The sequence below is a fragment of the Lytechinus variegatus genome, chromosome 2, assembly GCF_018143015.1.
Source record: "Lytechinus variegatus isolate NC3 chromosome 2, Lvar_3.0, whole genome shotgun sequence".
In the NCBI taxonomy this organism is placed as follows: Eukaryota; Metazoa; Echinodermata; class Echinoidea; order Temnopleuroida; family Toxopneustidae; genus Lytechinus; species Lytechinus variegatus.
In genome coordinates, this window is record NC_054741.1 from 76,585,040 (window position 1) to 76,867,990 (window position 282,951).

Sequence of the window (282,951 nt, forward strand, 5' to 3'; positions counted from 1 at the left end):
ATCAAATATAATGGGGAAAACGGAGGAGCGAAAAGTGCAATGATCTCCTTTCTTATCTGTTCTTATCTGTTTCGCTCTTTCCATCTGCCCTAGCTCTCTCTTACATCAAATTTCCTTTATATCTCTCTCCTATGGAAGCTTAAAAGTGCCACCGAGATGTTGAGATAATTATCCGGGAAGTCGACATCTTGAAAGCAAAAGATAAGATGACGAGATCCCAGATCTCATCATGTCGACATCTTTTAGAAGAGATGATGAGATGACAAGATTCCGAATCTCAGCATGTCAACATCTTTTAGAAGAGATGATGAGATGACAAGATCCCGGATCTCATCATGTCAACATCTTTAAGAAGAGATGATGAGATGACAAGATCCCGGATCTCATCATGTTGACATCTTGTAGAAGAGATGATGAGATGACAAGATCCCGGATCTCATCATGTCAACATCTTTTAGAAGAGATGATGAGATGTCATCATCTCGTAACTCGTCATGTCTACATTTTTAAGAAGAGATGATTAGATGACATGATCATGGATCGAAGATCTTGTCATCTGACCATTTCTTCTTAAAGATGTCGACATGACGAGATCCGGGATCTTGTCATCTGATCATCTCTTCTAAAAGATGTCAACATGATGAGATCCGGGATCTTGTCATCTGATCATCTCTTCTACAAGATGTTGACATGATGAGATCCGAGATCTTGTCATCTGATCATCTCTACTAGATGTTGACATGATGAGATCCGGGATCTTGTCATCTCATCATCTCTTCTAAAAGATGTTGACATGATGAGATCCGGGATCTTGTCATCTCATCATCTCTTCTAAAAGATGTCAACATGATGAGATCCGGGATCTTGTCATCTCATCATCTCTTCTAAAAGATGTTGACATGATGAGATCCAGGATCTCGTCATCTGATCTTTTGCTATCAAGATATCGACTTCCCAAGATAATTATCTCAACATCTCGGTGGCACTTTTAAGCTTCCATACTCTCCCCCTCTCTCTCATCCTTTCTTCACCTTTTTACCACATTTGTTTTTTGTTCCTTTTCGGCTATCTTTTATGTTTCTTTTCATTCAGTTATCGACACTGCTCGAGACCCTCCTCAGATATACACTTTCATAAAGTCTTATAAGAAAAAGAGAAAACTTAAATGAGAAATTCGCATATTTTGAGAAAACTTAAATGAGAAATTCGCATATTTTGAGAAAACAATTTTAATAATTTAGATCAAATTTCCTTTATCCCCCCTCTCATTCTCCACTTTTTTACCACATTTGTTATTTTTGTTCCTTTTCGGCTATCTTTTATGTTTCTTTTCATTCAGATATCGACACTACTCGAGACCTTCCTCAGATATGCACTTTCATAAAGTTTCATAAGAAAAAGAGAAAAGTTAAATGAGAAATTCGCATGATATTTTGAGAAAACAATTTTAATAAATTACTTTAAATCAGTTAATACTCATTTTGATCCAGCAAAATGATCATAATTTCAAAAGACACATCTCAATGAAATGCATTTGTGTTATAAAAATGACAGTGAAATATTAAATCATGAAGGTGAAGTTTTATCCATTAGTACATTCATGGTTCACAAAGAGTTATCACAGCTAATTGATATCAATATTAGTCTTATTTTTCGTTTCATTTATTTTTTTTTCACATTTTTCTTTTTTTCTATTTTTTTCCCTTACTGCTTCAATATAAATGAACCAGTTTAATATGGATGTATAAAAAAGTACGTTCATTTTGAAGACACCAAAATACAGTAAGTCACACATTTGAAATAAAAACTGGTACAGGTTCATGCTTGTGATACTAACATGTAACATCGCACGCCTATTACCAGAATTGATTAAATATAGCGATTAACCCCCAAGATTCTCAATTTAAGAAAGACTATTAACAGTATTTTTTTTTTAATTTCCTCTATCACCAATATGAATCCCTTTTTAATCTACCACAAAGCACGTGGATTGGCAACGATTAGGCCTTCCCTCAGAAGCTGTTTTACACCGGCCACAGCAGATTGGAATCCGGCGTTGTAGTCGCAGGCGACCTCGTTTTGAATGTAATCAGATCGGTCATTGACGAACTCATCTCTGTCGTTTGGACCACCAACCAGGGCTCCGTAAAGGATCTGTGGGTTGGGTCCTGGAGCGCCAAACTCGTTCCACCCGCATGGAGCTGGCAAGTCGGGGCAGGAACTGTGTGGGTAAAGGGATCAAAGATAAATAATTGTTGATTACAATCAAGGTGAGGCTATCACTTTTTACTACTAGAAAATCTGATATTCACAAAGAAACACCGCTCAAAATGTAGCTTCTAAGTTCATATCATATGTTCCCTAAAGCTACAAAAATTCATACAAAAATAATCAAGATGGGCTATAACTGTATTTCTATTTTCTCACATCGGAGTTTCTTGGGGCTTTACTCCTTTTTAGAAGCCTTGATCGAGATAAGGAAGATTGTACAGTTGATAAGCAAAATATTAATTTTGTTTAAACCGTTTTCATCTTCTAAAGTGGACAAGGGTGTTGATATTCCACACCACCCTAATAATCATCTCTACAACCGTTACGATGAAAAAAAATAATTATGATAAAACTTGAAACATATTTTCTTACCTAGCCCGGTGATGTGGTCTATCAGGAGGGTTGTCACCGAATCCGACTACGAAACTACGACCGTTTGATCCTAACATATAGTCGATCTGTTCTTGGGCGAAGTCACAATATTGCGAGCTAAGACCAGATCGACAGGCAATGGATGCCAAGAATGCAGTGTTGGCTGAGATAAAAAAGGATAATAATAACTGTTAGAATATAGATATATTTACAACTGTTTTGGCAATTGTGAAACCACTGTTCCGATCCAAACGCACCTCGAACCTTGTCTTTTGACATATTATTCCATCTTAATTTATGTTTTGATAAATTAAGTAATAATTTGGCATTTTATCGTCTTTTTCTGATAGTTATGAAATATTGATTGTTCAAAATTAATCATGCCAAACAATGGATATTTTCATCAAAATCAGACAGGAAACAACACGAAGTTATACAAATTTAAAGTTTTGTAGTATAATAGTTAAACAGGTAGTTCTATACACTCTTGAGATTTAATGAGCAAGCCAGCAATCTAATATCCCCACTTATTCTTTTGTATTGGATTATTATCATATCGTTTTTTCCTATTGTAAAATAATTGCTGCTTATTGTTTAAATCTTACTGGACAATATGCTTCCCGCATTGAGTAAAATACTGCCCCTAATTGGTTAGACTAATTACCCCCGTGCTGATTGAAATTTTACCAATTTTTTTTTTTTTACAGTATATGACATCATCAGCCCATCTACATGCATTGCATATTCATGACGGCGTGCACAACTGAAATCTAAAAGTTCAATAACTTCGTTATATATGTTATCGTATTTTGGTGAAATTTCAGCGTTTTGCTCATTGATTTTACTGTATTTATGTAGAAATAATAATTTTCAGCTTGGAGTCGTCCTTTAACATCGATTTGCACAGTTTATGAGATATCGGAAATTACAGACTAAGCAATATACGGTTAGGATGTTTTGTTATTGATTTGATGATAGTGTGTTTAAAAGACCTACCAGAATAACGGAGTGAACCCCATTGAGATCGCCACGCCAAGCCTCCAGGTGTATAGGTCACATCACCTCCTCGCATCCAGCTATCTAAGTAAGTCTTAACTGCATTTTCATACTGGGTCTGACTCGTACCATCGCTCAGCTGATACATCATAAGCTACAAAGAAAAAATACATAATAAACAGTGTAATACATAAGAAGTGTTTCTTATAATATGATAACCGATGATGTAACTTATAACAACAATTAACGATTGATTATAAATTTAAAAAAATAGCTTAGTATTTAGGAAATGGTGAATTTTGTTGTCAACTTGTCAAGTACTCTGTAAAATTATTACAAGGAATTTTCCTCGAAGCGCATCTTACCTGCAGACCTGCTTTCTTATCATCCCAGTCAAACGCCCATGGTTTGGCATCAAGTCCATGCTGCTGATATAGATTAACTGCCTTGTTATAATAAGTCTGGTCACCCGTTGCTCGGTATAACCAGGCTGCAGCATAGGCCAGTTCGTCAACATAATGGGATGAACTGTATTAAAAGGTAATCAATGGATTCCAGAGTTATGATTCAATATCCGATAGATGAATAAAGTCAGATGAATGGTTTTAACCTGAATATTAATTAAGAAAATAGGTGCAATTTATCATAATGTTTATAGGTTTGTAATTATTATTGATATCATAAGAAGTTATGTCAGTCGCACTAGAGTAAGGCACATTAATATTTCCAAAACCTTGTCAACCGGACTCAAGCATCTTATTATACCTGGTAAAGTAAATTGCTTGTTTAAAGTAAATAGATCTGGAATGTCCAAGAAGAATCTTGTAAGAGCTTTATCACTGACATGTATAAGTGTTAGAGCCACTTACAAATCGTCTAGCTAAACGGTGCGCGGATTAGGAATGAAATTGATAATTGTTGATGGTGGTAACTTACTGATAGAAGCTGTCAGCATTTGGGATGGAACTAGAGTAGTATCCCCGGTAAGTATCAGCAAACTCGAAGAGCTGAATAGCATGGGCTAAGAGAACTGAGGAATATACCGCATCTGGAAGACGTATAAAATAGGAAAGATGATGAGAAAAATATTGATTTTTTTTGTAGTGCCATTTTGTATATTACAAGTGATTTTGTACTATTAATTGGCCCTATAGACATGTGTCTCTGCCCTATCATGATTTAAGGACTGGAACATATAATAAAGAAAATATAATTGGTGTCAATAAAATAGATTTGTACATCGAAAGTTCGACAGGATAATTCAGTTAGAAAGGGCTGGAAATTTACAATAGTACTTTTACAACAAGTGAGCTGTTGCTAATAATCAGAACTTTCATTTCGTGATGAAGAAACAATTATAAGAGTTAAAACGGAAAATGAAAAAAAAAAGAGTTTTGCAACTCCGGGTATAAACCTACTCACCTTTCTTAAAGATTAAAGAAGCTGCAGCAAGGGCAGCGGCAGTCTCACCGGCAACATCAGAGCCTGGATTGGAAGGATCAAGCTTGAAAGCTGGTCTAGCTCCAGACAGCTCTTCAGGTCTGACCCACAAAGAATGGTCAAAGTGACCATCACCCACTTGAGCGTAGAACTCGTTGGCGGAGACATGACATTTCATGAAGTAGTCAGTGGCCCATTTAATGCTGTCGAGAGCATTTTCGTATTCACCAGCCGAGATGTATGCCTCTTGGTACTCGATGATACCCCAAGCTAGGAGGGTGGTTGATGATGCCATTGGCAACCCGAATTTCACAGTGTCTCCAGCTGGAAATAAAGTTATATTCAGATTACTACTTTTTTCTTAATGACATCGTCTGAAAAAAAGACTACTATAATACACTTTTGTCATAAATAATAATGGCTCACTTTGTGCTGTCGACGCTGTATTGATGTTTATTTATGAAGCAGATTGGAGACACAATTTCGTTATTTTATTGCTATCTATTTAGAAAATTGGCTTAATCACTGCTTGTGAAAAATATTAGGAAAAGAAATGCTCTCACTGAAATTAACAAGTCCACACTTTATTCAAATACTTCTGAAAGTTAGATATTGAATAAGTAATTAAAATATCTTACCGTCATACCATCCACCGGTAAGACTCTCACCGTTGCTACCCTGGTCATCGAGTGCAGAGTCACCACGGTAAGGAATACGATTCGATGACGGAAGGGCACCTGATCGCTGGGCCTCGTAGAACAAGATGGACTTATGAAGGACTTCGTCGTAGTCAGCATAGTCTCCAACTGTAGGAATTATAATCAAGAGAGTGTGAAATTAAGCTAAAAGGAGGAAGAAAAAACCCCAATAAACTATCCAGAATACAAGAATGTTAAGAATAAAATGATTGTAAGAAAGGCAGTCTCCGATAGTGAATTCACAGTCATATTCATAACTTTGCAGAACAGTTCCAACTTTGAAAAAAGGACTGCTGTACGATTAGGGGAAAAGAAATCTCTGCCCTTTATTTTCATTGTTTATTGTTTATTCAATAAGGGGTAGCCCATTCAACATCAGTTGATCTCCCATGGGGCCCCTACACAAGAATGCAATAACAGAAAAAATTTACAGATAAAAACATTCAAAATAACATAACGTATGCAAAAAATTCAATAAAAGCTGAATTGTGACGACATCAATGATAAACATATTAAATTTAGAGAGATTATTTCAATGGTATTCGAACATTCAAATTCATGAAATAAGTTGCAAGTGCCATTCAGCTGTTTATAGTGGCAGTAGCATTATATGCAGTCAACGTCAGAAAAGGGAGGAAAAAATAATAACAACCAATCAAAGAAGACAAAATATGATATCGTTGAAAAAAGGTAATATACCTTTAGGGGTTACAGTTGATACATCAGGTAAAGTTTTAGTAGTTTCCATTACGGCAGTTGAGTCGGTTGTAGATTCTTCGGCGATTGTGGTGGTTTCATCGGTGACACCATCGGTAGTGACATCTGGTGTATTCGGAGTCGTGGATTCAAGATCTGCCGTCGTCGCATCTGGACCAAGGGTGGTAGCCTCTCCATCTTCAGTTGTGACTTCAGGATAAATCGTTGCGACTTGCGACGTCGTTTCCTCCGCAGTTGTCACCTCTGGGGCAACAGTTGTCTCCATTGTAGATGGCAGTGGATTGGTGGTGGTAGGTGGGATAGTCGTAGAGACTGTCGTCGTTGGAATCGTTGTTGTTGGAAGAGTTGTAGTAGGGACGTAATATTCCGGGCACTCACAGTCGGGCTGGTTGAGAAGACGAATCTGGAAGTCAGGAGTTCCTGCAGAGATGGCGCCAATGAATTCGGCATCGAATTCGGCGCCGGCAAGGAGATCGGAATTCCATTGTTGATTGGTCAGGGTGTATCTTGTAAATGTGGAGTCGATGCCTTGTATAAGAGCTGTCCATATCTGAAGACGAAAATAGAAGTCAGAGTCAGTATCAGAAATGACGATCTTCATGTACGCCTAAATTACGTAATTTACCTCATTTCAACGATCGACCAACAGCAAAATCTTAACTCTTTGCCTTACATGGCATTGCATTGCAATTAAAACAACCACACACATTTTACATAACTATAGGCAAACCCTCGTCTAAATTTTATTTACAACTCACCTGTAAATTCCAGACTGGTTCGGAAAACTCGAGCTCAGCAGTCCATCCCCCGGTCAATGAGTTGGTGACTGGTACGCGGACCCGACCTTTAAAGTTATTACCCCACTCGTCGATAAGCTGACGTACAGTGCCACAAGAGCAAACACCATTGTCGACCACTGAAGATACCTTTGGAAAAAACATAAATTTCATAATTTTATGCTTACTTACTTGGTAGGCAGAACAAATTAACAATCAGAGACTGTTTTACAAACATATTACAAGTATAAATCTTGCCATTGTTGTACAATTGTCTGGATAATTTCATGTATAATTGCAAAAAAATATTAGAGCTGATAAGTTACTACCTATTTCTACTACCACGAGGAATATCATATTCCGCAATAATATTAATTATTATTTGGATATTTTGAAATAACTCTTTAATAAAAGGGAATATTAACCTTTTCGAATAGAATTCAAGCTGCATCAACATTGAGCATGATATGCCTATTTATCGTGATAACTATTACAAGGAAAATCTTCACCTTGATAAGGAGAGATCAAAATAAACACACACTATGATAGTGAGACAAAATGAGTGGATATATATCTTACCTCAGATGTGATATCGTCGCAAGCTGGATGATCTTCCATTAGGAAGCTGAAAGTTGGTATGATCGCTGATGATAGTGAACCAATGAACTCGGCCTCGTAAACCACTCCAACGTCTAGTCTTCGGTTCCATTGTTGATTACGAAGACGATAAACGCGTTTGTCATTGCTCACACTCAGAATAGATGCAGTCCAAATCTGTTTAGAAACCATTACAGAGCATAGCTGGAGTAAGTCAAGAGCCAAGCTTTTAAATTAAAATACATGAGATCACAAATAACCTGGCTATTTTTTTTTCAGTGCGTTTGGTTACATGTAAGTCAATTTACGTTTCCCAGAGAAGAAAGATGCAGGAATTACAAGAAGAAAAATTGGTTTGAATAAATATATTTCAATGATATTTAAAATTACAATACCCTGGGAAACGTAATAATAAAATCATTTTGGTTGGTAGAGAAAGCATGATTATATTTTGTAGGTGTTCACCTGAAGATTGTTGACAGGATCAGAGAAGATCAGTGATGCTGTCCATCCACCAGAAAGTCTGGTAGAGATTGGAAGACGCACACGACCTTTAAAGTTTCCTGGCCATTCATCAAGGAGTTCATACTCAGTTTCACAACTACCGTCGCTCAGGTCAGGAAGGCTGGATGATGACTGGCTGCTTGACAAATCTGTTAGCTGTAAACAAAAATGATAAAAGCACGAAATTCACAGATTTTTAATATATATTACCAAAAGGTAGCACTTTTAAGTTTTTCTTAAAGATTATGAAGGATTCCTTCTTTCGGTCCTTGTTTTCGACTGCTGACAGAACATTTTTTGTGTTAAGAAAATTCAAAGTGGACTGTTAATGATGCAAATGTGAGGAGAACAATAAGATTTCTTCACCACGCTTTCTTGTTTAGGATTTCCAATCCGGTCCTAAAAGAATCTTCATCATTCTGGATGCTTACCTCGTTACATAGTCCATTGTCATTCAGTGTAGCCGTTCCACGGGTTCCTCCTCCCTGGTTCTGTCGTAGGTATCCGATGAATTCAAGGTCAAGGTATGTGTTGGGGTAGATTACAGGGTTCCAGTTCATGTTACCAAGCTCATAGACAAGGTTATCAGCACTCCGAGATATGATCTGGGCTCTCCAGATCTATAAAAGAAAAAGAAAATCAAATCAAAATTAAAGGAAAAATTTGATCATTGATTAGTTTGTTTGAAAATAAATGTACTTAAACTGAAATTAAATGAATATTAGTAGTAGTATTAGTAGTATCATTACTATCATGAATAATAACACTTTCATCATTATTATCATTACTTACATCTAGATTGTACACGGGTCGGTCAAATACTACGGTCACTGTCCAGCCTCCGCCGTTGATTGAACTTGTACATTCATCGACGGAAAGAGTCATTCGTCCCTTAAATGCTCCAGGCCAGGCTTGTTCTATGATGGTCCGTTCTGACTGACAAATTTGAGGAATAAGACCAAGTCCAACAAGGACTAGGACCACGAATGTAAGCTTCATGATCTGAGAAGAAAGAGAATGATAAACAAATATGCATTTTAATAATAGTACACTGTCAATATTAAACATTTCATTTAAGCTGTCTGTTCAATTGAAATTGTTTTCGTCGATCTAATTTAAGCGCCAACATACGCCCTATACAGGTTTACATCAAATAAAATTATATTATAAATGTTTATTCTCCTTACAGACTGGCATTCGCACAATCACAAAACACAACTCAATGTTTTCTATAAAACTAAATATGTTAAAACTACTTACAATTAAGCTTAAGATTACGTCTATGAGCTCAGGATATCAGTTGTAATATCTTCTGTTACGTCTCTGAAATATTGAAGACCTGCTTCTAAGTTTCTTTAAGTGTCTTGTACCAAATTATAACGAATGTAAGAAAAATAAAAGAGTTGTTCAAGTGCGATTCTTTCGAGATTATTTTCCCGTCCGACCAGCAGAGGGTTGAGAAAGTTTCTTGATGTCTATCTAAGATCCATTCTTATTTATACTCTTTCCCTGGTCCAACTCAATCGATATTTACCCCTCACTGACGTCAGAAAGTTATTTTGTTAAAACATGGTCCAATGCCCCCAGCCTCAGAGTCTTCTGTACATAATAACCCAAAACACCATTCAACAATCAAGAAACTATCATGACGTCGACCGACCGTTCCTTTTTACGTAGACTGCCATCGCTTTGTTATTTCTTATCTCTTAATGGGTGCCCTGGAAATTCTTGGACGTGTTAAAACGTTTTTTTTATTGCTTCTCCAATAAGGGCGATGCTAAGTTATGGGAATGTGGATATTGCGGATGTTCTTAAAGGTGAAGTACACCTCAGAAAAAAAGTTGATTTGAATCAATAGAGAACAATCAGACAAGCATAGAGTTAAAACTTTCATCAAAATCGGATGTAAAATAGGAAAGCTGTGACATTTTAAAGTTTCACATATTTTTCACAAAATTATGTGCACAATTTAGTCACATGCAAATGAGAGAACCGATAAATACAAAAGGAATAGTGATTATGGGATGTCATTAGTTCTTCATTTGCATACTGACCGGGATGTGCTTATGAAATTACTGTTTTGTGAAATTAAACGAAAATTAAAAGTGTCATAACTCTTTTATTTACAACCGAATTTGATGAAATTTTCAGTTTTATGCTTGTTGGATTTTTCCCCTTTTTATTCAAGTTAACTTAATGTCGGGGTAGACTTGCCCCTTACAGACGAATTCAAGACGTATTTAAAGGAATTTTAATGTACGTAAAAGAGTATGACGTACTAAAAAGAACTATAAAATTGTTTGTCACTCAGCTTCATTTTTCTCAACCAATTTAGGGGTGCATGTTCCCCCATAGGCTTCAGAAAGTACACTCGTATTTACAATTTTATCATTTGCTGTTATAGTTCGGATTTTTAATTGCACTCTCATTGGAAGAAGAAGAATATAGCCGCCCGAGTAAAAATCATGAAATAACCATCATCTCATTTTATTATTACATTGTGATATCAGAAACGACAAAAACTCACAGAATTAAAGAATGAAATGGAAAAATGTGGAGCGTTGTGGCCCAGTGGATTAGTCTCCGGACTTTGAAACAGAGGGTGGTGGGTTCAAGTCCCAGCCATGGCGTAATTTCCTTCGGCAAGAAATTTATCCACATTGTGCAGCACTCGACCCAGGTGAAGTGAATGGGTACCCGAAGTGGCTAATCTGGGTAAATATGCCGTTATTATTAATATCATTTATTATAAATAGGGCCTTAGATGAAAGAAAATAAAAAAAACTCATGCAAGCGTTGATACAACTCTACCTAGTGTAACTTTAAAGCAAGAATTATAAAAAAGAATGCACAAAAATTGTTACATATTTAAGGGTCAAACCAATTCCATTATAACTGTCGATTTAAATAAAATTAGAGAGAAACAAACGTGTATAAAACTAAATAAAAAAGACATTTATACGTCTCAATTATTAATATTTTTTCCACTAAACAGTAATAATTATGTATGCGTATCATGGCCTTTCAGATAAAGTATATACTAGCCATTCTTTTGCATTCGATTAAAAGAAATGACATCATTTTTTTTTTCAATAATATAAAACTTAAACCTAAATTTTCTATAGTGAGATGGTGACCCTCTTTATTTACAGGATAAAATACACAAGAAACAATATAGATGTGTCGGTTTGTGTGGGTGAGCGTATGGAGGGGGTACGAGTGTGTGTGTGTGTATGCGCGTGGCATTTATTCCGACTAGGATGTGTATATTACCGTTTTATGAAATGATTGAAAATGCAACAAATCCTTATTTTACATCATGATGTACTCATTTCTGATGTGAATGCAGAAATCAAATCGAATCTAATCAAAATTTTGAAGAATTTTTTAATGCTGTGTGAGTTAATGTTTTCCTGTGGTACGTTCGATTAATTGCCTCAGGCACTTGAAACGCGATAATGATAATTGTAGTATGCCTCTGGCTATATTATTTCTATAATATTAGTAATAATAGTAATAATAACAATAATAATAGTAAGAATGATAATGATGATGTTATGAATATCGGCATCACTTTTATCGTTACTATTATCAACCTGGTGTTGGGGATGAACCTTGCCCTGGAATATTAAATGTGTCATTGTGTCATTTGGAGGCTTTGATTTTTTTCACACACTGTTATAATACCATATTAAAATGAGAATATATCAACATGGTTTGGTTTCGAACCTGGGTACCAAATTTCGAGACCAACTCTTCGCAAGACAGCAATTTAAAAACAAACGAAAATGAACTATGACATATATAAACAATCTGTAGATTCAATGTTTACCAGCTCATTGTGTGTATTACGCAAACCCTCGACTGACGTTGATGGTATTATCTTAATCGTATCAACTGGTGCCTGAATTTTATTGAATACCTTCTTTTTCACTCTCTCTCTCTCTTTCCCTGGGCGTTGTGGCGTGCGCATTTAATCCAAGCTGTGGGGAAGTTACAAATTGATGCAGAGGTTCGAGGTTCGAGCCCTGATCACGTCTTTCGGATGGTGACGTTAAAGGTCGGTCCCAGACGTAAATAATCATACCTGATTGATACACGTCTGTCAAAAACTCAAAATACACACCCTTTATTTTTATTTTTACCACTATCATTTTCCTCTCAGCAGAGTGGGGGGGGGGGGTTCTCAGTAGACATGGGCGGTGATCTTGTTGAGGGAGGGCAGAAGATAAGGTAAAGAGAGATAGGGAGAGAGAGAAAGAGAGAGTGAGAAAAAGAAGAGCACATTATCATTCAGGCAGCTGCCTTTTCATAATTTTTTAAAATTTAGAAAAAATCTTTTTATACCCGATGTATAGGCCTGTATATCTTTAATATATCCCTAAAATATTTTTCTGAAATGCATTGACTCGAGCAAAGTTTCTTTTTACACTAAGGCGAAAAACGGCAATATATATATTCCTGATATATTAATGATTTGCATCAAATAATTCTAAAAATGAATATCTGATTATGGTTTAAACAATCATATCACCCTGTTGGTGTATGAGTCCATATTCAGTCTCACAATCTGGGTCACAGGGGGTCATTTTATCGACCCAGAGTAGTTGTCTCTTCTCTTTCACGCTTACGAATTCAATGACTTTTCTACGTCACGACTGCTTTCCATCATGTAATAAAACCCCTACATAATTATGTTACGTAAGATGTATGACGCAGGGATCACCGCGCACTGATGCAAATTCGTATTCAACTACACGCGGGTTCACTCCAATTAGATTGAAAATGTTTGTCTCCATACGTCACATCAAACCTTCGCTATCATCACCATTATGCCTAAAAAATGACCTGGGGAATATTACGCAAATAGCGCCGTTTCGATTTTACAAACCTGGCAAAATTTTTTTTTTCATTTGTGTTTTATACGTCACCTCGATTTTAATTTCATAAAAGTTGGCTTGGATTTACATTACATAACAAATTTTACATGATCTCTCTCTCTGTTTTTTTTTTTTTTGGGGGGGGGTGGGGGTTGCGACATCTTTTCCTCACCTGCCATTAAATATATGTATATACATATATGTAATGTGACTAAAGAGTTTTTATTCCCTTTATCTATCTTCTTAATATACAGTATTATATCTATGTATCTAGATGTAAATGCCATTGAAGTTATGTTTTCTCACCTTCCATCTTTTCATTATCTTTGTGTCAGTCTCACTATAGTCCCCCCAAAAAAACCCAATAATTTTCTTACATTCTTATAATTATACTCCCTAAACTGCGTTTCATGAAATAATTTTTCTGACCATCAAAGTCACATTTCATCCGACAATTACCATAGCTATATTCAGTGGCGTACCGTGGGTCACGGCATTGGGGGGGCACCAGCAAAAATTTTGAGTCACTTAGCGAGCGCGCAAAGCGCGCTCAGTTGTCAGGTATACTGACCTAAAGGAGACATTTTAAGGAAACACTTATAGTCATTGTAATCACGAATGAAAATACGCATCTCAGCAATCAAATAATGCGAGCGCGAAGCGCGAGCTGAAAATTTTTGATATTAAGATCTAAAAAGGGAAATTATAATCCATTTTGTAATCATGATACATACTTGTCTCGCTACTGAAACAATGCGAGCGCGAAGCGCGAGCCGAAATTTTTGTATATATTGACCCCAAACAGGGAGCTCTTAAGGACTATATTTTAGGAATCCCTTAATAGTATACATATCTCACCAAAAGTGCCAAGCGTTTGCTGATTTTGTTAAAATTACATCTGAAGACATGAAGCACTTTTTGAAGTCATTTTAATCATGATTACTATACGCATGTCACTAATCAAATATTGCGAGTGCGAAGCGCGAGCTGAAAATTTAGATAATTCAGACCTGAAGCGGGCATTCTAAGGCTTACTAGTAGGAATTCACTAAGACCATACTATTTCCCTAACCAAATGATGCGAGCGCGAAGCGCGAGCTGAAAATTTTTGATATTCAGATCAGAAAAAGGGACATTTTAAGGACTGATTTTAGGAATTATCTCACCACTCCACTGATGCGAACGTGATTACGGACAGGAAATGTTTCATATTAAGACCTTAACATGGGACAATCATTTAAGTAGTCATGAAAAAAGAAGCGTATGTCACTACATAAAACAATAATATATTTGGTATATATTGACTTGAAACGGGAGTTTTTCGTACAACACGTATATATATCTCTTTAAACTGACAATGCGAGCACCCGGAACAATGACAACATAGGCCCTGAGCAAATTATGTTTCATAAATTTATGATAAAAATGTGTCCTATGTAATATAACATAACATGATTATAATGTAATATACCATTATAATGAATAATAATTTCTTCTTTCCCACTTTTCCTCTTCCTTTCTCCCTCTTTTTCTCCTTTTCCCCGTTTTTTTTTTTTTGGTCAGCCGTTTGGGGGGGGCACGTGCCCCCCCATGCCCCCCCCGTAGTTACGCCACTGGCTATATTTCTTCTCAGCCAATCCAAATCAAGGAAAGTTGTCAGATCTGACAACTTGTTGGAAGAAAATGTTGATAAACGTCACCCTGGTTGGCTAATATTTTGGCCTATATGATAGTTTTTAAATTTAAAGCAATGTTCAAATTCTAATATCACTAGAATTACGTTTCTTCCCTTCTCAATCTTATTTCTTAATATTATAAAACTACAAATGATTAGATATTCTCTACTGTGGTCTCTAATTTTAGCATATTTAGAACATAAAATATGCTATATTTATTCAGTAAAAGGGTCACTTTGGGGACAACCTCGATGGAAGGGATCACATGTATCAGAGAAGCACTAGCTGCCGGACGTTCAGTTTGGTTAATTTTCCTCCCACAAAATAGTCAGAAACTGGTGGGTGTGTATGATTGGGGAGTGACCAGGATGGATCTGGGATTTTATTGGAATGGGTGACGAAGTTTGAAATCATGGTGGCATGCAGCTAGGTTTTTTGGTGGCGTGCATAAGCCTACATGCCATTACGTGTCAGGAAGGGGGGGGGAGCGAGCGATTACCTCGAATGCCTTATATACATGTACATATCCTCATCCACTAATATGTAGGTTATCAAAAATGTAATTTATTTATTTTCTGGAGAGCAAAGCGAGGGATCTAAAAAGGAAGAATGCGAGCAGGTAGCGCCAGTTGTATTTTTGCGAATTACTGACATGAAAAGGGAACATTTCAAGCATCAACACCAACAGAAAGTTCGATTTAGATAAAAAGATAAAAATCCAACAAAAATTTAAAATTCCACTACAATCGGATGTAAAATAAGAAAGTTATGACATTTTAAAATTTCGCTACAACCCCCCCCCCAGATACATGCATATGCTGGGCCCCTAACACAAATATTAGCAATCAATCTTGATTTAAAAAGTTGATTATAATTCGTTCCTAGGCAGTCTACTGAGTAAATCGCTCATGCAACTGTGACTCGGGTCGGTATGCAAATGAGGGGACTAATGACGCCACCCACTCACTACTTTTTTGTGTGATGTATGAAATATTCTAATGTTTCCTCATTGTCCTTTGTAAATTGTAAAATCTGTAAAAATTGAATATTTATAATTATAGCAATAAACAACAAAGGAATAAAGAGTGAGGGACATCATCGACTCTCTCATTTGCACGTCATTGAGGTGTACTTATCACTGTTTTGTCTAATAAGCCAAATTATAAAATATCGTAAATTTTTTACATCCGATTTTGATGAAAGTTTCAGCGTTATGCTTGTTTGATTTTCTCTATTGATTCAAATCAACATATTCTGGGGTGGACTGGGGGTGGACTTGCCCTTTAATTCATTATAAATCATCATGAATGAAAATATCTCCTTTTCGTGATCGACACCAATGCGTTTGGTCATAAGTCACATCACAGCCCTGGGAAGCGGGGGTATCCTGGTGATTTTTCTTGGGGTATTGTTATACACCATAAGTAACACCCCCTGAAAATCATGTTGGAAGGCTAAAAAATATAATTTTATTATACCCAAATCACTTACATTTTGGTACGATTTTTTTATTGTCAATATTTATTTTCCACCCCCCCCCCCCCCTCCTTCCGCCGTCTTCAAAAATCGTTCCCAGGCCCATAAAAAGTCACATATAGTTGCCTGATTTGGTTCCATACATGACATTTGCTCCGGCGACGATAGCTCAGGTGGAAAATCTGCATATTAAGTCAAACATAAAAACCACCCCACCCAGCATGCCCAGACTTAATAAACCCTAATCATCATTTTTATATTATTCTGAACCAGTCAATACTACAATCCTAAATGTTATGGAGTAGCGCCATCTGTTACTGCGAGATATTAATGCAGTGCTCAAGATTGATCAAGAATTAAATAGCTGAAACCCCAAAGGATATTGGTAGTTGTGATACTGTCATCATTACAACTGATAATGTAGCAGCGACGCATAATATCCACGATCACAATGCGGACGCTTTCTACAACACAAATACACCAATTTCTTTGAAAATGAAAGTCAAATTACAATGGACATGCAGATGAGAGTGAGAGGTATTCGTCGAAAGTTGGTGGACGGAGACAGCATATCGTCCTAAGATTCAGTCTTGACGAAAAATTGCAAATAATGTCGTTTGCCTTGAGTCCGCGGGGGGGGGGTTCATGAAAGGAATTGTCGGACGTTTTATCCGACAAGGCCAGTCTTATCCGACAGTTACCATCGTGAACTTTGCTTCTCAGCCAATCAAAATCAAGGAAAGTTGTCAGATCTGACAACTTGTCAGACGAAAATGTTAATGAAACGCAGGGTTATCACTCCAAATTTAAGGTAATTTCGAAGAAAATAAATTTGACAAGCAAAAAATTAAAAATTAAAAAAGGCTATAACTCCAATTTTAAGGTTATCTCGTCATAAAATACATGTTTTGTTTAGATTTTGAATGATGTATTTCTTACCATCATAAAAAACCACAAATCGTAGGGGGACATTATTTTGATATTGTGCCCCCCTAGTCTTTTGAGTGGGGGGGGACACGTCCCCCTGGGATTTTACGCATACTCTACGTCATTCCCCTTAGTCAAGTATGTATTCAGTTTTCTTTATATGTAATGTAAATTATGTGTTAACTCTTATGCATTGAACCTTGTGAATTGTACCTGTTCAATCAATATCATGTATTATCACCCTGCCTATTGCCAGTGAAGGGGAGTTTGTCCCATAATCACTGGCAGAGGACCTGGGTATATTGTAACTTCTCTATTTGATTATGAAATAACGATGATTTGTATATATATATATATATATATATATATATATATATATATATATATATATATATATTGAATAATTTGTAAGAACTTGTTTTAACTTGTGTCATTTTGCTTTTCCTTTCATCTTCCTCAGATTGTATATATGATTCGTATGCTCTGTAATACTTTGTATTTTTGCTTTGAACAGAATATTGGCAGATGCCAATTATGATCCAATTCAATTTACCAACTTTGGACAAAGAATTTTGGGTTGTTGATTGTCATAAATGACATTTGGCAATACCGTATCTATGTTCTTTGAGCCGTCGTGCATTATATGGAAGTGAAAACTAGGTATTAGGCAACACAACCGCAGTCCTAGGATAAAAAAAAACCAAAAAAAACCCTCGAATTTCTATGTGAACAGTTTCGGATCGGGAACAATAGATTTTGCTTATATCTTTTGAAAATCGTTGAAGCACGGCATTCTTTAGAAATGCATGATATGGTGGATCCATGATCCCAGTTTATTCAAATAACATGTCCAAGCAGTGTTCTTACGAAAGTAGTATATAAATCATGGTTTCCTCAAGTTAAATCCCTTTCAAAATGAGTGGTGCGACGGCTTACCGTAACCCGGGCCTACAACCTTTGCGATTGTGATATTTTGACCACACGATCACACGAGCAAATGTGAAACCTTTAAACCAAATGCCGATAATTATTTTGACACTATTCATGCGTACGCCACAATTGCAAATGCATTTAGTGTTCAACGATTTGTATTTTTCGCGAGTGCTATGTCATTCTAATGTTGTAGCGGATGGATGGTGGAACAAACGGAATAAAAGCAGGCAAAAATGTAATTGTGATACTTTCTTCTGAGTCTGATGATGATATAATCTGTTTTGAATAAACTTTAAGACTTGGTCATACTGGCTATTCATTCGGACAGACGAAGCGGAGAACCGACACTGAATTCCCTTTCATCATGTGTTTTTTGTCGGGCCCATTCAAAGTTACGCGGTAAGCTCAAAATCAGTGTAACACGAAAAAATATCGCCGCGACGAAAATCCGTCTCTCTTAATTTGCACTTCACACGAGCCGAGCATTAGATCCCGGGCGTTTATATACAGGGCCGAAAAAATGGGTTCCTTTTTGGGCCATGTTGCTAATGGTATGTTCTTCATGGGGTATGCAATAATATGGATGGTACATCATGCCTATCTAATTCAGACGTCTTCTGGTCGTCTGTTACGTCATGACCCATCGGCAAAGTCCAAACGTAGGCCAATACAACGTCTACCAATCATTGGAATGATAGTAATGCTACTTTGCAGTGTTGGACTCATCATTGGCGAAAATGTACATCCTGTCATGAAGTGGCGATTTGTCAACGAAACTGGAGTTTGGATAAACGGCATAGTATGGCAACATTGCACAATGGCCCTGTTCTTTGGTTTATATTCTGTTGTGAACCTCTTAAAGCACACATGCCTCCCCTCCGCCGCTAAGTATGAAATGCTCTTCGCAGCCCTGGCATTTTTTGTCGAAGGATTCGTTTTTTTATTACACACTATCTTGATAAAAGAACATTCCACACTGTCCCACATCGTTCATTATCTTCTACAGATTCCTATATGGATCAGCTTCTTTGTGTCATTGAGTGAAGCATTCGTTAAGAATCATCATCTTAAACTCGCTTACATTCGGACAGTATGCACTCTTCAGCAAGGAACTTGGTTTGTGCAAATGGCCTTCATCCTTTACATCAACCAGTGGGGTGATGGCGAAAGTGATCACGTATATTCTACCCTATTCTTTTCATGGCATATATTCATGAACCTCATCATTCTCATCATCGTCTACAACGTCACTGCTCTGATCGTCCGTCGGTGCTATTCATCGACGTTAGGAAATGATTCCGTCTATACACAATTGATTCAGTCTGAAGAACAAGATGAAAAAATTGGATTAGACATCATCGAAGAACGAGGATCATGATTCTAAAAATGATCTGAATATCCCTCTTTTTTGATTAACCTGAATGATTATATCCTCGTTGGGTTCAGCATGTAAAGTTTGGATTTGCACCAAGCATTGGTGTCGGAGCAAAGTGACATTTTGATGACTATCTCTGAACAGTTGCAGTTCGAAATGAAGAAGTCTGTACCTTAAAAACATTATTTTTCGTCATACTCGTATTATGATTTGTTCGAAAATTGATCAAATGGACTAATTTGGCATGAATACCATAGACTATATCCAGAAATTAGTTCATATACACGGACGCATGATACACGATGAAGAGGTCGATACAAATATTTTCTCTATGTTCTAGTCGTGTTCTCGTTTTTAGTGTTGTAGGGTAAATTATAAAGAACGATTCTCTGGCTGAAGTTGGGTTTATATTTAAATCTACAATCAGCTGGTTTATTTATAAGATATTGTAATACTACTTGGACGGAGCCCGTTTAGTCCACTATCAATTTTGATATAATATTGCAGTTAGTATAATCCCAATCAGTCTAATGTATATGGATTTCCAACTTGTTCTTGTTATCTTTTTTTAAATAATTTTTTTAAATGAAATTTGGATCAATATTAATCTATTGGTTTATAAGTGCTACTCGACCAAATGTATGTTATGCGAAGTGGGTATAAAACCAACATGGGATAAGGAGAAATAAGTGATCATTACACCGACTGGTTATCAGACGAACTGATTTTTAGAAATAATAGTGCATACCATCTGGGAGTACGCAAAGTAGACCAATCGTCAATTTACAGTTATGTTCAATGACCTATCCCAATGCTAAAAAATTCATTCGAAGTGGGACTAGGGTTGGGCATGTAGAGGGATGTAATTTCTAAGGGCAAATTGCCAATTCATCTACTGCCAATTCGTCCACTCGCCACATGGCCTACTTTCATTTAGTCTAATGCCATTTCGTCCATCAACACTTCGTCTAACAACCATTTGGTCCAATAATTATTTGGCCGAATCATCACTTCGTCTAATTATCGTTTATATGACTATTTCGTCTCATATCCAGGTGGTCTAATATACCATTTCATTTTCATTCATTTTGCACAACTAACACTTCGTCCAATTAGACCAAATGGTATATGGACTAAAAAGCTATTGGACCAACTGGTTATTAGACGAGTTGGCAATTGGACGAATTGGCATTAGACGAATTGGAAATACAACTTTCTATGCACGATTCTTCTTTGGATAGATGTGTGATCGGTTCAGAGTACGAGATGAGTTTTGGTTTATTTTTTCTTTACTCATCTAGTCATAATTATTATGTTTTCAGATTCTTTATAGCTACATTGTTTATGCGATATGGTATGAATATATCTCTTTTTTTTCTTCTTTTAGACTCAATCATTTCTTAAATCAACTTGAATAATATACAATCTTACAATTCGTATCTTATATAATCCTTTTCTATAGTATATTTAATGTACGTTGGTTTTTAAATGTTTTACGTCTGCAGTTATTAAGAATAAATTATTTTTATGGTATAAAACTGAATTACACTGATATGTTTGAAGTTTTATTTCTTTAACGAGTTTTGATATAAATGCATTATTTTAGATAGCAAGGGAGTACCGAAAACTCACGAAGCCCTTTTAATTGATATTGGTGAAGGTTTGAAGAAAAGACATCGCAGTTTAAGTTTTTTTTCGCATATGACGCAACAAATAAAATAGTAAAGTTCTTATAAGTGTTTTAATCTTGATTTATTTTCCTCAAACTTTCGCCAATAAATTGTTTATATATCTTTTTTTTAAAATAAACTCATCATTAGGGTGATATTTAAAGGGGAATCCAACCCAAATAAAAACTTGTTTTTATAAGAAAAAGAAAAATCAGACAAGTTGATAGGTGAAAGTTTGAACAATATTGGACAAATAACAAGAAAGTTATGAATTTTTAAAAGTTATAAATATTGGTAATCACTATACCTATGGAGACTTCAAATTGGCCGCTTATGTGATGTCATAGTGATGTAAGGCAAGGACTACTCTTCCATGTACTTCAATACATATTATGGCTAAAATGTAATTTTCCCCAAAAGTTTTATTTCAAATTGTATTTTTCTTTCATGAGGACATTAAACAATATACTACCTGGGTTATATTTAGATTACTGCCCCAGGGGAATGGGTAATTATGAGAAAACCACAAATCCCTGATAATAAAGTACATGGCCTATGGGAAAGTTGTCCTTGCCCCTTGTCATAATTTACTTACCCAGTTGCCAATTTGATATCTACATGGTATTAGTGATCTCAATTTTAAAGCAGCTATAACTTTCTTATTGCTTGTCCGATTTCTTTCAAACTTTCACCATTCTGTTTAATTCATTTTTCTCCTTCCCAACACAACATTCTATGGCCAAGGCTGGATTCCCCTTTAATGGATTATTTGGCAGGCCTCGAAACGCACCTGAGTAATCATGGTAATTATCCTCTAAATTTCCCCAAAGATAGTAATAGCATCCAAGAAACATTAAAACTGATTGGTTGGTTGAAATGATTATTCAGGAGATTTTTACTGGGTGGAGGAGGGCCTGCTTTCTGATCTCACCTCTTTCAAAGTACCAAAAATCATAACGTGTTTGGGTGCTTGCAGGTACTAATGATAGTATATGCTTTCTTGAAATTCAATTGAAAATGGCCGTCAAATCACAATGGACAGATTAGAGGTCATTGTCGAAAGTTGGTGAACCGGGACAGCACATCGTCTTCAGACTCGGACCGGCCGAAAAATATCAAATATATCGTTTGTCCAGAGTACAAGGCGACACTGCTATTTTGATTCATCAATTTTCGACAGAGACTGCTTTGTAATGCTTGGGTCTTTGATAATTTCTGCGTTTTTGATATAGAAAGCTTCTGTGTGGTGAATGCAAATGTTTAATATTATTATTTCAATACTTGGACGCTTGGAGGAAATAATAAGGGGTGACAGGTAGCTCTCCAGATGTAGTTTCCTTTTAATAAAGCGAGCTTTCGTCCAATCGGCCTTCATCAAGATGGATCGAACGAACATTACAACACAGTAAAAAAAGCACGTTGTTTAAGCCTGTCACTCTAACAACAGGTTGTTTAAACTGTTTTGTAATTATTTAAACTTTTAAAACAACTTGCTTAACAGTTTAAACAATTGCTTAAAGAGACTAAACATTTGTTTAAAAAGTTTAAACATTAGTTGTTAGAGTGACAGGCTTAAACAACGTGCTCAAAATTTTAAACATCATTTTTACAGTGAATATATGAGAAAAAAATTACATTATTGCCTTGGATGTAGATCGATCGGTGTTAATGGTTTAGGGGATGACTGACCCAAATTTTGTTCTCTTTGAGGGATTTTCATTTCTTTTTTTTTTGGGGGGGGGAGGGGTCCGTAAAGGACCATTTACAAAAAAAACCCTTTTATTACAATAATCTATTTTTGTAATGGATTTTGACACGATAATCAAGCAATATATATTTTACCCTGTCTCTTTTCATTTTCTTTTCTCTTTAAATTTTTTTGTTTGTTGTTCAGACCCATCTCAGTCACTTGCGTACAAATTTTTCGTGACCAAGGAAAAAAAAGAGAAATAATGAGAAAAGGATTTAAATATGATATTATTATCTGAATATTATCTCAAAATCTATCCTAAAGTTGAAATTTTGTAAGAAAAGATGTATAAAGACTTGCTCGCAAAATTTTTATAAATATTGCCCGATGCGCCATATCTGGCCCCCTCAGAATTAGCACTTTGTGCCACTGATCTCACTTACAATATTCTTTTGGAAACCATATTGATCTAGAATGGCAATATTTTTTATACATGAATAATCAAAATAATTATTAATAGGATGGTGGTTCAATTAACATTTATAAACATAATTTGGAGAAAATGCAATATTGAGATAGGGCGGTAGTTTGAAATGTTATGTATGTAATTTTTTATGAATCTGTACAACTTTCGCAACTTTTAATTCTGATAGAATTATTCCTGTGGTGATCGATAAATATACAAAATAGGTGATAGGGATTGAAAGAGTATGAATAATGGATAAAATATCTTTACCATTTAAATCATGAATACGGATGAATTTGAGGTTTTAAAAGATCTAATGACACTTAACACTTTACTTTCATCACAGGTTCAGGAACATTATGCAACATGCACTGTTCAAATTGAAAGGTATGATTGTCAATTTGCATATTCAATTTGTTACCAAAGTTTAAAAAAAAATGATTATTAAAGGAATCAGCAACAGCTTTATTATCCTATATTTTGTCACCATTTACACTCGGATAGGTCGGCAAAATTTTATACTTTTTTCCTATCAAAATCATTTATTATTGATGCTGCAGGTATTTTTAAGGTTATTTTTGAAAATTTGTTAAAATAGTTATCTTTTAGTGCTTGTCGTAATAATTTTTTAATATATTACGCATAATTATATCTGCATGATTTTCTTTTTGCTTCAGTAGTATTCTAACAACATCTTGTTTTTATAACCTATGTTTTTACTAAAAATATCGGTATAAGTTTTACCGGTTCCATTTTTAACAAAGACTCTTTACATCAGTATGTCTCTATTTTACTTATCAAATCTTTGTGGCTTATTTCGAAAGGGTGGGTGCTGTCGCGTTAGGGTGCGTCAACCCCCGGGGGGGGGGCACTTCCATTCACGAGTGGATACCATGCGCGACCATGGGGTCTCGAAAAGCACCCTAAACACGTAATTTCCATATTCTGAAAATGCACTCCTTAAGAAGTATTGGCGTGCAAAAACTACCCTTAACAAGTATTGGGAACAAAACGATACTCTTGGCAAATATTCCCTGAAATGAACCCCTAAACAAGTAAAGGAATGTTTTATTGTTACGGGTCCTTCGGTCGTCGGCTTTACCTTATTTGGTTTGGTACGACCCCACCTTCTACACCTCGCGCAAATCAGACTCTAAACACGAAGTGTTGGCGCAAAAAGGACATCCTTTACAAAACATTTTAATTTTGTTTTATCATCCCCGCAAATTTGACCCTAAACACGTAATTTTCCTAGCAAAATAGATACCCTTTTTTCATTATTTTTGTGTTTTTGACACCCTTATCACGTTACGTACGTAACGTGCCCTATCGTGAAAAGGACATCCTTTTTACGTGTTTTTTGGTCGCGCATGGTATATCCACTCCTCAATGTAAGTGCCCCCCCCGGGGCGTCAACGCGAACGTGAAGATTCGTCCAAAGCCCCCCCCCCCCGGTTTGGCCGAAAGGGTGCGTTGGGAGCGCCACGTCGCGTCGCGTTCACTGGAACGCGCCCTTTCGTCCAAAGCCCCCCCCCCGGTTTGCACGAAAGGGTGTGTTTAATAATAATGAATAAATAAATACAAATATTTATAAGAAAGCTCAACAAACAAAAAAGACGAGTGATATGTGAAATTTGCATTGGAACATAAATCATCATATGGCACAAACATTCTCTTTAAGGTAAAAAAAAACAATGACCGTAGACGGCATGCTGTATGAGGATTTTTCGGTGGAAATGTTTTATGGTGTAATATTGATACATGTAAAAATTATGACTGATTTCAAGGTTCTTTCAAATAAAAAAAGTAACTTACCTTCAATTTTATATTTGCAGGTGTGTATTTATTACAAAGGAAAACATTCGTATATCTGGAGATATTTGGTGTCCCCCAAATTATAAAACTTACGGAAGATGTGTCCTGGAAGGGCAAGGCCAAAATTGATGTAGGGTCAGCATTCACAACGTTTAACTCTTCAGACCCTACCTTACTATATTTTACACTTGAGACCCTGCCTCAGTATATTTTGTGAGATGTATCTGTTGTGTACGTGTGCGTGTTGTGTGTATAATAATTATATGTGCGTGTTATTGTATAATAATAATACTTATAATAATAAAAATAATAACAATAATAATAATACTTATAATAATGATAATGATAATAATTTTCACCCCAAAGAGTGAATTTATGGAAATGACTTTGGAGTGAACAATTGGCGCCATGTGGCTTATTGCAAGGGTGGGTATCTGATTTTATTATCATTATTATTATTACTATTATCATTATTATTATTATCATTATTATTCTTAGTTGAACTTTTCTTTCTTTTCCTCAAATTGTCAATGCTTTAAATGATTGAAAATCCACTATTTTACGTGCAAATTGGCAATGTTTGACAAAATACCTTATATTCAGCTTTCTTATAAATATTTGTATTTATTTATTCATTATTATTAAACACACCCTTTCGTCCAAACCGGGGGGGGGGGGGGCTTTGAACGAAAGGGCGCGTTCCAGTGAACGCGACGCGACGTGGCGCTCCCAACGCACCCTTTCGGCCAAACCGGGGGGCTTTGGACGAATCTTCGCGTTCGCGTTGACGCACCCTAACGCGACAGCACCCACCCTTTCGACATAAGCCAATCTTTGTTATATTTTTAGAGTATCATTGAAAATATCATAAGCTATATCAATATTTTCATTTGTAAGATGTTATTTCAATTTGAGTTTGCTAGACCACCAATCACAGATCAGAAGAAAAAAAATAAATACGTGCTAGTAAAGAAGTGAGAATGAAAGAACGAAGCTACACTGTAATGTTTTCGTAATTTGAGAATCAAATGATCACTATCTCACATGCAACAAATATACGATGCCCTCAACAACGAGAATCAAAATGAAAGACTCTTCCAGTAGGAATAGATGAATCATTTGAACCAACAAATAATATGGATGAAAAACTCTGCCTAAAAGGTCTTCACACATGTTGTATAAAATAATATCACAGTGAATGACTCGACGACAATAGAAAAAATGACAAAAATCACTGGTCTTCAAATCCAAGGTGATTGCCCTTTAGTAGATATCAATTATAGTAGTTCAAACATCAAAAGAAAAAAACATATCAAAGTGAATGTAACCAACGCTTGATAACTGTGTGAGCGCTCATTTGGCTTCATCAACAATGATTGCATCGGGTCAATCCAATATCTATGTCAAGATGGTATACATACTGTAGCATGCTTCTCAAGGACCACTTTGACTCTCAGATTTTTTTTCGAGGCCCACCTACTAATTTTTTTAAGGATATGACTACTTGTCTCCACTCAAAGATTGTCTCGACCATTATAAAGAGCATATTAGTGCGTAACTTAATGATCTTCTGCAGCAGTGGTTGAGCCAAAAAAATGAGGGGACTTGATATGACGTATCGCGTACAATTGATAAAATGTTGCGAGCATGGCGAGCAAGCAAAAATTTCGACTTTTTTATTACAAAAATCCAAGTTTGTGATAGATTTTGACACAATATTCCAAAAATAATATTATATTTCACCCTTATCCCCTTTCTTTCCTTTTCTATTTTTTTTCTTGGTCATGAAATATTTGGGGCCAAGAGCCCACCTTCGGTACGCAAGTGTTCTGCTGTGAATTAAATCCAGCCTTTTTCCTACCGAAACACTATTTTGGCTCTCCTGGATGGTTTGTGTTTAGGTGTCTCTGAAGCTCTGACGGTTCAAGCGCCTTATTTGAATAATTCAGCACATTCGACACACATATTACTTTTGCATCACTGCGCAGTTATGATAAATCCAAATCTATTGTATTAATGTATTCAGAGTCACATTTTCTTAGTTACCTTAGTTACAGTAGATTTGTTTCCTCTCTCACCCTTTCACTTTAAAACAAGGTCCATTTTGATGAAAGTATATGTTTCATGAAATTTGAACATAAAGCTCTTAAGCACATTCATAGCAATCAGTTTGAGAAAAAAATGCATTTGCAAAGGTCCGGTGAATGGGTGATAATTAACTACATTAAGAATATGCATACATGAGGCCTGAGGTTCACATCAAAGTTAGATCAAAACCATCATATAATGTGTATGTATATCACAACATGCTATCTATAGCATGATAGGCGTGCCTTTAGCTTTGTTTGACCCACGGAGACCGATAAAACATACCATTTTCGGACATTAAATAGAACATCTAAATATACCATAATTTTCGCCCATTTTTTTTTCTTATGAGCTCCTCGCGGCCCACCTTAGAGAGCTTCGCGGCCCACCGGTTGAGAAGCGCTGTGACCTAAGCTAACCCCACACTGTGTGAAGTATGTAATATGAATTTGGTAAAAGAGTTCCATATTATAATGAAATGTAACAAATATACTAACTTACGTAAATATTTTTTCGAAAGATAGATACTAAGAATGTATGAATGTGATATGGACTGCTAGGAAAACTTTGTATAGGTCTTGAAATTAGAAAAAAATGAAAGCAAAAATTTATTTGTAGTTCATACCTTCGAAATAAATTCAGGATAATTTCTGATGATGATGATAATACCTTAATTTTAATAATGATGATAATGATGATGATGATAATAATAATGATAAGAAATGATAAAAATAACAAAAGCTCTTAACATTATCCAACCGTTCTAAAACGTTTATATGTACTGTATCTGAACATGTTTATATAATCATATGTTGTTTTAAAAATCGCTTGTGTTACTCTTTCTTTTCCTTAAAACGATGTTCCTCAAATTGTATATATGTTTTGTAAGTTTTATATTGTTCAGTGTGTTTGTTCATCGCGAACAGAATATTGGCAGATGTAATAAGATTTAATAAATTTAGTACAGATAAATCCAATTTATTTAATTCATGAAAGGGTGATTTTATGATTTAATCTGCCAAATTAACTAAAAAAATACACGAGTGTGTAACCACAACAAAATGCACTCTGGAAAAATAACCCTATAATAGCATGCTTCTATCAGCGTGATAGGTCATTTCATATTATCTTTCCATTATTATCCTCTTCCCCCTTTCGTCTCTACTATTTGCCTCTATTGCATCTATAAAGATTATAAATTTTCACAGTATTATTTGATATTTAGCAGAGAGGATGGTCGTCTTTTTACAAAGATGGCTAAATCATATCAAAATTATCTACAAAATCCTTGCATCAAGTGATTTAAAAATGCGCTTCTAATAAAACCTGTAGCTTGAATTCATCATCTACATTCCCTTGAGAATGTTCACAAAGAATATAGTGATGTACGACCATTATGTTGAATGGTTATAGCTCTTAAGAATTCCTTTTTTTTTAAATACAAACGATCAGTGGCGTATCTAGGGGGGGGAGGGGTGACATGCCCCGGACCTCACTTTCCAGGGGATGCAGAAAAAGGAAAACGTGAAATAAAATGAGAACAGGCAAAGGAAGATTTGAAAATAGATTGTAAAAAAGATTTAATCAGCACTTCTGCAGAATATGCTACTTTGTCTACATGGAGAACTTGATTTTGTAAGATTTTTAAAAAAATTAATTTTATACATCTGCAAACTTTCATGCTTGCGTTAAAATTTATTCGATCTCAAAAGGTTGCTCACTACTTAATTTCGTAATTTATCGCACAACAAGACTCATTGACTATCAAAAATAAATGAATGGATAAAACTAACGACTACCAGACTGGAGAATTTCACATCTAATAAAGACAGACAAACCTGCATATTGCAATTGAATATTTGCAAGAGGTTTTCGACTCGAAACTAAGATTTTTTTGTACGTTAACATGTTTGTTTGACATAAGAAAGTAAGAGAGTTATGATGCACACAGCTTACACGCACTTCCTTCAAACCCAATATTCATTATCGTCATCGATTTATTCATTCATCCGCAAAAATTACCATATATAAATAAACATAGACCTTGGAAAAGACCGAAAATCTAGTTACGGTCTACAGCCGTAAATCAATTTTCTCTTTAAAAGCATATTATGTAAATTCCTTTCACATTGTGTTCTTAAGTAACCCACACAGTTCTTCTGACATTTAGCCGCGGGTATGCATGATAAGAGGTATTGAAGTGAAAAATGCCATTAAAAAAATACAGAAGTCAGTATTGATTTTATATTAGGACACATGATTGGATTAAGGGCCTTTGCATATCTCCTTTCTGATCATAAATATTTCGATGATAGATTAGCGTATACGTAAGTATGGCTGATGTATGTATATTTAGTATAAAATGAACAGCATTCATTCATAACAAGCATGGCAAACCTTACAGTAAAAATATATAGAAACATTCGATTTATTCCATATTTGATTTCTGTAAGAGACTGTTCATCAAATCACAGTATATAGGTTACAACAATGCCAATTTTACATATTCAGGAAGAAATCAAACTTGATTACAAACATATTACTGAGGAGAAAATAAAAGATATTTCATGGTATAATATATTACAAAAGAAACAGTGAGTAGGTTGACGTCATCTATCACTTCACCGACCATGATATGCATGATTGTACATGAATGTATTTTACAATTGAGGTAAATTTTAGAAATGGTATAACTTTCTGATTTGTCATCCAATTTTGACAAAATTTTCAGAATGAATCTTGTTTTATTTTTTTTTGAGCAATTAATCTTTTGTTGGGGTGGAATTTTTCTTTAACCCATGATACGCTAATCAAAGGGGAAGTTGACCCTGATATTTTTTTGTGTAAAAACAATTTCCGGAGGTTCGAGAAAAATCCATCAATCAATAAAAAAAGTTATTAGAATTAATGATTTGGTTTGTGACGTCAAATGCGAGCAGCTTTCCTGCATATCGTACGGGAAAAAATCAATGAAATGTCATTTTCTCAGAAAATTGTTTTTGCTGTAGTGGCCTACCTTTAATAGACAAATCATTTCACACCCATTCCTAAAAAAAGAAAAGCAGAAACAAGTCATCACAAACCATTAAGACATCGAAATGTATGTATTTTGTATGAGGCAGCTGCTCGTTCATGACATCACAAATCCAAAACTCAAAAGTTTTGATAATGGATTTTCCTCAAACCCTCACCATTATTCTTTATTATTTTTTTTGTTATTTTTACAACAAACTTTTCTTCAAGTTCAACTTCATCTTTAAGGTCATGAATGATTATACTTCTAGGGTATCAGTATGAGTGATGCAATGTCGAATTCTAGATTCAAAGAAAATATCAATACAATTGACATAATCATCTCTCCTGAGTTAATTCCGCGTACAAAGTGTTAAAGGTGAAACTTCAAAGAATATTTAGTTATCATGGTTATGAAGGTTAATTTACTAATTTACTGTATACTTCTGCATACATCATAATAACATACATGTATACCCAATGTTAAATGTTACACCCATTGTCTTCGTTCTCTACATTTTGATTAAACAAGTATTTACCTTTTTTCAAACATCGAAATCATTTAAAAAGCTCGAATGATATTATTTTGTTACTTCTCATGATACAAAAATATTTTTTTTCCTCTCATCTTTTCAAGGCTGCTGCTACATTACAAAAATATATATTTGACTATCATTATTTTCAAGTTAGTACTGTTGGTTGTTTTCACGTGATTTTCGACAGCAACAACGGATTAGACAGCAAGTTCCCTGGGGTCCTGCTACGTAACATAATGGTATGAAGAAAAGGGTCCCAAATGCCCAGCTTACGGCGATGACAACTTCTAGAGCGATACCAAGTTGATAGAATATCAAGACATTGGCTGGTAATATAAGTGCTCCTACTAAGAAACTGGACAAGGCTGCCATGGTGTTCGCAGAAGATAGATTTGATAAAGAGTATTGGGCACGGTTCTTCCTGTCGTTGTGTGGCGCCAGACGGTAGGCAACCCCGTAATGAATGGTGAAATCGGTAGCAAGGCCAACTGTTAGGATAATCAACGCTGACTCAAACACACTAAGATCCCACCCAATCAAGACAAAAATTGCCACCGATGTGATAACGGCACCACCGATTGACAGTGTAGCGTAAAATGCAATTAGGACATTTTTGTTGGTGATGAGCAATACTGCCATTGCAATGATCAATGATAAACCAATTGCAAGAGGCGTATCTTGTAACAGGTTAATGATGAGATCAACATAAAATGGTTGCGCAAGACTATATGTTCCAAACCAGCCACCTTGTAAACCACCAGGAGCCGTTTTAACCTTTTCGTCTACCCAAGCAAGAGCTGTATCGAAGTAGTCCTTCACAGGATCGAACTCCAGTTGCGACAAAGTTGTGCTCTGGAACTGCACAAAAAATGCATTGATGTTGTTTTCTGAGTCGAATCGGAGACCAGGAAGAGCTGCAGGACAGCCACCATCTATTGATTCGCAGACGAACGCTGCGTATTTTGGAGCGCACAATTTCAGTAAGTCCGCCGAATATGGAAAAGAAGTCTGACCACAGCAGGGTGAGAAGTCAGTTCCAATACTTGATGGTACACATGGCGTTTCCATAAAAACCTTCATCTTCTCAATAAAACAGTCTTCATAGACAACAGATGGTGGGCTATAAAAACTTTGCTGTCGAACCTCCGAGCAGAAATTAAGTAACCAGACTTGGGATTCTGGGTCATCAAGACTAAATGATTTATCAAGTTGAACGTAACCGCGTTTTGTAGGATCAAAAGGATCTCCATTGTCAATCGGAACAGTGCCCCAGACGACAATGAACTGTAAAGGCGCCAATTTAGCTCTTTCGATATCAAATGTTGATCTAAACAACTGGTCATATCTCTCAAGTGGGTGCTTCAATGTGAAGATTTGGAATTCTGTGTTTGAAGTCGGTACTCTGAGCTGGGGCCGCCAGAATACAACAAGGAGTGCTCCAATTGAAATACAAGTGAACATAAGAATCCAAAGACAACGAAGTTTGAATGCAAGCGCCGGGAGGTATACTTCAAAGATACGACGAAAGAATGCCCGCAGTTTATGCCAAATGTTCCTCATTTTATGGAAACTTGTTTCCTTACTGGTCGATGATGCCTGGAAAAGCAGCCTTAGATGTCTATCATAGATGATGACAGCAGCTGGAGACCAAGTCAATGTAAACAAAAAATTGCACAACACCACAGTCCCTGCATAAATGCCATAGAGGCGAATATTTGTTACGGAGCTGGTAACATTGACAAATAAAGCAGATGCTGTGGTAAAACTTGTGACAAACATGGTAGGAAAAGCATGCTTCATGGTTTCGTCTAAAATGAACTCTTGTTTAGCATCCGGATGCTTTCTCCTTAAATTTTCAAATATGTCGTAGAAAATGAATGCATCATCTGCTCCAACCCCTAATATTAGAATAATAGCAAGCATGTTCCCAAATGCAAAGAAAGTAAGGCGGAATACGACAAAGTATAAAAAGTATGCCAATAACACAGAAAATATTATTTCAAAGATCACCATAATGGCAATAAAAAATGAACTTAAATACAACCACATTATCAGGAGTACGACCGCACCACCTATCGCGGCGTATATTAGATCCTGCATTAGTGGTTCTGATATGAGGAAATATTTAGTGACTCTGTTGGTGCCTATTGCCTCAATCTTAGTAATACCATTGTCCACGTAGCGTCTGTTTGCTGCGTCGTTATAAAGCATCCGCGGTCCAGTACTAAACGATGAGTTTAACGAAACAATTTGTAAGGAATTGGTTAGTGAAAGGTCTCCCGTCTCAGCAACCTGGAATGAAAAGTCACTCGGTGAGTTTGCAAACAGCATGACGTAAATGGCGTTGAAAGTTGTGCAGTTCAATGGCACCTCTGGGCAGTCAGCACCCGATCCACAATCGGCGGACAAAGCTCCAGATGTATAATATGGTGCACACTCCGATAGCAGTGCTCTGGCAAATGTAACGTCATCAGCTTTCAGGTCGTGACAAGAGGACCTCCCGGCGAGGGCGCCTATGTAGTTTGGGATGGACCAAGATGGACAGCATTGGTTCGAAGAATCAGATAACTTGGTGCATACCGTCTCATAAGTAGAGCTGTTACGCACAAAAATGTCATCTTGTTGGCACATAGATAGTAGTGTTTCAAGTGTTAAGAGTTCCACTGCCGAAGACGAGGGGGCGTATACAGCCCTAAAGCTACTCCCACCTGCAACAATAGATGATTGATAAGAGTTTAAACACATGTCCTTTTAATGAATGTTGTATCATATATTGCTTATTGCTACAATTACATGTAGAAACTATGTACGAACGTTCCCAGTATATACTAAGATCTATACTGTATCAGTTGCAATTTAGTAAAATAGGTCGATGAGATCAAGAGAATCAGTAGCGAAATGAGTAAAAAAAATTTAGGTTTTAGACATGATGGATGATAAAAAAGTTCTCAGCAGACGAGAGTGAGCGAAGCGAGCGACCAAATTTTCTTAACTTGTTTTAAATACAAAAATCTAACTTTTTAATAGATTATGACAACATATTCAGAATATAGTATAATAGATCTCTCTTTCCCTTTTCGTTTAATTTATTTTTCCCCATATATGGGGGGGGGCGTTGGGGGTGGGGTGGAGTGGCGGCTACAAGCCCCACAACTATACGCCAGTTGACAGTTTGACACAGACATGGCAATGCCATCAAAAACAAGGTAGAGGAAATTCACACTGACGATGAGTTGGTATCAATACAAATTTAAATCTTAGAAACAAATTGGTGAAGGATCGATGAAAATCTGTCAAATGATAACAGACTTATTAATGTTTCAACTTTTTATTTCATGATGGCCTCACAGACAAACAGCTTCATCATACGTCGCGCGATATCATTTAACAAAATAAAAATTAAAAAATGAATTACATTTTATGTTCTTGTAGCCGATATATCATCAGACACATCATTTCATATAAGAAATATTTTTTTATTCATCACGTTCCATTAAAATGGAATTTGTGGAATCTATGTCATATGTTATACGACTTCACATGTCAAAAACTTTGAAACTTCATAACTTTCTTATTCTTTGACAGATTTTATCACACCATCTCCAATATTTTTCTTCATTTTCTTTACTTTCGTTTTCGAAATGGATTTGAATTGATGTAATAACTTAATAATTATTTCCATCGTAAAGTGATTGACAGTTGTACATCATTAACCATACGAATCCGTTAACTACTTACTTGGATTTCCACAAATAGGTATCGAAGGAGTCCCGGCAGTATATATTGTTGAGTTCGTGGTAGAATCCAAGTCACTGGCGGTAGACATGGTAGAACTACCCAAGGAAAGGTTTGGATTTGGAGAAATAACGTCAGATCCAAGAAGGATGTTTTCTAGAGGAATTATGTGGTCATGAATTGGAGTCCCTCGAGCTTCAATACCCTGTCGAATCATGTGACGATGAAAAAATGTAAACATTCTAAATAAAACATATAAATATCTATAGTATGGCATTTGAATCATATTGAATAATAAAATCTAAAAGCTAAAAGCTTTTTCCAGCGAAATAATGTCTCAACTAATGTCTCTTGTTATTTTTTAATTCTCTAATTTAAGGAATGTTGGGTAGGCCATGTAAAAGAGTATGATCATTTTCTTCATGATAAGATTTCGTTAATATGTTGCTTTGGGCGATTTTTTTTAATTTCTGCTAATCCATGAAATCACGCAACATCCGGATAACAACGAGAACTTAGTATAGTTTAGTCGAAGAACTCACCTCATCTGCACGCTTGGAATAGATTTGGAGATCAGGTGCTAATATCCAAAACCCTTTGGAAGTGCAAAGAATATATATATATATATATATATATATATATATATATATATATATATATATGTATGTGTGTATATATGTGTGTGTGTGTGAGGGTGTGTGTGAGGGCGTGTGTGAATATGTGGGTGTGGGAGGGTATGTGTATTGTGTGTGCGTGTTGGTATGTGTGTGTGAGGGAAGGTGTTTGTATATAAAAACTTGCGGTATTAACAGAAAATTGTGGTCCTTAAGTTAAATGGTTGAATATTTTGCATGCAATACACCCTTCCCACGTACCGACACGAACGCATACTCGTACACTTAAATGTATAAGCCTATACTTACACTTGATGCATCGTCAAATGTTGGTGGTCCGTGGATGTAAACAGTAAGGAAGGTTAGAAGCGCCATCATTATGATTTGTAAGAAAATCATAATAAATGGAAACCTCGTGAAGAGTCGAGCATGTCTGCAAAACGAATGAATAATGAACGTAATGTCATGAATATACGTCATCAATATCATTGCCAGAACGATATTTTACTTCATGTCATGTACTGACCAACGTTTTCGAAATGGATTTAAATTGATGTCAAATCATCATTTCCATCGTAAAGTTCCGGCCGGACAGTTATTAACCAAACTAATCTGTAGACTACTTAAATTTCCACGTTTTGGTAAATTGAACACCTTAAATGTGGCGTACTATGTAACGACATATATGGGTAACTACACAAGTTGATAATTTACCAAAATGTGCCGCAACAGTATAGTCCCTGCGGTATAAAACATTGTTGAGTTCGGTGTAAAACCAGACTGGCTGTAGACATGGTAGAACTATACCCAATGTCAAAATCAAAGAAAGGTTTGGATTTGGAGAAAGCATCAGATCTAAGTCCAATATTTTCTAGAGGAATTTTATGGTCATGGATTGAAGTCACACGAGCTTCAATACACTGTCACATCTTGATAAATAAGGACTTCGATGCCAGATGGATTTGATGAAGATTATTACTGTGATGTTGATGACGATAATGATGATGAGGGTAATTATGGCGATGGAGGTATATGCTTGTGATTGTTTTCTAGTTTTGCCATATGATATATTATGATATATCATTTTGAATCTACAATGGTGTTTGGCCACGCATTAACATTACCAATTTTTTGTGTGGTACTTTATCCTGAAAGTTTTTAATGTCTAAGAGATACTCTTGACATGTACACTACATTATCTACATGCTTTTAGAAATCGGCCCTTCGTATTGTTATCCAAGATTAGGGGAGGTGGTGTTTGCTTATTAAGGAGTAATAGCTTTTCATAAGTACAGAAAGTCATATAATACACGATTAGGAGTTTGAAACGTCTACTCATACTGCATAGAAACGGTGTTAACACAGAGCCTCTATAAACAGTAGCCCCTAGTCACAAATCTCTCTGATTCTGTGCTGCCGGTACTGGTTATTGAAACCCAAGTTTTTACAGAATACTGTAAATGGTATAGACTTACATTGACCCAGATCTATAACTGTTTCGGTCACTCCTGGTTTCCATTGACATCTGTTCTGTTCTATTGGGCATGGTGTTTATTTCCGTTGCCATGACTATCACTTTACCCAGTACCAGGTGACTTAATGAATTCTTCACACGACGAATACAAGCGTTGAACGGTTCTGAATTCAATTCTGAAGTGAATTCTAGTTGATTAGTGTTGTGGGAAACGGTGGACCAATTTCGTTGATGCCAAAATAGGATCCAAACAATATTCTATCATGCATCAATAGGCCTCGCGCGCACGGGTCCGCTAGAAAAGCTTTCTGCCTTGAAAGGAGCTCCATTATGGTTAATGCGCTGATCACAAAAAATACCACTGCGAATAACATGGATACTTATACCAGGAAAGTGGGAACCTCCCACTTTTCTGCTTATACATTAGCCATCGGTAACAAGGCAGTATTGCTCCGAATCTCTCTTGCATACTTCCATTGGCAATGAGAATATTTCTCCTCAGATTAAATCCTCCTTTTTAATGGGACCGCGTAAACACCAATGGGTTATTACGTACTGAGTCGTTGTGAGACAAGGATAGACAGACAAGGAGATAGAGAATATTAAGATTTAAAGGTAGTATATAAAATTGGGGAGTTAATTGTTGAAATTAGGGTTATCTAATTCGTCTTAAATCCAACCATTTTACAATGTACTGCATATGGGGCATCATTTTCACGCCTACCTGTTTTGATATACTGATCTGAAAATGGGACATTTAAAGAGTTCTTGTAGCAATTCATGAACAGGATACGCACTGATAATAAGAGCGCGAAGTTCGAGCTCAAATTTTGTATAATGACCTGAAAGGGGACATTTAAGGAATGCTTGCAGGAATTCAAGAAAAGGATAGATTTCTCACTTTAAAAAATAATGCGAATCACGGACTCAAATTTTTCAATATCCCTGACATAGGAGGGGACATTAATTTTTTTGCACATTTCATATTAATAGTGACTGATCCTATTAAACAAAATGAATGATTAATGCGAGTGCGAAACGGGAGCTGAAACCTTTTGGAATATTGACGAAATACCTGCATTTTTAAGCACTTATGACCAAAAATTACAACCCAGTGCGAACGGAAATTTATAAGTTATTGTACAGACAGAACACTTCACATTTTTGAAGGAACTTATGACTTAGGCGCATGCTTATCTCGCCAAACCAATAATGAGAACGCGAAGACAGAGCCGAATTATTTCAATATTTAGACCTGACAAGGGAAATATGCACTTTATTAACAGCTAGCCAGAATAATATGAGCACGAAGCACATCTGAAATAATTATTGTAAGTTGACTTGAAACAGGACATTTTAAGCGCCATGTAATCGTAATGAACAAGGTATCTCAATAAACTGCCCCGGTTCCGCCGGCCATGCCCAGGCTGCTTTAATTATGGTTCGTTAATCTAAATCATGAATATCGGTTAGCAATAGTTGATTAAATATAAACATTTTTTGTCCATATTTTTAGTCAGATCGGCAATACAGTAATTTGCGATGAATTTTTATAGTTCAGTAGAACTTTACTGCAAGCATAAAGTAGGGTACAATACTACTTTATGACTAAATACATTCAAACTAATTACAATGACAGTCAGCGGTGCATGCAGTATGTCCAAAAATTCTAGATGGCTTCCAAAAATGGTGGTCTAAAATGGCTGTTGTTACAAATGGACATAGTTTGTTTAAAATCCACCTGGAATATATGGTTTAGGTGTCTACACTGTAGCTTCAAGGGTCAAATTATAATTTGGGACTGGTTACAATGATATGCAGTCTTCTATTTTGCCTGAAATCCAAGATGGTTTCGAAATGGCCTCTGAAATGACTTCCATCATTTAAAAATGGTCATAGTTCATATAATATCCACCTGTGGGAAATCATATGGGTGTATACATTATGCGGGTTGGAAGGGTCAAATAATACATTGGGAACAAGTTATCTTATGGTTTCATGAGTAGGTAACAATAGCCTTTTTAATGCATTTTTAAAGCGTGATAAATTTGTGATGCTTATTATGATGAAAATGTAACTTAAAATCATCTGAATATACATCATGAACTTCAACTTCGGATGCATCCGTACGCAAATACATAAAAGCACCTATTTTTACGGTAGGCTATTGACCAATGTTTAAATGCTTTAAACGTACCGTCAACATGAATTCCATGTAATAGATATCTCAATTGCCTTTTTAATACACATTCCTATTTTCGTCATCATGTATGCTTTCGTCTGATACCAAACCGTTGTCGTGTTTTTCTGTATTTGTGTTTAGTTACTGGACGTAGCCAAAATAACCTTATATAATAGACCTTGAATTTGACCCTGTGTGACCGCAAGATCCTTTGTTTATAATCACGTTTAAATGAAAAAACTTTGGCTTGATGTTAAAATGTATGTGTACAAACGAATTGCATTTCTCTATTTAATGATCAGCTTGAAAAGTGGCTTAAAGCATTAATAAAAAAAGTGCTCAAGGGTGCCAAAGTGGCAACAAACTAATTTCGAATCAGTATTCTCATTTCAAGCAGAAAATAAACTAATAAATGAAAAAAATGCATTTGTACCGTACTTTACGCTTATGATGAAATGTTGATAATTTCTACTGGACTGTATAGTCGCAATGTTAATTGTATGGAAATCTACATAAGCTTATGGCTACATGAATTGGTAGTAACCCCTTTTATTCGTCATTTGCAGTATAACCTTGCACTCAGATTTGTTTCCTATTATTCCACTGAAGCAATATAAACTACAATGGAGTTGAAGTAAACTTAATGAGCTCAGACACAATAACTACTTCGCCTACGTGACACTCGTTAAACCTCATTTTTCTGACCTTATCCTGAAGGCTTCGGGGTTTCACACAATACTGATATTTCGACCTTTTCGCACTCTCTGCAATGCAACGTTCGTTTGAAAACGCAAGTTAAAACTTAACGGAGAGCCTAGAGGCTTTTGTTGAAAGTTGGTGGACCAGGATAGCTTCGGAATCTCGTGACTCTGGAGTGCGACATATTTCATGCATGTGCAATCGTTGTTCAGCGGCAAATCTTCGGATGATCTGCTGTCCCAGCCCACCAACTCTGGACAAACTGCCTCTCAGTTCTCGAAATTTTAATTGTATTTTCAAAGGAATTGATGGTTATAGATAGTTTCCTCGTAGTAAAAGCGAAAACTCCGTAATAAAGACCATATAAAAACTATACTAGTGCCTAAGAATTCAAATGAATTTCATTTATTCTTATTTTATTTCATCTTTCTCGGATGGGAATATGATATCTTGGTGTTGTTTGATCATTCTGCATTATTAGCTCCATTCAAATTCCAGTGTTATATGCATAGATTATAAATAGAGAACAAATATCTCATTAAAAAAATACATACTCTCCAATTTCTAAACAAAGAACAAAATAACAACAACAACAATTTTTTTTCAGGAGTAATGTAGCTGAAACGTTCCATTAAGGAATTTAAGTTTACGCCTAAAATGGGATTCGGTGTTATACCACCGAGAGGGTGGATTGTGAGTGTTGGGTGGGGCTATAAGGACCTTCTTTCTCTGACATTGATAATGATTTTTGTTAGGTGTGCCAGTAGAAACTTGAAATTAATAGAAAAAAATTACAATACATTTCTATCAATATTTTCCAAACAATTCAAGATGCCATTATGAGTGTGATATTTAATGATAAGCGTGATAAGTGTGATCCTATCAGTCTACTTATCGGGGTCGTGTGATGATGATGATGTGATGATGGGTTCTTGTGTAGAGCCTGTCCGTATCCACCTCAGCTGGGCGCTAATGGCGCTTGCTCAAAGGAAATATCTCACAAATTGAATGTCTTTAAACAGTGCGTAGATCTAGAATCATCATTCATATCAAGTACTGCCCTAGTAATGCTACAATTGAGTTATTCTTGCGAGTGGTCTAGTGATTAGAGCATTGGACTCATAACCGTAAGGTTGGGAGTTCGAATCCCCGCTCTGCCATTGATAAAAAGACACGAGAGTAATTTCTGTCGTCTATAATGATCAGCCACTCTGACTGATTAACTTGGATGTAAAATGTTTCAGAGCAATCAGACGTAATTGGTTATGTACCAACTTGGCATTATACCTGCAAAAAGCTGTCCTGCCGAGTTCTATACGGGAATTATAATAACAGAAACAGAATAAATATTGTTTGTATAAAACCAATACACCCGCAGATTTGAGTTACCATTTTTGTCATTGTACTCGTCTTATGATATTCCTCTATATGTCCTATGAGTAATGATTATTCATAATTTCAGTTTAGATATTACGTGTTCATAGATGACAAATCTGAAATTATGTCCCCCAGCATTCACCATGTAACAAGATTCCATACTTTCAGTTTTATTGTAAAGGAAGAACTACTCCAAAGAAAATCATTGATTCAAAACCTGCAGTAAACTGACTAAAGGTTCAAAAGATATTTAAATTTCCCCTTCTTCATGAAAGTAGCGGTGAATGCCCTCACCACCATTGCAGAAATTGAAGCATTCGAGCTTTCGTTTTAGATTTAGTGTATATAACTGCAGAGAAGATTATTAAATTCTAAAGTCCTGGCTGTAAATTTTATTTGAAACACATTGATATAAATAATTCAATGGTCTCATGAAAATTGTCAGAAATCGATTTAAAACATCAGGTTTTGATGACACAAATGGGATACCGGCGGCATAATCATTGATATCATGATAAACATAAATTATTCAACGAATAATTAAATCAGATAATTATTTAACCTTATTTTCGTACAATACATCTTGTATTACGTCAAACCTCACAATAATATCCCCGGCGTACTTAATTATATTCCGACATTTCTCTCTTTTAGATAGTCTGTTCTCAATCACAGCCATGACAGAAGTTGTCGAATGCAAAGAAGAAATTTTATCATGTTCACAATTTCTCATCTAGAATGTAATGTAGGATTCTTAGCTGATATTCAAATTCATGCAATAAGTCAGTAAGGAATGCAGGCCATTATCTTCATTTGTTTCCTACTCCAGCACTCTGATTCACCCACATAAACACACAACCAACACGACATGTGCACACATACACTCAGGAGCGTGCATACATACATGTATGAATACATGTACATAATACATCCACACCCACGCCTTCATGAACACCCACACCATATTTGTTTAAGTTAAATGATATTTTATTTCTTTTATTTCAGATCATGAAAATTATCAATGAGAATATTTTCTAATCATACATGGATGCTGTTTTTTCTATAAAAATACACAGAACAATAATACAATAATCAGTATTATGTTTCTCCTTTATACATGCAAGAAAGTTTTTAAAGAGAATATACAAACACACAAACCCACACCCACGCACAATCTTTCGCTTCCCCTCCCCCCCTCTCTCTCCATCGCTATAAGATAACGTCCCTATACACTCACTATTCACTGCCTTCAAATGAGAGAAGTCATCTAATGCATAAACCTTAATCGAACTACATGTATGTCAGAATTGATGAAGCTTGGTAATATTTCATGTTTTTTCTGCGCTCTTAATTAAAAAAATAAAATAGAAGACCTGTTAATAGCCTGAATTCCTAATAACGATGAATACGTGGATACCGGATCAAAGGCTTTCATGAGTTTCCCCAACAGTGTAAAAATACAGTACAAGTTAACCAATTAAATGAACAAGAAAACCCATAGGGATAGGAATAAATTTGAGTTTCTTTGATAATAATCTTTTAAAGAAAGTAATTTCCTTAACGCAGGTAAATAATGGTGTAAATCTCAAAAGCTGCTTGCATCGGATATACAGATCGACAGGGTTGCTTTATACATGTCAGAGTCATGATAGTATCCAATTTTCAAATTTCTGAACGAATGAATAAAACATAAAATCACCGCCGTTAAATTTGTCTGCATGTCATAATTCATATTTTGTTCATAACATTGAAACTTCTACCACGAGAGGTTTATTTTCAAGTTGCAAAACTCAGTGATTTTGAAGATAGTAATTCCTATATAAAACCAAATAGATTGTTGAATATATGAACATGCGTACTGATTATGATAATTTTAAAGAATTTACTTGAACGCACCTCAGGGAGAATATCACAGATTTTAAGAATAATAACTTTATGGAGCATCAACAAAAAAAAGGGAGGGGGGGGGGGCAAAACCTGAATGAAAAGTAGTATTTCAAAAGATGAACATTATTTTCTTTTCATATGATTTGATAGCTTGATCATATTTTTATGGAGGAAAATAACGCGTATGATTTTTTATTTTTTAAATTTAAATTTATTTTATGGTTTGTTGAATAATAAAAGCCAATTTATAGAGCGCTTTTCCCAGAATGGATCAAAGCGCGTTACAGCATATTGGCATGGTCTATACAGTACAAGACAAAAAATCATTTAATTTCCAATACTGACATTTTCTTGACAGACTTGGACAAATTAACGTTGTTTGGTAGTCTATTTTCTGGTACTTGTCATAACAAATTCTGTAATCATGTTCACTAGGCCGTAATTGACCCATTATATATATACAATGTATATATATTTTTTTTTCTGACGCCATAGTGGTTGCGTGTGCAAGGTTTCCAATCACCATAGTTATGTTGCTAACCGTTTACTTGCAACAAACACCATTGATTTGAACAGTTGTTCATGCACCAGTTTCACGACATGACACTATTGAATAGTTTGTCAAATGGATTTTCCTGAAGTCATTCATTGCTATTTAGTGATTCATTCACTCCTGAGAAGCAGCCAGTCCTTTTACACCTTAAAACACACCATTCACGGATGTTTCATTGTTCAAAACGTGTCAGGATTTTCAACACCTTCGCCTTCCTTTTGTTCGTTATCTTTGGTTTTCAACAAGCCCAGAAAACTTGGACTTCTTTGTGATTTCTTAACTCCAACAGTTGACAAGGCTGTGTTAGGAGGGGACGACACCCTGCCGACATTCGCGTTTGTGTCCTCGACCTGACTGCCTTCGCTTACACTTGGTGAGGGCGTCCTAACTCTGGGCCATCTTGATCGCTGACTGCCGGTGCCGTAGAAACGGTATATCCGGGAACCGAAGGGTCTCCTCTCTCTCAAAATTTGAGACCGGGTATTTTGGAAGTAGATAGTGTAGAAGTAAATAACCGCAAGAATAAGACCGTAGCAGGGAGCTGTCACAGCCTTTAAAATGTAAGAATATAACGGAGAGAGAGAGAGAGAGATAGAGAGAAGGGCGATTTTACAGTGAATGGATGCATTTTGTGACGAGAGAAAATATGATAACAGATTTGAGTTATCTTAAAGTGTACAGTGTACCTTTACTTTATTTACTTTGGAACTGGAGTATAATCTCTAGATCAATATTTCTAATAATAAATAAATATTTTGGGGAATAATCAACGAAATTCTTGCATTTCCCAGTCTTACTTTATATAGATAAAATTTAATACGCACATAATTGTGTAAGATTTTCTTTCTTTTTATCGCAAGTAACTGTATGCATTTGTTATTGAAAATATCAACATAATTCACGCACTTTGCAGAAAGTAAAGAAATAATTTGATTCATTTTGAGTTCTTTATAACATTCCAAATTTTTCAAATACTGTAATAATTGGAATAAGTGTTTCAACACTAAAACTTAACAATAGATAATCCGAGCAAAGTACGCTGCAATTAATGAATGCGTCATCATAAGTTTTTTCATATAAAGTGATAGAACGTGAGAAATAAATTGTCATGGCATATTGTATGTTATCTGTCAATCTGCAATGAGTAAACTACACAGAAGTAAATTTCTATAATTACATTTGCCCATCCCCTTACTGCTTAGACTGGTTTGCTCAATATTATGCAAAAATTATATCCGACTAAAGTTTCTTGAATGCTTACCCATACATAGAATAGTGGAGCACAGTTTTCTATTACTACGTTCCAAAGATCAACGACCAGAACTAGTATACTGATAAGAAAAGCTGAAACACATGATTTTTATATTAGTTAAAGCCTTCCTGTCGAGTAGGTAAAGGTTTAATAATGAGAATTAGAGTGAACTATTATTATAATTTCAAAATCTTTCAAAAGAATTCTGGTTTCTGCATTGCATTCTTCTTGTGAATCCAAATATTATTGTTCATAAGAAAAGATATAGCCTAATTTGTTGGTAACGTAATTACTATTGTTGTCTTTTAATGACCGTTAAACACTTATAGATGTTGTTATCTTGTATTAAAAAGCTTTATATGACTAACAAGACCAAGCCAGAGCTTTTAAGGAAGATTAATGTCTCCCATGTATGTACCCTATTTAAATATACAATATGAATAGAATTTGAGTGGACGAATTGATGCTTGCAATCAAACAATAATGCCGAAGCATCGCAATACTACTTCAAATGACGACGACTACTACTACAACCACAACTACTACTACTATAATAAGAAAAAAAGAAGAAAAAGAAGAAGAACAGGAAGAACAAGAAGGGAAAAAAGAATTAAAGAAAAAAACAGAAGAAGAAACGACTAAAGAAGAAGAAAATGGAGATGAACAATAACCTGGTGTCCAACAGTAAATGAAACTGAGTATATGTAATGACATCCTCGTACGGAGCCATCTGATTTCTCTTTGATCATGTACTTCAATATCTGAATATAAAGAGAGTTTGTTATCAATCATGGGTTAGAATCAATATCTGTTTGTTTTGTGGCTCCAGGAGCTTGAAGAGGAAAATCTACATGGCTCAAGACACGAATGACATGTCTCATTAGCTTGTGTAAATTTCTGGTACACAACATTTTTAGTTGGGGTGTAATATCACTGATCTGTACCAGTTTGTAAGACCTAGATATGCTTGTCGACTAACGTATTGATTGCGTCTCTTTCCCCTTGCGCCCACATACAGGAAATAATTTCACACATTGCCTGAATGGATTCTCATTCATTTGATAATTTGTTTGTGCCACTTGGTATTAACAAAAGTTATATTTCCTTTTCAAGTTTAGCAAGTTAGCAAAGTGTACGATCAAAATATTCACATATCCTTTTAGAGAATACTTAAATGAAATAACCCTCACGTATTCGGTCAGGTTTTAGGGTAACCTTTAACGTCTTTGCCTTCGGCAAAAACTGTAAAAAAAAATGCAAGAGTCTGTTTTGCAATGCTTTACAAAATGTTCATTGCAGAAATACTAAATATACAATTATGTCATTAGATTTGGTATGAGATACAGCATCGACTGAGATAAATATATCGTGTTTTTTTTATTTGCTCATCCTTCACCCTACTTTTTAAGTTATCAAAATCATTCTTTATATCTAAGTCTTGTTTCACCATTGTTTAATTTTCTCCATTATTTTGTTTTTCAAAATCATACATTATATGAATATACGAAATAAGAAGAAAATAATGTACTTACTTTCATTCTTTAATAACTTTGTACATATTCTTTGCGATAAAGAAAAGAAAATCTGAGGAATAAAGAAAAGAATGAAAATTTTTAAATCAGAATTGAACTTGGTTTTATCGGAGGCAATATAGGCATACGGATATCCACCGGTGGATCTATTTGAGAGGCACAATTAAAATTTGTAACGTATAAATGGTGTTAAAACAGAAGTGGATCTCCCCTTTGAAAGTAAAGACTTTTTTCCGTGCTTGTCATTTTTTTCGTGGACGAAATCCTCTTAATTTTCGGTTAAATTTTTTTTCTTGTCAAAGTTTTCCTCCGGAAAATGTGTCCCCCTTTCGAAAGATCCTGGATCCGCCCCATTATTATACAGATTTTATTTTGATGTATTTTATTTTAAGTCATTAAGCCTACTGAGGCCAGTTGGAATGTGGTTGCTCATGTATTTTTTTGCTAGTCTATTTGTGGCGTCATTATGATAAATTATTTGAAACAGTAAAACTATGAAGAAGCCATATAAAGAGTTAATCAATGTAACAAATTCGTCAAAGCAGTGAAACGTTTTGTTCAAATTTAGTTGTCTATTACATTCGTAATATTATCGTGGTAATATGACAAATTATCGATTTCAGCGAGGAAAAACAACTGCATGAAAGCGATGTAATTGATTCTGTAAAATGCAAACTCAATGCAAATATCACTTCATATCAATATCTCTGTCGACCATTGGCACATATCCTTTCTATTCCAAAGTTAATAAATACAATATACTTTCATGACTTTAAAGTATGCATGTATACAGAAATTAAAGGAGAATGAAACCATTGGAAAAAGATAGCCTGTGTGAAAACAGAAAAATAAAAGAAACAGATCAACGAAAGTTTGAGAAAAATCGGACAAATAATGATAAAGTTATGAGCATTTGAATATTGTGATCACTAATGCTATGGAGATAGCAAATTGGCAATGCGACAAAGATGTGTGATGTCACTTGTGAACAACTCTCCCCATTACTTTAGTATATATTTCGCTAGAATCGCCTCTTTTATCACATCTATCCATAAATCATGTGTTTTGTTTACATTAGGGCATGTAATACACATTTTTTAAGAATACATCATGGATAAAGAGTTTATATCATCATAAGAAAAAGCAAAAAGAGACATTTTGAGGGTATTTTATAGTCCACCAAAGGGAAAGTTGTTCATCAGTGACATCACACATCCTTGTCGCATTGCCAATGTGAGGATCACTATAGCATTAGTGATTGCAATATTCAAATGCTCATAACTTTCTCACTATTTGTCTGATTTTTCTCAAACTTTCTTTATCCTTATTCTTTGATTTTTCTGTTTCTACACAAGCCTATTTGTTCCAAAGGTTTCATTCCCCTTTAAGTAAAGATTTGAAAAGACTCACCGAAATAGTCAACACAACGAAGAAGTAGGTAACAATAACTGAGATGATACCGATATTCTTTAGAAAACTACTGTCAAATAAAGTACCCTGTCAAAAGAAAATGACAAAGTAATATGTATTAATTCAATTACTCGGTTAAAAAAATGTATATAGTCTCACACATTTTAAAATGCATTTTTGGAAATAATTTCCGACTTTACTATCAACATTATACATATCATTATGATTATTCTCCTTTTCATTTTATAATCATTATGATAATTTCTATTGTCAGTGCCATCACCATCACTGTCATTTTTCTTTTTATCCTTATTATCATATTATCCATATTATCAAAAAAATCTAAATAATGATAAATATTTTACAAAAATAGATTATTGAAGCATTGGCGTCACCCAACCTTTTCCACGTCAGCTTCTCTATCTCAGTGGACCGAAACTACATAATATTGCATAATACTTACAATTATGGCAAATTTGCCAACTACACCTAGGATGTCTAATGGCATCTGTCATGGAATTCTTGATTTTGATTGGCTGATGAGCACTGTCACCATGGTAGATACATTGGATGACAATGTTACCATAATTGTAACTTTTATGCAACGGGGCCCAGTTTGGTGGGTGGAAATTGGTTTATAAACACATTGAATTCAATTAATGCTCCTAAACATTATATGAACCAGATAGATTTGTATTCTTTTCAATTATTGTTTTCATTTCAATCATTTCAATAGAGACAAGTATTTGGCTATACCTCGCGTCACTATGCTCTGATTTCTGTCGCATTTGGCATGATGAGTTTTGTGTAACGAAACGATGGTCATAGAAATTCTAAAATGATTTTTCACTAGATTATTTTCGGAAAGTCCACGTCCCATGGCTTGTTTCATCACAATCTGTTGTCGACCATTCGATAATTTTTTACGAAACATCGGGCAAAGTTCATCATACGTTTCGGGAATTAAGGGTGCCCTTTTCTCGAATGGTCGACATGGTTGGGTTTCGCGATTGCCCGACCCAACGTTACAACCCGATGTAATGACACAAGCCACGTTCCATTACACTAAACGCAGATATCGTATTAAAATAATGTAAATAATGGTAAAAAAATGTGTAATGTACCTCACTTCTTGGAGAGTAGATGACAGTGGGGCATCTGAAAATGATAAACATACTCAACTGATAAAAAAGAAAACATCAAAGGACTGAAGGGTAAATAAAAGCAATGAAAGAAATGTAATTGAATGACTATAAATTGTTGTAAACTATCATTTAATTGTTAAGGGGGACTACTAACAATGAATATAAGAGTAACAGATTTGAGTGTTTTTTTTCCTTATCATTTTTTCTGTGCCCCCAATCCTCAAATACTGGATCCGGCCATCCGACAGAAGTGAAGCAAATCTTATTTGGGTATTTTGAGACCGGTTGTCAATACAGAGGGTCAATATTTGAATAAGAACTGAACATACGTACAGATAACAGAATTGTATTTCGAAATGTTTAGCCAGCACGGCGACTGTAATGGGTACCAACAGCAGAGGTGGTAGAAACCTGGAGAATCAGAAATGAATAGTGACAGCTATTTAGCGTGTTTAATGAAAGTATATTCATACAAGTTTGATGAAAACACATGGGACTAATCTTTATAGGGATAGGGTACTCTAACGTTGTCTCTTGCTCTACAGGTAGTAGAAACCGAAAATGTGAACCACAGTTCACATCAAAGTTTGAAACAAGTTTTCACAGTTTAGTGACCACTTGAAATTTCGTCCGATTTGGAATGACATTCAGAATACATACACAGACATCAGTATATATTTCTATTAATCTCACAATGCTCGCTTGGATGAATCTAATCTGTGAAGCGCAGTGGATTAGTCTCCGGACTCTGAAACACATTCGACACATATTGCTTTCGCATCACTGCGCAGTTATGATAACTCCAAATCTAATGTATTAATGTATTCAGAGTCACATTTTCTTAGTTACCTTAGTTACGGTAGATTTGTTTCCTCCCTCACCCTTTCACTTTAAAACAAGGTCCATTTTGATGAAAGTATATGTTTCATGAAATTTGAACATAAAGCTCTTAAGCACATTCAAAGCAATCAGTTTGAGAAATAAATGCATTTGCAAAGGTCCTGTGAATGGGTGATAATTAACTACGTAAAAAATATGCATACACGAGGCCTGAGGTTCACATCAAAGTTAGATCAAAACCATCATATAATGTGTATGTATATCACAACATGCTATCTATAGCATGATAGGCGTGCCTTTAGCTTTGTTTGACCCACGGAGACCGATAAAACATATCATTTTCGGACATTAAATAGAACTTGTTAAATATACCATAATTTTCGCCCATTTTTTTTTTCTTATGAGCTTCTCGCGGCCCACCTTAGAGAGCTTCGCGGCCCACCGTTGAGAAGCGCTGTCAGACCTAAGCTAACCCCACACTGTGTGAAGTATGTAATATGAATTTGGTAGAAGAGTTCCATACTATAATGAAATGTAACAAATATACTAACTTACGTAAATATTTTTTTCGAAAGATAGATACTATGAATGTATGAATGTGATAGGGACTGCTAGGAAAACTTTATAGGTCTTGAAATTAGAAAAATATGAAAGCAAAAATTGTGATAGTTTATTTGTAGTTCATACATTCGAACTAAATTCAGGATAATTTCTGATGATAATACCTTAATTTTAATAATGATGATAATAATAATGATAAGAAATGATAAAAATAACAAAAGCTATTAACATCATCCAACCGTTCTAAAACGTTTATATATACTGTATCTGAACATGTTACATATGTTGTTTTAAAAATCGCTTGGGTTGCTCTTTCTTTTCCTTAAAACGATGTTCCTCAAATTGTATATATGTTTTGTAAGTTTTATATTGTTCAGTGTGTTTGTTTGTTCATCGCGAACAGAATATTGGCAGATGTAATAAGGTTTAATAAATTCAGTACAGATAAATCCAATTTATTTAATTCCTGAAAGGGTGATTTTATGATTTAATCTACCAAATTAACTAAAAAAAATAAAAATAAGTACACGAGTGTGTAACCACGACAAAATGCAGTCTGGAAAAATAACCCTAAGTCGAATAGCATGCTTCAATCAACGTGATAGGTCATTTCACATATCGTTCCATTATTCCCCTCTTCCCCCTTTCGTCTCTACTATTTGTCTCTATTGCATCCATAAAGATTCTAAATTTTCACAGTATTATTTGATATCTAGCAGAGAGGATGGTCGTCTTTTTACAAAGATGGCTACATCATATCAAAATTATCTACAAGATCCTTGCATCAAGTGATTTAAAAATGCGCTTCTAATAAAACCTGTAGCTTGAATTCATCATCTACATTCCCTTGAGAATGTTCACAAAGTGATGTACGACTATTATGTTGAATGGTCATAGCTCTTAAGAATTCCCTTTTTTTAATACAAACGATCAGTGGCGTATCTAAGGGAGGGGGGAGGGGGTGGCATGCCCCGGACCTCACTTTCATGGGGATGCAGAAAAAGGAAAACGTGAAATAAAATGAGGAGAACAGGCAAAGGAAGATTTGAAAATAGATTGTAAAAAAGATTTAATCAGCACTTCTGCAAAATATGCTACTTTGTCTACATGGAGAACTTGATTTTGTAAGATTTAAAAAAAAAAAAAAATTTATACATCTGCAAACTTTAAAAGTTATTCGATCTCAAAAGGTTGCTTACTACTTAATTTCGTAATTTATCGCACAACAAGACTCATTGACTATCAAAAATAAATGAATGGATAAAACTAAAGACTACCAGACAGGAGAATTTCACATCTAATGAAGACAGACAAATCAAATCATGCGAAATATATCACTTATATCCCTATGACATTCCTAGCAATCATCGCACCTGCATATTGCAATTGAATATTTACACTACGATATTTTAAGGTAATTATTTCATGTTGTGCAAGAGGTCTTCTGCTCGAAACTAAGATTTTTTTTATACGTTAACATGTTTGACATAGAAAGTAAGAGAGTAATGATGCGCACAGCTTACACGCACTTCGTTCAAACCCAATATTCATTATGGTCATCGATTTATTCATTCATCCGCAAAAAGTGCCATATACAAATGAAGATAGATCTTGGAAAAGACCGAAAATCCAGTCATGGTCTAACTGCTGTAAATCTACTTTCTCTAAAAAGCATATTATGTAAATTCCATTTCACACATTTTCTGTTTCTTCAGTCACCCACACAGTTCTTCTGACATTTTCATATACATATATGCAAGATAAGAGGCAGTGAGGTGAAAAATGCTATGAAAAAATACAGAAGTCAGTATTTTATGATTGTTATATCAGGACACATGATTGGATTAAGGGCATTTGCATATCTCCTTTCTGATCATAAATATTACGATGATAGATTAGCGTATACGTAAGTATGGCTGATGTATGTATATTTAGTATGAAATGAACAGTATTCATTTATAACAAGCATGACAAACCTTACAGTAAAAAATATATAGAAACATTCGATTTATTCCATATTTGATTTCTGTAAGAGACTGTTCATCAAACCACAGTACATAGGTTACAACAATGCCAATTTCACATATTCAGGGAGAAATCAAACTTGATTACAAACATATTACTGAGGAGAAAATAAAAGATATTTCATATTTCATGGTATAATACATTACAAAAGAAACAGTGAGTGGGTTGACGTCATCTATCACTTCACCGACCATGATATGCATGATCGAAATCGAAATTTATGTATTTTGTATGAAGCAGCTGCTCGTTCATGACATCACAAATCCAAAACTCAAAGTTTTAATAATGGATTTTCCTCAAACCTTCACCATTATTCTTTATTATCTTTTCTGTTATTTTTACAGCAAACTTTTCTTCAAGATGAACTTCACATTTAAGGTCATGAATGATTATACTTCTAGGGTATCAGTATGAGTGATGCAATGTCTAATTCCAGATTCAAAGAAAATATCAATACAATTGACATAATCATCTCTCCTGAGTTAATTCCGCGTACAAAGGGTTAAAGGCGAAAATTCAAAGAATATTTAGTTATTAATGTTAATTAACTATTTTCTGCACATACATCATAATAACATACATGTATAACCAGTTTCAAATGTTACACCCATTGTCTTCGTTCTCTACATTTTGATTAAAAAAGTATTTACCTTTTTTCAAACATGAATGTATTTTGCAATTGAGCTCAATTTAAAAAATGGTATAACTTTCTGATTTGTCATCCAATTTTGACAAAATTTTCGGAATGAATCTTGTTTTATTTTTTTTAACAATTAATCTTTTGTTGGGGTGGAATTTTTCTTTAACCCATGATACGCTAATCAAAGGGGAAGTTGACCCTGATATTTTTTGTGTGTAAAAACAACAGAAAAAATATTAAAAATTATTTCCGGAGGTTCGAGAAAAATCCATCAATCAATAAAAAGTTATTAGAATTAATGTTTGATTTGTGACGTCATATGCGAACAGCTTTCCTGCATATCGTACGGGAAAAAAATAAACGAAATGTCATTTTCTCAGAAATTTATTTTCACTGTAGGGGCCAACCTTTAATAGACAAATCATTTCACACCCATCCCTAAAAAAGAAAACAGAAATAAGTCATCACAAACCTTTAAGAAATCGAAATTTATGTATTTTGTATGAAGCAGCTGCTCGTTCATGACATCACAAATCGAAAACTCAAAGTTTTAATAATGGATTTTCCTCAAACCTTCACCATTATTCTTTATTATCTTTTCTGTTATTTTTACAACAAACTTTTCTTCAAGATGAACTTCACATTTAAGGTCATGAATGATTATACTTCTAGGGTATCAGTATGAGTGATGCAATGTCTAATTCCAGATTCAAAGAAAATATCAATACAATTGACATAATCATCTCTCCTGAGTTAATTCCGCGTACAAAGGGTTAAAGGCGAAAATTCAAAGAATATTTAGTTATTAATGTTAATTAACTATTTTCTGCACATACATCATAATAACATACATGTATAACCAGTTTCAAATGTTACACCCATTGTCTTCGTTCTCTACATTTTGATTAAAAAAGTATTTACCTTTTTTCAAACATCGAAATCATTTAAAAAGCTCGAATGATATTATTTTGTTACTTCTCATGATACAAAAATATTTTTTCCTCTCATCTTTTCAAGGCTGCTGCAACATTACAAAAATATATATTTGACTATCATTATTTTCAAGTTAGTACTGTTGGTTGTTTTCACGTGATTTTCGACAGCAACAACGGATTAGACAGCAAGTTCCCTGGGGTCCTGCTACGTAACATAATGGTATGAAGAAAAGGGTCCCAAATGCCCAGCTTACGGCGATGACAACTTCTAGAGCGATACCAAGTTGATAGAATATCAAGACATCCGCTGGTAATATAAGTGCTCCTACTAAGAAACTGGACAAGGCTGCCATGGTGTTCGCAGAAGATAGATTTGATAAAGAGTATTGGGCACGGTTCTTCCTGTCGTTGTGTGGTGCCAGGCGGTAGGCAACCCCGTAATGAATGGTGAAATCGGTAGCAAGGCCAACTGTTAGGATAATCAACACTGACTCAAACACACTAAGATCCCACCCAATCAAGACAAAAATTGCCACCGATGTGATAACAGCACCACCGATTGACAGTGTAGCGTAAAATGCAATTAGGACATTTTTGTTGGTGATGAGCAATACTGCCATTGCAATGATCAATGATAAACCAATTGCAAGAGGCGTATCTTGTAACAGGTTAATGATGAGATCAACATAATATGGTTGCGCAAGACTATGTGTTCCAAACCAGCCACCTTGTAAACCACCAGGAGCCGTTTTAACCTTTTCGTCTACCCAAGCAAGAGCTGTATCGAAGTAGTCCTTCACAGGATCGAACTCCAGTTGCGACAAAGTTGTGCTCTGGAACTGCACAAAAAATGCCTTGATGTTGTTTTCTGAGTCGAATCGGAGACCAGGAAGAGCTGCAGGACAGCCACCACCTATTGATTCGCAGACGAACGCTGCGTATTTTGGAGCGCACAATTTCAGTAAGTCCGCCGAATATGGAAAAGAAGTCTGACCACAGCAGGGTGAGAAGTCAGTTCCAATACTTGATGGTAGACATGGCGTTTCCATAAAAACCTTCATCTTCTCAATAAAACAGTCTTCATAGACAACAGATGGTGGGCTATAAAAACTTTGCTGTCGAACCTCCGAGCAGAAATTAAGTAACCAGACTTGGGATTCTGGGTCATCAAGACTAAATGATTTATCAAGTTGAACGTAACCGCGTTTTGTAGGATCAAAAGGATCTCCATTGTCAATCGGAACAGTGCCCCAGACGACAATGAACTGTAAAGGCGCCAATTTAGCTCTCTCGATATCGAATGTTGATCTAAACAACTGGTCATACCTCTCAAGTGGGTGCTTCAATGTGAAGATTTGGAATTCTGTGTTTGAAGTCGGTGCTCTGAGCTGGGGCCACCAGAATACAACAAGGAGTGCTCCAATTGAAATACAAGTGAACATAAGAATCCAAAGACAACGAAGTTTGAATGCAAGCGCCGGGAGGTATACTTCAAAGATACGACGAAAGAATGCCCGCAGTTTATGCCAAATGTTCCTCATTTTATGGAAACTTGTTTCCTTACTGGTCGATGATGCCTGGAAAAGCAGCCTTAGATGTCTATCATAGATGATGACAGCAGCTGGAGACCAAGTCAATGTAAACAAAAAATTGCACAACACCACAGTCCCTGCATAAATGCCATAGAGGCGAATATTTGTTACGGAGCTGGTAACATTGACAAATAAAGCAGATGCTGTGGTAAAACTTGTGACAAACATGGTAGGAAAAGCATGCTTCATGGTTTCGTCTAAAATGAACTCTTGTTTAGCATCCGGATGCTTTCTCCTTAAATTTTCAAATATGTCGTAGAAAATGAATGCATCATCTGCTCCAACCCCTAATATTAAAATAATAGCAAGCATGTTCCCAAATGCAAAGAAAGTAAGGCGGAATACGACAAAGTATAAAAAGTATGCCAATAACACAGAAAATATTATTTCAAAGATCACCATAATGGCAATAAAAAATGATCTTAAATACAACCACATTATCAGGAGTACGACCGCAACACCTATCGCGGCGTATATTAGATCCTGCTTTAGTGGTTCTGATATGAGGAAAAATTTAGTGACTCTGTTGGTGCCTATTGCCTCAATCTTAGTAATACCATTGTCCACGTAGCGTCTGTTTGCTGCGTCGTTATAAAGCATCCGCGGTCCAGTACTAAACGAGGAGTTTAACGAAACAATTTGTAAGGAATTGGTTAGTGAAAGGTCTCCCGTCTCAGCAACCTGGCATGAAAAGTCACTGGGTGAGTTTGCAAACAGCATGACGTAAATGGCGTTGAAAGTTGTGCAGTTCAATGGCACCTCTGGGCAGTCAGCACCCGATCCACAATCGGCGGACAAAGCTCCAGATGTATAATATGGTGCACACTCCGATAGCAGTGCTCTGGCAAATGTAACGTCATTAGCTTTCAATTCGTGACAAGAGGACCTCCCGGCGAGGGCGCCTATGTAGTTTGGGATGGACCAAGATGGACAGCATTGGTTCGAAGAATCAGATAACTTGGTGCATACCGTCTCATAAGTAGAGCTGTTACGCACAAAGATGTCATCTTGTTGGCACATAGATAGTAGTGTTTCAAGTGTTAAGAGTTCCACTGCCGAAGACGAGGGGGCGTATACAGCCCTAAAGCTACTCCCACCTGCAACAATAGATGATTGATAAGAGTTTAAACACATGTCCTTTTAATGAATGTTGTATCATACATTGCTTATTGCTACAATTACATGTAGAAATTATTGACGAACGTTCCCAGTATATACTAAGATCTATACTGTATCAGTTGCAATTTAGTAAAATAGGTCGATGAGATCAAGAGAATCAGTAGCGAAATGAGTAAAAAAAATTTAGGTTTTAGACATGATGGATGATAAAAAAAGTTCTCAGCAGACGAGAGTGAGCGAAGCGAGCGACCAAATTTTCTTAACTTGTTTGAAATACAAAAATCTAACTTTTTAACAGATTATGACAACATATTCAGAATATAGTATAATAGATCACTCTTTTCCTTTTCGTTTTATTTATTTTTCCCCATAATGGGGGGGGGGGGGGGTGGGGGTGGGGTGGAGTGGCGGCTACAAGCCCCACAACTATACGCCAGTTGACAGTTTGACACAGACATGGCAATGCCATCAAAAACAAGGTAGAGGAAATTCACACTGACGATGAGTTGGTATCAATACAAATTTAAATCTTAGAAACAAATTGGTGAAGGATCGAAGAAAATCTGTCAAATGATAACAGACTTATTAATGTTTCAACTTTTATTTCATTATGGCCTCATAGACAAACAGCTTCATCATACGTCGCGCGATATCATTTAACAAAATAAAAATTAAAAAATTAATTACATTTTATGTTCGTGTAGCCGATATATCATCAGACACATCATTTCATATAAGAAATATTTTTTATTCATTACATTCTATTAAAATGGAATTTGTGGAATCTATGTCATAAGTTATTCGACTCTACAGGTCAAAAACTTTGAAACTTCATAACTTTCTTATTCTTTGACAGATTTTATCACACCATCTCCAATATTTTTCTTCATTTTCTTTACTTTCGTTTTCGAAATGGATTTGAATTGATGTAATAACTTTATAATTATTTCCATCGTAAAGTGATTGACAATTGTACATCATTAACCATACGAATCCGTTAACTACTTACTTGGATTTCCACAAATAGGTATCGAAGGAGTCCCGGCAGTATATATTGTTGAGTTCGTGGTAGAATCCAAGTCACTGGCGGTAGACATGCTAGAACTACCCAAGGAAAGGTTTGGATTTGGAGAAATAACGTCAGATCCAAGAAGGATGTTTTCTAGAGGAACTATGTGGTCATGAATTGGAGTCCCTCGAGCTTCAATACCCTGTCGAATCATGTGACAATGAAAACATTTAAACATTCTAATTAAAACATATAAATATCTATAGTATGGCATTTGAATCATATTGAATAATAAAATCTGAAAGCTTTTTCCAGCGAAAAAATGTCTCAACTAATGTCTCTTGTTATTTTTTAATTCTCTAATTTAAGGAATGTTGGGTAGGCCATGTAAAAGAGTATATATGATCATTTTCTTCATGATAAAATTTCGTTAATATGTTGCTTTGGGCGATTTTGTTTTTATTTCTGCTAATCCATGAAATCACGCAACATCCGGATAACAACGAGAACTTAGTATAGTTTAGTCGAAGAACTCACCTAATCTGCACTCTTAGAATAGATTTGGAGATCAGGTGCTAATATCCAAAACCCTTTGGAAGTGCAAAGAATATATATATATATATATATATATATATATATATATATATATATATATATATATATATATATATATATATATATATATGTGTGTGTGTGTGTGTGTGTGTGTGTGTGTGTGTGTGTGTGAGGGAGGGTGTGAGGGCGTGTGTGAATATGTGGGTGTGGGAGGTATGTGTATTGTGGGTGTGTGAGGGAAGGTGTTGGTATATAAAAACTTGCGGTATTAACAGAAAATTGTGGTCCTAAAGTTAATTGGTTGAATATTTTGCATGCAATACACCCTTCCCACGTACCCACACGAACGCATACTCGTACACTTAAATGTATAAGCCTATACTTACACTTGATGCATCGTCAAATGTTGGTGGTCCGTGGATGTAAACAGTAAGGAAGGTTAGAAGCGCCATCATTATGATTTGTAAGAAAATCATAATAAATGGAAACCTCGTGAAGAGTCGAGCATGTCTGCAACACGAATGAATAACGAACGTTATGTCATGAATATACGTCATCAATATCATTGCCAGAACGATATTTTACTTCATGTCATGTACTGACCAACGTTTTCGAAATGGATTTGAATTGATGTCAAATCATCATTTCCATCGTAAAGTTCTGGCCGGACAGTTATTAACCAAACTAATCTGTAGACTACTTAAATTTCCACGTTTTGGTAAATTGAACACCTTAAATGTGGCGTACTATGTAACGACATATATGGGTAACTACACAAGTTGATAATTTACCAAAATGTGCCGCAACAGTATAGTCCCTGCGGTATAAAACATTGTTGAGTTCGGTGTAAAACCGGACTGGATGTAGACATGGTAGAACTATACCCAATGTCAAAATCAAAGAAAGGTTTGGATTTGGAGAAAGCATCAGATCTAAGTCCAATATTTTCTAGAGGAATTTTATGGTCATGGATTGAAGTCACACGAGCTTCAATACACTGTCACATCTTGATAAAAAAGGACTTCGATGCCAAATGGATTTGATGAAGATTATTATTGTGATGTTGATGACGATAATGATGATGTGGGTAATGATGGCGATGGAGGTATATGCTTGTGATTGTTTTCTAGTTTTGCCATATGATATATTATGATATATCATTTTGAATCTACAATGGTGTTTGGCCACGCATTAACATTACCAATTTTTTGTGTGGTACTTTATCCTGAAAGTTTTTTATGTCTAAGAGATACTCTTGACATGTACACTACATTATCTACATGCTTTTAGAAATCGGCCCTTCGTATTGTTATCCAAGATTAGGGGAGGTGGTGTTTGCTTATTAAGGAGTAATAGCTTTTCATAAGTACAGAAAGTCATGTAATACACGATAAGGAGTTTGAAACGTCTACTCATACTGCATAGAAACGGTGTTAACACAGAGCCTCTATAAACAGTAGCCCCTAGTCACAAATCTCTCTGATTCTGTGCTGCCGGTACTGGTTATTGAAACCCAAGTTTTTACAGAATACTGTAAATGGTATAGACTTACATTGACCCAGATCTATAACTGTTTCGGTCACTCCTGGTTTCCATTGACATCTGTTCTGTTCTATTGGGCATGGTGTTTATTTCCGTTGCCATGACTATCACTTTACCCAGTACCAGGTGACTTAATGAATTCTTCACACGACGAATACAAGCGTTGAACGGTTCTGAGTTCAATTCTGAAGTGAATTCTAGTTGATTAGTGTTGTGGGAAACGGTGGAGGGACGGTGGACCAATTAATTCGTTGATGCCAAAATAGGATCCAAACAATATTCTATCATGCATCAATAGGCCTCGCGCGCACGGGTCCGTAAGAAAAGGTTTCTGCCTTGAAAGGAGCTCCATTATCATGGTTAATGCGCTGATCACAAACAATACCACTGCGAATAACATGGATACTTATACCAGGAAAATGGGAACCTCCCACTTTTCTGCTTATACATTAGCCATCAGTAACAAGGCAGTATTGCTCCGAATCTCTAACGGAGAGCCAGAGGCTTTTGTTGAAAGTTGGTGGACCAGGATAGCTTCGGAATCTCGAGATTCTGGAGTGCGACATATTTCATGCATGTGCAATTGTTGTTCAGCGGCAAATCTTCGGATGATCTGCTGTCCCAGCCCCACCAACTCTGGACAAACTGCCTCTCAGTTCTCGAAATTTTAATTGCAATTTCAAAGGAATTGATGGTTGTAGATAGTTTCCTAGTAGTAAAAGCAAAAACTCCGTAATAAAGACCATATAAAAACTATACTAGTGCCTAAGAATTCAATGATGAATTTCATTTATTCTTATTTTATTTCATCTTTCTCGGATGGGAATATGACATCTTGGTGTTGTTTGATCATTCTGCATTATTAGCTCCATTCAAATTCCAGTGTTATATGCATAGATTATAAATAGAGAACAAATATCTTATTAAAAGAATACACACTATCCAGTTTCTAAACAAAGAACAAAATAACAACAACAACAACAATTTTTTTTCAGGAGTAATGTAGCTGAAACGTTCCATTAAGGAATTTAAGTTTACGCCTAAAATGGGATTCGGTGTTATACCACCGAGAGGGTGGATTGTGAGTGTTGGGTGGGGCTATATAAGGACCTTCTTTCTCTGACATTGATAATGATTTTTGTTAGGTGTGCCAGTAGAAACTTGAAATTAATAGAAAAAAATTACAATACATTTCTATCAATATGTTCCATACAATTCAAGATGCCATTATGAGTGTGATATTTAATGATAAGCGTGATAAGTGTGATCCTATCAGTCTACTTATCTGGGTCGTGTGATGATGTGATGATGGGTTCTTGTGTAGAGCCTGTACGTTTCCGCCTCAGCTGGGCGCTAATGGCGCTTGCTCAAAGGAAATATCTCACAAATTGAATGTCTTTAAACAGTGCGTAGATCTAGAATCATCATTCATATCAAGTACTGCCCTAGTAATGCTACAATTGAGTTATTCTTGCGAGTGGTCTAGTGATTAGAGCATTGGACTCATAACCGTGAGGTTGGGAGTTCGAATCCCCGCTCTGCCATTGATAAAAAGACACGAGAGTAATTTCTGTCGTCTATAATGATCAGCCACTCTGACTGATTAACTTGGATGTAAAATGTTTCAGAGCAATCAGACGTAATTGGTTATGTACCAACTTGGCATTATACCTGCAAAAAGCTGTCCTGCCGAGTTCTATACGGGAATTATAATAACAGAAACAGAATAAATATTGTTTGTATAAAACCAATACACCCGCAGATTTGAGTTACCATTTTTGTCATTGTACTCGTCTTATGATATTCCTCTATAATGATTATTCATAATTTCAGTTTAGATATTACGTGTTCATAGATGACATATCTGAAATTATGTCCCCCAGTCTCTCTCTCTCTCCATGCTATAAGATAACGTCCCTATACACTCACTATTATAGTCACTGCCTTCAAATGAGAGAAGTCATCTAATGCATAAACCTTAATCAAACTCATATAATTATGTCTGAATTGATGAAGCTTGGTAACATCTCATGTTTTTTCTGCGCTCTTAATTAAAAAAATAAAATAGAAGACCTGACAATAGCCTGAATTCCTAATAACGATGAATACGTGGATACCGGATCAAAGGCTTTCATGAGTTTCCCCAACAGTGTAAAAATACAGTACAAGTTAACCAATTAAATGAACAAGAAAACCCACAGGGATAGGAATGAATTTGAGTTTCTTTTAATCTTCTAAAGAAAGTCACTCACTTAACGCAGGTAAATAATCGTGTAAATCTCAGAAGCTCCTTGCATCGGATATGCTGATTTACAGAGTTGCTTGATATGTCAGAGTCATGATAGTATCCAATTTTCAAATTGCTGAACTAATAAATAAAATATAAATGACCGCCGTTAAATTTGTCTGCATGTCATAATTCATATTTTATTCATAACATTGAAACTTCTACCAGGAGAAGATTTTTTTCAAGTTGCACAAGTCAAGGACTATTAAGATCGTATATAAAACGAAAAAAATTGTAGAATATTTGACTTGCGTACTGATTTATATAGTAATTTAAAAGAATTTGCTCGGACGCACCTTAGAGAGAATATCACAAATTTTAAGAATAATAACTTTATGGAGCATCAAAAAAAAGGGGGAGGGCAAAATCTGCATAAAAATTTATAGAATTTTCAAAAGGTGAACATTGTTTTCTTTTCATATCATTTGATATCCTGATCATATTTTGGGGAAGAAAATAACGCATATGATTTTAAATTTGCCCGATTTTGTGGTTGGTTGAATGGCATGGTCTATATAGTACAGGTGATCATTTAATGTCCAATACTGGCGTTTTGATTGGTAGTATGTTTTCTGGTTGCTTGTCATAACAAAGGCTTCCATCATGTTCACTAGACCGTAATTGGTCTATTTTGTGAGGACCCTAACATATATTTGTTCCAACGCCATAGTCGTTGCGTGTGCAAGGTTTCCAGTCCCCATAATTCTGTTGCTAACCTTTTACTTGTAACAACTTTGATTTGAACAGTTGTCCATGCATCAGTTTCACGAACTGACACTATTGAAAAGTTTTTGAAATGGATTTTCCTGAAGTCATTCATTGCTATTCAGTGATTCATTCACTCCTGAGAAGCAGCCAGTCCTTTTACACCCTAAAACACACCATTCATGGATGTTTCATTGTCAAAACGTGTCAGGATTTTCAACACCTTCGCCTTCCTTTTGTTCGTTATCTTTGGTTTTCAACAAGCCCAGAAAACTTGGACTTCTTTGTGATTTCTTAACCCCGATAGTTGACAAAGCTGCATTAGGAGGGGACAACACCCCGCCGACATTCGCGTTTGTGTCCTCGACCTGACTGCCTTCGCTTACACTTGGTGAGGGCGTCCTAACTCTGGGCCATCTTGATCGCTGACTGCCGGTACCGTAGAAACGGTATATCCGGGAACCGAAGGGTCTCCTCTCTCTCAAATTTTGTGACCGGGTATTTTGAAAGTAGATTGTGTAGAAGTAAATAACCGCAAGGATAAGCCCGTAGCAGGGAGCTGTCACAGCCTTTAAAATGAAAGAATATAACGGAGAGAGAGAGAGAAGGGCAAATTTACAGTGGATGTATGCATTTTGTGACGACAGAAAATATGATAAAAACAGCTTGAGTTATCTTAAAGTGTAGGGGAAGGCGGGGTAAGTTGTGACACTTTTTACATTTGCACGTTAGAATTTATATGACTAATAATATTGTAGAAATAAGAACCTAGCCTTTAAATTTGATTCTTGAAAAATATTTTTCACCTATATATAACTTTCTACCCCAACACTGAAATTCATTGTGGCCTTCATTTTGAAAAAAAACCGATGTCAAATGGCTCGAATGCGGGAAGAACCAGCATTTCAATTTTTTATTTCAAGTCTTTTCACTTGCTAATTCTTTATAAATACTAACATCCTCTAAAAGTAAAAGTCGTGTAAATTTGCACCTTTCTGCCTGCATATCAATTTCTTTTCAAAGTTTTTTTTTTTTTTTTACTATACATTACCAGACAAAATACCATGGCTCAACTTACCCCATGTTGGCGGGCTCAAAGTACCCCAGTCTGAACATGCTGAACTTAATGCGATATTTTCACATCCACACATTTCTTATGCATCCATCATGTAAAAGACTATGACAAGAATGAAGATCCATACCTGGACTAACAATATTGTTCTTATTTCTTTATTATATTTGAAGAGATGTGTGGGTAAAAAAGCACTGTTCTATTTTACCCCCTTTTTTCTTTTTTGGCTGAAATTTGTATTTTTCCCTCTAAAAAGTATTTTTTTTTTCGAAGTCGAAAAAATGTGGTGGGGTAAAGGATTATGTAATGGGTCATCAATGCATGACACCACCACAATGTCTGACTCATTCATTATTGGCCTGGGGGTGGTGGCTCAACTTACCCCGCCTTCCCCTACAGTGTAGCTTTACTTAATTTACTTTGGAACTGGAGTACAATCTCTAGATCAGTATGTCTAATAATAAATAAATATTTCTGGGAATGATCAACGAAGTTCTTGCATTTCCCAGTCTTTACTTTACATAGATAAAATTTAATACGCACATATTTTGTGCAAGATTTTCTTTTTATCGCAAGTAACTGTATGCACTTGTTATTGAAAATATCAACATAATTCATGCACTTTGCAGAAAGTAAAGAAATAATATGATTGAATTCTTTATACCATTCCAAATTTTCAAATACTGTAATAATGGGAATAAGTGGACACTAAAACAAAAACAATAGATAATCCGAGCAAAGTACGCTACAATAAATGCGTCATTATTAGTTGATATTTTTTTATATAAAATGATAGAATATAAGAAATAAATTGTCATGGCATATTGTATGTTATCTGTCAATCTGCAATGAGTAAACTACATAGAAGTAAATTTCTATAATTACATCTGCCCACCCCCTTACTTCATTAGACTGGTTTGCTCAATATTATGCAAAAATTACATCCGACTAAAGTTTCTTGAATGCTTACCCATACATAGAATAGTGGAGCACAGTTTTCTATTACTACGTTCCAAAGATCAACGACCAGAACTAGTATACTGATAAGAAAAGCTGAAACACATGATAATTACATTAGTTAAAGCCTGTCTTTCGAGTAGGGAAACGTTCAATAATGAGAATTAGAGTGAACTATTATTATAATTTCCAAAACTTTCAAAAGAGTTCTGGTTTCTGCATTACTTTTATGGATTACATCTTCTTGTGAATCCACTTTTTGTTCATAAGATAAGAAATAGCCTAATTTGTTGGTAACGTAATTGTTGTTTTCAATGACCGTTAAACATTTGTTATCTTGGTTTCAAACCACCTCGATCACAAGAATCCCCGTTAAATTACACCATCTTTTTAGGCTGAAAAATACCCATTAATTATTCCTGCATTCACACCGCCCTGAAACATACCCTTCGGGATAAGTTCCTGAAGTTACGAGCATGCGCAGTATGTTATGATAAGCAGGCAAGGCGCGAAATTCAAAATCACTAGCCCAGCAGCCACCCACGGCGCCGCACCCAACGACACGCTGGGCTAAAAGTTCCCGTAATTTGCTTTCACATCGCCAAAATACCTGCGACCTTGGAAAAATCCCCGCGAAAGTTCTCGTAATTTCGCCAAGTACCTACTATTTAGCGGTTATTTTCTTTCGGGGAAATTACGCGTAGTTTGCTTTCACATTACCAAAATACCTGGTATTTTCTGATGGAGGTAAATTTCCTGATCAGAGAATACCTGGAACTGACGAAACTACCTTATTACGTACAAGTCCAAGCCAGAGCTTTAAGGAAGATTTTCCTATGTATCCTATTTAAATATACAATATGAATAAAATTTGAATAGAGGAATTGATGCTTGCAAAAATGCCGAAGCATCGCAATACTACTACAAAAGACGAGGACGACTACTACTACAACCACAACTACTACTACTACTAGAATAAAAAAAAAGAAGAACAAGAAGAAGAACAAGAAGGAAAACAAAGGATTAAAGAAAAAAAAGAAGAAGAAACGACTGAAGAAGCGAAAAGAAGAAGAAACGACTGAAGAAGCGAAAGGAAGAAGAAACGACTGAAGAAGCGAAAAGAAGAAGAAAGTGGAGATGAACAATAACCTGGTGTCCAACAGTAAATGAAACTTAGGATATGCAATGACATCCTCGTACGGAGCCATCTGATTTCTCTTTGATCATGTACTTCAATATCTGAATATAAAGAGAGTTTGTTATCAATCATGGGTTAGAATCAATATCTGTTTTCTTGTGGCTCCTGGAGCTTAAAGAGGAAAATTTACATGGCTCAATACATGAAAGATATGTCTCATTAGCTTGTGTAAATTTCTGTCAAAACATTTTTAGATGGGGTGTAATATCACTGATCTGTACCAGATGGTAAGACCTAGATATGCTTGTCGACTAACGTATTGATTGCGTCTCTTTCCCCTTGCGCCCACATACAGGAAATAATTTCAGACATTGCCTGAATGGATTCTTATTCATTTGATAATGTTGTTTGTGCCACTTGCTATTAACAAAAGTTATATTTCCTTTTTAGCAAGTTAGCAAAGCGTACGACCAAAATATTCACATGTCCTTTTAGAGAATACTTAAATGAAATAACCCTCACGTATTCGGTCAGGTTTTAGAGTAACCTTTAACGTCTTTGCCTTCGACAAAAGCTGTAAAAAAAACTGCCAGAGTCTGTTTTGCAATGCTTTACAAAATGTCCAATGAAGAAATACTAATTATACAATTATTTCAGTAGATTTGGTATAAGATATAGCATCGACTGAGATAAATATATCTATTTTTATTTGCTCATCTTCACCCTACTTTTTAAGTTATCAAAATCATTCTTTATATCTAAGTCTTGTTTCACCATTGTTTAATTTTCTCCATTATTTTGTTTTTCAAAATCATACATTATATGAATATACGAAATAAGAAAAAAATAATGTACTTACTTTCATTCTTTAATAACTTTGTACATATTCTTTGCGATAAAGAAAAGAAAATCTGAGGAAGAAAGAAAAGAATGAAAATTTTTAAATCAGAATTGAACTTGGTTCTATCGGAGGCAATAGAGGCATACGGATATCTACCGGCGGATCTATTTGAGAGACACAATTAAAATTTGTAATTTATAAATGGTGTTAAAACAGAAGTGGATCCCCCTTTGAAAGTAAAGACTTTTTCCCGTGCAGGTCAATTTTGTTCGTGGACGAAATCCTCTTAATTTTCAGTTAAAATCTTTTTTTTTTGCTTGTCAAAGTTTTCCTCGGGAAAATGTGTCCCCCTTTCGAAAGATCCTGGATCCGACCCATTGTTATATAGATTTTATTTTGATTTTTTTTATTGGACGGAAAATGAATAAATCTAATCAATTTTATATAAAATATTTAATCAGCGTTTTTTGTTTGTTACTGTGCAGTGTGACTGTGTGTACACATTGACTCGTATCCTGCAGCATTAGGCTTTCAGTAAAAGTAATGGTAAGTCATTAAGCCTACTGTGGCCAGTTGGAATGTGGTTGCTCATGTATTTTTTGCTAGTCTATTTGTGGCGTCATTATGATAAATTATTTGAAACAGTAAAACTATGAAGAAGCAATATAAAGAGTTAATCAATGTAACAAATCGAACAAATTTGTTAAAGCAGTTTTGCTCAAATTTAGTTGTCCATTATGACATTCGTAATATTATCCTGGTGATATGACGAATTATCGATTTCAGCGAGGAAAAACAACTGCATGAAAACTGTAAAAACTATAAAATGCAAACTCAATGCAAATATCACTTCATATCAATATCTCTGTCGACCATTAGCATATCCTTTCCGTTCCAAAGTTAATAAATACAATATGCTTTGAAGTGTGCATGCATGGATACAGAAATCAAGTAATGATTTGAAAAGACTCACCGAAATAGTCAACACAACGAAGAAGTAGGTAACAATTACTGAGATGATACCGATATTCTTTAGAAAACTACTGTCAAATAAAGTACCCTGTCAACAGAAAATGACAAAATAATATGGATTAATTCAATTACTTGGTTTAAAAAAATGTATATAGTCTCACACATTTTAAAATGCATTTTTGGAAATAATTTCCGACTTTACTATCAACATTATACATATCATTATGATTATTCTCCTTTTCATTTTATAATCATTATGATAATTTCTATTGTCAGTGCCATCACCATCACTGTCATTTTTCTTTTTATCCTTATTATCATATTATCCATATTATCAAAAAAATCTAAATAATGATAAATATTTTACAAAAATAGATTATTGAAGCATTGGCGTCACCCAACCTTTTCCACGTCAGCTTCTCTATCTCAGTGGACCGAAACTACATAATATTGCATAATACTTACAATTATGGCAAATTTGCCAACTACACCTAGGATGTCTAATGGCATCTGTCATGGAATTCTTGATTTTGATTGGCTGATGAGCACTGTCACCATGGTAGATACATTGGATGACAATGTTACCATAATTGTAACTTTTGTGTAACGGGGCCCAGATTTTGTGGGTGGAAATCGGTTCATGTAAACACATTGAATTCAATTAATGCTTCTAAACATTATATGAACCAGGTAGATTTGCATTCTTTTCAATTTTTGTATTCATTTCAATAATTTCAATGGAGCCAAGTATGTGGCTATACCTCACGTTATCACTGATTTGGCATGATGAGTTTTGTGTAACGAAATGATGGTCATAAAAATTCTAAAATGATTTTTCACTAAATAACTTTCGGAAGGTCGGCGTTCCACGGCTTGTTTCATCACATCGGGTTGTCGACCATTCGATAATTTTGCTACATCTTTTTTACGGAACATCGGGTAAAGTTCATCATACGTTTCGGGAATTAAGGGTACCCTATTCTCGAATGGTCGGCATGGTTGGGTTTCGCACTTGCCCGTCCAAACGTGACTGCCCGATGTAATGACATAAGCCACGTCCCATTACACTAAGCGCATATATCTTATCAAAATGGTAAAACATGTGTAATGTACCTCACTTCTTGGATAGTAGATGACAGTAGGGCATCTGAAAATGATAAACGTACATAACTGATAAAAAGAAGACATCGAATGACTGAAGGGTCAATACAACAATCAAAGAAATGTAATTTAATGAATATAAAGTGCTGAAAACTACTGTTAAGGGGGACTAATAACAATAAATATGGGAGTGACAGATTTGAGTGTTTTTTCCTTATCATTTTTTCTGTGCCCCCCATTCTGAAATCCTGGATCCGGCCATCCGACGGAAGTGAAGCAAATATTATTTGGGTATTTTGAGACCGGTTGTCAATACCAGGGGTCAATATTATAATAAGAACTGAACATACGTACAGATAACATAATTGTATTTTGACATGTTTAGCCAGCACGGCGACTGTAATGGGTACCAACAGCAGAGGTGGTAGAAACCTGGAGAATCAGAAATGAATAGTGACAGCTATTTAGCGTGTTTAGTGAAAGTATATTCATATAAGTTTGATGAAAACACATGGAGCTAATCTTTAGGGATAGGGTACTCTAACGTTGTCTCTTTTGCTCTACAGGTAGTAGGAACCAAAAACGTTAACCACAGGTCACATCAAAGTTTGAAACAAGTTTCAACAATTTAGTGACCACTTGAATTTTCGTTCGATTTGGAATGACATTCAAAATACATACAGACGTCAGTATATATTTCTATTAATCTCACAATGCTCGCTTGGATGAATCTAATCTGTGAAGCGCAGTGGATTAGTCTCCGGACTCTGAAACAGATGATTGTGGTTTCGATTTCCAGTCATGGCGTAATTTTCAACGCAGTCGAGGTAAGTGGGGACCATCAGGAAGTGGTTCTTCAATAAGCTGTGAGCACCGGAATCGGTGGCCAATACAAGCTTAGACATGTTAGCCTGGGTAATATAGGAGCGTCTTGAGCACCTTGCAAAGTAGATATGTTGCGCTATACAAATAACCTATATTGTTATTATATTTAAAAGGTACTCAAGATCAGTGAATAGCATAACAACGGATGCATTTACTTAGTACATCAACTTATTGGGCACTTAGTCAAAGATCAATAATCTTGCATACATTTTAGAATGAAATGTAACGATTCAATTTGATGCAAGGGAGAGTTCTGAATGGACATTAGCATTGAGTATATGAATTAAATATTTAAAAGGAATTTACTTTTCACAAATTTAGATTGTAACCCTACCGCGCTGGACGGGGAATGGAAATGTTTTTATGGGAATCCTTGCTTATTTCACAAGTTTTGTCACTGTTTAAAAAAAAAACATGTCTGTAACTTGAAAGTTTGAATTTTACGTTTCTATTGGGGTTGAACTTTTTGCCCCCCCCCCCCATCGATTACTAAAATCAAAGTCGATGGCTAGCGTAAGTCGCCAAGTACTTCGACCAGATCTTCTCGAAGCCTGGACGAGCATACCTCCTCGGACCCATTGCTGCTAGCAAAAAGATTAAGTTTAAACTGTACTCCTATATAGTTTGGAAAGTAAAACACAAGTCATGTCTTCTAAGGTAATACAGATAATATTAGGCTCCCAAAAGCATAACCGCTGCAGTTTTAGAGGAAAGAAAGCAGAATTCAAGGCAATGATTTTGTTTAACTTTTTATATTCATGAAATATTAATTTGAGAAAAAGATGTTTTAGAAGCTCGTTTTAAACCTAGTACTAAATGTCCCCTTTGTATATTTGTTCTTTTCTGCATTTGTCTTATATTTATGTAAATATATATACAGTACTTATGCCTACACCTTGTAATTCATATGCATTATCAATACTTTATTTTGATAGTTAATGTTCACTTTGTTCGTTTAGGCTATGTAATTTCACGAAAAGAATGCTCATACAACTTCGCTTACACTACGCGACAGGAAGATGATCCATTCACCATAAATATAGAGTGGACATTCCCCAAATATGAGGCAACACTTACCATGATAAGAAGTACGAAATCCTTATATATCTCCTCATTGTCTTCGTGGTCTGCAAAAATTGCGAAAATGGTAATAAATAAGCCATCAAGAGTTTAGGAATAAAATGGAGAAAATTGTAGCGGGAAAACATAATATAGAGAGTTGTCTATTCTGCCCATTTCGGATTGGAATTAAATTGCTACTCTCATCTTGTCTTGATTCGTTCAAGTGAATCTTATGAAAAAAATCATTGCTAAAACTTTTTTTTTAACACGATTAACTTTAAATTTAGCCAGGACTTCCGTTATCACAATTTATGTGAGTCTTTCTCTTGTGTTATGAGTCAGATTACTTAAAAGGTTCTGAATATTTCAGAGTGGTGAAATATTCATTTTTAAATAATAAATCCCCAGTTGCACCATTTGGACAGGGTTCAATTCAAACTCGGTCAACATCCCGAATTCAAAATACTTGCAATGTGCTTGCATGGGTATTGATAAAGATTTATGCTCTGAAATATAACACTTCGTAATAAATTCTTAAAAATTCTTACTCCGAGTCAAAATTTTACATTGCTTTATTTTGTCGTGATAATCTATCATTAAAGGGGTACCCTAGGCTGAAAATAATAACATCTGAATAAATAGAGTAAAATTAAACGAGCAAAACGCTTAAAATTTCATCGAATTGTGATAACAGATATTAAAAGAAGTTATTGAATTTTAAACTATATAGCTATACAATATTTTGAAGTGTATAGCTATACAATATTTTGAAGAAAAGAAAACACATCACATAGAAAGTGATATGCATGCCATCATGAATATTGGTAAAGGTGGGCTTATGATACATGTATCATGTCTCCACTCTCTATTTTTTTGTAATTACATGAAATAATGATTATTTCATATTTTTAGAAATGTATGTTACTGATATATATATTTCTTGTAATGCGAGCAAAAAAAATTGCAGCAATGAATATATCTTACCCATTAAATCAGTCGCCAATCCATTTTTTTTTCATTCTTGGACAAAATTTCAATAAAAATAAATTCATGCAATAAGATACAAAATAATAAGTGGCGATATGACATCATAAGCTTGTTTGTTGCATATTCGTAAAGGCATGAATACAACAGTTTCACCGGAATAATGCAAAGATTAAAAAAAAATGCCATAATTTTATTATTCCTTATCCGATTTTTATGCTATTTTCAGCGTTTTGATTGTCTAATTTTACTTCTTCTGTTAAAATCGTATTATTTTTAAGCCGAGAGTATACCCCTTTAAACTTTGTGAAATTAAGAAGCTATGTTTTGTCTTATGAATCTGTTCATAAAGGTCATGCATTTATTGTTATGATCCCTAATGATTATCCTTTCTCTATGACTCGTTATTGAAAGTAGAGAGAGAAAAGGAATGTTGAATAAACATATTTTGATATGTTCTGCTACGAAGATTATTACTAAGATATATGTATATCTTTGGCAAATGGTAAAATATCTGAAAGTCTTATCAATGTCCGGGGTCATTCCTCCCTCCACCCAATCTAAAACCCAATCAGAAAAGTATATCGCAGGGTACCAAGATAAAAGGCCAAGATATAAGGCCAAATTCAAACCAAATCCAAATTCGGCTTGATTTTTTATTACTTAAATTACTGAAAGAAAAACAGACATTTCATTAAACGAAAAGGAGTTGGGAGTTGATGCAACAAAGCTGAACTTGTATTAAACATGATAAAACGGATGTTAACATGTGACTGATTATCCAATAAGGACCTGTACGAGAGTTATATTGTCGAAAATAGGTGTTGTATAATGGTATATAAAATTGACTTCTAACATTATTTTAAGAAATAAACGTTTCTCTACATTTTCAAGCCAGTTAAAAAAATAGTCTCCTGTCTCTTTGGTTCCCATATTTGTTTATTCGTGTAGAGAAATGTCTGGCTGAATCTTGTCACGTACTGAGTGGACAGGCCCCTGTTCTTACCTCAAGTGTTTGCAGGTCTTCAGACATACATAATTTCGTTTTCAGTCTTGCGTAGACTACCATTGAATAATTTGCGGTCAAATTGAACGAGACTAAATAAAAGACCTAAGGAGGAAAAAAAATCATTGGATAACACAATCAAATAAACTAAACTAGAATGTTAAAGGTTTGCTAAAATGCACTGGTCGTTTTGTTTTGCCTGAAATTGGTACATGGTACATGCAATTATTCATCTGTGTAAAATGACATGCAGTTCGATGAATGATGATTTGACTAATTCTTAATGGACAGGCAATAAAAAAATCCAAACATCAGGGATTTTAATTGCTTAACAGCTGGGACAGGAATCGAGATAAATAACACTGAATATATCCCTTATCTTCATATAACTTTATTCTCCTGTGATTTTCGTTTCTTTGAATGTAAAATAAACATGTAAACCAGACTTCCCTTAAATGAAAATAGAATTAAATCGTAACAATGCTAAAGAAATTATAATGATTGTAATGATAATTTAAATGAAATAATGATAAATACAGATGCTAATGCTTGAAGAGAGATTGAAAATCTATTTTCCCAATGAATGCAGATTTTGTTTAATGAGAAAACGATTGATTTAACTACTCACCTCTTCAAGTGTGATAAGATAAATAGTCGTTGTTTCCTGGACCTTCATAGATGTGAACATATAGAGAATATCAAGAGTTATGAGGCACAAGCAAAACCCTGCATTTGCTATGGATAGGTGGACGACAGGACGGATCTGATGAGGAAGCATGGAAATGGAATGGATTGTCATCATTTTTTTTTACAATATGAACACATAAAACTACAGTATGGGAGAATGTAGTTTAGAGGGGGGGGGGGGGCGGAAGCGTAAAAGTAGTCGGTGTATGCTTCTCATAAATTTTGTTGGAATTCAATTTTTAGAATGCTGGTTAAAAATAAAGTGAGACCAGAAAAAAAAATATTTTAGCAAAAATGCCAAATATCTGATAGATTTTTCCTTTGAATTTGACAATAATACAAGAATTGAAGTCCCAATATGAGACCAGATTCTTTGTGGTCCAGTCACACTTGAGAGATAGTGTCTATCAACACCGGTGTATAGATGAAGGGGGGTAGGGTTGGGGGTAATGCCCCTAAAACGTTTACACCCCAAAAAAGATAAAGAGTGATATAAAAAATAAGAAAATAATTGCTTGCTCGCTTGCACCTTAAATTTTCCTCAGTCCGCCATAATTTGCCTCAATTTTTTTTTTATCTTACTATTGCGCCACTTACCATCAAAACTGAGGCCTGACAGAAACAATTTGTGGCAAGGCCTGACAGAAACAATTTGTGGCAAAGGCCGCTTTAGAATCTATATTAACTATCATCTATACTGATTCAGCATGTTTCTTGAAAGAAACAAAATAAAGTGCAAATGAGAAATCCCTTTTCCCCAACTTGATTTTCACATGAAACTTTTCGTACTCATCGGTGCGTTACATGTGTCATGATATAAGCTTATCTTACCTCAGACGTTAAGTAACGCTTCTCCAGCACGGCATGGCCGATGATAGTAAAAACAGCGATCAAACTTGCTAACCCAAAACCAAAACTTATCCCAAATACCTGTTGAAAAAAAAGTGGTACACCTAATTAAATCATAATTAAAAACACGTCATGTAACATTTTATTTTTGTCTCCTTCGTTTGATTTATCATTGTTATGATAGTCAACGACGTCTTTAAAATGTCATAAGCAAACGTTTATTAGCCTGATCAAATAGCGGCCACAAACATTCCTATCGTTTTATCCCTGCAGAAATTGTTCCCAATCTAAAGGCGAAGATCACCCCCCAAAAATATGTTTGAATGGATTACACAAATATATATATATATAGTCATATCATTGAGATTTCATACAGCTAGAATGAAAAAAAAAAAAAAGAAAATTATGGCATTCCAAGTTTCATTTAAATGCACAAAACAATTTTAATTACGGACATCACTTGTGATGGGCAAATGGTAGTAATTCGTTTGTATTTTGTATATAGCATGCAAAAGGAATACAGAATGTAATGCCATCGAATCCCTCCTTCGCATACATGGCATACATGCATTGACCAAGATATTCTAATATGTATTATTTTTTGCAAGAACTCGAAACTGCTGTTTTGTTTTACATCTGATTATGATGCAGTTTTCAGAGCTATGCTAGTCATTTTTTTTCTCTCTTTGTTCAAATCAACTTTTTGAAGTGAAATTGCCCTTAAATCCAAATTATGCAAGGAATTGATATTGATTCGATGAATCGCGATTGTTTCGTCAAAAAATAGAAAACGTTTGACCAAATGGGCAATATTCATGATTTTAAATTAGAACCTAACTCATATTTAATGTGTCAATGTGTATAAAAGCTTGCTAGAAATTAAAGGGGAAGTTCACCTTGACAAAAGGTTTATTGTAAAAATAGCAGAAAAAATGATAAAAAATATTGCCGAAGGTTTGAGAAAAATTCATCAAATAATTAAAAAGTTATTAGAATTTCAATTATTTGATTTGTGACGTCATATGCGAGCAGCATTCCTACATAGCGAATGGTAAAAAATCAATGAAATGTCATTTTCTCAGAAAATTGAAAACGGTTTTCACTGTACCTTTAGTATATCAATAGACAAATCATTTCACACCCGATCATGAAAACAAAACAAAATTAAGTCATCAGGAACCATACAAAATTTGAAATTCATGCATTTTATATTACTTAACACATGGGGCAGCTGCTCGTTTATGACGTCACAAATCCAAAACTTTGAACTCTAATAACTTTCTTACTCTTTAACGGATTTTCTTCAAACCTTCACCGATATTTTTTACTATTTTTTTTCTGCTATTTTTACAACAAAGTTTTCTTCAGGGTGAACTTCCCCTTTAATAGAACTTAAATGAATTGTTTACTAAAACATTTATCTTTTCCTTTTCACAAAGGTGGATCCGTAACCATAGTCCCGGGATAAAGTGTCTCCAATAATCATTATAATGAGGCAATTACCAGCAAATTGACTGCATGGTTAAGTGTAAAAAGTGCAGATTTTACTTACCATTTCTTTTTCATCCTCTGTGATGTTACATGGTCGATAATAAGGATCACTTTCATTCAGTACCAAGCTGGCGTCAAATTCCTCCATCTTTGATTCCACTTTACCCTTTACCATGAAAATGTAGCTTTCAATTAATCATCCTTTTTTGCATAGATTTCATGGTTATTCTGTAAATCAAAATATAAACAGATCTCGCTATTAATTGTAGGCATTGTTTTTTAATGATTCTGAATGTTGATCTTGGGCACAAGTATCATCAAAACATCTTTCGTGACTAAGATTGGCATATACATAACATGTAAATTGCAATATGCCCCCCCAATAAAAATAAAAGAGTAAAATCACCCTTATATGTAAACAAAAATGCCCACGTTTTTAATAATCTCATCCACAAATGTCCAAATTATTTACCCACGAATGTATAATAAGTTTGAAGGGATATTTTGTCGAGTTTGTTCAAAACTAAAGCATGAAACACACTGTGAAATCTCATTAGAACAGTGTGAATAACATATTCACATAGTCAACCATGTGAACACTTTATATGAACATTCACACTGTCGAGGTGTCCACAGTGTGAAAATATCTTCACACTGTTGAATTTGGGCATTTCAACAGTGTGAATCACATAGTCTACTATGCCAACACACTATGAACATTCACATCATAGTAGCCACAGTGTGAAAGGAATTTTATGGAATAAAATAAATGTTGTCTTTAGCACAGACCAAGTTAATAAAATAGAAAGGAAAAACATTAAACTAAACCCCCTTTATCTTCCCAAATAAGATCCCGTGTTTAAGTTTTTAAGAATATTTTTGATAATTCTAGAGTAAAAACAACGCTCTATATCCATGTAAAGAAAAGAAAAGAGAGGGAAGGAAAAGAAAAGAAGCGTAGAGAAGATAAAAATTTAACCAAAAGGGAAAGAAGAAAGAAAAGAAAACAAAGAAACAAAAAAATTATCTTATAAAAGAAGAAATAAAAAGAGATCGAGGAAAGACACAAAAAACAAAAGGAGATCCCCAAAAAAGAATAAAAAGAAAAGACACACAAACAAAAGAATAGATTAGAACAGGAAATAAATGTAGAACTAAAAGAAAATACCTTTCAAAGAAAAAAAAAGCCAAAGAGTAGTACAAAAAATATTCATTTCTTGATTGGTTTCTAGCCCAACAAAAAGAAGAAGAAGAATCGAAGAAAAAGAAGAAGGAGAAAAACAGGAAGAAGAGAAGAAGAAGAAAAAAAATAAAGAAGAAGAACAAGAACAAGAAGAAAAGAAGAACTAGAACAAGAAGAATAAATAAATATTACAAGGTCTCAGTTTTGAGGATTGTTGTTGTATTTCAGATTTGATTGTTTTGTTATGTTTCATATCATTGTTTTATACTTAATAATAACCGACTTAAGCAAGACTATGCCGTTTTTAACGTATTTAGTGAATTGATATGAATGCAGATATTTTATATAAAATTTACCGCAAATTATGCTGGCGCAAATATTCACTGCTGAATGATACTCGCCGTTGTGGCGTGCGCCTGTATTCCAAGCTGCGTGGGGCAAGTTACAAATTGATTCAGAGGTTAGAGGTTCGAGCCCTGGTCACGTCTGTCGGATGGTGAGGTTAAAGGTCGGTCCAGGCGCATCTGATTGTCACACGCCTGTAAAAACTTAAACACACACATACAATTCCCATAAGAATAACATTATGGGGTCTAAGTGTAGTAGATTTTATTTTTAGTTTTTGAAATAACAGGTTTTGAGCAAAGATCACGCGCCATACGTATGCTTTTTGTGGTATGGAACTACAAGGTTTTAATCATTTTTATTTTGAACCGACATATTATCTCTTAAAATCTATTACATTTTCGGGTGAAGCATTTTTTTTATAATATTTCTGGATGGAAATGGTAACATTTGTGGACAAAGTGTTATTGCATTTGTGGGTATTTCTACATTTGTGGGCGTTTTTTGTTCTCCACATTTGTACATGTAACAACCTTTCCCCTCAACTGTAAGCCAATGCTATGATGTGATTGAGGATAATGAAAAAAATTTCAATTTCAACAAAGAAATCATCATTATACAGTTAAGTATGCTACCCATTGTAATCCTTTAAATAGCTGTCACTTTTACAACAACCATTTGATATAAATAACAACAAAAAAATCAAATGATGAAGTAGCTGTCAAACAGATACCCAAATGCAAACATTTTTGTGGTGGTTCCATTAAAGATTATTGCTATTTGCCAAGTTAATCTATGCAAATGGGGAGCACGTGTGGGTTTCATATCATTATCTTCTGCCTCTGTTTAATTAGCTATTAACTATTAACCCTTTATTCTCCTGACACCCGTACTTCTATTTTACTACTTCTACTTCTAAATTTGTATTTATATACGGAATAACTAGAGATGAAACAAAGATATAAAGAGACCCTCATTATAATAATGTAATTATTGATACCAAATGACGAATATTCATTCAAAAGTTCTTACAGCATCTATGTCATAAATACCAAAATATGTAGTTTACCACAATGTAATGTTTCTGTTTCTGTTTATGGAACTCGGCAACATCTTTTGCTGGGGAATGCCAAGCTGGTACATAACCAGGTTATATGTTAATCAGTCATAGTATCAATTCCAATCACTGTTTTTGTCACAATTATAAATGTTGCAGACAAAATAAGTCAACTGTATTGATTAGTCTCTTGTGTTCTAATCTATTGAGACAAGATTTTTTATGCAGGGGTGTCTCTTTGGTTTTCGGATGGATATGGCAAGATCACTAAAAGGTGCCCTAGTTTTACAGTGGCAGCATTTCACCATTCACTCGAAATTTGTTATTCCATATTTTTATCTTCCGTGTTTTGATTACTTATGAAATAATATAGCATATTATGATAAGACATAAAATGATGACCGCCCCCCCCCCCTTCCTGGGGCCAACTTTAGTTGCACCGTCTCTGTTTCATGACGTAACAGAGTAATGAAGATACCAAAGCATTAAGTATATCATAACATGTTTGAATTGGGTGCCGTATGATTATGTTGAGTTCTAATTGTCACTTGGCAGAAAAATAGTAGGTACTGATTTAGAAATCGAAAGGGACGTGGACAGTTTTAGAAATCGAAAGTGCAATTATGGAGCACTTACATGATTGTCGTTAACTACCAAACAACATGCATAGTCATGATGATAATCGAAAAAAAAAAATCTGAAATGATATATAGACACATATCATTCTGCTCGTCATAATATTCCTCATCACATGCCAAGAAGTCTCCCTAAAAATTCTCCTAACGTTTTTCCCCTGATGGGGGGGGGGGGGGGGACTAAATGTTGACGACAAAGCCTTATTTTGTTTACATCAACCACGAAGCCTTATTCTATCTGACCTGAACCATATAGCCTTATTTTATTTACCTGAAACATGAAGCCTTATTTTATTTACCTGAACCATGAAACCTTATTTGGGGTTAATTTTCCGGTTTGGGATTCTAATTTGCATATTCAGCAGACATGGTGAACAGTGCATATATACTATACTGTTCAACCCCTGTGCACACCAAACATGCTACACGATTCGATTTGTAACAGCATTTGATACCGACATTTCAAGTTATAAATGGTCAAAGTTCTGATAGAGGAATGAATATTAAAATTGGAATTTCAATCTCTTTGGGCCTCCATGTAGGAATGAAACCAAATTCAACCGCAAATCGGAATGACTTGGGCGTCATTATCGGCGGCAAATCGTAATGATGATCATCATCGGTTCAAGGAACTACCTGTACTTAGTGATATCGATCTCCACGACTAAATCATAAACTTCGTATTCTTTTTTCCTCTCTTCTGTTAAAGTACCAGCTGAGCAGCATCCCCGTTGCGACAAAAATGCACATTTCGACAAAAATATAGTGGATATCTATTTACTAATTTATGTGTATACACTTGGAGGATATGTCTATATGCATAAATCGTGTAAGGATGTATAAATATATTTAGCATATGCCTATAGCTTTTTTTTTGCTTTTGACCCCTTAAGGAGATTTTGTTCTTTCTCTGTTTTACCTAACATTTTCTGTATTTCAATGAAAACTTTTTTTTTCTTCCACCATTTAATACTTACAACCACCTAGCCCGCAGATGTACAAGCTTGCTATTATGTAGGCTCCATTATATTTATTTGACTTAAATTGAGCTATGATTGGTACTTTACTGTATCATGTTACTTGTGTACTCTTTGTCTGTAATTTTATATTAGGTATTATGGTTGTTTCTTTTTATGAGAAACAAATGTCAAACGAGAAATATGAAAATAAATGAAATAAAAATGAAATGAATTCTGCTCGGACTTCAAGCCGATCTGGTTTTTACTCCGACCCCAGGGTTGCAGCACAGCCGAAATCTTATTTTAGTATTCTTGGGATTGTGACGAACTTCGAATAAAATGATTGTACTTCCAAGAAATGTGATGAAATTTGTTCGCAAATCGCGTCTAGTCGGATCAAGAAATGTGCGCCGGTGTTAAAGCATTTTTTTCTGTATAAAAAGTATGATTTCTAAATGATACACAACGAATTTAGGATTGGTAACAGATGGAAGATTTCTATCATTAATATATTACATTGTGTATACACTGAATACCCTCCGGTGTTTTACCATACATTTCGAATGATTCACGCATAGTTTTGGTTAAGATTCCTGTTTTCTGAATTACACAAAAATACTTAAAATCATAACAAATGTTACTGTTTTCTGCGTTTTCCTCGTTGATAAGAGATTAAGACTGCTTAACCTACCTTAAAGCTTGTGTGTGATATCTGCTTGGTGAAGTTTCCTATTCAGTCCATTCACATGTTCACGCATATTCCTTATTACCATCTTTTACATAAGCGATATTTTGTATATATTTAGCTTCCACGAAATGGGGAGAAACGAGAAAAACACAACCTTATACGATCAGTAGAGATTAGAATATACAGTTGATCTTGATCTCGTGATCACGAATTACTGTAATCAGTTTATGAATTTCTTTTATTTACAAGAGAAGTCCAAAGTCCGTGATAAGCTCCCGCGTTAATTTGATATGGTCAAAACCATTGTAAGTGTCACGAAATTATGATAAATACATACGTACAGCTTACAAAAAAAATACCCTCTGCTAATTGAAAGATAACAGATATACCATGTATAAACTTGTCGCATGTTAATCAACAAGTTATCAAAGTTCATCTTTTCAAAACTAAAGAGATACTTAAATAATTTCACATGTCGATCGACTGTTTGAATGAAGGTTGTACTTGATCTTCTACATGTTCTAAATTTACCAAACATAGCTTTCAGTGTGAGTGACCAAATATGTACATTACATTCCCCACAGAGGGGTCGATCCTGGGGGGCAGGGGGCGATCGCCCCACCAATGAAAATTTTTTTTGGGGGGCAAACATATTGTTTTGCCCCCCCATAATTCCGCACGTGCAAGAGATAAAACGTGTTCTTTGTCTAAAATCGTGTTCACAATGTCCGCTTTTCAGATTGGAATATAATTTATTTCAGCTCGCGCTTCGCGCTCAAATCATTTCTGTAGCAAAACCCATACTTTTCATGTTAAAATAGGTGAATAGAATGTCCAGTTTTCAGTTCTAAACCTCAAGAGAACTCCAACTTCGATTTGCAATAATTTTTTGTTGGATATATCTCTCTTGTTCTTTATTAAAAACGTCCATTAAACTCATTTTTTTATACCGAAATATCAAAATTTATTGGTTTTTTTTAGATACCCATCTTAATCATTGTACCAAAAATGCTTAGAATATAAAGAAATATAAAGAAATGTTATCGCGCCCGCATTAATTTGTTGGTGAGATATGTGTCTCTTTCTCGTGAGTCATATATGTGTATATATATATATATAAGGGATAATTACACCTAATTACGCCTATTACTAGGCGTGAAATAGTTGAGTATGGATGTTGTAAGAAGTGATATAGGTCCTTGGATTGAGTGACAAAGAAATACGTTTTATCATGTAATTATAATGAAAACACGTATGTATTTTCAACCGTATAAAGAATGGGTGAAGATTATCCGGAACATAATCATAGTTATAATGATAACAAAAAATAACAACAACAATAAGAAGAAGGAGAAGAAAAAGAAAAAGAAGAAGATGATGAAGAAGAAGAAGAAGAATACAGAGGAGAAGGGAGAAGGAGGAGGAGAAGGCGAAGGAGGTGGAGTAGAAGAAGAGGTCTTGATGCGAAATTAACTAGACTCGACATTTTATTTATCAATCTGTATCATATAAGCGACGGTATATAATTATGCATAGGTAATTTAGTGGTAGAGATATTACAAGTTCTGCTCTGGGTAGCCTGCTAAAATATAGAGGTATGCCAGATAATGCTAAATGTATTGAAAGAGACCAATATTCAATCATGTCAATTGGCATCAGCATAAAAGGTTGATAAGTATTCAATCAACTTACCCTATATTCAGTTGAGGGCTTCCATGGCATTGCGAAGCTGCAGCTAAATTTGATATCGACTGTCTTGCAATCGTATTCTGCAAGTGTCACACTTACAATATTTAATCAATCCAAGTAAAAAAGGACCGGTTGCGTAATACTGTGTGTTTGCTTTCAACAAATACGAAAGGTTGCAAGCTAGGCCGCATTTAACATTGGGATCTCATTGATGTCTATTATCGTTCGTTTACATTTTATGCTTTATTATTATAACATGAACATACAAATACGACTTCACTACACAGAAAACAACGCAGATGGCCGAACGACAATTTAAGCGACCAACACGTTAGTATAGCCTAGACTGTATTTAAAATCAATTACCTTGATTTCAGCCAATATCATCTTCTAATGCATATGCATCAAAACCAAAATAAAACATGGGGTAGACAACTGTAAAATACCCCCTCCCCACCACTACCCCTCTACAGCCTATGAAACCATGTAATAATAATCAATTCCCGGTGTCAAGACGTAATCAAATGGTCAAGTCATAACAGTAAATCGATATAAGACCAAACATTGACCAACAATAGAGTGTAAAACACAAAACTCCCTCCCTGAAATATGAATTGTTATAAGAAGGTATATTTGGACGAAAACAAAATGACGGTTATGTTGATAACCTGACCACCTTGTCGAAGACTAAAATCAGTGGTAGCAGCAACCACTATAGCACACAACACATGTAACATGGACTAAAAAGCAAGGAGCTGGAAGCTCCTTGCTCCAATTAGACACCAATTATTTAACTTTACAATAAAGTTCCTCTTGTCAAAACGGCTTTTTAAAGACTTTTAAAAGTTGCGTGTGAGTTTCGACAGTCCGGTAAGTGGAAAAGAAGCTAGTCATGCCGGTCATTATGCATGTTATGTGTATGCAAAAGGGTGGTGTTAGGATTTTTCAATGGGGGGGGGGGTGACCTATGCCATTCTGTTTCAATTGAATAATAGGGGTCATATTTGACTTCTTGATAGGGCCTACATAGTCTTTATTCTTAATTTCTTTCGTTCTCTTTTCTTTTTTCCATATTTTTTTCCTGTGTTTCTTTTTTACGACTTGGAAAAGAACAGGGAGGTAATTTACCACTGTAGCGACATCCCCTGAACAATAAAATGTAAACATTTTTTTTTTATCAATTGTCGCAGAAAAATAAATTAGCGTCCAGGATTAGTACGTTTAGATTTAAAAATATATAGATATGATGTTTTAAATAAAGAATTAGCATTGGCTCGTTCATTTATCACAATCGACGTAAACCACAGAGAATTCCAGTTCAAAATATTGAACGATGTTTTGAATTATAAGCTGTATAAAATTAAAGTCATTAGTTTACCTTCATGCTCTTTCTGTAATGTAAAAAATTGAACTTTCAAACATTTGTTTTGGAATTGTCCATTTACACATTTTATTAGGAATGAGCTCGAAAAAGAACTTAATATGTTTGATATATTTATGCACTGTAAAAAATATATATATAAAAATATATGTATGCACTGTAGATGAAGTGCTAATTGAGCACTTACAGTGCTTGTATAGTGACTGCACTACGAGTGCTGATTTTTCTAGTTCAAATTTAAACTAGAATATATACATTATCAAACATGTACTAGTATATATATTATATAGCTGTTTCCTTATACCCTTTACCCCATCTTCAGCATTTTTTTCGTCTCCACTCTGTCTTACACACGCACACATACATCTACTTATCCACTCAATTATCTATTTTTTAATGATTGAATTATATTTTGTGCGTGTTATATCACTCAAAATTTTGGTATAACTTGAAACACTTAACTACAACTGAGGTTAAACAAATCAAATATATACATCATAGATATTATTACATGATATACATACAGATGCGTTTATTTCTCGTTTGATAAAAGTATACATATTCATTTCACAAACATACGGATAAATGATAGTCGATAAAAGAGTTTTGAAACTTAATTTGCAACACATTTATAAATACTCGTGTATTGCTTTCAGATTTTTGTTCTTGGAAAGAGATGAATGTTCAAAATCTAAATATGTACAACATTTCAATTGAAAGGAGGAAATAAGAAGAAAGTTCTATAGTGTTTTTGTTTTCTTAGTGGCGATAAGGACATATTTATCAGATTAATACCTCGATCGATATAAAATTGACAATGCTTCAAAAAGAAATATGCTGAGGCACCTAGGTGAATGCTAATAAAGATGGAGAGTAGGAGAGAAGGAAAGAGGTGAGGGCGGGAAGAAAGAGAGCGTAGAGAGAGTGTGTGGGTGGGTGTGTTTGTGTGTGAGGAGTGGGTGGCTGGGTGTTTGTGTGTGTAAGAGATAGATAGGGAGAGAGAGACAGAAAAGGAATAAAGCAAGGTGAAGGAGGGCTTTGATACGAAAAATTATACCAAACATAAAAACAACAAATAGACAGTATCTTGAGTGATTGAAATACCAGATTTCCTTTAAAATATTATTTTTCTTTCTAAAACCCAAGCATTGTAATGTTAATTTCTTCATTCCTTATGGTCCCGCCTATCTTGTAGATCGTGGGTGTCGATCGGTGTTCATGGTTGGGGGATGATGGACGCAAATTTCGTTCTCTTTGAGGGATGTCTTTTCTTGCTTTAACTTAGTTGGGGGGGGGTGTCATTGGCGTAACGGATCTAATTTTTAGTGGGATCTAAATAGTGGGTGAGACCCATGTCATAATGGTCAAAATTAGCCATTTTGAAGACTTTTTGTTTCAACTTTTCAGGACTATTGCCCTTTCATACACTCTTTTTTATTTCATTACTCTTTCGTATGTTCTCCACTTATTTTACGTCATACAACTGGATCAAGAATACTAACACACGCGAAATTACATTGAAAAGTGTTGTAAAATATACGGGACTCTAAGCGCTTGGTCACGGGGAGCATGACGTTAGGAAGCAGGGGTGATGTTGATGTTATACACCATTTGCACCACCCACTTAGATCAGGTAGGTATGTTAAAATAATAGACATGTACTTTGACCAAAATCACCTTTATTTTCGAACAAAATTTTTTTGCTCGTCATTGTTTTCCCAAACCAGCGCCACAGCTTCAAAAATCGTTCCCAGGCCCCTCGGGAGGGGTAAATAAATAAAAATGCCATGTATGATAGCATAAACATAAACTAGTTATTTTATTTCATCCTGGATTTAAAGAAAAAGAATCTCTCTTCACTCATCTGTTTCTAACGTTTTCTGAAAGAAATAATTTCATTCATTGACAATAAACACAAGAAAATTCATATATGGAAAAAAGTACACACTACAATCAATAATAGTCTACCATCTTCGTGATCATAATACTCTCTAACTACCTCCTTATCATTATCATGCTTATATGATTCATCATAAATGTTATGATGTTAGACGTTAAATTATTGTGGGATTATAAGCCATCCTCAAACGTGAAATGTTGGGAGAGAGGATATATCCCCATCCCCCTTATGATCGACACCCAAAATATTAATCAATGTCAATAAACTTCCTGCAAATGCAATCACATGCTGAAACAAGTAGAATCAACATAATTCAATAAGATTTGTCTATTTTGTTCTGTCAGTAGCAGTGTAACTAAATTCTTCTTGATAACTACGTGAAAGACCAAAGGCAAATGCAGGTAAAAATAAAGTTTCACATTTTGTTTTATAGATATTTCAAATGATATGATACAGCAGGTGATTGGTCTAATCATAACACTCGTTTTATTGTCATTAGGAATGAAACAATGAGAAGTATTCCAGAGATTCTGATTGGTCCGTCCGCACCCGATCCTATGTTTTGTCCACAAATAAGCCAGTCAGAAGCAAAGTTGCGTGTTTCAGCAACGAAAAAGACTTCATTATCTTTGAATGTGCTAACTTGTTTGTTGATGAGGAAATGACTCACTCCACCTACAGAAATGAAAAAGTTGCAATAAAACTTTAATCAAAACAATCAAATCAATACTTTCTGTCAGAGCCCTAAACAAATAATCAAATTCACTTTAATTCTATGTCAAGTAATTACGCTAATCTCGGCATGCCCCATGCCATTTGAGACTAAAAGTTGTTTAAGGATTTCTTTGGGCCTACACATAATCACAAATACATGACATGGATCTCTGTAACCCGTTTCCTGGTAATGATTACAAACTTTGTAACCCCCCCGTCCCCCAATTTATTAATTCGCTGCATAATTAGCACATTTTTCTAACATGTTACCTTTTCCTTCAGTCCAGACGGCGTCGAATGGTCCACTTCTACCCCTCCAGTTATCCTTGATAGGTCGTGGGTATCCTCGATCAGCCCGCAGTGTTTGCTCATTCAGTCGCCAATACAATCCTCTGTAGAAGACGTAAATTCGATTATTTCTTGCCCATTTGAATGCTGCGTCAATACCGTTAGTCCGGATCCCTGTTCGTTCCCGTATATCACGAGGTTGGTACGCTCCCTGTGAGAATTCCCATATTTCGGTACCTTTATTTGAAACGAAAGAAGAATAGTGTGAAAGGCATGCGAAATCATAAAACTCTAAATTGCATTTCCCATGGTGTACATGCGTCACTGCACAAAAGGCGATGCTTGCGTCAGCTTGAAAACAGCGTTCTTCCCCTTCGGTCTAAAACAGTATTATGCTTTTTATTACAGTTTATATTTTGATGACAATAAAACATCTTGTTTGCCATAGTCAGTGCAACCGAAATACTAGTATAATATGTGATGTTTTTTCGAGAACAATGACATTATGGAATCTAAATACTACAATCATGCGCTGGCGTACTGGACGTCATTCCAGTGATTTCAGAATCGGTTGAAAAAATTTCAAATTTTCTTGAGAAATTAGCAAACCTTTCAGCAGTATTTTGATTTCTTATAAGTGGATTTAAATGTGAGAGTGGGATACAAGAAAGAGTATGATTAAAGTAATCGGGAAGATACAAATGAATAAGTAATAGTAGCTGAGGTTTGGTCGATCGACCACCTTCCTAAAAGGGATACCATGATGTCTCCTTGATGGAAGAGTTCTTGTCACAATGCATGGTAAAATATATCGGGTGTACAATCAATTTGTTGTATTTTGGATACCCCGAGCTGAGTGGTCCCAAGTCCTTACATTAATAGAAAAACAACGAAAGAAACTCACCAGAGAAAAATACCATTCTTTTTTGTCCTCTGAAGCTCCTAATGAAGGCTGCATCCGGAATAGATTGCATTTCTGTGAATATTGCTTCGGTTTGAAGAGCATTTGATACCGGTTCGTTACCTTTCTTAATCCAGAATTGTTCTCCCTGCGAGTAGAAGTACATCAATTTTGCTGATATTGATTACCTTGAAATGTATCTTTTAAATATTCAGTCTAAAAAAGGGAACATTGTTGGATTGAAATGTTTCATAGTATTGATCTTCAACACAGTCATAATACATTTAGACATGTAGAACAATCCCTAACCGAAAAGACCCCAACAATTTCCAACCATAGAAATACATGTAATAGAACAGAAATAGTTTCTATAAACACAAAGTACAATTAAAACAGAATAAATCAATCATGCTCTTTGATATAACGAAATAAAGAATCAATATTCCGCACTGTGCTACAATAACAAATGTAGCAATAGTTTTATTCAAACGTTAATGAATAGATTGGATTAGCCAATTAGCTCACGATCTATAACGCCATTGGCAATTGTTTCTAATTGGCTCTAATAAAATTCTCTCTCTTTTATTTAAAAGGAAAGTGCCATATATCGAAGATTGTTATGTGCTATAAAAGAACCAATATATCTTTGATATCTAAAATACGATTTTTTGTTCTTTCAATATCATCTTATTGACCAACTTACACTGAAAATGAAAAGTGAAGGAACTTGATGCCCAACGACTTGTCCAAATGTCACCGCAGAAATTTGTGCGTTGCAAACCCTCCTGTCTCTTGGACCATTATCAGGTACCACTGGACTGCCAGGTGGGCGTGGTCTGTTGGGAGGGGTTGAACGGGCACCTGTTATTGCGAAAATTAAAATATATATACAGTATATGTTTTAGAGTTGGTTCGATCCTACATTGGTGCTACGCCCTCAGGCAACTTTGAACATGATAAATTCACAGAATTACCACACATACGTGTACTGAAATTGTCTGACATTGCAGCGACGAGTGACAAAATCTTATAAAAAGAAGACAGTCGACGTTAAATTGCCAGACCATACATAATATTATCGGATATATATATGCTATACCCATAGCCGTTTTCAAGTAATTCAGTAAGGATTTATTTTCCAAAATTTTAAAACAATAACATGCATGTATCAGAATGAGAGCTATGCCAATCGTTTTAAAATTAACTAAATTTCAACTCACCATACAGACTTTGGATTCCTCTGATGTCATCAGTGTTGAGTCTGAAATTTGGTTGAAAACCTTGGTAGTAGGGTGCCATCAGCGATTTACTGACTTCAGAGTGTGCCAATCCAAGACTGTGTCCTATTTCATGCGCTGCTACAATGAACAAATTGGTACCTAAGAAAATAACAATCGGGATAGTCCATGGTTAGTTAAACAAGAAAATAACAATAATGTGATGATCATCATCACTATCATCATCATCATCATCCCCGGGGGGCCACTTCTATTGACGACTGACGAGTGGATACCATGCGCGACCATGGGGTCCCGAGAAGCATCCTAAACACGTATTTTCTATAATCTAAAAATGCACCCCTTAACAATTATTGGCGTGTGAAACCCCACCCTTAACAAGTATTGGAAACAAAACGATACCTTTGGCAAGTATTCCCTGAATTGAACCCCTAAACAAGTACAGCGATTTTTTATGTCACGGACGTCGGTTTTACCTTTACCTACATCATTGGGCTTATTACGGCTCCACCTCCCACACCATGGGTAATTAGGACTCTAAACACGTAGCGTTGACTGTTGGGGCAAAAAGTACATCTTTTATATAATAGTTTGGTCTTTTTACCCTCGCAAATTCGACCCTAAACACGTAGCTTTCCTAACGAAATAGATACCCTTTTTTAATTTTTTTTGTGTTTTTGAAACCCTTATTACGTTACGTACGTAACGTGCCGTGTCCTATCTTGAAAAAGACAGCCTTTTTAAATGTTTTTTTTTATTGATCGCGCATGGTATCCACTCGTCAATGTAAGTGGCCCCCCATCATCATCATCATCATCACCAACAACATCATCATCACAGTAAAATTAATCGGAAATTATCCCCGGCAAAATTTAAGGAAATTCATTCATCCGTCACGTCACCCACCATTGTCCTATCAACAAATCTGTCCACGATCATGACGATATTGGATTCGATTCTTGTTTCTACTGGTTGGTTGGGACGGTGTTTAATCTATCTCGCTATTTAAATAACAATTATCAGTTGTGTATGACGTGAAAATATTTGTGAGAGTTATCCACATGATAAACTGATAAATAAAAATCAATGATCAGAACTTTATGGATAAGGGGTAAGCTTTTGCATTATCTGAAGCATAGTATCTACCCTGTCTTGTTCTGTCGCTGAAAGTCTCATCCTCATCGAAATGGACGTCGCCTCCGATACCTTCTCCAGGGAAGTAGGCATGAGCTAGGGTACCTCCGGGACCGTCAAAGGCATAACCGTCCCCATGATTAGCTCTGGCAAACAAGATGATAATATCAGCTCTTGGAAACCTGGTTGGGGCGAAATCGAGTCTCGCAACGTCACCCCAAACTTGAAAAGCAGAAGTAAGGACACGAATAGTTGTCGCTTTCGCAACGTCGGGTGTATAATTCTTTATTCTGTGGGGGAAAACGTGAAAGAAAATTAAGTGTATGTGAAACTTTGACAGCTCTGTTACAATTAAATGCAAGAGATATCGTGCCTATCGAGATGGAATCGGTATTAGTAAAATATCATATCACCATGCATTTGTCAAACGGCGGGAAAATATGGAAATCCCACTCATGCCAGATCAGAAAATCTATATAAATCTTTGATTTAAATTGTGTGAAAGTGTGTAACAATGGAGAAAGTGAAAATAGAACCTGCAGTTTTTGACGTCTATGAACCATTTTCACTTGCACAGAGTTAATCAATTTCAATTCAATTCAATTCAATTCTTTTATTTCATTTCCATTCAAAACATACTACAAAGTAATATAAAACAATACAAATCAAATACAATTTTACAGAAGGGCATTCTTACTTCGTAAAAAAACACAAAAGTATAATATAGAGCTTAAATGGAAATGGAAATGAGGGGATCCGCTAAAAAGCAAAGCTTGTAAAATTGTGGATCCCCTTGGAAAAGAAGAAATTATAGTCGACTTACTATATGCGTACATGCATGTATTACAAGAAAGAAAAAGAGAAAAAGAAATCATATTGACGGAAACATAATAAATAAAATTGAATTGAATTGAATAATTACTGAACAAATGCAAAGCTTTTCACACAAAGTTAATCACTTTGTCAGGAGGTAATTTCGGCATGCAGTAAACCTTGGTGCAGTCAATTTATCATGATTGTTTATGTTCAAAAGTGTTGGCACGATCATTCGAATTGTCGGGTAAAAAGGATACTTATAGGTGTTGTAATAACATCCACCCATTAATTTGGGTAAAACTGTACCTATACTGTATAATGGTATTCACCGAGATTTTTACCACTCATTTTTAAAGAGGACATGCCTACTTACGCCCATGTTAGCTTTTTTTTTGACCATCCATGTTGTATTGCGTATCTTCTCTTCCTCATCTCATCAGTAGAGATCTTTTTATCCTTGTTGCCGCATCTCTCTGCATTTTTTATCCTGGCTAGTGTTTGATTGTTGAGGATTCCTGTTGGTTCAACCCCAGCCATTCTCTGAAGACGCATCACGGCTTCTCGGAGTTCCTCAGGACTTTCTGCACCCTCCACGTATTCCCATATTTGAAGATAATCCTACTCGGAAAGGTAAAAGATGGGAAGGAGGCAGAATAAACCAATAGGATAAAAAAGGATAACAGGTAGGCAAATGTAAATAATGTTCATATTAAAATAATGGTTAGTTTATAATGTTAGGATTGAATCAAAAGGAATACTTCTAAAATAAGACAGATATGGTCGGCACTGTGCCTTTATATTGGCATGTAGGGGAAAAAATTTCTGCTGCAATTTTAGTCACTGGTGTGGGAACTACTATTGTGTGTCTATGTGTGAGGGTGCGTTGGGTGGGTGTGTGAGCGCGTGTGGGGGTGTGTGTATGTTTGAGATCGAGGTACCATGACATTCGTTCCTGTGCCACTTGCTCCGGTCTTAATATCTCAGATTCTGGGCATCAGGTTAGAGTTAGGATTGTAATAGAGTTTTTGGTTTAGAATATTATAAAGATAAGGATGAGGGTTGATTTAGTTTAGGAGGTTTGCAGATTTTCCACCGGAGCGTCGCCAGAGCAAATGTCATGAACTGTTGTGGAACGGGATGGGATGGGTTGGTTGCATCGCTACTAACATATTTATAAACTGATGGTGATTTTAACCTTGATTATAACAATCCGTATACCTTCATAGCTCTCATGTCTGTTGGGTTTCACTCTCCCCTTGCTCCATTTTTGCATGCCAGCACACAAATAAAACAGACACCATAACAACCAATGATAGTCAAAGTAACGGATCGAGGTCTATAAGCTGTCATTGGTTTGGAGAAGATATTGACGTGACTTGGTGACTGCGGAAGTGACTTCTGTCAGCTTCTGAAGCTATTTTTACAATCTTAAAATACAACTGCTAGCATGAATAATTGGCGTGCGCCAGTATTAGCTATATGGGAGAAGTTACAAACTCATGCAGATGTTCGATCCTTAAGCCTTTCGTGTACAAGTTGGTATCAATAATGCACAAGGCATTTTCATATTTTGATGCAAGATTAAAAAGCAACTTAAGAAAATACGCTTCGTTCAAGGGCAGTGCCGGGAATCGAAACCCAAGACGACTTAGACCACTCGGCCACACCACGCCTTTGTCACGTCTTTCGGATGGTAACACGTTAGATGTAGTTCGATAGTTTAATTCAGATGATTTCTAAAAAAAAAATCCTTTCTAACAAAGACCAATATACCGAACTAAGGTGCAGGTGCGGTTCAAGACTAAAAGTTTCAGACATGTTGGAACGGCTTCTGGAAAATTGAGAAATTTTCGACGTTGGTAATTTCTAAAATGAAAATGCCTATCGTGAGCAGCATGGTGTACATGGGAGATTATTTTAGCATCTAGTCTCCAGCCATCCCTCAACCAAAAAATAATTTGTTCAAAATGCTAGGGAACGTATAGCGATCGTGTGAAAAAAAATCACATATCAAAACTGCCTGAAAATGTTTTACATTACCATTTCACAAACACACATGGTATGTGATTTCACTTCACAATAACGGGGTACAACTGACTTGCGTTGCTCTGTCCTGGCGCTTCATTTATCATACGCGAGTGATTCTTTTAAATCACATTTGCCCCCTATCCGGAACATGGATCAACTTCAATAATTCTGAATTATATATTTTAGATAACTTTAGCCTCGATCAGTGAGAATGTGGCGACCGAGCCTTTTACTACCTTCCCCAACATATTTTGAAGAATGACACTAAATTCAGAGCGCGTTTGACAAAATAGACACATTTAGGGTTCAAACTCGAAATTTGCCTGCAATAGCATTTCTGTATTCGTGGTGCGTGAAGTAGGATCGAGGTTCATTTTAATAAAGAAGTTGCAAGAAAGTCTCTCTTTTTTGCATGGGGTCGTTATTGATATGCTATACTCGCAGATTAACAGAACATTAACTTATTTTGTATTTAGATGTTATTTTGTGAGCGAGCGTGCAGCGATGAGAAATGAGGTTCTAGAAATTGAATAGTAAAAGCTTAAATTTTGAGCACTCGGCGACATGAATGGAATACTACATTACTAAATACATATATACGCATATTATGGCCTACATACATCTATTTCTTTTCTCAGTTGTTAAAGAGATTTTTTTGGGGAGGGGTTTGAGTCCAAAGCCGCCCCCCCCCGTAGAACCGCTCCTGCATAAGTGGATATATCATAACCCTCAAAGGGTATAAATGCAAAATACTAAGTATTCCATAAGCTTTCAGTTTACATTAGATATCTTAGAAAGCGTTTTCCATTGCCATTGTGGTGTGGATCAAGACAAGATATCCGTGTTAACACTTTACTTCCTTGAAACGTAAATCACCTTGCGTCATTCACACGTGTATATAGGAAACAAATACTTTAAGACTTGAAGACAGGAACTACACACTACCATGTCATCATGATAATTGGAAGGTATAAACACGATACACCCCTCATCTGGATAATACATGCCTTGTGCTTAAGGTATACCATATATACATGCGACCACGGATTTCCCTCTGAGTTTTAGTCTGTTCAGTTCTGTACAATCCACTTAAATTGAATATGCGAAAAAGCTGCCTAAATTTTTAACTAAAATTGGTTTATATTCAACTATTGGTTAAATATAGCTTAATTGATGTTGGGTAATCAGTTTGCTTTATGGCTTGGTAAATTTATTGATCCTCGGTCAGTAACCCATCAGACTTTTAGACTCTTGTAATTGCCCAACCATTGGTTGGTTATACACGTTATTCATGCCATTCTACTGCCTAATCAATATTATTATTTAAAAAATACTAATGGACAATAATTCAACTTCTAACCAATTGTGGGTCATCTCATATAACTTTTTAAAAATTTATCTGATATCAAAAAATTTAATACGCAATTTCCTTCAACAAAAGAAATCCGATCCACATTGTGCTGCACTCAATCCAGGCGATGTAAGTTGGTACATAGCATGAATTTATTCCTTGAAAGTCACCGCTACTCTGCTAAAGTCAGAGTAATTATGCTGCATGAAAATGCTTAGAGACTATCAAGTAAGTTTAAAGCACTATGTAAGCAAGTATTATTATGACAGCCGAAGCTTAAACTATTAATCACACGGGTAAACGTTATAACATTAATAACACAATATTGTAGCTAAATGCGTACGAGCTAATATGGTCCATAATCACACTCCTTTGAGAGTGAGAGAAGGGAACATTCATTTTGGAGTGGGGTTTGTATCTCTTGGGGGTGCATTATATTGCTCAGTCTGGAGTGAATTACTGTGCATGTTTTTAGACATTTTCACTCCAGAAGGAGCTATAATCCACTCTCAAAAAATGCAAATTCCACTCCAAAATGACTGGTCCCTTGTCATGTGAGTAGTATGAATTGGGACCAGACTAGCTTTTTTGTAGTAAGATCTCTGTTGCACTTACTTTTGGTTAGACAATATTTGTTGTTATGGCTAGAAATATGACATTTGATTTTATTCCGTTTTGTTTATTTCAGTTTCCAACATTTACAGTATATTTCGTTCCATACATCTTCATATACATGTAAATATATCTATATATGCACACACACTCTCTCTCTCACACACACACACACCCACACAGTATATATATATATACATATATATATATATATATATATATGATAAGACAAAGAAAAATTCTAAATATATTACAATCAAGATCCACACCAACAGGTTGAGAATGGAGGAAGCTGCTAATAAGCAGAGCATGTGCAATCTCCTATTTAAGTATTCATATGAATAGTGTAAATCAAAAGCAACAAGTGCAATAGGATGACAACTTGAGCATAAATCCACTGAAAATGTATATTATTAAAAGATAAAAAGGAAGAAAATGAAAAATAGCGATAATAAAAGTTCCCAGATACCTGTCTGCAGTCACAGCGAATTTCATTAATCACCAGGAAAGCGAATAGCGTACACAAATGTTCATAATGCTATCCATGCTTTAGAATAAAAACATTATAAAAAAATAAAGTGTTTGAAAGATGAAGAGGTATACCAATAATTGACGATTATTTAGGCTTGGCAATTCTTAATGGCATTATCAAGAGTGCATTCTCTTTCAGAAATTCATCTATTTTTATACAAATATTTAGAAAAAAAATAATTGTGCAACACTGTGCAAAGAGTCTATCATTTTACCCATAGCGCGTAAAATTGGGACGCCATTTGAAATGCGTGTTCTTTCAAAGGAAAGGCAATTAGTGTCGGTGTAGCGGCAGATCTGGTCCCACCGGCAGATACGGTATCCGGCGGCAGGTATTCGTACTTTACTCGGAACCATCTCTGCCGGGTGACGAGGTTTGATATTCTTATTATTCTTTTTCCCATTAAAATAGATACATAAAAAAATGGTAGGACCTATATAATTTTGAAGGAAATGGGTACCGTGCGCATGCAGATCGAAATAGCAGGAACGACATTGGCTCTGAATCCGCCTGAGTTGGAACACGATCCGCAGGCAGATACTGTTCCTAGAACCGTATCTGCCTAGCACCGGATCCATCGCTACACCGACACTTAATTCGACGCGCATTTCATGCTATACGGCTGTGATGTCATAATATAATCCAGGTAAGCCTGTGGCCTGTTTATCTGTGAATTTCAAAACAAATCTATCTATTTATGAAATAATTCACATTATTAAAATTTCCGATGTTATTGACGATGCAGGCATGTCGGGTATTCGCAATAAAATACAAAAGCAATCGGCACAAGCGCTTTGTGCTTTCGCACATTACAAATACCCTCGAGTGCTCTGCATCGCCACAACACATCATAATGCGCTTATTATGATACTGTATTTTCACCATGTTGGAACTATTTGGTTCCAGTAGGCAATTTGTTAATGCAGCTGCAATGCAGATAAAAAACGATGTCATTGCTAAATACAGCATTTCCTCGGATCATGGTGATAAAGATGTTAAATTATCACACTGATATACTTTATTCTTGATTTTGTTTAAACTAGATATTTATGACCTCAAATGAAAGGAAGGAAAGACTGGGAAAGCAACTCGAAATTCCGTTTGTTTTGTCTCCTCAGTTTTTTAAGCAACGCTATTCAATGAATATTGACTGATCTTTGTGTAGTCTTGAGTTTTCACATCTCGATTCCCTTTTGTTTCTGTCTCCTAAAACTGAAGATAAATCTATTAGCTTCGTTAATGGACTATTGGATGTGATATAGATTTTTTATTGATCATAATTTCATTAAAAATCTAAATATTGTCGAATTCAAATTTGCTTTATTTTATTTTTAACAGAACAAAATGTAATGGTCGTAAATAATTGCAGTGACAAATGAAGATGAAACTTATACAAACAATAGGAATTGAGGCGTAGCTTGAAATCAAGGTTCCCCAGAGCTATCTTCCCTTTGGAAAATTGGTGATGCCGAAAATATGCCTCAGCCGGGACTCGAACCCGGGCTCGCAGCTTTGAACGCCGGTGCCTTAACCACTAGACCACAGATAGGGATAAGCGGTTTTGGCGACCCCAACCGATTGACCGTCGGGTGTAGATGAGTTTTAAACAATGACAAGCCGCCATGTCTCAGCTGGATCAAAGCTATTAGGATAAGTTGCCAAAGGGCAGATAGCTCTGGGGAACCTTGATTTAAGCTACGGCTACCATTGTTCTCTTCATTTCTTTCTTTCACAATATTATTAAAAAATAATTGCCAAATATATATATATATATATGTATTATTTTGAAGTGTAATTTTCTAAAATAGTAATAAACGCTGTTGACAACTTTTTCAAATTTTCTTACCTAAAATGATAACACTGATGTTGATCTTAGCTCCCTGACTAATCTCTTTCAGCCATTAGTAGATTGGTACATGTCATTTGAACCTTGTTTGTGAGTTGCATGCACTACCTATACTATTTTTTTATAGGTGATGTTGTCTTGAATAAATGTAATGAGGTATATGGCATATTTTTCTTTTGTCAAAGTACCTGGAATGAGCATTGATTTCGAATTGTGAGGCACACTGACGAAAGATCTACTCTTTCTAGGGAAGATTATGTATGATATCACCATAGCAACACAAACGAACATGACCATTATATCATGGGGTCTCTTGGGAAAACCTAAACCGATATTGCATACGAGCTTTCCCCCTGGTAGATAAATAACACTCTTTTCACGGGAAGCAGTGCCTCGTTCTTACAGGTGTTGAACAATCATTCTGTCTTTAGATCACATCTGGAAAAGCAGAAATTCAAACTAGATTAAACAAAAATATCAGTTGTGGTAAGGATCTAAAATGATTTTGAACAGAGTAGATGTATAAGTAACACATATCTGAAAAAGGTCTAATTCTGGCAAAAAATGTGTAAATGCTGAGAAATTTATATGCCTCAGTCTGTGTTAGTAGTAATGCCTTCTGTAGTGATTTCTCCAACAGTTATCACATTGACTTGAGGTTTGTGGCTGTGCCTACACCTCATACTTGAAAAAACTACACAGTGTATGCTTCAGAAGAAAGCTATTAGGGCCGTTATCTTAAGAATAATCTGTAACAATTTCCAGTCCTTCGTTAAAGAAACTTTGAAATAAAATCCAATTGTGCGATAGATTTTGACATAATACTCACAATATCATATTTCATCCCTCTCTTTTCTTTGCTTTCCTTTTTTTAAAAATCTTTTTATCATTTGTTTATTTATAAATTAATGTATTTATTTATTTATTTTTTTATTTATTATTATCATTTTTTTTTTGGGGGGGGGGCCTGGCCAAGAGCCCACAAGGCCCCCCTCATCTGTACGTAATTGCCGTCCTCTTACTGATTATCTTCAGTACTTCTCTCATATGTATGGGAAAAGGGCAGAAGGAAATGATAGCACTATCGAGAGCGCACAAGAACAAGGGAAAAGGTCAATAGCATTTGGGAGGTCTGAAATGTGGCATGAATCATCCCCCCACAATATCCAATGTGAAACATCAGTCAATTCCTAAAAATATGACAGAAGAAAAATTCATGAAATTTAATAAAAATGACTGATAGGATTTCTAAGTGTATACATGCATACAGACATGTCATTTTTTTATAAGTATAGTTTATTTGGCTCTTCTCTAATCTCTCTCTCTAATTGAATTTTATTTAATGTAGTCCTCAGAAAATCAGCATCTTTCCGTTTATTTGGAAGAGTAACTAAATCATTATGTACAGGGAAGCGTTTCATGAAAGGACTTGTCGGCCGTTTTATCCTACAAGTCCCATTTTATGGTGCTTATCAGCCAATCAGATTTAAGGAAAGATGTCGGATCCGACAACTTGTCGGACAAAATTAATGTTGATGAAACGCTTCCCTCTTACAAGAGACAATATCACGCGCAATCGATCTAAGAAACCAATTTTCACAGGAGTCAGTACCATAAAATGGATATAATTGTGATGTAGGAGTAAAATATTGTCTGAAAACATGAATTATAACAAGTTATATCATTTATTCTGCCAGGTAGGTGATAAATGGTGTATTTTGAAAGTCAAAATGGCTGCTACAGGCCCTAACGGTAGGCCTATTATGTACTATGTGAATGGGAACATAATTTTAATAGAATTTGGCTTTGCTTGACTAAATGGTGTTGCATGTACGAGTGAAATATCGTCTAGAAATATGATTTCTAACAAAAGAGATTGTTTCTTATGTTATTTAGGTGACAAATGCTATATCTTAAAATTAAAAATGGCTGCAAAATGCCTTTTTTGTGGAAATTATCTTTCCCCATTCAAATTTGACATAATAAGATAAGGGACTATGGCGGCCATTTGAATGTCAAAATACAGCATAATTACCAAAATAGCAAAGGAAATTATATGTCTTGTTAGAAATCATTGTTTTCAGACATTGTTACACCAATATTTCGCAATTACTGGCATTTTATGGTCAAGCAAATTCAAATGTTGTGAAAATTATTTGTCCCCTTTTATATATTGTACACAGTACAAGAGCCATTCACATCCATTTTGAATATCGTAATGCAGCATTTATCACATTAGATAGTATACACATGATATAGTTTTTTTGTTAATAATCATATTTTCAGACAGTAGTCCACTCGTGGGTCACAATCATGTGCAAAAATAGTGCTCTTGTTTAATTATTTTACCCATTCATATTCTACATAATAAAGTCAAGGGCTTATGGCGGCCATTTTGAATATCAATAAAATTAATATTTGTCAAATATCGATTTTCCAACGAGTATTTCACTTCGGCACAACAACTACATCCATTTATAGTTAATGTGCTGGCAATTTTTTGATGGATGTGATGATTGCTAAGAAAGCATGAATGCTTGTAAGCAAGCAACCAGAGGATCAACGGCTTAAAGTCCCCTCCGAAGGACCTGGTACTGAGGATTAATGCCTTACCAAAGGGCACTAGCGCACCTAGCATGCCTAGTGGGAATCGAACCCGGATCACCAGAATACGAACCCCCCGCTCTACCGACTGAGCTATATCGCGCCTCCTATTTTATCATTTTCATGGGTAATTTGCATATTTTGGCGGCCATATTGGATTTTGCCAATTTGCGGAAAATGCCCAAGGTTACAAGAGTGGCATCATTCAGATTTGGAATCAGCACCCTCAAAATGACTAGAAACCATAAAAAACATTGTATATCTAAAAAAAAACCAAGGCTCGACCCCTTCTCTATGGGGCCTCTCCTGGACTAAAAGGGCAGTACAAATGTGCGTATAGGCGTGTGTGTGGATGAGCGTGAGTATGTGTGTGAGTATGAGAGAAAGAGAGAGGTAGAAAGACAGAGTGAGAGAGGGTGATATTGGGATAGAGAGAGAATTTGAGAGCAGATTCATCCATTTTCATGAAGAGCTTTAATTCTTGTATTAAATTAATTTGTTTCATACTGCAAATTATGTATATAAACAAGTCTGACAGATTTTCTAGATACATATACATATTTTTTAATAAACTATTTGCTTTTGGGGGTTGAAATTAAACAAACACTTTAAAAATTCGAGAAAGGTGGGGGAGAGTAATCATGTTTTTCACTCCAGTATTTTAGTGTCATATCTTGTTTATATAGACCCACTTCATTGATAACGTTCTATTTCCCAATAGCCGTTATAAACCCAACTTGACATATGCTGTAATAGACAACACGTATCCTAATTTTTGAATCAAACTTTATAACTTAATCCAAGGTTTAATTGAGGCTGCTCTGCCTATATATATCATTGGATTGACGTACATACATCACGGGAGAATGAATGCGTCATCAGCTTGGGCTACATTTCACGAAACCATCGTAGGACGAGACACAAGTTCATCGACATTACATCGAAAAGTGCATGTTAATTCCTCATGAGTTTAATGAGACATAAATGCAAATTTCATATACACACTTTATGGTAATGCTTGTTGTGAATCACATATCGTGGAAGAGAAGCAACGTTTTTAATGCATAAATTCACCCATCATAATCTTGTATGTGGAGTGCGAACCTCTTCCCTAACCCCTGATCAATAAGATAATATGAATTCCAATTGAAAACAAGGTAAAGTCAATGAATGATATGGTTGTTAATAGAGTTTCCGAAGTGGGTGTATACATATAACACTTGGATTAACCACAGATCCTTAGAATGACGTAGACGTCACGTGCACCACTGGTCTGCCAATCATTCTTGTGGATGGACATGATGGATGTAATAAATAGACACGAAAGAGATTTAAAGTTGCTTTAGATTTGGGTGTGTATGAAGACGTCATTTCATGGTCTCTGAGCCACAACGAGGTATTGCAAGTTCAGATATTGCTAGGGAAATGAAATCAACGCTATTCACATTCCCCACCATGGGCCCACTTTCAATTTTTATTAACAATTCAAGGCCTATTTTCAGCTTTGCTACAAATTCCTGCCAAAATTGTCATTTAAATTTACTTAATGTGTATGCCATTAAACACTGACATGACTGACATTCTACAATATGTATTTATGGTCAGGTTTTGTCTGCCTAATCTTTTTTAAAATGCGGAAATGTCATAAGTATGAAATGAGAAGAAAATTTAAGGATATAATCTCTTTCTCTATTACAGTTTCTGATATCCAACGAATAAATTTGTTAGGAATACAATAAACGATGGAAAGGGGTTTTATAAAGAAAATCAAATTCATAAGGAAGTAAATGATTCAGCGACCTCTAAAATTTTTTATATTGGAATGTCAACTGATTCTCGGCAATAATTCAAATTACCTGTTTTTTACCAAAACTTTACACATGGCATTAGAAACCCCTTTTCTCCCAAACCTTTTAGTTCAGAAATATTTCCACAAAATTGTCACCCTTTTAAAGTAAAGCTGGAAATCTGAAGTTATATCGATCCATGTATTTTGAGATAGTTGGTGATTGTTACTTCAAGCAAACATGTGATCCAACTTCCATCACCAATCTAACCATTAAATTGCTAAAACACATCTTTTAGGCTTATCGGACGGGACCGGGGATTTGTTAGCTCGTATATCCATGTGGGATAACACCTCATAAGATGTATATACGTTATCCGATGATAACACGCCTCCTGCTCTTTTGTGGCATACGATTTCTCCCTTCTTTTAAGAATATCTGTATGACATGAATGAGACGGACGTAATTAGGAAACTAATTTTACCCTGACCGTGACGAACCTCTGACACATCTTCATAAACTAAGACAGATTCATCAACAAAGAGATCCGCCTTGCCAATAGGGTATTTCCGAATTATCTTTTAAAATACTTCAGAGAGTTCTGTCCACCCTGAATTGTCTGAATTTATAAAAATAGACTTATTTATCATGAATGGTTCAGCTATTATGGAAACTTATTTGTGACCCTGTTTGTTTCAACATTCCCAATGACTTAAGCGAATGAAGGTGTTCAGACTTATGAAGAGAAGTTGATACTTGATAACATACATAATTATGCTATTGTATTTATTTATCTGCTAAAGTGAATTAAGTGTCATGCGTTATAATAAACTGATTAGTGTTTCTGCACCAAGCAAAGTGAGTTGTAAATATTTAATGACAATAATTAAACAGAAATACTTTATTATCTCATGATCGTGATTTCTACAAAGACGAATCATAAAGGAATTTATTGAAAGTCAACTCTCTTTTGAAAAAAAAAAATGTCATCTAGATTGTCGATATTGTTTTCCATTTGCCCCATGAATGCCTGTTCCCTTTCTTAAGGTTAAGGGAGATGAATCATATTCCAAATCGGAAAGAGCTTTGTTGGTGTCATTTGGTGCTGTTTTTACACCGTTTTCCAAACGGCAAAGTACTCTTTGTCTAGGTTGCGATCTGCGCCCAAGCTAATCATTATCATTTTATTGTATAATTGTATCTTTTACAAAATAAAAGGAACTCATTTTCTTCGCAAATTTTCTCGTTTCTTCTTACCTTGAAAAAGGCGACATCTTCTGGATCCATGTCATCATCGACATCAATATCAATGTTCGATGATTGTCCTTGACCTTGACTTTGCTGGCCATTTTGTTGACCTCCATACATGGAGTCACTGGCACTTGTCCCCTGGTACTGAGGGTAATTACCATAGTCTGGAAAGCTATTGCCTTGTGTGTTCTGCCAGAACTGTCCAAGGACGGTCGAAGGCACGAGAAACATTCCTACAAGCAACAGAAGCCTGTGAGTGGCTCTTGAAAGTATTTGGTTGTACATCTTCATATCTTAACAGTGTCTTATTAGAGCAGTCTTAAGAATTAGTTAGAAAGATTAGCATTATTTAGATGAGGTTTCAAGTAAGACTTGCTTTTTCGCGATGGCCAGGGAGAATAGATTCGTAATTCCAAACTGTAATCCACTTTGTGAGCAATAAATATAATATTATCTTGAAGTCTCCGAGATGATCACACACTGACACCACACTGGGGTTCAATCCGTGGTTACACCCAGGGACTCTCAATCGGACCAATATCAATCGTATGTGCTAGCGTCCAGAAAAAAAGATGTACGTACAGCACAACGAAGAAGAAATCGATACATGCGTTTATTCCTCTTCAACGTTTACCCCCTTCCTAAAAATAACCCCAAATGCTGGCATGGCCTGGATCCAAATGACAGGAAGGGTTGCGGGGGGAGAAGGGCCCGTGAGAGAGATTGAGGAGGGGGAACTATTGGATTGTATCTGCCTGATATAGGGGGTTGGGGATTTGGACAGCCGAGACATTGCTAAATTTTGCCTGATGAATAATACCTGGTGACGGGAAGGGGGTAATTAGGATCCCTCCAATCAGAGATAGTCTCATAGGCTGTATTAGGAGGAAGGGAATAGAGCAATGCGTAGATGAGTAATTTTTCTAAGCCGATACTGTAGAAAACTTGTGGAATGAGCCATGTGCTTTACCGGTAAACATAATTCACACCATCGTCAGATTTTTTTTCAAAATTAGGTACCGAGAATGAATAGATCTACGATTATACTTATAGTGGGACGACAAAGGGTCACATCAACGAACACCAGAGGTAGATTATCCCAATAATATTGATCTTACCCTTAAATGCAATATTCAATATCGCATTTAAGGGCAAGATCAATATTATTTGATCCATCATCTGATATCAAAGTTTATATTGCTAATCAAGAAAATTATTTTTATATTTTAAGATGATGCAATAAAAAGTGTTGATATAAAATTGATGTCTACTTGACATGAGGGAGTTTCGAACTTGCCAATCCTTTTTTCGTCTTCTTAATCATATACTCTTTTTTTTCAGTTTCATCATTCTTCCATCACTCCTCCTTCCCCTCCTCCATCATCATCGCAACCTTCTCTTACTTCTCATTTTAATGAGAAGTAATTTTCTTTATCTCGTTCTTTCACTATTTTTACTATTATTATTATCATTATTATTATTGTTATCATTTCCATTTTATCATTTAATGATAAAATGGAAATAATAACAATAATAATAATGATATTCTCCATTTTTTCACTACTCCTTTGGCACAGCCACTGAATAGACCAATTTCACAACGTGAGAGGGCAGCAGACTGGTCGCCATGCTGCGGTGGGCGAATCAACTTTTATAGTACACAAGTCAATAGGGTATTTGGTACATTCGTTCGATTTTTTTTTATTTTGTAACAATTGAGCAGATTTCTTGTAAGATTCACAATGAGCATTAATCGGAGAAGTTCAGGTCGCAGCTGTGCTGTGTTCAATTGCCACAACAATTGGAGAAAGCTTCAGGATTGGAAGCAAAGTGAATGTGAAATTCACTCGCCTTGGACTCATGAAGCCTGTTTGTGTGTGAAGCCGTACTCCCTGCATAGGTTTCCAGGCCGTGATGAAGGAATGCGTCGCCAGTAGATAAAAAAGAGGGAGGAAGGGGAAGAGAGGGCCAGGGCCCTGTTTCATAAAAAGTTGCTATGATAGCAACTCCTGCTGGAACGGTAACTACCATGGCAAAAGTGAGAATTCTGCTTCCTGATTGACTTTTATAATAAAAATTGCCATTCCAGCAAGAGTTGCTATCATAACTTTTTTATGAAATGGGCATTCTCACTGTTACCATGGTAGTTAACATTCCAGCAGGAGTTGCTATCATAACAACTTTTTATGAATCAGGGCCCTGGCCCTCTCTTCCCCTTCCTCCTTTCTCCTTCCTCTCTGTTTTATTCTCTTGCCTTGCTCCCTCCTTTTGGATACTTATAGGCCTGCATAAAATGTGGTGGTGGTGGTTTTTTTGTGGGGGGAGGGAGGGGGGGATTTATTTGATCATGCTTAGATGGAAATATCAGTCCCTCTCTCTCTCTCTCACTACCCCCCCCCCCTTCTCACTATTCCCCTCTCCCTATCCCCCTCCTCTCACACATACTCTCATCCTCTCTCTCTCTCTCTCTCACTCTATGTCTCGTTCACTCTCCCACTACTCTAACACAATTTACTAGCAACAAGAAGTGAGCTCCCTGATGAAAACCAACAGCGATTCTTGGTCATCATCAACTCACTTTTACTGACAAAACTAAGGGGAAAAAGTAGCCAAAGTGCAAAAATTCATCATACCTTCATCGGTCAGATATGGCCATTGTCTTACATCGTCTACCCAGGTGTCCATGCGTTATTTTATTGATTTATGATGAAGTTAATGGCACAATATCAGAGCTTATCTGTAATCTTTCATTGAATTTGTACACAGAGCCAGTCGCGGTCAGCGCACTTGCACACCGCAGCAATGGCGTCGCCGATAGAGGGCCAAATACATAAACCGGCCGTGAAATTGGTCTATACGACTATTTTCATTATTTATTTCTATTATTATTGTGAGTATTGTTGTTACTACTTCTGCTACTTTATCAATAATAATGATGATTTATCATTATTATTGATTATTATCTGCTACTTTATCAATAATAATGATAATTTATCATTATTATTGATAAAGTAGCAGAAGTAGTAACAACAATACTCACAATAATAATAGAAATAAATAATGAAAATAATGAAAATAGTCGTATTCAGTGGCTGTGCCAAAGGAGTAGTGAAAAAAATGGAGAAAAAAGAAAGTGAGGGAGAAAAGGAAGAAAGAAGAGTATAAGAAGGAAAGGTTTGTTAATAGAGAAAAATATGACGTCCCATCTAGCATCAATTATATTGCTGTTGATCTTTAATTTTGATTTCAATACCATTATTTTCCTAACAATCGGTCATTCATTTATACTTTTATTATACTTTTTGGCTTATGTTTCTATATTTTTCTTTATGTTTATGTTTTTAAAATAATTTTGATTATGCTTTTGTCATAAAATATTCTGTTTGGTTATATTTGAATATTTTGCTTTTTATATAGTATTCTTGTATTTTCTTTTAATCACGACCTTGCTGAAAAACAGCTATACGCTGATTGCGGACAACTTTTCTTTTTTGTGTTTTAATTGTGAATATATAAAGTTAAAGAAACAAAGCTATCAACGCAATCATCGTTAGTACCCTCCTTACGAAATTGTTATTGATACCTGCCTGGCAATAGCTTTTTATATTACCCGATTTCCTTTACATATTTTACTTATATATTTTCAATATAAGGTTGTTGTTTTTTAAGCGTCTCATATTAATCTCGGAATTTTCCTTCATTGAAAAAACATGACACGATGGAATAAATGTCTCAAATGTTCTTCATTGTTTATTTAACAATAACTTAGTATAATATCATATTTCATCACAACCACTCTCGTCTCACAAATTGCAGTCTCACAAACTACACAAAAATAAATTTTGAAACAAGTATGATGATAAAAAGACATTATATTACATTTAATTTTTAATTCCGAAATTTGTTCCATTGACGTTTCAAATAATGTTCTGGAACCAGTGAAAACACAATCATATTCAGCCGCGGGATCGTCTCTCAGATATTTTCAAACAGTAGCAAAGATGTTATTTGAATTTTATTACATGAAAGTAAAAATAAGAATCGTGGAATTATTAATAACCTTTCCTCCCATAATACCTAGTCATGTTTAAAAAAAAGGTAAACCTCCGTTACTAACGTCCTATAATGAATTTCTATTAAGCTTGAAAAAATATATAAATATTATAGTAACATGTTTAGTTCATTATAGTTACTCATAACTCTCATAAGAATTACAATCAATCATCATAATATTTTTTTTTAATCACAAATTGATTATGGTATGGTTTCAGGAGTTAAAAATCTCGTCAAAAACAATAATTTTTTACTCACTAAGTCAATTGTACAAGACAGTTTGAAGCAATATTACAAGTACTAAGCATATTCACTTAATGAAATATTTTTTTTTTTTTTCTTTCACCCTTAACAGGTGCATTTATTTTCCAACAAAATCTCACATTCGGTTACAAAGCCATATAACATTCTACAAATACAGTTTCAACGTTTCAGGCAAATTGTACATTTTTCGTTTTCCCTTTTTCACAAGAGCATTATTGTTATCAATTCGTATTTTAAGTTCCTTCAAAAAAGTAAACCACAATCTTTTCTTCCTTTGATCTGTTCCCTTTTCGTTCCTCAGAATCAACATTTTGTATATGCTCCAGAAAGCAATAGACATGATATCATCAATACTTTTTTCTTGATAATTTTTCAACAAAGTATTAATGTCAAAGCAAAGTTCTACGTTATAAACATTCTTAACCATCATAAACAGATTATCGAAAAAAGGAATGTTCATTTTGCATTTCAACAAAACATGAAGTAAGTAACTTAATGAAATATAAAATCAAATGAAATCAACAAAAATCTTGGACATTCTATAGGCAAGCATTCATATATGGATAAAATGACTTACTATAGAGCTCTAGTTCTGTATATTATATACAGCAAGTACATGTATACTAATACTGTAAATTCATCCTAAACCACTAACATGGCTAAAAGAACATGACAGGGTGTGTGTGTCTATTTGAGTTTTGTCAGACGTGTATCAATCAGATATGATTATTTACGTCTGGGACCGACGTTTAACGTCACCATCCGAAAGACGTGACCAGGGCTCGGACCTCGAACCTCAGCATCAATTTGTAACTTCCCCACAGCTTCGATTACAGGCGCACGCCACAACGCCCAGATATATTAAAGAATATCACATTGGTGTTCAAAACGATATGTCAATAGTCAACAGAATCAACCACTGAGTATATAGCCTAAGTCTTTGACTAATACTGGCTAAATTATTATATTTTTTATCAGATCAGTGTTCCAAACGTGACTCCAAAACGTTAATCAACAATTATTTGGTTTAGTTGATTTTTTTTAAGCAGGAAGATAGTAACCATTTAATTACGTTTGATTTATTGTACAACTGCTTTGATACTAAGTGACAACGATTATCTTAATCTATGAGATGTACATTAATTCTACAGTGCATCATCTGTATATCCGTGACTAAAGTCGTCACTTTTTTTTTGTTCATTCCGTGATTGATAAAGCTTAATAAACATTCGTTCATTAAAATATATAACTATGGTTTTTCAGAACATTCTTTTGCACACATAGATATATGAAAATTTGCATTAAGTGGCAATTAAATCAACTACAATATTGATTTGCAAGAGTGAAACATATAAATCCAGTTATAATACAATAAATCTACATCCACATCTAAAAATATTTATAAACATAAATAAACCAAACAATATACATTATTGACATCTTACACAATATCGTCAAGGAAATTTGAATGTAACAAATAGGGATACAGACGGTAATAATGAATAAGTTTTGTTCAATATTACATAGATTTATGACATTTGAAAATAAAAACAAAATAAAAAAATCCAAAATTATTCCGGTTTATTGCAGATCTATAAAAACTTCCATAATATACGTAAAATAAGTCCACGGTTTAATGTCAACGGACCACTGCTAACAGCTGAACGAAATTTGACTGGTTTCTGAAAGAACATTAGTTGGGTTAAAAAGTTGCCTAATATTTGAATGAAGGATACATAAACGTTTAATGGATAATTGTCACCCAGTGTGTGCCAAATTTACACAGCACTAGGCGCTAATTTAACGAAGAAGAATTTTCCCATTCGTGTAATCCCGTTACTCTCTGGCGTATAGATGGGGCCTTTAGGGCCTATGCCCCCCCCCCACAAAAGTTCCATGACTATGAACAAAGGGTAGAAAAAAGACAGAAAAAGGAAATGTTGAAACATGATATATATTTTTTCAAATATAAAAAAGCTTTTCGTATCAAACATTAATTGCAACATTTTTGCTTGCTCACGACGTTTTAGACATTTTTCCCTGCCCGTCATGTTCAGCCATCTTGGCTCAGGTAAATTGCCAATTCGTCTACTGCCAACTCGCCCACTCGCTGCACGTTCATTTGGTCTAATGTCATTCCGTCCAACATTTCGTGGTTAGTGGACGAACTGATGGTGGACCAAATGATAGTGGACGAATTGGCAATTGGACGAATTTGTATCAGAAGAATTGGAAATAAACCTTGACTCATTGCACCACTGCCTTTGCCGTGCAGACAATCAGGTTATTAAAAAAATAATAATTACGTTCTTTCTCTGGAAATTGTTGTTTAGTTCCGTTGACTGCCAAAATGTACAAATTAGCCCATTTAGTAAAATCAAGTTTAAAGCTAATGGAAATAGAGCAACGTAGTTACGGGGATAAATTTTCATCAAATCATAAAACGCGTTTCAATGTTGCTAAAGTCGATACGAGGAAAAGTGTACCAGAGACTGTGATTGGTCCTTTGGTACCTGATCCAATATTTTGTCCACACATGAGCCAATCAGAAGCGAAGCTTCGCCGAGGAGTTACAAAATAAACTTCGTTGTCCTTAAATGTATTCACATGCTTTCCAGTAAGAAAATAACTCACACCACCTGTACAAAAGATAAAGAAAATAAAACGTATAAGGAAAAAGTGTTTTAATAAAAATATTGCTTTGGTATAATGATTGTATTCTGGCCGTTACTAAAGCCTGTCAAAAGTTTTAATAAAGGTTCAATATATTTTTAATAATATTGAGGTAGCGAAAATGCAGTATAAAGAGTACTTCTTATGGTACTGACTAGTGAATATTGACGAAAGATATACAAAATGAATCGTGCCATTTGAAACATAAAAGTAGTATTGTTACGATTATATTTTGAATGAACATTTCATACTTGTGTTGTTATTCTAAGACACGGAAACCACTTCGTTTTATCTATGCTATATTAAGATATAAAACGCACGATTTTCCCCACACCGACAGAAAGCTCATTCCATGCAACCCAAGTAACAAAAGCTAAAAAAAAAAACCAACATCGGAACACCACTCTTTATTAATATTCCAGCGTTGATTTTTTTTTCAGAAATCCATAAATTGAGAAACAACAACAACAAAAAAGAACTTTTGGGGGGCAGTTCTCACGTTTGCTAAGCTCCACCCCTCGAAAACAGGGGTATGCGCGATCACGTGACTACTGATTCATGTGACGTCCATCTATCCATGCCATATTGTTTGTTACGATCGTTTGCGTTCGCGGAGCGGGGGTGGCCGCACCCTTTTGAGAAAACCGGGAGAGCTTTTCTCGAAAGAGTTGGCTGAGGGAGGGGAGTCAAAATAGCACTTTTTCGAGAAAACCGGGGGACCTTTTCACGAGAGGCAGTGCTGAGAAGTCTCTTGTATACCAGTTGTTTATTTGTGTGTATGTGTAAATTTGTGTGAGGGTATGGAGGCCGCATTTGAGGTGAGGTTGTGTGTGGGTGCATGTGTGTCATCTTTGGAACACTTCGACGGACAATTTGCATTAAAAAAGGAAGGAAAGAAGGAAAAAAACCACATATTTTGTGCATTTTCATTTAGGCTCATTTATTTTCAATAGTCTCGGCGGTGCACGCGTCGACCAGCTTCTGCCGTACATGGTAACTATTATTTTAGTAATAGCTAGCAACTTGGGAAGGAAAGCCAGTTTCAAAGTAATTGCTATAGTGGTGTACATATGAGGGAGGGGGAACTCGGGCGCCCATCCCCTCCCCCCCAAAAAAAAAATCACGACCAAGAACAAAAAAAGGGAAAGCGAGAAAGGTGAAATATGCTTTTTCTGAAAATTATGTCACATATAACTGCATTTTTTTTTAAGATAAAAGAGGTTTAAATTTTTCTCGCTCACAACTTTTTTTAATGTTGCCCGATATGCCATATCTAGCCCCTTCAAAATCTTTGAATCATTACGCCACTGATTTTTTTCATCACACTTCTATGCAAATGCTAATTCAGAATAGAGTACGCTATTTCTCCTAATAATCCCATCGTCTAATATGGCTTTGTGGAATTGTTTGGATTCTAGAATTACTTCATCAACATGATCAATATCCAATTTTATCCAAAATCACAAAAAACTGCAAGCTTTCTTTTTTTTCTACTAACTATTAGTGGCGTAATGAGACTAAAGTTTTGAGGGGCCAGATATGCCGTATCGGGCAAAATAGACTAAAAGTTATAAGCAAGCAAGAAAAAAATCGATAGTTTCATTTTAAAAAAAATCAAATTTTGTATCAGAATTGACATAAAAATATTAAGAAAATTTCTCTTTTCTTTCCTTTTTTAGTCCATCTGTGCACTTCTACCAATAGTATATCAATATCATATTGTTGTTATCATTTGATGAATAATTTTCATAGAAACGAATGATTCAGATAACTATCAAACACTGCCTTTCGTAAAAAGCTCCCCTGGTTGTCCCGAAAAGGTGCGTTTATTTGACTCCACTCCCTGAACCCACCCTTCGAGAAAAACTCCCCTGGTTGTCCCGAAAAGGTGCGTTTATTTGACTCCACTCCCTGAACCCACCCTTCGAGAAAAACTCCCCCGGTTTTCACGAAAGGGTGTGACCATCCCGCGCTCCATCCCCGCTCCGCGAACGCGACAATCTTAAAAAGCCATACCATACAGTCTGTCATAGAGATCGTATTTGCCGTCATAGAGATCGTATGATCTCAGTATATCATAACATTGACTGACATTCATAATTGGGAATGGCCACTGATGGGAACTTAGTGGAAGTTGTCAGCTAAACATTAATCGTTAAGAAACTGTTTTCTTCTTTTTATGTTTTATCATATTACAATGATTACTAAATCAAAAGCCTAAAAGTCCTGGTAAAAGCTTTGAGCAGACGATTTGTGTTTATAATTAGACGCATCATCAGAAATCGTCTGCTCACAAGTTTTACCAGGAGTTTCGTTGAACAGAGCTTGAAATCGAATTCGGATAGATCCTTTGTAAACAAAATGCGTAACCTATTAATGAAATCATGTTTATGTATCGTTTGTAACACATATTCACCTTTTCCCTCTGTCCATGCAGCGTCAAATGGTCCACTTCTCCCCCTCCAGTTATCCTTGATAACTCTGGGATAGCCTGGGTCAGCTCTAAGCGTATTCTCATTAAGTCGCCAGTAAAGCCCGTTGGAAAATAAATATATTTTGTTGTTCCTGGCCCACTTGAAAGCTGCGTCGATTTTATTGGCTCTGATACCAGTACGCTGTCGGATGTCTTGAGGATGGTAAGTACCTGCTGAGGATTCCCATATCTCACTCCCTGTCAAAGACATAAAAGGACCAGACCCAACGATGCCATATCAGTAAACAATAACCACAAAGGTAAATAATGATTTTTGATGAACCTCCTCCAATTTATTGAATTGTTACAACTATCCTTTCAAATATGAATGTATCAGTTGAACAAAATGTTTTATTGGTGAGATACTTTGTCTTGCCAAATCGCCTTATAAAAAGTGTTACGTCGTCATTACGAGTAACGTTATCATTATCTACTGTTTCTCACCATTTCGACATATTAACACTATCAAATTAGTATGGCAAGAACAAAATACATCACCATCTAATGTAGATGGCACTGTGCACCTTCCACAGAAATTGATATTTGGGCATTATTTGTACAAACGTGAAGAAGGCATCACGTATGGTCACGTTCATAATAATTGATACTGATAATAATGATAATTAATAATAATGATATACTGGTGATATATAATCACTAATAATAACAATAACGATAATAATAACGGCGATAATAATGAAAATCATTATACGAATAATAATAGTATTAGAAATAAAGCAAAGAAATATAATAAGATTAATCGTAATAATAATAAGGATAAGTTATTTACATATGCAGGGAAGCCACTCAAGCTCTAATGAACTGTTCTCTCAACTGGCCCGGCTGAACCACCATGACCACTAAACGGTCCCTACTCTACTCAAATGTTGAAGGTAAACTAGAGTGACCTTAACCAACAAATCTTGCTACAATGTCTACCAAACCGATCTTCTCGACCAAGCCAGATGATCATTTTGGTCAATCTGGTCAATCTTCGTCAATCTACCACGATTGCTGTCAGAGTTCATTGATCTACAGTCGCTCTGGATATCTAAGACATTTTCAAAATGCTACATTAAGGAGTTACAGAAGTGCCACTCATTCCGATCAAGGTAGACTAACTCTTAATGAGCTAGTTCACCCTTGTCCTTGATAAGACTTGATCGAGTTGTTCAGTTCGGCAGTGGGAATATAGCAGAACCTGCCTGGTTGAGCTTAACCGACCAAGTCTAAATTAGCTTGATTTTATCTGATAGAATGACAAGATCGACAGTTTGATTTTAGCACAAGGATACCCTTTTCATGGAGGCCCCTCGACCGGATCCATTCCACATCAACTCAATTTTGGATTTGTTCGGTCTGACTTGCTGGTTTAGCTCACCTTCGAGGTCAATCTACATTGATCGCTGCGATCAAAATGGCTCAATATCTGGACCAGACCGTTATCGATTTACTTGGACTTGGTCCAGATTACCAAGATAGACCAAGTTATAATCTTGGTTGATCTAGTAAACTATTAAGCTTGTCTACATTGATAGGTCGGTGGGATCCAAACAGAAAGGATGTGATGATGGGATTTTCCCATTTGATAAGTGGATCTATCCTTACCTGAAAAGAAAACCATTCTTTTCTGTCCTCTGAATGATCGTATAAAGGCTGCATCAGGTATTGACTGCATATCAACAAAGACAGACTCTGTTTGGAGGGCGTTTGATACAGCTTCGTTTCCTCTCTTTATCCAGAATCTCTCTCCCTGTAGCGATGAGAAAGAATTATGAAATAAAATAAGTTTCTATATCGGAAATCACAATGTAAATGTATGTTTTAAACATATATTTTGAAAGCACTAAAAACAAAAATCAACTTGGCATAACAACACTACTACTCGTACAGAATTGTCAAATTTTCGGCACGCTTCGCACGCACAATTCTGTGTTATAATTCGGCGAACCAAGCGAAGCGCATAGTATTTATTATACAATAATTTTAATACTTTAAGATGAATACAGACCACGGTTTCATTTTCATTGTCTCCCGAAATAAACGAAAAATCTTTAAAGCAATATCATAATCTTCTTACATCCGATTGTTATCAAACAAAAAAACACATCAGGAATAAAGATTAAAGATGAAAACATTACAAGATTAATGATGGCGCCAATCTTTATTAAAAAAGAAGAAGAACTAAATGAATAGGCAAATAAACAAAATAGCTTCTGTCATTGCCATTCATTGGTTTTATATAATAAAATTCAAATATAACCCTGTTACGTCTTAATTAATAACCACGTTTTATTTGTTCTTTTTTTCTTTTTAACACTTAATTATGAAATTACACATGCTGATATCTATATTCAGACATTAATTTTCAAAATACTATCTTCTCTGCTTTCTTCAATATAAATAATCAAAGGACCTCCTACACTAAATATATAAAGCGATGGGGCCGGTGATCCAGCGATTTGTCCGTAGGTAACGGCGTTGATCGGAGCATTGCAGATCGCCATGTCCTTTGGGCGTTTGCTGGGTATGTTTGGGCTACCTGGAGGGGGCCTGGGCCTGTTTGGAGGTGTCGATCTCGCACCTGTTTATGAAAATTAGTAAAAAAAAAAAAAACAATACATTATACTTTGGAACAATAAAAACATAAGAACACATAATGATTTGACAACTTTTATTATGCCGAAGTGAGTATTTATAAAGATGTTACCTTCAAATACGAAAGCTATCTATATTATGGGGTTTATATTTATTTAAACTCTCGGACCATAAGATGACAACTTGTATCATTTCGGACATCAAGATCTCGAAAATACTAAAACATTAATCAGAACCTTGATGGCAATTGTTTCTCTTTTTTTTGGTAGGTCTATACTTCTTTTTTTTCTATACTTACATGTATCTTTTAAACAATAACTGTACGTAACAAACCTGTACTTACTTTGTTATTTGCAGTACTATGTGTAAACACAAAATGTATGAATGTATCCTTACTGATCTGTATCATATGTTTTATTGGAAAGTATCAATAAAATACTATTGAAATATAAAAAAAATAATCAGAATCTTGATGTCTAATAGGCCTGTATATAATGATACTTCTTCTAAACTTGCTAAATGTACTTAATAACTGAGACCTCAGATATTATTTTGTTACCATTGTCACCACATCTTTTATTCTGTTTTATATTATAGTCACATCCTCAGGATCGATTCCAAACCAACCAATTGGATGTCATTAAAACACCGTAAACACATAGCTTTGATCTGTCTGCAGTCGAATCCGGTGTAACTTTAGCATTATTCATAAACAAATTCTACAAAAGCAATGACATCCATCTTACCATAGAGACTCTGGATGCCTCTTATATCATCTGAGTGAAGTTGAAAGGTAGATTTAAATCCTTGATAGTAGGGTGCCATCAATGAGTCGCCCACGTCAGAGTGTGCCAAGCCAAGACTGTGACCGATTTCATGAGCAGCAACAATGAATAGGTTTGTACCTGGTGGTATGATGAGGGTGAAATGAATTGATAATAAGAATTTGTTATAATCCAAATATTCTCAGCACTATTAGTATAACATTACTGGTGGAAATTTAAGATTGATCATGGAATCTATTTTGACTAGAATATATTGTATATTTCCGAGATGTTTAGATTTGTATATTTGTAGGAACTAGGGATTTTTTTATACTGACCTGACACTTTAAGGAATATTTGCAGGGACTCATCAAAATGGTGAGACAATGGTCAACCATGTCTGCGGGTAGTGAATAAACATTACATAGAAATGATAACATGAATAGCTGATAAATGAAATAAAATAACATACCACGCAATGTCCTGTCTGTAAACTGTTCGTCTTCATCGAAATGTACATCACCCCCAATACCGTCCCCTGGGAAGTAGGCATGGGCTAATGTTCCACCTGGTCCATCGAAAGGGTATCCATCACCGTGACTCCTTCGAGCGAAAACTACTAAGATATCGGCTCTGGGGAACTTAGTCTGTGTAAAGTCTAGCCTGGCGACGTCACTCCAAACTTGGAAGGAAGATGTGAGTACGCGGTTGGTAGTTGCTCGATCCATGTCTGGGGTAAAGTTTTTTATTCTAAAAGTAAAATAAAATGAGAAGATAGAGATCATTTAAAGCCTGGCTAAACATTTGGTAAAGAGTGTCGACAATGTAAAAGCCGGTATCATCTACATTCCCTCCATACTTATGTACAGTGACCATTGCATTATGATGAGACTTATTACGTATCTTGCTTGCCTCCCTCGAGTCGGTGATGTCTTTATCTATAACATTTAATCTTGATATTGCTATTTGGGCACTTTTCTTACTGGTCTAATGAATCGATATCGCAAAGCTCCAGATGAATATTGTATCTTGAAATATCCAGTCTATCATATGAAATAAAACAGGCCGCAGATACATGACAGGTGATCATCATAGCCAACAGTTTAATTAATCATGTTTATGAAACACTGCTGTTGCCATATATTTAATTTACACCATGTGCACGAAAAGAAAAAAAATAAAAAGGGGGAACATCTCATAAATCTCCAATTGCAATATGCACCAAATGTCATATTAACTACGAATTCCAACATTCTATTTGCCCCACCCACTTCCAATATTACTGAAGCTACTCACGCCCACGTAAGCCTCCTTTTTGACCATCCATGTTGTATGGCGTATCTTCTCTTCCTCATCTCTTCTGTATCCACTGGTTTATCAGAGTTCCCACATCTCTTACTGTTCTTGATCCTGGCAATGGTCTCATTGTTGAACATACCCGTAGGTGTTAGTCCTGCCATTCGTTGGAGTCTCATGATCGCTTGTCGAGTTTCTTCCGGGTCTTCCACTCCCCTCGTCGCGCTCGTGTACTCGTACTTCTGCATGTATGACTGTGAGTAGAACGTGGTTTCGTAAAATTGAAACAGGGATAAGAAAAAAAAGATGTTCCAATAAGAATATAGTATTTTCTTTCAATATGACAGTTGTCATATACAACATGTACAAAGCATCTGTCTGTACAGATATAGAAGTGTAAATATTACGTGTCAATCGGCTCATGAAAGTGAATTTAAGTTTACATTATGGTACGTAATTTTATTTGCATTTTTTATAAACATTTTTTGCAATGTCTTAACTTTTGTATAAGTTTGTTATCAATTTGGATAGTAGCTTACAGATGCAAAGACCAATGAAACACACCAAACTTCGTTCTTGTTGAAATATTGATATTTGAATTCGATTTTTTGTCTTGTGTTATTAAAATCACATCGAGACCCATGCCCTAGATTTTTCTCTTGATTTGAAATAGGACTACACACCGAAGAAATAATCTTCTATTAATAAAAAAAACCATTCCCTAGTAGAGTGAACCCCATCTGACAATGAGTCAACTTAAGAACTTGTACTAATAGCCTTCTAGTAAAGGATATTGGTGCAATTAGCTGGATATCACCAGTCAAAAAATCAGATAATTACATATTAGTGTAGTGATGGAGATACCCAATGTAATGTTGTAACGTGTATCACAAAATACTTTTATATATTTTCTGATAAATACATGATTTAATGATAGTTTTAGTTGGAACGGTTCGCTTGTTTGGTGAGTAGTGTGTGACGATATCGGCGTGAGTGTATGTGGGGAACAAAAAAATGCGTGGGTGTGTGTGAGTTATTTGAAAGTGATGGGGGTAAATCCAGATGCGAGTGTGTGAGGTAAGGTGTGTGTGTGTTTGTGCATAGTGGTGCTTGTGTGAGGGACGGTGCATGTGATTATGGATGTGTGTGTGAGAATGAGGAAAATTATCATAATCCCTTTCGAAACAAGTTGAAACAGTATTCAAACATAGTATTACATGTACGTGTTTTTGATATTCACCTTACAACTGAATAACAGCAGGACAATAAAGAAATTTGTTGATCTTTGAAATAGGCCTACGCACCAATGAAATAATCTTCTATTCATAACAAACATAGAAGGGTGAACCCCATCTGACCATGAGTCAACTTAACAACTTGCTTTCTAGTAAAGGATATAGGTGCAATTACCTAGGGTACCAGCAATCAAAAAGGAACCAGATATTTACATATTCGTGGCGTGATGAAAAAATCCAATGTAATGTTCTAACGTGTCCCATAATCAAGCTTCACAATTTTCTGATAAATACATGATTTGCTGATAGTTTTTGTTTAAAATGTTTAGTTTGTTTGGTTGCGTGTAATTACTTGAGCGTGGGTGTGTGGGGGAACTGAAATGCGGGTGTGTGTGTGTGTGTGTGAACATGATGGGACGAATGTGCGAGTGTGTGAGGGTAGGATGTTTGTACACAAGGGTGTATGTGTGGGTGTGGGTGTAGTTGCAGTTCGCGTGTGATTATGGATGTAGTTATGTGAGAATGTGGAAAATTATCAGAATCTTTCTCAAAACAAGTTGAAACAATATTCAAACATATAGTATTCCATTTTTTATACGGGAAGTTTCCCCTGATAATTGAATAAAAGCTTAGAGTCTGGAGAGCAAAAAATAAAGTAATTTTGGCAAAGGTTTCAAGAAAATCCACAGAAGAATAAAAATAAATATTTTCATTTTGTGTGTCACAGTGCCTCCCCATACGTCGTGATACATATTTCACAAACGTTAATTTTCTCAAAGAATTGGAAATAAATTCATTTGTGGGGGATTATCATCAGATACCACATTTCGTACCCTCACCTATGAGAAAAAAAAATTCACCATTTTGCTTGTATTATGACGATACAAATTAAGGCCTTGAAAGTGCATAACTCTCTTCTTCTTTCAAGGATTTTCATTAAACCTTTACCAACATTTTAGGCGAACATTAAGCTTCATGTCAAAGCCAACATCCAACATATTTTCGGAGTGAACTTCCCCTTTAAACCCTGAATATAAAAGCACATGACTCTTTATTAGAGAAGGGAAAACAAAACCTTTGAAATGGCGAATATAAATGGTGACTTATGAATATATAACTCACACATTCGTGTATTCATATACTATATAACACACCACAGTACATTACAACTTTTTTAACTTCACTACTGAGGAGAGAAAAAAATAAAGAGTCATTTCGATGGCTGTTGTGGCTTTGGACGAGAAATTGATATCTCTTCTCGTTTTGATCCAGGATTTCGTGAAATCAGATAATGCGAATTATGTCGTGGTTTGCCAATAGCAGAGATACGGTTTTATTCTAAACGTTGTATTCCTTTACGTGACCTTCAATCAAAGTGATTTTGCTACATGTGTCATGTTATTACGATAAAATATTGCAAAACATGAAGATGATTCACGTTTTGAAATATCAGCTGTCACGTTGTAAAATATGGATTGTTTTACATTCAACGTTCCTTTGCACAGTATGGACCAATGGCAGATGTGAATGTGTTAAATTTATTATACATACATTTTAGTATGTTAATATACAGTAAATTCAAATGGCAATTCTCTATGAATATAATAAGTTAGAAATACATCCCTTTCAATCCAACCTTTAAATCAGATTTGTATTATTTCTACCGGCGATGCTCTTTTTCAGCAACACCTTCAATAATAAGAAGTTCTACATAGATAACTTACTACATTGGATAAAAGCGTTATACAGTGCGTATAAAAAAGCTTACGCTTATAAAAAAATTCTGTAAAATTATACATTTGTAATATCCTGAAGATGAATGAGCACCACTTACTTTTGAAAAGTTAGAGAAAAAATTATTTGCGCAGAACTTTGAAATAGTTATGTGAATAAAAGTAGACCTTAATCATGAAGTACACGTAGAATTTAGCTATTAAAATTGATTTGAAGATATCTTTTACCTTTTTTATTTGTTTCCTTGCCCAAAACACTTCGAAGAGTGCATTGCGCCCAACCCCCACTCCCCCACACGCTGAGGCCATCGTGACGGCATTTTCTGTACAATGTGATTTACATGAAATGACTTAGGATTGATTTTCATTGTGTTAATCATTGTCAAGCTATGGAAAAGTATGCAGAAACAAGTATTAATGAATAATGAAATGTAAACCCACTTTAAATGCTAAAAATATAGTGAAACAAAACTGATGGAGTTGTCTGATATAAACTTTTGTTCAGATTCAGTTATGTCCTCAGATCCAGCTGGCACAATAAGGTAAAGTTTGTGCTTACTAAGTGTTGAAATTTCAGTTTTGGTGGCAAAATTGTTACAGAATGCTCGAATGTATCCGTTTTACTTCAACTGACCAAAAGTGCTAGGGAAATGTATGAGAAATGTTGTGCAGGGTAAGTATGATTTCGCCCTTTCCCTTTGACACAGCGTGAAAACGAGCATTTTTGCGCAGATTTCTGCGAGATTTAAAAAAATGGACAGTGCTCACTCAAGTGTAACAAAACTTTTACTTTCATTGGATAGATGAGGCGCAAACCCAAGATTAAATGTGAAGGAATTAACCACATGTTGTATATATACATTTTTAATTCCCAGGGCTATTTCAAAGTGTAAACTCTTCTTTGATACGCACTGTACAATGAATTTACAAATTCAATTTTCCACAAAGACACAAGTGCCAGCAAATTAATAGTGATCTGATTGATTGATTTTATTATTAGTCAGGTAAAATACAACAGGTATAATACAAGTATCAGAATACCATAACAGGATAGCACATGAAAGCTGAAACGGGTTATTTCCAATGAGTAGTTGATGACAAAGTACACTTTATATGAAAACATACTACAAACTACAATTGATTAGCATGATCAGGCCTAAAATCATGTAAAAATTAATAATTGTCTAAACACTATTCAAGACCGCTCTCTCTGGATATTTTTTTGCCAGTTCAATTTCCAGGAGTAATAACGGTTCATATCAATATATGAATTGTTATGAATTGCTCTTGACGAATAATACAATACTTCTGGGTTAGTTCAATATTATTATTACAAGGAATCACCTTGGACATATAGAGTTGATAATAATTCCTTGTCTGTTGTTTTAATTTTTAATGGTTTCTTCACATATCTTTTAAAGATTTAATTTATAAAGGATGATATAAGCAATGAATTGAATAATAACTATTTTTGTCTATCAAATTACTATATCTAAACAAATTCCATTACGTGAAACTTCACTTATAAACTATTATTTCCAGGCAAATTACTTTTAGGATTAATTGTTCTCACAGAAAATCATCATGAAATATCAAAAACCATAACAAAAGTGGTTCTAAAACTCAAATGTGCTAAGATTCATCAAAACTATGCCCTAGATACTCATGCCTTCGTAATTAGTTTCGTCACTTTGATCTCTCGCATATATTTTACACATGCTTGCTGCACCCCTTCCCCCTCCCCCACGTAAAATCTCGCTCACCGCCGTGCTACAGCGTAAATTTACATTTGGACAAACTGCAATTCTACAATTAACCATTTTTCATTTATTTATCAAAATAATTATAAACAGTACATTGAATTGGATCATTTATAATTGCATTCCATCAACATAATCAAATCACACATATTCATTGAAGGAGAACACCGGAACAAATAAAATGTAATCATATAAGATTATAAACGTTATATTTATTTAGTATTATTGCAAATTTTAGACTACATCATCCTATAGTAAGAGTCATATACTATTTTGATCATAGTTTGATTGTGCTTGATGTTTCCTTTTGTACCTCCTATATGATGGATTAGTGATAATGCTTATATCATGTGATATCCCGTTGTCACATGATTGTTACTGTTGCCATGGATGTTGCTATTATACCATGATACCCGTACTATGACATTTTGCTTGTTGAACATGTAGAACAAGTTGCTCTATTCTTGTAGTATGCTGTTAGACGTTAGACTTGAGAGAAGATTGGAAAGGTCAAAATCATATCAGATGTTATTTTCTTCTATAAAGTTGTAGGCCTAGTTAATTGAACTCATTAGTTTTGTAACAACAGTTCCGTATTTTCAATAATGATTCGAAAATAGGGGGGATAGGTGATTCTTAATGCTTTTCCACATTCTACACAAAACATACGTACAAACCCTCACATACACACACTCCCCACGCACGCACACACACCCCTATATATATATATATATATATATATATAGGGGTATTCAACAGGAATACCCTCAAGGTCAGTTACAGCTGCATGCCGAACGTTGCCAGCATCATCAAGGCCCATAACAAGCTATACATGGAAGAAGGCAAGAAAACCAGTAGCAGCAAAACATGCAACTGCCGGAACAAGAACCTCTGCCCCCTTCAAGGGAACTGCTTGGCTACTAACATCATCTACAACGCCGAAGTTACTAGCCCAAGCAAAACGATGGTCTACATCGGCCTTACGGAGCCCCCCTTCAAGTTGACGTACAGCAACCATCTCCTATCCTTCCGACATGAGAGGTATCAACACAGCACGGAGCTATCAAAATTCATCTGGGATCTAAAACGGCATGATACACCCTACACCATCAAGTGGTCGATTGCCCGACGTGCGCATCCTTACACCAACGAGTCTAAGAGGTGTGACCTGTGCTTATCTGAGAAGCTGCTCATAATGAACGCTGACAAGCAATCACTCCTAAATAAGAGACCGGAACTCATTTCTAAATGCCGTCATCAGAATAAGTTTTACTTGTGCAACTTCAAGAAAGAATTTTCGTAATCGCTTTGCATCTTCTTGCCTAACCCAGTTTCACTGGTGCATTGTCGCTTCATGCCCCCCCCCCCCCGCGCTCTCTCTCTTCCTCTCTTCTCTCCCCCCTCTCTCTTTCTTTTTCTTTTTCTTTCTTTCTCTCTCTAATGCTCTTTCTTTCTCTCTCTCTTTCTTCTCAGTGGAACCATCCCAGCGCGCTAAATTACCATGGTACCTTGCGCTCCATATGCGTGAAATGGGGTTGCGCGCTCTGCGCGCTTTTTCAGTGAATTGTTAATGTTCAAATGGTATTGCCACTAGCCTTTATTGTTGCCTGAAGATCGCATCTGCGTGAAACTCCGAGTAGCAAATCAATAAAGTACTGATGAACCACACGTTATCTGTGTAACTTTGTTTATTTTATTTCATGCTCTGCCTCATCACAGACATCGAGCACTCTTCTTTACAAGGATAGCATTCACCAAGTGTATATATATATATATATATATATATATATATATATATATATATATATATATATATATATATATATATATAAATATATATATATATATATTGTTTGATTCGTGTAATACTTGTTTCCATAACATAACAAGCATAAACATAATCCATTGACTACTGTTTTTCTGTTTTGGCATGAATCATAGAATTACTGTAGTAGAAATATCAATCAAAACAAAATGATGTACTTCCAAATTGTTATAACATTCACAATTTGCAAGAAAAAGGTATGCTTGTAAAAATGACAAACCCGGACTCATTTAACTGATTCATACATTTATACAGAAGAATTTAGATATCTATTCATAAATTGAAAAATGAATATGGAGATTACACGGATGAGGATGATGGTAACAACAGTGAAGATAAGGCCATGGTCACTCATGGAGATGATAAGAGTACGGATAACGTCGAAAATTTCTATCCATTTAGAATACACATTGTTGTATGTAAATGCATTACTCCAAAATCTCTCTTTGTTCTTATTATACATGTATACTTTGTTGTTCCTTTTAAGCATGTACATTAGATATTTGAAATATATCCTGAAAGGCGAACCCTTCAAAACCCGTATCAGAATACCACTGGCGTTATAAAACATATAGCACATTAAACACTAACATAATTATAAAACACACATGAATGATTTAAACGAGGAAAGTTTAATTGTTGAATTAAATATAGCGGAAACAATAATTTACATTCGCATTAAGGCGTGAAGTGAGAGCGGATAAAAAATCAACAATTATAATGATCGACCTGTTGCCAAAAAGATCTGTCATTATAATTGGACAGCCTGATCCTAGCATGTTATTCTCCCAAACAATGCCACAATTCTATGCAAAACACACATTTTTGAACATGCATGTATGAGCAAATGATGGATCTATTAGAGATTATGTATCTTCGTGGAGTTTTGCGAAATTCTGAGCTGTTTAGCCTTACTTGCTGTCAATTCGTTACAACATGTTTCAATGTTTCAATTTCTTAAAAAATATTTCATACGTATCCTTACATGCTTCGCAATAAATAAGATTATTTATCTTCCATCATGTCCATGGCAAACAATGTATTAAGTTAAACTTGCCAAAAATCAAACGACATTAAAAAAAGTAGTGCACACAAAGTTTCCAAGAATGCTTATAGCAATTCCATTGCTGATGACATTCCTTGCTCAATGGCATAGATTCCATGGCCAGATTCGAACCCAGGACTGTTTATGTCTACCAGGCGAATTGGAACTCTTGGTCACGGCACCACCAGACCCGAACCATGCAGACCTGAACCGATAGCCATGATAGCAGACATACAACCGACCCACTCTGGACCGACAACTGACATGACTGTTAGACAACAGTCCAAACTAGTATAGCAACAATAGACCAACATCATACCGACGATATATATTACCACGACATGAGACTGACAACAAAACGAAATCTGAACATTAGCAGATCAATATCATGCTTTGATCAAACCAACAAAAACTTATTACAAATGGATGATATGGTTTTCCAAGACAAGTAACTTTATAATTTTTTGAATCGTTGATGTGACTTTAATTAACATTGGACTAATGAAATGACATAAAGACAGATAGCAATTCCATAGAATGCTGGTCAACAGCTAACGTAAAAAAAACATTGATAGTAAGTTGCCAAAACATTGGTTGACAGAGGTAACAAACAACACATCTGACAGTAAGTCGACAGGGGCCAACAGCAGACCGACAGGAAAGTTGAAAACTGGTAATAGTCAGACAGCAGACCAACACACATATAGGTAAAGAACGATAGCATGTCACCAAGACCATGGAAAAGGCCGATACTGACAACAGTCCAACAACAGACTAGACTTGACCAATAACACAACGGTATCGTGCCAAAAATATATCAACAGCAGAATGTGACTTGGGCTTACATAATCATGGTGATCCAGCATAAAACAATCTCTGACGTTACCCTCTGCTAATATGCCATGTCCACCTAAATTCTGGCTCAAGCGGAACTAAAGGAACTTCTCGTCATCTGTGATTAATTTTTAATGGATTGTATTATTGATCGTGTTCGTGTATTATACTTAGGTGATGCGCCAAGTATAGGCCAAACATTTCATGGATTATGGCACCTTAGGTATATTTCTAGCAATTTATTATGTTATTATATATATCATTTTATTATGGGGTTTGCTGCACATTCATCATGTAATTATGAGAAGTTATAACAAACTGATGATGCATTAATTACCAATAATTATTAAATTGTGAAATAGAACAACTGAATTTATTTCTTATATGACTCTGCAAGAGGAAATTAATACAATATATATGAAAAAGGTAAGCCTTACACAAATATTAGATTATCAATGTCACGCAATAAAAAAATGTTACCCAAATTGACCACTTGACAACTTTCGTCATTTTGGTGGTTTCAGGTTTAATTGCTCACATCACGTTTCATGCGAAATAAAACAAATATTCTTCCTCTACCAGACAATATCATTCTTCGAAAGCAGTGTGTAAGCAGCGGTGGCTCAAGGGGGGGGGGAGGGAATAGAGGGTTTTAACCCCTACCTCGGGCTCCCTGAACATAATTAAAAAAAGAGAGTGTAGGAACAAACTCCAACACCCCTTCCCTGTTTATGAGAGTGGCGCAAGCAGAATAGTGGCGGGGGGAGGACGCATTTCTGACCCCTAAGGATTTCTTTTTCAACGTATGAAAACTTAAAACACAATATGGCGAAGGTATATTAAACTTTATGACTATTGAGTTCCAGTAGACAAGTTCTTTACCTATTTAGGCACTGTATGTGCTTCGTTGCCATTTCTTGCTCATATTGCATGTCATGGAAAAGTCATCTATGATTTACCCTTGATAAACTGTCGTCTTACGTCAAAACATGTATGGTATCCTTGAGCAACAAAACAAATTTAAAAATATAATCTCATTGCCATGTCATCGATGTGTAAACAAACATTCTTATGCAACAGTTTGATATTGCTAACATTATAGTTTAACCACCTAAAAACATGGAAAGGTAATCGTGTGACAGTATGAAATGCAAAAAAGTATGTTTCATATGTCAGTCATTATTTTGGGTAAGTAATAGAACGAAAATTTTACTCAATTTGAGATTATATAAAATAATAAAATATACGTACATATTTGTTGTAACATGAAAATGAAAAAGAATATCTTAAAACTTATAACATATATGAAATATCTAATGTCAGGGCATTACATTATTGCCCATTATCAGTCATGAGAACCGCTTTACCATATTATAGTCTAAGAAAATGGAAAAATAGGTCCAACTTAGCGACTCTGGGAACACTTTTAACTACATTTTGTTAAAAGTTGAGAAGATGCACTATAAATGTGCTCATATACCAAACACGAACAACGGTCTACCTTATTAGGTGCTCCCATTGCATTTTTGCATGGGGTTATAGGACTCAGTACCATGGACCTACTATGTCCATGTCAGTACATACTAAAGGTGCCAAGGTAAAGCTTATTATTTATTCTGTAAACCTTGTCCAACATATCTTTGTCTTTCGAAAGGGAAATTATAGATTAAAATGCAACTGATTCAAGCTATTGATATTTCTTTGTAAAGGTTATGCAGTGGCAACGATGATTATAATAGAATGAAGGCTTGGATCTAAGCCAATAAAAGGGAAATAAAATGGAATGCGTTATTATCCAAACTTTGTCCAAGATTTATTCCAAAAGGAGTTCAAATTTTCTTATTAATTGTTATTTCTAAAATAAGAACCTGAAAGCTTTAAAACCATTAATGGTTGTATGTAGTCGATGGAAGTGGTTGTGAGAGAAAATGGGTGGCGAAAAAGTGATGAAATAAAATCAAATGCACCGGTTAACAATAACAGGGATGCGTTGTCAAGTGATAGGATAGAAAAAAAATTGAGAGATGACAGAGTATCATGTCTTATAATGCACTATCTGGTAGGTCTGTAGATGTTTTAAGGCGAACAAAGAGCTCTTATCGAGTGGTTATGGTTTCATGTTGGGGAACCTTGTTTTTACCTCTGATCGCGACGAATAGTACTTGCCGACTCCATTCCACAGAATGAGCAGGAGTTTCAATCAAAATATAAATGTATCTATAAACGTCACATGAATCAAACGCAATTTGTAACTCAAGTCTTCAACCGATCGAGAATAGTTTTGGTTTATTTTTATTATTACATGTGATGATTTTCCGCCAACCCGACTCTTTCTTTTTTAAATGGTAATGTATGAGTGTAGAAGCCGCATCCTCTAAATACAAAAGAGCTGATGTGGCCCCTAATCACACTCCTCTCAGAGTGAGACGATAGACCAGTCGTTTTGGAGTGGGATTTACATCTTTTGAGAGTGCATTAGAGCTCCTTCTGGTGTAGACAGTGTATATTTTTAGAAATTTTCACTCCAGAAGGAGCTGTCATACAGTCTCAAATAATGTAAATCGCACTAAAAAATGACTGGTCCTTCGTATCACTCTGAGAGGAGTGCGACGAGGGACCTAATTAGCTCTTTTGCATTTAGAGTAATGAGTATGGCATGCATTTCTATTTGTTTTTAAAAGGATAAATTGAGAACTAAGATTTTAATTTCTATAAAATGGAAACTAAAACGAGAATGATAATTGTTGAACACATCGTGCCAACCCTTTTACATTATTCGTAATATCTGTTCCATTCATTACACACACACACTGTGTCTGTGTTCATTATATCGTTCGTGTCATTTTGGGGGTTCATAAGTAACAAATGTTTTTGTTTCATTCAGTTACTGTATGACAGCCTCAACACGCTATGTTTAATTTCAGAATATGAAAGCGCCACATAGTTTCACAAACAGGTTGAAAGGTTGTCAGGTACTTACTTGAATCCCATACTTACTTTTGTACAACTATACACCGAATATGAATCTGTTTTTTTATGATCTAATGAATTTTCATTACATCTTATTTATGTTAGATAGGAATGGTCTGCTTTCAATATTATCCTATAATGAATATTCCTTGGGAAGAAATTTTGATCCAATCTGATAACTTACTCCACTATATTTTTTTTTGTGTGGATAACGAAATAGTATATTCCAATCTTGTTGATGTTGAACTTGAACTTTCCGGGCATTTATTCATGTAAAATGTGAAAATAAGAAACCGCAACGCAAATGATATTGGGCGTGTACCAATGACGTCATTAGGGAATTTCTTTCTTAAAGCAAAGTTGCAACTGAATCTACATCAGAGCTATTAGACTGGGGGTATTGTCAGTAGCCAAGTGCTTCCCTCTTGAACAGGAAAGTTTGATTAAAGTGTTCCGATGTTTCTCAGGAAATTTCCTGTTTAAAATATTAACTAAGTAAGAATCTGACCACTTGGTGCACTTAGCACCTGGGACATTTCATTACGGGTTAAATGATTCCCTTGATATGTCGTTTAAGAACAATAAATCATGGCAAAGACAATTTGCTCAAAGATCATTCATGATAAACATGTCATTTATAAAATGATTGTATTTGTTCTGGAACCTTGCTTTGTTCTTGCTTGGTATATTGATGGAAGTAATCGTAAATGAATTAAACAATCTGAAGAACGTGCTTTTGCAAAATAAATCAGAACATGAACTGAAATTAGATCTATTTATTACCCCCCCCCCCCTCATTTCCCCGTATTCATCCAATGTGGCTCTGGAACATCTTTAAAATGATGGCTTGAAACGAATTCTTCATACATCAGGGCGTCCTACACATTTCTTATGGGACAGTACAACAATATCAAGTAAAAGTCCACAAATAAACGGTACGTCATTTGAGTATACGGAAATCTGTAATTGATTTGCGTTCAACAGCAACCCTATTTTCTTGAAATGCCCCACTAAGCTTAATTTCGGGACTTACGCTGGACAAGTTTCTTGTAACGCCGCCCCATATACTCATGATACTAGACCCCAAAATCATTGTCTGAACGTCTTACCTTCATGAAAGCCACATCCTCTGGGTCTAAATCCTCATCAGAATCCGTTGCCGAGTTAACAGTAGTCTGTCCCTGTTGCTGCTGTTGTCCATTGGCAGTTGGGTCACCCAAACCTTGGTTCTGGGGTAGATAGTTGTAATTATTGGGATAGTAGTCCTCATCAAGGTTTGCATAATCTCCATGGGTATTCCTTTGCCAAAATTGGCCAAGAACCGAAAAAGGCAGAACACATATTCCCAAGAGCACCAAAAGCCGTAGGTTGCTTAATAAAGAAATTATCTTGAACATGGTTTAATTTTCAATGATGATCCTTGCCTCTCTTAATTGATTGTAGGTCTGACTGCACGTAATTATCTATAAAGCTTCAGAGTGTTGTCGGGGTTCTTAATTACTGAATGTATAATTCCAGGTAACCCTACGCCTTCAGGGATCTCGTTTCCAGGTTTGATCTTGATAGGGGCATTTCCCTTTTATTTCGTTTGCCAGGGCTGGACTAGGAGTCCAGACTCGAGTACTGCGCATGTAATAGTACTAACCCCGTGTTGATCCTACGTCGAAGCCTCATGTGATCTCTCAGCTGCCGCTTGAAGTGGGCGCTTACAACTACAACGGTCGACTTGGCAGACGGGTACTGAAGGAGTAGGACACAGGAAAAGTAATGGAATATAAACTGAGAATGAACGAGGAAGGGGAATAGTGCCGAAACGTCATTAGGAGGGGGTGAAAGATAGTTGAATAGGCAAGAGTTGTTTTATTTTAGGTTGGGACGGACGTTCACAGGCCGGGCAACGCATAATTTTGCATGCTGAATAATAACTGTTGACGGGAAGGGATAATTAAGTTTGGTCCAATCAAACTTGGCGAATCCTTGCCAGTTTGTGAGGGGGCAGCAAGGACCGTGAGTTGATGAGTAAGAATTCTGAGCATCAATGAATGAGAAAGGAATACAAATTATTCTCGATAACATCAACAATAGGATTTAAGAATAAAACAACGGCATTGTCATGACTGTTTACCCCCAATGCTTTAAAACAAGTATGTCTAACTATTATATCTTCAGAAGGTATCAGATATGATTTATATTGGTGAAATTAATATTTCGCATATAGCATTCGATGCGCATGATATTGGTTATAACAAAGTAAATCTCGAGGATATAAATTCAATGCATCATCCTTCTATAAAATTATTCATTGTTAATATTTGAATTCGTAGTATGAAACATATAAGTGAAAGTCATGTGGTAGGTTAAAAACAACCTTGAAATGAATTTTCAAATGTTTCTAACCGTTTAATTGCGTATTAGCAGTTAGGATAGATGTAAAATAATGGATAATTGCAGGCAATTCAAAGTTTATTGTCTAAATGTTAGAAGTGGTAGACAGAACAATTATAGTGTACAGGGTGATTTGAAATGATTGAGCAACATAATGGAATTCTTATTTTATGACAAATTTCAACATAATATGGAGTGGACAAGAGGGCAGGAAAAATTATAATAACAAATCTCGTCAACCCCCACCAATGGAAACAAAAATATATCAAAATGAGTGGAGGCTTATATGGCATTTTCTTAAACTCGGTGGCTTTGGCTCATCGCATAATTCCTCTCAAATTTTTTTAATTTTGCGCCCCGCGATATGTCTGTAAAATATAGTCATAGGAAACATAGTTTATACTTCAAGAAAATATATGAAAAATGAAACAAAATAGTGAATTCGCTCATATTGTAGTGGCAGAATCCTCAAAAAGTGGTGATTTAAAAATGAAATAGGAAAGTGTGTACCAAAAATATCTGGCCTTCATGTAAGAAGAAAAAGACGGCCTCTTCCAGGGCCCCTCTTTACGCCACTCCTATTGCGGGTTATTTGATAGATAAAGAGAGAGCAGGGGGGGGGGGGGGTAAGGAAAAAGAGGGGAGAGGGAGAGAGCGAGTATGAAGGAAATAGAAATTAAAACTAAGAAGTTAAGAGGATCCTGTGCATTGGATTTCTCTTATTTTTACCATTCCTAAAGACCAAGTCCAGCATATAATCGAACAAGCATATAAACATTGAAAATCCTGTCAAAATTGTATGTAAAAATAAGAAGGTTATGACATTTCAAAGTTTTGTATGCTTTCGCCAAAGGGGGGGGGGGGTGCTAGTTTGTAATAATAACGACGCCATTCACGCTCAATGTCTCCCTACGTTATCATTTGATTATATATATTAAACGTTTCAGTGCATTTGTGATAATCAATTTGTTTTTGGAGTTGATGTGACTGTTCAGAAACAATTATTATGTTAAATGTTAAATCAATATTGGTTTTCAATTTAATTGAAAGTTAAACAATCTCCTATTCGCCTTGCATTGTTAAGTCGTTGATAATGTATTCCTCTATTCGCTTATGCTATTCAAATACTTGTACGTTCAATATTAAACAATATTTTGTTAATCTATTCATTCATACAGTCATTCTTTCATTCGTTACAATCAACATGATTGACAAGGATGAGAACGAAGATCAGGCAGTGACTCTGAAATATCACGTTCATTCATTTTTTTTTACATTTTTATGAATAGACTTTCTTATTATTGTTGTGAAATAAATGATTCTCTTGTAATTTGCTAAAGGTTTGTTTTCTTATGGTTCGTTGGAGCTGTTAGGAGCAACAAACAAATAATTGTTTATCTTTTCATCAGATATCTATCGATGACAAAACGAAAGGCAGTGACGTCAGAAGGGGCATGTAGGAAGGGCGAAATAGGGCATGTGAATAGGAGTCAGTTTTTACGTCCAATGCTAAATGTGTGTATGAAAATGATAAAAGTGACGTACTGAAATAAAAGAATGTTAAAAAAAATCCGGCAGACGGTAAAAGTCGAAAAATAGGAGATTCAAATGTATTCTGAAATATATATTTGACATTCATTATGACATCGATCTTGCAAAAGCCAGAACAGAAAATATTTTCACCCTGATCTTAGGGTATAATGTCGAGTTCCACGTCTTATTTCTTATCATTTTCGATGAAATAAACACGTTCAAACTATTGACATAACATTTTCAGTGATTTAAATTGAAAAAGAGTAACGTAGATAAAATGGCGCTCTAACGGCATAAGTCCCATATGCAAGGTACCATTGAACCACGGATTTTCTTTATTCCTACAGAATAACACAGCAGTGAAATGTATTATAGACTTTTTCAGAAATCCATGTTACTATGATCTTAGCAAGCATGAGAACTGATGCTTCTCCTGAACCTCTTATATCGGAAGAAACCAATCATCGCGTCTATTGCTATGGCAACTAATCGTGACGTGATATCAAAATTTGGGGGAGAAAAACAGGCCTAGGCTAGCATGACATTTAGCAATGACCCAATATGATATTTAGGAATCTATTTGAGGATTGATGTGATTAAGAAAGGGGTGAAGTCAGTGAAGAAGTCATTAGAACTTAGTGAAAGGTGGGGCCGACTGGTACTTTTCCAAAGATAATTAAAAGAAACTTGTTTTGTTTCATTTAGCTGTCCTAAAGTTTGTCTAAAGTTTACGCTTGCCATTAATGATCATTACACACATATTTTTTAAGGTAAAATAAATATTTTGCCGATTAACTTTAACGTGATCGATGTAATGTTAGTCTGTTTTCTTCAAGGAAAGCATATGAACGTATTTGGCATGTGATATGCGCTAACAAGCGTGTTGGTATTATGATCATCATTATTGTTATAATCATTATCATTTCTATTTCTTTTTTAGATACTGTTAGTATGTTTTGATTCCTATTGTGAACTTCTATAATGTTGAAATTGCTAATCATTTATGATTCCATTATTAATTTCAAAGGGCTTTTTTTCTTTGACCGAATCTTCACCGAACCCCTGAACGATATCTATCAAGGATGACCTCAACACATGCAAAAAACACAAACAAAATGTTACAAATGTGTATAATCTATTCTATTTTATGAAATGGATATTGAAAGGTAAAGAGACCTTCTAACATATTTGCATTATTTCAAAAAAGAAATAAAACCTTTCTCACCCGCCTCCGTTTATTAGTTTTGTATCAATTTGCAGTATTCCAAGTTGCATATTCAATGCTTCGCTAAGGATTAGTATGAATTTTCCAGATGATTAATGAGTGATTTTTATAGGGATTAAAGGTGATTTAAGCATTGTTATTTGCGTCATAAGCTGTTAATTGTTAATAAAATCATGAACTTATTCTTCAGTTCAGATGATTTTCTGTTGTCTGAATGATATCACACAAACTTAATACGCCTATAATGATATTTTCTCAATGACCTTTATTTCATTAGGATTTGACTTTGATTTTAAATACGTATTATGATAAGGGAACAACCGACTTTATTTATTGAATTTGTCACAATTATACAAGTGTTTCCTCGATAGTTTACAGTCAATTTTAATTAGCTATTTAAAAAGAAATTATTTAGATTGTTTTGGAATGGATTAGCAGAATATGTGCCAATAAATAACAGCAAACTTCTAAACAATTCCTTGATTTTTTAAATGTTCTTTTAATTGTTTTTGTTTTAATAATGATCTCCTGATTTACACATACCGTAAAATATTTTGGCTAATAATAATTTCATTTTTGTAGTTCTGAAGTGTATAATAGCAATGAATGTATATGCCTGAAAAGGTATTATTCAAATCTATATACATACATTTATGTATCGCCACTTTGGAGACATTTCGAAAGGCTAGATATCAAAGACACTTATTTAGGTTTGAACCTTGGCAAAACTTTGCGAAATCGGGCCAAAATTTATCAAATTAACGCCCTTGTCAAATTGGACAATAAACAGGGAGGTTAGTAATAAACACTTGCCAAAAAAATCTGATTTTCCTTGCCAGGTTTGAGGTTATCAGCTGGGATTGGTTTCATTGTGAATGAAATGAGGAATATTTTAAAACAGAATCCAGATAGCGAACCAGGAATAATGTGAATAGAAAGATAAAGGGTGAAGTAAGTATACTGACTCTTGAGAATAAAATTATATTAGACATTATCGATGGTGTACGAGCTGCATACATGTCCATTGATGTCTGCATAGAAGGATGTGTGTGTGAATGAAGGTTTATGTGAAAGTTTGTGATTAGAGAAGGTGCGTGGCGGATCCTGATTCTTATGATCTGTCAATTCATTTATTATTTATGATGGCGTGCACTGGTCTCCCGCCCCTAGTATTTTTCAGTGTAATTTTAGAGATACAGAATACATTATGATTCGGTATAGAGGTAATATTTTTCAACTATTATTTTGTTATTGCTTGCATTTTCTTCCGCTACAATGACGTAATTTCTAGTCAACGAGAACCCTGTTTGTGGGCCTCCGAATTAAGGGAAATCCTGGATTTGCCATTGCGTAAAGATGTATTTGTCAGTGTGTGGGGGTGGGTGTACTTGGGTTATGTAGAGAGTTGTGATAGGGTCTTTTAATAGATAAAATCAACTGAAAAAAACAACTCAAGTATGTGTCAGTCTAATCTTTGGGACCACAGATGTTCGACTTAGGATAAATTCGACTCCGAAAAGGTATGAGGTAGTTTTCGCAACTACTACACAGATGCTTTTTGGAACGTTGAGGATCTATTGTCGAAAGCCCTTCATGACAAAGAAGAAGCCTTTGTCGAAAATCGGTGAATCAAAACAGGAGTGTCGCCCTGGACTCTGGAAAATGACATATTTGATTTTTTTCAGCTCTAAATGTAAAAGCCCCCTCACACCTGACCGAATGTGGGCGGACGAAGGGTGACGAATGAGAAAAATGCAAGAAAAATGCAAATTCAACAATTTCAAATAAATTTCCGTCAAACCATACGCTCAGTAACCACTGTCAAATTTTATCAACGAACAGTAGTAAGCAAAAAATAAAAAAAGACATGCGAAGGATGTCGATTTTTCGGTTCACCTCTTTGAGTAAATTGCAGTCGAAGGCGAGCGAAGGGTTGATATATCCCAATAAGACGTGCGAACAGTGAGCAATGGTTTGATAAGGCGTGCGATTAGAAACGAAGATGAGGGAATAGATCGGGCGTTCTGGTACGTTTGTGTCATCGTGTTGCTTCGTTAAAGCTTTTTTTCGAGATCGGTCCATTTTGGAAAAAGCGCGATTGGAGACTATGCGCGACAATAACACACGATTACCACAGACTAAACAAGAGATGTGAATTTAAACAGAAGACCAACGATTTTTCAATTCGTTGGGAAATTCTAAATATGTTCAAAGTTTCCGTGCGAATTTGAATAATCGCAACTGTTAGTTCAGAAGGTATACGAACCCCAAACACGAAGGATAAATATGATTTACTATGTGTTACCATTGAAAACGAGTAAAAAAATGCTTTTCGCCAGCCATCGTTATTTCAGGCAATTCGCTTAGGTGTGAGGGGGCTTTTAGGACGATCTGCTGTTCATGTTCACCAATTTTCGACAAAGACCTCGACGCTAGTCATTGTGATTCGATAGGCATTTCAATAGATTTACTATGTTGTAGAATCCTTCCTGGTTGAAATCGCAAAAACTTGCAATTGAAAATATGAATTGCATAAACTGGTCCCCATGGTCTGAACATTGCTTCACATTGATATATGCAAAAATTCTGGAAGGCTGAGTAGTATCCTGTTCATGTATTTAATGGTTAGGGTGCTATAGTTTCAAAATTTTATCTTCGCGATTCAAAGATGGTAAGTGGAAAGACAACCCTCTAAATTTCCAAACGATTCATGCTCATCAATCCCATGATTAAGACTTCAGTAGACACGGGGTTTGCTAGAAATCTAACTCAGGATGACTCACTTTCCTCTTTCGATGCAATCGACCACCTCGATCTTCATCATATTCCTTGGGAATTGTTTTAAATGGCTGATTTTGGGAACTAGGTATAACCAACAAATGTATCACAACCACACCCCCTTGTATATTATTGTCTTGGTTTGGTTTGGTTTTTATTCACGATTAAAAATACATAAATATACACAAAATAAACATTACATGATCAAATAATTAAAAACAATATAACAAATAAACAATATAACAGTAATGAAGCTTACAAAGAATATAATTTACAATCGTAGGGATAGACCCGTTTCAGATTGGCTATTAATAGCCAACCTGTTCTTCCCCGGGGTCCCTAAAAATAAATTAATTAAATTAACATTACAATATGAAGATTACTAATAAATACGTGTATCACAAATTAATATGAAAAATGTATAAAAGAATGGATAAATGAACTTGCGATGCAAGTTCACAAATTACCCCTCCCCCGACAGTCCTAACATGAAACCATCATTACATTTCACAGGTCAATTTCAAAAGTTCTTTTTTATAAGTTGAAAAACTTTCAAGTTTTTTAATGTCCACCTTTTGGAAAACGTGAAAAAGTATACTTTGGATTATTTTACGCTCTCTCATCTAAAAGATGTTGTTTTTTAGCCGTGATTTTGAAATTACCCTTTAATGTTTGTTTATCAATTTACCAAGTTGACATTCACATATATAGAGCCTATGTATTTATTAGTATGATATGCACTGCACATTTATCCCCCACCCCCATCCCCAAATATATATATATATCTGTTTGAAACATTGATTTAGAAGGAATACTTATGCTTATCTGCAATCTGAATCAAAAAGACACTTCCCTTTTTTTCACTGTGTACATGCAATGCGTGGTGTGATCCGTTAGCGGCCATTTAGTGATAACATCTTAAAAAGATTTCTTAAAGGGGGGCGAAGTGAACATCACTTTTTGTGGCCTCTCATCGCCTTTGTATAATTTGTAATACTAAAGTTTGTAGATGTGGTTTCCAATTTCATTTACCTTGCTTCATGTATTTGGCATTTTTTTTCGATGTTCAATACCTTACTGTATCATGATTATGTGTACTGGGCCGCTCTTGAAAAGTATTTTTGTTTACTGAAGAGACCACCCTGTTTAAAGAAAATAGAAGAAAGATGGGGAAGGAGATAGAGAGTGTGCGTGTGTGTGAGAGAGAGAGTGAGTAGGGTGAGGGTGAGGGCGCGCAGGTCTGGGTGTGTGTGTGTGAGAGAGAGAGAGAGTGAGTAGGGTGAGGGTGAGGGCGCGCAGGTCTGGGTGTTTGTGTGTGAGAGAGAGAGTGAGTAGGGTGAGGGCGCGCGTGTGTGGGTGTGTGTGTGAGAGAGAGAGAGCGAGGGAGGGTGTGTGTGTGTGAGGGTGTGTGTGTGTGTGGAGGTGCCGTGGCCAAGTAGTCTAAGGCGTCTGGCTATGCATGAAAAAAGTCCGGGGTTCGATCCCCGGCCGCGGCAGCTATGCCCGTGAGCAAGGCATTTAATCTACAATGCTCTTTTATCATGCTTTAAAATAAATAGAAATACCATAAGCATTATTGGTAACTAGATGTGAACTTGTTGAGGGCGGGCAGGTGAGTGTGTGTGTGTGAGTGTGTGAGAGAGAGTGAGTGTGTGTGTGTGTGCGTGTTTGTGTGTGTGTGAGAGAGAGAGTGTGTGTAGGGTGAGGGCGCGCGGGTATAATAAAGATTATATTTTGAGAGGTAAAATGATTTTTGATGAAGACTTGTTTAAGAAAAATATTTATCTAGTAGGTCACATTCTCGAGGAAGAGCAGGTGAGAACGGTTACAGCCCGATAGACCGCGGGTCCGTTAGACCGCGGGTCCGATAGACCGCGGGTCCGATAGACCGCGGGCCCGATAGACCGCGGGTCCGATAGTCCGCGGTGTGTGTAAAATTATGATCAGGACAATATAGTGAAATCCATGTCACCAAGAGGTCAAAAGGTCATTGATACGAGTCCATGGGGTTCTATAACGATGACCCACAGGACAATCGCCCCCTGGTATCTACTTCAAGGAAAATATTATCTCCATATTTTAATCGTCGGGGACTATGCACGCTAGACGCCATACGGGGCTTCTAAAATGCCATCGACTTGACGACATGGCGAGATACTTTGTAGTCCAGTCAATATAGGGTTTGACCCACCACTAATTGCAACACTTGATATTCCACTGCAATGCTTTCCAGGAAGGTCCCCTGAACAACATACTAAAAGTCCCAAGAAATCCAAGCACTGGAAATTTATGAAATTTGCATATTATGCAAATTAGCCATAAAAAGTTAGAAAAATAAGGAAAATAGTCCAAAAATTACAAATTAAGTGTCCAAAACAATTTTATTTGAGCAAAAATTCATGATAAATAACTTTAATCAATGTTTTTAATCAAAAGTGCAAAAAATCTTCCTCATTTGCATAATATGCAAATAAGCATCCTTATATGGAAAATTGTCAAGATATTGTGAGTTTTCTCTGATTGACTGCTTGAAAATTTCAATAATGTTGAAATGTACATGCTGCTATCACTAAGGACGTTGAATAGATTCATTTTAAGCTTAGTTTCTGTAGTGTCATTTGAATATTATGCAAATAAGTATGTAATAAATATTCAAGAAAACACACTGGTGATACATTCCTTAAAAAATGCAAGTAGATTATCTATTGAAATTTGAATACGGCAATACCTTAAGTTGTAACACCATATTGAAAGCCATTAAATAGACAAGCATAGGAAAATCACAAACTTTGCATTTTATGCAAATTAGCCATAAAAATTTGCAAATGAGGAAAATAATCCCAAATTTGGAAATCAAGTGCGGAAAACAATATAAATTGAATGGAAGTTTATGATAATCTTTACAAATTTAATAATTCTTCAAATAAAAAAAATGTAAATAAATCTACATCATTTGCATATATAATTATGAGCATCCTTGATGAAAAAAAACAACCCAGAAATTTGTATTTTTCTCATACAAACAGTTAAACCCTCATTCCAAAGAGACCAAGAGCTCTGAAAGACTGCTGTAAGACCATAAAACTTGCTTGATCTTTCAACGAACTTTTAAAGATCTCTGATGTCTTTCACGATTCCTGATAGATCTTTCAATGGTCTTTGTGATCCTCGTGAGTCCAAAACCTTTTGAAACGGTTCAAAACAGTCTTTCAGCGGTCTTACAGGAAAATTGTTTTTGCTGGCCTTTCAGTGGTCTTTCAATGAACTTTCAAAGTTCTTATTAGTCTTTCTATGATCTTTCGGCAGTCTCTCGAGATTTTTTTCAGAGATTACTGTAAGACTCATGAGAGATCATTGGAAAATCATCAAAAGATAATTGAAAGACCAGGCAAAGTCTATGGAAAGAAATCTGAAGGATCACTTGATGCATAGACATCTCTGAAAGACCATTGAAAGATCTCTAGGACAGGTGTCTTTCAGAGTTCTTTAAGGGGTCTTTCTGAGCCATTCCACAGAGATGACAAACTTCAGTGATCTTGGAGACTGCTGTATAAGACCTTGCCAATTTTTGGTCTTTGAAAGGCCCTTCAAAGGTCTCCCCTCTGTGAATCTAGATCAATATATGACTACTAAGAATGCTTAGTACATTAATTATCAGCTTAATATCTGAAGTGGAATGTACATATTTTGCAAATAAGCATCCGGCATGTTATAAATAATCAAGAAAACTTGTGATATTTTCCTCTAAAATTCCACGTAGATTATACCTTGATGACCTTGCTTGGTTGATATTGACTTTTTTCATGAGCAGTTACAGCCGGAGCAGATACCCCACTCATATTGTGCAATGATGAGTCAGTTCTACATGGGTCTTACTGTTTGAATGCTTCATATATCTACCCAAGTCCTGCTCTCTCCTTTACTTGGTAGAGTCTTTGCGTTTCTTGCTAGTATAGTCCACGCTAGCATGCTCCTTGATTGTCAAGTGATCAGTACAAGATGTCACACCCAGTACAAATAAAAGCTCGTTAGCTTTGAATATTTGGTCCTTGTAGCACACCACTTGTCTTGGTGGTGAATAAGAGTAACTTTCTTGGATCACGAGATCCCTGGGCATGGTTTATAAATACCAATGAGCATTTGCCCATACGAGCGACATGAAAGCCATTCATAAATTCATGATAAAGGCTTAAAGTGTATATAGACATCTTTTCAGATACAGGAATCATGATTAGACGTCCTTGCTGAATCCAGTTGCTGCTTCAGGATGAAGCATCCGTTTTCTGTTCTTTCCTCTTTGATGAATCCCCTACGGATGGCTACTATCTCCATATATTGTAGCTATAGTTTCTAAGCAAATCGTATGCAAATAATATACATGTAAATTTCCTGATATTTATGGCAAATGGAAATTCCTCAGTGAGACAATGAACAACCAAGTAGACGTTAACAGATGAAGGACTAAGCCAGATTATTGCCTTTCCAACAAGAGGACACAACATAACGGAACACCTTTAACATCACTATCAAATACCATCCAACATTGATTAAACAGTGTGTACCCATTCCAGGATTTGTTTGCCACTTTGTGTTACTCATTGGTATACCGTGAGGGTATACAGAGGACTAAACCTTTCAGAAGTTATGGTATTAAGGATGTCTTCTGGAGGAATGCTGAATTTCATAGTGTCATGCAGATGTACTTTGGACAATCATACAACTCTTCTGTAGTGAAATCCGACAAGTCGAGCATAGGAGATTGAATGTCAATCAAGAAGACTTTGACTAGAACCAAACCATTACCCTTGTCTTCTTCCGACACAAGTTGCCTCAATGAGACACTGGACATAAATTGTGTCGGAAGAAAAGTTTTATAGGAAGGCTTGCACATGTTGAGCATCAGCAAGGTGAAGCTCAGAATAGCTACAATGCATGAAGGAGGACCATAGAATGGTTTGTAGACAAGCCTATAGTACATAATTTGTTGACCGGATTGGCAATGATCCAGGTTGTAACAACTAGCATGTTGGAAGCCCTTAATATCATGCGCTATGACTACATTGGAAGACAACAGATTTTTTAGTCTTCGTATTTACCACTAATCATGATGATGATGACGCTGCTCTGCAAGTCCTGGAACCCTGTTGTGACCCAGACATAACCAGAGTCAAGCGGGTGTAGCCAAACTACTGAAGAAATTGTTAAAGAAAACAATCTGCATGAAGCTACTAGGCCAGATGGAATCTCTGTTACACTTCTTAATGAGACTACTCATCAGATCTCACCTGCCATAAGTTTGCTTTTCTTGGCCTCCCTTCTGTCGTTCCCATCGATATAAGAAAGGGATGTCAGCTCTAACAAACTACTCACCAATTTCAAATAATGTGCTTTGTTCTTGCCAATCGCATCATCTTGTCAGACTAACAACATGGCTTTAGGTTGTGAAGAGCACATTTCCAGTATTTCCCTTTAATACAAACTATATTAGTATAAATATGCATGCTTAGTGATAGCAGCATAATGATTTGAACAACAGTCAATGTGAGAAAATCAAAATATCTTGACATTTTCCATATATGGATACCTATTTGCATAATATGCAAATGAGGCAGATTTTGCTAGCTTTTTAAAATAAAACATTGTACTTATTTATTCATCATTAAAATTTTGTTCAAGTTAATTGCTTTTGACATTTAATAATATAATCTTTGGATTATTTTCCTTATTTCCTATTTTTAATGGCTAATTTGCATAATATGCAAATTAATTTTCAGGCATTGTGATGAATTCTCATGCTTAGTGATAGTAGCATATAAATGTCTACATAAATCAAATGTTTTCAAGCAGTCTATATGAGAACAATTACAATATCTTGAAATATTTCCATATAAGGATGCTTATTTGCATAATATGCAAATTAGGTAGATTTGTTTGCGCTTTTGAATAAAAACATTGAATACAGTTATTTATCATTACTTTTCGCTCAAATTAAATTGTTTTGGACGCTTAATTTGTAATCTTTGGACTATTTTCCTTATTTTTCTAACTTTTTATGGCTAATTTGCATAATATGCAAATTTCATAAATTTCCACTGCTTGGATTTTTTGGGACTTTTAGTATGTTGTTAAGGGGACCTTCCTGGAAAGCATTGCAGTGGAAAATCAAGTGTTGCAATTAGTGGCGGGTCACCCCCCTATTCTGGCTAGATTGACTGGACTATTGTCTTGCAATGTCAACTAAATAATCTTATTATGTCCGCATGGCGAGATACGTTATCCTGCCAAGTCAGTCCACTTATAAAAAGTAATATGTCAACATGGCGAGATATTGTATCGTGCCAAGTCGACTTAAATATGTTACATGTCACATGGCGATATATCGGGATTCTTGCCGGGACTTGTACACTTCATATCTCGCCATGTGGACATATCGACTTGACAAGATAGAATATATCGCTATGTCGAAATAATAAGCTTATTAATTACTTAGTCAGCGGAAGCGGGGGGGGGGGGGCTTTCCCCCTAAATTTGAGGTGGGAGGACGGTCCCCCCTAAATTTTTAGTTGAGAACTTTTTTTGGTCGTCAATTTCTTTTCTACGTCCCCCCCTAAATATTGAGGTAGACCATCCTAAAATATTTTTGTCCCTCCCCCTAATTTTGGTTGATAACCTTTTTTTTCTTGTCAAAATATTTTGGTGGTCCCTCCTAAAATTTTGGTTGATTTGCTTGTCAATTTTTTACCTGTGTCCATCCCAAAATTTCAGGTGGATCCCCCTAAATGTTTTGCCTTCGGCCGCCAATGATTAATTAAGACATGGTAAGATAAAGTACCACGCCATGTCGTCACGTGAAGGCGTTTTCACAATTATTATTTTCATAATTATCTGGGGTAATTGTCTAGAGAGTAAATTTCCGGGAAGGTGGGGGGGGGTAACAGTCAACGGCGGTAAAAAATATGGGGATAATATTTTCCTTGAAGTAGTTGTCAGGGGGTGATTGCCCTAATTGGGTTATTGTTATAGAACCCAGGCGCGGATCCAGGATTTCGAGGGAAGGGAGGGGGAGCAAATTTGACCTGATGTTTGGCGCCCATGTGTACTCTTCGAAAAATGGCGCCCACTCCCTCCGGCCAGGCTAACTTAAATTATCTTATAATCACATTAAATAAAAAATAAAGACCACTTTCTAATGTGTTCTTGAAAAAAAAATCCATGAATACATAAATACCAAAAGGTAGGGGACACAGGGGCGGTTCCAGTCTTTGGCAATAGGGGGGGTGGTGGGGCGGAAATTTGTTTCAGCCATATTTTCCCCGATCGGCAGCTCGAAGATAATTTTTGTTTGTTTCTTTGAAGGGGTAGTCCTCATTAGTCACTTCTTGGCTTTATTCTTATAAATTAATACATAATATCATAATCCTCATTTATATAATGCGAGCACGAAGCGCGAGCTAATTTTGGGGGAAATTTTATGTATTTTTTCCCTAAAATTTGAACTGATTCTGGGCAATGTTTGTTATCCTGAAAAAGACATGTATGCAACTTAATAATTACTACGAACGCAAAGCGCGAGGGGAAATGAACTGATGAAAAAGATACCTGTTAAAGTAGCATTTAACAATCAAATAATGCGAGCGCGAAGCGCGAGCAGAATCTTTTTGAAATTTTCACCCAAAGAAAGGAAATTCTAAGCACTTTTTTAACTCAAGCAGAATAGGTATATGAGTAAACAATTAAAGCAAGTGCGAAGTGCGAGCGGAAAATTTCTAGATTTAGTCCTATAATATTTACTGAACGAGACACTCTATTCATGATTTGTAAATCCTAAAAAATATGAGTATTAATAATGCGAGAGCAAAGCGCGAGCAAAAAAAATATATACGTTTTAAACTGGTACCTGTTAAGGACTGCTTGCACTTAGCCATGAAGGCGTCATATATTTCAACAATCAAAAAATGCGAGCGCGAAGCGCGAGCTGAACATTTTTGAACTTTTTTAAAGAAAGAATGGAAAATTTCAATCAGTTTTTGTAATCGTGAACAGGATAGCTATGATGCGAGTGCGAAGCGCGAGCAGAAAAAAAAATCGAGATTTAGACCTAAAAGTGGGCCACTCTGTTCATGTTTTGTAAATCATCAAAAGGATGAGTAATATGGGGTCTTCCTACATTAATAATGCGAGCACAAAGCGCGAGCAGAAAATTTTTGAAATTGTGATCTGAAACTGAATAATGATTTAAATTAGAGAACAAGTTGGGTATCTGAATAAACATGCGCGAGCGTGTTTTATATTTAGACCTATATAGAATCTAGGCATTCTAAATACAACTTTAATCATGAAAATCATGAAACTTTGATAGTCCGATCTGAAAAAAAGAGTCAATTTCAGCTTTATATTTCTAGCACTTTGTAGAAAAATTGTAAGGTGGATATGGATCGCACTTAAAAAAGAGCTGATATTATTATTACTTTGAGTTTTGACATAGGACCGGGACATCCTTACGACATGCCATCATATGAAAATGATGACTATCTTCCTATTCATCTTGCTAAGCGCAAGAAGAAACAAAGGGACAATTTAATTATTAAATTGATATCATAATTAGTGCCTAATGAGGGCGCGAAATCTGATGATATCATGGCATAAAAACTGGATATTTCACTTTTGTGATTATGAATAGGATGCATCAGTTTATATATTTTTAACCATTAATGCGAGCGCAAGTCGCGAGCTATAATTTTTGATAAACTGTCATGAAAAGGGGATTTTAAGTAGTTTGTAGTATAAACAATATTGAAACATTTATATAACTCGCCAATCAAAATGCGAGCGTGCAGCGCTCTAGCAGATGCGCCTTAACAATCAGACCAGAAAAGGGATATTTTGAAATCTTTATGGAATACACGAAAATATAGGTACCTGATAAATCAAAATTTGCGAGCGCGTAGAGCAAGCAGCAAATGTTAACATTCAGACCATAAAATTGACATTTTCATAGAGCACTTTTTAAAAACCAATTTGTAAATTACACAAAATAATGAAAGTTCGATTTCCGATGTGAAATATGTGTTGTATATTGACTTCCATACTTGATATTCGAACTCCATATTGAACAAGATATGTAAATCACCTAATAGGCAATGTGAGCGCGAAGCGCGAGCGAAAGTTTTATATAGTTGCACGAAAGATTCTTTTTATTTTCCAAGTCTTCCCCTCATCTTATTTTATGCCTTCCCTCCTCCCTTTTTCCTTCCTTCTTTCTTTCTTTTTTTTTCTTTTTTTTGCTCCGCCAAGGGGGTGGGGGAGCTCATCCCCCTGGATCCGCCTATGGGGACAAGGGGCGGGAAAATATGACAAGCAAAAAAAAGGTTATCATCGCCAAAGTAAGGTCATCTCGTCCCAAAATACATGTTTTATTTCGATTTAGAATGATATATTTCTGTGATTATCAAAGACCAAAGTAGCAGGGGGACATTTGATATTGTGGCTCCCTACTATTTTGAGTAGGTGGGACACGTCCCCCTGCCCCCGGGATTTCCGCCCATGTTGTAATATCAATGGGAGCGCGAAGCACGAGTGATTTTTGGGGGTTTCAATTTGGTCTAACTTCTCACAAGAGGAGGCCCTACTAGAATATTGTGAACGGGAGCTGTAGTTTCTGTACTGTTGTTTCAGTATACCCCTCAATAATTATTATCAATGATAACCTCTAGGAAATATGCAATCTCGACTAATTATCCTCATCAGTGGCGTATTTATTCAGCATGGGTGAAGGGGGGGGGGGGAAGAGGGCACCAAGATAGAAAATAAATGAAATGGGGGGGGGGGTAGACGTTAAACAAAATCTGAGATTTTATTCTTAAAAAACACATTGAGGTATCTCACAAGGCCTAAATAAATAATGAGAACGCGAAGCGCGATCTGATTTTTTAAAAACAATTTTCCTGTATTTTATCCTGAAAGCCTAAGTCAGGGGCGGACCCAGCTTCCGCCGATAGGGGGAGGGGCCATTTTTTCACCCATATTTTCCCTGATCGGCCGCTCAAAGTTGATTTGTCCAAGTGCCGTAATGAGCCAACAATTTCGAGGGGGCTCGATATGGCGTATCGCATAAAATTAATAAGAAGTTTGCAGTGAGCGAAGCGAGCAAGCAAATATGTTGACACTTTTATTACAAAAATACAAGGTTGTGATAGATTTTGACATAATATTTGGAAAATAATAGTATATTTCATCCTAATCCCTTTCCTTTTCTCTCTATTTTTTCTTAGCCTTGATTCTCTCTTTTTTTGTTGGGGGGGGGGGCAAACGCCCATGTCCTAACAGTCATTTCCTAGATTTACTTTATAAGCAACATAAATGTGTTATAATCTCATAAGCTATATGCAAGCTAAAAATTAAATTTCATGTATATTGCCCTGAAAATTTAACATTCTGGGCAATGTTTGTGAACCTGAACAGGACGCGTATGTAACTAGATAATTACCACGAGCGCGAAGCGCGAGCAGAAATGTTAAATATTATGGACTGGTCGAAAAGTTAGTCATTAAGACGATACATATTTCAACGATTAAACTGAAAATTTTTGATATTCCAACCTAAAAAGATGAGATTTCAAATCCTCCAATGGGACATTCGACATTCATTTCCATCTCTCTTTTTCTTAACTTTCTTCCCATCTTTCTCTCTTTTAATATCATTCTCTTCCTATTTTTTCTTTTCCTTTCTTTTCTTTTCTTTCTTTTCCCTCTTCCTCTTTTTTTCTCTTTCCCCCATTACTTATCCCTCTTTCTTTTTCTTTCCCTTCCCCTTTTTTCTCTTTTAATTTTTTTTCTTCTCTCCCTCCCCCTTCCACTCTCTCTCTTTTTATTCTCTTCTTTCCCCTCTTCCTCTATCTCTCTTTTTCTTATCTTTATTCCCATCTTCCTCTCTATTTAAATATTCTTCTCTTCCTTCCTCTTTTTTTCTTCTTTTTCCTTCTTTTCCTTTCTCCTAGCTTTCTTTTCTTCTCTTCCTTTTCCCTCCTCTCTTTTTTCTCTTCTTTCCCCCTGTTCTTCTCCCTTTTTCTTTGTCTTTCCTTTCCCCCTCTTACTCTCTTTTCTATTATCTTCTTTTCCCATCTTCCTCTCTCTTTTTATTTTCTCCTTTTCCCCTCTCCCCCTCTTTTTGAGCCGGGGGGGGGGGGTGAGGCAGTTCCCCCTCGCCCCCCTCCCCCATGGATCCGCACCTGATAGATCCCCATGGTCTCGTATCATTTGACCTTTGGACCTCTCGATGACATTTGATATATCTGATCATAATTTTACACGCACTGCGGACTATCGGATCCGCGGTCTATCGGACCCGCGGTCTAACGGACCCGCGGTCTATCGGACCCGCGGACTATCGGACCCGCGGTCTATCGGACCCGCGGACTATCGGACCCGCGGTCTATCGGACCCGCGGTCTATCGGACCCGCGGTCTATCGGGATGTCCCCGGTGAGAACAATCGATTATTTTCATAATTTAGGTTTGAGTGCTGAAAATATCATGGAAATTTGGAAGTTAACTGATGTAATTTTGAAAAGCGGAAAATATAATGGGAATTTCCACCATTTATGCTCGAATGACGTACACAAGTACAATATCTCTTTGAAGATGTTTGGAAAGATAATTTTACTAAAAGATGTACCTTCTAGAAAGGGTTATGAAAATTTTGTAATAAATTTACAACATCTCTATACTTTACAAATAAGGGATGGCCACAATAATTTTGATGTCTCAAAAAAAGAAATCTCAGGAATATTTATAAGACCTAGAATCACAATAATCTTACCAAAAGTAAGAGAATTTCAATATAAATTACTTCATGGTGCAATATACACCAACGAACATTTGTTCAAATTTGGTTTTAAAGATACTAATATCTGTTCATTCTGTAAACATAACCCGGAATCTTATGAACATTTATTCTGGCTTTGTAATGATGTTAAAGCTTTATGGCAGAGGGTCATTGAAAAACTTAGTTTGATAAAGCTTCAAAATGCAGAGTGGAAAGATATACATGTGGGAATTAATGGATCCGATCTTGAAGTGAAATTTTGTAACACGGTAATCTTTTTAATGAAATATATCATTTTAGATCAAGGTCAGAAGGTAGAGTTCCTACTCAAGAAGAGAGTATTCAGAGAGTCGTAGAATATCGAAATGAAGAAAAAGCAATAGCTATTAAAAGGAACAAGTTAGACAAGCATTTATTAAAATGGGAGAGAATGTACCGAAATGGCAGGACTGAGGGCGATATCCAGGTGTGATTTGGGAGAAAGTGACTGTGTAGGTGTGTGTGTGTGAGGGTGTATGTGTGTATGTAAGGGTGTGTTTATGTGTGTTTTTGGGGGGAGGGATAATGAAGTTTTCCTTTGGGATGGGTGATTCTTTGGGATGTTTTTTTTTTTTTTTACTCGTCGATTTCTTTTTTTGATTTGCTTTGTTTTTGATGAGTGCAAGCCAAGTAATCTCATATAGTTTTAAATCATTGTTGAATATTTGATACATGAAAGGAAAAGTCTTAGGCATATTATATGTATTTTTTAAGGGGATCCTAGTGTCAGTATATCTATTTGTTAATTGGTTTGTTTTGGATTTGGGTCTACTTTGTTTTGTTCTTTCTTTGTATTCCATGTATAAATAGCCCTCCACAAATGTGCAAGGGAAGACTTTTTGATTGGGGCGGGGGGGGGGGGAGGAGTGGTGTTTCAACCATTTTTATAACTGATTTCATTGTTTCTCCTTTAAGTTATATATGATTTATGCTTGTATTAAGTTAGTGAAAAAAGTCAAAATATGAAATGTAAAATATTATGTGTTTTGAAATGTTAAATTGAAATGTTATATATTTTTGTTCATGGAATCAGAATAAAACAATATGAAAAAAAAGTGTGTGAGGGTGTGTGTGAGAGAGAGAAGGGGGAGGTGGAGCAGACAACGGTCCCAATAGACGAAATAAATATCCATGTAAACGGGATTTATTCTGGTCAAAATCTATACGTGGCTGTACGATTTTACAGGGCCATTTTGTCAGAATAGTGTAGTCATCCCTGATCGATTTGATTAGAATATAACTTATGGCGCTTTCAGGCGAATACAGGAGCGGTATTCTCAATTTTCAATTGGTTTCAATTTGCATTCCTGATAATGAAGATTTTATTAAGGAAATTTAGCTGGATCACATTTTCACTGGACAAGCTCGATATTTCTCTATACTTGTTCTGATTTGACTAGAGAAGTGCTAGTTGTCAAATAATTTAATTTCACTCTTTAGGCGTGTTGACGTGACATTATGATGACTTTATTAACCTCTGATTTCTGACAAAAAAAATTACCACTAATTGCCACTAATTGCTGACCTTCTTACATTACATAATTAAGAAATTGGATCCAGATCAAGTCTGTTCCTTTGATTTCAGCCCCCTACAAATGGTTGCATTGTTTTAATGTCGTTTCTGATTAATGGTGAAGGCAGGGGCGGATCCAGGATTTTGAAATAGGGGGGGCGCCAGCGGCGAGGGAGCGAAGCGACCGAGCGGGGGGAGGGTGTGGGAGGGGGGATACCCCCCTCCCACGGCAAGGACTTTTTCAAAAAATCATGTCCAAAAGTCGTATTTTGAGAGCACCTTTAGAAGAAAAATGCACACTTAAATCACTGTAACTTCATGAATAAAAGACACATACTGACTCATTTAGGAGCTGGTTTCCAGACAAGCGGTCATTCAAAACATACATTTGGCAAAGGCTCTTCACTTGCTTGCATCGTGTGATTGAAACGTCAAATTTAAATGATACGAAACTGAGACTTGTAATCGATATATTGTAATCAGCAAACCTATAGATTATCAAACATTAAAAATGGGGTAAGGGGGGGGGGTTAATGTCACAATTTCTACTTTTTAACAATACACAATGTGTCCTCGGGACGTTTTTCCCCAGCACGAATGTATTTTTATTCTCCCCCAACCCCCACCCCCCCCCGTCACATAAAATCTTCGCTCCTTACGCTGACATATAGCTGCCTTTACACAGCAAACGCGGAGTGGGGTCGACTGGTAATTGAGAATATACAATTTTGCTCCTTGATAATAATTCGTTGGAATAATTGCTTCCGCGAAACTTAGTTGGGGCGCCCTGGATAATATGCCTCTGAATCTACCAGAAAGTGTAAAAGTTAGTTTACATTAAATACAAATATGTCTGACCTATACAGTGGCGTACCGTGGGTCACGGCATTGGGGGGGCATCAGCAAAAATTTTGAGTCACTTCGTGAGCGCGCGAAGCGCGCTTAGTTGCCAGGTATACTGACCTAACAGAGACATTTTAAGGACAGTGCCATTAAACGGATATTCAGACCTAAATAGGGACATTATAATCAGTCTTTTGTAACCATGATACGTACCTGTCTCGCTAAATAATGCGAGCGCGAAGCGCGAGCTGAAATTTTTTTAAATATTGACTCTCCAAACAGGAAGATTTTAAGGACTATATTTTAGGAATCCATTAAGAGTATACACATCTCACCATAGTCATCTAATGCGATTGCCCATAAGCGCTTGATTATTTTGTTAGAATTACATCTAAACATGCACATAAAGCACTTGTAATCATGATTAACATACCCATCTCACTAATCAAATCTTGCGAGCGCGAAGCGCGAGCTGAAAATTTAGGAAATTCAGACCTGAAGGGGGGCATTTTAAGGCTTATTTGTAGGAATTCACGAAGACCATACGTAGTTCACTAACCAAATGATGCGAGTGCGAAGCGCGAGCTGAAAATTTTTGATATTCAGATCAGAAAAAGGGACATTTTAAGGACTGATTCTACGAATTCATGGAGAGCAGACATATTACACAAAGCCACTACTGCGAACGTAAGCACGGACAGGAAATGATTTACATTAAGACCTTAAAATGGGGCCATCACTTTTAAGTAGTCATGAAAAAGAAGCACACTATTGTACATAAAACAATAATAACTCGAAGTGCGAGGAAATACATTTGGCAGTTTGTTGTATATTGACTTGAAAACGGGAGGTTTTATAGTATAACAGCAGGGGCGGATCCAGGATTTTGAAATAGGGGGGGGGGGCGCCAGCGGCGAGGGAGCGAAGCGACCGAGCGGGGGGAGGGTGTGGGAGGGGGGATACCCCCCTCCCACGGCAAGGACTTTTTCAAAAATCATGTCCAAAAGTCGTATTTTGAGAGCACCTTTAGAAGAAAAATGCACACTTAAATCACTGTAACTTCATGAATAAAAGACACATACTGACTCATTTAGGAGCTGGTTTCCAGACAAGCGGTCATTCAAAACATACATTTGGCAAAGGCTCTTCACTTGCTTGCATCGTGTGATTGAAACGTCAAATTTAAATGATACGAAACTGAGACTTGTAATCGATATATTGTAATCAGCAAACCTATAGATTATCAAACATTAAAAATGGGGTAAGGGGGGGGGTTAATGTCACAATTTCTACTTTTTAACAATACACAATGTGTCCTCGGGACGTTTTTCCCCAGCACGAATGTATTTTTATTCTCCCCCCAACCCCCACCCCCCCCCCCGTCACATAAAATCTTCGCTCCTTACGCTGACATATAGCTGCCTTTACACAGCAAACGCGGAGTGGGGTCGACTGGTAATTGAGAATATACAATTTTGCTCCTTGATAATAATTCGTTGGAATAATTGCTTCCGCGAAACTTAGTTGGGGCGCCCTGGATAATATGCCTCTGAATCTACCAGAAAGTGTAAAAGTTAGTTTACATTAAATACAAATATGTCTGACCTATACAGTGGCGTACCATGGGTCACGGCATTGGGGGGGCATCAGCAAAAATTTTGAGTCACTTCGTGAGCGCGCGAAGCGCGCTTAGTTGCCAGGTATACTGACCTAACAGAGACATTTTAAGGACAGTGCCATTAAACGGATATTCAGACCTAAATAGGGACATTATAATCAGTCTTTTGTAACCATGATACGTACCTGTCTCGCTAAATAATGCGAGCGCGAAGCGCGAGCTGAAATTTTTTTAAATATTGACTCTCCAAACAGGAAGATTTTAAGGACTATATTTTAGGAATCCATTAAGAGTATACACATCTCACCATAGTCATCTAATGCGATTGCCCATAAGCGCTTGATTATTTTGTTAGAATTACATCTAAACATGCACATAAAGCACTTGTAATCATGATTAACATACCCATCTCACTAATCAAATCTTGCGAGCGCGAAGCGCGAGCTGAAAATTTAGGAAATTCAGACCTGAAGGGGGGCATTTTAAGGCTTATTTGTAGGAATTCACGAAGACCATACGTAGTTCACTAACCAAATGATGCGAGTGCGAAGCGCGAGCTGAAAATTTTTGATATTCAGATCAGAAAAAGGGACATTTTAAGGACTGATTCTACGAATTCATGGAGAGCAGACATATTACACAAAGCCACTACTGCGAACGTAAGCACGGACAGGAAATGATTTACATTAAGACCTTAAAATGGGGCCATCACTTTTAAGTAGTCATGAAAAAGAAGCACACTATTGTACATAAAACAATAATAACTCGAAGTGCGAGGAAATACATTTGGCAGTTTGTTGTATATTGACTTGAAAACGGGAGGTTTTATAGTATAACAGGATTATATATCTCGGTAAACAGACAATACGAGCACCAGGAACAATGAAGACATAGGCCCTATGCAAATTATGTTTCATAAAGTTATGAAAAGAAATGTTTCTTATGTAATATAACATAATTATGATATAATATAACATTATAATGAACAATAATGTCTTCTTTTCCACTACGTTTCTCTCCCTTTCTTCCTCTTTTTCTCCTTTTCCCGTTTTTTTTTTTTTTGGTCAGCCGATTGGGGGGGCACGTGCCCCCCATGCCCCCCCCCGTAGTTACGCCACTGGACCTATACATTTCAGTGAAAACGTACATGACCAAGGCAGAATGATAATGCTGCGCACGTGGCGCCCGATATAGGGCTTCATCTTTGAGTGAAGAATAATCTCTGGGATAGACATTATCATTCGCATCGTTGACACTTTCTCTCGCGATCTGTTACTTACAATTTACATGTATTTGCCATAAAGACGGACAAACGCATGTTACAAAAAACACAAAATTTCGGGAAAAATTATATCCAATCCAACATCTTCACACTGGTCACTGCACTGCAACTCCCGATTACAAGTGGTGCAACTTTCCAACCAATCGACTTGCGCGCCCTGGAATTCCGGAATTTGCATATTGCAATACAGTATGACAGAGGTGCATTTGTGCGAACACAGAGGCCATGAGCGTAAGTTAAAATATAGTTTTGACTAGATCTAGCCCTTGAAATTGACTACATTGTACCAATCCAGTAAATATAACCATAAAAAAAAAAAAAAAATCCGGCGAAAATAGGGGGGGGCGCGCGCCCGGGGCGCCCCCCTCTGGATCCGCCACTGGAAGGAACATCCCATTCAAAACTTATTTGTTTTCTTTGCATAAAGTCGATTGATTAATATTCATTATGTTGTACTAGTATAATACCTATGACAGTGACTTGAGAGTGGGCCGAATAGTTACACGTAGAAAATCGATATAAATATAATAATATAATCGTATAAATCGATTCGTAAACATTTGAAGACTGCCTGAATGTTTACAATGTTTAACAAAAGATATCTTTTATCATTCACATGGACATTCTTCTTCTTCTTATAAGCATTAACTTTGTGTCATCTTCAGAAAGTAGCCTGATGAGTTTTAATCAAGTTCGTTACTGACCTTTCGAAACTATATACATGTATAAACAGATTATATTTCTTTTGCGTTTTATCATGTTTATTCTTGCTTAGAAACCAGTTGAATGATTATATATAAACACGACACACATTACTCCGTTAATTCGTACAATCGTCATAGTTCCATTGCGATGACCCTTTGACAGAAATTGATATCCGATGACTTCAGATATGCTGATCGCCCACGAGCAAGTATAAATTGTTCCAGTCAAACAGTCCAATTTCTAAAGTATATTAGGCCTAACGAAACTATAACACCATCCATAGTATCAAACTAGGGGTTAATTAAAATGCCACAGTGATATTGTTTATACATATTGTAAGAGGGGTAATAAGCTTTCATTTGAAGCTAAGCACCAAATGACACAAGAGGCACCCTATATCAAGGAGGCCATTTTGACTGACGTCATTTCCTGGATACGACCGTCATGTTGCTGCAGTACACTCATAGGTGCGTATCCTCCTTGGGTAATTTTAGAAGTTCCTGTCGCCATTTATAGACATGCTCTCCTGTCATAATCGGCCATGTGATTTTCTTGTGTTGTTTTCTTCTCATACACCCGTTGTCCCCTCCTCTATATCCTTGGCTATTTATTTAGTAGGGGAAAGAATGATGACGTCAGAGCCCAGTATGGCGTTAGTTATGACGATTAAAGAATCCAAAGTCACATATTTCATAACACCTTGTGACATTAAATATATATATTACAGATTGGTTCTTAATTTCAACAAGAGTAACATTTGATAAATTATTATAGGAACTATAAATTCATTTTTGATTTCCCCAATACTTATCATGATCCATATCTTAGCATATCCACATCCATGCATTTCCTCTATCACTTTCTATTACCTCTCATCCTTGCTCATCAGCCATCCCTTCTCTTTCTCTTTTTCGCTTGCTCTCTCCCCCCCCCCCCCCCCCCCCCCCCCCCCTCTCTCTCTCTCTTCCCCTCCTTTTCCCTTTTTTCCTCCTTTGACTCATTTAAACCTTTATATATCTTGGACAGTATCGAATATAGATCGGCAAACGGAGCAAGTGGCAGAATATTCAATGGCTCTGGCTAGTGGGAAGACAATGCGCCCTCTCCCAGTGTAAAACGTCGAGCCCGTACTATTTTACAGGCTAGCCAGCCACTCTTGCTTTTCAAGTTCTGTCTTTAAGCTTTCTTTCTTATGATTGTATTTGTTCCAGCTATTGCATTGTTTAATCTCAATGTCATCCGAGGGATGTCATCCACCATACGCCATTGAGATTGTGATAGCATTGTCCATCATATTTGAATTTACCTTTTATTACATTCAGAGGTTCCCCAACTTTGATCTATATTATATAATTTCATTATTATTTATTAAATTTTACACACACCCTCACATAAACACACACGGACACACACATATATATATATATATATATATATATATATATATATATATATATATATACATATAAATATATGAGAGGATGCTATAAATACAGCAAGAATATATGCATGTATATGTGTGTGGGTGATATGCGTGAGGGTGTATGTGAATTTGTCTAAGATAGGCTAAAAATGCAAAATTTTTATTATAACGGCTAAAATAGCCACACATTTAATTACGAATATACTTTTGTAATATTGTAATTCGAAATGATGCTCGGAAATAATTGACATTACTGGCCCTTTACAAAAGCTTTAGACTTGCTAAGGAAAATACACCGTTTTTTTAAAAAATTCAGTTAACCAATTTCTACCATTGGGCATGTTGTGTAGCGGATTGAGTTTCAGCCAAATACTGTTCTCATCATACTAAAATGTCTATGCTCCATACATTTGTTACTGATTTTATATTTTCATGCAAAATCAGAAGTGGGCACAAGTCTATTAACATTGTTGATGGCTGACTCTTGACTTCATTTTAATTCAAAGAAATAATTATATTCGTCATCCTCCTATAACTTCATGGATCCTTCCTGGGCGATGACTAATGTTATTTTTTTTCTTCTGATACGATAAAAGAATACTCTGATACAACAAAATCATGGTGCATAAACATATTTTAATTAAGCTTCTTGAAAGACAGAAATGTATACAATTCTTTTATACAAATTAAGACACACATAGGCATTTTATATTTTTTTTAAATGCGTCACACTAGTTTCAATCCCACCATCGTTGTAATATACCCTTTAGCAGCAATTTAGACTGTTAGCAGGGTGGTTGCACTTATTTTTTTTATCCTATTACTATGTCATTCGTGATGTGAAAATGATATTTACAATCTCAACAAAAGTTAGATAAATATTGTTAACACTAACTTGTTATGAAATGTCCATTGACAATTCCGTAATATAATGTTGATCTCTTATATTGAAGTACTGTCATAAATGAATTGCAAGCGTATCACATGAATTTCAATGAAATGCATTCAGTTGTACAGTGCAAAGTATAGTAAGTCATGATATTAAGCATAAGTGGTTTTATAAACTGAAACATTAAGAAAAAATACGACTTGATTATTTAAATGCGTCAATTCATATTAAATATCTTCAGCAATAACTGCACCTACACAACAAATGTACCTTTCTTGTCAAATGTGGTTTTATCATGATCGAAACAGATTATTAAAAAAAATATTCGCCTTCGTCTCATTTATATTCAAGGAGTTTCACCAAATTAATAGTATATTGATTTCATATACCACTTAATTTCCACAAAGAAATTTCCATTTCCTTCTAAGAGAGTCGCATCAAAAATCAGTATTTAGAACGGCAGATTAAAGAAAATCATGAGTGTCGGTATCATTTATTTTTAAACAAAAGCGTTGTGAATATTTGAACCTTGAATTTTTCATTGTAGTTATTTTTTGTGAAAAAATAAATAAGTTAGCTGGGTAAATCATCGTGCAATATTCACTAATAATCTGGCCTTTTCGACGATTATATGATTTCCACGGCTCCAGATACAGTATATTTAGACAGTCAATGTTATTAATCCTTCTAATTCTAGAAGCTTTGTTTGAAGAGGCGATTCAATAGACGACATCATATATGTTGAAAATTCAGTACAACAATCTGTGATAACATTGCTGTCAGAACTGAAAGCGCGATCGGCATTGGATGAAAGTTGAGAGCCTGCGCGTGACTAACGCCCTCTCCGCCTGATTTGGAAGCGGCACTCTCTCCAAGTAGTTGTGGTTTTCCACAGCCGAGCCAGTCGTTGTGAAAATTGCGAGGAAAACCAGGACTTAAAGCCCCGGAATTATGGTCGTAACGCCAGTACTGAGAACCTCGTACAAAATAAGAAGCAGCTGCAAACATAGACAGAAAAAAGAGATAAATAGAATTGACGTCATGTTAAAAAAAACAATGTAGGCCTACAGTCCTCAAGGTCCTACTAACAAAAACAGACAAAGCGACTAACAACTCACATCTATCATTATTTCATTGGAAACTTCATCTCTAAGATTCTCCTTTTCATGTACAGCTTTTCCTGCAAACCAAACTATTTTTTTTTCTGAGTTGATTTGATATGCTGGGAATTCTATTTTCGTTAGGATAACAATTATTTCGTAGCATTAATAGGATAAGGGTTAATATTCATGTTTTGGTGCCCTGCATTGTATCCACACTGGTGGATAGGGATACTGATTATGAGACTGCCTTGGTGACATCTCAATATTCAACTTACATCTCGATGAAAATGCAGAGGTAAACCCAAGAGGTAGTCCAGGTATATCCTCAAGAACATTCCGTGGATATTCATTGTTGTCTACTCTCGATCTGTAGTTGTACATGCCCCAATACTCCTCTCCTGCGAATATGTAAATCATCCTATCCTGAGGCCAGGTGAATGCTGCATTGACACCGTTAGAGAGACCCATCCGACCCAGAGAACGCGGGAAACCTGGCTTGAGGTTTACCCCGCTGTATTCCCAGTATCGTGAACCTGGAAGATGAATGAAGAGAAGATGGATATAAAACAATAAAGGCAACCTGTTATCATGACATTTAAAGTAGATGAATATGTTGAAGACTGTTTGAATCGAAACAACACGAAATAAGGATATAGGGTAATATTAGTATATAGTCATGATGATGGCTAGTCAGAAGAGGGGAAATGTTTAAGGGTAAGGAATGAAGTTTGTAGAGGGAGGGGTGTTTATATCTAATTAATATGACTCTTGCAATATTTTAGTATTAACCTATTTAATCCTTCTATAATGCTTTCTACAGTGAGAAAGTAGTAAGATACAAATAATTAAGCAGTATGTTTTGTTACGGCAAGGAACGTTTTTTTTTCGGATTTATCATTATACTTACATACCTTTTGATATACATGTATATTATATTTGTTACAAGGTAATTCACATCCCTACCTTTTATAATGACTGTTGTGCCTCCAGGCTTTTCAAATACTGCATCAACATTACTTGGTGCGTTTCTGAAAAACGCTGATATACGTACTGGATAACCCTGTTGTAATTGACTATTGCGGAACCGCCACAATAAGTTACCCTAAGAATTAAAAACAATAAGGATTAAAAAAATTAGAAGACATCATCAACGAACAAACTGTCATTAAGTTTGTTTACGTGTCGTGTCATCGGTGCCTATGTAATTTTGTGATTTTTCATTGTAATTATGAAAGAAGATTTTTCTTTACTAAAGATGGGTAAGTTTGACTAGAACAAATGTGAGTTGATGTGATTTTATTACGTATGTTGACAAACTTATTAAGGAATCTAAATCCATGTAAGATTAGAAATTGGAAATTGGAAGTTTGGTTTATATCCTATGGGACCAGATTGGACTTCATTCGAATAAGACTATCTCTTCGGTAATATTGAACTGCATTAAAGTAATTCACTGACTCTGTCCAAAGTTATTTTTTAAAATTACTTTTGAAGAAATTGCTTTGAACAATAGAGAAACTGTTTGACAAAATCTGTTGCATTTGATATCGTTAATACTCATTGAACCAGTTGGATTTGAACAGTGGCGCGATTAATCCCCAAACATGAGGAGGCTAGACATGGCGTACCGGGCAAAATATTTTAAAAGTTGCGAGCAAGCGAAGCGAGAGATAAAAAATTGTGACAATTTTTTATATAAAAAATATTTCTCTTTTTTTGCTTGGTCTTGACATATTAGGGGGTCCATGGCCCCCACGCCCCCCATCTGTACGCCAATGGGTTTTGATAAAATAAGCTTAATCTAATTGTGTGAGATACATTTTGAACATATTCTACAACCACCGTAGCTTGACTTAAATTATTTAAAAAAACTGTTCACTGATTGGTTCACAAACTTACCGAAAATGCATACAGTTCGCTTCGTAGATTTGCCAAGGCATCAAAGCTCATTGTACAATAATTAGAACCTCCACCGCCACCGCCACCTCCACCGCCACCACCTCCTCCACCACCATAACTAGGGTAATATGTTGCCATTGGTGGTTGGGTATAGTATCCTTGTGTGGGTCTTGGTGGGTTAGGGTTGGGACCTATAACAGGAGAACGAGGAATGCATTAGTTCATAATATTTGATGGTCGCTTAATTATGTTTTATTTAGTCTTGATGCTCTGATTAACATGATTAAGATAGGCGTATTTAAAAATCGAATCGCCTTATCAACGAACATCAATGTCGTCATCAATCGCTAATACCCCCCATTACATCAATGTCCTTGCAGATCTTGCCGAGTCAAAGGAAAAGGGCTAAGACACAGTGGGAACTGCTACAGCCTACTGAGAGCGTAGCGAGAACTGTTATTGATGTGGCCTATATAGTCTGCATGATCTCCGGAGACTCAATATCCGCTACGTGGACTTTGAACATGCCCAAAGTCCACGCAGCGGGGACGCAGTCCCAACCCTAAAAGAGCCGGGTTATTTGGGCCCCTCTCACAGAGGGGGGGGGGGGGGCGGATTCTGCTGCCCCTTCCTCCTGAGATCTCGGCCTTTTTTATTCAGACTCTTTTTATGATCCCGATCAAAAGTACTTAAAAAAAATCGGTATCGCAATATTTTTCTTTTGTATTTTAATTGTTTTTTTAATTTCTTATGTATTTTTATGTTTTTTCAACCTTTTTGTTTTCATTGTTTTTTCGATGGAAATTGTTGCAGACTTAATTCTGATCATAAACAGGACAAAATCAAGTTTAATCAGTAAAAGTAGAAATAATGATACATTTATGAAATTTGGCTAAATAAACAATTTGCGTTGGATTTGTATGTGAATTTGGGTCTGACATGCACTTACATAATGTTGCGTAATTTCGTAACCGCGTAATCGGGCATCGCAAATTTGGTCTCAAAATTTGTCCCCCGGACCTCTTAGGGTTAACATAGCGGAGCAAGCACCTAAGACCAGCTCCATCGACGTAGCATAGACGTAGCGGACACGGAAAGAACGTGACAACAACTCTGTCCACATGGTCCATGTCTACTGTACTGCCACTTAACGACCACTACGTGGTCACCAAGCACACTTAGTTCTCACTGCGTCCAAATAGAATGAAAGTACAAATCTGCTTGATGTAGTCAGAACGTAGCCGGAACCGTTTCGACGCATCATGGACCGCTGTGGCGCGCAAAATAAACTTAGGGGAAACACCGGTCACGCAACATGAACTTCACAAGGACGTGGCGCGGACATAGCATGCACGAACTTGCCGCCGCGTAATAGGTTTTTATCTGAGTTTAAACGACTAAACGGGAACTTCATTTGGTGTGAAGGGGGATTAAGTTTATGTTGAGGCCCAAGGTCTACAAAACAATGGACCGGCCAGAGACATACAGAGGAGTAATCAGAGTGGATAAAAGAAGAAAAAATGTGGCTCTACAAAGGGGACGTCCGGTTCACGAGGCCAATTTCTCATATTTTATTTTCTTTATCAAGATTTTTGCCTACGTCAATCGACAAATTCGGGCTGAGATTATTTTTCAATGTAAACAAAATTATAGCTCTGACTAGGTTGATAACAATAATCAAACGGGAAGACCCAAGTGCATGGCCATTAGCCATGTTAGCAGAAATTTCTTTCTTGGAGGGGGAGGGGGACACAGGTCACAGGACGTGTAAAAAAAATCGAAGAAACTCTAAAGAGAGAGAGCGAAACGACCAAGCTTGTCATTGGGGCGCTGTAGCATTTCAATAATGAAATTTTGAGAAAATTTCAGGTAAAAAAAATGCTGCGTATGCCCATGCAAATAGGCTTAGGAATGAGAATGATTTGAAATATTTGTTTTTCTTTAAAAGCTGAATCACATGACATCGACCTAAACATAGTTTAATGCGATGTGCTTTACAAGGGAGGCAGATCAAGGGAAAGGTTTTGATTGCATCTATGATAATCGTAAAGAGCAATTAGAATTGGTAAAATGTTTTTCTTTATCAAAAGTTCTTGAAAATATCGTAAAACTAATAACATTTTTTAACCGCATTTAGATGTCTGTATTAGAATATGTTTCCTATTAAGGTGATCAAGTTCACACTTTTGTCTATCGGCTAAATCAAAATAAATTGAATGAATCTGCAAATCTTGGTAGAAGCTGTCATAAATCTACATCTGAAGTGGTTTGCTCTTGACACCATGGTCCATTAGAATTGTTATTATGTTATTTACACAGTTGCTTTCCTTACAACTGAAGAGATTAACCATCTCTTTAATCAGTTTATCATTCGAATCCGAAGCTTACCGTAAATTTCCTGGATAGCCAATATGTCATCCTCGGGCAATCTGAAATTAGGTTGATAGCCTTGGTAGTAGGGCGCCATCAGCGAACCCTCTACGTCTGAATGACCTAACCCTAAGCTGTGTCCGAGTTCGTGAGCTGCTACGAAAAACAAATTTGTTCCTGAAAAAAAAAAGAATTGAGAGAGATTTTAAAGAAAAAATATCCAGAAAAAGTAGGATTGGGGCAATTAAATTCAACAAGTTCACACCACATGAATACTTCTCTCTCTCTCTCACTGCATTATATAGGTCAAATTATTAGGAAATTTGACAGGACTACAAAGGTGAGTCATGGGGGGGATGAAGTAATGGGGAGGGACAGAGAGAGGGAAAGGAAGAGAGGGGGTGGGGATATTAAGTTCAGGGAGAGAGAGAGGAAGATACTTCCGATGTATTATTTTGAACGCAGTAATAAAAGCAAAGCAAACAAACAAAAACGTCAAAACTAGACTCATCTGTCAATCCGTCTCGATGTGGCCTCTCAAATACTTGACCTCTAAAAAGACACAAGACCCACCATTCTACAATACGTACCATTCGCAGTCATATCGGTTGTCATGGTAACCATAATTATAGGAAATTAGCAGAATCCTTAATGTAAGAGAAACTTTCTAGGGTGACATGATTTTCCCATGAGGACGGAGGTAACTAGGGCGGATACCTTCCCGTTGATATTGAAAGGAGGCCCCACCTCAATGTGCTTTAGTAGAAGGACATCTGAGTCCATTTTTATTGGACTTACTTCACAGTGATGTTGTTTTTAGGATGCCAGATATCACGCATGTTTTAAAATTAGTTTAAGATTTTTTATTTAAAAGGGGCAGCCCTTGCCCTTAATGATAACCAGACTTCAACGTTTCCTCCTCATCCTAACCCCCCCCCCCTCCTCATACCCCTACCATTACACCTTATATTCTATTCCATTCTTATTATGAGATTGGATAGTATGTATTAACTGCTGATATCTGGGACCCCCTAGCTTTGGCCGAATAAAGGTATGAGATTAAGATTTCAATGACTGTTACAATCATACCGGTCACGTTTACTCTGTAACACTCAGGACAATCGTGCTCAACTTTTATGATTCCGTTCAATCCATTTCCATTCACTAGTGCATGGTTCAGTACAGTGCAGATTGCAGGCAGTTCAATTTGAATGAATCAGTTAAGTTCAGTTCTGTTATTACCAGTCCTGTGGAAGTACCAGCCCATCATGATTTTCATTTTTTATTGGTTATTGTTCAGTTTGAATGGTATATACAACCAAGTTCTGATGAACGGTTATAATCTGTAAAGTTCGCCTCTGATTGGCCAGTCGCGTGCTTTCCTAGACCAGTCCACATCGATTCGAATAATTCCATATAACGTAGTATGCCACAGTCACACACACACACACACACACACGAACGAAACTGACCCCAGACCGATCAAGTTTATAGCATAATCATGATTAAGAACACATGATTCAACTCAGTACAGTTTGTATTCAAATTCAATTGAACAAAGTTTAGTTGAATAGAACACAAGTGCATTCAGTATACCATCTGGTGTTCCTGCAGTAAATCTTTCATCCTCATCGAAATGTGCATCACCGCCAAGACCAGGACCAGGATAGAAGGCGTGTGCTAGTGTTCCTCCCTTGCCATCGAAAGGGTATTCGTCATTGTGTTCCTGTGTGGCGAACAGAATATGGATGTCCGGCTCGCCTTGACCATAACGGAGCTCTCGAAACTGCCAAGGTCAATTAACAAAAAATATCAAAGGTCATGAACAGGGACAAAAAAATCACAACCAGATGGTCAGTTTTACGTTTTTGCACACGGTTACAAAAAAAGGTGGTGGGGGGGGGGGCTTAAGCTCCCCGTCCGTTTATGTATAAATGTTGCATGAAGTTCTCATAAAAAAATCCCAATATCTCCGACGAATGTATCATTTAAAAAACATATATATACATATGCTACTATATTTATTAAAAATAATATTAGACTAGATGATAGCGGGAAAATCTTCAAGATTAATCTTATCAAGTGCATATCATTGTTTTGACATGATACTAGTACTACACAGTCCTTGTGAATTTCTTCTACGACTGAAAACCAACAAGCGTTGCATCTTGCACTAATGTATCCATTGCTACTGATAGCTCATAGTTATGTAGGCCTACCTTTAATGGCGTGACGTCACTCCACACTTTGAGTCCTCTCAGAACCTCCCTCCGTACGAGTCCCATTGGGAGGTCGGGTGTGTAGTTATCAAATCTATATGAATGAGAAAGAGAATTTGATTGGATTAGAATAGTGAGATATAACCTACAATGAATAAGAATGAGGCAGTGATTGGGTAAGTATAAACCATCTTTAGTTAACACCCCTCTCTCAAAAAAAAATTGAAAAAAAAACAAAGAATAAACCAACACCATGAAAAACTGATAATCCAAAATCTGAAAAAATAGGCAAAAGGACAATTAAAACATTTAACTGGTTTTTAAGAAGCTTTACAGCAAGATGGCAAACAGCAGAAGTATAACAATAGAACAACATCGTCAATCGTGGAAAATAGACATTAAAGCAGCATCATATTTCAAGTGCATGGAAATATATCACATAGGGCTATTCCCCTATACATTACCCCCAGTGCAGCCCACACACAAATTATTTCATAGTAATTGGAAGTGAACATAATCAAAATAGACGTCTTGTACATAAGGTGAAAGATAGATACATTCAATGCACGAATCATTTCACTGGGACAAGCCGGGAAATTGCTCGAGAGCCAAAGAAGACCGCTTTTACGCCGATTTTCATTTCTTGTACCCTTCCTGGTTTCCATGACAACTTGGCTGAGTGGCCAATAAATCCAGAGAAGAATGGAGCAACCATGAAACGAAACACATGTTGAGTTTAATTTTTCGTCGTCATGATCTATTTTCATCCCGCTATTGTTCTGCATTGGCCCCTTGAGGTTGAGGTTCTTTTTGTGGCTTCAATTCAACGGATCATTCATAAGCCATTGCCAAATCACTACTCAGACTAAAATGCTATCCGAAAAAAACATTATGCTGAAAAAAACATCAGATGAATATCGGAATCCATAATTTCAAGTACTAATATGTGCCCTTGGTAAACGTTTTGTTTGTTTGCTTGTCTGTCTGTTTGTTTGCTTGCTTGTTGGTTGGTTTGTTGGCCTGTCTTTTATCTGCCTGTTTGCTTGCGTATTTCTTTGTTTGTTATTTGGATACCGGTAAGACTCGCAGGAATATTTTTTTCATCAGTGCTGCTTGCCGACAGACTCGAGAGGGTGCATTCTCAGTGAATGATATTCTGACATTATTTCCATTGATTTCAGAGACGTCACTGATACCAGATATGACATTTTAATTGACGGAATGAACGTCAATCTCACCATTTACATAGTCATGATAGTTGAGACGTTCAGCCTGGGTCATCTTCCGTGATAGGTCGATTTTATACTCCCAATAGGGCATACATTAGCCAAAGCTTCCTATATAAGTTTTGGTCAAACAGCAATCACTCATCAGAATGCCCTATTGAAAAGATACTTATTTCCATTAATCACTAAATATTAACGACGTGAAAATCATGGAATTTTTATTAAATAGCATGTGGGGCAGCTGCTCGTATAATAATGGCGTCACAAACCAACAACTTAAAATTCTAATAACTTTCTTAATCTTTGATGAATTTTCCTATAACCGTCGCCAATATTTTTTGAAATATTTTTTTTCTTGTATATTTTACAACAAACTTTTCGTCAGGATGGACTTCCCCTTAAACCACATGCATGAGCAAGATATTTGATCAATAGTGCTCTTTTCCTTATATTCAAATAATTGGATATGCTATACGCCTTATTGATTATTATGTGTTTACCTTGAAAAAAAAACATTTTGTGAGATAATTAGTCCATCGATGGGGGATGAGATAACCCCCTCCCATATCCTGCTGTATAAAATCTACATTCCTCGAGAGTGCCATTAATACCTTCCCTTCATTGCTCAGTTAAAGGCTCGTACTCAATAAACACAGAGACCATGTGCATATTTTTCGTTTTTAAAAGTATTCTGCTGTTTGCATTTGTTGCTTTTTTTTAATCTTGAATTAGGATAACATTTAATGATACACGTATTATGTGTATTATTGAAATGAATAATACTTGAAGTTGGTCCTTTTTATTCTCTAAATTGTGATTGACTGCTTGACCTTATTAAGAAACCTGGCTCATCTAGACACACACACACACACAACCACCCACACCCTCTCAAACAAAACACGTTCAAGGTTCATGTAAGTTTCCATCTATTCCACAAAGAACTATTTGAACTGATCACATCACATACCTTCATTAATTTGGATTAACAGATATCAACCCCTTTCCTTGAACAACTTAAGTCCTTCTTAATCACTGAGTATAAATGCATTTATGAAGTTGAGAGGCCCGGCGGGGGTACAGGACAACCCGATAGTTGGGAAGAGGGGCATGTGGTTAATTTCTTTATAAAAAAACATGTCATAAGCACCCTCCCTGGATCAAATCGTGATATTTATTTCTTGTAGGTCCCTGATGAAGTTCAAAAGGGGTTTCACTTGAAGGGGAACATATTTCTCTCATAAAAAAAATCATGAAAGAAGGGGAGGGACAACAAATATTTTCATGTACTTCCGTATTATGATATTTTCTTGTCTTTGATTTATAATATTCAGATCTCAAAACAAGTGATTGAAATTTGAAAATGATTGTGTAATGAAGATGTCCATTAAGGAAATGATATTAAAAAAAATGATAAAAAGCCAAGACTTACAAGGATCAAATCAAATGGAGAAAAATATAATATGATAGAAATTTAAAATGAACGAAATGAAAAGAAATGAGATTAGATACGATACAATGGAAAACAAAATGACGTTGAAATGATGAATAAATGGATCCAATTCCTTTTATTCATAACATGCTTAAAGCACCTTTAATGAATAAGTGCTGATATTTTTAACTTGAGCTGGGGGAGCTGTTCCTAGACGGTATCATATCCTGTGCCCTTCACATTACAAGCAGACCAGAAAGTTCATGAACGACTTGCATGAGGAGTTATTTTTATAACTTCGTGAAGGAAAGGTTCGATTATTCTACGACATGGGCGAAAATTTAAGGGAGTGATATTTTGTTCCTTTACAGCTAACATGCTTGTGGCATGGATGAAATGAAATCAACCCATTTGGGTTTGAAATGTTGATGTGGTGTAATAAACAAACTTTTCTAGTTTTTCTAATGGTTTATCATGGTAATGGTCAAAGTTATGATGATGATATTTGTTCGTCTTTTAAGCAATACGGACCTATCTGATGAAAAAGAAAAAAAAAAGATTCAGATTACCAAAGTTTTGAAAGTGTACTCCAATTCCTACAAAAAAATTAATGTGTCCATATCAGGCCTGTAAGATTTTTTTCCCTGCATTTGGGGAAAAGGATAGCGTGAGAGCTATGGAACAGTGTCAGATATAAAGTTAAAAGAAGAAATCAGAGCAAATTATGTGGAATTTTGGTAAATAAAAACCCCTTTTGAAATCTTATGTTCTTTTGACACCTTCTGTTTGCATGGAAACCGACATCCTTTAAGGGGAACAAGGTTTTCATTTAGTTCTATTTTAGTGCCTTACTTTTGCATTGGTGCCAACTTTCACGAAGAAAAATTGTATGTTAAGTAGAGTTTTTCTGCTGTTTTGACCGCCCTTGCTCTTGAAACACCTAACCCTTTTACGGCTAACACTAAAACAGTGATCGCCGGTGTGAATGCGAAATTGGTAATGATGCCTTTGATTTAGATGCGCATTGTACAATCTATTAGTTATCTTTCGTTAATTTGCTAGTGTTTAAAAACGTCATTTTATTCCATTGACTCAGTGTTCTTGTTGGTGTTGTTGTGAAAAGGAGAACATTTCTTGAATGCTTTAGCGCCTATGGCGGCACAGCTACAATACAGCTGGGGTAATAATTATGATACCAAGTAGAGTATAGCTGTGCTATATAAATGGACCATATTGTTATTATTCTTAACATGTTCGGTATATTTCATAAACATTAACAATTTTCCCTCCCCTCATTACTACGGGTAAGACCGAGCCTGCATTCTAAAAACAGTTTAACCAGTGTTAGGTAAAATGGGAACATATATGCTTTCAGGGTAAAACTTTACCAAATACTGTGTAAATTTTACGTAATGTTGCGTTGAAATTTACCATTTAAATTTGCATTTTACCATACAAGAGGGGAAAAAAATATGCAACAAACATTTCTACCCAATACTTGGTAAATTTTTACTCAATCTTTTTAGAGTGTGTGCACGTGCCCACCTCTCGTCGCTATAAACTATGGGACCAACAATGACATCATGGGTGACGTCAGAGCAATGAATTCAAATTCTTACGTGAATGTGATGGTAGTTCTTCCCCAGCTTGCTCCCGATAAAACAAATCTTTTCTTCCTCTTTGCATTGACGAACAGGCTGTATTTGGAGTTACCGCTGTACAGAGTCCCAGGCTCTCCATTCAATTCGGTTTCGGTCATTCTGATGTCACTAACCCCGCATCGTGGTCGTTTCATGGCCGCTATCGTTTCGGTATCGAGCTCCGATGTGACGGGAATTTTGTAGAAGGACTGCATCCTAGCGACATAAGGACGTAACTCTTCCCTTGTGACTAAATGGTTCGGATCGTGTTTCTTCATGTAACCATAAGATTCTAAAAACATCTGTAAAAACAAATTTAAAGAATAAAACCATTAAAGGGGAATGAAACCTTTTATAGAACAAGTCAGCGTGTGTCGAAACCGAAAAATCAAAGAATAAGAACAAAGAAAGTTTGAGAAAAATCGGACAAATAATGAGAAAGTTATGAACATTTGAATATTACAATCACTAATGCTATGGAGATCCTCCCATTGGCAATGCGACAAGGATGTGTGATGTCACATGTGAACAACTTTCCCTTTGATGGACTATAAAATACCCTCAAAATGTCTCTTTTTGCTTTTTATTATTGTGATACAAACTCTTTATCCATGATGTATCCTTTAAAAATCTGTATTACATGCCCCAGCTCCTCTATAAAGAACACATGATCTAGTGATAGATGTGAAAAAAGAGGCAATTTAAGTGAAATATATACTTAAGTAATGGGGAGAGTTGTTCACAAGTGACATCACACATCTTTGTCGCATTGTCAATTTGAGGATCTCCATAGCATTAGTGATCGCAATATTCAAATGCTCATAACTTTCTCATTATTTGTCCGATTTTTCTCAAACTTTTTTTTTATCTCTTTCTTTGATTTTTCTGTTTTCACACAAGCATCTTGTCCCAAAGGTTTCATTCTCCTTTAATGTCCATGATTGCATGATGTGAATAAGTTCTTTGAAAAATGTGTTTATAACATGTATAAGGAGGCGACACCACAATAGTAACTCAAAAGACACCCCATACTAATAGGGCCTACCCTAATAATGTTTATCAAGATACTTCCGTTTCAAACATCAAGTTTATGCAACTGTTATTGCTCTATTTACAGGATCCTTCCTAAATTAGATGATGAATACTGGTTTAAGTCTCAGGTTACCATGTGCATGGGACAAAAATACATTATTTCTTATGTGTACTGTATGTTTTAAGATTCACATAAAGGAAGTGTAGATGATTAGATTACTATATCATGATAGAAACATGTGTTGCTAATGGGGATACTGGTTTATTTCTTGGAAAACGATATGATGAGCCTTAAATGGTGTACGTGATCATGAACAAGAATGATGTTTAAACATATTTATCAAGCATTGTTGTTTATTTCTTTGGTATAAAATATACACTGTTAACTTTTGAAAATCTATAACACTATGTTTGGAGATATCGCATGTAAGAAAATATTATCGAAAACAAGACTGGAAGCTGATATCTTTGACGCAGCACAATTAAATAATTTTGTACTACCTTTGATATTTCACGTTATACTTTAAATCTCATACATTGTATTCATATTGTGACAATGTGAACATGCATGAATAAATAAAACTTATTTAAATAAATAAATGAATTTCAGAACAATGGATTCACTTGGGTACCTTCTCCCTTCTAGATGATCCGCCAATATGCGAAGATGAGAAGAAAATTGTTTGCCTGGTATTTATTGTTTTGGATATAAACTAATGACCATTTTGATTCTGATAACGTTCTTGTTATGTCTTGGGGATAGCTGTGTTACTTCTTGCCGATGAGAATCTTTCTAGTTTGTCAGGAAAATGAAATGCCTGCAAATAGAACAACATTGTCTGCTCACCCATATTTGATAAATCCCGGATATGCCACTGTTCCCAAAAAAGTCCACAAAGGAATTACTATATACTGATCAATGTCTCCAATGTTCAAAATTTACATAGAAAATGTACGCCAATATTACTTTTGCACGTTTGTTTTGTTCTTCTTCTCTCTTGTTGCTTTGCAATGTTCCAAGACTATTAAAAACAAGCGACGTTCATATCCAATGAATATAGACTTCTTGAAAAGGCACAAAGATAAATATGTAATACACATTATTAATTGCAATGCACTGTCGCCCCCCCCCCCCCCCGCCTCGGCCTCTTTTCGTAATCAGCCTGTTAAATACCGCAGAGTTTGTGCCAAATCGCCCTATTTTAACATAAAAAGATATTACTTGTTGAGCGAGGATGTTAAAAAGGAGATCTCCTCCAGCAGCTGCAAAATTTGGAATTCTTTCAAAAGACACTTTGAGTAATAGGTCAATTAAAAGAATTACAATTATTCTTTCATTCTCTGACATTACAATTTCGTCTATTATTAGCATCCTGTTACACAATAGTGAATGCACGCGGCCTCGTTTGCACTGTTCTTGAGAAAGGCATGCGCAATACAGTGAGTAAATTTATTCGGTCAGGAGCATTGGAAGAAGATCATTAAGAAACGAAAAATATTTTCTGCACTCAAGGGGTTAATCCACGTTCGCTATGCAGATTTCATTATGTCTTAGCTTTATAAATATTAGTCTAGTCAGGTGCATCGGGACATGGATATACTCAAACACGTGTATTTCCTGTGCTTGATGATGTCAGGAAAAGTATAGAGAGAGAATATATATTTTGAGCTTATCCACGTACTCTACTGGCAAAAATGCCTCTATTAACTATCATTCCTTATTTTGAGTAGCACCCAACTTGTGGGACAAGTTGACTGTGCCCTGACTGATGATGAGATTGAGCATATACGCAGATGCTCTAACTGTATTCATTAAGAATATGAAGACAATTTTTAATGATATGGAACGGATTATTTATAAAATAATAATAATAGTAATAATAATAATAATAGAGAAACAACAAAAACAAGAACAATATTAACAACTATTTTGATAATGACATAAACGATGTCAATAGCAGCCATGGACGCAATAGTGGTGGATACTGCATGTAGTGAAATATAACTTTTCATCTATAAGATTTACATAATATAAAAAAACGCAAACATTAAATTATTGGTATGGAGCGGGTTGTAAAGTTTAAGACACTTATTGTAAATATTATGTACAGTGAGGATGACGTCATCAATTGCGTCATATCATCAAATCTATCTGCAGGCTTATTTGTAAGCTAGATTTCCTGACAGCATACATCACGGGAAAACTAAAATCAGTTCTAAAGTTCAGTTACTACAATTGTATGAATAGTGAAGTCGACAAAAGTAACATGTCAATCAATGTAATATTGTTTTTTCAAATTCTTGTTAGTATACTCAAAACAAAATTATGAATGCTATATTCCAAGTGATGTTTTACTCAAACGAATTGATTATGTATTTTTTTTTTGTCTTCATGGGGCTCTGCGCTTGAAACATATTTTAAAATTAATTTCTTTTTAATGAGCGTCAGGGTATGTATGAAGGAAAGTGTACTGATAAGATGAGCGGACGAGATAACAGTAAACCAATAGAAAATGTGATGTTCAAAAAAATCGTTCTAAACAACCGATAGACCCCATAGCCCATGAAGACTGACTTTCATATTAGGGAATAGAAAATTCATGTGATTTGATCAAAAAATCTTTAATCAGTCAAGGGACACCATACCCGCACCTTCATCCTTTCTCGTGACATCCCTTTCCTTCTTCTGAACAAAAAGTACGTTCTTATCCCTCTGACAGAGGGTGCCTCTCGATGTCAGAGCTCTAACAAGAGATGTGATCACATCAATTATTGCGACTGCATCTGGATATTTAGAGGAATAGTAGCTCATTTGGTCAAATAGTTCGAAAGTGAATTGTGTGTGCCTGCATTAAATTCTTCTTTTGCACCGCTTTTCTGTCCATTCTTTCAATCCTTTGCATTCAATTGGTATTACGAGGATTGCTATGAATCACTTTTACGAATGTATTCTATACTTGTATTTATGCTGAGGTAAATACGTGAGAGTTTTATGCTCTCACTTAAAAAAACCCTGTTATATCATCACGTAATGCAGTAATCTACCTCACCCCTGTTACCAGGCACCTGAAGATCTCCAGAAGTGATCCTCTTATTAATTACAATCATTCATGATGAACGAATTTCGTCATGCCCTTATCCTCCCGCCAGCATGCGGCCCCTTAAACATGAGCCGGATATCTTCCTTGACAAATGGTGATCAACGAGATGTAGGAGTTGATATTTTCAAACAAGGTGAAACAACACCTAGTTCAGATTACCGTGGATTTGAATATTCTATGATTTTGATAACTCATCATGCCATTCCAAAGCTCTTACGACCATGGCCGTGGTGACGGCCGTTGGAAAAAGACAAAGAATTACGAGAATTTCGAAAGAAATATTTTGACCATTTCGTAAGAGGCTTCTAGAGACTGTGTAGACAGCCTCTGATTGAGATCGAGGACAGTATGTCGCACGTTTGAAATGACTAAGCTAAGCTATTGGGGCACCAAATTTGATTTAGGAAATGTGATATACAAAGATGACCTCATGTTAGATTCCTTTTTTTTTCATTTCATAAATCTAATTGCATTTTCAGAAATTGTTTATTTTTCTTTGTTATTTTTTATTGATATTTGATAGTACTCTGAGAATTTTGTATGCCATCTGCAATTTAGGGTGGAAACTTCCCCATGGCCGAAATATAAAATCTAATTTTGGACGAAGCCAATTATGGTTACCTAAAACTGTTTTGGCAGACGTTTTCATTCTAAATAAATTTAGAAAATAAAAAGTATGATTAAGCACATGAGTTTCAAATATTCTATTTCCATGAGATGTAAGAAAGACATATAATGATAATGTAAATGTATAATTCAAATAAGTATTAAATTAGAATTGTGAACTTTTTTATACTGGCAGGGTCAATTATATTAAATACCTTTTCTAACTACCGATTCCCAATTTTAAGTTTGACGAGTGATTTAATCTGTTCTCAGATCCTATGATGAAGCCCCCCCCCCCAAAAAAAAAAAGAAAAAAAAACCAATAAGTACCAAAAATTACCAAAAACATATATCAGAAGGCCTTTCTGAATCAAATGGATGCTTTATTACCAGTGATGCTAATATGGTTGATGAACATATGGTTCTTATGATAAAATGGAATAATGCATTAAGTTATCATGAGCGAAATTTTCCTAAAAAACAATTTCAATTTCTTTATTACTAAATCATAATTTACTAGGTGCTTATAAATCATTATTATTTTTTTATCTCTCATATTTCATTTGGTGATGATAAGAGCTATAGTATATCGTTTTAAATGAAGGTTCAAGGATAAGCATAATCTTTAGAGGAGAACGGTTAGTTGTGATAAAAACGTAGAACAAAATAAAGACAATTGATCTAGTCATGACAGTTCGTCAACCATTTAAAATGTTTAATCTGATGGCTACGTGGTCATGGTGATAGATTATTCATCATCATGATTATAGCAGGTGTCATATTTTCCATGATCATTAATCACTATCCATTTTTCATTCTTCATCATAGTTTTAGATTCTGAATGATGATATCATAGTACGGTCCTCCCTCAAGATGAGTAAACCTAGGGTGACGAATCGTAAAAAAATACAAGACACCATTGTCATATTCATATCAATTTGAAATACTCTCCCCCTATGACTAAGTGCTGTGGATTACCAGAGAAGTACTTATACAGGTGCCAAACTCTTTGGATGACTTTGAATCACCCTCTATGTTCATAATCCATTTTGTCAGGTAGAATATGTCATTAAAATGTTGTACGCAGGGAATCGGGGGGGGGGCAGGGGCAGGCACTTGCCCCCCCCACCCCCCCCCCAAAAAAAATGAAATACCCATTTGGAAAAAAAAACATAACACATTTTACGTTAGAAAATAAAAAAAACTTTTGGCGAGCGCGAATTGTTTAGTAAGACACTCACTTTGTCCTTTGTTACAGCAAGTGATTAGAATGTCATTTTTCAAATTGAAATATTACACATTTTAGTCCGCGTTTTACACTCGCATCCATTTTTTTTAATGATAAGATGCTCATTTTGTTCTTGGTTACAAAAAGTGCTTAAAATGTCCAGTTTTTAGGTTGGATTATCACAATTTTTAGCTCGCGCTTTGCGCTAACATTATTCGATCGGTGAGATATGTATCCTTTAAATCAGTCACTAATGTAGTACTTCTCATGTCCCTTTTCCTTGTCAGTAGATTGAAAATTTTAGCTCGCGCTTCGCGCTCGCGTCAATCATTTGATTAGATACACAACTTTTTTGATAACAAAAACTGCTTGAAATGTTTAATTTTCATGTCTTATTAAATGAAATGTCAATAACATTTCGCGAGGATGCCCTTCGATAATTAATGCTATAATTGACCAAAAAGCGAGTTTCACAACTTCAGATTCGAAAAAAAAACACTCGCTCAAGGAGAATAAAGCCTAAATGTATATCAAACAGAAATCACTTCAAAAAGGCTTTGCTGTACTTGATTATTGGAAAACACACAACTACCTCACGCAGTTGATAGTCTCATGGTAAAAATATCCGTTTGAACCAAAATGCCAATTTGGACATCTAAGTGCCCTTTTTTTGTATTAGCCACCCCCCCCAAAAAAAAAAAACGAAAATACGTTCCGCCGCCCATGGTTGTAAGAAAAATGTCATGACCCACGTGACATTTCCCCTGTTTTAAATCAAATGTCCAAACAATGCATGTTCTTCAGGAAAGTCGCCGTATTCATTAATTAAAGGGATACTCCGGGCTGAAGATATTTATATCTAAAGAATAAAGTAAAATTCACAGAGCAAAATGCTGAAAATTTAATCGAAATCGGACAACAAATAACGAAGTTGTTGAAAATTAAAGTTTAACAGTATTTATGATTTATTCATATAGTATTACTTAGGTGGGCTCATGATGTCACAGCCCCTCTTTTTTTTTCTTATGTTATTACATGAAATCATAATTGTTTCATTTTTGTTTATACATGTGTAAATGATGTGTCTCCATTATAATGAAATAAGTTGCAGCAATAAATGACTGATGCAATGCACTTAATCAGTTGTCGATCCAATTGTTTCAGTTCTTGGTAAAAAGATTCTGAATTAACCTAGTTTCATATAATAAAATACAAAAGAACAAGTGGGGATATGACATCATCTGTTTGCTCATTGAATATTCATAAAGACATGCCTAGATCTGTTTCACCAGAATGATGCACATCTTTAAAATTCAATAACTTTGTTATTTGTTATCCGATTTTGATCACATTTTCAGCATTTTGCACAGCCTGGAGAATCCCTTTAAGACCAAATTCTAGTTATATCAAGGTATGAAAAGAGAAAAATTTCTTTCTTTGATAAAATACAGTATAGTCGTGCTATGGCTTTAACTTTTTGGTTATTTTATTAGTTTTATTATATAAGGAAGCAATTGTCCGATTCTCGTATTTTTCTTTTGATAATTACAATACACGATCTGTGATAGATCATGGTCCCAGGTCCATGGAGAGATTAACACGTGACTGAACTCCCCAGAGATCTTCCTAATCTTATGTAATTTAATGATACATGAATAACCGAGAAGGCAACATCGCATTATCACTTTTAGTGCAACTTGAGAAATAACAAACACATATCAATTATAACATCAAATTGCCTCAATAATACTCATGTTTCTCCCATCATTATTATTCTCCATGTCCCAACAACATTTTAATAACGACACAAATCGTCTACTTCCGATGTTTGATTTCTGCTCATGGCCCCCTGCATGGCTGGCTTGCATGTCGACCTCAAATCCTGCCATCTCCCCGATCCCAGCGATGAATCATTTGAGCTTGCTACTCCAGGGCTTTGGGTGTCCCCTGTCTAAACTTCTTGTCTTCCTGACTTAATGACCTGAAATACTATGCATCCAAATTTAAGGATTTATTCGGATTTCCTTGCTAGTCTTGATAATCAAAAACGAAAAAAAATATTCATTATATTCGCATTTTCGTAGAAAAGATAATTGGTTCATTGATCATTCTCTTTAAGATTAGTGGCGTTCTATACAGTATAAAAAACACAATTTGTTTTCCAAATGCTCTTTCTTTTGAAATCTAATAAGGATTAGATTTAAAAAGAAAGAGCATTTTGAAAATAAGGCGTTCCATATGATGCATTTAGTGTACGGATTATGAATCTTATCAAATCTTCCGATTCCAGATAAGCACATCCCAGCAAACACTGAATGTTTTCAAAACGTTTTTTTTAAGGTCCTGTACATTTTCGTCCTAAATGAACGTTATAAACGTTTATATAACGTTTAAGATTTACGTCAAAGTTTGGGTGTTTTAGAACGTTTAAAAAAGTTTTTTGGACGTTACAAAATCAGACGTTTTGTATAGGACGTTTACAGAACGCTTGGTACAGGACGTGTACAGAACGTTTGCTATTGGACGTTTACAAAACGTTTGTCGACGTTACAAAAGAAACGTTTTGTACAAAACGTTGACAGAACGTATACGTCTAGTTCAATAAATCAACTAAGATTTTTTTTAAACAAATATCAGAGATGATCATATTTTTTCTACGTGCAACCACCCTAGTAGTTTTTTGTTGAGAGAAAATATATTTTCCCCTCATTTTTTTATTGGATGCCTTTAAATTCGAGTGCAGGGTCTCACTTGTTTAACTTTTATTAAAGGTCAAGTTCACCGCAGAAAATGTTGATTTGAATCGATAGAGAACAATCTAACAAGCAAAACGCTGAAAATTCCATTTAAAATCGGATGTCAAATTAGAAAGTTGTGAGTTTTAAAGTTTCTCTTATTTTTCTCAAAGCAGTTATACGCACAAATCAGTGATGATCAAATGAGAGAGTCGATGATGCCCATCACTCACTTTTTCTTTTGTTTCTTATTGTTTGAATAATACAATATTTCAGCTTTTGTAGAATTGACAATTATGTAAAATTTGACCGAACCACAATATCAAACAATGTTAGTTCCACATGTTCAGGGACAAATAAAACTCGATTTCACATGACAAGGGGGATAAAATCAGAATGTTTCATATAAAAGAATACAAACAAAGTAGTGATTGGGTGACGTCATCAGTCCCCTCATTTGCATACCGAACTGGATGTGCACGTAAATGTTGTGGGAAATTAAACGAAATTTGTATGTCGTGAATTTCTTATTTTACGTCCGATATCGATGAAATTTTCAGCGTTATGCTTGTTGGATTTTTCTCATTTTATTCAAATCAACTTTTTGTTGGGATCGACTTGTCCTTTAAACACAAGCTGACGATGGAAGACCCTTTCCTATTTCAGGAGTGCATGCATGTATATCAATGCATGAAGGCGAATCATACGTCATACATAATACATTTAGTACCACCTCCATAGAGTACAGACCTGTGACGTCACAAGCCAATCATCAATATGGTTACTAAATCTAATCATTTACAATGCAGCTCTAGTCAGATTTCAATGGTTGCTGATCCAAGACCAGAAACCTTACTAACTAATGCGTAACTTAGGACTGTGACATCATCACTTTGGTCCTGGCTCCTCTGTTAGCTTTTAGAAAAGGAACATTTTACATAACGATCGAGGGAAAATATAACTAGGAATATTTTATTTTTTTCCTTTTTTCTCTTGATCGAATGAAAGTTCATATCTTCTGTAAGAAGAGTGTGTATTTGCTCACTTGTAGGGACTTCTGAAGGGACTTGGACCACACATTTGAAAGACCGTATGTAGTGAGGAGGTTATGATCTTTAGTTAGTCAGTTTGGGCTTGTTATGGAGAATCTACCAAAGTCTTAATAAATTATGGTATTTTGCAGCCTGACACCATTCTGGAGAGGCCAACATCCTGTCTAGAAAGTGACCTAGAGATTAGATGTACTATGAATCTTGGGTATGCCGATAATTCACGTAGAATTCTTTATCGAAGAGGACAGATCATCTGTGAAATCTGTCTTTTTCTTTCAATGCAAAACTGCAAAGTCAAACAAATACACGTTGTTTCTTTTCACTAATACAAATAAAATCGTAGCTATTACCCTCTCACACTAGCTTCACTATTCCCTCCCCCTTCTTTATTGTCACGATGGTATATACTGATTACATCTGAATGTTGACTTAGGGTTAACATTTTAGGTATTATTACAGATTTCCAACAGAACATCTGAAAATTTACAATAGCATGCCAACTCCCATATGATCATCTGATGACGCCATTAGAATATGACATCAATTTCCACGAAAATCAGGTTCTCAAGCAATTAGAATAGTTTCTTTTTATTTCACTGTATGGATCTCTAGAATATCAAGGTAAACTTATACATGTACGTGACATCCTGATTTCATATTCATCAACTGACCAAAGGATTTAATTACGTAATATCAAGGGAAGGGACAAAAATAATTAATAACGTAATTTAGATGTAAAGTGTTCCTATACAGTGCGTATCAAAAAAAAGTTTACACTTAGAAAAAATCCTGTAAAATTATACATTTGTAATATCCTGAAGATTTTTCCACATTTTATCATTGGTACAGATCCATTTAAAGGTAAATGCTAGTTTTGGTAACGATATCAAAATGAGTTCGTACAGAATCCAATGAAATGACCACCAAAGTGTCTGTTTGTATAAATAAAACGCATGTGCCAAAGAATTCTGGAAGAAATTGTGTAATTGCTGAGAAATCAGCAAATAAGCACAGGAATCGGGTAGGGCGTCGGGCCCGACGCCCTAAGCAATAATTATACATTGTCCCACGTGCGCTTATCTGTGTTGGGGATCTTCGGTGTGAACATTTTTCAGCGTAGATTTCAAGATTTCACAAAGTTCAGTTAATGTAACTGTACCAGATCTAGATCCTCGATGATATACTGACAATTAAGCCTTGTTTTACAGACTTTCTCATGAAATCAGTGTTTACTGCAACTACTGGAATTTCTCTTTAAGCAAATGATGATATAACTGTCGAAAAATATTTCCGCTTGAGTGAGCACCACTTAGTTTTGAAAAGTTGGTGAAAAATGATTTGCGCAGAACTTTGAAATAGTTATGCGAATAAAAGTAGACCTTAATCATAAAGAACACGTGGAAATTAGCAAGTAAAATTGATATGAAGATATCTTTTACCTTTTTAAACTTGTTTCCTTGCCCAAAACACTTCGAAGAGTGCATTGCGCCCCATCCCACTCCCCCACACACCGAGTCCATCGTGACGATATTTGCTTTACACTGAGCTGTGATTTACATGAAATGGCTTAGGCTTGATTTTCATTTTGTTAATCATTGGCAAGCTTGGGAAAAGTGTGGAGAAACAAGTATTAAATGAAAATGAAATGTAAACCAACTTTAAATGATAAAAACTTAGTGAAAAATGCTGGAGATGTCTGATAAAAACTTTTGTTCAGATTCAGCTATGTCCTCAGATCCAGCTGGCACAAAAAGGGTAAAGGTTGTGCTTACTAAGTGTTGAAATTTCAAATTTGGGCGGCAAAATTGTTACAAAATGCTTGAATGTATCCGTTTTATTTCAATTGGCTAAAAGTGCTAGGGAAATTTATGAGAAATGCTTCACAGGGCAAGTTGGATTTCGACCTTTCCCCTTGACACAGCGTGAAAACAAGCATTTCTGCGCAAACAGATTTCTGCGAGCTTTACAAAAATGGACAGTGCTCACTCAAGTGTAACATTCTGTCAAAACTTTTACCTTCATTGGATAGATGAGACCCAAACCCATAATTATATGTGAAAAAATTACCCACATGTTGTATATTTTTTAACTCCCAGGGCTTTTTCAAAGTGTAAACTTTTTTTTGATACGCACTGTAGAGCAATAATTATAATTGGAAAAGGAGAGAGAGGGAGAGTCAGAGAGAGAAGGAGAGAACATTATTAAATAGTATCAATGCAAGATTCTTATCGGATTATTTTCACGGTTTCCATGAAGCCCAATGTTATAGACAAATTGTTGAAACTAAGTAATGAATTAAAAAACGAATATAAAAAAGAACCTCTCATCTTCACGATTTTGGGAATGAATCTAAGATCTTTATGAATAACATGGATGTAGTCTAGGATAATTATTCAACTAAATGGAAAAAACTAAACAATATGGAAAGCTTGGAATCATTACTATGATAATTGATTTTTTTAATTCAAAATTTTTTTTCAACAGAATCTGGATATTCAGAAAATGGATAATATAATGACGATCCAAATACCTCGACAAATGAAGATACATGGCCATGATGGCAATGGGCTAAAGTGCCACTCCCTTTTCTTGGATTATCATGAATGAAGAGACATGAGTTAAATTGAACAAGATATCACTACTTGGATCCCATTCAAGCAGACATTTATATTTATCTCATAGTTCTTCAGATACAGAGCTGGTAATGTAATTGGCTGGGTTTCTTGGCAGAGACCACTTTAAATGGTATCCATGCATTGCATGGTACCCTTACGACTTTCTACCCTCTTCTCCTTCCTATAGATCTACATGAAGGTAATTTTTCAGCAAGCTCTGATATCATGCTTTAGGGCCATTAAAGGATTTTATTGTAAGGGTTTTGGAAGTGAAATATTGAGAAATCAGAGACGCACCAGGCATATTCTTAGAGAATAATACTGTGGTTTCATTTTCACAACTGTTCATGGTATTGCCCATTTACACCCCCAGCTTTTCTGTACATATCATTGTTTACTAATTCGAAATAAACCTCCAAGATGATCATTGCTTCATAATTATTATGTTGTCGGGAGCATGAAACAGGAACATCTGCATTTAATAGACTTGCATATCGCTGATAATTATTGATTAAAAAATCGATTAATTGAAAAAATAAATCGAAGTCTTGCATGTAGTCACTCTGTGAGTAACCTACAAACATACACGAGTGAACTGCATGTATGGTCTTATTTGTATTCAATGTCATGACGGTCATTTTTCACCCTCGGTAACCCAGGAAGATCATCAAATTAATACTCCTTTTCCGATGGACATGGAGAAGGATCGAAGTCCTTCCGTTGAAAACATGCATACATCATATCATGATCTGCAATCGAATTCCAGTAGGTTACAACTATATTGAGTGCACGTAATTATAGACATTTACTACACATTGCGATGAATGTAGAACTTCATGTATAACATGGATGAGTAGAAAAGTGAATTCATCATCACGTAATGTAGTCGTGAAAAATATAAAGGGATCACTTCTTCATAATATCTAATGTTGTTTCTAATATGTAATCCATGGTCCACTAGACGTAAGTTACAATTTATTCCTTTAATACGATGAAGATCGGACAGTGTTCTAAAGTCCAATGTATATACCTTTTTTCTAATCAGATTTCTTTCGAAACAATATTTGACTTATACCTAGTAAAATAAATGCATTTTTTTACACTGACACTGATATCTGTGCAGTACATCAAAGATTGCCTTAGCAATGTTTGTATGGTATCAGCTTCTTAAACAGGAAAGAGGATGAGTTAAAATGCATGTGAACGTAAACTTTTATAAACATTTAATTGGACTAATGAATCAAAATGATAAGAGTAGGACCACCAAGAAAATTTTAGATTTTGAAAGTAGTCTCTCACTTAAGATTTTTAGGGATTTTTTTTACGGAATCGTGGCGCCTTTGTCTTAACCTTTAACATTTTAAAGATATTTCAAGGATCATTTTCAGGCATGTGTCAGGGTTAGCAATCCTTTTGACAGATGACTAACTGGATTGGGAAGGGATAGAGAATATTTCTCATATATCCACCCATGATTTGATGATATCTGTTACAAAACTGGGTTACAAGTCCAAAGGAATTTTACGTTGCTCTCATCTATGTTCAGTTTAGTTTGCAACAGGAGTTTACAATGACTGTTACCACTTAAACTAATTTATCACAAAGGACTGATTCTCATTCGTTTCTTTATCTTTTAATTTAATTTTGATTGTGAATTCCTCCTCCTCCTACTACTACTACAATTAATAGTAAAAGAAAAATAAGAAATAGTAGCAGCATCAACTGTAGTGATAGAAAAATATGTAATGGTGGTGCCTATCAATTCAACTGGTAAAAAAAAGATTGTTAGCAAGCAACCGAAGACCTACTGCTTGCAGTATAGTAGTGATAGTACTAGCAGTTGTAGTAGTAGAAGCAGTAGTATTGTCAGCAGTCATACTAGTCAAAGTAATAGTTGTAGAAATAAAAAATAATAACCATTTATTGGTGGTGCTTTCATTTATTTTTTTGTGATTGCATCATAAATAGTATTAATATGTTCACTTTATCATCTAAAAGTAGAAAAAAAAAAACTCAGTGAGAAATCGCTGCATATACACAAGCATAAGTATTAGTTTACTTTTAAAACTCGTGTCACTTTCTCTTTAAAACTGATCAAGTCCTACAACCAATGAATGAAACATGCAATGATTTAGTAAGTGGTATGTGCTAAACACATATATTTCCAAGTAATATTCGTTTAGAATAGTCTATATTTAGCGTATGCGCAACTCATTGAAATTAATCCTGACAAAACAGATTATATACAGTTAACAAATAATTTTTGAGGCCCCGATGTTAGACCCGTCTATCTTTAGATTCGCACAGAGAGATCTGTAAAATGATAACACTTTAGCAATCATCGTTTTGGGAACCTCCTGTGTATGAATAAGCATCTACTTTCCTGTGTGTTGAGGAAGCCTGGATAAGATACAAGTGAACAATGGCACGTGGAGTGAGTGTGGGTGGGTGTGTGAGTGGGTGGGTGAGTGTTCAGTTGGTACGTGACTGTCTTTATTAATTACTAATTAGTATTAGACACAATTATAGATAATTGGAGCCTTTCTTGAAATACATGTGGGTGGGTTTGAATTTTTAAAGAGCCTCCATTGTGACAAGGATATTATTATGATGAATACATGGCTTATACTGAATAATATGCTTATCATTTTCCACTCTGACATAGTATAGAAGCTTTTTATGATTATATAGATGTCTACACAGATCATCATGATGTCTCATTATCATGATATAAGATAATAATGAAACATGACATGATGTTATCGGATACACTAAATTAAAGACCAAACATTGTACGTCGTCGGGTGATGTAGAATAATACAAAAGATATTTAGATAAGTGGGTTGTATTTTCTTGGTTTTCATTTTGTAAATGTAAGCTGTTTGTCTATTTTAGCATTGTTTCTTTTTATCTTGAGCACTACTTTATCCGTCAGTCATTTGATCCAGCCCTGTATATCTTCCGCGTAAGCATCTCCATTACGGCAGGGGCATGGCGTTGTCACTAAGAAATTACAATTTTAATTCCTTGTCTCAGAATTTATCGAATGATGTTTCAAATGCATTTTAAGCTATTTTTAACCCAACGTGCTACAAATCGGATATATTAGCATATAAAACACCTTGTTTTTCGCATACTAAGTACAATTTTTGTTTACTATTCAAAAAGCCCTTTGTGGCAAAGTTTGAAACACTAATGAACACACAACGTAAATAAGACTGACAAATCGGGACTTCATTGTCAGAAAGTTGGCAAGTCGCTTATGGGAAGTTATACAGTAGAGACATTATTAACTATGTGAAACACAATGTGGTTGTGAAATCAAAAGATATCTTTTATTTTAATCAACAGATCAAGGAAACTATGGTAAATTGTTCTGAATTTTTTCGAATATACATGGTACTCGTACCAAAATACGAAATCCCAAGAACCCTGATACTTATCATTAATGAATTTGTTTAAGATTTATTTAGATATCGTTCCTTTTTCAGAAAGTCAGTGCTTCTGATTACCCTCTATCTATTCCATCTTGCATATCTATGAGGAGTCTTCCATGACAGCTGACCTCCGTTTTATCAATGTATTCATATCACGCCTTTCTATTGATACATGTTATGAAAAGCTGTCGTTCCGTAGGCATAATCTAAAATGGAAAATTAGATCTTAGAAATATTACTGATAAAACCGGGTCTCTTTTGGCACACGGAACAGCTCTATGATCAGAGTGAAGAGATTCTTCAACCGTCATTGATTTGTACACTCATATACAGACGGAATCTGGAAGACATCTTGGCGCAGAAGGATGTACTGAGCCAAATTTAGGCAGTGATTCTCTCCCTTGATTTGGATGGCCTTCAATGGATTCCCATCTACGCATTCATGTTGCTCCAAGAAACAATCCCGTGAGGATTTCGAAGTGTCGAGTGATTCTAGACAGTCTTGTGAAGTGGGTAGTAACTGATATCTTCTGTAAGGTAATGACACTGTTGCAGAATTCATTTCCTTACATATCATGTACGCTCAAAACTGTGAAGAGTGCAAAGAAATATGAAAACCATTCGTTGATCTAAAACTGAATTTTGTTGTACATATATATTTATTTTAGGTATGATTTAGGCGGTTTTCTTTACGTATTGACCATAAGTAATAAATAAAATAAATCAATTTTGATCACTAAAGTATAACAGAAGTCACTATGTGGAGGCAAAGACCTAATAGTTCATGCTAGATATACAATCTTCTATGGAAGATAGGAAATTGGATTAAGATTTCAAATGAACAAAGTTCTAATCAGTGCATTAATCAAGCAGTCGTTAGACTAATGTATAGAAAGTTGGGCAAGTGTTACAATTAATCATGAACATTAAACAATTTACATGATAATGATGGTATTGGTAATAATATGGATGATATTCCTCAGATTTTACTAATACTTTCAACTAAGATTAACTATTAAAAAGACGACAGTCGTGAATATGCATAAAACCTATTGTCGTATAATTCCCGCTGAGCTGTTTTGGTGATTTACGCTAATGGCTTAATCTTATATTTAAAAGATTAAGATCGAATCTGTTTTTCAGTTCTGGGTCTTGCCAGCCACAAACTTTATTCCTTTTCATTGGTTGAGTTTCCCGGATGCTTGATATTGGCATGGTATGACAGCTGACACGTAAATTAACTTCTATTCTGTATAGCAAGTGGCTTAACAGAAAGGACAGAGGCACGTTTACTCTACGCTGATTTGAACGGAGAAAGGTGATCAGTAATCATCACGGAAATGAAAAAGTCTAATCATTGGAGATTCTGATGAAGAAAACTTTGGGTAGTATAAGTCAGATAAGAAGCTCAGATGTGAGACCTCCACTGATTTGGAAAATTATAGTATTTTAACCTTTTTTTAAAGCCAGCTATCCAAAGTGTAATCTGTCATGTGCAGAGAAATAAGAAGAAAATCTACATTATATGATCTATGTAGCAACAAAACGTCTTTTAATAGATATTCGTCAGAGGTATCCAGACTGAAATGACGGGATGGGTTGTTTTGATTTGTTACCAATGATCTCATCTGTTGATTGATGACCGCCATGAAAATCGGAAGTTATGACTGGCGTCGAATGATTCGACATACTCGCCTACAACTGGACTTCAGGGAAGCCCTGCGATATTTATTTATGTCATCATGAATAGACGAATGATAATCCGTTCGTTGAATTGCATTAACAACCTTTAACTTAATTTGGAATATAAGATTTATTCAATGTAAATGTTCATAGAACGTACAATTTGTGGATATAGAACATAGAGTTACGGGTGCGTTACAATTTTTAGTAAGGAATACCAAGACATCAGGTGTGTTAAAACGCTTACCTCCTTTTCGCGGCATCCAGTTTTCATGGTTTTCGTGAATTTCCTAATTTTTCATTTCTACTTCTGCCTTCCTGTTTTCATGATGATAGAATCTATGAAAACTTTTAATGCAACAAAATTACATACAGAAAGTTTCTTACCGTTCCCATTGCTACCTCGTCGTCATCATCCTCTTCGCTTGATGCTCCAACAAGTGCAATGCCAACCATCATAAGGTGTATCAATATTGAAATCAACCCCATCAAGCTCATCCCAAGTATCTTGTCATTTTTCGACATCCTGTAAATCTGATGAAAACGAATTTTGAAGGAGATTTCTTTTCGTCAGGATGATATTCCTAATAACGTTGATGCAATAAAAAAAGAGTCGGGAAATACAATAAAATAATTATTGTCCTTTCATGTGATAAAATGAATTGCAATGTTGGAGTTGTAAAGCTCGGCGTAACGGAATGTTACTGTGTCCTGTCAAGGAGTTGGTCCGGTGGTGCTACTTTGAAGATAAAAATCATAAAGTTGAGTTTGATGAAGGAGAGATTTTTCCCTCCCTTGTTGATGGATCGAGGGACGGTTGCACCACTGAGACAGTCGTGATCGAATAAAAACCAGCTTGCGGGAATCCGCGCGCTCTCCACTTTCTGACTCACTTTCCTGTACATATATGCTTGCCTGGCTGGGTATTAAAATGTCAGGTTACGCGCGAATATCATTGCTTTCCTCACTAAGTCCTTGATGGACAAAGAATGGTTCAGCTTTTGGAGATGTTCTTATTGTTCAAGTAAGTAAATATAGCTAACTATATAATTCTATTTTTAATAAATTCATCTCCATTGTCTGTTCAAAGAGTGGAGAAAATTCGGCAAACATATTTACATTCCATAAAAAACTTGAATAATGAAGAGCGAATGACTTAAAATAATGAATATATAGCCGTTTAACTTTTTTGCAACATTCTGTATTTTAAATTTCAATTTATTGACATATGGTTTTAATAAACAAAATGCATTGATGTATCTAAAAGATAATAACGCATACAATTAGAAAACATCTCATTAAATACTAAAGGGACTGCTAAGATATATACCTATTAGTTTCTACGATCCCATCTTTTCATTCGACGTAAGGAATTAAGTAAAACCAAACAATCTGTCTTTTCTATAGCTTAAATAAGGTAATTGCTTCTTTAATATATAAAAAGCCACTTTGTATTCAAAACGATTTTTTAATCCATTGTTTTGCATTTGCTATTTGAAAACAATGGCCTTCCTTACAGAACTAGTCTTTGTCTCCATAAATTAATCTGTAGAATGACACATAGTAGACTGAGGTTCATATCTTTACAGTACTTTTTTAATTCGGCAAGGATCTATTTAACACCTGTTATGGGTGATTTATACCGGTCAAATCTTAATTCCTCTTAGGCCAAAATAATCCAATGTCCTAACCCATTGAAATCTCATTCCGTAATCTACTGCCTCCACCTCCTACAAGATAACAACGAAAACCAACACCTAATATTTACCAATTACTGACATTCTGAATTAGCAAGAATCCGCTCTTTGCACTGAATTTATCAATAAATTAGCTCTGTATCAGTAGTTTGATTTCTATCAATTTTTAACAAAATGTAAATTACATAACAATTTTTATTAATGTCTAAACGCACGACCATAACTGGGAATTCAAACAATAATGATGATCTAAAATCCCGCGATCTTTGTCATTTGAAATAACTAGATAACTTCATAATGTGTTATCTTGTCTAAAACGGATTTGAAACGTGAATGAAAAGGTATATGCTGAAACTAGATATCGATAAATTCACGAGTGAATAGTTCACTCAACTCATCGTGAATACTAAGCATGTCAAAAAATTGATATACATGGATTTACAGTTATAACGTTTAATGCGATTTCATTCTTACAAAAACTAAGTTATATTCTGATTGATTGTATTTAGATTACATTGCTCATGACTGAGTCGTTTTCTTATAAAATCTATGATTTTATTTTTATGGCATTCTAGGCCTAATGCCATTGTGGTTCTCGTATTCGTTGAATGGCAAGCAGACTAATATATAACCTTTCTGGTGTGGAACGTGCTAAATATAAAATGCTATCATCAAACACATTTCATCATACAGGATTTAGTTTTAATACAATTTTTTAAAATATTAAATGTATTTTCATTCGTTATCACTTATTATCCTGCCGAGATGGGAGCGGGTGTATTTTGAAAGAGGATTTTTTTATGCAATATTTTTGGAATTTCAAAAGCAAACTCTGATCATCATGACTCATATATCTCAAATACCCATTGTTTCAATATTTCGACTTGCCCCTCATTAGTCATAACTGCATCACAACTGCTCCAGCAAACGGCTGAATTCAGAAGAGTTTTAAGGAACACGAGCGGTATTTTAAAGCCCATTGATATTTGATTATTCCCAAGTTTAGTTTATCATACATGTGAATACTCAAGTGTATACTTGAATGTCAAGTTTAGCGGCTTCTGAAATTGTTAAAAAAGAGTTTTTTAATGTTTAAATTTTCTGTAAAAAAATAAAATCTCCAAACAGAATAAATTTCAGTACTCTTTTCTTCTTGTAAATGGTTGGTAAATTGATATTTACAAGCTTTTTCGTTAATTTAAGTTGTGACGAACAATATTCAGATTACTGACGTCAAATGGTTACTTTGTGTTGTTTTGCATGTACATCAAATTTTACTAATAAGTTAGCTATTGTTCTCTATAACGAATATCCCTCAGATGAAGGTGAGAATGAAACAAAGGTCGACACAAATTCGATTGTTTCCCTCGTCCGGAGTGAAATTAGGATTTTTGTTTCTATTGTAAAGAAAATAGATTTATGTTATTAGGATAACAGAAAATATTAGATCATTAATAACGTACGTAGCAACACAATATATTTTATCTAAATGTGTCATTGTTTCGTGTTATTTTAGTAGCACATAATCATGTGATCGTATCGACACTGTATTGTTTCCTAAATCATCTAGATTGCGCGGAGATTTTTAGCGATTATTATTACACCCCAGCGATCAACAGACATGATTACGATTTCAAAATATGATTGGTATGCATAAAGGTTTTACTGATATTATGTGGGTTTGATAATGTTTTAATTCTAATGTAACTACGTCTTTATCTTTATCATCACTTCTGAGTGAGAGAAAAATAAAAGTATATACAAGAATTACTATGACTGCGAATTCAACAAAGTTCGTTAAATAACAACATGGCTAATGTGAGATGATGTCTCCTGAACATTGAAAGGTGCCGTTTTATCTCCTTTTATATTACCCTGGATGGGTAACCTTGAAGACATTTCACTCTTGGCAAGACCTATCAGGGATTAATGTCATAAAGCAACCTTGAGGATGAGAGGTTTTACTAAAAATACAAAATAGATACCTATTGTAAGCATGGTAAGCAAGTCAACTATGTTCATATCAGATTCAGATTCGATTTATTGTTTTGTGACAGAAAACAAAACCCAATTAGATTCTCAAGATTTGCTTAATAGAAGTGACACATATCTCCAAATTTGAAATATACCATCAATTCAGAGAAACCAGAAAAAGCACATTAAAGATATAGTCACATGTAACGCAGATTATTTCTTTTTAATTAATAATTTTCGGTTATTTTGTTTCGTTTTATTTCATTAATAAAGATTCTGTCCAAAAACATATTTTCAGGTCTGATAAAACATTTTAATTCCGGTATATTGGGGATGGGTAATCAAGAAGTGGTACATGGATGACGAACTTAGTTTTGAGTATTAACTGTTTTCTGATAACTTCAGGATCAATGTACTCATCTAGTAGTACTTGTCTGGATTTTACAGCACCTGAAAATATCAAAGCAATATTGTCCTGGTGATCCAAGTTATAAGCGATCAAAGCAAAACTGAATTGGGAGCGGTGACGACTATAGTGTTAAAACTAAATTACTGAATGATATGTTGTCCACCCTGACATTGTTGCATGTGTTGTACAAATTAAAAAAAAAATGCTCATAGAAATCAGGGCAATAGGAAGAGGAAAACATTACAGTATATATATCCTACGATTTTTTTTATTCTTTTTTTTTGGTAACCACTCCTCTCCACCTAAATAATAATAATGAAAAAAAATCCAATGATTTTCTCAATGTTGCAACACGATGGTTTTGATTTGCCTGTGTAATCATCTTTCATTCTCGTAAAATTTCCTGATGAGGCTAAGTATTTAGATATAAGTCATCATTGAACGCATTTATAAAGTACAATGGTATATTTATGACTAGAAATAAGTGTTAACATTCGTAAAATTCAACCGAGTCCGAATTGCGATTTGTAGGATAAATATAGACTTTTATTTTTCCTAAAGAATGATCAGAAAGCAAAGACATAAGGCATGAAATAATCATCTGTGATTAACCCTGATTATTATGTTCTTGAAGATATTATGGACAAACTTTGATAAACCGAAAGGATAAAAATTAGATTGTGCGGTCATCATTTAGCCGTTCATTGTGATTAGTTTGTCTAATATTACGGTCTCATATTTCTCGAAATTAATACAAAGCAATTAACCTAATTAGGTCTGTTACTATATATGGGTGTGGCGGTGTTTTATTCACTTCAATAATCCTCACTTACAGTTTTAGAGAAACACTCTGAAAAACTAGGTCCACTTATTTATGTGTAGTAAACATACCAAGGGGAAAGTGCTTGTAGAAATTTTATTGTTGAATGTTTCAGTAGTTCTGTTACACGCGGAAGGCCGAGGCCAGACCGATCACTGAAGGTTTTACATTATTCCGAATGGTCGCTTTGGAGTGACTAAAATCATGACATTATGTATATTGGAATCATGCTGGTAAATATGGTAAACACAACTTTAAAAAGTTGAAGTCTTGAGCCTGATCAGCATATTATATCCCATAGAGAATAAATAAACGTTAATGCCATCCATGTCACTACACTGTGTCTTTACCTTCGAACACTCGACCACATCTAACACTTCCAGAATGGTTTGAATTCTGTTTCTTCCCATTTGTTATGTAATCTTATTTTCAGAAGTCGTTCAGACGTTATATAGATTCCCCCTCCACCTTCATCGACGAGTCCAGTGATACATCTATGGGCCTTTAATGACATTTGCCTATGATTGTCCGGAGACGGCCCCTAGACTTGTGAAATGACAACCGACATCCGTCCATCATATCAATCGAGAAGTTCATCCAACCAATTTGTGACAGTCTTTAATGTTAAAAGACTGGGCATTGTGGTCGGGTTGTGGTGTGTGCATGACATCCAAATAATGATGTCATGCACACTATGCATACATAGTTGAGGTTCGAGCCCTGGTCACGTCTTTCGGATGGTATGGTTCGATGTGTATCAATCATATCTGATCGATACACACCGAGAACACTCAATTACACTCATCACACAGACACAGTCACACACCTTCTCACCTCCACACACCCACCCACGCTCTCACAGACAGAGATCGAGGACTGTATGTAATGAAGTTAATTGATGATGTAATTGGTACGAGGGTGAAGAGATATTGAAGGGTATGAAAAGGGGGTAAATGTGCCAACATTTGGTTGGGAATAGAGTACAATAGAGGGAAAGGTAAGGTTAGTAGTATATTGAGCATGAAGGGCCGGGGCTGAAAAGGTGGGTACCGGTACATGGGTAGTCACTGCCGAAAATCTTGGCAATGCAAAATTTTAATTCAAACCCTTCTCAGAATTTCTGAATACACTTCGCTTTGATTTAGGAGGAAGGTGAGCAATCACATAATGATAATATAATAAATAAGTTACAAATGAATAATTACTACATTTTATGTCTTTGTGATTTATCTTTTTTTTGCCTCTTGAAGTTCCTTGAAGTTGTCTGGCGCACTGACAAGACTTAATAATGCCGCATGTTAAATCACTATGACTAAGTTAATTTTGAGATCTTTCCTTGAGGTCACTCACTTTTCGTCCCTTCGCGGTTGGACTTTCGACTAATTCTTATTCATTAGAGATGAGCTATTATTTTTTCTTCTTTATGAAAGGGGCCAAAATGATTCAATTAACCTTCGATCCTATCTATTGGGGGTTTCTGATCGAAATATATCATTTTATCAACTGAATACAAAATAACTGAGTATACATGAAAATTATCGGCAAGATATTATGATTCAGATCCAATCTGTCAACCTTTTCGACCATGGAATGGCTAGTTCGCTGCCTTGATAGAAATATAATACAGAATAGGACTATTGGTATAACTATGATATGAAAAACAATTAGAACCAAAAATAAATATATATGAGATAATTGACAATTTATCTACGTTTATATAGACCCGACAAGCATTGTATTTATTGGCAGCAATGAATCAATGCAAATAGAAATGCGAGTGTCTTATATGTCACTGAAGTGATAACATGTCGAAACATATAACCAAGTGATGTTATTACACTGTAAAAATACCGGTGTTAATATAGCACCAGCTCGGTATATATATATATATATAAAGAGAGGAAAACACCAGATAGGTGTTGAAACAGCACCACTTTGGCTTAATATTAACACCAGATAGGAATTTTAACAACACTAATTAGTGTAAACCAATATCGGTTTGATTCTTAATTGTTTTTTTTTCAACCCCTCCCTGGTTTGTCCGATATAGATATCGGACTGATGTTAAATCAACGCTGGCAGGTGTTTTTCAGTGTATATGATAATAACATTAACATGATTAATACGGTAATAAATGCACTATAGGCTCCACATCCATCTCATAAGATAAGAGAGGCTGAAGGCGCACAATAAAAAAAGTGAAGGGGAATAATCAAAATAGCAACTTAATACAATATAAGTGGCCTATATTAACCGTAATCGTTGAGTGATGCATCCTTTGTAGGATCAGTCCATGTAACATATTTATCGCTATTGTTTTAATACAACCCTCCCCCCCAAAAAAACATAAACAAAAACAAACAAGGGGGGTTACAAATGGATAATTCAGGAATATTTCAACCGATGATGTGGTCACGATGGCCATGACATAGGGCAGTCTATGGTCAGACACATATTTATGTGATTGCCATAGCTATGATTGCTTCCAATGAATCTGCATACAAGCAAGTCAACGTGTCCGCCCCAAACACACACGTCCTCACACACACATCCTCGTGTGCACCCACCCATCCCCCTCACACCCTCACGCGAACCCCTAGAAATAGCATGATTCATTTGCATTTTTTTTTTATTTCTTTCACAGTCCTCAAAAATGCTGTGCTTGATATTTTGACTTCTACAGGGGGAGGACGTCTTAGGTAATGTAGATTAGAACAGACAGGAAGTGAAAGAGAGACAAAAATATAGTCCAGTCAATCTAGCCAGAATAGGGGGGTGACCCGCCACTAATTGCAACACTTGATTTTCCACTGCAATGCTTTCCAGGAAGGTCCCCTTAACAACATACTAAAAGTCCCAAAAAATCCAAGCAGTGGAAATTTATGAAATTTGCATATTATGCAAATTAGCCATAAAAAGTTAGAAAAATAAGGAAAATAGTCCAAAGATTACAAATTAAGCGTCCAAAACAATTTAATTTGAGCGAAAAGTAATGATAAATAACTGTATTCAATGTTTTTATTCAAAAGCGCAAACAAATCTACCTAATTTGCATATTATGCAAATAAGCATCCTTATATGGAAATATTTCAAGATATTGTAATTGTTCTCATATAGACTGCTTGAAAACATTTGATTTATGTAGACATTTATATGCTACTATCACTAAGCATGAGAATTCATCACAATGCCTGAAAATTAATTTGCATATTATGCAAATTAGCCATTAAAAATAGGAAATAAGGAAAATAATCCAAAGATTATATTATTAAATGTCAAAAGCAATTAACTTGAACAAAATTTTAATGATGAATAAATAAGTACAATGTTTTATTTTAAAAAGCTAGCAAAATCTGCCTCATTTGCATATTATGCAAATAGGTATCCATATATGGAAAATGTCAAGATATTTTGATTTTCTCACATTGACTGTTGTTCAAATCATTATGCTGCTATCACTAAGCATGCATATTTATACTAATATAGTTTGTATTAAAGGGAAATACTGGAAATGTGCTCTTCACAACCTAAAGCCATGTTGTTAGTCTGACAAGATGATGCGATTGGCAAGAACAAAGCACATTATTTGAAATTGGTGAGTAGTTTGTTAGAGCTGACATCCCTTTCTTATATCGATGGGAACGACAGAAGGGAGGCCAAGAAAAGCAAACTTATGGCAGGTGAGATCTGATGAGTAGTCTCATTAAGAAGTGTAACAGAGATTCCATCTGGCCTAGTAGCTTCATGCAGATTGTTTTCTTTAACAATTTCTTCAGTAGTTTGGCTACACCCGCTTGACTCTGGTTATGTCTGGGTCACAACAGGGTTCCAGGACTTGCAGAGCAGCGTCATCATCATCATGATTAGTGGTAAATACGAAGACTAAAAAATCTGTTGTCTTCCAATGTAGTCATAGCGCATGATATTAAGGGCTTCCAACATGCTAGTTGTTACAGCCTGGATCATTGCCAATCCGGTCAACAAATTATGTACTATAGGCTTGTCTACAAACCATTCTATGGTCCTCCTTCATGCATTGTAGCTATTCTGAGCTTCACCTTGCTGATGCTCAACATGTGCAAGCCTTCCTATAAAACTTTTCTTCCGACACAATTTATGTCCAGTGTCTCATTGAGGCAACTTGTGTCGGAAGAAGACAAGGGTAATGGTTTGGTTCTTGTCAAAGTCCTCTTGATTGACATTCAATCTCCTATGCTCGACTTGTCGGATTTCACTACAGAAGAGTTGTATGATTGTCCAAAGTACATCTGCATGACACTATGAAATTCAGCATTCCTCCAGAAGACATCCTTAATACCATAACTTCTGAAAGGTTTAGTCCTCTGTATACCCTCACGGTATACCAATGAGTAACACAAAGTGGCAAACAAATCCTGGAATGGGTACACACTGTTTAATCAATGTTGGATGGTATTTGATAGTGATGTTAAAGGTGTTCCGTTATGTTGTGTCCTCTTGTTGGAAAGGCAATAATCTGGCTTAGTCCTTCATCTGTTAACGTCTACTTGGTTGTTCATTGTCTCACTGAGGAATTTCCATTTGCCATAAATATCAGGAAATTTACATGTATATTATTTGCATACGATTTGCTTAGAAACTATAGCTACAATATATGGAGATAGTAGCCATCCGTAGGGGATTCATCAAAGAGGAAAGAACAGAAAACGGATGCTTCATCCTGAAGCAGCAACTGGATTCAGCAAGGACGTCTAATCATGATTCCTGTATCTGAAAAGATGTCTATATACACTTTAAGCCTTTATCATGAATTTATGAATGGCTTTCATGTCGCTCGTATGGGCAAATGCTCATTGGTATTTATAAACCATGCCCAGGGATCTCGTGATCCAAGAAAGTTACTCTTATTCACCACCAAGACAAGTGGTGTGCTACAAGGACCAAATATTCAAAGCTAACGAGCTTTTATTTGTACTGGGTGTGACATCTTGTACTGATCACTTGACAATCAAGGAGCATGCTAGCGTGGACTATACTAGCAAGAAACGCAAAGACTCTACCAAGTAAAGGAGAGAGCAGGACTTGGGTAGATATATGAAGCATTCAAACAGTAAGACCCATGTAGAACTGACTCATCATTGCACAATATGAGTGGGGTATCTGCTCCGGCTGTAACTGCTCATGAAAAAAGTCAATATCAACCAAGCAAGGTCATCAAGGTATAATCTACGTGGAATTTTAGAGGAAAATATCACAAGTTTTCTTGATTATTTATAACATGCCGGATGCTTATTTGCAAAATATGTACATTCCACTTCAGATATTAAGCTGATAATTAATGTACTAGGCATTCTTAGTAGTCATATATTGATCTAGATTCACAGAGGGGAGACCTTTGAAGGGCCTTTCAAAGACCAAAAATTGGCAAGGTCTTATACAGCAGTCTCCAAGATCACTGAATTTTGTCATCTCTGTGGAATGGCTCAGAAAGACCCCTTGAAGAACTCTGAAAGACACCTGTCCTAGAGATCTTTCAATGGTCTTTCAGAGATGTCTATGCATCAAGTGATCCTTCAGAATTCTTTCCATAGACTTTGCCTGGTCTTTCAATTATCTTTTGATGATTTTCCAATGATCTCTCATGAGTCTTACAGTAATCTCTGAAAAAAATCTCGAGAGACTGCCGAAAGATCATAGAAAGACTAATAAGAACTTTGAAAGTTCATTGAAAGACCACTGAAAGGCCAGCAAAAACAATTTTCCTGTAAGACCGCTGAAAGACTGTTTTGAACCGTTTCAAAAAGTTTTGGACTCACGAGGACCACAAAGACCATTGAAAGATCTATCAGGAATCGTGAAAGACATCAGAGATCTTTAAAAGTTCGTTGAAAGATCAAGCAAGTTTTATGGTCTTACAGCAGTCTTTCAGAGCTCTTGGTCTCTTTGGAATGAGGGTTTAACTGTTTGTATGAGAAAAATACAAATTTCTGGGGTTTTTTTTCATACAAGGATGCTCATAATTATATATGCAAATGATGTAGATTTATTTACATTTTTTTTATTTGAAGAATTATTAAATTTGTAAAGATTATCATAAACTTCCATTCAATTTATATTGTTTTCCGCACTTGATTTCCAAATTTGGGATTATTTTCCTCATTTGCAAATTTTTATGGCTAATTTGCATAAAATGCAAAGTTTGTGATTTTCCTATGCTTGTCTATTTAATGGCTTTCAATATGGTGTTACAACTTAAGGTATTGCCGTATTCAAATTTCAATAGATAATCTACTTGCATTTTTTAAGGAATGTATCACCAGTGTGTTTTCTTGAATATTTATTACATACTTATTTGCATAATATTCAAATGACACTACAGAAACTAAGCTTAAAATGAATCTATTCAACGTCCTTAGTGATAGCAGCATGTACATTTCAACATTATTGAAATTTTCAAGCAGTCAATCAGAGAAAACTCACAATATCTTGACAATTTTCCATATAAGGATGCTTATTTGCATATTATGCAAATGAGGAAGATTTTTTGCACTTTTGATTAAAAACATTGATTAAAGTTATTTATCATGAATTTTTGCTCAAATAAAATTGTTTTGGACACTTAATTTGTAATTTTTGGACTATTTTCCTTATTTTTCTAACTTTTTATGGCTAATTTGCATAATATGCAAATTTCATAAATTTCCAGTGCTTGGATTTCTTGGGACTTTTAGTATGTTGTTCAGGGGACCTTCCTGGAAAGCATTGCAGTGGAATATCAAGTGTTGCAATTAGTGGTGGGTCAAACCCTATATTGACTGGACTAATATACGAGAGGTGTCAGGGAACAAGAGAATGAGAAGGGAACATTATTGGGAAGGGTTAACTTGTATAATTCCACATTATCTATCTAAAACTTTGAATCAAGAATATGTTTTCGGCTACCCCCCCCCCTCCAACCCCGCCGCCGCCCCCCTTTCCCCATTAAAAATATCCCGTTCTTGCCCCTTACAGAGAGGGATTAGAATTAGCGAGGGAAAGTGAGTGAGGGCGCAGGAAGAAAGCTGAAGAGCTGGCAGCCATTAAAAAGCCCCAACTGAACGGTCCTTGGCGATTATTGAATAGCATTGTATGAAACGATTCACAATAGAGCATTGTCTGAGATTGAAGATCAAGGAGTGCGAAAGTTGCATGTCCTTCACCAAGTGCTGAAATACACTCGATTGGAAGTCATTTTCAATGTCAGATATGCAAATATTATGATTGGTATTGATACTTCTATTCATACAACTTTTTCCAAGTTCTGCGCCAATCATTTTTTCAGGAAGTAAGTGGTGCTCACTCAAGCGGAAATATTTTTCGACAGTCATATCGTCATTTGCTTACCGAGATACCTATATTCAAATGTGGATAAAGCTTCAGGATATTAAAAATATAAAATGTTACAGGATTATTTATAAGCGTGAACTTTTATTTGATACGCACTGTATATGCAAATTTAATCATATTGTATCTAGATTTTCCTTGATGTGCGCAATTAAAATGTTTATTTAGATCTTTAATCAACAAGGAAGGTGATTATGCGCGGTCTATCTATCTATCTATCCCCCTTCTCTCTCTCTCTCTCTCTTCCATAATCAATTTTACCAAGTTGTTCACTTCTAATATTGATAGCATGGTTGTATAAAATACGCCAAGGTGTCGGAAAATGTATCAATTTTCTATTCAGAAAACCCCTTTCACCAATAGTTATCCCGGTTCAGTTCTACAGAAAGACAGAAATGACAAATGGAAAAGAATTAGTTCAGGAAGAATAGGGGTGACAGACTAAGGACTTGGTGAATCAGAGATTTAACCCTGACATGCTAAACGTGGATATGAGTTCATCATCTAAAACAAACATTAGTAAACTCACTAAACTGCCGCATATTATGACCCCCTCCCCCATCATCTCCTTCCCATCCCCCATTACCTTCGGGGTATTACACTCCTCAGTATCCTTTCTTTCTAACCCGCTTTTTACATTTCACTATATGAGTAATCTAAATTCATCTATTCCGTCTAACAGGAAAAGCGCAGTCTTTTTTTTTACATATAATGCATGTATTCCCATTGGCCATTCCGAGACGTTCAGATGGAGGGGGGGGGGGGGGGACCAGTAAAACGTTGCCCCATTCCATGCTTCAACACGATCAATCTAGTTTCATTCCTCTTTCCGTACCTGGTCACTCAAGAGTATTGTTGGATATTTATATCCTAGAAGTTCACCTTCTCACCCCTCTCACTCCCCAGTACCGTATCTCTCCCTTCCTCTCTCTAACGCACGAACACACACACTTTTTTCAACACACATACACACACACCCTCTCTCACTCGCTAGTACACATCCACATTCAACCCTCCCTGTTTCAATTTGGAATCACTTTAATAAAAGTAGCTGGTCGATAGATGGGGTGATTCCCAATTTGAATTTTCAACTAGTAATTGATTTGAAAGAAGAAGAAAATAAAATATTATTTAAAACAGAACACTAATAAAGGTCCGCACTTTAATCCGTATTTTGCACTAAACACCTTGTTTGCAGGTAATGCCCTCTTTTGTTCATCAGTTAAGACACGATAAGAATCAAACTTCAATAAGATGACATTGTATTTGCAGAAGCGGTAATTATTACAAAGAAAATTCATTTCAGGAAACGATAAATGTCAAAATGTAGATGTTGGGAGAACCCAACAAAGCGTGGTAAAAATCAATGTACACATATAAATACAAATGAACCTTTTTATAAGAGTCGGGTAGAAAAAAAAAGAAACGTATTTACGACCAAATAATTGTTTAGTTTTTTGTATTTTTGTATCGCGGTAACAATTTACAACAATTAATGATTAAAAAACAGGCAAAATCTCATACATTTGATATATAACTTTTAGGGAAAGTGACTTTCCACAATATTTTCGGTGGAGAGCATAAGATGCTTGCATGTATGCACTTTCTGAAAAGTTGGAGAAAAGTAATTAGATAAAAAAACATTTCACAACCATTAGGTCAAAATTAAGTGTTTCTCATATATACATGTAATTTTGTAGTCACTGTAACACCAATTAAACCGATCAAACTATTACAATATTTTAAATGACATCACATCGGTCGGTTTGGAGTCGGTTTCGTTGGTTGTAACTGTAATTTTATTCTTAAATCTTGCAAAAGATTTCTCTAGGATTATGTATATAAGAAAAGGACGATGTGAATTCTTAAGCACATTATACTTGCAAAATATTTGCACTAATATTGAAACCACACTTGCCAGCAAGTGTATTAAAGAAACAACAAAATGCAGTGTTTTTTAACCTATGTTGAAAAATGAAAGGATGATTATATAGTAGACCTGCTCGTAAATGCAAAGGAGCTAATCTTGTCCCTAATCACGCTCATCTCAAAGTGAGATGAGGAACCAGTCCTGATGGAGTGGATTTCGGTCTTTCAAGAGTGAGCTTTCACTTTTTAGGAGTGAAAGTGTGCATCTGTTTTTCACTTTAACTCCAAAAGGGTTGAAAATTACTCTTGAAAGATGAAAATCTCACTCCATCAGGACTGGTACCTCATCTCACTCTGAAAGAGCGTGATAAGGGACCAGATTACCTCCCCTGCATTAACAGAGTATCCAATTATGTATAAATAATGCACAATATCGACTCAGTCGACTATCTTTGAATATTGTGGGTTACTTATCTTCCGAGAGATAGCTGAGAAAGCATGAGTTTTGATTGCACATATTTCGTAGACTCGCCAGCGAGTTATCATGATTATGGCAATGCTCAAGAATGTCAAATCTAATTGTAGGCCATTATAAAAAAAAATTGAAGTAATCTAAACGAATAACTATTTACATTGGGTAAATACTGAAATATAAGAATTTCCTACAGCATGATACAATGTACACTCACATAAATATCAAACAAGAAGCAGCTAGGATTAACAAGTTACAGCACCACCACTAAAACAAATTTTCATAGTCATATTTACAAATGTGTAAAAATGAAAAAGAAATGAAAGTTCCTCTGATATTTTTTTCCATGTCCTTAACTTCCATTTTACAGCTATTTTTTATTGTAATATCTAACATGATTTTTCACGCGTCATTTTTAAAACAAGTCAAATATTGATGATTTCTGAATAATTTTCAGGTTGGGCACAATAATTCGGCGAAAATGTACTCGGCATTCTTCGAAATTGTATTAATCTGCATATTTTATAGATGCGTTTTATTTCTGATAATCGTTTTACAGATATTTCATTAAGAAAGATGTTTACATGTTCTCTCAAGTGTGCTATATCAGACTGTCAATCGTTTTATTTCTATTATCTAATCTTGAATTATAGTACGTGTAGCAGTTTAATGCAACCTCTCATTCGTCAATTTTTCAAAGGGTTATTAGAATCCACCCTACGTTGTTTGGGTAACTGTCATTCCACGTGATAACAAGTTCCATGCGTGAAACGTATTCACATCTCCTAAGTCATGTTAGTGTAGACCAACGAGTCAACTCTGGTTGCAGACGTGTCTCTGGTACGTCTCTACAAATTCGATACAAACTATAGCAGTGTTTGTAGCAACTTGTATGACATTCAAACATTTTCATTTTCTTTCAATACTGTTCTTTCAATACTTTCAATACTGTTCTGTCTCAAACAATGTGGCGATGTTGAGGAAGTGTCACCCCTACGACGTCTCCGAAGTAAGAGGAGACCGAGGAGACATGATCGGTCGACAATGCAGCAATTTCTAGTGCTTTACAAGGCTCGACCAATTCAGAAACCATTCGTCTGAGATGTGTTTTGTTGGCTTGCAATAGTGCTATCTTTGTGGGATCGAAGACCATTTATTAGTCCTACGAGTCGCCAGCAGAACACTAGATATCGTTATGCATCACAATACCATCATAGCATTGCCATGATTGTTGCAAAGAACAGGTCCCACATTTAATAATTATTATTCTAATGCTCGATCATTTCTTCAGCAGTTTTAGGTAAGCAAAGTGCTTTGACCATTTTGATAACCTTACTTCTGTCAGACTATAGGCATGAGTTTTTCTCATACGCGACTTATATATTTAGAATTTTTACTGAATAATGCCATCTCTCTGTTTAACATAACTCATTATTTCCAAATTCGGAAGAAGTGTAATGCTTAATGAAAAGAATCCTATCAAAGTACAACCTAGTAAAACCTAGTGTGAAACAAATGCAAAATTGCTGCCACTGTTAAAAGCAATGTGAAAGTTTTTGAAGGCCTGGTGATGTTGCTATCTCCATGACCTCCGGTTCTATTGCCAGAATCTAGACCAAGTTGGACAAGTTTGGCAGGATCGCATCCCAAGAAGTCAACGCCGAATCTACGCGGGGGCCCATCCACGCTTCTCAATGTGTCATTGTAGCGGTAGTACTCATAACCCTTCAAGAAATAAGCTGCACCGTCTGAAATGAGATAAATAATGAGTTGGGAATATTAACATTTAACAAATCATGTTAGTTTCCTAGTGAAGAATATAATGACAGTCATACAGTATTTGAGGTCTTACCACACTAACATCTTGACGTAATGAAGACAACAAAGAGGGCTGGACATAGAATGATAGATATATTTTTTAATCGCGGAAAACATTACGCCACCTTCAGATCGTTTAACGCTATCAAAATCCTGACGGAGTCTGATCTGTAGACCATTTGTCTTTTTTGCGAAAGATTAGGTTGCATATTTACATTAGAAAGTTTCCTTTAAAAATAAACCATCCAAATGTGGGGTTACCGAACAATTATTTCACCTTGATTTGAAACGTGTGAGTGAAATGAACCATAAAAAAAAATCAGCTTTATGTGATAATCAGTGGCGTTACTACGGGGGGGGGCATGGGGGGACGTGCCCCCCCCCCAATCGGCTGGCTAAAAAAAAACGGAAAAAGGAGAAAAAGAGGGAGAAAGAAAGAGAATCGTGGTGGGAAATCATAAACTATTAATTTTATATTATAATTATGCTATATTACTGTATATTACATAAATAAACTTTTTTGTCATAACTTTATGAAACATCATTTGCTCAGGGCCTATATCTTTATTGTTCTTGGTGCTCCTCACAATGTCTAGATATAATAGATCAAATATTTTTTTTCTGAATACTACAGTTTTCAAGTATTTTTGAGAGACGTGACTTTGTCAAATAAAGTCAATATACACCAAATATGTTTCCTCGCACTTCGAGCTATTATTGTTTTATGAAGTAACACATTATGCTTCTTTTTCATGACTACTTACAATGATCGCCCCATTTTAAGGTCTTAATATAGAACATTTCCTGTCCGTGCTTACGTTTGCATTAAGGGATTGGTGAGATATTTCTGCTCTTCATGAATTCCTAAAATCAGTCCTTAAATGTCCCTTTTTCTGATCTGAATATCAAAAATTTTCAGCTCGCGCTTCGCGCTCGCATCATTCGGTTAGTAAAATACGTATGGTCTTATTGAATTCCTACAAACAAAACTTAGAATGCCCCTCTTCAGGGAGTAAGAATTGATATATTTTCAGCTCGCGCTTCGCGCTCGCAATATTTCATTAGTGAGATGCGATTGATAATCATGATTACAATGACTACAAAAGTACTTCATGTATTTAGATATAATTCTAACCAAATCAGCAAGCACTTAGCACTCGCATTAGATGACTATGGTGAGATATGTATACTCTTAATGGATTCCTTAAAAAACAGTTCTCAAAATATCCCTTTTTCTGATCTGAATATCAAAAATTTTCAGCTCGCACTTCGCGCTCGCATCATTTGGTTGGTAAAATACGTATGGTCTTAGTGAATTCCTACAAACAAGCCATAAAATGCCCCTCTTCAGGTTTGAATTGTCTAAATTTCAGCTCGCACTTCACGCTCGCAATATTTGATTAGTGAGATGCGTGTGTTAAATCATGATTACAATGACAAGTGCTTCCTGTGTTTAGATATAATTCTAACAAAATCACAAAGTGCTTGGCACTCATATTAGATAAATATAACTGAGATGTGTTGATTCCTAAAATGTAGTCCTTAAAATGTCCGTTTGTGTGTCAATATATACAAAAATTTCAGCTTGTGCTTTGCGCTCGTATTGTTTGTTTAGCAAGACATGTATGTAACATGATAAAAATTTGCTTATAATTTCCCTTTCTAGGTCTGAATGTAAAAAAATTTCAGCTCGCGCTTCGCGCTTGCATGATCAGTGAGATGCATATTCGTTTAATGGCACTGTCCTTAAAATGTCTATTTTTGGTCAGTTTACCTGGCAACTGAGCGCGCTCCGCGCGCTCACTAGGTGAATCAAAATTTTTGATGGTGCCCCCCATGCCATGACCCACGGTGCGCCACTGGTGATAATAATCATACTGTGTACATGGTTCTGGAAGATAATAACCATTAAAACAATCATCAATATCATTGTTTCTTCATTACAAATTTCTCACCCTTATGCATAAAAGCAGATGATACAGGACTCGGCACACCAGGAAATACATGTTTGATGTTTATCGGATACTGATCATCAACTCTCTGCTCCAGTTCGTCAAATCGCCAAACTTTTCGACCTTTGATGAAGTATGTCTTGGAATACTCTGGGAATCCGATAACAGCATCCAAATTACCCGGTAGCTTTGGGTCAAGACTTTTGATTGGTTTTGGATACCCGCTAACTAGGGTTAATCCATTATATTTGTAGTATTCGGTTCCTGAAAATAATAAGGGAAACCAGGTTTGTCATTAAACAAGATATTTTATATCTAAATAAACATTCATCTGATTCGTTCCTTCTCTTCGTTTTAAAGCTTTGGAATGGTATAGCAAAAAGCTTATTGTTTGGATAATTCAGATTTAATTTGTGAAAATATAACGTAAATGATATCGGCCTATGCATGTATACGATAAACAGGATTTCCCGGGGGTTTATGTTTCATTGTACAAAATCATTGACACCAATAACAATGTTCAGTTTATCCTAGATTATTGCTAATCACTGCACTCATACAACCATACAACCTGAAAACATGGAGAAAAAATCAGAGCAAGTAGAGTGAGCGAGTTTTACTATCGGGAGGGACGCTGCTCCCTTGCAAAAGCAACTCCTTCCATTAAATTATCATAGGTAATACTGGTAATATCGATAGGATCGACAATACATGGTAGTATTATAGACTCAAGAGAACTGACTGACCTTTAAAAAAGAAGATCATGTGATCAAAATATCTCTCGTAGGCGGCATCTATTTTATTTGGGAATGCCTGCCAGAAGTGTGATGTTAGCTCGCCGGTGTCACGGGAGATCAATTCCTGTGGAAACCGTAGCCTCCAGTAGATGTCATTCTGTAACGGAAGAACAAGTAGGTGGTGTGAGTAATGGAATGTCAGGATTTTGAAAATAGTAGGAATACTCTCCATTCCCTATTCCATGTACTAGATGCATCATTTCGAGAAAGGAAAATTTTTGTGCTTTGTTTTCTCATACTTCTACAATGCAAAGCCGTGAAGGTTTTAAATCCATTGTTAGCGATAAGGCCTATGCACCTGCATAGATTCATTTTCAACATTCAATCAACATGAAATGAAACATAACTTGCATTCCCGAGTAGTGTCAAACCATCACAACTAGGAACGTGTAAAGACCTGAAGAAAGAAATACCTAAAACCACAATCGCTCATATAGGTCTAATTTGCACTTCAGATATTCACAAAAAAAAAAGACTCGATGAAATCGAGTCGAACTAAAATTAGCTTTCAACTGAACTTCCATACCCCTGCTTAACACAACAAAATTTCTTATAAATACCAATTGACTGCACATGAACAAGCATTCCGGAAGTGTGCAGCAGATAAAGATACATGAATGACAAAAGACTCACTTTCCTTGCATCTACTTATTTTAAAGCAGATCCTATTCTATTGCTATGAAAATACCCCCCCCCCCCCCTCTTTATACAACTTCCTCTGTGCCACGCTTGTTCCTTATTTTCCAAATATATATCTTAATAATATAACGTACCTGAAAAGCGAACAATTCTCCTCTGATAAGTGTAATGGCGTCATAGGTCTTCTTACATCTTCCATCAGGTGCCTTGGTAGTAGGTCCAGGTTTAGGTCCTGGGTCAGGACCAGGACTAGGTCCAGGATCAGGTCCAGGTTGAGGTCGCTTTGTAGGTGGCTCAACAGGGGGTCTCTTACTTCCTTTTAATATTTAATTATTCGAAAAAGAGTAGGAACATTAATACAGGTGAAATACCGTCATTTACTTGAGAGTTTGCATTTTGTAGTGTTTTATTTGGGGAGCATCAATTATTACTGTCATTTGGGCAAAACTGAATAGTAACAGGAAATGTGTTTGCATCCTACAGAGGCGAATAACCCGATGTCTTCTTTTGGTAGTATTTAGAATAGTATGAATGAAATGGGCAATGAAAAGCAAAAACGAGTAAAAAAATTATAGGTGAAAGTAGCTGGAGAGGATATGGAAAGATATAGAATGAATTAAAAGAACAAATTGCTATTGTTAAAGGGCTGCAAACTCGAGACTTTTGTTTCATCAAAGGTTCGATCTTCACCGCATCTCTGGGGACCCATCCTGTGACTTCGATAGACCTATCCGTAGTATAATATTATACATGTATATCATTTATAGGTCTTGTTCTGTAAAGTTATCTCTCATCGGACCTTACCATAAATTCTCTGAATTCCAAGTTGATCATCGTAAGGAAGTTGGAAGTCAGGGATGTAGCCAGGGTAGAAGGGTGCCATGAGGGCTTGTGAGTCACTGGAATGACCTAGACCGAGACTGTGACCGATTTCATGAGCAGCTACCTGGAACAAGTTTGTACCTATAAGGGAAGACAAGTTTTAAATCCATCATTGATTTTACCACGTTTTTTTAATGAGATATATGCTTTTATATTGACTGATCCTTACCATCCAATATTGCCAGAGTACAAGAAACTGTCATAATCACAAGTCTGTGTCGATAATTTGTCAACAATACTGTAAGTCCAATTTCATTATCCGTCCAAGTCAGAGTATGACTTGATCAACCAAGCACATTTATTTTTCAGTGGGCCGAATTTCTTTTATAATAAAAGTCACATGTCTGAAAGTCATCATTCTGAAAAACTTTGAATATAGTGCAACTGTTCGGGCATATTTTTTCACAAACAGAAATTGTTACCATGACATTCACACAAAGAAATGTAACTGACCCTACACTCACCATCATATGTAGCTACTGTAAAAGTCTCGTCATCATCGAAGTGCACATCACCATCGAGATCATCCCATCCACTCTGCGGTGGAAAAGCATGGGCTAACGTTAAACCCGGTCCATCAAAGGGGAAAAGATCGCCGTGGGCACCAGCACCAAATTTGAGATAAATATCAGCCCTTTCTACACCGCGAACTTCGGTGAACTTTAACGGAGTGACGTCCTCCCACACTTTGAAGGCCTTTCGGATCGCATCTTCAGCTTCACGTCTTCGAAGCTCTGGAGGAGTATTCAGGATTCTGCGTTAAGGAAAAGAATGGACGAGGATAATCAATTACTCCCTTCACGCAGATTCTCAAACGTTTCTTGAGCCATATATGTCATGTATGTGTAAAGGTTCCAATATCGTGAATCCGGAATCAGCCAAAATATTACTACAATACGGAAGATACAGTCGGGTAAGATGATTTTTTTTCATAAGTACTTGCCAACAACTTCGCTTTCAATTATGTATTTTAGAAATATTTTATTCCAATGTTCCTGGTCCTAAACATCCCCAGCGAGAGTTTTGGATATCTGTATTATAACTGTTGTTAGAAATAACTAAAATATCTTAATTGAAATAGTTACTTCATGGCCATTTTTTTCGCTAATAACAGTTATTAGCTTTTTCTTCTATTACTATCCACTCACTGGCATACAGGGGGGGGCTTTGGGCCATTGATCCACAAGATTTTCACGACCAGGAAATAAATGGGGGAAAGGAAAGAAAGGGAACGGAAGGGGTGAAATATTATAATATTTTTTGAGTATTATGTCAAAATTTTGCATTAGAAAGTTCACAATTTTTGCTTGCTCGCTTTACTCGCTCAAAGCTTTTAATTATTTTGCCCCATGTCTGCCCCCCCCCCTCGAAAATTACATAGCCATCAATTGAAAGCATGTGGTGGCGGCAGAACACAGCCATAGATTTTCAAGATTTACATGAAATAACCAAAGTGGCATTAGTTTTTACCATCCCCTCCCCTTGACTCTCACTTCCTCTCTCTTTTTCTCTCTCCCTCTCTCTCCCTCTCTCTTTGATAGTCCATACTCTGAAATGAATGCATTTAGAAATAATATAACTTTTCCGTTATTTGTTTTGTGTCTGGTACATCCTCATCCGCATCATAATACTAAAACAATAGCAATATAACACGAATATCAGATCAATACCTACCGGAATGTTAGATTTGGATTCTCCCACTTTCCCCCAGTGTGCGTATATCTTCTCATTCTACCACCAAGGGCGTGGCCTGCCGCATCTTGACCCGTTGGGTCTGGTACTCCACACCTGGGCTGGGTCATCTTGGCCTTGGTAGCTGCATCGACGCGCCCTGTCAGGGGCACATTCATGTACAGTTGCATATTGCGGATGGTGGAAGCAAGATCGGTATGGCTTATCAAAGACATCCTTGTGTTTGGGTCGTTGGACATCGGCAGGCCCTGGTACTTGCTAAGGTAGTTCTGGAAAAAGAAAATGGTTTGAATTATAAAGTTTTTTTTTAATAACATCCTAAAATAGGCATGAAAATTGTGATTATTGTATCTCATTTACACACCATGTTTTAATGATAGAATGCCATGGAAATATGGCATCAACGGCAAACTTAAACTAGAGCGCATAAAAAGTATTTACACAACAGGATAAACAGTCTGGTTTTTCAAGTATTTATATTGCACCTGCACATGTAATTTCAATAGAAAGCATTACCCATCCTTCATCGAACAAATACCTATTTTCCGCTCTGATTTCAATACATTTCTGTAATACTAAGGTGATTTATGCCGCACAGTACTGCATGGGCCTCTCTCAGCGCTAAAAAAATGGATCGCGTATATAAATTTAGGGGCAGCCGGGCAGCACTAAAACTATCTTCATGTCCTGTAAAGAACTTGGTCTGAACTATCGGACACGTAAAGAAATGTCACTGAGGTGTTTTTTTTTTCATTGCGTGAAGGAGTATATCTTCTTCTTCGGGTATGCAGACCACTATCTGGTTTCCTTATAAAGAAGAAAAATCAAATAAAAGAGAGAGGGGGTGTAGGGGGTGCCGTAATGAGCCAAAAAAATTGAGGGGGCTAGATGTGGCGTATCCCGTGAAATAAATGAAGAGTTGCGAGGGATTGTAGCGAACGAGAAAAAAATTTAGACTTTTTTTTTTACAAATTTCCAATTTTGAGATAGATTTTGACAAAATATTCCTAAATAGTATTATATTTCACCCTTCTTTCTTTCCTTTCCTGTTCTTTTCTCTTTTTTCTCCCATGGTCGTGATTAGTTTTTTCTTGTTTTTTTACGCCAGTGCTATGACTCATTCATGAAAAGGTTATGCTTTAGGCCAAGTTGTGATATTTTTTTCAGCCAGAACATTATTGACCATGAATGGAAAAAGAAAGTAGGCTACTGATGTGTATAGTAAAAACTATTTCACAAGTCCGGTACAAGTCCACCCCCCCCCCCGATTCCCAAACGCACACACTTTTTCGAAGTTTGTACAACTTCCAAGAATAAAGCCTACATTAAAAAATTAGGTCTGGCACGGTTCCCCGTATTTTTTACGAAAATTCTTGAGATGGTTTGCGTAATAATTAGCAGTAACCAGAAGGGCCCTGAAAGCCGTTGTAAACAATTAAGTATCGGAAATAATTCATTCGATATCTGAAATAGAGCCAGTGCAAGATAAAACCATATGATTGCTCATGTTCATTCCACCCAAGGACCAGACTAGTACTTTTGGTCGTTTAGTGGTGTTGTCTAAATCAAATTCATGCTATACTTAATACAATATGCGCGTTTTTTCGTGTAATTGAAACATGATAATCATGAAAATATTAGTACAATTATTGTTGACTGCTAAAATGACTATTTTCTGGAAAAAATATTCAAAATATTGTACTTTATATATCGAACTCTTACAAAAGAATAGTAAAAAAAAGTGTGTTTTCTGATGTTAAACTAAGAAAAAAATCTGCTACATTCAAATTAATAATTTGCTTGTTTTTTATATTAATTTCGATCGGACAGAAATTAATTATCAACGCATTAGTTATTTTAATAATAATTATGATAACGGTATATTTATCCAGGGTAGCCACTTCAGTTCCGAAAACACTGTCACTCCTCGGCCCTTGAAAGATTTACCCCTGTGCCACATTTCATTTTTTTAGAGTAAAGCATGACAGGAAATATATTCCATAGCACCTAACGTAAACTGACATTCCTAAATATCTAGTAGTGGGATTAAATTTTGTTCTCATAATTCATGTATTTTTTCGCATTCCTTAAAATGTCAAGTGCTGCTAAATAAAGTACAGAATCAATCAATAGCTTGAAACAACACTAAAAAAATGAAGTGCTAATTCAGCTCTTAAAGAGCGTGTATAGTGACTGCACTTCTGAGTGCTGATTTGTCTAGTTCAAATTTGAACGAGAAAAATCAGCACTCCGAAGTGCAGTCACTGTACACGCTCTTTAAGAGCTAAATTAGCACTTCATTTTTTAGAGTGAAGTTATACTTTCCTTTTTCTCACTCTACACGCACTGGCAATATTCATAAATCGATCGTTGTGGCCAAACCTGTCGTATTTTCAAAGTATTTGGCTTATCATTTTATCTAGAGCGTAGAGTTCCTGAAGCAATTCATGTTGAAAACATGGATAATACACCAAATTGTATTTTCTGCGTAATAATGTTATTTCTTCCAAATCTATGGAAAGATGGGTATAAAAACAGAAATTCAAAAGGGCCGATTGTCAGACCTTGAGGAATTCCTTTAAATGAGGGGACGTTAATCTCACGTTATCTATGTTATCATGGTTATGGGCTGATTTTAGTTAGCTCCCCCCCCCCCCTCCCCTCCTTTCTTCTCATCTATCATTGTTTATCTTGCTTTGTATTTATGTCTGGTACAGAGGTGAAAATAGACAAGAAACGAACATAAACTTCATAAACGGCATTGCCAAAAACGTTTTCCACTATAGCATGAGAGGGTGACTAATTTTCAATGTTTTGTGTTCAACAAATAAAACTGTAAACATTGTGTTAGCACTGATACATTAGAAACTCTATTTGGGGGGTAATTACCATTATGCGGTCACGGACAGAGTCATCGGGGTTTGAAGGTTGGATAATCGGGTTCAGGATGTTGAAATGTTGCAATGTTCGAATTAAACCTAAACGTAGTAACCGAGTCAATTACACAGTATGATTTAACTGATTGGCTTAATTTAAAATTAAATAAGTACATACAGACCTTTCACTGAGCCAAAGCGTCTCGTACTAAATTTCAACCGATATACCTCTCACATATTAAAGGAATGAGGTAAATGAACTCATTCTTTCCTATAGTAACATAATATTCTGTGAAAACGCGGTTGTTCAAAATATTGAGTCCATTGTTAAAGCCCGTCACTCTAACAATTGTTTTAAAGTGCTTTTAAACAATAACTGGTTGAACTCTTTTTCACCTACCTGTTTAACACATAATTGTTAGAGGGACGGGCTTAAAAAAAAGAGAATAATATTTTAAACATGTTTTTACATACGTTCGTCAGACAACAGAAGTGATCACAGTTACTTTCTAGTTTGTACCAAGGGACCTCGAGGAGAAAAATATGTGAAAATGAGAACCTAAAGAATGTTCTTTCGATATTTCTGACTCCTTTTATAGGGTGGGTCATGTTTCGGGTGTATGGTTCTTCGTACGATCAAACTAATATGGCAATCTATTGGGCTAAACTCCCAGATGCGTGGCTTGTTTTAAAATGAGAGGGCACTCTTTAGTGCAGATTACCAGTGGTGCAGACTTTTTTGCCTCTCTAATTCATGGTCCAAAATCCAATAGGCCTACCTGAATTAACAAAATGTTTATTTTCTAATAGGAAAACCTGACTACAAAACCGATTATAATATACATACTAAGAATAAATGATTCACTGTGCATTAAGACAAGTTAATAACAATCATCATATCTTCTTATTGCAAAAGAAAGCTGTTCGTTTATGTGCTGGTGTTGGTTATTATGAAAATACTGATCCCCTCTTTAATCGTTTTAAAACTTTGAAAATGGATGACATACATATATTTCAAATTGCTTTGTTTATGTATCGATTTTACTGTCGTCAATTACCAACCACGTTTAATCATATGTTCGTTTTAAATTCTTTCATTCATAATTATCCTACGAGAACTTCGACAAATGTTCATTTATTAAACCCAATAACCGCTTTAGCTCATAGGTCAATAAGACATACTGGTCCTGATACCTGGAATAATATACCCATAACAATACGTTACGCTTCTACATTGAATAAATTTAAGTTCGATTTCAAACATTTTATTATTAACAGCTATTCGATCTAAGTCATTGGTTTTTTTTGTTTTGTTTTGTTTTTTTGTTTAATACTTACAAAAATAAACAAATTACTATCTTTCGATACACGGCTGACATATCATCATTATAATTATGTAATATTATTTATTTTTGTATCTTTGTGGCATGCTTGATGTTTCTCATTTTGGCCCTGCTGCGTATATGGAGAATGTAAATGTTATTTTATTTTTATTTAAAAAAAAAAAAAGACGCATTCAGGGCCGTATAGTCATTTCTTGAGGGGTGTCCTTTTCAAGCCTCTGTGCTTATGACTGTCCCCTCCCATGTAATGATTGTTCTGATATTTGAATATTGTTAATTCGTTTTATGTTGTATGTTCAGTTGTTGCATGGAAATAAAATAATCAATCAATCAATCAAGTTAATAATTAATGTGAACTTGTCCCACTGGCTTGTCATATAAAGCACTGTATTTGGAGGATGTAAATACCATTTAATACGCCCAGCTGTCCTGAGTTGAATTTGAATTGATTTGAATGGATGATCTCAAATTTTAATATATTTTCTAGCATTTATATTGTTTACCATTTCCATGTTATCCTTTGTTCTAAATGATCTTGTACAGACAACTACTATATCATAATTGATTCTATTTGTCCACCAAAAAACTTTTCTTGTAGACATACTTTTGTCAAGTCATTCATCAGATCATATCTGAAATTTCGTGACTGCGAATTTCTTTGGTTGTTGTCAGACTAAAACTAATCAAACAAAAGATAGATCTGCATGTAATTCTAGTTAAGGTATTCATGTTTTTCCCTTGATGAGTATGACATCATCATCACTTCCGCCCATTAGTGGTAATGTAATGAGTAAGCTTTAACTACCAGGAGACGATATGACACGTCTATTCTGATCTGTGAATATTGTGAGGAATAATTTGAAGAATTAAAGATGGTTCACAATCATGTCACGAGACTTGATTGTATGACGCAGAGTCATGTGGTAGAGTTTGAAGAAACCAAGTGGATGCTTAAAGTCCTTGAAGAGACACACATGTCATTTCTTTCATCAGAATGATGACGTTGTGTTAGGTTATGTAAATTCCTTATACTGGAATGAATAGAAACATGAAACTGGTTTTGATAGTAAACATAAATCAAACCCCAATCTTATGACTTTAATTATCAGGTAAATGGATTTCTTCACTCTCGGGTCGGTCCCTCCCACAATGCATCGTTTGTTTTATAGAATAGGAATGTGTTTCAATGTTATTATTTGTGCTTTTTAAAATGGATATTACCAAAAATAGATTGCTTCACATGAGTCAATCAGAGGACCCCTATCGCAGGAGAGTATCCAATTTACAGCATGTAGTTACGAAAATATAATATTTTGAAGTTAAATAGGGGAAAAAATGAAAACATAAGTCATGGTGGCTATGTCTTTAAGATAGAGAAAGAATACTGGTTGAGAAGTAATTCAAAAGTAATCCTATAATCAACTAATATAAGTTAGCTAACCTAAGTGTATTGAACTGAATTGATTCGTAGGGGAAGTGATAACCATGAACTTGATTTGAACTTATATCAAGCTACTGTCTCTACACACCTTTGAAAGTATGATGTCATGTTTCTCGAGTAACAATGCAAACTTTGAAAATGACATTGTTCAATCCTGAAAAGACACCTGTTCATGATTTTTTAGTCACGTTGAATATCAATACAATAACCAGTACAATTAAACTTCAAGATTTCATGATCCTGATGAACGCAGATACGCAATTAGGCAAAAATTGGGAGGGGATAAGCACTTTTGGAGGCGATTTTAAAAAATTGAGAGTTTACAAGCCCCCTCCCCCCCCAAAAAAAAAGGTAGCCAAAATCCAAAATATTGATGATTTGGTGAAAATTGTATTATGCATTAGGAGTATTAGAATGTCAGAATAAAGAACCATACAGTGTTTTGATTTAAAAGACCGAAAAAACTAGTGGAAATTCAGTTTGAGGCCAGCAGAGGCAACACTCGGCCCCTCCGTTCTCTATTAGCGATATTGAATTTCATCAACATTTTTACTAGATACTGAAATAGTTGGCACTTGTTCAGTTATGAGAACAGTAAAATGTCTTGCGACATTCATCAATCGTTTTACATATTTCATGAATATTTGTTAATACCAAGGCCTTTTCACTTAACCAAGGACATATTAGTTTGGTCATTATTTTGAAATTAAATACTTAGCCTCTACCCGCAAAATTGACAAAATTATCATCGATTTCTTGAGAAAAAGGATGTCGTACAGTATATTTATTGCTCAGTTCTGCGAACAACTTTCAAGCCCGGGTATAGAATGTCGCCAGCCTTGCAAGTAAGTGAGTGCTTGATTCTAAACGTTAATTTTCTTTAGCATCATGATAAAAATTCAAAGAACTAAAACAAAATCGAAATTGCAAAAATCGTAAAGATTAGCTTCGGTAGATTTCGATTGCATTTCTGGATGATTTGCATTAAGTTGATATCATCTACTGAAAAATGATTTCACTATGTTGTCGGGTTGATGTAGTATCAGACGTGGATCGACGGAGGGGGGGGGGGGCGGTGCACCCTGTAGAATGTCTTCATCACTGATTGACCATTTTTGTTTTTCTAGTCAGGCCTTCCGGGAGACGAAATGTCCTTCATGTAACTTGAAAGCTATATCGTGAAAATAACGTAATTAAATTCAGCCAATTTCAATCAACCCTATCTTCATATTCCAAGTGGGCAAATCCTTCCTGTTCGATTTTGAACTGCGGGAAGGAAGACTCTTTAAGCATGATTAATTAATTTGGATTGGTTTCTTTTTTTTTTCTTTTTTTTCCACAATATAGATTTTTCTAACATTTCTAAGGGATGTTAAGTGTTTGAAGTGGATAAAGCTTGTCTGCTCGATATGACGAAGAAACGTACTAAAATAGATTTTTCATTTCTATCATTCGTTACATATCATTGTAATCTGTGAAACTGAAAGAGGGAGAGCTACAGACTGTGGGTGTGTGTGTGAGAGAGTGGGTCAATATGGGTGGGTGTGTGGCACTCTGTTTGTGTGAGAGAGAGAGATTGAAAAGGAGAGAAAAAACGAATGGTGGGTGTATAGGGCGTGGGTGTGCCGGCCTGGGTGTGCGGACACGAGAAGGAGAGAGAGCAAGAGAATGAGAGTTAAAGGTGATAAAAAAAATCAGATAGAATTAAATATGAAACTGTGTTTTTATTGCAAAGTCATGTATGATAAACACGATATGCAAATAAAATAAGATATAAGTAAAAAGAAACCAAGAGGGAAGTCCGAAATGGATTTAGGGGTAATCTCTATGCTTGCAAAGCAGGATGAAATTTTAATATGATATGGTGCTTTCATGGATTAATTTCGTGGGAATAACAATGATTTGAAAATATTTTGTTGGTGTAATGATGTTACAAGCTAAAGAAAGAAATACAAATGCAAGCTTTTAACTCCATCGTTCTTCCCGCTATAAAAAAAACATGTCTAGAATTCCATAAAAAGACAATGATATAAAACGAATATTTTTTTTCTTTCTTTCCTTTTTTTCTTTCTGTCTTTCTTTCTTTCTTTCTTCACTAAAATTTCATCAATCATATATTCATCATCCATTATCAATTCATAGTTAGTGGTGTAATGACCCCAAAATTGTGAGGGGTATAACTTGAGCATGTTGAGAATAAAAAAAATTGTGAAGTCTCAAGCGAGCAAAACAATAAAAAAAAATAACGATCTAATTTCGTTACAGGTTTTGTCATAATGTTCGACAAATCATGTTTTACATTAAATCCTGTATATGCTGATTTGTCTAAATAGCATCATGTGACCAAACATATTTTCACTATTTTGCGATGATGTTGAAAATGAAATGCCCTTAAATCATGGTCACTTAAAAAAATAAGAATTTATATAATTTTAACAGCTTAAAATTAAAGTACACGGGACCCGTTTCGTATGGTGCGTGGTAACATTATGATGGCTCAGCATTTTATCAACAACGAGCTTCCAAATGGCAAAGTTTTCATAATCGCACATTCTTTGTGAAACGAGGATGATGAGAACTGTAATTATATTTTAAATAATTGATTTGGTTCGCTAAAAACTACGTTTTACAATTGCACCCTGTAAGCAAAGACTTTTCTGACAAGATGTTAAATAAATCAAATTGTCAAATGAGCAGTACATAACTATCAGAAGTTTTTCAGCACATAATGATCAACATTTTTCTTTTACTCTGTACGATAGTTATTACTGGGTGCATATTTTCATCTAAATTGGGCAGTAACCTTAAAGCAACGCTACAGAAACCATTTTGAACTATTCTATTTTGAACTATTCTTCATCATTCTAGCAGCAGCACATTTCTAATGGTGAGGGTCGAGTAGTCCCTATACCTTATGATAGAATTTTAGGGCCCCTATAACCCTGACAACTTATTTGCACTGTTCAAGAAAGTTTAAGTGATTAAATCGTCATTTTGAATCACGATCCTTGTATCGCAGCTCGAAGAGCTAAACACCCGGGCTATAAAATCTACTAGTGAGCCATATACCGCTATTTTGGTCTTTGTAAAGAGGATATTAGATCCACCACATTCAACAAACTGCTATTCGTCATAGGTTAGGCAGGGTCTCCAGACCCCCTTTCATGACGTATGCAGTTGTCAGTAAAAAGGGGCACAACGACTCAACTCAGGGGAAACGTAACCATGGATCCCACATCGTAATTAAACCAGGACAAGCAATGACCCTCATGAAATTTGGGAATCGTGTCAAGGGTGTCTGATCGTGGAACTCGTACAAGTTTTATCTGGCCTTGGGTTAATGATCATTAATCCTTTCACAATTAGGTTCGAGTAATGAATAGAGGCATATTCACAGATTATTTAGATACATGATATATATTTTAGATGTAAAAAAAAATCATTTCACTTTTTGAGCAAAAGAAAATAATATATCTAGGCCTATTCGTGCTAACGGAATTTAACCAAAACATTACCAGTTTTACCACCGTCCGTGGTCATGTTTTGTTCTGTTTTTAACTTTTATTTGTGTTTATTCCTTAAAATGTATCAGTCATTTTGCCCCCGAATAACCTGGGCAGTATATTTTTAGTCGGGTGCGAGTTAGGATTTTTTTTTAAATCTCATCTCATTGACAATAGGTATAAAAAGCAGCTTAACAATCTATTGGTCGCCATCAAAGAAGCAACGAGTTTGGTAAAGGGCATTGTCCATTCACACAGCAAAACGATTTGAATAAGAGAAAAATAAAACAAGCATAAGGCAGAAAATTTCATCAAAATCGGACGTAAAAAAGATAACATTTAAAAATTTCACCTATTTTCATGAGAGCTTGTATAAGCGTTAGATCTCAATTAAGTGAGAATAATAAGATGTGTTGTGGCTCAGTGGATAAGTCTCCGGACTTTGAACCTAAAAGCTTCGGGGTTTAAAATCCACCGCGCAGCACTCGCGTCCTTTGACAAGGCGTTTATCTGCATTTGCCACTCTCCACCCAGGCGTAGTTAAAGGGTACGTAGGCTAGCTACCCAAATTCCTTGAATGTTTAATCGTTCTATCAGGATAGCCGTCCTAAAAGCCGGGGTAACAGAATGCAGCGCTTAGAAACATGTATTTACCGCACATATTTTGCATAATTATTATAGTTATTACTATTTTCTGATGAAATATAGAATGTTTTCGTTAAAATTATTTACCAGCGCAGCTTCAAGATCTTCTTGTGAGTCTGCAACTCCTCCTCCATGTCCCTGACCATCGACTACGACACAAGAACAGACGATCAACAGTGAGATACCAACAAATTCCATCATCATTGTAGAGTTTGTCCAATCTCGAATGCGACGTTCAGGAGCAAAGCAGAAAGTAAATGTGCGAATGCTTGCCTAATGTAATCGCTCCAACCAATGAGAAGCTGCACTACAGTAAATCGCGTTTCGCCTTATCCGTAGTAGAAATGGAGACGGTAATACTGGATCGCAGAGAAATTGGATCGGGCTATACCGTCACAAGGAAGCTTATATGCTCTAAGCTTCCCTTCAATAACAATATGAAACGTCACTCTTAGAAAGAGTTTATAGATTGAACAAACCAAGATCATGCAATGCTTCAGTTTTTAGTGACATATTTCACTTGCGACCGACTGTTTAAATATGAGGACTGTACAGCAAAAAGGGTTTCCATCCAGTTGTCAAGTTTAGTAAAGGAGGAAAAATATAAACTAGTTGTAAGTTCGAACGCTTTCAAAAATAGTGTTAGAATGGAGGAACAGATGGGGTTAAATGATATAATATCTTCAGTGAAATTGGCTCCAAGACAATTTCAGAATGTTAACGATGTTTTGTTTTGCTTGCGTTACTGGATAAAATTCTTCTTCAAAAGATTTTGACGGGGTGAAATCGAATTAACCATCATCAAACTAAATACTGGTCTGCAAATAAGAACTATCCGAGAACCACAAGTGCAAGTGATCCCCTACTGAGTCACGCTGAACCCTTCTTTGTATTTATGATTCTAGAAAATAGGGAGCATCGAAATATAAGTCTGGAGCGACAAAGGGGTTTGGGGATACCCTCCAGTATACAAAGGTCAATGGTCACCCCGATGAGTCACTGCAGCGGAATTCAGAGGAAGTTCGATGTTGTGGATTTCCCCGGGAAACATCAATTTGGTGAAGAGTAGACCTGTTGTAGGTCAATAGGTCAAGGAAGAAAATTGAATGATAGGCGTAATCGAGAAAACCATACGCACCTATGTATTCAATCCGTTAGGTTTTTTAATGATCCTTTGTTCTATTGTATTCCAAACAAAAAAGAAATTCTATCACTATAAAATAAATAGAGAAAACGACTATCAAAAAAAACTTCCATCAAAATCGGATTTTTCCTGTTTCATGTCAAGAGTTTCACTTGTGAAAAAATAAGTATATTTCACGATTTAGGTTATTTTGTAATTGACTTTCTTATCCATTTTTCTGAGTTTCCTAATATTTCAGAAATTAAAGGCAGTGTGTATAGAGTTTGTGTATATATCAATATTATACTCATGTCATTATGTGAGTGCGGAAATTTGTGAAGCGAAAATAAGTTAATTTCATAAAAATTGTCTTGGTTCTCGATTTTGCTGCCCGACAATCTGAAGCATATTGATTCAAGGGCATTATCCTGATACACGACATGAGCCAACAAATGCCAAGACAGCGAATGAATTATACAATTAGTAGTATTAAAATTAGTTACTATTCCCTTTTAATAATTATAAAATATTTTAGTTTGATCACATTATCATTTAAGTAACAATATTTGTTTATATATGTTACTTAGTATTGTTATCTTTGATTTAGATTTTGACTTTATTTTCATGTATGATGTAATTATTTATGTTGTTCTTTATGTTTTCATCAGGTCATTGATGAAAAACAGTTTTATACTGATCTTTTTATACCTGATTAAATATGTTCTAATAAATAAATAAATTTATATTTCATGCATGTCTTTGTAGGTCCATTGTTTAATCAAATCAAAAATGCAAAATCTGGCCAAACAAGACAAATTTATTATTGTATTGTTATCAATAAATATTTCATTTAGAAGTACCGTAAGATTCTTTTGATCAATTTAAATTAAAAAAAATCGGTTCATATTGTCACATAATCAGTTTTATTTAAAACAAAAAATTGCCCCCACAAAAATAATAAATAAAATTTATATAGATATATATCCATGTATTTTGTGAAAGAAATGGATGAAGAGAACATAGGCGTTGCTTAAATCAAGATTCCCCGTAGCTATCTGCCTTTGGAAAAAAAATGGTAATGCCGAAAATATATCTCTGCCGGGAATCGGACCCGGGCCCAGCTTTGAACGCCGGTGCCTTAACCACTAGACCACAGAGACGGGTTAGTGGCTAGGGCGACCCCGATCCGATTGACCGTCAGATTTTCGACACTATGCCAATTATAATTTCCTTTGTCGGGTGTAGGTGGGTCTTGAACAATGTCAGTGCTCCCCTTTTTTTATTTTCTTTTAATTCACCAGTATTGGATAAAAGATTCGGCTCCGAACATGCATGTAGCCTTATCTCACCCCCCCCCCCCGCCCCAATATGATCCAGCTCACCAATTCATTGCTCTCCTTTCCTCGTTCTTCTTCTAACTCTTCCTGTTCTCCTTTTTATCTTTTGTCATCTCTTATAAAACCAAAGGGGCTACCGCCAGTTTTCTTTCTTTTTTAAGTGATAGCGTGACACGATCTTATGGGTAGGGTTGACGTCTCCTGCTACGTACGTTTAGACGGTCCCAATCGCATCCATTACTGGTGTGAGACTCGAAGATTGAATATCAGCCAAGAATTTTGTTAAATTTAGGATCAAGTTCAGCCAGATGTCCACAACTATCATTATTTCACGTCATTTTGTATAAAGTCAGACTGATCAATGAACTTGCTAAATCTTACACCGAGTGCCAAATTCTATAAATCCGAACAGACTTTAGAAGGCTTGAATATCACGTTTTAAAGGTCAAGTCCACCCCCAGAAAAGAGTAATTCAAATAAATAGAGAAAATTAAAGCAGCATAACGCTGAAATGTCATGATCAATATCGGATGTAAAATAAGAAAGTTATGACGTTTTAAAGTTTTCAGGAAACAGTTATAATGCACAATTCAGTGGTGTGCAAATGAGAGACGATGATGTCCTGCACCCATTATTACTTTTTTATATTTTTTTTTTTGTTTCACACAGATTTGAGAATGATAACCTCAAAATATTAAAACAATTGTAAATTCAAAAAGGAATATAACTTTGTTTCTCGTAACAATGCAGGAGAAAATTTGAATATTTCTTATTTCATATATGAATGAAATACAAGCGAAATAGTAAGTGGATGATGTCATTGCGTCTCCCTATTTGCATACCAACCAGGGACGTGGTTGGTCTCTCGGTCTCCAAGGCGAGAGGCGATATTTTTCACTTTCGACACCCCCCCTCCCCGGGCGCATTATATGTTACTTAAAGACATATGAATCGAAATTTAGGCCTACATGGCTACAAACATGGATGCACAATCTGTTTACATCGTTTGAATTTTGTGTCGATTTACACGAAAGTTTTATTTGGGAATAGGGTCCTCCTACACATGCCATCTTTAATCATGACTACAAGCAATATAGCAACAATAGCACCTTGCACAGATATTCAGTTGCGATTTTTTTCCTAACTATATAACCACAAATAAACAACATGTAATTACTGTGAAACTTCGTATCAAAATTGTTCATGGTAATATAAAGTTATGTTGATAGGTGTATATTTCACCAAATGGCTGATTAGTATCAAAATTTCTATCGATTTTGTTACTTTGTGTAAACCCTCATCGTTCAGCGACCATACAGTAGTATCACGTGACGATGATTCACTTTTCTCGGGTAAGCCCTTTGCACTTTCAACCGGTCACGTTTACACAAAGATCGTATGTGACGATAATTGATGTCAACAGAAGGCAATTCTTGAGTGGAAATAATATACAGATAACTAAATAACTTGAAGGAAAATTGCAATTCGTTTCCTTTTGTGCTAAATAAAAAAAGGAATCCCGCATCAGCCTGTTTGGATGATGATGCATATCAGTTCCAAAAATGTGGAATCACTATATTCATGCCAATATAGTCAAGGACACCACTTTCCCCGTCGGTTTTTGTTTTACATGCATTAAGGTCATTACCCCCACCCCCCTTAACCCAGGAGACGCGGGGTGACATTTTTATATCATTTTTTTTTTCAAATCAGATTTTCCGCCAGAGAAAGGGGGACCCCACCCCGAGATTATATTTTTTATTTTCTTTTAGATTGGCTTTATTCGTAAAAAAATATTAAAGTGAACTTTGATATCGGAGTGCAAAAAACTGAGTGAGTCAATGCAAGGCCCAGGGAACGATGTTTAACAGGGGATGCTGATTTAAATTTGACAAGCAAAAAAAGGGGGGAAATGTTTCACTACAAGAAGAGCTTCAGAGAAATTTGACGAGCAAAAAGAAGGGTTTTACTATTAAATGTAGGTCATTTGTAGTATATCATTTTGGCACATCTTACAGAATTCCACCGCGGGTGATGCCTACGGAGAATAACACTAGCAGCAACCCCACCCCCCCCCCCCAGGAAAATGGCATGCTTCAGCACCTCCAGCACCCTCGCTACCCATCATCAGGGCCATGAGTCAATGAACGTGTCATAAACTATCCGTATCAATGCCGTTTAAATTTAAAGGTAGGCAACTAGGCATGATCACTTCTCCTATATCCCTTTTCTTATTTCCCTTTTTCCTCTCACTGCGCCTTTCCGATTGATCATTACTGATCGTTACAATTTTCATGCTGATTTTGCGGTATATCTTCTCGCCAGGCCCGGCCGCCAGGTCAGCATCCTCCTCAGAAACTTTTTCCCAATTTATTAACCCCACTCTCCGGGCCCGCCAGGTACAGAGGTCGAAAGGTATCATCAATTTCTTGCAATACTCATATTTTAGGAATGGTGCGGATTTATGGTACAAGATGACGATTGTTTATTCAGTTTTTAACTATGTATGAGTCATTTTGATCTCACATTTACGGTTTATAATTCTCTAATATTCGGGGAAAAGGCCCGTCAAGAAAATATATGGTTTGACTAATCTTGGTGAGAGATTAATTGAGCCCATTATATTGATGGGCATTGCCAATCAATGCAGTCAGTGGTAATTATTTTATGTGCATGGCTTATACAGTGCGTCCCAGAAAAAACGAAACCGAGATTTAGCGATCATTTATCATTACTTAATCATAAATAGAATAGACAAATGACCTACCAATTTAAAGCTTAGAATCTCTTCTTTCATCTGATATTACTTAGATTATTTCTCATTCACGCATGAGTGAGCAAATACAATTTGAAGAAAGGATATCAAAATCTCATTTGGCGGGGGGTATCTGGGTTTCAAAAAGAAAACCACATTTCTGGAAAGTTCAATATCTCCTCTTTAATTTGATACCTAAATTACAGAAAATGGTCAAGAAATAACAAAGTTCTGGTCATTTGAAATAAGGCTTGAATTTCAATAATTTCATAAAATGAAGAGGTTCTCCAGGCTGGCTTTCAAACTCACTCGACACTCCGTTTTGTTGACGATCAGCCATGCATTAAATCTTTTGTTTACCATGTGAAAGCATCTATGGGAAACCGGTGAAAACACGTTTTTCTCATGAAATTATGGAAATACAAGCCTTATTTCAAATGACCAGAACTTTTTTATTTCTTGACACTTGACACTTTTTCATTTTGTCACAATAAATACAGGTTTGGTTCTCTCTCTCATTTTATTTTATTTATTCATTTTTGTGTTATATTGTTAAGTGGAATGGTATATACATGTAAATACCATAACACCCGTTTTGGCTTCGTCAGGCCTGTGTACTATAAGGTTGATGCCATTGTGGGGGGGGGCACTTGCATTAAAATTTGTACTGTTTGTACTGTATAGCAATCCCTTTTCAATCATTCTAGTAGTAACAAGACATTGAAAGGGCCAACTACCCCTCTTGCCGTATACATTGTCACATTCACACATTTTATGACATGTAAAGTGAGTTTTTATTTGAAATGATTTCAGAAAGTAGGCAAAACCTCTCTTTTATACCACAATTATGGTCACATTAAAATAATTATTAAAAAAATTTCTCAACAACAAAGAAAGTTCAATGATAAAAAATCAACAATTCATGCAAATGGGACAAGTGGGGTAGATAAATTAAGCAATTATAAACAGAAAAAAATATCATACTTATTTAGTAATATTTTAATAGAAATCTATTCAATCTGATACAAGAAAATAATATAATTATTAATACACATATAGGCCTAATATACAATGCAACAATTCAGCAAATATACATAAACTCAAACTTAGCACAGTAAAGTCACAAGGTCAAAGAAAATGGGAATGGAATTAGTGAAAAGAAGCCACAGATACTTATAATCTAAGGAAAAAATAAAAAGTATACAAGAGATGTAGATATTCATAGTCAAAGAATATGGAGCAACTGAATAGATTACACAGTAGAGATCCACCTGTTTTCTACGTACTGCTGGTCAAATTGTATTTACCTACTGTATGTTGCAATACACAGACATCAATCAATCAAAGTAAAGAGTAAAGCATACGCACTATAGTTTCTCTATCCATCAACAACATCTGAGTACCTTACAATGGTATTAAATGATATGTAAGCAATATCAGTAAGAATATCATCACAACCATTTGCAAATCAAATAAATTCTTGAAAATTAAGGAGTTTAGTGATTATATTTGGGAATTGGGATGGGCTCATGTTTAATTGAATACCTCCTCTATCCTTTCCCCCCCCCCAAAAAAAAGGAAGAGAAAAGCATTTCTTCTGGAAGCTCACTTTTGGAAGACATTTTATATGATATCTTGCTGACACCAAGGTTGTCAAGTACATTGACATTTTCTATGATTTTACATTTCCTAATACAATTATGACTACTTCTCTTCCAAAGAAAGAATCAAAGTAGCATTGTGTCTGCCAGAATTAAAATTGATTATGTAACTATCAACAGAAACAAGGTGAAAATCTAATACCCTTGCCAACTGCTCATCAACTAACATCACAATCGTCCGATTTCAATAACAATAAATCAACTTCACATAACTGTATCAGAGAAACTGGAAAAATATATAGTGTAGTTCAGTGAAATAATTTAATAAAAAATAAAACCAAGGTTAATAAAATGTAAGGAAATCCTGGTTGGAAGAATGTATCAGAATTTTCATCTTAATATCAACATGGCAGGAAGAGCTTTATATTCTACTGAGAACACCAGCGATTATGGTCACTCAGTGAATTAGAAGGACCTCTGTCGGGAACCTCTGCTTATTAATATTGATCTTATTTGTTTACTATTAGAATAATAAATATATTGATCATGAAGATTTTGTTATTTCATTGATTAGCATAACACTCATGAGTACAAATGCAAATGCAATAAAAATAATACTAAGCTATCCATGAAAATAGATCCTTTTTAGCATAAGAATCATATCATCACAAGAGAACATTCATGATTGCCATTTTACATGTTTCCATATTTCTGTATTCTTATTCTAAATGTCAGTTTAGCACGTTTGTAAACAATCATGATTTGAATAATTTGACAGCAAGAATGACAATTTAGAGATTAGAAATGACTTTTTTTTCACTCAATTACATGTATATCCTGTTCTTTTCTTTAAAAAAAAATTAGCTCGATTTTAGACTTGGTGATGTCTTTTTTAATGATCAAATGTAAAAATATGAAGAAAATGTAGCATTTTAGAAAGGTTCCTTCAAATTATTTTTTTTCTGTAAAGATGAATTACATTTTAACAACCAGAATTTTATTTTTTATGTTCATCATCCATTTGTACACGAGTGTGACAAAAACAAATAATGTACTAGTGATTGCTTGCATGGGCCACATGCCTTTCAAATTTGCTAATTCACAAATATCAAGCAAATATCACACTTAATCGGGGAAAAAATACATTCTTATATTACATGTAATCTTGACCTGTTTTTTATATATTTTTTTTGCTAGAAAAAAATCATTCAGCTCCATAATTCCATGCCAATGGCATATTGCACTGTATAATACACCTAGAAAATGCATGCATAACTGTTCAATGTGAAGAATAACATCACAATTGAACAAGGATCACATTATAAACTCTCTTATTAACAGTCAAATGCATACATGCTATTGCCCCTGCTTAAATCTCAAGAACTTGTCCGAATTCATAAACCCAAGCATAATCTCTTTTCTGGTTCACAAAATATTCTCTCTAAAATTACTGCCAAGGCCAAATCTTAAGGGGATCAAGCTTTCCACAAAGCTGCACCAGCAAAATCAATTTTTGCATCATTGACTTTTTTTACAAAACATTTTCCAACTTGATCAATTCAAAGTACAATTAAAAACCAACTCTTTCAAAATGTTGAATTAAGTTACGTTCAAACTATTTTTTTTCTATGTTTATAATGCATCATCAAAGTTTATTTTTTAGTATACCATTCTAACCATATTTCCTGCTTTCCCTGACGCATAGAAACCCTTCGGTGTTAGGCGTCTATTAAGAACTGTACTATTATTATCATTATATATTACTTGATGAATTCAACTAAAACACATTATATACTTGATGAAGAATGTAGCATGAACAGTAAACTGAGAAGCATTTTTAGTTGGGTAATTAATTTTCTTGTCATTTTCTATGAAATTCAAAATAAATATTAGTTAAATATGGAGAAACATATATTTTACAATTTTAGTTACCAGCTATATACAAATATTAATGACATAACCCTTACTCTATGTAATCCTACTAGATTCTTAAGAGGGCATACATTGTTAAATTATGTGAATTAAAAGAAACAAAAGAAATCTAAAAAGCTCAGTATCTGCTCTATAATATAATACCAAATTCAAGGAAAATGATCAAGGAAAAACAAACTTCTGATTCAATGAAATAATCCATGAATTTTGATAAAGTTAGTAAATCGAGACGTTTTACAGTCTAGCTGTCAGATAAAAAACCCAATACTCTCTTTTGTTGACAATCAGCTATGGAAGGCACACAATAAAAAGCCATATTTTAATGAAATAATAGAAATGCCAGCATTATTTCAAAACATAAAAACTTTGCTATTCCTGAGTTATTTTCTTTGATTTAGGTATCATATTAAAGAGGAGGTATTGAACTTTTTAGATAGGTATGTGATTTTCTTCTTTAAATTCTGATACAGCCCACCAAGTGACTTTTTGTTTTTGGTATCTTTCTTCAAATTGTTTTTGCTCACTCATGCATAAATAAATTATCATCAAATGTATATATGAAAGAGGAGAGTCCAAGATTTAAGAAAATAGGATAATTGTATATTGTATTTGTGATTAAATTATGATAAATCATCAATAATTCTCTTTTTTTTTTTTGAGACGCACTGTATACATAACATTAACAAATTAGATCAAGCCAAAAATTTTCGGGGAAACTACATGCATATAGAGCTCCAGAAATGCTTTCTATCAAGTTTTTGTGGAAAATGTAGGCTCACACACCCAATTTGAGGGAAACAAAAACAGAAAGTCATCTTCCAAAAGACAAAGGCAACTTCCAGAACTCAGCTTTTCCTCATTGTCACAATGGGAGTTTCTAAATATGTAAGCCCTTCCCTCAATTACTAGGAGGCAAGATTGCCATATCAAAATACACTACTGAATTCTTGTTAAGAGCAACACTATCCAAGTAAACTATTTTTTTTATATTCATAAAATTCAAGTTGAGATTCTGATGTACTAAACTTTCATGTACTTTTATTATAGTGGATGCACCATTCATGAAGCTCCTGGTCTTAGGGACATCTTAATCATTTAAACTCTGATTAAATGATTGTTATTCATTTGTGATATATCACTCAAATCTTTCCAACTTAAGCTAATTAATATTTATAGACCACCGTATTCTGATGCTCATCCTGTACCAATGTCGGTTTTTATGTCTGAATTTAACGACTTTATACAGGAACACTTGTTGTCCAATACACCTGTTATTATCACTGGTGATTTTAACATTCATGTCGATGTTGATAATCAAGAGTCTAGGTTATTCATGGATCTACTTGAGTCATTTTCTTGTATTCAGCATGTTGATTGTAGTACTCATATACATGGTCACACTCTAGATTTGGTTATATCTCGTAAGTCAGACAACATAATTGTCGGGCGACCGTGGCCTGGCTCTTTAATATCTGATCATTTCCCTGTTTTTTGTCACCTGAACTCATTGAAGTCACAGTTGCCTCCTAAGAAAACATCCTTCCGTAAAATTGGTTGTATAGATTTGGACTCTTTGAAGGGTGATGTTGCTAATAGTTCACTTTGTACTAGTACTCCTGATGATCTTAAAGAATTGGTCACTCTATATAATGATACACTTAATTCAATTTTGAACAAACACGCACCTTTGATTACCAAGACCGTTTCATCTCACCCGCAGGTACCATGGTTTACAAATGATGTAAGAACACAAAAAAGAAAAAGGAGAAAGGCTGAAAAGAGATGGTTGAGAACAAAATCCTCTCTTGATTACGAGAATTTCAAAATCGCTCGTAATGAGACCTTATTTGTTATGAATAGTGCTCGACGTACATATTACTCTGAAATGATATTGGAAAACAGTTCTAATCAAAGAAGTCTCTTTAATGTTACTAAATCTTTGCTGAATATGACCAAGCTTCATCCAGTGATACCTCCTCATATTGATAAGAGAACATTTGTTAATGATTTAGGGAATTTCTTCTGCGATAAGATCGTAAAAATTCATTCTCAAATAGAGTTAACTGTAAATAATGGAACTTTTACTTCTGATGACATATCTTTGGATAGTACAAATTTTGAGATTTCACACTCTCAGTCTCAAATCTTCTCTCATTTTGAAATATTATCTGAAAGGGATGTGGAGAAACTGGTCACAAATCTTAGCAAGAAATCATGTTCTTTGGATCCAATCCCAACTAATCTTCTATTGCATTGTAATGAATCGCTACTCCCAGTCTTTACGAAAATTATTAACTTGTCACTCTTAAATGGCCTTTTCCCTTCCGAATGGAAGGTTGCATTGGTGAAGCCACTTCTTAAGAAGCATGGTATGGAGCCTAGTTTTGATAATCTTAGACCAGTTAGTAATTTACAGTATATATCAAAACTTGTTGAAGGAGCTGCTACTCAGCAAATTCTAAAACATATTTCTCATAATGCATTGTTTCCATGTATGCAGTCAGCATACAGACAGTTTCATAGTACCGAAACAGCCTTAGTCAAAATAAACAAGTGGAATGCCTCTGGCCGTCTCACCTGCATCACGCGGTTCAATATAGCAGCAGTGCTGACTTTGCATACTACTCTAACTCGCACAAGATGTTCAGTGATACATGGTTACTCTTATGTCCTCTTTTTAAGAACTAGACCAATAAACTTACAGAGATATGATGGTTATTCAACAAAAAACCCCAACATGGCCAAAGTTCATTGACCTTACATGACCTTTGACCTTGATCATGTGACCTGAAACTGGAACAGGATGTTCAGTGATACTTGATTACTCTTATGTACAAGTTTCATGAATCAGATCCATAAACTTTCAAAGTTATGATGGTAATTCAACAGATACACCCAATTCGGCTAAAGTTCATTGACCTTTGACCTTGGACATGTGACCTGAAACACGCACAGGATGTTCAGTGATACTTGGTTACTCTAATGTCCAAGTTTAACGAACTAGACCAATAAACTTTCAAAGTTATGATGGTAATTCAACAGATACCCCCGATTCGGCCAAAGTTCATTGACCCTAAATGACCTTTGACCTTAATCATGAGACCTGAAACTTGCACAAAATGTTCAGTGATGCTTGATTACTATTATGTCCAAGTTTCATGAATCAGATCCATAAACTTTCAAAGTTATGATGGGAATTCAACAGATATCCCCAATTCGGCCAAAGTTCATTGACCCTAAATGACCTTTGACCTTGATCATGTGACCTGAAACTTGCACAAAATGTTCAGTGATGCTTGATTACTATTATGTCCAAGTTTCATGAATCAGATCCATAAACTTTCAAAGTTATGATGGGAATTCAACAGATATCCCCAATTCGTCCAAAGTTTATTGACCCTAAATGACCTTTGACCTTGGTCATGTGACGTGAAACTCATGCAGGATGTTCATTGATACTTGATTAACCTTATGTCCAAGTTTCATGAACTAGGTCCATATATTTTCTAAGTTATGATGACATTTCAAATACTTAACCTCAGGTTAAGATTTCGATGTTGATTCCTCCAACATGGTCTAAGTTCATTGACCCTAAATGACCTTTGACCTTGGTCATGTGACATGAAACTCTAATAGGATGTTCAGTAATACTTGATTAACCTTATGGCCAAGTTTTATTAACTAGGTCCATATACATTCTAAGTTATGATGTCATTTCAAAAACTTAACCTCAGGTTAAGATTTGATGTTGACGCCGCCGCCGCCGCCGCCACCGCCGCCGCCGCCGCCGCCGTCGCCGTCGGAAAAGCGGCGCCTATAGTCTCACTTTGCTTCGCAGGTGAGACAAAAATGATCTTCTATTGGCAATGGACAATCAAAAGGTAACACTTTTGGTATTGTTGGATCTGAGTGCCGCTTTCGACACTATTGATCATAGGATATTGTTGAACATACTACATACATCTTTTGGTTTGAGCGACTGTGTCCTCACATGGATTGAATCTTACCTTTCTAACAGACAACAAAAAATAATAGTAGATGATGTTATATCTCAGAATTTTGATGTTCCATACGGAGTGCCTCAAGGGTCACGCCTCGGCCCCCTTCTTTTTACTCTTTATACAAGTAACTTGATTACTATCATTCAAAGGCGCTTCCCTAATGTCTCTTGTCATTGCTATGCTGACGATACACAGTTATACATTTCTTTCAGCCCTGATAAGGAAAACCATAATGACAATATTTCAAACTTGGAATCATGTATAAGTTATATTCGTTTTTGGATGTCCCAACATAAGCTAATGCTTAATGATGGAAAAACAGAGTTTCTCATAGTCGGGACAGGCAGGCAAGTAGCAAAACTGAGTGTTAGCAACATAACAGTTGGAGACTCAGAAGTTAAACCATCAAACGTAGTGAAAAATCTGGGTGTATGGCTTGATTCTCGCTTAAACATGGAGAAACACATATCCAACATTAGTAGATCATCTTTTTATATGTTATACAACTTACGCCATATTCGTAGATACTTGGACCAGAAAAGCGCAGAAACCCTAATCCATGCATTTATTAGCAGTAGGCTTGATTATTGTAATGGATTATTGTTTGGTTTACCAGACTCGCAAATCAACAAGCTGCAGCATGTTCAGAATGCATGTGCAAGACTTGTATCCGGTTCCTCAAAGTTTTCCCATATTACACCTGTTCTGATTCAATTACATTGGTTGCCAATAAGGCAGAGAATTGCATTTAAGATACTTTTGCTTGTTTACAAAGCACTGAATGGTCAAGCTCCGAATTACTTGTCTGAATTAATATCATTTAGGTCACATTCATATGCACATAACTTACGAAGTACACAGGATAAGCTGCTTCTAAAGCTACCTCACTTGAGAACAAAAGTAACTCTTGGGGATCGTGCTTTCAGTTGTGCTGCTCCAAAGCTTTGGAACAAATTACCCCTGGAAATACGAAAAGCACCAACTGTTACCATCTTCAAACATTTATTGAAGACCCATCTTTTTTCAGAAGTTTTTGGTTAATTGTATTATATGCATAATTGTTTAATTTGTTTGAGCAGTAGCATTGTTGGGAGCTCTGTCACACTACAGCGCAGTAGAGTATATTTGTATAGTGACTGCGCTATATAAATGGTCTAATTATTATTATTATTAGTATATCGCTGCCGAGCTGATAAAATCTTGTATCTCCAAATTTAAATATTTTGATAACAGCTCAGAATAAGCTAGATTTTGGAGTTATAACATGTAGCAAGCAACCTTCTTTTGCCTCAAAAGAGTTCTTCTCAGCAATCAGGAGACTGTTTTCAGGCAATATGAGACTGCCACCATTGCTATATTTCTAAAATACAGCTTTCTTACCTGCCCTCAAGGCTTCATAAGCCCATCCAAAATATATATCTTTATTTTTAAATGATTGAATGAAATGAAATGAACTAAACTGAACTAAAATATTAATTTGCCAGCAACTTTATCCTGTGTGGCATTCATGTCAAAGCATTTCAATTCAATTAAGAGTATCTCTAGCCCTCCCTCTCATAAGGGGAGTGGTCTCTGTATCCGAGGGAACAGCTGCATCATTCCACGGAGGATGAGAGTGGAGGATTTCTGAGGGCGAGACATAATCATCGCTCTCTGATCTGCGTGGAGAGAAACTCAGGAAAGAACATCCTGTTGGTCCCCAGTATACAAGGGTGTTCAAGAAGGCTTGCATAGGGTTGAGAATTGCCTATCAAATACAAATCAAATTTCATAAAAATTTTTAATCAATATTTGATTTTTTTTTTCTTTGGAGGGGGGGTGAGTAATATAGCCATTATATCATACAAAGCCCCTCGTATGTTGAGTATTTTCATTTTTTTTAATATGAACTTTGAATAGGTTGAGGCTTCTCATTTGGTGAAATATAACATTGAAGTTTCTGCATTCATTTTCCTATTTTTCCAACTTGACCTGTGCATTGGCTCAGTTGGTAGATTGTCCGTCTCATAAGCAGGAGGTGTGGAGTTCAAACCCTGGCCGCGTCAAACAAAAAGATGTAAAAAGAGTTGCTGCTATCCTGTTAGACATTCAATATTTAAGGGATAGAGCCTTGTCGATCTGTTGCTGCACTGTGGCTGCTGGGCCCATGATCAATTGGGCAAAATGAATTTTCAGAATATTTCTATTCTCTAATTTCTATTTCGAACAATAAAATATGGATGGATGGATTTCAAAAATATATTATTCTATTCAAAAAAGGAATCATGAATATTCATGACATACACAAATTTAAACCTGTAATAAACACTATCAAATCAATAAAATCTCAATCTCCTGCCGATTTCTGATAGGAATAAAAATCCTGGGACCACAAGTGATAGATTTTCTGATTGAATAAAAGGGCACTCACCCCTGAAAGTTTTAGCAAGCTTATGCTCACACATATTACAGTAAGCCGTTTCCCATTTAATCCATTTCTTGATATGAAGAATTGGATTTTGTTAACAACATAAAATGATATCTTGATACAAAGGATTTGTTTTGTGTTGTCAACAAAAAGCAATGCTTGATATCAAGAATAGAATGCAAAGAATAGAAACCAATCTTACCATGAGGATCCATATGAATGGGAAGCCTTTCATATGTGCCGGTAAGTTTTTTACAGACAATAGCAAGATACCGTTAACCACATTAGGTAACCAACTGAAAGAAAGAAGATGTAACACTGATAATGTTTTCATTTCAATATCGATAACTGATTCAGCTTTTGCCGAGGTCACAAAAGACCCCAATAGTCCCAGGGTATTTTGATGTTTTTATCTTGCCACGCTGGGGGGAGGGGTGGGGGAATGGGCAATAAGGCCCATTCAAATTCTTGGCTATAGATTGCATTATCGTGATGCGATTACCTGAAAACACATTTTTATTGACTTTATGAATTCACATTTTTGAGCAATTTCGAGTCTGACACAGACCACATTTGTGTTAAATAATTTTGTAACCACGCACCTGGGCGTTGCAAATTCAATGTAGAGAGGGCCATACTGCCCCCCTTCCAATAGAGTATTAAGGTTTTAAAGTCCATAACTATACGGCTATAATAAGCAAAAACTTGGTTTCTAAATTATGCTTTGAGACAACATGGAACTAGATCAGATTATCTCAGCAAATTTGACCTACATTGTACAAACCCATAACCAACATAGTTGCCAAAATGAATTCTAGATTTTTATGGAATTAAAATAGCACATCCTATGTTCTTAAATGACACAAAGCTTGTCAAAATTGAACAACGATAACCCTCACAAATACTTGATTGAATGAAAGAGAAATTCAGTAAAAGCTTCAAAGAATAAGGAGAAAACAAGTTTTGAAGTTGGGATTCACTCAAACATGAGAAGTGCACACTGTGCAATATTTTTGAAACTTCCAAGCAGTCAAGATAACAAGGCAAGAGCGATTTTGTGTCTCGCCCACTTGTGAAAATGACCAGAAATATCGTGATTTGCGAGGGCACGCAACAGAATTGTATCGAAACTTCATTGTGAAATGACTGGGATGATAACACTTGTCATAAGAGCCTTGCACGTAAACTTTAATGTTGACCTGAAAATGACCTTTGACCTTATCATGTGACCTCCGACTGCAGCATAACATGCAGGTCCCCCAAGTCCATCTACCATCCAAGTTTGGTTGAAAAGTCACTTACGGTTGCAGAGTTAGGTGTCATAAGAGAGTCTTGCATGTAAACTTTAACGTTGACCTAAAAATGACCTTTGACCTTATCGTGTGACCTCCGACTGCAGCATAACATGCAGGTCCCCCAAGTCCATCTACCATCCAAGTTTGGTTGAAAAGCAACTTACGGTTGCAGAGTTAGGTGTCATAATAGAGTCTTGCATGTAAACTTTAACGTTGACCTGAAAATGACCTTTGACCTTACCATGTGACCTCCGAGTGCAGCATAACATGCAGGTCCCCCAAGTCCATCTACCATCCAAGTTTGGTTGAAAAGCGACTTACGGTTGTGGAATTATGTGTCATAAGGTTTGTGACGGACGGACGACAGACGACATTTGCATCCCTAAGTCTCGCCTTCACCTCTGGTGGGCGAGACAAAAATGGTGGTAAAGAACTCTTGTATCTCATCTTTTACTTAACTTTACAAAGCCATAATTTGACAGTATAAAGAATAATTACTCTTTCAGATGAGTTAATTTCCCTATTCTAACATTTTGAAGACCAAATAAAATGTACCTTTTCATTTCATTAATTTCAAACAACCCTTTTCTTTTTTCCCCTCCTTATTTCCTGGGGATTGTTTTCACACAAACATATTTATCACAATTTTGATGTATTTTGTTTGCTTTCCTGATAGTTATCCAATAATTCTCTCATACATTTTAGATACAAGAAATTATTATATTTTGATAATTATTTCATCTAAATATCAAACTTAGTCATTCTGAGAAGGTAATGTATCATTAAAAATAGGATGAATAAACAATAAAATGCACAAAAACAAAGAGATCAAACCAGTTACTTTGCTAGTGTCTGAAAGCCTAACTCACCAAATCTCTAGAACAATTACAATCTTGAGGAATTTCCTCTTCACTTGTCTTTCAACCTCCCTCTCCTGGTCTCTATACATTCCTCCTCGTCTCATCAAGGGTGATACTATAAACAACAACATCAACAAAGTTAACATTGTTAAAATTGCATCGCAAGAGAATTCTCCTTAAGGAGTGGAAAATGTGTACTGTATACATGTACAGTGTATGCAGGCAAGATTGATTGAATCCAATGACCAGAGAAACAATAATCTCCATGACTTACGTCAGAAATTGCACAATACTAAACATGAAATTGTGATTAAAACAAACAAATCCAGTCATACATACATACATGTACAGCTTTAATTTTTTGATATGCCTGATACATTACACTGATTTTGAAAAGTATGTTAACACTTTCTATAAAATGGGTGGTTATATCATTCTGGTGATTAAAAACAGAGAGAGCAAACCCTTTCCCCCAAATTTTTGCACATTACAAAACTTTGCATCCTCAAAATTCCAATCTATTGTCCATGTTTCCTTGTTAAGTATTTTGATTTGGATGGAAACTAACAAGAAAATGCAGAATTTCTCTTTTTTATTGACTCTAGGGTCATTCTCAGAAAAATACACCAATTGATTGGGGGAAAAATCGTAAAAATGAAGTCTACAGAATGGGTTGAAAGATGCATATTGTGAAAGTACCATGTATGAGAAAGTGGAAACAGAAAAGGGGCAAGTCGCTGTTGCGTCAATTTGAAGTACTGACCGGATTAACTCGAGCACTTTATATCAACGTTACGGAGGTTAATCGTTAGCATTGCCCACTTATGTTACTCGATTAAATCACTTTTGAAATGATTGGAATTGAAATGCACATAATTTAGTTTCAGTGTGGTATCAACAATTTTATCTCTGAAGCCAAAATGTTTGAAAGATGGAAAAATATTCAATATTGTTTTTCAGAACTAGGATTTTACCAAATAACATATAACAAAAAGTACCATAAAAATCATTGCACATCTTTCGTTCAGTATAATGTTCATAATTTGAATGAGTGAACCTTAAAATAAGTTTCATCCATAACCTGAGATCCTAAGCAATGCATGACCAATGCTGGGAATCCAAAGATAGTCTACCATTAAATTCTCTCGATGGCATTTAACTCTGTCAATCTTCGTTACGGAAGTTAAAATTAAGTTACAAGTTGCAATACTTATTTTGTTAGCTTAGGAACATTCATATCAAGGTATTCGTATATCATTTTTTTTAAGATAAATGTGGAACGCATTTCTTAATTTTCCCACCCCCCCCCCAAATAAAAAAAATTAAAAATAGAACAAGAAACAGAAAACTGTCATTTTTGTTGTCGTTCTTGATCACAGTTAAAATGAGAAAACAGAATAACCGGGCCACAGAATTGTAGTTCGTCTTAGAAGTTTCTGGCCTCAAGTAATCCTAAGCAAGATCCTAAGAAATGCATAACCAATTCTGGGAATCCCAAGATACTTTACCATCAAATCATCGAGTGGCCTTTACCCTTGTCAATCTTCGTTACGGAAGTTAAATCAAGTTACAAATTGCAATATTTATTGTTAGCTTAGGAAAATCCATATTTAGGTATTCGTATTACCTTTTTTTAATAAATAAAGATAAATGTGGCGCGCATAGCTTACTTTTGCCACCCCCAAAAAATGTGAAAACATAACATGAAACGGAAACTGTAACTTTATTGTCGTTCTTGTTCAAAGTTGGAATGAGAAAACCGAATAACAGGGCCACAGAATTGCAGTTCATCTTAAAAGTTTCTGGCAATAAACAAAATATAACAATCGTAGTCCCGTAACCAGGATGAGTTCTCTGGGTTACGAGGAATCCCGCCAATAGCCAAAAAAGATAGAGAGAGAGAAAAAAAACGTTTAAAAGGACATGGGGAAACGAATAATAATAAAGTGACGTGAATGAAACAAGAGGATATCAGAAATACATAAATTATTAATGGAATCTATATGATCTAATCGCGATTTTCGTTTCATTATTTTGTTTCATCGAGATACCCAATTACGCATCCTGTTACAAAAATGATTTACAAAAATTATGAATAGCCAAAATGTTTGATTATCGAAATACGTATTTCATTAATAAATTCAAACAAACCTTGAGTGTTTGAATACCCCTTTCCACGTTTTCACGTAGGTAGACCTATATCAAATATTTCAGCTCTTTTCATGCGCATTAAAGGGGTCATCCAGGCTCAAAAAATATGTTCTGAACAGATAATAATCTGAAAAAATTAAATACTGCAAATATGATCAAAATCGAGCAAGGAATAACGAAGTTATGCCATTTTAAAGATTTGCATTATTTTAGGGGAACAGTTTGGTCTATGCATATCTTCATGAATATCTAAAGAGTTGATTGATGGTGTACATACATGTAACCCCACTTGTTCTTTTGTATTCTGTTGCATGAAATTATTTTTTTATTCAATTTATATCCTCTTTATTTGAAAGTGTGCTTAAAATGACTGTATTTTATATTGGAATGACCCATTTCAGCTAGCGCTTTGCACTCACTGCGCATCAGTTCCTTAGCAAGACATCCATCCCTTTTATGATTACAAAAAGTTAATAGAATGTCCCGGTTTGGGTTCTAAACTTCAAAAAGCGCGCGTTTTACCTTTTCAATAATTGTTTATTGGATATCTTGTTCTCAAATTAAAACGTCCAAAAATGATTGTTTTCAGATCAAAACTTAACAAATTTACAGGCATCAATTAAGATACCCATCCTTGTAATTGGTACAAACACTGTTTAGAATGTCAAGGTTTCAGTCGGAATACTAAAAAAAATCAGCTAGCACTTTGTACTCACATTAATAGTTTATTCAGATATCCTCCTGATCATTTTTACAAAAAATGCTTAGAATCCCAAGTTTTCAGGTAAGACTATGCACAAGTTTTAGCTCGCGCTTTGCGCTCACATTTTTGATCGGTAAAATAACCCTCCTCATCATTGCTCATGAGTCATTGCAAATAGTTTTCCGTTCTGTTTCCTTGTCTATGAAAGTTTTATTGTATCTCCTTATTCCCTTTCTTTCCACCGTTTCTGCCGACTTCAGCATTAGACAAAGCCATGTCACATGTTCTGGAACTAGAATCGTACTATCAATCTCAGCAAAGTACATCAAAGAACTGTATTAACTTCCGTAACAATAATTGTTACGGAAGTTAATGCACTTTATATAGCAAAGGAAGTTAAAAATGTTAAGTTCTAAAGAAGATGCCAATATTCCAAATTTGTAGTATGAATTATCTAAAATTCCAAAAGCATTAAATATCGTATATAATTCGCGGGAAATTGTTTTCGCTGGCAATTTTCCCTCTTTACAAAGTGATGTCGAAAATAAGGTGTGTAATATTAATTTTACAAGGATGAATAGCTATCATTTTTATGGGTGAGTAGGTGGAGGGTACCTTATATGATTTATATCTGTATGATCCGGAGTGATTCATTATAGCATAAATTTGTAGCATATTCAAGAAAAAATGTTACGGAAGTTAATGCGTTACGGAAGTTAATGTCTTTATGCTTTAAGGTCCAACGTGGTCCTTATGTAGCAGCCCTAACTTTTCAAACTGTATTTATTATGAAAGGTGTCTCGTATTCTATATAATGCTGAATTCTCAACAGAACTGCTAAAGTGCATATCTTCTTAAGGTGCGTTACGGATGTTAAATCTGTTTAGTCATACATTTCATTTTGTAAGAACAGTCCTTTATTTTCGTGTAAAACAGGAAACACATATGATAATTCCCTATCAATTATTGATTATTGATTATAACTCTACTTGCAGACACATTATCATGTAATATAATTCAGTTTGAAAGGGAGAAAAGACTTGTGGCAGTATTCGTTACGGAGGTTAAAATAAATTTGGGACAAAGTTAAAAGTGAAATTAATCACAAAGTGATCATCAAATACTAGGATAAGCGCAGTATGTCAGACGTTTACACCATGCTGCCCTCACCAGACATCAATGTAGGTAAGAAATACAGAGTAGTTATAAAAGAGAATGATAGTAAAATCGAAAACTGACCCGAGACAGTGTCTATTCTAACAAAAAGCAAAAATAAAAGGTTTTTGTAATAAAATTAGGGCTTTACAAGTCACTGGTCGCATATGCTTTGTGAAACTAGTCTATTATTGTCATTTTCTTGATAAAAATTTTGTAGAAAATGTTCAGGGTTGTGAAGCTAGCGGCCATAAGATAGTCGAGACACGTTTTTTGTGAATTGTATCATTTTTTTGAGATTGACCCTCTAACAGATAGATTTCTACAGATTTCAGCTGTTGTTAGACTTCTAAATGTTGGACAGGATGGGAGAGGATAGCATTCTACTAAAGCTAAAAAAAAGAAAGAAATGATATGCATAAAAATACAATAAATGCCAATTGATAACTCCCCAAATAAAAAGAATTAATGAGTTGAACTTCTTTATGTTTTCAGGCTCCATTTATCAACATGAAACAACAGATCTAATCAGATTTAAGGAGGAGTTGTAGGACCAGTCAATTAAGTCTTTCATTGACTGAAATATCCTTTAAGCCTATTTTTAATTGAGCTATTTCATACCAAGTTTTGAATGGGAAGGGAGTTAAATTGACCCCCCCCCCTTCCGTTATTCATAACAAAAACATATCTACTCGTCAGTAAAGTCATGCATAAACTGATGATCAGATCTATGAAACAGCACACAGGTAGCCTTTGAAAATACAGGTATGCATCATTGACTACTCACCCTTCCTCACTGCCAGAATATATATGATAGGGTTCAGAATGAGGACAATCACCATAGGTACAAACAAGCATAAGTAGTAGGCCTCCAAGAGAAGCTTATCAATATCATCCCCTTTCTTTGCTGAACAGGCCCAGCTGATTTAAAAAAATATTGAAAAGCAAAAATCAGTGATAATGAAAGAGAAAGGAAGAGATAGACAGGGGGAGAGAGTGAAAGAGGAAAGGGGGAGATAGGGGAAACACAGAGAGATAGAGAGGTGAGAGGGAGGCAAGTGGAGGTCTGTGGGGGAGACTCAAATTAGGATTTGAAAGGGGTGTGCCTCACAAATTCTTAAAATGGGGGTCTAAGGAACTGACTACAAAGTGTAAAATAGATCATAGTTCTTGAGAACTATGATCTATTGGGCATAGTGAAAACCAGGCATCAGAAACTGCATGTACCAAAGTACAAGAGCATGCTTGATTTCAGCAGAGAACCTCTCTTGCTCTTGCTGTGTAGGTTTTGGCCATACCCTGGATCATGGGCACGCAAGGTCCCATTCAATGAGATAAGCACCAACTTTGATGTCTTGATTATTCATTTCTTACTTTTAAATTGTGATTTTCATTACATTCTCAGGAAAGCAACAATGCGCCAATGACAATCTGACCTCTCAATATCCGGACTCACTTTCTCCACATCCCTCTACCATCCTTATGTACACTTGCCCATTTTTATTTAATAAATACGCAGATTTAACCTAAAATCAACATACCTACACAAACGCACACCAATTACATATAATTTGACAATATAATTAACATACGACCACACAAATTCTTATAAAAACTATCCTAGCCAAATAACCAAAAGAACATAGAGGGGACATCAGGGCATGATGCAACCTTGCAAAAGCATGTGCATGGGAGAACAGCTGAATCAGCTTTTTAAGCAAAATTGATCGTGCTCCTTTTACATGAAGGTCACATGCACAAAAAACACAATAAAAACGCAGCACTTAGAATAAACAAAATCACTAAGTTTTATTCAAGAATGAAAATATGAGCTTTGTATTGTTTATTGTTTTCTTTTCATTTCGGGGGAAAAAGCGACACAGGTCTTGCATCACAGACAGCGCCATCTATCATACTTCAGCCTGTCGTCATTCTAACAATGGCTGACTTCGCAAAGCCATGAAGAATGAATTGAGAAACTTCAGTTTTGTTTACTCATTCTCTTTCTTTCCAAGACCTGCTCAATATATTCCTTAATAATTTAGGCAAGTAAATTCTTCCAAGAATTTGACAATAAGTTTAATTTCATTTCCGCTGCCCTGACAGCAGTGAAATAGTATGTAGTTACATACTATTGTCCAATTCAATTCACTTCAATATTGGTTTTATTGAAAGATAACATTGCATAGCAGCCAATAGGCTGAATTGTGTATGTTTTACAGAGAGATCTCACATATCCGGCTATATATCCAGATTAGTACTGGTCCCCAATGTGTCCAGAAAAAAAAAGCCGGACTGTAGTGACTGCAGACATGCCAACCATTACAGAATATTGCATCAGATAAGAAATTACAATGTGAATAAGCAAACGGCCGAACCAAATGTTTTCTTACGAGACAAAACGTGAAAAAAAGTCTTCTGCTCAGTCATTCAGTCCGGAAGTAAACACTGAATTTACATTAGAACACATCTCATTAATATTCTGTAACAGTTGGCCAAGTACACTGTAATAGCAGCATGCTAATGCACTTCCATCAAGTTTTCATTGACATACTTTTCTAGTCACCTGGTCTAGGCAATAATGTATCCTCCTATGTCAGGCATGCTTATGACACATCTTGATTTGAAATTTGCCTATCCCAATGGAAGAAAGGAAAGGTCTTTAAGAAAACTGGCTCATGAAGTAACTCTGAGTTGATCTATTCAAGGACAAGTCCACCCCAACCAAATCATGATTTGAATAAAAAGAGAAAAATTCAACAAGCATAACACTGAATATTTCATCAAAATCGGATGTAAAATAAGAAAGTTATGGCATTTTAAAGTTTCGCTTCATTTCACAAAACAGTTATATGCACATCTTGGTCGGTATGCAAATGAGGAACTGATGACATCACTCACTCACTATTTCTTTTGTATTTTTTATTTGAAATATGAAATATTTTTATTTTCTCGTCATTGTCATGTGAAATGAAGTTTCATTCCTCCCAGAACACGTGGAATTCCATTATTTTAACATTTTGTGCTTCAGGCAAGAAAGCCCAAATCATCAAATTGGTAAAAATTGAAATATTGTATAATTCAAACAATAAAAAACAAAAGAAATAGTGAGTGAGTGACATCATCGACTCTCTCATTTGGATGTAACTGGCTCGTTCATATAACTATTTTGTTAAAAATAAGCGAATCTTTGAAATGTCATAACTTTCTTATTTTACATCCGATTTTGATGAAATTTTCAGCATTGTGCTTGTCTGAGTTTTCTCTCCTGATTCAAATCAACATTTTTCTGAGGTGGACTTGAACTTCAACTTACTCTGGTTCTGTTGTTCCGTGGAGAGCCCATAATCCAAATGAAAGAAAGGCAATAGGAAGCAACCAACTGATGACAAAGTAAAATCTCAGTGCATGTTTCCTACAAATAAAGAGAATAACACAAATATTAAGATATTACAATCCCAAACTATTCATAAATTATATTAGTTTGCAGTATCATATTATATTCTTATTAAACACCAGTTCAAAGACAAACATATACATGTATTAACTTGTGCAAATCATTTCAAACTTATTTAACTCGATTGAATTATTAATTAAGTTAACGATGTCTTAAGTATGTCGACCATGTCAGAGAGGTACTGGTCTCCAGACCATGTTGAAACATATTATTGACATTTGAACAAATACCATGGAAATAATTAAATATTCTCACAGATCCATACATATGATTCTAACTAATAGTTAACTACTAGAATAAATTTTAAGAGGAAAATCAGGACATAAGGTCTGCCCTTTCCAACTTCCATCCTACCTTCTATCATTCCCTTTCTAAAAGAATCCAGCCCTATGATATAAAGTCATTGGTGTATGTGTAATCTGTCAATCTAAATTATTGGTGTTCACTGTTGGCGATCATAATATTTATGCAACAGTTCCTAATCTCACTGTACACTCGCCAAGTTTTTAGGCTTACAATGTTTTTTTCTGAAGGAAGAGAAAGACATCAATAGCATAACATGTTATCCAGACATACGTTGCAAAGAAGAAAAAGTGAATCCACGCCTGCATAGAACAAGAGAAAGAAATAAAAGAATAACACACATGTAGTAAAACACACTTGACTAAATTATAATTATGTACATTTAGTTGTTAATACACCTTTACACCAACGCTACATCCATGCAGTTTTCGCTAGATCAACTAAAATTGGCAATGGCGTAGTTGGAACTGCTACTGCGTAATGAGCACGTAGCGAAAACTGTTATTTACATGGTATACTACGTGGACTTTGAACATGTTCAAAATCAACATAGTAGGAGCGCCGTCTGAACAGTGCTAGAAATGACGCAGTAGGTCTCTGCCAAACTTTATTCAGGCGAGACCAAAACGATAGTATCCTGAAACTTTCATCCCATTCCATGTATGGAAAGATTTTTATAAACACCTAGTTATTTCATGTTGATTAGGCACCTGAAAAAAAGCAAAACTTATCCAATACCACATTTATAATTCATCTCCTCCACAAGTACAAGATAATTTAGAATAGAAACATCCACTTTTGTGGGATTTGCCAAATTAAACAAAATAAGGTTCAAAATTCACCAAACAGGAATACTATGAAGCAAGAGAATCAAATAGCATCTAGTTTTTGTATCAAATGCACATTACTTCCTCACCGTTGCTAGGGTACAGAGCCATTTCCATGTATTGCTTGTTAATTTATTTGTTAAACTCTCATCAGACACAACCAAAATATGGAGGGATTCACTAGCTAGTACTATCAGACCTGAGTAAGGAAGGAAAAAAAACACAAATGCATATATAAATTACTTTATTACAAAATTCATTTCATTATAGGTAAACATTATAAACAATTACATGCATCCGCTGAAAATGATTTAAGAATTATTTTCAGAAGAGCTCAGTTCCTGAAATTTCTTTACCTTACATGACCTTCTACCTTGGTCATGTGACCTGAAACAACTCTCTCTACATGTATACTTTGTAAGTCAAGGTGACATTTCAAAAGTTTAATCTTTGTTAAGATTTCATTGTTGACACAAGAACATGGTCAAAGCTAATTGACCCTAAATAACCTCAGACCTAGATTAAGTGACATAAAACTAGAGCAAGACAGTAAGCGATATCTGATTACCTCATGTCCAAGTTTCATGAAAAAGATACTTTCAAATTTCTGATGACATTTTGATATCCTAGCCTTAGTTGATATTTCAATGTTGACACCAACATCACGAGGCACCAACAGTATTGCTCTGCTACAGACCGTGGGCAAGACAAAAAATGAAGACAGCCATTTCAAGAAATTAAGGAAAGCTAATAGCAAAGAAATAGCAAACTTAAAAATTCTTACCAAGACAAGCCATGATATCTGCAAAAGACAACCAGAAGAGAATCCATTTCTGTCTTATCTCCATCAACCCAGGTCTGATAGCACTCTCAAGGTTAGTTGTATCTCTCCTCCGTGGGAACAGCATGTACAAGCTTCCTAACACACTAATAGCAGACATTACAACAACGGTTGAGTTGTACAGGTAGAAGTACGTTTTAATTCTACTAAGATACTTGTTTTCGGCAGGCACTAAGACAGTCATGTTATAGTTCTCCACTGGCTCTATGTCAGACATATTTGTTTCACTGGCAATGCCAAAGAATGAGCAGCACAGTAGATCAAGTGTAGGAGAAGCCATTCTGAAAATTGATCCGCCAAGATGGTTTCGAGAAAAATTTTGATTAATTATTTTCTCTGAAAAGCAAAGTAAAGAGTGATCACTCTGTCCTCGAAGAGTCTTCTATTTGCTTTTTCCACAAGGACTTTGCACTGGAGCACATGACAGACTGACAAACAGCAATCCAAGTATTCTTAGAACACTTCCTGGAAAGTGACAGAAGTTCAAAAACTTAAAAGTTTTTATGAAGTTATGAACCCATTTCTCTAATTGTTTGCTTTACGTTCCTCACTTCAGTTCGGTTGCTTTTCCCTTAACACAAATGCGACTGTTAAGGGACACAAATGTGACTGATACTTGCCACTTTCACTGGACTTGGAACTGATGACTTCAAACCTAGCAAATCACATTTCCTCTTCTGATATCCACCTAGGTATAATTGGCCAATTACTGCAACATCATCTTCAAAGTATAGAGCAGAGGATCCTAGAAAAAAAAGAGATACATTTACTGTTATCAGAAAGAATATTGATTGATCATACTTTCAGTCAATAGATTATAATGACTTTAAGGAAAGATGATATTACAAGACTGTCTGTAATTATGTTTAAGGGAACTCTTGGAACAAGTTAGCTGACATAATAAAACAGAAAAAATGATAATAAACAACTCTTTTAAAGATGCCCCCCCCCAAAAAAAAAAATGCTTTTAGCATGTTCCAATGAAACTGTTTGTGATGTTTTGTTTTTGTGAAACCTGTAATAACAATTACTGTACCATCCATGTTTTTCTGTTTATGACTCTACCTAACACAACTTTTCTTAATTTCTTACCTACATGTACTTTTCCATTCTTTATGTCTGTAAGCAGAAGTTTAATTCTGTGATTGACCGACTGGGCATAAATATTAATCACTTAATTTGTATAACATGCAGGAAAAAAATGTGCCCAAGTCAGATAGGCCATGCCAGTCCGGCAGGATAACCTCTATTTCCTACTCCTGTACCTGCACTGGGTGTACAGCTAATTTGTTATTCTTCCCATGTGCCTCACCTCCACTAAATTACATAACCCCTGAATCAAAGAACACATCCTGGAGATCACATTTTACCCTCTTCAAAATTCTCTCAATAAAGTGCTTGTCTATGATTAAAAAAAAAAATTCTCATGCTTATGTTATAGAACTTGCCACTAGCAAAGAAAGTGAAATCACAGGGTGTACAACCAAAGATGGACTCTTCACTCTTAAAAACAAAGTCCCCCTCCTCCCCCCCCCCTTTCAAAGAACAAATTCATTTCAATAACATATCATTATCCCTCTGAAAGTATTGTACAAATCCTGGAGGTTCCAAACTTTTCTGTCAAGCAAACTTTAGATTACAAAGTTTCTAACACTGTCAAGTCTTTCTTTTGGAAAAGTGTTTCTTTATCTCCTTGAGTATAAATTTACACACACGTTGACACGTTCTTTGGGTTGGAGCTGGATTTCCTTTTAAATTCATACATGTACATTGTACATGTAGTTTCAATATTAATCAGTTCCCTCATGTATTCATCTCCCATGAAATAATAACACTTATTTTTGTGATGAGCACTCTTAATCCTCCAATTTGTACTATCATTGTTTGCTATACATGTACATGTACTAATAATACTCCAAAACCACAACCTCATATCCTGGGACACAACCTCATATCCTGGGGTGGGCATGGCGGGTGACACAACAGAAACCAACAATCATCTTAATATTGAAAAAATAATATTTACAATGTCATTTAGTCTGTTGGACAAACAAGAACTAGTAAATACATGTACATGTATGGAGAGATTTGCAAAATCCATCATTTATTTCGGGTCGATACTCAATAATTCATTATAAATAGCTTTAAATTATAAATACATGTAGTTGCAAATGCAATTTTAATCAGCACCATCTAACAATCAGTGAATGCAATGTCACTTTCAAATTCTGAAAATTTTCTTTTTCATTCCATGTACTGACATTCTTCTTTTACACATGTACACTACAAATTTACAAACCTACATGTACATGTACATGTACAATTCTCATCTTCTTTCATTTATTACCTACGTGTATTCTGACCTAAGGAACTACTGTAGGAACCTCTGATTTTCTTCCTTCATTACCTTATCATAAAAACCTGCAAACCTCATTCATAATACCTGTACCTACCTTGAATAAAACCTACAATTCTCAATTTTCCATCATTGCCTACCAACCTAAGGACCTACAAACCTCCTTCATTACATGTACCTACAAACCTGCTGGTTCTTTTTTTTTACAGTATGGACCTACAAACCTTCCATTGACTCAACAACAACAAAAGATTTCATTACACATCTACAGACATAATATACAAACCTCAATCTTTCTTTACACTGATGAAACAAAATGTAAAAACATACAAAAAAAAAAGAATTGATGGTTTGGGGAAATCCCATTATTCAAGGTCCCAAAAATAAGAAAACTTTCAAGAAATTATTAGGTTAGAATTGTATTATGTAAGCCTTCATCACATTAGTTTAAACAATAAAACATGACTTTTAAAAAATTACAGTGAACATGAATACATGTAAATAATAATTTACAAACAAATCATATTTTTTAACAAACACCCTCATCAAAATAACTACTTAATAAGAGACTACATGTAAGTAAACCTGTACATATGATAGACTTCTGTTGATTCATGGCTGCTGGGTTCACAAAAATAAACATTGTTCATTTGTTTAAAAGTCACCTGTAACTTTGTGTTGACTAATGTGTCTTACTCTTTAAAGGATTGTATGTATAATTTAAGAGGCAATTTAATGAATTTATACAAATATTTACTCAACTTTTTAATGGATTGTACATGATAATTTAGGAGGCAATTTATACAAATATTTACTCAACAACCCTTGTTTACAGGCATATTGGGAATCCCACAGTTCTAAGAAAAAAGGGAAGTAAAAAATTTGTAACATTGTACAACATTTGCATGCACACAATATATGGGTCAAGGAAGAGGTTTTAAAAGCAGGTTTTGTGGATGATACATGTAGAGCACATTACATAAAAATGATTTATGACTGTTACTTCTCAAGAAAAACTGTGTAACATCACATTAATTCCTGTACATGTATGAACATACATATTTGGGCAGGTCCAAGCTATTGTTCCCTATAAAGCCAAAATTAAATCTTTGCCTAAGTCTAACATATTGTATGTCATTTTAAAGCTTATAGGGCAAAGTTTTTTGCCCTATATTTTTTTTCTTCTGAAAACGCAAAGTTAATGAATGCCAAGGTCACAGTTCCAAGAAATTGTTAATTAGTGTGATGTACGCGACATCACATTTTTTATCTGCAGATAATGCAAATTATATGTTTGCAAACATTTCTGTGGGGACTTGTATTGCTAAGTTAATGCAAACATTTGAGAAAAAAATTATTTTGAAAATTAATCAATTAAATTATCTGGTGTCAGACAGGCAGTGTCCCGTATGTCACAATTTATATATATTTTTTTTTTAATCCAATTAAGGAAAAGTTGATCAGTTTTCTTCACACTTTGGAAGGTTCTAATTTAAATTAGTATACAGTGCGTATCAAAAAAGTTTACACTTTGAAAAGATCCTGTAAAATTATATATTTGTAATATCCTGAACATTTTTTCCACATTTTAACATTGGTACAGATCCATTTAGCAAATGAGGATATAACTTTCGAAAAATATTTCCGCTTGAGTGAGCATCACCTACTGTTGAAAAGTTAGTGAAAAATGATTTGCGCAGAAATTGGAAATAGTTATGCGAATAAAAGTAGACCTTTATCTTGAAGAACACATGGAATTTAGCTAGTAAAATTGATTAGATGATATCTTTTACCTTTTAACTTGTTTTCTTGCCCAAAAGAGTGCATCGTACCACCCCAATCCCCCACACACAGAGGCCATCTTGACGATATTTGCTTTACACTGAGCTGTGATTTACATGAAATGGCTTAGGATTCATTTTCATTTTATTAATCATTGTCAAGCTTGGGAAAAGTGTGGAGGAAACAAGTATCATATCAAAAATGAAATGTAAACCCATTTTAATGACACAAACTTAGTGAAAATGCTGGAGATATCTGATATGAAACTTTGTTCAGATTCAGTTATGTCCCCAGAACCAGCTGGCACACAAAATGGTAAAGGTTGTGCTTACTAAGTGTTGAAATTTCAATTTGGGTGGCAAAATTGTTACAAAATGCTGGAATGTATCCATTTTTTTTCAATTGACTAAAAGTGCAAGGGAAATGTATGAGAAATGTTTCGCAGGGTAAGTTTGATTTTGCTCTTTCCCCTTGACACAGTGTGAAAACAAGCATTTCTGCGCAAACAGATTTCAACGAGCTTTACAAAAATGGACAGTGCTCACTCAAGTGTAACATTCTGTCAAAACTTTTACTTTCATTAATAGATGAGACCCAAACCCAAGAATATATGTGAAAAAAGTACCCACATGTTGTAAACTCTTTAATTCCCAGGTCTTTTTCAAAGTGTAAACTTTTTTTGATACGCACTGTACATCCAAATATTGAAGTAAATTTACTGTATTAATTTCATGTTTAATCATATCAGCTAATTAAGCTTTGTGACGTATGGGACACACCATACTTTATACATAAGATTTCTATGTAATTCTAATTAGGGTTATTTTTCAATTAGAAGCAAAGATAAAGTAAATTGAGATTTATTATTATATCAGTGGTTGAATAATGGTAAAAGGTTGATAATAAAGTATAACAAGGGTGCATATATTAGCATACAATGTTTAAATATGTCTTGTGTATTTAATTAAATCTTTCATAAAGTAGGTCATGAAGTGTAAATTATGTTTTGTTTCATCATATACTATAATAGAAATATATCATTCATAATAATCCATGTAAAACTTAATACTTTGGTATACATCCAGTTAATCATAAATTTTGATGAAATTTCACTTTCCCATTCGTTTAACACTTATTTGCAAAACATCTTTTATAATAAGGTTGTAAAGTGTTTATGTTTTTTTCAGTGTACATGTATACTATTAAAGAAATATATATCAATCGTGATAATCCATGTAAAAATTTACTTACTTTGGTTTACATCAAGTTAATTATAAATTTTATTTTCCCTACATGTATTTGTTTTACACATGGACAAATGTCCCGTACGTCACAGCGCGGATGTTTATATTTCGAGCTATTACATAATAACAAAGAGTTCAATCACTTCATTCGTGGCTTATGAAACTTGATAAGATACAAGATGAAAACATGATGAGGGATTTTCAGCTTATTCCAATTCATAGAGTTTTAATGACAAATTAAAAAAAAATAATAATCTGTGACATCCATTCTTGAGGGGGCGCTCTATGTTCTTGGTGAAATGCTGGTGTATTTGACCTGACTGCTTCATGGCCCCAACCTTAGTGAGAGGGGTAAGTACAAGCGTTTTGTTCTTCAACAAATCACAGATTCATAGTGACATCTATCGACCTGAATTATAGAATTAGAATCAACTGTCAACAATGGATATTTCAAGGTTTGCATGCATTAAGGGTCATTCCATGTCAAATCATCCAATGGGTTAAACCCGACCATTTTTTATTTTGATAAAAATTGGTATGCTTGTTAAGTGTGATCCCACAGCACCAAATTTCAAATTTGAGGTCAGGGGGTTGGCGAGATACGGCCTGTTGAATTTCAAGATTTTCGGCAAAAATGGGCGTGGCTGCCTACCTTTGAACCTCATATCTGAAAAACCACTGGGCCAATCTTCACAAAATGGGTATTGTTGGAAAGGGGATTGAATAAGGATTCCAAATCTGCCATCACTTTTAATATTGAAACATGTTGAGGTGTTTAGACACTTTGACCTTGAAATTGACCTTGTGGATCACATGACCTTGACATTATTTTTCCTGAAATGTAAGCCCCAACATGTTCTTTACAATATATAAAAGTTTCAGAGACAAAATATTTTTTGTTCAGGAGCAAAAAAAATTGAAACTATGCAAACCACTAGAAAATTAATAGTAAACAGTATTAAAACATGTACCAATACAGTATATAATGCATACCAAATAAATATGCAATGCACATCAACTTCTGTCATGCTCTTCTGCATTTTTTTTAGGAATAGGGCCTACAGTAGTGCAGTACATCCATTCATTCTATAATAGCAATACTTGGAAAGATACATGAAAAGGCATGAATGGTCTTTTTTTTATAATCCGGGGATGCAGAAACAGTGGGGGGGGGGGGGCTGCCAGGGGCTTCAGCCTTTGCACTTTTTTCAACAACCATGTACGAGAATGTAAAAATAACCATATGATTATGATTGTTTCATGGTCAGCCCCCCCCCCCCTAGGCTAAGCCCCCTCACTTTCAAAACCATTCTGTGGCTTGTAATTTATGCTTGCCTATATTAATGTTCCATCAAAATCAATTGATACTCGGGCCATTACTGTGAAAATTCATTACGTAATCATAAATAATTTGTAGTATTTGACAAATTATTTATAGTAACGTAATAAATTTTAATATTTGTAAAATAATAATTTTTATCTATAAATGTTTTTTTCAAAACGGCTTCGTTAGCCGGAAGTCATACATAGGCGGTTCAAGGGTCGACGCTAAATTATATTTCCGTTGTTTACATGTGGATCGAGGGGTCTACGCGGCATCAGTTAGGTAAGAAATCTTCATTTTTTTACATTTTTATTTAATATTTTTTAAAACCTTCCTACGCACGCGCATTAGGCATAGAAAGGTGTAAAAATTAATAAAATAAACTTATTTCGAGCGATCATGTTATGAAAAGATGGATTTCCCAGGGAAATCCATCTTTATTATTGTCCTTCGCTTAAGATACTATGGCTACAGTGTCAAGACGTGAATGATGAAGAAGTAAATCTAGGGCCTACATGACAGTATAAAAAACATCAATAAATCATTGCGTCCTCTCAGGCAAGACCTAGGTAATAGGTTATTCCTGTCTAACGGTCATGATGGTGATCCAATAGTCAAAGGACTCTGGTGGAGACTTTGGTATGAACGTATATACAGGTTTATTATACAGGCCAGCTAGGCAGGTCAATCAACAGGCATGGTATCCATGTTGCGGGAGGTGTATGGAGTGCTTCGATATCCATACTGATATCGTAACATCCCCCTTCTTCTGATAAGATTGAGAATTTCAATTTTCAATGATATTGTTTTCAAACAATACTTTTGGTAGTCTGCAAATTTTGGTAATTTGGCTTGGTTAAGATTTATCAGATATAATATAGAAATTGTTTGGTTTGTGAGAATAATACCAATTTGTGATAAACTGTATGCATCTTCAATTTTACATAACTTCAATCTCGTGCAAAACTGAAAATAATTTGGATAACCAGATTGATCTTGAAATCAATATTTCCAAACAATAAGTTTTGGTTATAGTGTCTTTTTGATAATTTCGTGAACACTATCTTGACATACCAAAAATAATGTACAATGTTTATACATGCACATAACAAACTTAAAACTACACTAATGTCTTCAGTGTTGTCTTCTTTCTTCTCTTTCTCTTCTTTGTTTGAGAGTTTAGAGTGTTCATAATGTTCAATCTTCAAACATGAATCTCTCTGGTTTGCGAATAGTGCGTCCAGACCTCGTGGTTTGTGAGTGTGTCTGTTGAGATTGATTAGAGTTGGACATTGGTGTTCGTTGGACGTCTTCCTCTGGTTGAGTTTCTGTGGAGTGGTCTTCTTCGAACCTCACACGCTTTGGAGTTGGGTTGGTGGATGGAACTTCCCTCAAGTGAGATCTATTTCTCCTCAAGATTCCTCCATTCGGCGTTGAAACTTCATAGGACCGAGGTTCTTCACAGACTTTGGATACTTTGGCTGGTATCCAAGTGTTGTCTCTTGGATGCAGAACTCTCACTGGCTGTCCTACATGCAGTGGTGGCAAATCAGAACTTGCATGTCGATCATGCACTTCCTTCATTTTGTCTTGCCTATTCAAGAGAAACTCGGTGGCAGTAGAATCTCTCGAAAGATAGTGACTTGGCAATGTGGTTCGGATGGGTCTTCCAAACAACATCTCTGCTGGTGATCTCAAGTTATTGTCAACTGGTGTTGCTCTCAGGTGCATCATGGCTAGTTGACTGTCTTGGCTAGTTTGAGAACACTTCGTCAACAGATTCTTGATTGTACGAACCATTCTCTCAGCTAATCCGTTGGATCTTGGATAGTGCGGTGAAGAAGTGATGTGCTTGATATTCCACTTCTTGCACATGTCTTGGAATGGTTTCCCGACAAATTGTGGACCGTTGTCGGACACAATCTCTTCTGGTGGACCGAACAGACTGAAGATTCCCGTCATCTGTCTTGCTATAGCTGCACTGGATGTATCGGTTAGCTTCGCAATGATCGGATACTTGGAATAGTAATCAGTAACGAGTAGATACTCTTGTCTATTGAGCATGAACAAGTCAGTTCCCAGTCTGGTCCATGGTGCTGGTGGTACATCATGGGGATGCAGTGGCTCTTTCTGCTGTCTTGCTTGGTGTTTCTGGCATGTTTCACACTGCTTTATCAACTGATCAATGTCCTTGTTGATGTTTGGCCAGAACACTGTCTCACGAGCAAGTCGTCTCGTGCTTTCGATTCCCATGTGTCCTAGATGAAGCTGTCTAAGGATGTCATTCCTTAGTGTCTTCGGTATGATGACTTGACTTCCCTTGAAGAGTACTCCGTGTGATACTCCAATTTCATCTCTGTAAGACCAAAATTGACGAAGGGATGTCGGCAATTCTTGGATGGTCTCAGGCCATCCCTGAGTGACTATTTGCCATAGTGATCTGAGAACAGGATCATTAGCTGTTTCTCTCTGAAGCTCTGTTCTCTTGTGTTGTCCGAAGTATATCAAGTCAATCTGGTGCGAATCTTCGGCTTCAGAGCAGATGGATTCCACTCTGACATCTAGCGGAACATCGCGTGCTTCCTTGGGATTAGGAAGTCGGCTCAAGGTATCGGAAAGAATCATGTCTTTTCCTGGTCGATACTTGACTTGACATCTGTATCCTTGGACTTTGATAAGCAATCTCTGTAGACGTGGTGGTGCACTTCTAAGAGGTTTCTTCCATATCATCTCCAATGGTCTGTGATCTGTTATGACGGTGAATTCCTTCCCGAACAGATATGTATGGAAGCGGTTGATACCAAACACTAGGGCTAAGGTTTCCCTCTCTATGTTGGAATAGTTGGATTGTGCAGTGGAAAGACTTTTGGATGCAAATGCAACTGGTTTGCCTTGCTGGAGCAGGCATGCTCCTAGCCCTTTCATCGATGCATCTACCTCAAGAGTTGTCTCTTTCTTTGGGTCATAGAATTGTAGACATGCACCTGACGATACTGCACTTTTCAGGCTGTTCAAGGAATGTTCATGATCATCGTCCCAGATGAATGGTACTTCCTTGTGTAGAAGTTCTCGAAGTGGCGCTGACTTCTCTGAGAAGTTAGGAATGTATGCTGCTAGGTATGTGAATAATCCTAAGCATCTCTGAACATCTTCTTTGTCCTTGGGTGATGGCATTGATGTGATAGCTTCTACCTTGCTCGGATCTGGGTAGATACCTGATCTAGTGTACTTGGAACCGAAGAAGTTGATGGCTTCCTTCTTGATAGTACATTTGGAGCTGTTGAACACTAAGCCTTCTTGCTTTGCTGTCTCCATGAGTAAGTAGAGATTCCTATCGTGTTCCTCCTCCGTTCTTCCTACGATCGCTATGTCATCTGCGATGCATATGCAGCCTGGCACATTTTGGACAATCCTATCCATATGCTGCTGGAAGATATCCTGACTAGTACATAACCCAAATGGTAGTCTTTGGAAGCAGTACCTTCCAAATGGTGTACGAAATGTGGTGAGATCCTGGCACTCCTCTGCTAGGTGGACCGACCAGTAACCAGCCTTCGCGTCTAACTTAGAGAAGTACTGAGCTCCTGCGAAGACAGGTTGGACCTCTTCCAAGGTTGGTACCTTGTGCGGGCATCTCTTCAAGGCATCATTTAACCTCCTGGGGTCAAGACAAATCCTGATGGATCCATCTTTCTTCACAACAGTGGTCATGGAGCTGCACCAATCGGTGTGGTACTCAATTTTTCTGATGACTCCTTGCTGCTCCATATTGTCCAGTTCTGCCTTGATTTTGTCTTTCAAGTGTACGCTGCACTTGCGGGGTGCGTCTATGGTAGGTTTAGCATCATCCTTGACATGAAGCATTGCCTTCCCTCGGAAACTACCAATAGCGTCAAACTGATTCGGATATGCTTGTTTGAGATCCCTTACACTTGTGATAGGTGTTTGTTTAGGTTTAGGATTGGTTGTAGGTGTTTTGTTGTCCATTGAGTGAATTGTGATAATTCCAAGGTCAGTGCAACCTAACAACCCTAGGATCGCTGGACCATTGACATCTGCGACATAAAATGTATGTGTTGACCATTTTGTACTCTTGTATCTACACTTTATGTCTAGTGTACCCTTACATGGAATTTGTGTCTCTCCGTAAGCTACAAGTTTTATCGTTGTTCGTTTCACTACTGATTCCCACTTTGGACCGTAAATTGCTTTGGCGGTACGTACTGTGATAGTGTTAGCACTTGCCCCCGAGTCCACTTTTAGGTAAAGCTTATGTTGACCTACTCTCTGTGGGCATATTATGTCAATGTTAGCAAATGCTACAGTACCTTCTGGATTTACAACTGTGTGTGGTCCATTAGTGTGTATGGTGTCGAATTGTGCTACGTTGAATGGACTATCTGTAGATTGATAATGATCATGATCTGTGGCAGTATCATGTGTTATGTCCATTTCGCTTATTGGTTTACTCTTTCGACTTTTCGACTTTGATCGTGTTTTGGGTTTTTTTGGTTTACGATCATCAGATACCGTGTCGGATCTTCGGTCATCTGATCTACGATTCTGTTTACGACCACGATCATTTTTCGATTTACGACAGAATTTGGCCCAATGGCCCTTGGTGCCACAGGCACGGCACTCATCGTCATACGCAGGGCACTGACGAGGTTTGTGGAAACGTCCGCAGTTACCACATGCTTTTCGTCCCTGGTTACGCTTGAACGAATCGATATTCTGTTTAGGGTCTAGTGTCTCGAGACATTGTCGGCTCGCAGCAACTGCCTCGTATTTACGACCTTCTACCAAAATTTGTTCGACCTTGTAACCTTTCGGTTGATCTAGCAATGACTTTTGGAATTCGAGACTTGGAGTTGACGCAATCACTAGCTCCATGATTCGCTCATTTAACTCAGCTTCCTCGAAATCGCAATTTTTGGCTTTGTCCCTACACCTGGTAACGAATTCATCGATCGTTTCATCTGGTTTCTGCCTGTACCGCATTAGCTCTAAGCGGTGTATGCGAAAATTGATATTGACCTTTAACTGTGCCTCTAATAGTCTCCATAGCTCTTGCGGTTTTTCTTTATCGGTCTCTGATAGCCCCGATGCATTGATTCGACGCAAGCCTTCATTGCCTACAGCAATCTTGATTTTAATAGCCATTTTTCTCTGATCAGTTATGTCTTGGTCTGCTAGAATCAGCTCCATTCTTTGTCTGAAAAGCTGGAACTCTTCGGGTAGGTCTGTTGCCTCCCAGTTCATTTCTGGATATTTTCCACTACTCATTGTGTATGTTCGCTGTACGTATTAGGTATTTAAATGAATGAGTGTAGATATTAATGTCTGATTATATCCACGTGTGAACGCTCCTTACAGTCACAGGTCGACTGGTGATGATACCTGTAACACACTCACAGCCCTGTGTGAATGTCATTAGGTGTTTCATGCAGTGAAAATGCTGGTCACTCCCACTCACTTCTCACACTCCAGATTTACAATTAATATTAGGAAAATATTAATTCATTGTTCACACTCTAGTCCAGAAAATTAAGTAATTTAGGTTTTATCAACTTTTAGTGTATGTTGATCTTATGATGCAGACCTCTGTGCCAGTGATTGAACACAGTTATAACTTATTCAGGCTATATTTGATTGTTTACAGTTACCGTTAGCATCTCGCTCCTTCTCACAACACTGTGATTTGCTGTGACAGTGCATTGGGTATGCACAGTACGGTACGGTACAGTAGCGATGCGATAGCCGGGGCTAGCGGGCACCCGTTGGGTTAGTAAGAGGGTTATGAAGCATGCGAATTTCGGTAAAAAAACATGCAGTTTACTTCCCAACAATACAGTATCTGGTTACTTGATCCCTGTCATTTCAAAGGCGATCACTGGTTTCAGCTGCCACCATGATCCAATACAAAGGACTCTGGTGGAGACTTTGGTATGAACGTATATACAGGTTTATTATACAGGCCAGCTAGGCAGGTCAATCAACAGGCATGGTATCCATGTTGCGGGAGGTGTATGGAGTGCTTAGATATCCATACTGATATCGTAACAGATGGTACCGGTACATTATTAAATAATTTTTACTCTTGACTAGGAGCCTCCTGGCTACAATATCAAAATCATTAAAAAAAAATTATCATCACACGGTCACAGACCCGGGGGGGCACTCAGTATATAATGCATAGTGGGTTTGTGCCACGGAGGCACTCACACAACATGCGAGGTTAGTAATACTAACCTCGCACAACGCATGTGATTTCATAGTGGTCTTTGACGTTTTCATTCATCATACGAATGTGAGGGAATGAAAAACGCCCAACGTTTCAGTATTTCTCCACTATGGTATTCTTTTTTTAATGATTTAAGTTTGTTTTAAAAAGGAATTGGAAATTATTTATAAAAGTGTTTTTATCGCTTACCTCCAACTCTCAACCAGGATACTCCGTTCGATCCGTCCTTGATACTGCGGTGGAAAGTACGCAAACAACAATCGAAAAGCAATTTTTCGTATCGAACATTCTCAATTCAAGTCGTCAGCGCATAATAGGAAATTGTACCAAAAATCAACAGGTTGCATCTCATGTATATACTTATTGGTAAAGTACGCCATCTTTTGACAAGATGATGATGAAAGTGGATTGAACGAGCAAGAAAATAATGCTGATTGCCGAGAATGCAGCGGGCTTGCAACACCGTAAACAAAGGTACGGTATACCGTAAACAAACGGTAGGCACTTAAGAACCAAGTTTGAAAGGACACTCGTAAAATTACGTTACTCTCGTGATGAATATTCATTAGATCGTGGTCGTGCGTGTTCAATACAAACTCTCTGCATGCATGCACTCAGTGTGTATTGAACACGCGCGACCACGATCTAATGAATATTCATCGGCGAGAGTGACATAATTTTACGAGTATCCTTTCAAACTTGGTTCTTAAGTGCCTACCGGCTTGTGAATAATATCTTTAGGCAAAAATTGATATCCACGCTGATCCAGAGGCATCTACGTGAAGATCACGAAAAATGCTTTTATTTTATTAAAAAAACAGCAAAGAGAAGTCAACAAAAGATCCATATGGTTTGGTAAAAGTGTCATAGCACAATTAGAAACCGTAGCTATGATGTAAAGTCATAGTTATTTGAGCGTAAAAAGGTGTGAAAGATTCGCGTGTACCAGGTGCATATGAATCCTTCACACACGAGATGATTTGAAACCATGGGTGCCGCGGAGGGGACCCCCATTTTTACACCCAAATTTCCGTTCCAAGGCATAGCATTTTTGTCTTATTGAGAAAAAAAACAAAGAAAGCTGCTCAAAGGCATTGCATTTTGTTCTTATCGAGAAAAAAGAAGAAAGAAATCCGCTCCAAACCTTCGCATATTTTTCGTGACGCCGCCCTGGTCGCATTGATCTGCTGCAATTTTGGTGAAAAGCAGCCGCCGGGCGCTGTCCGACCATCGTCTCTGGGCGAGCGCACCCGGCGGAGGCCACGCTAGCTGCATCATGCATGCATACCCGTTCCATAGGGGTGCATACGCACGTACTCACACGCTGGCGATCCGTTCCAAGGACCCCCGTTTTCACAAAATTGTAGGTCTAGTTCCGAAGCCCCTTCCGAGGACCCTCCTTTTTACAATAAGCCCTCTCCAACTCCAAGGCCCCCGTTTTTTGTCTTGCCCGCGGCACACCCCTACACTTTTTTGGTCGAGTGCCCCCCTCCCCCCGGACATGACGGAGCTCCGCTGCTGTACTGTTAGGCCGGGAACGTCCGCTGCTGAGTGCTGTCTATCTCGGCCTCAAAAACCCGGGGAGCTCCGGCACAGTGATCACACAGATCATGATCAGGGGCCGACGCTCCAGGCCTACTACCGCCCGGTTTCATTCATTTCGGATTATAGAACATTACCTTACCGTACTTGTGTAATCACAGACCTGTACCCATACAAAAAAATCTAGATTCATAGAAATAGAGCCAACTTCTTACGAATATGTTACATATTAAAACTTACGAAAAAACAAACATCAATATCACTTACCGGTACCGGTACGACTCTGTCAACAGGAATTACGTCTCCGATATTATTATATCGATCGAACATCGGATCTAAAATGTCGGATTGGATACCGGAAACCGGTTTGTAACAAACCGTTTGTTTTCGTCCCCGTTCCCACTTCTTCTTCTGATCTCTAGAGATCAGGGGCCGATTGCACGAAAGGGCCTTTGCAAGGTCCGTCTTTCGTGTCGCCCATCTTTTATGATGCGCCATGCGAAACGCATTTTAAATAAATCATCTGCAAACATATTTCATTCTTCCGTTCAAATAAACAAAATATTTGTTTATAAAATGATGTAATATATCATGAAATTGTATACAATTTAATTTAAAAGCAAGCTAACGAATCTCATTCTTTATCATAAATTTCAAAAACACCCCGCTTATATAGCGTATCATAAAAGATGAGCGACACGAAAGACGGTCCTTGGAAAGACCCTTTCGTGCAATCGGCCCCAGTGCCCGTTCCGTTCCCGGTTAGTACGGTAGGGGTAAGAAAAATACTAGCAAGAAAAAAGCCCTGATTTGGCTGCTCTTGGTGGGGGCACATCAGGCCGCCCCCCCCCCCCCTTAGTCATAGCAAATACTTTTAAGATGAATATGTCATTCATATTCAGGAGAGGACCCTTTTTTTTTTACCTGTCATTTTTTCTTGTAACAAAATTAATTACCTCCATTTTGTAACGATTCTTTTTCTGTTTTCTTATTATTTCTGAATTATTCCTGACCTCAATTTTTTTTGTACAGTAATGCCCCCTTCCCCTCCCCCTTGAAATTACTGGATCCGATAGAAAAATACCCCCCCCCCCCCGCCCTTGAGCAGAGGCGTCGATTATGGGGGGGCAGGGGGGCGATCGCCCCACCAGTGAAAATATTGGGGGGGCAAACATATCGTTTTGCCCCCCCCCCCAATAATTCCGCATGTGCTAAAAATAAAATAAGATTGTAATGTTACACAGAAATCAGCAAGCGAGATTGAGATACACAACTCGTTCTTCGTCTAAAATCGTGCTCAAAATGTCCACTTTTCAGATTGGAATATCAAAAATTTTCAGCTCGCGCTTCGCACTCGCATCATTTGTGAAACAAAAACCCATACTTTCCATGATTAAATAGGTGAATATGGTCCCGTTTTCAGTTCTAAACCTCAAAAGAACTCCCACTTCGATTTGCAATAATCTTTTGTTGGATATATATCTTGTTCTTTATTAAAAACGTCCATTAAAGTCAATTTTTCTCATATCGAAATATCAAATTTTCAGCTCGCGCTTCGCGCTCGCATTAATCTGCTGGTGAGATATATATATATGTGTGTGTGTATATATATACATATATTTATATATATATATATATATGTGTGTGTGTGTGTGTGTGCGTGTGTGTGTACACACATATATAGGCATATGTGTGTGTGTGTGTGTGAATTTGTTTGTTTTGTGTGATCGAGCGCCTTTGGAAAATTGATTCATGATTTTGCTCCCCCAATCTGAAAAATGGATCGACGCCCCTGCCCTTGAGAGTCAAAGCGCAAATCAAGGGGAAAACTCATTAGTTTCACCCTTTAGTGAGGAGGGGGCTTGTTATTTATTCTGTACAGGGATTGTAACACCTAGTTGATGAAAATAATATAATAATCAGTAAAAAAAACAGCTTAACTCAGGAACTCGACACCAAACATTTTATTTGTTTATTTATTTATTCTCGAATATTCAGAGTTCCCCGATCAGCATTAAAAAATATATACAATATAAAAAAAACGTAGTAACATCACAGAAAAAAAAACCCAGAACAAACAAAAGGTAAAAATACGAGAATATGTTAGGCCTACGAGAAGATACAAATGGCAAGATAAATATATAAATATGCGAAATACAAACATTAAATGCTGGTTTTCCTAAGGGCGCTGTCGTTATTATAAAAAAAAATTATTTATGAATAAAAAAGTATTTATGAATGGTTGTTAAAACATAAGGCAATGTATTAAACGGTACTAATAAATTTAATTTGGAAATGAAAAACCAAGCAAAAGACATACCGTATCAGCAGTTGGTCATCACTATATCGTGATAAAAAAAGCAACAGAAAAATGACATGTTTTGCCGTTTAGATATATGGAATGAAAAGTGAGGGAATATAACAGAAATACAAGAAAGAATATATATAGGAATCGAGATTAGTTGTATTTTAGGAACTATCCAAAGCTATCCAAGGAAATTAAAGAAAATAGATAACCCAACTGAAATTAATCCAATTCATTAAACCAATAAGGAATAAGGAGACGGTCGAAGATATAGATGTCTGTGTGATAAGTAACCGGGAAAATAAATAGAAATTGAGGATTCAGGTGAGGGAAGGATGGAACCTGAATAGGAAAGGAACGACGATGACAAAATAAAAATGAGAGGAATTAGGGAATTCATAGGGGAAAGAATATGCTACACATATAGCGATCCAGGAAGGGGGGCGATGGAGCCGCCACTGTTCCCTCCCCTTCTTTCTACTGGCGGCGCAGTTAGACAGTTATAGGTCTAACCTTTGGGTCTAACCCACTCTACCACTATATACTCGCTCTCTGCGCTCGCAATATGTCTGTTGGGCCTAGCGTTGTAAATCAAAAGTATACCCTGGGGTAATTCTCTCCCTGGACTGGACGCGCGTTTCCGTTTTACACCCTGGCGAAGGCATTTTCCGGAAAAGTAGCCGAAAAGCGACTAGTGAAGAGTCTACACACGTCGCTGGTCGGCACTTCATGTACAGAGAGAGCGGCAGTCAGGAGTGAAATCCGAACATGCTTTTGCAGTTGCGTTGTTTATGATAGTTTTTTTTTCTAAAGATAAATTATTAACTAAATGAATAGAATGACAGACAAAAATAAATAGATAAATAGATATAGACAGATAGATAGAAATAGAGAGAGAGAGGTGGATAGATAGATAGAAAGAGGGAGAGATGGATGGATAGATAGATAAATAGAGAGAGGGGGAGAGACAGAGAGGTCCGATATATAGAGGGAGAGGGAGAGAAAGAGAGAGAGAAGGATAGATAGAGGGAGAGAGATGTTATAGATAGAAATATGGACGGACAAAGAGAAAGAGAGAAAAAAGACACACAGATGCTAGAGAAGGAGAGAGATAGAGAATTTGAGAGACAGATAGATAGATGTTAGATAGATAGAAAGATAAAGAATGAGAGAGACAGAGAAGATGGACAAATTAACAGATAGATACATAGATAGATAGATATATAGATAGAGAGAGAGAGAGAAAGACAGACAGATAGAGATCGATAGATAGATGAGAGATAGATAGATGTTAGATAAAGAGGGAGAGAGACAAAGAATATTAACAAATTAACAGATAGATAAGTTAAAAAAATAGATAAATAGATCGGAGAGAATAAGAGAAAGGCAGACAGATGGATAGATAGATAGAGAGATATTAAATAGATAATTAAAGAATGAGAGAGACAGAGAAGATTATTAACAAATTAACAGATAGATACTCTAGTTAAAAAATAGATAAATAGATAGAGAGAAATAGAGAAAGACAGACAGATGGATAGATTAATGGATAGATAGAGAATTTGAGAGATAGATAGATGTCAGATAGATCAAAAATGAGACAGAAGAGCGACAAATTAACAGATAGATACTGTAGTTACATAGGTAGGTAGGTAGAGAGAGAGAAATAGAGAAAGACAGGATGGATAGATAGAGAGAGATAGAGAATTTGAGATAGATAGATGTTAGATAAAGAATGAGAGAGACAGAGAAGATTATTAGATATATAGATGCTGCAGTTACATAGATAGAGATAGATATATAGGCAGATAGAGAGAAAGACAGACATCAGCAAATCGGCAAGGCAAATGATCAAGGCAAACATTCGTATTGAACCTGGAAAGTAGAAGCTCAGCTGCATTTGCAAGTACGGTATGTTCTGCGGATAACTTCGGTGCGGACTTTGGATCGCGCGCCCAGCTGATAATGTAAACAAACGTAGACGTAGACTCTTCACTAGTCGCTTTTTGGCTACTTTTCCGGAAAATGCCTTCGCCAGGGTGTAAAACGGAAACGCGCTCCCTGGACCCTTGCTGTTCATATTTTTATTGATATGATTGTAGAGAATATGCCATTTGACATCTAGTACCGACAAAGATGATGGAAATCAAAGACAGATCGAGCAAGAAATTATTTGGAGGAGAGAAAAGCCATTCATGCGTGACCGATTATCATTTGGACTCGTCAATTTGAGCCATTTAACTCACTTGTGATACGTCATTTAAGTCACCGGTTACACTTCGTAATTCCGAAGGTTCTTTAATTCCGAAACACGTAAATTGCCTATACCTAGATGTTCGATAATCCGAAAACGTAAAAGGGTTCGTTAGTCCGAACATTTTGTGGCGTTATTCCGAAGGTTCGTTATTTCGAAGGTTCGATAATCCGAAAAGGAAATAAGGTTCGACGTTCCGAATAGTTCGTTAGTCCGAAAACGAAATAAGGTTCGTTGTTCAGAAGGTTTGCTACTCCGAAAACGAAATAAGGTTTGTTGTTCCGAAGGTTCGTTAGTCCGAAAACGAAATAAGGTTCGTTAATCATTGCGTTTTCGGACTAACGAACCTTCGGAAATACGAACCTCATTTCGTTTTCGGATTAATGAATCTTCGGAAATACGAACCTTCGGAATAATGAACCTTCGGAATATCCGAACCTTCGGAATAACGAAACTTCGGAATTACGAATGTATGGGTAAATCACCTATGATGAGCCATTGACTCACCTGAATCCTATTAACGAATTCCTGAATTACTCTTATAGGTGAGTAATTTGACCTACATAGGCAGGTAAAGTGACTCGTCTATATAGGTAACTGTCTTTCCAGTAGATTATTTGACACGCAAAAAATGCGTCAATCAATTACCAATCAAGGCCGCGGAACGATTTTCAAAGTGGGCGCAGGGGCTGAGCCAAAAGTGGGGGGGGGGGGCGGGGGCTCGCCACGCAAAAAATCAAAATCATGTGGTCATTATTAAGTTTTCTACTGTTTTGGAAAAAAAAGAGGGAGGGCTGAAGCCCCCCCCCCCCCCCGCTTCCGGGGCCCCTGCCAATGATTCACTTCTTTGTCATGTTTGTTCAATGTGTAATTGAATAAGACAAGTACACTTACTTTTGCAACTACGCTACGAATATGATCTGCAGCCTTTTTATATAGTAACGGTGTAATGATTCGAAACAAAAAAAAATCAGGTTTTCGTTTGCTGGCGTGCCCTATCCCAGGTACAATGGACGCATTGTAAAAGAGTTAGATAATTGTATTCAGAGGTTATTTTGTGCTGTAACATGCGAATTGCTCCCCCATAATTATGAAAAGCCTATTAAAAGGAGTTCTATAAATACAAATCAATACATATTTCCCACATAAGTTTGATATATCGCCTATTCTTTATGAGAAACATACTTTCAGTCACCATGAAAAATGTAGGGATTTAAGGACGTTCCTCAGTTAAAGTGAAATCCATGTCATTTTCACCAAACTTTGCACATAAATACTTTAGAACCTTAATATTCGAAATATGCAAAAATTAACATAGGTCCATGTGCTTGATTTTTTTGCTATAGAGCTTCAAAGCTTACCCAACTTTTTATTGATGTTCTTAAGAATTGCGCATTCAAAAGAATTTGGCATTTTTGGACCACCCAAGATTACTACACTGAGTTTAAACCTCTACTACTCCGATAAAATACATGAAAAAGTCATCAAATTTCGCAAGAGAGTTAATAATTGTATCGTTAGAATGGAGAATTTATTTATTATGGTATTTGTTTGTAATTTTAAGTTAAACAGCACTATCAGTTCTTAAAAATGGCGCAAAAGATAACAAAATCCCAATCTAAAAAATGTAAATTTCAGTAACAAACTACAAACGTACAATAAATGCTGCACTTTATTCAAAATCCATGTCATTTTCACCAAAGTTTGCAGAGTTGTAGAGGAAGGTTTACCTAAGAGGTACAAACATTAAAAAATAGGAGTTCATCTGCTTGTTTTTAAACTATCAGCATTTTTATTAGAGTAAATGTGCTTTTTGAAGCACCAAAAATGCGCCGAATGCTTTGTATCTATGTGAAGAAAAAATCAAAACCACTCTTCAAACTAGGGGTAATATTCGTGATTCTTGGCAGCACTGCAGAGTAAAGTATTTTGAAATTGTAGATATTTTTTAAATGATCCATGGAATAATTCAATTTTTAGCTTCATGAAATAACGCATCGGATCTGCAGTTAAAGTGCAGAAGATGAGAAATATCAGCATATTACCGCATCTTATTAATCACCTGTTCATCCATTGTGACGTCAGCGCACCGAGTGTAAACTATGCGCAGATCATAATGCGCACTAACATAACTGTGGAACGTCCTTAATTCGTTGATGTTATATGACATGATATTACATAGGTCATGTAGATTCGAATCAGTGATAGGTCAATACGCCATCACGTGACCATGGCTGCGAGGATCGCATTTGTTATATTCTAGGTTTTGACGTCATCTCAGGGAATATACCGCGTAGTATTTTCAATTGCGGCGTTATATCCACTAAGGTGACGTCACTCGCTGCATACAAGTTGCGCAACAAGGTAGTTGAAGTACGCGCTAATGTTACCGCGTTGATTGCATGAAGAACGCGCTTAATGTATTGAAAAAAAAACTATTATGACGTAGATGGATCAGAGCTGTAGCAAGAATTTCAGGTTTGAGCCAGATGATGAATGCAATTTCTGATGGCGAATCCACATTTACTATATAATATAACAGATATTGCCTGGTCTATCGTTTTAATAAATAACATTTCAACTCCCCTCCGAAGCTATATTTTTCCCTCGGGATAATATTTTCCCTCAGCGCTGCGCGCTTCGGGCAAAATATATTCCCTTGGGAAAAATATAACTCCGTCGGGGAGAGGAAATGTTATATTCAAACTCTAGGTAGGCAATATCTGTATAATATAGGCCTAGTATGAGAGAATTGCTCGAATAATTATGACGTCACTAAATCAGTTTTAAAATGAGAAGAAGGGGAGGGAAAGTCCATCCTGCTGAAAAACGAATTTGACGAAAATTCATCAAAGGATAAGATGGTTAATTGGTTATAAATTTTCGAACATTTGAATTTGTGACGTCACGGAGGTCTATAAAAATGTCATGTGCTATAAATTCGGTATAATTTATATTCATTTGTAATAGCTTATGACTACTGATGTTTTTTTCTTGTAGAAGTGGCTATGTGTCTGTTGATATGACTAATGCATTGATATCGCATGGCTTTTTTTTTGGGGGGGGGGCTCAGGTGTGCATGTGATATCACAAAACCATATCTTAAAAAGAATCTAAAATCTGTAAATCTTTGCTGGATTTTCTGCTTTCATTAAAACCAACCTCATCAGTGACAAAACGTTCCCTTTAATTAAGTAATTGCCTTATTTTCTAACGAATTTAATTTTCTGCTTCTACCATAGCTAACATGCAGTCAGGGGCGACTTACCCTAAAGAGTCCATCACTAGGATATAGGGGCATTTATTTTATAACAATGTGTGTCAGCCAATAGTATGACTTAATTGAATTGTCCCATGCATGGATAGCTCGTCGGTCCATAAAAGTTACAAAGATTGAATGAGCAATGTTTGTCATGAAGAAGTCTAAGCACTGCGAGTGCCAAGCAAGAGCTGAATTTTTTTACAATAATTATACTGGATTGTTTGAAGATATCGTCTCATCAAATAATTCGAGCGCACAGCCCGAGCTGAAAAGTTTGAATTCTGGACATTTGGCCAAGCACCTTTTGTAATCATGAATAGGATGCATGTAACTAAACAATGATGCGAGCTCGATCGAGAGCGAGGCGAAAACTTGAGATTAAGACCTAACAAGTGGAGCGCCTCTCTCTGGCAGTCTCACCTGCATCGCGCGATTCAATAAATAGCAGCAGTGCTGATTTTGAAAACTACTATAAAATAATTATTCACAAGAAACGCCATTCATATAATGATTCAATACTACGTTCATTGACAATAAATTACATTTGACCTTGATCATGCGACCTTGTCAGTGATACTTGATTACCTCTATATCCACATTTTATAAACTATATCTATATACTTTGAAAGTTGAGACAGCAAGCTAATAATTACCTCCAAAATGGCAAAAGTTCAATGACCTTAAATTACCTTTGACTTTGGTCATGTGACCTGAAACTCGCACAGGATGTTTAGTGATACTTGATTACTCTTATGTCCAAGTTTCATGAATCAGATCCATAAACTATTAAGGTTACGATGGTAATTCAAAAGATACCAACTAAATAGGGCCAAAGTTCATTGACATTTGACCTTGGTCATGTGACCTAAAACTCGCATAGGATGTAATTATATTATTATATGCAGCTGGTCGTATTCTTATATCAGCTTAGAATATAATTGATATGATTGATATAACTTTTAACCTTTTCAGGACCTTGATGTAAAACAGTGTTTTTATACTGATCTTGTGTTTTTCCTGAATAAATATATTTCAACAAAATAAAAATCAACAAAAAAATACTCTTATGTTCAAGTTTCATGAATCAGATCCAAAAAATTTCAAAGTTATGATGGTAATTCAACAAATACTCCCCCCCAAACTTGGCCAAAGTTCGTTGACCTAAAATGACCTTTGACCTTCATCATGTGAACTGAAACTCGCACAGGATGTTCAGTGATACATGATTACTCTTATGTCGCAAGATTCATTAATCAGAGCCATAAACTTTCAAAGTTATGATGGTAATTCAACAGATACCCCATACTTGGCAAAAGTTCATACACCCTAAATGACATTTGACCTTGGGCATGTGACCTGAAACCTGGGCAGGATGTTCAGTAATACTTGATTAACCTTATGGCCAAGTTTCACGAACTAGGTCCATATACCTTCTACGTTATGCTGTCATTTCAAAAACTTAATCTTCGGTTAAGATTTGGTGTTGACGCCGCCGCCGCCGTCGGAAAAGCGGCGCCTATCTAGTCTCACTCTGCTTCGCTTGTGAGACAAAAACGGGACACTCTATTAGTATTCACATATAATCATGGCTAAGATGGGTAGGCCCCATCTTCCTTATGAATAGTGTGTGTGAAGCGCGAACAGCTTTTTTAATATTCCGATCTGAAAAAAGAGGTTATTATAACGGGGCCGCATTAAGCACATTTTGTCGATATGACTATCTCCATACTCCTCGTCTAAAACCTAAGCAGTTATTGACGATATTCCGATCTCAAAAAGGAGACATTTTAGGATTCTAAGAATTCGTGAAAAGGTTATTGTATCATTAATTTAAAAAAGGCCTGATGAAGATCGAATATTTTTAATGTTCGATCAGGCTTGAAAATAAGACATTTTAAGCACTTTTTGTAATCATGAACCGACCGCAAGAGTTGATATATTTATATTCTATAGCGTAAAGCGCGAGCCAAATTTATTTTCAAAATGTCATAAAAAGGGGGATCTTAAATATGCATCTCACTATTCTAAATGCAAGCACGCTGCGCTAGCTCATAAGTTTTGACGATGTGACCTAAAAATGGATATTTTGAGAACTTCACGGAGTACATAAAGTAAATAGTCGTAGAAACTTCATAAATCAAATAATGCAAGCGCGCACCACGAGCTGAAAACATTTTGATATTCAGATCAAACGAAACCTTTCACCGTATTAAAAGTCGTGCGGACCATTCTCGCGATAGAGGAAACACAAGTCAATATTAACTGTCTTAACTATGGCAAGGTGGGCCACATGCCTTTAATACGCTCATCCTCCTTCACTGTCTTCATCCATGCGCCTGGGAAAGCAAGCGGTCTGTCCGTAACGTTTATCAGGTTAAGGCCCTGTCACATCGTTCCATGCAAGCCTTGTGGGTGATCAAGTTGCGGGTGCCTGACCTTACCCGCAACTCACCCGCAACAAAGTTTTGAGCATGTTCAAAACTTTTATAAGTCCGACTTGCGTGCGCTTCTGCGTGTGAGATGCGTGCGAAATGCTGTCAATGCGGGCGACCTGCGGGTAGTCTGCGTGTAGCAAAAATAGTCACACGCAAGGCTTAATTGCACAGAACGATATGACAGAGTCTTTAGCTTAGCCTTTCAAATTTAAATCAAAAAGGGATAGTGTCTTTTGTTGATTTGGCCCCTCCAAATCAACAAAAATAATCCACAAACTATTTTTAATACTGTTACTTTGCGATGAATGAACTCTTTCAGGTTTCTGGTGGTTTGAATTACTCAACATGCTAAAATATGCATGCCCATTATATAGAAGTTTATGGTTCTTGTACGTCTTCCAGTATATCGCTGCTGTCATCAGCATCATTATCACCATCAATGATAGGTTGGTTGGTAGTCCACCATCTTCTTAGTTGTCTCCTCTCCTTCTCTGTTCCGGGGAATTCTTTCAAAATAAATTCTCTGAAGGTATCCTCTGCTTCGGCCAATCTGAAGTACGTCATGAACACAGACTGCGTTCTGACTGCGAACGCATGCGCCTCCTTTGCTACTCGCTCTGCCGCAGGGCAGTTGACAACGACACCGTCACACGGTCCTGACCGATGCAAGGCTGCCTTTAACCGTGCATCAGTACGACCTAAGTAGCGGATGATCAGTTTGGCGGCTGAGACAGCATCCTCCATTGCAAGAAATGCATCTTGCAGCTCATCGTCTGCAAATTTCTTTACACATTGTCCGCTTCCACCCTCATAAGCATTATCAGATTCTAACAATTTATTCGTATCCCCAGTTGGGGTTGGAGTTTTAACGTCATCGGTTTGGGATTCTGTAAAAATTGTTTCTTGTATGAGAGAGTTATCAGATTCACATTCGTTCGAAAGGTCATTTCTCCTATATATTTCGGACTGATGATCCGGAAGTTCGGTAATCCTCAATGTGAATAATTGGGTTGGGTTAGTCAGCGGGCTCCCTCTATTCTCAACAGTTATCGAATCATTCATCTGAGTTTCAGCTACGCCGTTGAGACGCTCTGCTATCAGGTTGTCAATCAGTTCTTGTACACTGTCTCTCTCTAGCCTTTCCCTACTTGAAGGTTTAGATACTTGGGATCTTTCTTCTTCAGGATCGGCATCAGTTGTCCGACTTTCTATCAATCTCGTTTCATTTTCCTGTTCGTCGCCGACAACAGAGCCCAGTTGTGGCGATGGAATGTTGCTGAGTGATGACGAGATCGCCATTCTCTGATCACCATGACCGAGTGTAAATATTGACACCCGTGACTCTGTACGAGCCGCCGGTGTGTAGTCCCCTCCGCTATCCTCTATCAAGATACGCTGAAGCTGTTCGTCACTGTTTGATACTGATTCGGTCATTACGTCCATATCACTTATCTCAGGTTGAACTATGTGCTGATGTTGAAATGGCATGTTCATTCGTCCCAACCCTGGGACTTCAAGAATGTGCTGAGCAGTCAATGATGACTGATCCTCCACACTAGGGGTTGTGATTGGTCTGTTACTAACGGGATTTTCTTGGACAATGGTATCTTCGAGGGCTTGCCATTCCAGCATGGTTGGAGTCATGGTTCCTTTGCTCACCGATAAATGAACCGTACATTCTTCACTGTCTGCTGTGTGAATATGATCGTCGTTGTTATCGGAATCAGGTTTGTCGCTGGCCGAATAACTTTCAACATACCTAAGTTGGTGTTCTTTAGCCTGTGGTGAACATGACCCTGAAACTTCTTTTGAAGTGGAACGCTCTCCGTCCTCACTCGAACGTTCTGTGACACATTCTGCACAACAACTTTCGTCATTGAGAAGGGAGATTTTTGTTTTATCTTGGCATTCTAAATCCATCAAATTCGTTTGGATTCCTATTGAGATGAGCTGCTTATACTCAGAAGATGAAGTATCTGACATTGGAGAAGAATTTTGGTCAGCACCGTTATCCAGCTCAGGTGATATCCGAGCAACCATTGAATTTACAAGCTCTCGAATTGCATCTTCTATCAAAGCTGATCGCTTTGGATAAGATATATAATTTCCAGATTCAGCATATTCAGATTTTGAATTTATTGGTCCAGGGTGAGTTGTTGAAGACTCATCGCATTGGTCACCATCTTGCCGATATTCTTTCATATCTGGTACTTGACTGGATGGCATCGCTGTTTCTTCATTTTCAAGACGGCATTCAATTCGTGGATCTTCCGATGGTGTCACATCACTGATAACCTTTATTTTTTCTGGTTCTCCGCTTAACATTGACCTGTCTACAGTCTTTTCGTTATTTTCTGATTGGTTTTCACCTCCTTCATTGCTTAGCTGTTGATTTTCTTCTTTTACTGGGGCATCTCTCTCGCAATGTACTACTTTCCGTTTGATTGGGGACAGTCGGCGTTTCCATTTCTGTTTCTGTGCACGATTTGGGCAGAAATCGAGATCTTGAGTCACTGGCACACGGTGACCATGCACGGTATCGACCTTGTACTTCGTCTCCTTTGTCATAAATTTTCTTGCACTCTGTGGCAATCTGTTAACACTATGATGTTGGAACGTATTAATATTTCCTTGAATACTAGCCAGGCCTGGGTGGAAGAATCCATTGAGTTGTCTGCGTTCGGGTTTGGGAGGCGGTGCGTCGTACAACCCACATTGGTGCTTCTTTTTGTTAGGTTCAACACGGTTACCAGTCCTCTTCTTCCGCGGTGATATCCTTCCCGTCAAAAGATTCGGGCCATCTTTCCGATTGCCACGATGATTCCTGATTCTTTCTGTAATGTTATTAGAGGTTGTAATTACATTGTGCTCATTCATCTCGGTCTGAGTGTTCTGCAATAAATTCATGAAATCGGTTTTTATGATTATGATTAATGTGGTCCTGGCTCGTGGTTGGAAAGACCTGAGGTCAATAGTGCGTCGGAATCTCTGAGAAAGACTGGTTTCATCATCTATATCGGGTCGACCCCCCCCCCCCGCCATATGAATAACAATTGTGAGTATACCGTTATAGGGAAACCCCAATCTGCTCTTCTTTGGAGAATACAGGTTTGGACAATTTCATTTGTGATTTACCGTAACTAAGAGCGTGTCTGTTTAAACAAAACAAATCAAATGAATTTGAACTGCAACAGATAAATCCAAACCAGATCTCTAATTCAAACATGGATTACTTTAATTGGTAAGAGACCTTTAGCGCACGCATTGAAATTTATCATCAACAGATTTATTTCACATGAAGATCAGTTATCTCTGTCACCGTGCATGGACATATTAAAACTTGTTGCCCCAGTAACCCAATGGATTGATCCATATTCAAATTGAAAAATTAATGTATTTCACCTGTTCAATATTCTCACGATGGCATCCTTTTCCTAGATTGGGTGGAGTTCCAGGAATAGGCGGGAGTGCTTTCTTCTCACCAACATCAAATGGACAATCCTGCTTTGATTCAGCTCGATTCTCATCCATCTTTTAAAAAAAAACAGACCATGGTTACCATGTTTACCGAATTCTAATTATTATGAATCTGACAATTGCAATATAGCACCCACTTTCAGCTAGATGCTCAACACCGATATCATGAGTATTGGAAGAATTTCACGTTCTCATCAGTCACATTTTCTTTCGTCATACAGCGCTAGTCCCAGCTTTCATCAAAATAGGAGGAGGCGGGGACAAAATTCAATCACATTCCCCCGATCGGCCACCAAAATCTAATCTTCGTTTTTTGTCTCACCTGCGAAGCAAAGTGAGACCATAGGCGCCGCTTTTCCGACGGCGGCGGCGGCGTCAACATCAAATCTTAACCTGAGGTTAAAGTTTTGAAATGACGTCATAACTTAGAAAGTATATGGACCTGGTTAATAAAACTTGGCCATAAGGTTAATCAAGTATTACTGAACATCCTATTAGAGTTTCATGTCACATGACCAAGGTCAAAGGTCATTTAGGGTCAATAAACTTAGACCATGTTGGATGAATCAACATCGAAATCTTAACCCGAGGTTAAGTTTTTGAAATGTCATCATAACTTAGAAAATATATGGACCTAGTTCATGAAACTTGGACATAAGGTTAATCAAGTATCACTGAACATCCTACATGAGGTTCATGTCACATGACCAAGGTCAAAGGTCATTTAGGGTCAATGAACTTTGGCCAAATTGGGGATATCTGTTGATTTCCCCTCATAACTTTGAAAGTTTATGGATCTGATTCATGAAACTTGGACATAATAGTAATCAAGCATCACTGAAATTTTTTTGCAAGTTTGAGGTCTCATGATTAAGGTCAAAGGTCATTTAGGGTCAATGAACTTTGGCCGAATCGGGGGTATCTGTTGAATTACCATCATAACTTTGAAAGTTTATTGGTCTAGTTCATTAAACTTGGATATGAGAGTAATCAAGTATCACTGAACATCCTGTGCGCATTTCAGGTCACATGGCCAAGGTCAAAGGTCAATGAACTTTCGCCGAATTGGGTGTATCTGTTGAATTACCATCATAACTTTGAAAGTTTATGGATCTGATTCATGAAACTTGTACATAAGAGTAATCAAGTATCACTGAACATCCTGTTCGAGTTTCAGGTCACATGATCAAGGTCAAAGGTCATGTAAGGTCAATGAACTTTGGCCATGTTGGGGTTTTTTGTTGAATAACCATCACATCTCTGTAAGTTTATTGGTCTAGTTCATAAAAAGTGGACATAAGAGTAACCATGTATCACTGAACATCTTGTGCGAGTTAGAGTAGTATTCAAAGTCAGCACTGCTGCTATATTGAACCGCGTGATGCAGGTGAGACGGCCAGAGGCATTGCACTTGTTTTTTATTATAACTATTTTTTTAGGGTTTGTCCTAACTTGTTTTCGATTTTTCTCCCCAATTTTGTGAGCGAAATTCGACCCTCTCTCCCTACCGCTACACGACCGCTCCAACAACGCTCGGGCGGTGTGGCCATGCAGGCCTTAAAAAGGGTTTATGAGATTATTATTCGTTGTTTTATACAGTTAAATTTTTCAGATCTGTGGAGCGTTTCATCAATATTTTCATCCGACAAGTTGTCAGATCTGACATCTTTTCTTGATTCTGATTGGCTGAGAGGCACTGTTTCTATGGTAACTGTCGGATAATCTGGTACTTGTCGGATAAAATATCCGACAAGTCCTTTCATGAAACGCCCCTCAGACAACTTGTGGGATGGAAATGTTGATGAAACACTAGCTCCCCATGACATTTAAGCATTTTACCAATAACAATTAACAATTATGCGTGTCTAACTATGCGAGCTGAAGCTGATTAGTATACTGACCTGAAAATTAGGGACCTATGACTGTTTTGCGGTGGCTCATGAATATATATATATATATATAACCAATTAAGATAATGTTAGCGTGAAGCGTGAGCTGAAAACATTTGACATTCTGATTTAAACAAGATAGGTTAACCAATTTTTGCAATTATAAATAGGATGGATAATCAATTTTTTAATATTCAGACCTAAAAACTAGACAGTTCAAGCCTGTTTTTTATAAGAACAATTCTTTATGGTTCCTATATAGTCAGGCCACAGAGTGCTCTTGATAGGCTATTTGATTTAGCGATCATTTGGTCTAAATGCCATTTCGTCTACTATCAAATACCGATTTGGTCTATTATTAGTTGTTTTTAAAGAAAAAAAAGGGAGAGAAAGGGAATGAGAGGGTTGAAAAATATTGAATTGAACGAGAGGAGGGGATTTAAAAGATATATATACAAATTTGACTCACATTATTCGCGCACGCATTCCGTTATATACCAAGAGTGAAAGGGGCTTAAAATATGTCTTTTTCAAGTCAATTTGCAAAGATTTTCTGCCAACGATTCGTCTTCCCATTATTTGTCAGCCCTTTCACACGGTAAGAAATCGTAATTTGAGTGGTGATTCCAGTGAAATTTAAGGCAAATGACGAATTTTTAGCACGTGTGAAATCAAACTAGAATCACGAACCTTCATCAAAATTACATAATTCAAATTCTACTCCGGAGATGAATTCCAGTTAAGTTTCATTCAACTAACGGTACGAATTATCCGTGTTATAGGTCCCATATAGGCGGATCTAGGGCCCCCCCTCAGAATGTTCAATTTTAAGGACAAATTTAATAAAAATTTTAACAAATTTCACGCAGCTCTCGCTTCGCGCTCTGGTCACACCGCCCGAGCGTTGTTGGAGCGGTAGTGAAGCGGACCCAGAGAAAAAAATCATCACCGCTCGCTACCGTTCACCATTTTCGATTTCGATTTTTTTTGGTTTTTTTTTCGATTTTTCTCCCCAATTTTGTGAGCGAAATTCGACCCTCTCTCCCTACCGCTACACGACCGCTCCAACAACGCTCGGGCGGTGTTGCCATGCAGGCCTTAAAAAGGGTTTATATAATTATTATTAGGCCTATATAAAAAAGAAACAATCGAAATCGAAAATGGTGAACGATAGGACGTTGTTTTATACAGCTAAAAAGTGACTGCATGGGCAACCCCTTCAAAGAAACTAACAAAAATCCCCGCAAAAATCAACTTTGAGCGGCCGATCGGGGAAAATATACATGGTTGAAAATAAAATGCCCCCCCCCCCCATGATTGAAGCTGGATCCGCCCCTCGGAGTTCCGATGAAGAATTGCAATCATCATTACAATGAAGATTCAAGATTCACGTGTGCTCAGTGGCGGCACCAAGGGGGGGCATGGGGGGGCATTTGCCCCCCCACTCAGAAGCTTTGCCCCCCCAGTTGCCCCCCCAGAAATTTTGAGGACTTAAAAGAAAATTATACAGTAATTTGTAAATAAGTAGATGCTGTCGTACTACATATTCAAGCTCAGCTGTGAAGTGCTCTAAAATACCATTTTCTGCTCTTCAAAACTTGAAATTTTTCTCACTTAGTCGCTGCTGGCTTCCTCGCACACTATTAGTTTGTAATAAGTTTATATCGCTTGTTATATCTTGCATTAAGGCAGACATTTCAATGTGTGATACACAAGCTAATGTAAGTGTTAAACTACAGTACATGGCGTGTATTCTGTCGTCAGCAATGTTTATTCTTTGGGGGGGGGGGGCGTGGAGGACAAATACTCAAAGTCTGCCCCCTTCCTTGAAATAAATATGCATCTACTCATGTAAAATTTGGATTAAACTCATCGATTTGCTTCATTAACAAATAAGAATGCTTGAACTCTTCGTTCATAATTTGTCACCGTCATGGTTTTTAGTGAAAAAGTAAATAGTATGTAGACGAGTTATGTTTTGCAATTAGTTGGTTAGCATTTTTCCCTTTTTTTTTACATTATTACCTTGCATACATTGACAATGCTGTTTGTTTTGCTGCATGCATTTTTTCTGATGTGATACAAAAATGTAAAAGTAGAATAGGTCTACGCCTTAAGATTACATATATGTAAATGTTCAGTTCATGATCTAGTTTTGATCAATAACTTTGCTCCATTAAGCATTACCTGATTTTACAAAAATTTCTGTTTATATCAAGTGTAACAAAAAAATGTTTATTGGGGCCACTAAAACTCGCGCTTCGCGCTCGATTTTTCCACACATGCAAAAAAAAATTTTGACTGCCCTTGCCCCCCCAATATTTTCTTTTGCCCCCCATTTGCCCCCCCCACTTTGAAAATCCTGGTGCCGCCACTGCGTGTGCTGTTTCACTTTCAGCGAGATACACACCCTACAGTTCATTATTACATAGAAACAAATATGAGAATAAAATTAATGTCCATCTCGCCGTGCTTGCATGCATTATTAGCGAAATACTTAGACCTATATGCAGGTCTACTTTTCATGAATTCCCAATCTTAATGTCCTCTTTTCATTTCAGATCGCATCCGTCCTCCACCTCCTCTTTCTTCCTCTTTTTCTCCTCCTCCTTCTTCATCATAATCTTCCTATTCTTCCTCACCAACTTTCTCTTCCTCGATCCTCTCATCTTCTTCTTTTTCTTCAGATCTACGTGGAATCCATTCCTCCTCCCCCTCTTTCTTCTCCTTCATTTTCTTCTTTCTTCTTCTCCTTCTCCCTCTTATTCTTCTTATTCTTATCCTTCTCCTTCTTCTCCTCCATCTCAGTAGACTACTTCTCCTTTAATTTCCCTTCTCCTTCTCCTCAATCTCCTCCAAGTTCCTTTTGTATCTTTGTCGTTCAGTCAGCAAAATATGCTAGCTAGCTGGTGGGCGTTTCATAAAGCTGTTCGTAAGTCAAGAGCATCTTAAAGATCAACTGGTGATCCTTTCTTGTGGTAAATGGTATATTCATTGGCGATGGTTAAGTGCATAAGAAAGGTTCACCAATCGTTCTTAAAGTTGCTCTTTAACGAACAGCTTTATGAAACGGCCCCCAGGATTGGCACATCACGCTATAACAGTTCAGACCCTCTTTCTCTATATTATATCATTACTCTGCCTATGATTTCTCCCGGTGATTTCTACTTACCTGGTCGCCCATTTTCGATTATTAAAAAAAGACGATAAGCTGAACTTTAATGCAAGGATATTGATGACAAAATACATGTACAAAAGAGGATAATTCACAAGATCAAGGCAGTCTAGTCCACAGGCAAAGGCCGAGGTCCAGAATAATTATATGCACATAAATAAAGGCGCACCACATGCATGGCAACGCTGAAGACGCGCACTGATCAACGGCAGGTGAATTTTGACGTCACAATTTTGGCTCTTGCGCGCAGATGATTATCTATTTGACTGTGACGTCATGCGGCAAGGGAGGGGGCGCGGGGGGAGGTGTACATGTGCTAGTATTCCACCCGGAGGGCCAGTCAAATATTTTGCTGTACACACGCGTGACCCAAAAAAAGTTTAAAGGGGTGTTTTTCGGTTTTGGACGCGGTCCGCGGACTCGTTAAGGGTATCAAAAACACCGATTTTCAAGAAAAAAGGGTGGTTTTGAAAGACTGGTCAATGGTCAATCGCGGGGTCCAACGTATTTAGGGTATGTTTTTTACCCAAAGCTCTTTTTAAAAAGACTAGCCAAACGTGTTTAGGGTATGCTTTTTTTCCCCAAGCTTTTTCCCTGAGGTCATATTTTGGCAACAACTTGTTTAGGGGTCAAAATGTGTTTATAAAGCCCGCGAAAAACTTTTTAGGGGGTTATTTTGCACACAGAGAAAAACTCGTTTAGGGGGTGTTTGGAAATTCCTTGGTCACGCGTGTGTACAACAATATCTGCCCCCCCCCCGGGCATTCCACCGGCGGATCCATACGGTATCCGCCGGCAGATCGTTCGCTACTCGGAATCATATCTGACGGGTTGACACGTACGGTTTGATTTTCTTATTCCTTTTCCTGTTAAAATAGGTAAATAAAGATAGTAGGTCCTATTTACATGTGTATTTTGAAGGAATCAAAATGTGTACGGTGTACATGCAGATCGAGAAACGATGAACGATATCTGCCGAATTAGAGAAACTCGCGGGGGGGGGGACTCGCGTGTATATCGCACGGGGATGTGCCGCTCCACTTGGTCGGGGCTTTTTTTGCAAGAAAAAATCCTTAGACATGGGTCTTGCTATTGCAAGAAATCCTTATACTATAGCGACGGCAGGATGTCAAATTGTGCGGGAGCGGGGAGCACCGCTCCCAGGAAGCAACAGAAGAAATTGAGGAAATTGTGCCTTCATGAGAAAAAATAAAAATGGGAAAAGGGAGAAGAAAAAAAGAAGGAGAGGAAGAGGAAAAGAAAGAAAAGAGGAAGGTAAGAAAGGGGAAGAGGAGGAGGAGGAAAAAAGAAGAAAAGAAAAAACGAAGAAAAAAGTGCCATATTTTCATTCATTTAGTTACATCTAGACTAGCTTGCAAAACGTAGCAGAGTAATTCAGTAATACTGAGCACACTTAATCTGGATTTTTTATACATATTTCACCTTGCACTTGCACAGTGCCAGTGAGACTTAGAAAAAAGTGCCATATTTTCATTCATTTAGTTACGTCTAGACTAGCTTGCAAAACGTAGCAGAGTAATTCAGTAATACTGAGCACACTTATTCTGGATTTTTTATACATATTTTACCTTGCACTTGCACAGTGCCAGTAAGGTGAGGACAGGTCTGAGTGAGCAAATTGAGTATAGGCGCAAAACAATGTTATTTATCTATTAATTAAGCTGGAGAACCACAACCGACCTGACAGGCAAATGTACCCAGAAACAGTCAATGAAGCAGTTTTTGTGGCTTGGAATGGGCCAGAAGTGCATTACTGTGATACTGTTGTGAGAAAAGCCTTGGATAGACACTTCGGAAAAAGCTGGCACTTTGTCAGGTCTCACCCTGTGAAACTTTATAGAGTATCAGAAGCTGTTGATCACATCCAGACTCGACATCCAAAGTTCCCCATGATGTGTTATCAGGCCTGATGTGCTAGTTACCGCCTACATGATATAACACGCACTGTAAGTTCCTAAGGACCATGTAAACTCTACCAGTGCAAAATAAGTATTCTTAGTCTGTAAGTTGTAACAACACAGAAGTTGTATGATGTTAGAGATAAGCATTAGCAAGCAGTACACAATATATACGATTACAACTGTACAAAATTGCAAGGTCTATTTAAGCATAAAGCAGTACAGAATAAATACTGTAAGTTTGTATCAGTAAGAAGTCCTAACGTCCAGGCTGGAAAGGTGTATTGTACCTCTAGGTCTAAACGACCCAACTCCATCATTAAACTAATAGTTTCTGATTGGGAATGGATCTTTCATCCATTTAGATGCTCAATTATATGCACTACCTGTAACAGTACAAAGCCAAAGTGAGTACTGAAAGTCTATACATAAGTTATCAAGTATTATTGGGGTGACTTTGTAACATGCAGTACAACCATGTGAATATGTAACTCATGTTGTATCTTTCTTCACAATGCGCAAAAAATGTAGACATTTCAGAATAATGTTGATTATGAAAAATCAACCACAAGTGGTTGTTTTTTACCAGCTGATTGAGGAAACTTTGAGCTTCAAAACTTGCTCCTGAGGAAGAAAAAATAATTTGACGCCCTGAGCCACGGGTCCAATTTCAACTAAATAACCCTTAGACATGGGTCCGTTTTTGGAGAAAAAAAAATTATCCACACGAAAATTAGCCCCGGAAATCATGTCCCTGTCGAGAGTACGAGGAACCGGGACGCGAAATTATTTTTCCCACCGCAATTTTGTGGATTTTAGAAGCCTTTAGGGATGACAAATAAAATTGAATGATGAAGATAAATTTGTGGATTATTAACCCATTTCAGGAAAAAATTTTAGGTTTTGGTGGAAAGCAATAAAATTCGCTATTTTTCGGTAATATTGCTGATACAATCTTCTTGAAGGGATGGTCCACGTTGGAGATATTTATATCTCAATGAATTGAATAAAATTCACAAGCAAAATGCTGAAAATTTGATGAACGGATAAAAAATAAGGAAGTTATTTAATTTTAAAGATTTGCATTATTCCAGTGAAACATTCTAGGCTTTTCTTCAGGAATATTCATAAGGTGGGCTGATGATGTCATAGCCCACTCGTTTTTTGTAATTCATTATATGAAGTAAGGTTTATTCAAACATTTTCTACGAAAAACTAAAACAATGGGATTGCAAATTTTTTGTAGTCATTGTAATCATGATTATCATACGCATCTCACTAATCAATTGCTGCGAGCGCGAAGCGCGAGCTTAAAGTTAGGAAATTCAGACCTGAAGAGGGGCATTCTAAGGCTTGTTTGTAGGAATTCACTAAGATTCACATATTTTACTAACCAAAGGGATGCGAGAGCGAAGCGCCAGCTGAATTTTTTTCTATATATTGACCCCAAACATGGATATTTCAAGGACTATTTTTAAGGAATCCATTAAGAGTATACAATTCATATCTCACCATAGTCATCTAATTCGAGTGCCAAGCGCTTTCTGATTTTGTTAGAATTACATCCAAACACAAGTCATGTTGCCATAGTCATATGCATCTCACTAATCAAATGCTGCAAGCGCGAAGAAAATTAAGAAATTCAGACCTGAAGAGGGGCATTCTAAGGCTTGTCAGTAGGAATTCACTTAGACCGTACGTATTTCACCGCACACTGAATGATGCGAGCGCAAAGCGCGAGCTAAAAATTTTGATATTCAGATCAGAAAAATTGACATTTTAGAAATTCATGAAGAGCACACATCTCACCAATGAACTAATGCGAACTTAGCACGGACAGGAAATGTTTTATATTAAGACCTTAAAATAGGGTAATCACTTATGAAAAAGGAGCAAATGTCACTACATAAAACAATAATAACTCGAATCGCGAGGAAATATATTTTGGTGTATAAATTGATTTCAAAACGGGAGGTTTTCGTACAACAGGATTATTTCGTTAAACAGTCTATGCGAGCACCAGGAACAATGGGCAAATAATGTTTCATAAAGTTTTGAAAAAAAAAATGCTTCTTATGTAATATAACATATTGCGATGAACAATAATTTCTTCTTTCCCCGATACATTTTCTCTTCTGTCTCCCTCTTTTTCTCCTTTTCCCTGTTTTTTTTGGGGGGGCAGCCGGGGGGGGGGGGGCATGTGCCCCCATGTCCCCCCGTAGTTACGCCACTGATATACATTATAACATTTAAAAAATCCGAAGGGGTGCATTGCACACTGCGCACCACCAGAAAAAAAAATGGGTGCTTCCCCAGTAAGTAGTACCCCCGTCTCAGGGCCATGTAATTTCACGCAATATTGATGTTAATAATATATTTCCCACCCCCTCCCGACAAAATGACCCTACTCAACAATTTTGACATATTTTATGCAAAAAAAACCACTGGCGTACAGATGGGGGGGGGGGCTTGGGACCGGGGGTTGGTTGGTTGGTTGGTTGATTGATTGATTTTATTTGTCAGGTAAAATATAAGAAATACATGAATAATGTAAAGTATATACCTGGACATGATAGTCCATGAAAGCCGAGATAGCTTATTTCCAATGGGGTCTTAACATAAGTAATTGATGACAAAGTACATAAATAATGAAAAACACCTATACAAATTTACAAACTACATCAATTAAGTCTAGCCCACAAAATTAACAAGATGAATTGTAAACCTTAATGTATAAAAAGACAAAAACAAATAAGTGTGACATCAAAACTTTCAAACAATCAACAAAAGATGATGAAAATAATATTGTAAAACAAGTTGATGAAAAGATCATAACTCCATACTCCGCTTTTATATAGCGCTTAATACATCGGAACGAATATACGATTTATGAATCGTAAAACTTGATATAACAAAGAAAAATAAGTTTGACATCAAACTTCACGCAATCAACAAAATCGATGAAAAAACATCATAAAAACAAGTTAATGATTAAATAGATCATCACTACATAGTTATATATATATATATATATATATATATATATAAAAGAATACACGATATAATAATTAACATTACAGAGTGGGGAATTTTTTTTAATGTTGCTTCAATACTCTTTTTAAATGTGAAAAATTCGTCGCACGCACCACGAACCACCCTCTCTGCGCAATTTGATGCGAAAGTTAGTTTTCCAGAGAACGCATTAAAACCAGCAATAAGTGCACCTACAAGGAGAGCAAATTATTTACCGGTGTCTTTGTTCGATAATTCAGGTTCCAAAGT

At 35.9% G+C, this 282,951-nt stretch overlaps 11 protein-coding genes across 17 annotated transcripts; 1 reads left to right on the forward strand and 10 right to left on the reverse strand.

The window, feature by feature from the left end:
* Positions 1-1,431: 1,431 nt before the first annotated feature.
* LOC121409087 lies at positions 1,432-9,853 on the reverse strand. Its single transcript, XM_041600900.1, has 14 exons — positions 9,632-9,853; positions 9,164-9,373; positions 8,803-8,991; positions 8,333-8,527; positions 7,850-8,044; positions 7,253-7,420; positions 6,477-7,044; positions 5,718-5,885; positions 5,062-5,403; positions 4,576-4,687; positions 4,005-4,167; positions 3,640-3,793; positions 2,644-2,806; positions 1,432-2,221 (listed from the first exon to the last, which is right to left on the reverse strand). Exons 2-14 carry the CDS (start codon positions 9,368-9,370, stop codon positions 1,972-1,974), a joined length of 2,874 nt encoding a protein of 957 aa, XP_041456834.1. The 5' UTR covers positions 9,371-9,373; positions 9,632-9,853; the 3' UTR covers positions 1,432-1,971.
* An 8,340-nt stretch (positions 9,854-18,193) lies between these two features.
* LOC121409088 (transmembrane protein 45B-like) lies at positions 18,194-20,312 on the forward strand. The gene has a single exon (XM_041600901.1). It carries the CDS (start codon positions 18,784-18,786, stop codon positions 19,639-19,641), a length of 858 nt encoding a protein of 285 aa, XP_041456835.1. The 5' UTR covers positions 18,194-18,783; the 3' UTR covers positions 19,642-20,312.
* A 10,225-nt stretch (positions 20,313-30,537) lies between these two features.
* Positions 30,538-37,045, reverse strand: LOC121409090 (protein dispatched homolog 1-like). Its single transcript, XM_041600903.1, has 4 exons — positions 36,740-37,045; positions 35,574-35,697; positions 34,654-34,855; positions 30,538-33,623 (listed from the first exon to the last, which is right to left on the reverse strand). Exons 1-4 carry the CDS (start codon positions 36,829-36,831, stop codon positions 31,066-31,068), a joined length of 2,976 nt encoding a protein of 991 aa, XP_041456837.1. The 5' UTR covers positions 36,832-37,045; the 3' UTR covers positions 30,538-31,065.
* Positions 37,046-39,377: 2,332 nt separating this feature from the next.
* On the reverse strand, positions 39,378-82,880 carry LOC121409091. Of its 5 annotated transcripts, none has more exons than XM_041600907.1 (13): positions 80,501-81,104; positions 75,692-75,858; positions 74,122-74,220; positions 73,232-73,366; positions 72,604-72,708; positions 70,629-70,678; positions 49,109-49,186; positions 48,755-48,788; positions 47,631-47,717; positions 46,221-46,272; positions 45,360-45,449; positions 44,698-44,780; positions 39,379-43,987 (listed from the first exon to the last, which is right to left on the reverse strand). In XM_041600907.1, the coding sequence occupies exons 2-13, from the start codon at positions 75,803-75,805 to the stop codon at positions 43,616-43,618; spliced, it is 1,299 nt and encodes a 432-aa protein (XP_041456841.1). In that variant the 5' UTR covers positions 75,806-75,858; positions 80,501-81,104; the 3' UTR covers positions 39,379-43,615. The 5 variants fall into 5 exon arrangements, with proteins under 5 accessions (XP_041456842.1, XP_041456841.1, XP_041456839.1 ...); XM_041600905.1 differs by lacking the exons at positions 39,379-43,987; positions 44,698-44,780; positions 45,360-45,449; ... (3 more) ...; positions 49,109-49,186; positions 80,501-81,104 and adding exons at positions 60,366-63,154; positions 64,628-64,710; positions 65,764-65,853; ... (3 more) ...; positions 69,021-69,098; positions 82,190-82,880; XM_041600904.1 differs by lacking the exons at positions 39,379-43,987; positions 44,698-44,780; positions 45,360-45,449; ... (2 more) ...; positions 48,755-48,788; positions 49,109-49,186 and adding exons at positions 60,366-63,154; positions 64,628-64,710; positions 65,764-65,853; ... (2 more) ...; positions 68,679-68,712; positions 69,021-69,098 and having other exon boundaries at positions 80,501-80,905.
* Positions 51,313-59,839, reverse strand: LOC121409089 (protein dispatched homolog 1-like). Of its 2 annotated transcripts, XR_005969115.1 has the most exons (5): positions 59,604-59,839; positions 58,438-58,561; positions 57,497-57,698; positions 53,763-56,465; positions 51,313-52,851 (listed from the first exon to the last, which is right to left on the reverse strand). XR_005969115.1 is itself a non-coding variant. In XM_041600902.1 (4 exons), exons 1-4 carry the CDS (start codon positions 59,693-59,695, stop codon positions 53,908-53,910), a joined length of 2,976 nt encoding a protein of 991 aa, XP_041456836.1. In that variant the 5' UTR covers positions 59,696-59,839; the 3' UTR covers positions 51,313-53,907. The 2 variants fall into 2 exon arrangements, 1 of the variants encoding a protein (XP_041456836.1); XM_041600902.1 differs by having other exon boundaries at positions 51,313-56,465.
* Positions 82,881-84,086: 1,206 nt separating the features above from the next.
* Positions 84,087-103,343, reverse strand: LOC121409093 (macrophage metalloelastase-like). Its single transcript, XM_041600909.1, has 8 exons — positions 102,576-103,343; positions 90,932-91,176; positions 89,755-90,032; positions 88,591-88,749; positions 88,074-88,231; positions 87,374-87,518; positions 86,452-86,706; positions 84,087-86,142 (listed from the first exon to the last, which is right to left on the reverse strand). Exons 1-8 carry the CDS (start codon positions 102,858-102,860, stop codon positions 85,940-85,942), a joined length of 1,728 nt encoding a protein of 575 aa, XP_041456843.1. The 5' UTR covers positions 102,861-103,343; the 3' UTR covers positions 84,087-85,939.
* Positions 103,344-107,937: 4,594 nt separating this feature from the next.
* Positions 107,938-129,981, reverse strand: LOC121409094 (stromelysin-1-like). Its single transcript, XM_041600910.1, has 8 exons — positions 129,202-129,981; positions 116,691-116,944; positions 115,867-116,144; positions 115,377-115,535; positions 114,456-114,616; positions 113,641-113,785; positions 111,976-112,230; positions 107,938-109,525 (listed from the first exon to the last, which is right to left on the reverse strand). Exons 1-8 carry the CDS (start codon positions 129,487-129,489, stop codon positions 109,323-109,325), a joined length of 1,743 nt encoding a protein of 580 aa, XP_041456844.1. The 5' UTR covers positions 129,490-129,981; the 3' UTR covers positions 107,938-109,322.
* A 25,895-nt stretch (positions 129,982-155,876) lies between these two features.
* LOC121409095 (matrix metalloproteinase-24-like) lies at positions 155,877-186,362 on the reverse strand. The gene is made up of 9 exons (XM_041600912.1): positions 185,910-186,362; positions 168,013-168,335; positions 163,739-163,832; positions 163,116-163,305; positions 161,538-161,696; positions 159,150-159,340; positions 158,214-158,352; positions 157,526-157,783; positions 155,877-157,145 (listed from the first exon to the last, which is right to left on the reverse strand). The coding sequence occupies exons 1-9, from the start codon at positions 186,045-186,047 to the stop codon at positions 156,880-156,882; spliced, it is 1,758 nt and encodes a 585-aa protein (XP_041456846.1). The 5' UTR covers positions 186,048-186,362; the 3' UTR covers positions 155,877-156,879.
* Positions 186,363-199,029: 12,667 nt separating this feature from the next.
* Positions 199,030-218,292, reverse strand: LOC121409096 (collagenase 3-like). The gene is made up of 8 exons (XM_041600913.1): positions 217,801-218,292; positions 207,888-208,174; positions 206,678-206,967; positions 206,136-206,294; positions 205,466-205,647; positions 204,642-204,789; positions 203,899-204,159; positions 199,030-201,873 (listed from the first exon to the last, which is right to left on the reverse strand). Exons 1-8 carry the CDS (start codon positions 217,915-217,917, stop codon positions 201,617-201,619), a joined length of 1,701 nt encoding a protein of 566 aa, XP_041456847.1. The 5' UTR covers positions 217,918-218,292; the 3' UTR covers positions 199,030-201,616.
* Positions 218,293-231,637: 13,345 nt separating this feature from the next.
* On the reverse strand, positions 231,638-259,240 carry LOC121409097 (G-protein coupled receptor 143-like). 2 transcript variants are annotated; one of them, XM_041600915.1, is made up of 9 exons: positions 259,221-259,240; positions 244,405-245,206; positions 243,710-243,819; positions 243,007-243,095; positions 242,350-242,448; positions 239,821-239,954; positions 235,034-235,139; positions 233,072-233,165; positions 231,638-232,209 (listed from the first exon to the last, which is right to left on the reverse strand). In XM_041600915.1, the coding sequence occupies exons 2-9, from the start codon at positions 244,739-244,741 to the stop codon at positions 231,988-231,990; spliced, it is 1,191 nt and encodes a 396-aa protein (XP_041456849.1). In that variant the 5' UTR covers positions 244,742-245,206; positions 259,221-259,240; the 3' UTR covers positions 231,638-231,987. The 2 variants fall into 2 exon arrangements, with proteins under 2 accessions (XP_041456849.1, XP_041456848.1); XM_041600914.1 differs by having other exon boundaries at positions 259,194-259,226.
* A 10,347-nt stretch (positions 259,241-269,587) lies between these two features.
* LOC121406964 lies at positions 269,588-272,740 on the reverse strand. The gene is made up of 2 exons (XM_041597838.1): positions 272,612-272,740; positions 269,588-272,101 (listed from the first exon to the last, which is right to left on the reverse strand). Exons 1-2 carry the CDS (start codon positions 272,738-272,740, stop codon positions 269,588-269,590), a joined length of 2,643 nt encoding a protein of 880 aa, XP_041453772.1.
* Between the last annotated feature and the right edge of the window lie 10,211 nt (positions 272,741-282,951).

What these genes read in the sequence shown, in the direction of transcription:
- LOC121409087 (XM_041600900.1), bottom strand. Translation starts at nt 9,370, where the DNA reads ATGAAGCTTACATTCGTGGTCCTAGTCCTTGTTGGACTTGGTCTTATT. An exon ending in ACAATGGACTATGTAACGAG is followed by an intron (nt 8,528 to 8,802) that starts GTAAGCATCCAG and finishes TTTTGTTTACAG; the next exon opens with CTAACAGATTTGTCAAGCAG. An exon ending in TACCGGTGGATGGTATGACG is followed by an intron (nt 5,404 to 5,717) that starts GTAAGATATTTT and finishes CTTTATTTCCAG; the next exon opens with CTGGAGACACTGTGAAATTC.
- LOC121409088 (XM_041600901.1), top strand. Translation starts at nt 18,784, where the DNA reads ATGGGTTCCTTTTTGGGCCATGTTGCTAATGGTATGTTCTTCATGGGG.
- LOC121409090 (XM_041600903.1), bottom strand. Translation starts at nt 36,831, where the DNA reads ATGGCAACGGAAATAAACACCATGCCCAATAGAACAGAACAGATGTCA. An exon ending in CATTTGACGATGCATCAAGT is followed by an intron (nt 34,856 to 35,573) that starts GTAAGTATAGGC and finishes ATGATTCGACAG; the next exon opens with GGTATTGAAGCTCGAGGGAC. An exon ending in ACCTATTTGTGGAAATCCAA is followed by an intron (nt 33,624 to 34,653) that starts GTAAGTAGTTAA and finishes CTATTGTTGCAG; the next exon opens with GTGGGAGTAGCTTTAGGGCT.
- LOC121409089 (XM_041600902.1), bottom strand. Translation starts at nt 59,695, where the DNA reads ATGGCAACGGAAATAAACACCATGCCCAATAGAACAGAACAGATGTCA. An exon ending in CATTTGACGATGCATCAAGT is followed by an intron (nt 57,699 to 58,437) that starts GTAAGTATAGGC and finishes ATGATTCGACAG; the next exon opens with GGTATTGAAGCTCGAGGGAC. An exon ending in ACCTATTTGTGGAAATCCAA is followed by an intron (nt 56,466 to 57,496) that starts GTAAGTAGTTAA and finishes CTATTGTTGCAG; the next exon opens with GTGGGAGTAGCTTTAGGGCT.
- LOC121409091 (XM_041600907.1), bottom strand. Translation starts at nt 75,805, where the DNA reads ATGGTAAAGGGTAAAGTGGAATCAAAGATGGAGGAATTTGACGCCAGC. An exon ending in ATTTCGTACTTCTTATCATG is followed by an intron (nt 49,187 to 70,628) that starts GTAAGTGTTGCC and finishes CTGATTCTCCAG; the next exon opens with GTTTCTACCACCTCTGCTGT. An exon ending in CATTTACTGTTGGACACCAG is followed by an intron (nt 44,781 to 45,359) that starts GTTATTGTTCAT and finishes CATGTGTTTCAG; the next exon opens with CTTTTCTTATCAGTATACTA.
- LOC121409093 (XM_041600909.1), bottom strand. Translation starts at nt 102,860, where the DNA reads ATGAAGATGTACAACCAAATACTTTCAAGAGCCACTCACAGGCTTCTG. An exon ending in AAAAAAAAGCTAACATGGGC is followed by an intron (nt 90,033 to 90,931) that starts GTAAGTAGGCAT and finishes TTTCCCCCACAG; the next exon opens with AATAAAGAATTATACACCCG. An exon ending in CTTCACTTTTCATTTTCAGT is followed by an intron (nt 87,519 to 88,073) that starts GTAAGTTGGTCA and finishes TTCTACTCGCAG; the next exon opens with GGAGAACAATTCTGGATTAA.
- LOC121409094 (XM_041600910.1), bottom strand. Translation starts at nt 129,489, where the DNA reads ATGTTCAAGATAATTTCTTTATTAAGCAACCTACGGCTTTTGGTGCTC. An exon ending in AGGATGTGGCTTTCATGAAG is followed by an intron (nt 116,945 to 129,201) that starts GTAAGACGTTCA and finishes TTCTACTCACAG; the next exon opens with TCATACATGCAGAAGTACGA. An exon ending in AGGCATCCAGAGTCTCTATG is followed by an intron (nt 114,617 to 115,376) that starts GTAAGATGGATG and finishes TTTCATAAACAG; the next exon opens with GTGCGAGATCGACACCTCCA.
- LOC121409095 (XM_041600912.1), bottom strand. Translation starts at nt 186,047, where the DNA reads ATGTCGAAAAATGACAAGATACTTGGGATGAGCTTGATGGGGTTGATT. An exon ending in ACGAGGTAGCAATGGGAACG is followed by an intron (nt 168,336 to 185,909) that starts GTAAGAAACTTT and finishes TTGTTTTTACAG; the next exon opens with ATGTTTTTAGAATCTTATGG. An exon ending in AGAACTACCATCACATTCAC is followed by an intron (nt 163,833 to 168,012) that starts GTAAGAATTTGA and finishes TCATTCATATAG; the next exon opens with ATTTGATAACTACACACCCG.
- LOC121409096 (XM_041600913.1), bottom strand. Translation starts at nt 217,917, where the DNA reads ATGATGATGGAATTTGTTGGTATCTCACTGTTGATCGTCTGTTCTTGT. An exon ending in TACAGTAGCTACATATGATG is followed by an intron (nt 206,295 to 206,677) that starts GTGAGTGTAGGG and finishes CTTCCCTTATAG; the next exon opens with GTACAAACTTGTTCCAGGTA. An exon ending in TGGAATTCAGAGAATTTATG is followed by an intron (nt 205,648 to 206,135) that starts GTAAGGTCCGAT and finishes AAATATTAAAAG; the next exon opens with GAAGTAAGAGACCCCCTGTT.
- LOC121409097 (XM_041600915.1), bottom strand. Translation starts at nt 244,741, where the DNA reads ATGGCTTCTCCTACACTTGATCTACTGTGCTGCTCATTCTTTGGCATT. An exon ending in GGCTCTGTACCCTAGCAACG is followed by an intron (nt 243,096 to 243,709) that starts GTGAGGAAGTAA and finishes TGTTCTATGCAG; the next exon opens with GCGTGGATTCACTTTTTCTT. An exon ending in TATTCTGGCAGTGAGGAAGG is followed by an intron (nt 235,140 to 239,820) that starts GTGAGTAGTCAA and finishes TGTTGTTTATAG; the next exon opens with TATCACCCTTGATGAGACGA.
- LOC121406964 (XM_041597838.1), bottom strand. Translation starts at nt 272,740, where the DNA reads ATGGATGAGAATCGAGCTGAATCAAAGCAGGATTGTCCATTTGATGTT. An exon ending in ATCGTGAGAATATTGAACAG is followed by an intron (nt 272,102 to 272,611) that starts GTGAAATACATT and finishes AATTTATTGCAG; the next exon opens with AACACTCAGACCGAGATGAA.